General features: G+C 44.5%; 1 protein-coding gene across 2 annotated transcripts; it reads right to left on the reverse strand.

The window, feature by feature from the left end:
* Nucleotides 1-46,369: 46,369 nt before the first annotated feature.
* GAB3 (GRB2 associated binding protein 3) lies at nucleotides 46,370-180,253 on the reverse strand. 2 transcript variants are annotated; one of them, XM_044268523.1, is made up of 10 exons: nucleotides 180,035-180,253; nucleotides 108,225-108,528; nucleotides 89,838-90,051; nucleotides 72,003-72,445; nucleotides 64,341-64,396; nucleotides 62,264-62,516; nucleotides 61,305-61,386; nucleotides 59,502-59,604; nucleotides 54,024-54,137; nucleotides 46,370-49,661 (listed from the first exon to the last, which is right to left on the reverse strand). In XM_044268523.1, exons 1-10 carry the CDS (start codon nucleotides 180,107-180,109, stop codon nucleotides 49,545-49,547), a joined length of 1,761 nt encoding a protein of 586 aa, XP_044124458.1. In that variant the 5' UTR covers nucleotides 180,110-180,253; the 3' UTR covers nucleotides 46,370-49,544. The 2 variants fall into 2 exon arrangements, with proteins under 2 accessions (XP_044124458.1, XP_044124459.1); XM_044268524.1 differs by lacking the exon at nucleotides 180,035-180,253 and adding an exon at nucleotides 106,477-106,654 and having other exon boundaries at nucleotides 108,225-108,339.
* Nucleotides 180,254-288,358: the final 108,105 nt, after the last annotated feature.

Consider the following 288,358-nt stretch of genomic DNA (forward strand, 5'->3'; position numbering starts at 1 on the left):
TCGGATCTCCCTGGCCAAGACTAAGTTGTGTGGCTTACGGCAGGGAGCGCATTCTGTGGAGACCTATTGCTCTGAATTTAGGAAATGGGCTATGGATACGGAGTGGAATGATCCAGCTCTCTCCATAGTCAATTCTGTCAAGGGTTATCCGAGAGCCAGAAGGACACGTTGGCGTTTCACGAATATCCTGAGTCATTGGAGTTGGCCATGTCTCTTGCTGTACGTATTGATAGATGCCTGAGGGATCTAAGGTTCCTCACTGTCAGGACATACTATCATATAAGGTGGCAGCCTCCTCCACACTTTGGGTAGAGAGAGACACTTGAGTGACAAACCAATGCAGCTGGGGGGAGCTACCCCTGGACTTGGTGATAAGAACTTTAGGCTTTAGAAGAGACTCAGCTTTTTCCGTGAAAAAGGGGACATTTTGTTAACGTACAGTACAGACCAAAGGTTTGGACACACCTTCTCATTCAAAGAGTTTACTTTATTTTCATGACTATGAAAATTGTAGATTCACACTGAAGGCAGCATCAAAACTATGAATTGACACATGTGGAATTATATACATAACAAAAAAGTGTGAAACAACTGAAAATATGTCATATTCTAGGTTCTTCAAAGTAGCCACTTTTTTCTTTGATTACTGCTTTGCACACTCTTGGCATTCTCTTGATGAGGTTCAAGAGGTAGTCACCTGAAATGGTCTTCCAACAGTCTTGAAGGAGTTCCCAGAGATGCTTAGCACTTGTTGGCCCTTTTGCCTTCACTCTTGTTGCCTGTCCTTAGCAGTGGTTTCCTAGCAGATATTCTACCATGAAGGCCTGATTCACGCAGTCTCCTCTTAACAGTTGTTCTAGAGATGTGTCTGCTGCTAGAACTCCCTGTGGCATTGACCTGGTCTCTAATCTGAGCTGCTGTTAACCTGCGATTTCTGAGGCTGGTGACTCGGATGAACTTATCCTCCGTAGCAGAGGTGACTCTTGGTCTTCCTTTCCTGGGGCGGTCCGCATGTAAGCCAGTTTCTTTGTAGCGCTTGATGGTTTTTGTGACTGCACTTGGGGACACTTTCAAAGTTTTCCCAATTTTTCGGACTAACTGACCATCATTTCTTAAAGTAATGATGGCCACTTGTTTTTCTTTGCTTAGCTGCTTTTTTCTTGCCATAATACAAATTGTAACAGTCTATTCAGTAGGACTATCAGCTGTGTATTCACCTGACTTCTCCACAACGCAACTGTTGGTCCCAACCCCATTTATAAGGCAAGAAATCCCACTTATTAAACCTGACAGGGCACACCTGTGAAGTGAAAACCATTTCAGGTGACTACCTCTTGAAGCTCATCAAGATAATGTCAAGAGTGTGCAAAGCAGTAATCAAAGCAAAAGGTGGCTACTTTGAAGAACCTAGAATATGACATTTTCAGTTGTTTCACACTTTTTTGTTATGTATATAATTCCACATGTGTTCATTCATAGTTTTGATGCCTTCAGTGTGAATCTACAATTTTCATAGTCATGAAAATAAAGAAAACTCTTTGAATGAGAAGGTGTGTCCAAACTTTTGGTCTGTACTGTATGTCCTTATGTTCAGTGTCAAGGTGAAAAAGAATAAAAAATGTTTAATCCTCATCTCACTCTTAGTGGTGTGGGTGGGAATTCAAAAAATTTACTTTTGTCATTTGCCGGTAGTACCCGATTTCCCCCATGTCACGACAGCACCACAAGAGAGATGGACGTGAAGTGAAGGCGTTTCTTGCGCAATAACCTTATTAGTGCAGCTGACACAATTAAGTTTACTATAGTCAGCCGCAAGACTGAACTTTGCACATGGCACATTCTTTACTCTTAACTTTCTTAGATTTCCTGGAACCCTCATGTGTAAATGGGACCTCGGTAGAAGATTCTGAGCAAGCCCTCCTGGAGCCTGTATCCTCACTGGAAGCACTCATCTTCTTGGGCAAGCACCCCCTCCTGGAAGTTGAATCACCGACGCTGACTGTTCCGTTCACCTAGGGGAGGCAGAACTGCAGCCAAAGAAACTCCTTTTCAAATCTGCCGCTCTGTGCCAGGGACAAGAAACCTAGAGCACAAAAGGAAGCCCTTCCAAGTCATACATCAGTGGTTTCCTGTCCTGGAGTGATTCCATAGCCTGGTTGGCTGTGTGCGGTATCTGGCTGGGGGAACAGGGAAGTTAGAAATCCCTATGGGTTAGGGTAGCTAGGTCCCCTGTATGGTGTGAAGTCAGTTCTTTCACCCCCATCTCCAGGCTTTGACCTGCCACCTGCTCCCTGTGCCCGCTCCTCGCCACCTCCGCGGCCTGCTCATAGTGCGTGAGGGGCCGCGGCAGTTTTTAAGCTCACCGCAGCTGCTCATGGAATGAAGGAGGGGTCCGGTGCTCTGGCGTGGTTACGCTGGGATCTCCAATGGCCGTGGCCATGTTGGAGGCTTGGCCCAAGTCACATGGGGCTGGGAGGAGGAGGGATGATGCCGGCGCTTATTGATGACGTCAGTCGCCGGCTCTCCCAGTCTCAGAGCGGCAGATTTGAAAAGGAGTTCCTTTGGCTGCAGTTCTGCTTCACCTAGATGAACAGAACAGTCAGTGTTGGTGATTCAACTTCCAGGAGGGGGTGCTTGCCCAAGAAGATGAGTGCTTCCAGTGAGGATACAGGCTCCAGGAGGGCTCGCTCAAAATCTTCTACCAAGGTCCCATTTACGGATGAGGGTTCCAAGGAAATCTAAGAAAGTTAAGAGTAAATAATGTGCCATAAGCAAAGTCAGTCTTGCGGCTGACTATAGTAAACTTAGTTGTGTCAGCTGCACTAATAAGGTTATTGTGCAAGAAACGCCTTCACTACTGCTGCAGATGCAGGACAGGGTCAAGAACCAAATAGAAGCCTCCCTAAGAAGAGTTTCGCCAGCGCTTACGTCACCTGCACCTCAGCCGGCAGTTGCCCCTTCTGTCCTAGTTCTATCTGATGTTGAAGAAGAAGGTTTAATTATGGCTCATTCGGACTCAGGTATAGTATCTGGCTTGTCCGACCTTTACTTCGATGTATATATATTTGTGTGTATATATTGCTTCAGCTATTTCTCTTATGTTTATGCAGGAGAGGAGTCTGAGGGGTCTGAAAATGATATGTCAGGCAGACCATTGTTTCAATGTGAAGATATGGATCAGTTGGTCAAGGCAGTAAGATCAGCTATGGGTCTGGAAGAGGCTAGAGAACAGAAATCTATCCAGGACATCATAATTGAGGGCCTTGAATTAAAGAAAAGGAAAGTTTTCCCTATTCACCGGACTGTGTCCCAACTTATTAAACGAGAATGGGAAAACCTGGATAAGAAATCGTTTATTCCTAGGGCCATAAAAAGGAATACCTCTTTGATGACACCGAGAACAAATCCTAGGATCACCCGCCTAAAGTTGATGTAGCTATTGCCAAAATTTCTAGAAAGGGTTGTCTGCCCTTTGAAGATTTGGGGACTCTTAAGGAACCCATGGATAAAAAGGTGAAGGGGTTTCTTAAGAGAGCCTGGGAGTCCACAGAGGCAGCTCCTAAACCAAGCATAGCAGGTACCTCAGTGGCTAGGTCCATGATATTATGGATTGATCAGCTCTCATCAGACATCCAAAATGACGTACCTAAGGAGCAACTACTTGCCTCTCTTCCCGCAATTAGGCAGGCAGCCGCCTTTTTGGCAGATTCTTCTTCTGATACCCTAAGGCTGTCCGCTAGGGCTGCTGCCTTGACTAACTCGGCTAGGCGGGCTCTATGGGTAAAGAACTGGTCAGGGGATCTCAGCTCCAAAAATAAATTGTGTGCCATACCATGTGAGGGCGAGTTACTTTTTGGTTCGGTCCTCACAGATTTATTAGAAAAAGCAGGGCATAAGAAGAAAGGGTTCCCTCTTCCTCAGTCCTCTAGGCAATATCGGTCCTTTCATGCGAAGGGGAGGGGGCCAGGATAGAGGTAAAGGCCAGTCAGGCTTTAGATGGAGGGGTTTCCGTAAAGGTAGCGGCTTTATGTTTAACCAGCCTTCCCCCTCCTCCTCTAAAAAGCCCAGTCCCCAATGACATGTTCTTGCGGGTAGGTGGCAGGTTAAGAGACTTCTTGGCAGAGTGGCATCTAATTTCAAGAAGTGCGTGGATCCTTGAGACCATAAGGGATGGTCTCCGTCTCGAGTTCATTTGCCTGCCACCTACCCGTTACATAGTTACAAAATGTCCGCCGGGTCCCTCAGATCTGTCTTCTCTCGAGCTGAAAGTTTTATCCCTGATGGAAAAAAGGGTTCTGGTTCTGGTTCCGGTTCCAGCAGAGGAAATAGGTCAGGGTTTCAATTTGACTCTCTCCCTTATAAAAAAAAGTCATCATAAATCTGAAACCTCTGAATCAGTTTCTCACTTACCATAGGTTCAAGATGGAGACCCTGAAGTCAACAATAAATCTGTTAACAAGGGACTGTTATATGGCATCTCTAGACCTAAGGGACGCCTATCTCCATGTGCCCATCCACAAAGACTTTCAGAAGTACCTAAGGTTGGCAGTTCATGTAAACTCCCATCTGTTGCACCTACAGTTCTGTGCCCTGCCATTAGGAATCGCCGTCGCTCCAAGGATCTTCACAAAGATCATTCTAGAGATGGCGGCCCACGTCAGAGAGGGGGACGGCATCTTCATCCCGTACCTGGACGACTTCCTGCTGGTGGCAGAGTCCAAGGAAAAGGTACAGGATTTCCTAGTTTATACACAATCAATTGTGGAAAAACTGGGTTGGGTAATTAACTGGGAAAAATCTTCCCCCCTGCCTACAAGACAGAAGTTTTTTTGGGGAATCTTATTAGATTCTGAGGTTCAAAAGTCCTTTCTTCCCAGACAGAAAATTGAGAAAATGTTTGCTTTGGTGCAGGAAGTTTCCTCTGCTCCCTTTATAACTATCAGGAAGGGTATGTCTCTATTAGGTCTGTTTACCGACGCTTTTCCTGCAGTTCCATGGGGTCAGCTGCATTCTAGGAGTTTACAATTACAGCTGTTAGATTCCTGGGATGGTTCTCAGTCAGACCTGGATAGGAAGATTAAGTTGTCTAATGATGTTACAGTCATGTGAAAAAATTAGGACACCCTTTGAAAGCATGTGGTTTTTTGTAACATTTTTAATAAAAGGTTATTTCATCTCCGTTTCAACAATACAGAGAGATTAAAGTAATCCAACTAAACAAAGAAAACTGAAGAAAAGTCTTTTCAAGATCTTCTGTAAATGTCATTCTACAAAAATGCCTATTCTAACTGAGGAAAAAGATAGGACACCCTTGCCCCTAATAGCGAGTGTTACCTCCTTTGGCTGAAATAACTGCAGTGAGACGGTTCTTGTAGCCATCTACCAGTCTTCGACATCGGTCTGAGGAAATTTTACCCCACTCCTCAATGCAGAACTTTTTCAGCTGTGAGATGTTTGAGGGGTTTCTTGCACGTACAGCCCTTTTCAAGTCACCCCACAGCATCTCAATGGGATTCAAATCTGGACTTTGACTTGGCCATTCCAGGACTCTCCATTTCTTCTTTTTCAGCCAATCTTTGGTTGATTTACTAGTATGTTTTGGGTCATTGTCATGTTGCATGGTCCAGTTCCGCTTCAGCTTTAATTTTCTAACTGATGGTCTCACATGTTCTTCAAGCACCTTCTGATACACAGTAGAATTCATCGTGGATTCTATGATGGTGAGCTGACCAGGTCCTGCTGCAGCAAAGCAGCCCCAAACCATGACACTTCCACCTCCATGCTTCACAGTTGGTATGAGGTTCTTTTCTTGGAATGCTGTGTTTGGTTTACGCCAAACATGTCCTCTGCTGTTGTGTCCAAATAATTCAATTTTGGACTCATCTGTCCAAAGAACATTATTCCAGAAGTCCTGGTCTTTGTCAACTTTATCTCTGGCAAATGTCAGTCTGGCCTCGATGTTTCTCTTGGAAAGCAAAGGTTTCCTCCTTGCACACCTCCCATGCAAGTTAAACTTGTACAGTCTCTTTCTGATTGTAGAGGCATGTACTTCTACATCAACAGTAGCCAGAGCCTGCTGTAGTTCTCGAGATGACACTTTAGGGTTTTTGGAGACCTCTTTTAGCATCTTGCGGTCTGCTCTTGGGGTGAACTTGCTGGGGCGACCAGTCCTGGGCATGTTGGCAGTTGTTTTGAAAGCCCTCCACTTGTAGACTATCTTCTGGACAGTGGAATGGCTGATTTCAAAATCTTTTGAGATCTTTTTAAATCCCTTCCCAGACTCATAGGCTGCTACAATCTTTTTTCTGAAGTCCTCTGACAGCTCTTTTGCTCTCACCATGGTGCTCACTCTCACTTCAACAGTCAGGAGCACACCAAACTAAATGTCTGAGGTTTAAATAGGGCAAGCCTCATTCAACATGCAGAGTAACGATCTACTAATTATGTGCACCTGGTGTGATATACCTGTGTGAGATCTGAGCCAATTTAAGAGGGAATACATGTGAGGGTGTCCTATCTTTTTCCTCAGTTAGAATAGGCATTTTTGTAGAATGACATTTACAGAAGATCTTGAAAAGACTTTTCTTCAGTTTTCTTTGTTTAGTTGGATTACTTTAATCTCTCTGTATTGTTGAAACGGAGATGAAATAACCTTTTATTAAAAATGTTACAAAAAAACACATGCTTTCAAAGGGTGTCCTAATTTTTTCACATGACTGTATCTCTTCCTTAGTTTGGTGGTTACAGGAGGAAAATGTATCCAGAGGTCTTAATTGGAACCCTCGATGTTCGGCAGTAATAACCACGGATGTTATCCCCTTTGGGTGTGGGGGGGGGGGCGCACATGGGGAGATAAGCTGTCAGGGGTCTTGGGAACCGGAGTCTCAGACTAGATCCTCAAATTACAAGAAGACTTTTGCAGTTTTTAAAGCCCTTCAATCCTTAGCTATAAGCTGTAAGAATTTTGTCCGATAATACAACTACTGTGTCCCTGATCAACAGACAAGGAACTACCAGATGTGCAAGTCTAATGTCATTGTCTTTTCAGTTTCTCTCTCTGGCAGAATCTCACCTAAATTCAATATCAGCGGTTCACTTAAGAGGAGACCTGAACCTGAGAGCAGATTATCTCAGCTGACACCGGATTCGTCAAGGAGAGTGGAAGTTAAATCCAGAGGTGTTCCGGAAGATCTCAGCCTTATGGGGCAAGCCTCAGGTAGATCTCTTTGCCACGAGAGTGAACAGACAGGTCAGCAGATTCTACTCCCTATTTCCAGCGGACAGACCTCTAGCAGTGGACGCTTTAGCTCATAAATGGGATTGGGACGTAGCGTATGTTTTTCCCCCGCTGGCGCTGGTCCCCAGGGTCATCAAGAAGATAAAGAACGAAAGGGCCAAAGTCTTTCTGGTGGCTCCTTTTTGGCCTCGGAGGGCTTGGTTCTCCTGTCTAAAGGTCATGTCACTGGGGGATCCCTGGGTCCTTTCCGGAGCTTTCCAATCTGCTCTTACAGGGCCCAGTATGTCACCCAGAGGTGCTCAATCTCCACTTGACGGCTTGGCTTTTGAGAGGTTAACTTCAAAGGCTAAGGGATTGTCTGATAGCGTCATCTCCACTTTGCAAGCCAGCAGAAAAGAGGTTACGTAAGATTTATGTCAGTATCTGGATAAAATTTCTGTCCGCGATTAACCTGGTTTCCTTTGACCCGGAAAAACCCAGTTTGGCGGACATTTAGGATTTTCTGCAGAAAGGTCGTGAGAAGGGTTTGAGAGTGACCACTGTAAAAGTTTAGGTTTCTGCCTTAGGGGCGTTGTTTGGCCAGAAGATTGCGGATCATCCCTGGATCATCAGATTCCTTAAGTCAGTCAAGAGACTACAGTTATCCGTGCCGATATGATCACCATCTTGGGACCTTTCAGTGGTTCTTCAGTCCTTATGTGTAGGTCCTTTTGAGCCCTTATCTGATGTTTCTCTCAGACTGCTAGTTCAGAAGACTGCCCTCTTGGTCGCAATAACATCAGCTCATAGGGTAGGTTGAGTTAGAAGCCTTATCTGTTAGAGAGCCCTATACTCAGATCCTAGAAGATAGAATAATCTTTAAACCGGATCCAGCATTTCTGTCCAAAGTGGTCTCCGCTTTTCATATGTCCCAGGAGGTGGTGCTGCCCTCCTTCTGTGCTTATCCCTCTTCTGAGGGAGAAAGGCGTTTTCATATGTTGGATGTGCATAGATGTGTTCTGGAGTATATAGACAGGACTAAGGTCTTCAGGAAGTTTGATAGACTCTTTATTCGGGTGTCAGGGCCAAATAAAGGGGACAAAGTAAATGGAGACACAATCTCTAGATGGATCAGGCAGGGCATTTCTAAGGCTTATGTTTCTGCAGGTTTATCTCCTCCGGATAATCTGAAGGCCCATTCTACTCGTGCAGTGGCATCTTCCTGGGCGGAAAGGAGAGGTGCCTCCATTGACCAGATTTGTAGGGCGGCTATCTGGTCGTCTCCTCACAATTTTTTCTGTCACTATAGACTGGACGTGGGTTCCTTTTTCTCCTTGGCTTTTGGCCGTAAGGTGCTTCAGGCTGTGGTCCCACCCTAATTTCTTCTCTGGTATTCTCTCTTGTGGTGCTGTCGTAACATGATGGAAAGCCGGTAATTTCCTCATGGTCACGACAGCACCACGGGGCTTCCCACCCTTCTATCTTGATTATGCACAATTGGTGTTCACGAGGTGTGGCAAAAAAAAAGTGTTAGTTTTGTTCTTTTGTTGTTAAGTGGTATGCATTATTTCAGATGTTAACTAACTGGAAGGCTTCCTAGATCTCTGTAATTCACTGATGTATGGGACGGAAGTGCTTCCTTTTGTGCTCTAGGTTTCCTGTCCCTGGGGGAGGAGTCCATCTCTCTGGTGGTGCTGTCGTGACCATGAGAAAACAGAATTACCGGTGAGTAATTACCAGCTTTCTCCTGTCTGCTGAGGTGGTGCTAGATTCTAAAACTATGGAAATTGATGTGTTTATTGACAGTGGGGTATGGGTTAACCTAGTTGATTCCGCTCCTCTAACACAGAAATGTTTGTCACATAGGGTGCAGGACATCCGTTTAAAAGCGGGTGATTTTCATCAAGAATCCATTTCGTGTTTTGTGCTGGAGGGTCTGCCTGCTCCCTTGGTGCTAGGTTTACCATGGTTAAGCAAACATAATCCTACCATTGGCAAGCGAGACAGATTCTGGATTGGAGTGATTATTGCATAGACAACTGTCTTAGCACATCGCTTTTTGTTGTAACCACTAAAGTTATACCTTCTTTTATTTCAGATTTTTCTGATGTATTCTCTGAAAGTGGAGACCAGAAGTTACCTCCACATCGGGAGTATGATTGCCCCGTCAACCTTGTTCCCGGTTGTCAAGTCTCGGTTGTATAATCTTTCTGAACCTAAAAGAGCAGCCATACGAGAATATATCACTGAGAGTTTGCTAAAGGTCATATTAGACCATCCAAATCCCCAAATTCTTTGTTAAGAAAAAGGACGGAACTCTTAGGCCAAGTTTGGACTTCCATGAGCTTAATCGCATTACTGTCCGTGATCCTTATCCCATTCCGTTAATCCTGGATTTGTTCAATCAGATTGTCGGTGCCAAGGTGTTGTCTAAGTTAGATTTGAGGGCGGCATAAAATCTGTTAAGGATCAATTAGGGGGATGAATGGAAGACGGCCTTTAATACCCCTGAAGGTCATTTTGAGAATATGGTTATGCCCTTTGGGTTTTTTCAACATTTCATCAATGACATCTTTCATCATCTGGTGGGCAGGTTTGTTCCGGAAGTGCAATTCCTGGGTTACCTACTCTCATCTTCGGGTTTTCCGTATGGATCCTGAAAAGGTTCATACTGTGTTAGACTGGGATCGACCTGAAAATCTGAAAGCGCTTATGCGATTTTTGGGGTTCACCAACTACTGCCGTAAATTTATTTTAAACTACCCGACTGTTGTTAAACCTTTAACGGACATACTGTCAAGGCTGAGGATGGGGAAAACCCTCAGCCGTGTGATGCCAGAAGATGGATGGTCGATGCAAGGCCAGGACAGAAATCAGGGAGCAGGTCACCTCCTATCAATCCCTAATTCTGACCCTGTCTCCTAGCCGTATGAGCTGACCCTGATGGTAGGAGGGCTCATACTCCGGAACCTGATATTCCTGCGAGCCCTCAGGGTGGCCCTGGACTAGGAGCAGGGTAAGACTACCTGTTCCTCCTAGATACGGACGAACATGAGTCTCACTGGCCAAGCTATATAAAGAAAGGGGAAACATAAACAGACATATGGCAATGGCAGGTAAGTGAAACTAGTACCACACCTTCCTGCCACAGACACACAACCTGGAACCCATATACAAGTGCTGCTGTCCACAACAACACAAAGGACACAGCACACACCACACATCACACAGGAACCCAGGAAACCATAAGCTGCAATAAATAAAGAGACCAAAGCAACATCTTCACAACACCATACATGAACCTATGACCACAAGGGTGGCCCCCACTGGAAGATGGTATAACACAAGAGGATGACTCCAGCTAGCCATGGCTGAAGTACCCCTCAGACTAGTGATCTTAACTGAGGCTTTATAGCCCATGTAGCCACACACAGACACACCTAGCGCACACACACTCGGAAGGAAGTTAACCCTTCAAACAAGGCAAGGGAAAACGGCCACTTAAAAGGGAAGTACACACATAAACACACACTTCACCTGTTGCCACGGGCAACGGCATGCGTGGCAACCATGTCCTGGGGATCAGCCAGAAGGCCGAGACACTGCCACCACATACAAACAACACCAAACGTAGTCACGGGCAACCAAGTGAAGGAAAATGTCACTGCGCACACCATAGGCCTTGACACATGACTAGGAAAGGTTTGGATATCTCAGTCTGATCTGATGTGGCATTACAAGCTTTTTCAGCTGTGAAGGAATGTTTTGCTTCTGCTCCTATACTGGTGCAACCTGATGTGTCACAGCCATTTATTGTGGAAGTTGACACATCTGAGATAGGGGTAGGAGCAGTGTTGTCGCAGGGTCCTTCACCTTGTAAATGGCGCCCATGTGCTTTCTTCTTTAAGAAGCTCTCAACTGCTGAAAGAAATTATGACATAGGTAATGGAGAGTTGCTGGCCATTAAGTTGGCTTTTGAGGAATGGCGTCATTGGTTGGAAGGAGCGATTCATCCTATTATGGTAATTACCGATCACAAAAATCTGGCTTACCTGGAGTTGGCTAAACGTCTGAACCCAAGGCAGGCCAGATGGTCATTGTTTTTTACCAGATTTAATTTTGTTGTTACCTATCGCCCTGGGGTAAAGAACGTCAAGGCGGGTGCTTTGTCGCGTAGCTTTCCTGGGGGGAATGATTCAGAAGATCCTAGTCCGATATTGGCTGAAGGGGTGGTTATATCCGCCCTTTATCTTGACTTTGAGGCAGAGGTGCTGGAGGCCCAGGGAGATGCACTGGATTCCTGTCCTCCTGGGAAGTTGTTTGTTCCTTCTGAATGACGGCACAAGGTGTTCGAGGAACATCACTGTACAGTTCTTACAGGACATCCTGGGAGCAGATCCACGGTCAATCTAATTTCTTGTAGATTCTGGTGGCCGGGGTTGCGTAAATGTGTTGAGGGCTATGTGTCAGCTTGTGCTAAGGTGACACATACTTGGCCTTCAAGATCTCTACTTCCATTGTCCATCCCGTCCCGAGCTTGGACTCATTTATCCATGGACTTTATCACAGATTTGCCGAATTCATCAGGAAAAACGGTGAATTTGGTGGTTGTTGATCGCTTCAGCAAGATGTCGCACTTTATAACATTATCAGATCTACCTAATGCTAAAACTATCACACAAGTGTTTGTTGATAACATCGTGAAGCTACATGGTATTCCCTCTGATGTGGTGTCTGATAGGGGGACTCAGTTTGTTTCCAGATTCTGGAAGGTGTTCTGTGCTCGCCTGGAGGTACAATTGTCTTTCTCTTCTTCCTTTCATCCTCAGTCGAACGGACAGACTGAACGCACTAACCAGAATCTGGAGACTTATTTGAGATGTTTTGTCTCAGAGAATCAGGAGGAGTGGTCTTCATTTTTGTCTTTGGCCGAGTTTGCCATAAATAACCGTAGCAGGAGTCCACTGATAAGTTGCAGTTTTTGGGGGCATATGGGTTCCATCCGCAGTTTGGCACATTTTTTTCCGGTGCTGAGACTTCTGGTATACCTGAAGAGGAAATATTTTCTTCTTCTTTGTCATCTATTTGGCGAAAAATTCTAAAAATTTAAAAAAATGGGCAACTAGTATAAACGTATGGCTGACAAGAGATGTATTAGTGGTCCGGACCTGAGAGTGGGTAATTCTGTGTGGTTGTCCACAAGAAACATTAAGTTGAAGGTACCTTCTTGGAAGTTGGGTCCAAGGTTTATTGGTCCATATAAGATCTCTGCTATTATTAACCCGGTAGCCTTTCGTCTTGAACTTCCACAGGCTTTAAAAATTCATAATGTTTTCCACAAATCGTTGCTGAAGAGATATGTCGAACCTGCTGAACCGTATTCCTTGCCTCCTGCTCCTGTCATGGTGGACGGTAATCTTGAATTTCAGATCGCCAGGATAGTGGATTCACAAATTCTCCGTAGATTTCTTCAGTATCTCATTCACTTGAAGGGTTACGGTCCAGAGGAAAGAATGTGGGTTCCAGCAGCCGAAGTCAATGCTAGTCGTCTTGTGAAAGCCTTTTACAGGGCTCATCCGAAGAAAGTCGTACGTGGGTGTTCGGAGGTCACCCGTAAAAGGGGGGTACTGTCACGATCCCTCCCATGACAGAGGTTAGAAGATCTGAGAGACTGGCTGCACGTGAGGTTTTCTGACAGCCTCTCTGTTTTCACTTGTTGTAGTGTTGTTGGTAATGACCATATCTCTTGTCTCAGGTGTAACTTGTGGTCATTACTGCTCCTCTTTTTAGCCTGGACACTTCTTACCATGCGGTTGATGTTATCTGCCTGGAGTTGGAAGAGCTGGAGTGTGGTTCTCATCTGAGTTCCTGCTTATCCATTTTCTATTGAAGATAAGTGTACAGTCGTGGCCAAAAGTTTTGAGAATTACATAAATATTGGAAATTGGAAAAGTTGCTGCTTAAGTTTTTATAATAGCAATTTGCATATACTCCAGAATGTTATGAAGAGTGATCAGATGAATTGCATAGTCCTTCTTTGCCATGAAAATTAACTTAATCCCAAGAAAAACTTTCCACTGCATATCATTGCTGTCATTAAAGGACCTGCTGAGATTATTTCAGTAATCGTCTTGTTAACTCAGGTGAGAATGTTGACGAGCACAAGGCTGGAGATCATTATGTCAGGCTAATTGGGTTAAAATGGCAGACTTGACCTGTTAAAAGGAGAGTGATGCTTGAAATCATTGTTCTTCCACTGTTAACCATGGTGACCTGCAAAGAAACGCGTGCAGCCATCATTGCGTTGCATAAAAATGGCTTCACAGGCAAGGATATTGTGGCTACTAAGATTGCACCTCAATCCACAATTTATAGGATCATCAAGAACTTCAAGGAAAGAGGTTCAATTCTTGTTAAAAAGGCTTCAGGGCGTCCAAGAAAGTCCAGCAAGCGCCAAGATCGTCTCCTAAAGAGGATTCAGCTGCGGGATCGGAGTGCCACCAGTGCAGAGCTTGCTCAGAAATGGCAGCAGGCAGATGTGAGCGCATCTGCATGCACAGTGAGGCGAAGACTTTTGGAAGATGGCCTGGTCTCAAGAAGGGCAGCAAAGAAGCCACTTCTCTCCAAAAAAACATCAGGGACAGATTGATCTTCTGCAGAAAATATGGTGAATGGACTGCTGAGGACTGGGGCAAAGTCAAATTCTCTGATGAAGCCTCTTTCCAATTTTTTGGGGCATCAGGAAAAAGGCTTGTCCGGAGAAGAAAAGGTGAGCGCTACCATCAGTCCTGTGTCATGCCAACAGTAAAGCATCCTGAGACCATTCATGTGTGGGGTTGCTTCTCATCCAAGGGAGTGGGCTCACTCACAATTTTGCCCAAAAACACAGCCATGAATAAAGAATGGTACCAAAACACTCTCAAACAGCAACTTCTTCCAACAATTCAACAACAGTTTGGTGAAGAACAATGCATTTTCCAGCATGATCGAGCACCGTGCCATAAGGCAAAAGTGATAACTAAGTGGCTCGGGGACCAAAACGTTGACATTTTGGGTCCATGGCCTGGAAACTCCCCAGATCTAAATCCCATTGAGAACTTGTGGTCAATCCTCAAGAGGCGGGTGGACAGACAAAAACCCACTAATTAGGACAAACTCCAAGAAGTGATTATGAAAGAATGGGTTGCTATCAGTCAGGAATTGGCCCAGAAGTTGATTGAGAGCATGCCCAGTTGAATTACAAAGGTCCTGAAAAAGAAGGGCCAACACTGCAAATACTGACTCTTTGCATAAATGTCATGTCATAAATGTCATGTAATTGTCAATAAAAGCCTTTGAAAGCCTATGAATTGCGTGTAATTATATTTCACTACATCACAGAAACAACTGAAACAAAGATCTAAAAGCAGTTTAGCAGCAAACTTTGTAAAACTAATATTTGTGTCATTCTCAAAACTTTTGGCCACGACTGTACTTCTCTTTGTATTTTGTTCCCATTTGCTAGTTGTTTACTAGGCCTCATGAAGACGCTGGTTCGTTCATCTGGGAACCAGTAGTCTCCGACCCTGTCACTACTCCTAGAGATTTTGAGGGTTACTAGGGCCTAGGTTTCCGGTGTATGATTATTCCCACCTTCAGGTCTATTCATACTGACAGGAGTCAGGGCTAGGTTTAGGGTTTCCTAGGTTGTTACTGTTTCCCTTTCCCTAGCGGCCTTGAGGCCTAGTTCCTGGTCATTTACCTTCTGTTGTCATTCTGGTGTTCCTCCCCTCCCTCCACTTTTGTAACAATTGCTCCCTGACAACAGAAAATCATCAGGATTTGGAATCTAACTTCAGATATGACTGGAGAAAGAATATGTAACTGGCAAAGAATAAGTTGGCAAACAATTAAAGTAAAGTTATACAACAATTTATTTTGGACATGGAGGTTTCCTTTAAATGCTCACTGTATTCTCATATGCTTTAGCATAAATTAATAGTACAGTCAAATACTATATAAGAAACTTTGTAATGTAGAGACAGCTTTTTTTCTTACCCACCCCCTTTTTTGGAATAAAACCACTTTTTTTTAAAAGAAAAAAAAAGTTTTTTGCATTGCCGCTTCCAAAGACCCATAACTTTTGTATTTTTCTTTCTATGGAGGTGTGTGAGGGCTTGATTTGTGCAGGACAAGTTTTATTTTTCATTGGTATCATTTTGGAGTAAATGGCGCTTTTTAATCGCTTGTTATTAAGTTTTTCAGTGGCAACTAAGAACAAATTAGAAATTCTGTCTGTGTTGTTTCTGATGCTTGTCACACCTTTTTTCCCCAGGTGTGGCTATTATGGTCATTTAACTTTCTCTATTTATTGTTGTTTTTCCCACTATGCTATTTGGTTTATAGCTTCAGTTTGAGTTGTGGATAACTGTTGTGTGAATCTCGGCTGAGTTCCTGGTGCTGCCATAGCTACTTGAAGTTAAGTGTTTACTTTCCCTTTTGTATTTTGTTTGGGTTATTTTGTGTGTTGTATTTCCCTGTCATTTGTATTAAGGCCTGAGGGAGACTCATGTTTGTCCTTCCTTTTGGAGGAACAGTTTGTCTCAGTCCTGACATTAGTAACCAGGGTCCTATAGGGTGAGTAAGGACATTAGGTATTCCTGTGTATGAAATCGCCTACCTCTGAGTTCTGTTCATACTGGTAGTTAGTCAGGACTTTGATTAAGGTTTTACTAGGAGGTGTCCATCTCCTTTCCATAGTTTCCAGGCCTCATTCCCTCACCCTTTTCCCTCCCATGTTCGGTGTGGTGTTTCCCTCCCACATCAGAATGTGAGATTATAAACTTCCAAAACCGTCATTTTTTTACTTGTTTCAGTACAGCCATGGATCCTATTGCTGCACTGGCTGGAAAGCTGCAGGGGCTGTATTTGGAGGTAGCTGACCTCCGCACGACTGTCTTGCAGATTCGGAGACCACAGGCTGCTGGTCCTAGTGGTGGTTACCAGGCCTGTCTCGAACCTAAAGTTGCCCTCCTGGACAGATTCTCTGGGGGAAGTGATAATTTCATTTTGTTTAGGGAGGTGTGCAAATTGTATTTTAGGCTACGTCCACTCTCATCTGGGGATGAGATTCAGAGAGTTGGTATGGTTATTTTGTTGCTCAATCATGGGCTTTTTTTCTGCTGACCAGATCGCAGTCTCTCCGGTTGGTGGATGCATTTTTCAAAGCTCTGGGTCTCATCTATGATGACCCGGATCGGACCTCCCTGGCTGAGACCGAGCTACGTGGCCTTCGTCAGGGAGAGCTTTCTGCTGAGATATATTGCTCTGAGTTTAGGAGGTGGGCTACAGATACTGAGTGGAACAATCTGTCTCTCTCGTAGTCAGTTCTGTCAGGGATTATCAGAGAGGCTAAAGGATGCTTAGGGCCCTAACTATCTATCAATATGAATAGACCCTGAAGGTAGGAATATTTATATGCAGTATACCTAGACCTTTATATCCCTATAAGGCCCTGGAAAAGGTTAGGACTAGAGACAACCCATTCCTCCCCGGATGGACGAATGGAAGTCTCTGTCTCAGGCCCAGATACAGCCAACAGGGAATATAACAAAAACAAACAAACTCGACACTTAACTTGTGTAGAGATGGACTAGCAGGAACACCAGAGCCAAACTCACACCAGCTCAGCCAAACTTAAATGAAGCTCTCTACCGCATAACCAGAAAGGTGGGGTCAGACTATAAAGGGTAGAAGTGATGACCGCTGAGCAACAGCTGAGAAAAGGGAAGTGGTCATTAACCCTATCAACACCGAATCAAGAGAAATCAAGGAGGCTGTTAGATTCCTCCATGCTCAGCCAATCTCCTTGATTTCCTGACATCAGTCACCTGAGGGACCGTGACACCAATGCTACTGCGGTTTTCCAGCATTTTGTGAATTACATTTTTCATCACCTGGTGGGGAGGTTTGTTGTCCTGTAATTGGATGACATACTAATTTATTCTCCAGACGTGAAGACTGATCAGGATCACGTTAGACAGGTGTTACATATCCTAAGAGATAATAAATTGTACGCAAAATTAGAGAAGTAAATTTTTTTTTACACTCTCTCAAATATATCATAAACTCCGGGACTGTTTGGGGGAAATAACCACATTTAAAAGTGAGGGAGGCTGGGAAGCTAAATTGGGCGAGGGGAACAGCTTGGAATGGGATATCGTATATCAAAACATAAAAAAAGTATCGATCTCTCAGAAATACAGATTGATACAGTTTAAGATTGTTCACCGCCTATACTACTCCCCCTCCTTCCTCGCCAAGATATACAAGGAAAGGAAGGACCTGTGTTGGAAATGTTTGTCAGAAAATGCGGAGTTAAGTCACCTACTATGGGATTGTCCGGAAGTAGTGGGGGTATTGGACTAGCATTTATGAGGATATAAGATTAAATTGAAGCGAAGTTTTACGCAGGCAATATTGGGTCTCTTCCCCCGCTCTGAACTGACCCCTTACCAATTACGAGTTAGCATGGAAAGTTTTATGGTCGCAAAGGCCTTGATAATTAAATATTGGGGTACGAAGAATAGTCCTAGCTTTAATGAATGGAGGGCTCGGCTAGACACCATTGAGGCCTATAGAAGAATGGCAAGGAAATTGGAGTGATGGCTCCCTGCGGGGGCAGGCTCCCTTACTCGCTTCAGGCCCCCAGGATCCCTTATATTGGGAATTTCTGGATACAGAAGTTAAGGTAGATATTAAAATGCGGATGGACCCCGCAGCAGGGAAGCAAAAGGGATGGGGTGAGTTAAAAGGAACAAGTGTATTAACTTGTATAAAGTATATTTGTAAATTTTAACTGGTTGATATGAGAATTTGTATATTTGTTCCAGAAAATAATAAAGGATAAAAAAAAAAAAAAAAGAGAAGTAAATTTTTGCTGTACATGAGGTACAATTCTTGGGCTACCTGCTTTCATCTTCAGGTTTTCGAATGGATCCATGATGTATTTGACTGGGATTGACCCGAAAATCTAAAGGTTTTTGGGGTTCACCAACTATTACCGAAAATGTATTTAGAACTATTCGACAGTGGTGAAACCCTTAACTACCATAACTAAGAAATAGACGGATGTTTCAGTGTGGTCTGATTTGGCGTTGCGAGCCTTTTCTGCGGTTAAGGAGTGCTTCGCTTCTGCCCCTATATTCGTGCAGCCGGATGTATCACAACCTTTCATTGTGAAAGTTGATATGTCCGAGGTGGGGGTAGGAGCAGTCTTATCGCAGGGCCTGTCACCTGGTAAATGGTGCCTATGTGCATTTTTCTCTAAAAAAAACTCTCTGCGGCAGAGAGAATATACAATGTGGGTAACAGAAAGTTGCTGGCCATTAAGTTGGCTTTTGAGGAGTGGCGTAATTGGTTGGAAGGGGCGATTCATCCGATCACAGTGTTCACAGATCTAAAAAATCTGGCTTACCTGGAATCGGCTAAACGACTGAACCCGAGGCAGGCCAGATGGTCTTTGTTTTTCACCAGATTCAATTTCATTGTCACTTATCGTCCTGGGGTTAAGATCGTCAACACAGATGCCTTGTCATGTAGTTTTCCTGGAGGTGGTGATTTTGAAAATCTGAGTCCTATACTGTCGGATGGGGTGGTGATATACGCTCTATACCCTGACCTATAGGTGAAGGTGTTAGAGGCTCAGGGAGACCCACCAGAGTCTTGTCCCTCTAGGAAATTGTGTGTCCCATCAGAATTGCATCATAAGGTGTTTGAGGAACATCACTGTATCGCTCTACCCTGGGGGTAGATCCACTGCCGACATCATCTCCCGGTGGCCAGGGTTGGGTAAGTGTTTTGAGGACTATGTGTCGGCCTGTAGTATCTGTGCACGCGCTAAGGTGACACATACTCGACCTTCTGGATCTCTACTTCTGTTGACCATACTGTCCAGACCATGGACTCACTTATCTATGGATTTTATTACTGATCTGCCTAATTCATCTGCAAAGACAGTTATTTTGGTGATAGTTGATCGTTTTAGTAAAATGGTGCACTTTATAGCATTGCCTGGCCTACCTAATGCTAAAACACTTGCGCACATGTTTGTTGACAACATTCATGGCATTCCCTCTGATGTGGTCTCGGATCGTGGGACTCAGTTTTTGTCCAGATTCTGGAAGGCATTCTGTACTTGGCTGGGGGTACAACAGACGTCGCGCACTGATCAGAGTCTGGAGACTTACTTAAGATGTTTTGTCTCTGAGAACCAGGAGGAATGGTCCTCGTTTTTGTCTTTGGCAGAGTTTGCTATAAACAATCGCAGACAGGAGTCCACTGGTAAGTCGCCATTTTTTGGGGCATATGGGTTTCACCCAAAATTTGGCACATTCTCTGGTTCGGATACTTCCGGTATCCCTGAGGAGGAATGTTTTTCGTCATCATTGTCTTCTATATGGCGGAAAATTAAAAATAACTTGAGGAATATGGGCAACAAGTATAAACGTGTGGTTGACAGGAAACGTATGAATGGTCCGGACGTAAGTGTGGGTGATTTTGTGTGGCTGTCCACAAGAAATATTAAGTTAAAGGTTCCTTCTTGGAAGTTGGGTCCAAGGTTTATTGGCCCATATAAGATCACTGCCATTAACACCTTAAGGACCCGGCTCATTTTCACCTTTTCACCTTAAGGACCAGGCCATTTTTTGCAAATCTGACCAGTGTCACTTTAAGTGGTGATAACTTTAAAACGCTTTAACTTATCCAGGCCATTCTGAGATTGTTTTTTAGGCACATATTGTACTTCATGACACTGGTAAAATGAAGTAAAAAAAAATAAAAATTATATATAAGAAAATACCAAATTTACCAAAAACTTGTAAAAAATAGCAAATTTCCAAGTTTCTATTTCTCTACTTCTATAATACATAGTAATACCTCCAAACATATTTATTACTTTACATTCCCCATATGTCTACTTCATGTTTGGATCATTTTGGGAATGATATTTTATATTTTGGGGATGTTACAAGGCTTAGAAGTTTGGAAGCAAATCTTGAAATTGAACTTTTCAAAAACCCAATTTTTAGGGACCAGTTCAGGTCTGAAGTCACTTTGTGAGGCTTATATAATACAAACCACCCAAAAATTACACCATTCTAGAAACTACACCCCTCAAGGTATTCAAAACTGAATTTTACAAACTTTTTTTTAACCCTTTAGGTGTTCCACAATAAATAATGGAAAATACAGATACAATTTCAAAATTTCACTTTTTGGGCATATTTTCCATTTTAATAATTTTTTTTTTCAGTTACAAAGCAAGGGTTAACAGCCAAACAAAACTCATTATTTATGGCCCTGATTCTGTCGTAAACCACTGTACGGGCACACGGTAGGATACAGAAGGAAAAGAATGCCATACGGTTTTGGAAAGGCAGATTTTTCTAGACAGTTTTTTTTGGACACCATGTCCCATTTGAAGCCCCCCTGATGCACCCCTAGAGTATAAACTCCATAAAAGTGACTCTATCTAAGAAACTACACCCCTCAAGGTATTCAAAACTGATTTTACAAATGATGTTAAACCTTTAGGTGTTCCACGAGAGTTATTGGCAAATAGAGATGACATTTCAGAATTTAAATATTTGGGCAAATTTTCCATTTTACAATTTTTTTTCCAGTTAGAAAGCAAGGGTTAACAGCCAAAAAAACTCATTATTTATGGCCCTGATTCTGTAGCTTACAGAAACGCCCCATATGTGGTCGTAAACCACTGTACGGGCACACGGTAGGACACAGAAGGAAAGGAATGCCATACGGTTTTGGAAAGGCAGATTTTGCTAGACAGTTTTTTTTGGACACCATGTCCCATTTGAAGCCCCCCTGATGCACCCCTAGAGTAGAAACTCCATAAAAGTGACTCCATCTAAGAAACTACACCCCTCAAGGTATTCAAAACTGATTTTACAAACGTTGTTAACCCTTTAGGTGTTCCACAAGAGTTATTGGCAAATAGAGATGACATTTCACAATTTCAATTTTGGGGCAAATTTTCCATTTTACTATTTATTTTTTCCAGTTACAAAGCAAGGGTTAACAGCCAAACAAAACTCATTATTTATGGCCCTGATTCTGTAGTTTTCAGAAACACCCCATATGCGGTCGTAATCCACTGTACGGGCACATGGCAGGGCGCAGAAGGAAAGGAATGCCATACGGTTTTTGGAAGGCAGATTTTGCTAGACAGTTTTTTTTTGACACCATGTCCCATTTGAAGCCCCCCTGATGCACCCCTAGAGTAAAAACTCCCAAAAAGTGACCCCATTTTAGAAACTACGGGATAGGGTGGAAGTTTTGTTGGTACTAGTTTAGGGTACATATGATTTTTGGTTGCTCTATATTACACTTTTTGTGAGGCAAGGTAACAAGAAATAGCTTTTTTGGCACAGTTTTTTTTTGTTATTTACAACATTCATCTGACAGGTTAGATCATGTGGTATTTTTATAGGGCAGGTTGTCACGGACGCGGCGATACCTAATATGTATACAATTTTTTTATTTATGTAAGTTTTACACAATGATTTCATTTTTAAAACAAAAAAAATATGTTTTAGTGTCTCCATAGTCTGAGAGCCATAGTTTTTTCAGTTTTTGGGCGAATATCTAAAGTAGGGTCTCATTTTTTGTGGGATGAGATGACGGTTTTATTGGCACTATTTTGGGGTGCATATGACTTTTTGATCGCTTGCTATTACACTTTTTGTGACAAAAGATGACAAAAAATGTTTTTTTTTACACCGTTTTTTTAAAAGTTTTTTTTTTACGGTGTTCATCTGAGGGGTTAGGTCATGTGATATTTTTATAGAGCCGGTCGATACGGACGCGGCTATACCTTATATGTATACTTTTTTTTTATTTATGTAAGTTTTACACAATGATTTCATTTTTGAAACAAAAAAAAATGAGTGCCATAGTTTTTTCAGTTTTTGGGCGAATATCTAAAGTAGGGTCTCATTTTTTGTGGGATGAGATGACGGTTTTATTGGCGCTATTTTGGGGTGCATATGACTTTTTGATCCCTTGCTATTACACTTTTTGTGATGTAAGGTGACAAAAAATTGTTTATTTAGCACAGTTTTTATTTTTTATTTTTTACGGTGTTCATCTGAGGGGTTAGCTCATGTGATATTATTATAGAGCTGGTCGATACGGACGCGGCGATGCCTAATATGTATACATTTATTTTTAATGTAAATTTTACACAATAATATCATTTTTGAAACAAAAAAAAACCATGTTATAGTGTCCCCATAGTTTTTTTCTATTTTTTGGGCCATTGTCTCATGAAGGGGCTCATTTTTTGCAGGATGAGGTGACGGTTTGATTGGTACTATTTCGACGTACATGCGACTCTTTTGATCACTTTTATTACCTTTTTTGGGAAGTAAGGTGGGCAAAATTTCAATTTCCTGATAGTTTTTTTTTTTTTTTTTTTTTATAGCGTTCACCGTGCGGGGAAAGTAACATGACTGTTTTATAGATCAGGTCGTTACGGACGTGGCGATACCTAATATGTGTAGTGTATTTTTATTTATTTTTTTATTCAGTGATAAATGTGTTTTTATTATCTTTACTTTTTTTCACTTTTTTTTTTGACCCAGACCCACTTGGTTCTTGAAGATCCAGTGGGTCTGATGTCTGTATAATACAGTACAGTACAATATATGGGCTGTGGGAGGTGTTTTGATGATCAGGAGGCTGTCTTGGGCACTGCAGGGGGGCGTCACTGGGCACCGGAGATTGAAAAAAACGCCCCTTTGGGCACCTTGGACCCTAATTAGCATAACATAAAAATCGCTTTTATATCAAAACTACCAAACGAAAATAAGTAAAAAGAAAACTGCTGGAAATAAGGTACTTTAGTCAACATAGTGATGGTGCCAGCTTAAAATGCTAAAAGCAGGTGACAGAATCCCTTTAAGGCCTGAGCGATACTCCTGCTCGTCCTTCTTTTTGGAGGAACAGGTTGTCTCAGTCCTGACATTAGTGCCAGGTTCCTATAGGGTGAGTTAGGACATTATGTATGCCTGTGTATGAACTCCCCTACCTCTGGGGTCTGTTCATACTAGTAGTTAGTCAGGACTTTGATTAGGGTTTTACTAGGAGGTGTCCATCTCCTTTCCATAGTTTCCAGGCCTTATTCCCTCACCCCTTTCCCTCCTATGTTCGGTGTGGTGTTTCGGTGTGGTGTTTCCCTCCCACACATGAACGTGACAGGGACGGACACAAATAGAAGAGAGACAAACATGATTTAACAAATATAGCAGCTAACAGTAAATGTTATATCTTACCAAAAGTGCTTGACTCACATCTGTACTGCTCAGTACTTCTTTATAATGTCCTATGTGATGCTTTGGAGTGATTTTGAATGAGTGAGAGACCTGAAACATAATCTGCTGAGGAAAAAAAAACTGCTAAAAAATGCCAGTTACAAATTATATTATGTCATGTATAGTGCTATCACACATGTATACATATATGGCAGTTTATTTTATTCAAAAAAGTCATCTGAAATGAGAGCTACATTTTAACTACTTATGGGCTGACTGATGACTTAAAATGTCCTCGCTGAGATTGCTGCTGCCCACCGATTGAGCAGCTACAGGAGTGGCGTGCTGGTTGTCAGTGTCAGCTGGGCTCTTCATAGAAAAGGCAGAAATGATTTATTACCATCCCTGCCTTCTCAACAGCTTTATACACAGTGCTAAAAAACCACCTTGAATACAGTTCAGAAAGTTGCCATGACACTTTTTGCTCTCGTTCTGTTGATCATGTGATCGGAAGGTGACGGGTAACTGCAGGAGCTGCTTGGTTTTAGCAAACTCAGATCAGCTCTGCAATGAGACCTCAGAGGTTGTATTACCCCTGATATGTCAGCCCCAGATACAGGCGAAATCAGAAGTAAAAAAAAATAATGTAATGTAAAAATGCCCCCCAAATATCTTGTTTTACCTTATTGTGGGAGCTATGTGAAGGGTAGGTAATCAATATCTGATCGTCAGGAGTCCGACAACCGGCACCCCTACCGATGAGCTGTATCCAGAGCATAGGTCATCAATATATATTGTCTGCACAACCCCTTTAAATTCCGGCTCATTCTGGGCTTTGAAGTCAAGGAGGAGGTTCTACCACAGATTGACAGCCTTCCCTCTATGAATGTGTATACAGAGATAGCTGTCAATCACTGATAGGACCGCCTCCTGGACTTTAAAGCCCAGAACGAGCAGTAATTTAAATGAATAAAATCAAAGTTATACTGAATTTGTCTCCATAGAACTATGCATCAATCTAACCAGCTCCTCCTGTTCTACAACATGTTCAACATGACAGGTTCCCTTTAACACAGCCTTGTTTTACAGTCCTGATCAAAAGTTTAAGACCACTTGAAAAATGGCAAAAAAAAACATATTTTGCACGGCTGGATCTGAACAAGGTTCCAAGTAGAGCTTCAGCATGCAACAAGAAGAAATAGGAGTGAGACAAAACATTTTTGAGGACTCAATTTAATGAAAACAACGAATAAGCAGTTTTTCAGCTAATCAAAAGTTTAGGACCACACCTCCAAAAAAAACTAAACCCCCCCCCCCCCCCAAAACAGAAATCCAACTTCCAAACATGAACTCAGTAATGAGTAGCTCCGCCGTTATTGTTGATCACTTCAAAAATTCATTTCGGCATGCTTGATGCAAGCGTTTCCATGAGGTGAGTGGGAACATTTCTCCAAGTGAAGAAGACGGCCGCACGAAGGCCATCTACTGTCTTGCCATCCATCCCCAAAGGTTCTCAATTAGATTTAGATCAGGGGAACACGCAGGATTGGCCAAAAGAGTGATGTTATTCTCTTGGAAGAAGTCCCTTGTCCTGCGGGCAAGGACATTTTAAGTCATCAGTCAGCCCATAAGTAGTTAAAATGTAGCTCTCATTTCAGATTACTTTTTAGAATAAAATAAACTGCCATGTATGTATACATGTGTGATAGCAGCGTTGTCCTGTTGAAAAACCCAGTCGTTACCACACAGACAAGGGCCCTCAGTCATGAGGAATGCTCTCTGCAACATCTGGACATAGCCAGCGGCCGTTTGATGCCCCTGCACTTCCTGAAGCTCCATTGTTTCACTGAAGGAAAAAGCACCCCAGACCATTATGGCGCCCCTCCACTGTGGCGCGTAGAAAACATCTCACGTGGGATCTGCTTGTCATGCCAGTAACGTTGGAAACCATCAGGAGCATCAAGGTTACATTTTTTCTCATCAGAGAATAAAACTTTCTTCCACCTTTGAATGTCCCATGTTTGGTGCTCTCTTGCAAAGTCCAAACGAACAGTTCTGTGGCATTCAAGCAGACGAGGTCTTTGAAGACTTTTTTGTTTTTGAAGCCCTTCAGTCTCAGATGCCGTCTGATGGTTATGGGGCTGCAGTCAGCACCAGTAGGGGTCTTAATTTGGGGGTGAAAATCGTCCAGTGTCTTGACAGACAGCCAATTAGATCCTCCGGCTCAGTGCTGGTGAAATTGTTTGGGGTCTTCCACTTGACTTTTTTGTTCCATAACCCTCAGGATCATTTAAGAAATTCCAAATGACTGTCTTACTGCGTCCCAGCGATGGCGTGCTGTGAGAGACCCTGCTTATGCAGTTCAACAACCCGACCACGTTCAAAAAGGGAGAGTTTTTTTTGCCTTTGCCATCATCAATGAATCCACATCTTTGCACAGATTTGGCCTTTTAAAGGCATGTGGTCCTAAAATTGGATCAGCAGAAAAAAAGAGTTTCAGTTTAATCGTTATTTTCAATTAATTGAATGCTCAAAAAATGTTTTGTCTCACTCTCATTTCTTCTTGTTGCATGTTGAAGCTCTACTTGGAACCTTGTTAAGATCCAACAATGTAAAATATGATTTTTTGCCATTTTTTAAGTGGTCTTAAACTTTTGATCAGGACTGTATATTCCTATTAAAAAGGTACTTTTACAGGGAAACTCACCCACCACACCATCATGCTGTTATCCTATATACTAGCAACATTTTGTATCTTTATAATATATTTTTTTATAATAATTCCATTATAGGATCATGAGGTTCTTATGTCACATTATCATTGCAAAAACAACTTTAAAATCAGAGAGTGGTGGGAGTGATGAGCTGAGCGGGACCTGGATAAGTTAGAAATCCTGTTATTGCAGTTCTTGTGTTGGCGTTGATTGATGCGCTCTGCTGGTGTAACATTACAGAGAAACTATTAAACAGTTATGTTGTTAAAGGGGTTTTTCCAAAATAGAACATTAATAGTCTATACAGAGGACCCCCAAGAAAAGACTGGGAACCCCCTTCAAAACGTGGTATTTTTTGTACCTTCTCTGTTTATTTGATAATTGTTGTGAGCAACAATATAAAATGTATAATAATCCTAATAATCCTCCGTCAAAGAACATTTCCCCGTAATGCCGACATCCCCTTATGTGAAATGTGCTATAATAAGTTCATTGATGTTTTGGTGATGAATCCAGATGATTGCAATACTGCCTATATAGCAGGCCTGCCCACTAGTGTCCAGAAATACATCAACTAAATTGTCCAATTATGGAAATGACAAATGTTATTACTCACAATTTCTGAACAGTGTAGAGTATTGCCTCACCTCTATTAAGCAAAAAGATGCTTCCCATTGAATATATAGATCCTGCTGAAAAGAAGGTACAAGATAAATGCTACTAAGTAACTCATCCTAATGTGGTTACTGTGTTTTTTACAAAAAAAATGTAATATATATATATATATATATATATATATGTAAAAAAATGAAATGGTTAAAAGGCTACTGCACTTTTTTAAAACTTTTTATATGTCATAGCGACTCTGTGAGAGTCTGAGTTCTGAGACCCGCAGTGGAGTAAGAAGCTCTCAGCTGAGCTCTGTTTCTCCTCACTTCTGAACACAGAGATGAAGATGGCCTCATAGAATTTAATTTTGTGTTGAGCAGCGAGGAGAAACAGTGCTCAGATGAGCACTTCTAACGCCTCACTTCAGCAGTCACTGTGGGTCTCAGAAACGGGAGCCTCACTGACCAAAACTTTTTATACTGTACGTCGCTATGATCTCAAAAGTTTTGAAAAAGCTCAGTTACTATCTAAATAAATGACAGGTATTACTTAAAGGGATTGTGCGGGTTCAGAGCTGAACACGGACATACCCTTATGTTCACCCCGGCGGCCCCCCTGAGGCTAGCATCGGAGCATCTCATTCTCCGATGCGCTCCCTTGCTCTGTGCTAGATCGCCCACAGGCTCTTTTATTTATCATAACACACTGCCGGGTGGAAGCTTCCGCCCAGCAGTGTGTTAGGTGACATCACCGGCTCTGAGGGGCAGGCTTTAGCATTGCCCTAGCCGTTTTACTGGCAGCCCCATGGAGAGCCTCGGTACGTCACCAGAACTCATAAAAATGCCTGGGCAAAGGAGAGCATCGGAACATGAACTGCTCCGATGCTCATGTCAGGGGGGCTGCCTGGGTGAAAATTGAGGTATGTCCGGGTTCAGCTCTGAACCCAGACAACCCCTTTTAAAGAGCCTCTGTCAGCATGACCAACCAATTAAACTAGGCAAATCATGCTGATTAAAATGATACGTTTCTATTGTGATTTCTTAACAACCCTGTGCACACTCCCCCCCCCTCCCCCCTTGATTGACTGGCATGCTGAAGGCAGAGCTGTGTCCTAACATTTACATATCATATACACTACTTCCCTTACGTCCTACCAGCAGCACAGATGGGGTTAACCCCCCCCCCCTCCCCCCGTGGACTGATAGGACACTTAAGCATCCCCTATAAAGGAGAGAATCACCTCCAGTCGGTGATTCCCCCTCCCTCTAGGGGGATCTTTTTTATTAGTTTGTCAGCTGGCTGTGCGGTTTGTCAGCGGAGTGTTTTGACCGGCAACTTACCTGCTGCGCAGCGGCGCTTCGCTACGGTGTGTTTGGTGGTGTCCTCGGTCCTCTTCCATGCGCTGGGCGCTGCCATCTTCCGGAACTGACATTGGAGTTCTCTGACGTCACTTCCGGAGCTTCCTTGCGACGCGATTTTGCGTCCTCTTGTGATTTTTTTTATTATAATCAGCTATCTTTTCTCCTGCTGGAGGATTTCTAGTGTTCCTTTCTTTGGGGAGGAAACTTTTTATTTGTTAATATGGTGTTTCTCCTCTGGGGGCGGGGACTCAGTTCTGGGCCTATCCCCTCCCCTATTTAAGAAAGCATTGTGAACCAGGTTGGTCTCTGGCTGCACAGGCTTTTTAAGCTAGCTTCCAGAGTCCTATAAGTCGGTATTCATCCACTTATTGGTGCCTTTTTTCTTCTGGCCCTCATTGTCCGCTTCTGCCGGTCTGCCTTTTTTTTTACCTTTTCTCCTGAAACATTTATAGGTAGTTTACAAATGTTTTACTTGTCTCTTTTTCCCACAGTGATGTCTTCTCCACGGGTCTTCGGCTCAGTTAGAGAGACCTTCCGTGGTCTCCTTGGGTTCTTCCTCCTTGGATGAGGAGGAGCTTACTTCTTGCTTCTTTCCTCCAGATAAGACGCAAAAGTTACTTATGTCCATCAGGTCGGGGGACCATGATGTTGACCCGGGGGAGCCCTCTGATCCCGCTGGTCAGGCACTTCATGTCTTTAAAGCGGATGAGACCCTCCTCTCTGTCATGCGTACACAGTGGAAGAAACCCGAAAAAGGTCAGGTTCTAACCAAGAGATTTAGAACCATGTTTCCGATGGCTAAACCCTTGGTGGAATCGTGGGGTTCCATTCCCAAGGTGGACATGGCTATTGCCAAGTTGTCCAAGCACACTCTGGTTCCAGCAGATGATGGGTCTAGTTTGCAGGATCCCCTTGACAGGAGATCGGAGTGCACTCTTAGGAGAAGTTATACGGCAGCTTCCGCTTCTTCGGCCATTTCTGCTACAGAAGTCTCTACGTACCTCTGGTCTTGCCTAAACCAGATCCATACGGACATGGATCAGAAGGTGTCTGGGGACGACATTCTGGCGGCTTTTAAAGACTGTCAACCTGGCGATGGATTTCCTGTGTGATACAGCACAGCAGCAGCTGAAATTGGCGGCCAAATCCATGGCCCTGGTGTCAGCGGCCCATAGGCCTTTGTGGCTTAAGCCTTGGGTCGCTGACAATTCCTCTAAGTATAATTTATGTGGCCTTCCCTTTGAGCCCAACCGTTTGTTCGGCTCGGAGCTAGATAAGATCATGGGAGGCCTGTCGGATAAGAAGGGGAAGAGTCTTCCCCAGCAGTCCTTTCGGGGGCAGGGAAGACAGAACCGTGGTGGTAGGTCTGACCAGCAGTCAAGAGCCCGGAGGGACTGGGGAGCACAGCGAAGAGGTTTGAGGCGCTCTCGCAAAGGAGCCAAGGGTAAAATATCCACCTTCTGACTACGGGCCTCCTCGAGGCTCTTGAATGTCTTCCGTTACTCCTGCCATCCTGCCAGAAGATTTCCTCACTCCCCTGCCTCATCTTCCCATTGGGGGTCGTCTCTCCCACTTCAAGGGCATTTGGATCTGAGAGATTTGGGATCCCTGGGTCCTGAATGTCATCTCAGAGAAATATTTAATCAGTCTTTTTTCTCTTCCTCTGGACAGGTTCATCAGGACCAAACTTTTACAGGCCGCAAGGCAGTCGGTTCTGGAGACTTACATTCAGGATTACATCCACAAGGGGGCTCTGGAGGAGGTTCCGGTAGGGGAACGGGGCTTATGGATCTATTCACCAGTATTTCTGGTTCCCAGGGCATCAGGGCATCTTCGGATGATTATTGATACAAGATATTTCAATCGATATGTAAGGAAGGTGAGGTTCTGTATGGAGACCATTAGGTCAGTGGTTCACGTTCTCAATCCTGGAGATGTGATGGCAACCCTGGACCTCAAGGATGCGTATCTGCACATCCCGATTCATCCTGCTTCCAGGAGATACAGTATCTCAGAATTGCGGTCCAGATTTCGGGAGTCATAAGACACCTTCAGTTTGTTGCCCTTCCTTTTGGCATTTCTTCTGCCCCTCACACTTTCACCAAGGTGGTAGTTTCTGTGGTGGCGGCTTTAAGACTTCAAGGACTGACCATCATTCCTTATCTGGACGATTGGCTTTTAAAAGCCTCTTCCCTAGTGGTCCATCAACTGGCAGAAGTCGAACGTGAGCCCCTTGACTTCAGTAAGATATCTAGGCTTCATAATCGACTCTGTTGGGATGTCTCTCCGGTTGACTCGAGAAAGAAGATCCCGAATGCAGAACATGGCAGAGTTCCTATCCATGCCTCGGCGAGTCCCAGTTCAGACTCTCATGAAGATGTTGGGGCTCATGTCAGCGTCTGCAGAAGCAGTCCCTTGGGCTCTATGGCACCTCCAGCCTCTGCAATTGGAGGTCCTCTCCAAATGTAATGGCAGCCGGCCAGGCTAAACTCCCTGTGCTCCCTGTCTTGACGAACTCGGCATTCCCTCAAATGGTGGTTCCATCTTTTAGACGGGAAGTCTATGACCCAGCCAATCTGGGTCATATTGACAACAGATGCGTCCCAAGTAGGCTTGGGTGCTCACCTAGACGACTCTCCACGGATCCTGGACTCCTCAGGAGCGGCTCCTCTCATCCAATCTCCGTGAGATTTGAGCTATCTGGCTAGCCCTCCTTTACTTCGCCCCTCAGATCCAGGGCAAAGTGGTGAAAGTCCTGTCAGACAATATGACTGCTGTACTTTACATCAACAAGTAGGGAGGCACAAGATCACTTCCCCTCCTATCAGAGATCGGAGTGATTCTGGATTGGGCAGAGTCGAACCTTTTCCACTTATCTGCGATCCACATTCGAGGCTCCCTCAATATGATAGCGGATTGGCTGAGCCGTGGTCTTCAAACAGTGGAGTGGTCTTTACATCTGGAGATATTCAAGCAGATAATCCTCAAGTGGGGGGCCAGAGGTGGATCTTATGGCAACAAGGTTCAACGCCAAGGTGGAGAGGTTTTGCTCTCTTTACAGGGAGGACAACCCCCTGGCAATAGATGCTCTGTCAATATCCTTGAGGTTCTCTGAGCTTCAAGCTCTCTCAGCACACGAGCCCTATACAATTTTTTTGCAAGCCCGGGTCCTTCTAAGATTTATCCCGTACTTTAGGCCTAAGGTTCCTTCGTTCCAGAATATCAACCAGGTGATATCCCTCCCGGTTCTTTCTACACCTTCTACCTCCTCCGAGGAACCTGCTATACATCCTCTGGACGTCTCGACATGCCTCCGGATCTATATGGATAGATCAAAGGAGTTTAGGAGAGATGAAAATCTTCTAATCCTGCTTGCCGGTAAGTTTAAAGGCAGTAAGGCATCTAAACCATCCATCAGTCAATGGATTAAGGAGGCTATTAGGGAATCCTTTGTTTCCCAATCTCTAGACCCTCCGGGGTTTGTAAAGGCCCATTCTACCAGGGCTGTAGCAACTTCTTTTGCCGAGAGAAGTTTTCTTCTGCTCAACATGATTTTCAAGTATGCTTTATGGAGCTCTGAATCAACATTCATCTCCCATTATAGACTGGATGTCAGATTAGCTGAATACTTGGCCTTTAGGCAGACTTGGTTCTGTCAGGCATGATGGCCCTCCCTAGGGGTTCTTGCTATCTTCCCATCTGTGCTCCTGGTAGGACGTAAGGGAATCGTTAATTTCTAACGATCATTTATTTTCCCTTAGTCCTAACAGCAGCACACAAATATCCCACCCTAGTAAGGCGAGTTTTTTTCTTGCTATAACACAGTGCGCTGGAGGTGATTCCCTCCTTTATAGGGGATGCTTAAGTGTTTCATTAAGTTTATTACTTGGGCTCATTAAAATTCCGCCAGTCCTACCAGTCCAGGGGGTGGTTAACTCCATCTGTACTGCTGTTAGAACTAAGGGAAAACAAATTATTATTAGAAATTAACGATTACTATAGCCTTCTATGCTTAGAAAACTAATGCATATTACTGGTTCATTCACAGGCACAATATATGATTATAAATAAGCCAGTAATATAGCTTTCTAAAGACAGAAAACCAGTCTTACTATGATAAGGCTGTAACCTGGAAGTAAGTAGTCATTCTTGTATTTAGATGTCCCAGGTTCAAATCCCAGGAGAGACTTCTAGATTTTTCTTCTCCCTCATTTAACCCATATTACTGGTGCCTTTGTAATCACATATTGTGCTTGTGAATAAACTGGCAATATATATTTGTTTCACCCCAGTAGTCCATGCCCAGCAATGTCTTGCTGTCCCGGGCAGGTGCAGATGTCACTTTGCGCTCCCTATGTGAATTGGGACTAGTTTTCAGTGACCTTTCTTTCAGCACTGCAAGAGTTAATGCTTTCCTCCTGACCCCGTCCAGGTGCTAGTTAAGTTGCTGATTAGTCTCCTCTGAGCTTTGAGGTTGTCTAGTCTCTAGTAACCAGCTAAGGTGTGATCTCTCGTGAGACCAGGCTTGGGCTGGCCCACAAGGGAACAGGTGAATTTCCTGGTGGGCCCCTGATAAAGGTGGGCCCCTAGTCCCCCAGCACAACATTTGTCAGCCTATATCCATACAAAAAATAGTAGATTATTTAACAAACTACCCCGTTTATTATCATAGATGCATCCGGTGGCTGAGATTGTTATAGGAATGGAGGCAGGCCAGCCAGTGTCCTTTTTCCCCAGCCTTCTTGAATATTTTGCAGGAATCCGTTATAATCCATCCTCTTATTCCTGCCTTCTGCTATGTGAGTAAGTAGTATTTGTATGTATTGTAGCTGGCCCTAGGTCTGACGACCTGTGTACCGTACCTTGCCTTTCTATCGATTTGGCTCCTTGCTGCCTGCCCCCAACTTGGAAATGTTATCTGTATACCAATATTCAAGCTGTCTAATCAGCAACTTGATATGATACACCTGTGAGGTGGGATGGATTATCTCGGCAAAGGAGAAGTGCTCACTAACACAGATTTAGACAGATTTGTAAACAATATTTGAGAATAATAAGTATTTTGTGTATGTAGAAAATGTTTCAGATCTTTGAGTTCAGCTAAAACAAAATGGGAGCAAAACCAAAAGTGTTGCGTTTATATTTTTGTTCAGTGTATAAGTATCACTCTCCTTCAATTGTGCCAGAAGCAGTCTCTCTCTGCCTACCCTTCCCACAGTGGCGTAACTAGAAGTGAAATACAACCCTTACTTCTACAGCTAGTCAAGATCGCTCTTTCAGACCAGGCCCAGCAGCTGCTCTGTCCTTTTCCTATACATATATTGTATGTTATGTCACTGTATATACTGTCACTATATATAATCTCATTGTAGAATCTGTTGAGGGGCCATTGCCAATAAAATCTTTCAGTCCTCTTTGCAGGTCCTGTAGCAGCCACTTCCCCTGCATCCACTATAGCTATGCCCCTGCCTCCCCCTAGTCGTGGACATCCTAAAGGGGTGTGAATGAACTGTTTTATCAAAAACTGTTAGCCCCAACTTCCCTTGTAATGTACACATTCCAATCAGCCACCCACACATGTTAATTTAATAAATGGTGTGACACAGTGAGGGGTTGTGTCTGGCAAGGCAGGTATTTTCCTTCCAGGATGTGCAGCTGGGCTGGTTTCCAGCCAGATGAGGTAAAAAACCGGACCGGAGTTTAAGTGCCGGTCAGGGTTTTGGCAGCAACTGGCTATCCTTAAATAGGCAGCTGTGCTCAGCAGAGATGTCTCTGTTTTTGGGATCTGAGGCTTTGTGGCATGCCTGAGGGCTGAGAGCCGCACGCTGGGGAAACAGGCCCCCTAAAGCCTGCTGTGGACTACTGGAGGCAGAACTGCCAGCAAGGTGACTTGTGTTATATGAACTTTTCATTGTGTGTGAGATTACACCAAGACTGCAAAGTTACGTGCTGTTTTGTGCAATTGCCTAAAGTGTGAATAAACACTAATGTTTTGAGTTAAGAACTTGTATGTTGCCTCTGTACTGCGCCCACTTACCCTATCTACCAGAGCAAAACCCCACAATGGGTATATATTATCTTGGACTGTTAAATGAAGCCCCGGAACCCAAAACATTAGTTTGTATACAGCACAGTACAATAGAATATCAGCAGTAGAAAAAATATGGTTAGGCATTCAATCATCTATAGCTACATTGTTGGATATGTATTGAAATACAGGATAAAATAAGTGGTATATATATATATATATCTTATGTCCTCTGTATAATTCTATCTCCTATATGTTGTATAGATTCAGGGAGTACATCAATAACACCTGGTGTTAGAGACTCAACACTCATCTGAGGGTTTGCCCAATATTAATAGCAATGTCAGCAGATTCTATCAAAGTCAGTTGGATCTGCCAACAAAAATGTAATGTCTATGGCCAGAATTAGGCTTTATATGTTTAACATTGTTTTAACTCCTCAGTTGGTTTAGGATTTCAGCTGCACATATAATCTGTACCACCACCACTTAACTGGACATGCTTACTGGATTTACTAGGGCTAAAAGAAAGTTGTTGTTTTTCTGGGATCAGGATAGGCCATAAGTATCTGATTGGCTGGGGTCTGACAGCCCTCACCCTCCTCTAATTAGATGGTTCAGAGTAGCGTCAGCACCAGAACTACACAGCACTGTCCATTGTGTAGTGGACAGTGCTGGTTAACGCAGCTCTTCTCTCCACTACACAATGGACAATGATGTGTAAGTCTGGTGTTGACTTAAGGTGCAGGAGCTACTCTGAAACTGATCAGCAGGGGTCCAGAGTGTCAGATCCCTGTAGATTAGATATTGATGGCCTGTCCTGAGGCTTGGCCACAGTATTTACTCCCCGGAAAACCCTTTTAAGACAGCTTTAGACAGCTGTTTGGCTACATTCTTGTCTAGATTATAGTTATTGCTCCTGACACCCCTATACATATGACTGCCTGGTTCGCCCATGTGTGCAAGTTTTCTGAATGGGGAAAGGGGAGAAAGGCACTGCCAGAGACCTCTGGTGGCTCATATCTTCCTTTAGAATATAACGATCGGGAATGTTGAAATGCAAGAGCATAATTCTTTTTTCCACTGAAATCTGCCATCTGAGAAAAGTCGGGACACTCCTATATACATTAGATGCTAAGTCGGTTCTGCTAAAATTGAGGATTTTGGCTGACATTAAATTAACGTGTATGGCCACTTTAGGAGTTGGACTGGCCCCCCAGATTATAAGACAGTCCTCGGGTGGTCCCAGGCCATGACCCATTTTTCTACAAATTCCCACCAAATTTGTTATGGCCATCCACCACTTAGGGATACTCCTGTGTGCTTTCCAAGGTGGTCCTGTGGTCTTCACCCTTTCAGCCCTGTATGGGGTTCTGGACTTCACTGCAGGGCCACCAAGTTGCCACCTCTAGGAAGGGTCTCCTTTCAGAGGTTTTTGAGCCAAGCGGGTCAAAAGACATTAGTGCATCACAATGAAAGGACTGGAAGAAGTGTGGTAAGAGGTCAGGGTCGACTGAGTTAGTGCAATATGGTAGACAGGCAATAGGTCAGGGTAGGTAGCACAAGGTCATTATGGGGATCAGGCTGAGGTCAGGACAGGTGTACAGGGTCAATATGGTTAACAGGCAGAGGTCAGACATAGGAGGTCAGAACACAAGAGAAGCCCAAGTTTTCAGGACTTGACAAGCTAGGAACCATTTGCTCAGACACCTTCCCATATGGGAAGGCGTCATATATACCCCGGGGAACACTGCCATAGCCTGGGCACAGATTGGTACACATTATGGGGGCATGTGCCAGCCAGAGCTGCAGGAGGGAGACAGGGAAGTCAAACACAAGTAGCGTGGAGCAGTGGGAAGGGTGAGTACTCTGGCGGCTGTACTCATTAGGAGAGAGGAGATGCCAGCCTACATAACCTAGGGGCTGTTAGCATTTCTAGTTCTCTCGTACTGTCAGGGTTAATTCAGACAGAGGCACACACATGTTCAATAAAACAATGTTATCAATCTTTTATTAAAAAAATTACAATGTACATGCAAATATATACAAAGATAGCAATTTAAACAAAATGGAAGTTTATATTATGCTCTTTCTTACAAATATCTTTAAGAGATGAAAATTAATGCTATTCCAGTGATTGATATAGATCGAGTTATGTACAGAGTGTAATGCTTAAATTAGTATTTGGAATACATACTTGTATACTTGTAGTTTTACCTTCAGAAATGACATACAATAACATTTAAGACATACTGTGTAAAAAGCCTTTGCTTGCCCTTTTTAACATTGCTTTTGCTTCACGTTATACCCTGAGATAGTCTGCAGAGAATTTATTAGCTGCAAAGATGCTTCAAATCCACTGGAGACAAGCAAACATAATCTGACTATATCTATTGAGAATATGGCAGGAACCCTACTGTGATACTCCATGCACCTTAATGCAAGCCCCTGAAAGGTTTCTTGGCTAATCCCTCACAGATATTCACTTAAACTCTACTTCTTTTTGTATTATTAATTGTAGAAGTACAGAATTATTGGGTTATTTGAAGCATTATGAAACTAGAGCATGTTGGCTTAAAGCAAATATGCCATATATTGTAGACAAAAGTAACGTTTTCCCATTAAATTACAACAATGTTTGACCAAGAAACCTTGGGATACCACAAAATGCGATGATCATCCATTGCCCTGCTTGAGCTCTTTCACTTCTGTGTATTTCACTCCTCAGGCAAATAAAAGCACATGTCCTATAGCAGTGTAAGGCCTCGAGTATAGTGCCGCAGGCACTCTGTGTGCAACCATATGGCACCATATTACAAAGAATACCCCAGTAAGGCTGAGTTCAAATCACCATTTAGCTTTCCATTGTTCTGATCCGTCAGAAGAAGAGAAAGGAAAAAAACGGAGTCCTGTAAAAAAAACTGATCCTGTTGCATCAGTTGTCATCCGTTTGAGCCATTTCTATCTGAGATCCGTTTATTTACATGGAAAAGGCTACTTTCACACTTGCGCTTTTCCTTTCCGTCATTGAGATCCGTCAGACGATCTCAATAGCGGAGGAAAACACTTCAGTTTTGTGCCCATTCATTGTCAATGGGGACAAAACTGAACTGAAGGGAACGGAGTGCACCAGAATGCATTACGTTCCGTTACATTGCGTTCCCATGACGCACACAAAAGAGCTGCAAGCATTGTTTTTGAGTGCGTCCTGGGATGCGGAGCAAGACGGATCCATCCATTGAATGTACCACAGACCCGTTTTCTCTGACATGAAAGAAAACTGATCCGTCACCTATTGACTTAATACAACCGGATCCGTTCAGAACGGATGCAGACGGTTTCATTATGATGACGGAAGCGTTTTTGCTGATCCATGATGTATCAAGCAAAAACGCAGATGTGAAAGCAGCCTTAAAAAGTCCTGCATGCTGTACATTTTTTCCGTCTACAAAAACAAATCTCAGACGGAAATGGCTGAAACGGATGACAACTGATGCAACAGGATCCGTTTTTTTTCTCTTCTTCTGACGGATTAGAATAACGGAAAGCTAAACGGTGATGTGAACTCAGCCTTACGCTTCCTTCTTACACAAATTTAGCCTGGAATTTTTTACCACTATAAATGCTCCAGAAAACCACTTGCGGTTTTTTTGTGTTGATTTTGTGTTAACTCATTTGAATAACTTTTTTTTCAGGCATTACTTTCTCTATATAGAAGGGTATGGAAACATGCCGGAAAAAAAACACTAAATGTGTCCTTCATTTCATATTTCCCATAGATTTTTATTTTATTTTTTTCAGGAAAACCCCCACAAAAAACGCAAGTGCAAAGGCCACAAAATTTCTGAAACACACTACTAAAAACTATGTGTTAATCCATCCTTATGGGCATCTGATGGAACATGCCGTGATTTCTTTCTTCTGATTTAATCGCTCCTATATGAAAGGGGATGTAAACCTATGGGCACCGTACAGCTCCATACAACTGTCCTGGAGTTTACTATGCTTTTATGCCTAACCCCTATTTCTGTCCCTTTAGTTTGGAGTATGGTTATGTTTGGCTTCTGTTCTCATCATAGGACCATACAGCAATGTTTTATAGATCATCTCACAGTTTAAGTAACACATCATGGTAATTATCGGTTTCAAATACAGCATGTCTAAACATTTTCACGTAACATTAAAATTCTGCTTTTATAAAAAAATACAATAAAGTAACAGTCCTGACTGCTTAGCTGCCCAGAGGCTTGTAACATGCGTGTCAATCAGCAGTGGACAATATGCATTTTGGGAGACTCCTAAAACGACCTATTGCTATCTAGTCACCGACACGTTTATTGTGACTGTAAGGCCCATGAGTGTATGGGTGTCATAGCTGTTAGCTCCTCCATATTGTTGGCAGTGTGAGTAACGTTGCAGCATAGATTGTGTGAATTTACTACATGCACATCTTTATGTACCGGGAAAGGGGAATAAGGCCTCCTGCACACGACCGTAGGTGTCCTGTTGCCGTATTGCGGATCGCATTTGCAGATCCGCAATACACGGGCACCGTTCCACTTCAATGGGTCCGCAAATCCGGAGATGCGGAACGGAAGCACGGAACCCTACGGAAGCACTACGGAGTGGTTCCGTGGGGTTTCATCCCGTACTTCTGTTCCGCAAAAAGATAGAACATGTCCTATCTTTTTGCATAACGGCCGGATCGCGGACCCATTAAAGTGAATGGGTCCCTGATCCGCTGTGGCTGCCCCACGGTCGGTGTTCATGCATTGCGGGTGTGCAGGAGGCCTAAGTCATATTTTTCAGGTAATGAAACCATAGGTATGCTGTAATCCAACATGTCTGATCCTTCTTTCCTCTGAAATCTGTTGGTGGGGAAAATCGGGAATTGGCTGGACAAAAAACGCTGCATGCAATGGTTTTTGTCCAGCCGATTCCCTGCATTCTATACCAAAACAGCCTGCCGGAGTGAGCAGCCGCAGGTGTGCAACTAGCCTTATTCCGGTGAATTCATCACTTAGGCAGACCCCTAAACCATCATTTCTGGGAAGCAAATTGTACTCTGTAAATAGTAATCTGCTGCCCACAAGTGATGAATCTCTTTCAGGATAAGCGATATCCAACAGCCCGTCCTCCTATGCCTAAATGCATGGAAATCAATGTATACATTGACAACTATCAAATGTATCTAGGCAGCTTGACACTATAGTACAGATTGTGGTCTGAGATTTTTCCCCCTTCCTTGAATTTTCATTTCATTTACTTTATTTTGTGCACATTTTATGGTCTGAAAAAAATAAATAATATTCTACTGAAAAGTTTGAGGTTCTCGTCACTATATTAAGGAGATGGTTATTCTTAGTAGTAAAAGCTGTTGCCAGCTCTGAAAGGATTGTATGAAGGCCCCTGGCTGTGTGCTGCCCACTACTGGTTGAACTACCTCATTACTGGTGGTATGCTATCAGAACACAATACTTCTATACTATATACAAAATCCAAAAGTAAAATACTAATTCATGTTTACAACTATATACTTGCATAATTACAACAGAATGTAATACTTTTTGTCATAAAAAGCGGCGCTGTGTGATGTGAACAGCCTAGAAGTTTACTAGACGTTGACCTTGTGCCATTACAGTCCTGCGCTAGTGAAAGACGCACAACTTCATCGGGATCTTATATTGCGTGGATTGTGCATATATCTCAGGACAGCTTCACACAGACATAATAAGGGCACGTTTATGATCTATATGATGGTGTCCGTTCTGGTCTTACTGTAGATGCGCAGTCAGCCCAGGACGTACAGCCATAATACAGGCATATAAATGCATCGCAATTGCGCTCATGTTAAACCCACTTAAATTAGACTTGTCTGCTGGCCTAGCAAATCTGTTCTAGTAACAACTGATAAATTCTGGAACATCTTTTCATAGGACTTTGAGTTATACTGTATCTCTTTAGGACCTCATACACATGACCGTGTCCGTTTTGGAGTCCTCAAACAAGAGATCCACAAAATACGGGCATCTTCCGTGTGCAATCCACATTCGTCTCACTTTAATTACTAGAAATGTCTATTCTTGTCCACAGTATGGACAAGAATAGGATCCAATCTTTAATTTGCGGAATGGAGACATGGGTGCAATAAATAGAAATAAATGGGTCCATGTGCAGTCCACAAAAAATACAGATGAGACACGGATACAAAAAATGGTCGTGTGCATGAGGCCTTACAGTATTGCTAAAGGAAATGTATGAATAAATAGATGCCTGGCTGTTAACCATTCTCCTTGTCGATAGGGTGGGTCACCGCATGATTTGACATGGCCAGTATCAGACTGTATAGGGACACACCTATACATGGAAAAGGGAAGTGTAAGGAACCAGGAAGGGAACAATGCAGAGTTCTAGGAAAAATGTTCTTCAGAATTTTTTTTTTTTCATGAGGGATACTAGTATATACTAAAAAAGTTAGACTATGTAGTATATCTTTGAGGGTGCATAAAGAAAAGAAAATCATATTGTCTAAAATAGAAATAGGCAAGCTGTGTACAATTATATACTGTAGGTAACATCTACAATGGTGAAGAGCACAAGTGTAAAATAGCAAAGGCAGCTCCGATATACAATGCTGCCTGCCCTCTGCGATAAATATAGCCCTTATTGTCAGTCAGCAGAAGGCAGAGCGTACATGCATTCATCATGAACACCAGTGCTGTGACAGATATCCGTACTGAATTTTGATATGGGTTAGGGTATTATATCACATGCTATGTATTAATAGCACTTTTGATTGTTATTAATAGCCCCTGATTGTCACCAGATATTTGGTCAACAGCAGAACAGGCTAAGAATGGCGCTTAGATTTTTCCATTAGTCTTAGAAATCCACTACTCTAAGTTTAGGCACAAATGTATTACCATGGAGAAAAGTATTGGTCCTGGTACCTGCATGCAGTAATGTTCAGTGAGAAGCCAACAGTCAGACATAAGCCTGCCTATACTGAAGAGGCAATGGTAGAAAGATCTCAAAGCTGTGAGAAGACAAATGGAATATAATATGATGGGCTGATAACCTCATCTATTGGGTCAATCAAATTGGTCCTAACAGGAATCTCTCAGATTTGGTCATACATGTTCCTTTATGGATATTATCGTATGTCAGGAATCTGTCTGGACAAACATTTTTGCAAGGGTCAACATCAGGTTCTTGTAGGGGTAGCAAGTGTTGTCAGCGTTTTAAAATTCCATTAATCTGGAACACCATGGTCCAAAGGTCCTACTAGTCCAGCATTGTCTTGAACATAATCCCAAACTTAATTTTTTTCTGAAGTCTCCAGATGTTTTTGAATCCAAATATAGAAATAAAGGATCTAAAGCAGTGTAGAGTCAGACCATGCCCCCAGAAGCCATATGTCCTTGCATTTTCAGTAGTTGGTTAAAGGCATCTGGTGGTATACAACATCTTGCTATTTTCACATCACAGTAGTCCCTTAGATTTTACACTAAGAAATGTTTCTAGCCATTGCCATGGACAATTCTCATTACAAAATCACGGATAACAGTAATATTGCTTGTATATTGCAGCAAAGTGGCCAAATTATCATACATGGCTACATGTTAACAACCCCCGAGCCAGTTATACCATCAGTTTCCTAAGAGATTAAAGAAAACAAATGTTTCAAAATCCTACCGGTTCTTATAGTGTGTTGAAATGTCCTGCACAAGAAATACTGTATGACCTTGCAATATTTTTGGACAAACATATCTACAAGACTTTACTGGCTTAATACATTGCAATTAAGCTACCCACACACTTAAGGTGGACAAAATGGACAACTTTGGTCACTGGTCTTTTAGCCAAGGGCCCAATATACTTGGTTGAAACTACATATGTAAGGCTTGATCAGCAAATTTGGTTGATCATTTGCCTCTTTTTTCAAGTTTTTAAGTGTTTGATCTGCCAGGTAGAGTGGTTGTCCAGTGGGACAACAATATTTGATAAGGGGTCAAAGTGGGTTAAAAAAAAATAATTAAAGAATCAATTCCCCGACCACTCCATTTCAACAGTTACTGGGTCCCTGCTGGTCTCTACTTTTGTTCCAATCTCAATACACTGGAAATGGCCACTCATTAGCTAAGGTGGGTCAACGTTATAGCCAGTGACCGGCTGAGAGGGCATTTCCTGTGTGTCAAGATGTGACCAGGAAGTAGAGACCAGTAGGGACAGCAGCAGAACAGGAGTGGCATCTGAGTATTGATTATTTTTAACCCACTCTTAGCCCTTTCCAAAAAATGTTACCTTAGTGGACATCCCCTTTATGTCTGGCATGTTGCTGCCAGGATGGTTCATACAAACAATCCAACTGATGAGTCATTGACTTTTGGCTGATCAACTTCTTATGTCTATGCCAGTGTTAAAGAAAATGAAATATCCTGTTTGACACTCACATCATCCTCTAACAGACAGTTTAGTCTGCTTGTTAAAAGGTGCCCAATGACAACTCCTCTGAACAGATTTCTGAGGCCAAACCCTTTTTAGATATCTTTGCTCCTGCACCTCGTGGACACCAGTATAGACATGATTGTCTGCAAAGCTTCATTACCAAACATTGAAGCATGAGTTATGTTTTACAGGTCACCTCATTGCCAACAAAGGTAAGATGTTTTGAAAAAGAGGGTAAAATCAGTTAATGTAGGTAAATTGCAATACCAGACATCGTCCAATAGACCCACCAGTGGGCCCAGGCTCTTATACAACAGTGGGCCCTAAAGATGCGGGTGACTAGGATCTAATTTTTGAATCAAAATCTATTAGACTTTATTTATGATATGGGGTTGGGCCACAAGAATAATTTCCACTGGTGGGCCCAAGGAGCCACAGTCCGACACTGAGACCAGACACAGCTGAATTACAAGACGAGCGCTGTTTCTGGGGTGAAAAAGCAGACCCTATTCTTTCATCCTGGACAACCCCTTTAAGAAAAAAGACTTCTGCTCTTTCACAGCTTTTTAATGTCCATGTATGATGGAAAAGAATACCAATTAATGGAAAATCAATGATTTATGTATTCTATAAAAGTGACATGTTTCACTAACAGTGCGTAGGAGGCCACGGCGCATTCCAGAATGCAGAGTTCTGTGCAAATTCCAGCAATAAATTCTAAAACGTTCAGATACATTTTCAACATTCCACACCATAATGAAGCTGACGGTGACCAACTGGATATTGTCGGCAGTCTCCAGTACAAGAATCTTGCTAAAACAGTTCCATCAGTGGTCAGGAGACAGCAGGACGACCACGGTGGACTCTGAACACTGCGTGCTGGAATGTAACCCAGTGCTATTATTATAGTGCAAGATATGAATCGCTGGACATCTGTCTATGAAATCAAGCAGAGAAAGAGCGAGCCTGGTGACAACGGGCAAGCCAAGAAGAAACAAGTTTAACGTTACATAATGTCATGTACTGTCAAAAGACAATATAAGTGAAGCAGCACAAAAGGTTTAGTGGTATTAAAGTGGTTGTTGGAGAATCGAAAAAAAATGGCTGATTTTTTTCCCCCGAGAAACTGTGCCACCCTTGTTCATAGGCTGCATCATGTATTGCATCCCAGTTTAATTCACTTTGAGCTGCACTACCTGCCACATCCCATGGCCAAGAGTGGCACTGTTTCTAAAAAAAAAAAAAAAAAAAAACACAGCAGCCAATGCTTTCCTTATCTCTAATCTCACATAACTCCTTTAACACTGAAATTTAAGATATTAAGGTCACAGCACTGACATTCCCAAGCCTCAGGCGTTGAATATTCATAAATGTTATCAGAATTTTACCAGAGTACGGCTAGAAAGCCTCTGTGTCCCACATTTAAAGGTCCTATGGTACATCTGCGCTATGAATTCTCAAGACAATATCCAAAGCCCTTAAGTTTAGAACTTATTTCGACCACAGTGATCTCATAACTGAGTTTACTTTACTATTTAACAAAATGTACAGACATAAATGCCTGGGGGGGTGTCATTAGCATTTCTGACTGTCATTGTCTTCTGCACTACAAATAGCTATTAGCCAAACCTAAACTGGAGATTCTTCTAATAGGAGTGACGCGCAGAACACCCTAAACAAGTTCTGCAGAAAAGTATAGCCGGCTCGCCTATATTGTGCAATGGGCAAGTCTCATAATCTCTGAAAGAAAAGAAAGATGACAGAATCTACAAACTGTCACCTTAAAATAGGTCTCTAAAACCCTGACGGCTCAGATGTCCAGCCCTTCAAATCAGTAACAGGTCTGCAGGATACACATAGGCTCAGGGTACTTTAGCTTTAAAAAAAGACCCTAAAGAAAACTTGGACATGAGATAAATGGACCAAGCATGACTATGTGGGATGTAGAATTTAACATGAATTTCTACATATATTTTTTTAGGGGTCCGAGGATGCCACTAGAGGGAGAAAGAGGACAGATCTGTACTAATTCCATTAAAATTATTGTAAAGGTATGTTGTCAGTAGTTTCACTACTAGCAGCACAAAATCCCGCCAAGTCTCCACACACAGGACGGCTCCCCCCCGAATACTCCCCAGCTAGCACTGCTCGAGTGACGGGTCTCTCCCTGTACACATACCCACTAGACAGGGAGATGCCAGGGTGCAGCCATCCATCAGACACGTCTTCCTTCACCCAGCTAGTATTTTAGAGTTAAAAGCTGTTTGCAATGAGGGAGCCCGTTGGTATCTGAAAGGAGGATTTACACCCATAATGTAAAACTGGTTAAATATTAGTAAATCAAAGGTTAAAACAGTAGCAAAGTGTAGCAATTATGTTTTGTATTGGTTGTGTTTTTTATTTTTTCCTCAAAAGATATTGGCATTCTTGTACTTTTCTATTTTGTCACGGCAGTCGTTTTTTTAAAAAGTGACAACAGGAAGTGGAACAGTGTTGGTTGTCCGCTTTGACCCAATGTAGGTGACAGCAAATGATCATTTTCTTAGTGTTATCAAGCAATAACACAGTAACAATTCGCTGAGAAGCTAATTCAAAGGTGACAACCAATATGGCGGCACTTACTGTTGTTTTTTTTTTTTTTTTGCAAAAATAACTTCCACAACAAAACAGAAAAATACCACATAATTACCAAACTCTAGCCATATCTAAAAAATATATCCAGTGGTAAGTTCCCTTTAATGGACTGAGGCAATTGGCTGGTCGTCCACAGAGATGTAGCTGCATTTACATGTGGCAATCATCTCCGCTGTATGGGGACGGGGAATCACTGCAGCAATCACTTGTCCCCATTGTTTTTGGGCAGCAGATCCATATTTATACAGGACTATCTGCTTCCCAGAAATGATGGTTTTAGGTGCTACCTGAAAGACATGGTCACTCCATGAACAAGCGTCTTCCTGTTCTTCAGGTGATCTCTGGCACCTTTACATGAGCCAGTTATCTGGAATGAGTGTTTTGTACAAATGCTCATCCCCAATAATTAACCCAAGGATCTGTCCATGTAAAAAGACCATCAGCTGCCTGAACAAAGACTGGCATACATACCCTGGACCACTTTTCTGATGTATTTTAGACACTTTTTGCTTCCCACTCAACAAGGGGCATTGCCAAAATTGCACCAACATTTTGGTGCAAACTTTTGCCACTAAGCAAGCCAAGCCAACCAACAGGTGGTGTAAGGAGAGACCAAAGTCTAAAGATGCACCAGATTTATCATACAGCAACATCTGCTTTGATAAATCTGGCACATCTTTAGAAGTTTACATGGTCTAAATATTAGGATTAGTAAATCGGCCCCAGTGAGCGAGGGGTTAAGGCTTCATATTAGGGAAGCTATCACAGAATTATTGATTTGTTTCAATTTTACAGTCAACTATGTAATACATTTAAGTAAGATACATGAAAAGTTTCTAAGAGTAGCTCTTTCTAGGCGTTGTAGAATTGTCTGAAGGCTACATTCACACGACCATATGTATTTTCTGGTTCGCACAATGCAGATCCACAAAAAATACGGATCACGTCCGCGTGACATCTGTGCTGCATCCATTTTTTTTTCCGGATCCATTGTAGCAATGCCTATACTTGTCCGCAAAACAGACAAGAATAGGACATGCTCTATATTTTTGGCGGGGCTACGGAATAGACATACGGATGCGGACAGCGCATATTTTGTGGACCCTTAGAAATGAATGGGTCCTCATCGAATCTGCAAAACAAATTTTTTGAAAAATGGAACGGTCACGTAAACAAAATATGTTCGTATGAATGTAGCCTAATCCATGTGCCTCAACTTCTTTGTAGAAATGCCTATTCTTGTTCCCAGGACGGACAAGAATAGGACATGTTCTATAATTGGTGGAACGGCCGCATGGATGCCGACAGCACACAGATGACGTCCAAGCGCTGTCCGCATTTTTCTTTAGAATTGAACGGATCCGCGTGCGATCAGCAAAAAATGCAGATGGGATGCAGACCGAAAATACGGTCGTGTGCATGAGGTTTAATTGTGTGCCACTCTTTTTGACTTCTGTTCCCCTCTTTCCTATATAAAGAATGGGGTGGAAAGCACATAAAATGTACCCCAGAGCACAGCTATACTGACACTTGTGTTTGACAGTTACCAGCTGTTGGTCTAACCTATCTTTCCTTACCTAGTTTTACAGAAAGGGTCTGAAATGATTCTTTAAGAAACTTTTCTGTTCAAAAATTGGTATCATGTCAGTAGCTTACCCATTTGGTATGGTATGAGTAGAGGCGGCCACTCCATATCTCAGATTAGGATACTGGTAAATACTCTTCTAATACTGTATTACGTGGACTAGAAGGGGCATTATACTTGTAGATATAGAACGTCAGATCTGGACATACTTTCATGAACTTATACGGGGATGACACCTGCATGAGTACAGCAGGTGTCGCGTCTGCCAGATGGTAATGCCAACACCAGACTGTTACTATAGAATAATACAGGCAATATGGCTATAGTAAGGACACAATGTAGCATTCAGTGATGTGTTCCTTTTAAAGCAGATTACAGACAGACAGGGCATTATCCATAGGGATACTTAGTGCCACATATTCTAAAGCACAGGGTGAGTGTCACTCAGGCTCTGTTCACACTTCTTCTGATGCTTAGATGGGTAGGATACTAAACTCTGGTGCACTATGACGTCCCATAGAAATAATGGAACCAGCGAGAGACCTATTATCAGAAAGAAGAATTCCTCAAGGTCCATTAAAGGACAGATCTATCATAGTTTCATGATAATGACACTAGACTGAACAGAGTCTAAAGGTGTCCATAGACTAGCAATGACTATTAGACAAATGCTTGTTTGGTCGACTCCCCCATACACATATACGCTCGGCTCAGCCGAGTATGCCTTGGGCTACAAAATAATTGGGTGTTGAAATTCAGCACGCCTGATCCTTCTCTTCCCCAACATTATCTGCCAGGGGGAGGTGGGAGCCCCCCATACACGCCAGTGGCACTGAAAACTGAGGGTTCAGCTGACAATAGTTTGATGAGTATAGGGGCCTTATGAAGGACAGGATTATCTTTTGTGACTATGATTGTCTCAGCTACAGGACTGAAACAGTTAATGCCATTTAGATATATTCCTAGGAAAACTATATAAAACCCACTGGAATTGTAACTGTGATGTATACGGCCGATTTGTAGTTGATAAAGTAGAAAAGTATTGGAAAACCTATATAAATACGTTGCACTCATTGAAGTCCCTCCCTAGTATTTCTAACCCATTGGCCTGTAGATGGCGTAAGCTTAGACCGGCTGTCCACACCTGCACCAGATGTATACCAGAGGCTTGGGCTGAATGATAAATGTGGTGCAGGGATAGACTTTTTTTTATGACTTTATACCAACTATTGGTTGGCTTACATTGAGACTGATATTCACGTGAGAATTGTGGGGCAAGTTTGTCACAAAGTGGCACATCTTAGGCTCCACCCTTTTCCGGGATGCTCCACTCCCTTTCTGCTAAGCTCCACCCACTTGTCAAACATATTGGGGGAAATGTAGAAGTCCTGATTGTGCACCTTTCCAAGCAAATTTTTGGCACAGACATGTTAGCAAATCTGGGCCATTGAATTGAAAAAAAAGGGTCACAGGGGCTTCGTATGTATGCCGTTTGACTACAATACTATGGGTGAGATTTATCAAAACTGGCTTAGTTTCCCATAGCAACCAACCCGATTCCAACGAAGCTCTGAAAAATGAAAAGTGGAATCTGGTTGTTATAGGCAACTAAGGCTATTTTCCTTTACACCAGTTTTGATAAATCACCTATATATTTCTATGTGCTTACACCATAACTGACCTAAATATATCTATAAATCTGCCCGATTGTCCCTCCTGCATTGTTTCTCCTGATGAAGAAGCTACAGATACATATAGTGGAAACTCTGGGTTTTCAAAGAAGTTTAAGGTCAATAGCCCTTTTTTTTGTATGCTTAGAAAGTAGGCAACTTCTGTTTTAACACATTGGAGAATACCGTGCTTATTTGACAGTCCACTGGAATGAATACATTATTATTAATAATGTTAATAATAGTAATAATTTATACAAGGTGCCAAGGCCTCGCCTATACATGCATATGTATACTCATGACCAGCGTTCTTCACTTTACCAGACACTGCTAAGGCTTATCACAGTTGTCACCTTCAGAAATACAACCCGCACATGGTGGGTTTCAGTGCTATGGCTAAAGACAGTGGTGCCATTTTCAGCCCCTAAATTAGACACAAGAACATAAAAATAGATTACAATAATAAAAAATCGAGTGCAGTGCATAAACTACAGTGCCGCTAATAGAAACATAGAAAAATGTCGGAATCCATTGCACCTATTCTAAAACCAAGAGGTCTCATGTGCACTATAAAAACCGAGAGAAGGAGACAACTCCCTGTGATGGGAGCTTCATCCTTTCACTCAGGAGGAAGAGCATCATTTCATGATATGGTGGATTTCATATGGCTTTGCAAAATGGAGTGGTGACGCGTATACTTCTGATACATTTCATCCTTCGTACTGTGAGGTGCTCAGTATAAATGCTGCTACCTGTAGTACACCATCATGTATACGATCAAGCCCTGGATGTGAGTGGGAACCTCTCTCCACATTGGTTCTTCAGGGAAATAAATATAGTTTGTCCCTTGACTTTCCTGTTTTCCCTTGCAGCTTGAAGCACAAGTGATAAAAAAAAAGTCCATTTAGCTGCTATATAAAATGGATTAATTTAGTGCAAAAAATAAAAAACGACCATGAACGTGGCTTTACACTTTAGACTGTCTCTCATCAGACCACTCCTGCTTAGTGTTCTGCAGAGCTTGAGTCTTCTTCTCGTCCACTTGTACGTAGTCCACTCTCTGCTCTTCCGACAGGAAAGGTTTCTGTGGTCAACAAGAAAAATGGTTACAGCAGATACTAATCTTACAGCTCGAGCAAGCTACAGATGGAGCAGAGCTGAACTTGTCCCACTGAGAAATCATATGTTATCTGCAGGTAAACCTACTGCATTATTATCCGTCAGTTATGGCAGTTCACAAATTCATGGCTATATCTGTGCTGCAATCCCTTCCTTCCCGGAATTGATGTGGTCCTGAATATCACAGTCAATGGCTGCATACTCTCCCTGGTCAATCAAGTGCATTGCCTTAGGGTAGGGCTGAAATGATTACTCAATTGAATTGAGTAATGCGACACCAAAACAATTCTCGATGCTAACTTTTTGCATCGAAGATTCGTTTGTGTCACGTGACCACGGGGCAGGAGTGAAGCGCTTGCTATTAGTCCCGCTCTGTGGCCTCCGGACACTCCACAGCACATCCTTGGTCCCACGCTGCACTGACCTCCTGACGTACGCACGCCGTGACCTGACGCGCTGTGTGATGTCAGATGCAAAGCAGCGCGGAACTATGGAGTGCCGGCGGCACCCCTGCTGGAAAGGTAAGTTGGTGCGACTAAGGCCGGGCGCCCGGAGTGCACAGTGTCATAGCAACCAATGACGCTGTGCACTCCGGGTGTCAGGAGGAGCGGGGGGGGGGGGGGGGAAATGATTTCACAAGGGGGGAGAGCTGCTGGCACAAGGAGGGAAGAGCTGCTGGCACAAGGAGGAAAGAGCTGCTGGCACAAGGAGGGAAGATAGCTGCTGGCACAAGGACGGGAGATAGCTGCTGGCACAAGGAGGGAGATAGCTGCTGGCACAAGGAGGGGAGATAGCTGCTGGCACAAGGAGGGGGGAGCTGCTGGCACAAGGGGGGGGAGAGCTGCTGGCACAAGGGGGGGGAGAGATGCTGGCACAGGGGGGGAGAGATGCTGGCACAGGGGGGGAGAGATGCTGGCACAGGGGGTGGAGATCTGCTGGCACAAGGGTTGGAGATCTGCTGGCACAAGGGTTGGAGATCTGCTGGCACAAGGGTTGGAGATCTGCTGGCACAAGGGGTGGCACCCCTGCTGGAAAGGTGAGTTGGTGCGACTAAGGCCGGGCGCCCGGAGTGGAGGAGCGGGGGGGGGGGATGATTTCACAAGGGGGGAGAGCTGCTGACACAAGGGGTAGAGCTGCTGGCACAAGGGGGGGAGAGAGCTGCTGGCACAAGGGGGGGAGATCTGCTGGCACAAGGGGTGGAGATCTGCTGGCACAAGGGGTGGAGATCTGCTGGCACAAGGGGTGGAGATCTGCTGGCACAAGGGGTGGAGATCTGCTGGCACAAGGGGGGAAGAGAGAGTTTATGGCTCTAGGGTGGGGGAGAGCTGATGGCTCTGGTGTGGGGGGAGAGCTGATGGCACTGGGGTGGGGGAGAGCTGAAGGCACTGGGGTGGGGGAGAGCTGAAGGCACTGGGGGGAACGGAGCTGATGACACTGGGGGGAACTGAAGCACTTGGGCTGATCACACAAGGAAGAACGAAGGGTGTTGGGAACTGATTCTTTTTGTAAAGGAAAACAGTCTATTAATTCATTTTTTCTTATTAGAATACTCGATTAAGCGTAAAAAACAATCGATAGAATACTCGATTACTAAAATAATAGTTTACTGCAGCCCTACCTTGGGGTAACCTTTTATTCTACTCTGTCCTTCAACCCACACATGCAAGCCATTTCCACCTCCAACTGAAAAATATCTCTCAAATCCACATGTTCCTCAACCAGGAGTCTTCAAAAATACTTGTACATGCCCTCATCATCTCCCACCTAGACTACTGTAATATCCTCCTATGTAGCCTCTCATCTAGCAGTTCCGCACCCCTCCAATATAACTTCAACTCTGCCGGCCGACTAATCCATCTCTTCTCTCTGTCATTCCCTTCACTAGGTCCCCATTGCCCAGAGAATAAAGTACAAAACACTAACTATGACATAACAGGCCATCCACAACCTGTCCCCTCCATACATCTGTGACCTGTTCTCCTGGCACTTTCCCACAGGCAATCATCAATCCTCACCTCCTTTTCTCCGAATTTTCTGCCCACAATCACCTCAAAGATTTCTCCCATGCATCCCCCATACTCTGGAACTCTCTACTACAACATATCAGAAGCTCACCTACCGTGGAAACCTTCAAAAGAAACCTGAAAACCCATCTCTTCAGACATGCCTACAACCTACAGTATTGCTGCTGTCTCTATACCACTGTATGACCAGCTTTACCCTCGCCTACTGTATGCTTCCTCCATATCTTGTAGATTGTTAGCCCTGGCGGGCAGGGATCCTCTATCCTTCTGTACCTGCTTGTTACTCATCTTGTTCAAGCTTATTGCAATTTTTTTATATTATGTATGTGCACTCCTTTTCATATGTACAGCGCCATGAAATAAATGGCGCTTTAATAATAAATAATATTAATAATAAAGTGATATCCTAGCAATCAGCCATCATTTTATGCAGGCAGAGAATTTTTTTTCACCAGATTAGGCAAAAAACTTTTGAGAGCAAATTTTGGGGGTTTACTCTGTCTATAATAAGAATCTCCTTTAGACACAAGTCTACTGCACCTACTGAAGAACTGTAGCTTGGTTGGATCATCATAGCACTAGCAGACAGGATCTAACCATGCAGGCACATTACCGCATCATGTCCAGGTTTTGTTGTGAGATACATGATACTGGTTCCTAATGATCAGCCTGGGAGGTTATGTGAGCTCTGCGCTGCGATTGGCCAGCGCTACAGAAGAACAAGGGCAGACTCCGCCTACCATAACTTAGTGACTGAAATCTCCACCTACTATAACTTTGTGACCGGAGATACCGGAGGGCATAGCGGGAGAACGGAGCTGCGCCCGGGGATAATAGTAAGGGCAGTGAAATCCCCGGGCGCCGCTCTATATGTCTGTATAGTTCACAGTGTCATAATCGGTGAAAGGTCCTCTTTAAGGGGACCCAAAGGCATTTTTCACACATGAGATTCTAGCATATGGTAGGTAGGGGCCTTGTTGTAGATTTTGCTTTGGGGCCTAGGAGTCTTAAAGGGAACGTGTAACCTAGCATTATTTCTGCCAGTTAAAAGCAGATAGCAACACACACACACACACATTTGTTCTAATCTCATTTTATTTTCTGATTGTAGATTTTGTTTTTGTTTTTTTCCTGCACATGATTATGGGGGCTGCCATCTTGCCTAAGCTGTTGTTAACAGCATTTAGAGATATGCGTTACAGCAGCCACATGGGCCATAGACACAATCACAATGGACAGGAAGGGACCTCACTGACTTCTATGGGAGACTTTTCTAGACATGCTGTGTCAGGAGGGAGTAGATAAGCTGTGATATCACCTACTGTGAATGTTGGGTAATGTGTTATCTATCTATGTAATTATCTCTTTAGCTATATGAGGTGTAGTATATCTAGGTGTAGGATATCTGTCAGTTGAATCCTGCCTGTAATGATGAGATGACTGCTTTCTAAGGGCTCTTTCACATCTGCGTTCTTTTCTTCCGGCATAGAGTTCCGTCGTCGGGGCTCTATGCCGGAAGAATCCTGATCAGTTTTATCCTAATGCATTCTGAATGGAGTGAAATCCGTTCAGGATGCATCAGGATGTCTTCAGTTCCAGAACGGAACGTTTTTTGGCTGGAGAAAATACCGCAGCATGCTGCGCTTTCTGCTCCGGCCAAAAATCCTGAAGACTTGCTGCAAGGCCGGATCCGGAATTAATGCCCATTAAAAAGGCATTGATCCGGATCCGGCCTTAAGCTAAACGTCGTTTCAGCGCATTGTCGGATCCGACGTTTAGCTTTTTCGGGGAGCAGTATACTTACCGTCCGTGCGGCTCCCAGGGCGCTCCAGAGGGACGTCAGGGCGTCCCAGGCGAATGGATGACGTGATCGCATGGCACGTCATCCATGCGCTCTGATGTGGGGCGCTCTGACGTCATTCTGGAGCGCCCCGGGAGCCGCACGGACTGTAAGCATGCCGCTCCCCCGCTCCTACTATGGCAACCAGGACTTTAATAGCGTCCTGGCTGCCATAGTAACACTGAAAGCATTTTGAAGACGGATCCGTCTTCAAATGCTTTCAGTACACTTGCGTTTTTCCGGATCCGGCATGTAATTCCGGGATGTGGAGTACACGCCGGATCCGGACAACGCAAGTGTGAAAGAGGCCTAATAGTGGAGCAGTAGGTCATTCTCTGATGACACATCCCCTTTAAAGGGGTTTTCCGGGAAATGTAAGTGCAGGAATGAATAATTATGGCATATCAGAGGCAATAAATCCATGCTAAACTTACAACAGGTCCAGATTCTATAGATCCCTTACCTTTTGTACAGGAGATGGTGATGCAGAATTAAAGTCTAATGCCAGATAATCAAGGCTGAACTTCCTAGGCCATGGGAAACTGCCACTGCCGGGGGATACCCCTTGTCTCTGCTCCTATAGAAGAAAATGGAAACAGGATTTAAAGAGCTGTCCTGTTTAGAAAACCCATTTTTAAATACCCGAGCACCTGTCATCGTGATAGGCAGAACAATCCGCAGGCAGCATGCTGTAGAGCAGATATAATTGAAGGAATATTGTTCATGTGAAAAGATTCAGGATAACTTATCTTTTATTCTTGGAAATGTCTACTTTTTGAGCTTAGTAGCCAAGTGGGCAGTCTTATCAGTGATTGACAGATACTCTGTATACACGTTTATGCCTCATTCACGCGTCAGTGTTCGATCAGTGTTTTCCATCAGTGATTTTGAGCCAAAACCAGGTGCGTCTCTAAACACAGAACAGGTGCAGATCTTTCCGTTTGGCTCACAATCACTGACGGAATTTACTGATCAAACACTGACGTGAGAATTCTGCTTGACAGCCGGTTCAGACCTGAGCGTACTCACCTGAGCGCTGTGTATGTGCGATTCTCCGGCGTCTCACATACGCGGCTCCGGTAGTATGCGAACGCCCATTGTCGCGCGTTCCCGGAAGTCTATGTACGGGAACGCGCGACAAGACGCCCCAAAGAAGCTCCTGTACTTCTTGGGGCGTCGGGCGTTTTACAGCGCGATCGTACGCGCTGTAAAACGCTCAGGTATGAACCCAGCCTTAGGCCTCATGCACACGACCGTTGCGTGCACCCGTGGCCGTTGTGCCGTTTTCCGTTTTTTTTTCTGCGGCTCCATTGACTTTCAATGGGGCCGTAGAAAACTCGGCTTGTGCACCGTTTTTACACCGCGCCCGTGACCCGTGTTTCGAGGCCGTGAAAAAAATATAACCTGTCCTATTTTTTTCACGGCCAACGGTTCACGGGCCCATTCAAGTCAATGGGTCCGTGAAAATCACGGATGCACACAAGATTGTCATCCGTGTCCGTGATCCGTGTCCGTTTTTTCCTATCATTTCAATGGCAAACTTGACTTAGATTTTTTTTTCATCTTTCATGTCCGTGGATCCTCCAAAAATCACGGCAGACCCACGGAAGAAAAAACGGGCACGGATCACGGTACAACGGAACCACGTTTTGCGGGACGTTAAAAAATACGTTCGTGTGCATGAGGCCTTATACAGGGAAGGATGTCAATCACTGACAAGACTGGCTTGGCTTCTAAGCTCAGGAAGCTATCCTGATTTTACCCTTAGCTCCTTCTCTCTATAACAAGCTATACAAATTTCCATGAATCCAATTAACCTAGACATATTTAATAGTGATAGGAAACTAGAGTTCACATATGTATCACAGAAACGGCTTATTATTTTTAATAAAGAACTATTGAAAAAATGTTGTTGTTTTTTAGCCCAAAATTAGCTAAATGCACCCATAAAAATGCCCCTGAAGGTGTACATAGCCTTTGAAGAGAACCTGGCAGTAAAATGTAGGGCACTACACCACCAGCATGTCATTATACTGCTGAGGTTTAGCATTCTAAGCGTGCTGCCATCAAAACTGTTCCTTATAGCATTGTGTCTGAAAATGTATAATAAGCAGGCACGTATGTAAAATCCTAGAGAAGAGTCCAGCGGCATCCAGCATATGAGCAGTACCAGTACACCTTACTTCACGGCACATGAGCCGGATACCGCTGGACCTTTTACACTGGGTTCAGACCTGAGCATTCTGAAAGGAGCGCTCTGTGTGCGCGATTGTACCGGCGTTTGCAATCGCGCATACAGAGACAAGCAAACGCCCATTGTCGCGCGTTCCCGAAAGTCTATGTACGGGAACGCGCGACGAGACGCCCCAAAGAAGCTCATGTACTTCTTGGGGCGTCGGGCGTTTTACAGCGCGATCGTACGCGCTGTAAAACGCCCAGGTGAGAACCATGCCGATAGGGAAGCATTGGTTTCTCCTTGTTGAGCGTTTTACAGCGCGTAGGAACGCGCTGTTAAATGCTCAGCTGTGAACCCAGCCTGAGGGTAATTTACATACATTTGCTTCTTTTTAGACACAATGCTAAAATCTGAGAGGAGCATGTTCAGAACGCTAAAAAGCCCAGCAGTATGAGTGCCCGGGACTGGTGGTAAGGATGGATAAAGACACGTTCCCTGCACATTGCTACTGAAGAGGTTTGCGCTATATAAGTTACTTGTAAGAGTGCTGGGCACTGGCATAGGGTCTCCAGAGATGTGATGTTACTTTTATTATACCGCACTTTTCATGACAGTATATTGATAGCTCCATTTACTTTGTAATAAAAGCTTTGCTTAACTGTGATCTGTAAGAATTAGCGCTAACACAAGATTCATCTACATGAAGCAGGGAAAATGGATATCAGTGTACTAATGCTTTTTCTGACATAACATACTATTTTGAGAGCTAAGCTGTAATTATGGCAGACAGATGGATGGTGAATACTTAAAGCAGCAGGATTTTTAATTATGCTATTACAGGAAAAAAATTAAATCTTTTATTTCTATGGTATGCATATTCAATAAAAATCTAATGTACATGCAGATGGCCATGAACCATGTGATATATGAGAAGTTTAGTGAAAGCGTCACATTTGGTAAAGTGCTGTCATAAGGCCGTACTAGCCACATGCCAAACGCTGCGCTTACTGCTATTAAAATGTATTGCATTTCTCATTTCAGGGAGCGCAAATCTGCAAATATACAGCAAGTCCCTAATCTAGACATGACATGGGGTGACAAGTAGGAAACTTTCACAGCAGTAAAGCCACAGGCAAATTTAATCACCCTGTGTGTATGATAAAAATGTTTGTGTTATTCCTCTGCTATGATATTATTATGTGTATTATCTCTGTATTGTTGTATATTTGTGTGCAATCCTCACATCATTGTGCTCATAATCCCTGTCATCTATGAATATGTGTATTATTGGTGTTCTTGGACTACGACACTGCTGTGCACATTATTCCAGTTCTAGGACATCATCATCAAGTACTGTGACATCACTGTGCCCATTATTCCAGTTCTGTGACATCACTGTGCCATTATTTCACTACTTTGACATCACTGTGCACATTAATCTACTAATGTGACATCACTGTGCACATTAATCTACTACTGTGACATCACTGTGCACACCATTTCACTACTGTGACATCACTGCACATTATTTCACTACTGTGACATCACTGCACACTATTTCACTACAGTGACATCACTGCACACTATTTCACTACTGTGACATCACTGCACATTATTTCACTACTGTGACATCACTGCACACTATTTCACTACTGTGACATCACTGCACACTATTTCACTACTGTGACATCACTGCACACTATTTCACTACTGTGACATCACTGCACATTATTTCACTACTGTGACATCACTGCACATTATTTCACTACTGTGACATCACTGCACACTATTTTACTACTGTGACATCACTGCACACTATTTACTACTGTGACATCACTGCACACTATTTCACTACTAGTGACATCACTGCACATTATTTCACTACCGTGACATCACAGCACACTATTTTACTACTGTGACATCACTGCACACTATTTCACTACAGTGACATCACTGCACACTATTTCACTACTGTGACATCACTGCACACTATTTTACTACTGTGACATCACTGCACACTATTTTACTACTGTGACATCACTGCACACTATTTTACTACTGTGACATCACTGCACACTATTTCACTACTGTGACATCACTTGCACAGCACACTATTTCACTACTGTGACATCACTGCACACTATATTTCACTACTGTGACATCACTGCACACTATTTTACTACTGTGACATCACTGCACACTATTTCACTACTGTGACATCACTGCACATTATTTCACTACTGTGACATCACTGCACACTATTTTACTACTGTGACATCACTGCACACTATTTTACTACTGTGACATCACTGCACACTATTTCACTACTGTGACATCACTGCACACTATTCACTACTGTGAATCACTACTGCACACTATTTCACTACTGTGACATCACTGCACACTATTTTACTACTGTGACATCACTGCACACTATTTTACTACTGTGACATCACTGCACATATTTCTACTACTGTGACATCATGCACACTATTTCACTACTGTGACATCACTGCACACTATTTTACTACTGTGACATCACTGCACACTATTTTACTACTGTGACATCATGCCACACTATTTTACTACTGTGAACTATCACTGCAACACTATTTTACTAACTGTGACATCACTGCACACTATTTTACTACTGTGACATCACTGCACACTATTTTACTACTGTGACATCACTGCACACTATTTCACTACTGTGATCTACTGTGACATCACAGCACACTATTTTACTACTGTGACATCACTGCACACTATTTCACTACTGTGACATCACTGCACACTATTTCACTACTGTGACATCACTGCACACTATTTACTACTGTGACATCACTGCACACTATTTTACTACTGTGACATCACTGCACACTATTTTACTACTGTGACATCACTGCACACTATTTCACTACTGTGACATCACTGCACACTATTTCACTACTGTGACATCACTGCACACTATTTCACTACTGTGACATCACTGCACACTATTTCACTACTGTGACATCACTGCACATTATTTACTACTGTGACATCACTGCACACTAATTTCACTACTGTGACATCACTGCACACTATTTTACTACTGTGACATCACTGCACACTATTTCACTACTGTGACATCACTGCACACTATTTTACTACTGTGACATCACTGCACACTATTTTACTACTGTGACATCACTGCACACTATTTTACTACTGTGACATCACTGCACACTATTTTACTACTGTGACATCACTGCACACTATTTTACTACTGTGACATCACTCCACATTATTTCACTATTGTGACATCACAATTCATATGTTGTAACTTTGTTGTATTTATTATACCTCTACTGTGCATTTTGTCATTATGGCGTGACAATATTTTAAGCATTATCTTTGTACTGTGACACCATGATGTACATTATCCCTGGACTGGCATATCACTTAAAATAATCATACGCTTTGCATGATTTGAACTTGGTGGACATGTGGGACCTTAGTATAAGGTTTGCATTGGGGCTCTTTGGTGACTTATTATACCCTGTCTGCTTAGATGGCTTGGATCTGATGTTGCAGCTCAGTCCCATTCACTGAATGAGCCTGAGTTGCAATACCAGGCACAGACCACTGACAAGAGTGGCACTATTTCTAATATATATATATATGGTTATTATATCCTGTATACAATGTCATTTCTGGAGTATCCACAGTAAAACAGTTATGGAAGACTGAGGCACATCACAAGAGCCAGTGCAAGACATTTACCATAGGAAGATAGCTCTCATCCTCTTCTCCTGAGACAGAACTGGCAAAGATATTTGCTGAGCCAATACAGTCACTTTCTGGGGAGATAAAGCTGGTCCGATTGCTAGGAAGAAAAACATGGAAGAGGTTAGACAAGCATGTTACAGATGCTCTGAACCGCGGCCAACTCCTGACATTGCACATATGTCCCATAAACATGGCTTTCTTTTGTTACTTTGGTAAGAATAACAGTATGAAAGGGAGGAGATCTCTGGCAAGTGGGGGTCAGTCTTCATCCAGATAGGCACATACATGGTAAACACTGCCCCAGCCATATGAAGAGTGTCCACCCCGTAGACTGTAGAGTACAGCAGACATGATATGTCTGTCCAGAATGTGCCGAGCAGCTGCGTCCTCATGTAATATTTATTTGCTTCTCATCCAAAGGCTGGGTCTGATTCATACCTTAGCCTATTTCTCTTTGTCATATTTGCTTTACGAGACACCGGGGGCTGTTGTACTGAGCCGATGGTTTTCCTGCCAATGTTTAGGTTTGCAGCTGTGCTGAAAACTGACGCACAGGATTGTATGATATGATGTCTACAGAGCACTAAAACCTGACAAATATTAGTGTTGCTCAGTAGAATGGGGGTAACAGGAGCCCCTTCTACCGGGATGTCACTAGGGTGGGTGCAGCCTTTATAGTACATGGTATGTTATTTTAATACTGCAAGGGTAACAGGAATTGTGCTACCACAAGATAAACTGCAGCCTCAATGACTAACAGGAAGCTTATTACATATATAAGATTAAGAAAATGTGAAGTCTGGCTCCTACATACGATTGTAATAATCCTGACAGGTGGGAATCTACTGTGCATCTCATCCTTTTTTGCCTTAAAGGGGTTATCCCATGAGTAATGTAAAAAATGAAAATCAGACATCATATAGTATATGACAATCTCAGCTAGATCCAGAGATCTCCCCGTTCATTGCTCCGCTAGATTTATATCAAGCTGACAGCTCAAGGGGAGTGTCCTTTCTGCTACAGGTAAGGGGGCGTGTCTCAGCTCTGCCTATCACAGCTCAGGGGGCAGCTGAAGAATGAAACTGAGCATGTGCGGCCATCTCAGTGAGCAGGACAAAGAAATAAGAAAAGAAACAAACAGCAGATGGCGCCATACTGACACATTTTTTTAAATAACTCAGTGGCTATACTAAATTTATAATTACATGCAAGTATTAAAAATCATACAATGTGTTTTTCTAAATTCTGTCTCTCACAGTTGAAGTGTACCTACGACAAAAATTACAGAGCTCTCTATTCTTTGGAGGCGGGAAAACTTCAAAATCACTACTGTATCAAATACTTATTTTCCCCACTGTAGATATGTATTACAAAAGAAAAGAGCAGGAAATAAGGACAATACAAGCAGATAAGGTGCTCACCTGTAGTGTGCTGACGCTCACTTGACTGCGGTTAGGGAGCTAGCCGGGCATAGAATCCAGGAGAACAATAAAAATATAGTGGCGCTACTCGCCTCTGTGGGTCAGATGAATGGAGAGCGTTATGTAGGTTAAAGATTATTTATTGGCAAGAATAACGTGTTTCTGGGCTGGACAGGCACCTTCTTCAGATTCAGACCAACGCTGGTCTGACTCTGACGAATGGGACTGTCTGGCTGAAAAATGCATTATTTTTGCCAATAAAGAATTTTTAGCCTACATAACGCTCCCCGTTCCACCGAGACAAGTATATTTTTATTGTTCTTCTAGATAGATAGATAGACAGATACATTAACAATAAACACTTGGGATTACTTACTAAGGCACTGTCCACGTTCTGGTCACTGTAGTATGTTCTCGAATTGTAGAAAGATTACGCAGGTCCAGGGGTGGTGGACGCACTATAAACACATATTTTTTAGTTAATTTATTATCATGTAAATGACTAATAACTGCTACATTAAAACATGTCATACCTTTTCTTCTACCTGATGGACTAAAAACTGTTACATCCTTGGAATTAAGGATAAGCTTTGGGTTGATAAGCTGCCCCATGTATCTTGTTTTCACTCAAATAGGCGGCCCTCCAGCTGTTTTAAAACTACAACTCCCACAATGCCCTGCTGTAGGCTGATACCTGTAGGCTGTTCGGGCATGCTGGGAGTTGTAGTTTTGCAACAGCTGGGGGGCCGCAGTTTTAGGATGCCTGGTATAGACCCATATAAGTTTGTTTTGTTTTTTTTCTATTTTGTAGACATCAAAAGAATCAGGGTGTTTCAGAGTATGTTGAGGTCTATGGAATTAAAGTATCCTGTCTATGATAAACAATCATTCCTGCTTGACTGTCTGTTCAAAATGTTCCTATAGATCAGTGATGGCAAACCTTTTACAGACCGAGTGCCCAAACTGCAACCCAAAACCCACTTATTTATCGCAAAGTGCCAACACGGCAATGTAACCTGAATACTACAGTCCAGTATAGTCTATCTTCCATGTACTTTATCATTTAGCTATAATATCCTGCCTGCATTCAGTGCGCTGCCTGTGCTGTTCATGGTGCGCCCTGTGCTGATGAATGGCAGGAAAACTCTAAGGCATATTGGTACACCATAGATTTTTCCAGGGTGCAAGTGCCCACAGAGAGGGCTCTGAGTGCCGCCTCTGGCACCTGTGCCATAGGTTCGCCATCACTGCTATAGATCATTGCCTCTGAAATGACTGAAAGAAAAAAGTTTCATAAAACAACGACCAAAACTATAATGAAACATTCTGACTTACTCTTTCGACGAGGTTTGAGGTCTCGATTTACAGGAGGAGGTTCCAGATCTGCTGGGAGTTCTGGCAAAGGACTGGTAACCTTTGAGTTGACTGATGTTGGGAAGGTGAAAGCTGCAGTTACTGGACTCATTGGTATATATCCATCTGTGCTACTACCTGACTCAGAAACTGGTGGGGAGGCATTTGGGTTCATGGGGACATAGCTATCTTCTGAACAGTCTGATGTCAAGGAGTAAAGTTGTGTGAACCTAGGCTAAAAGACACAAGGGGGAAAAAAGGAAGGAAATATTACATTTGTGATAGTATCAATAAGAATGAAGGATGAAGAGAAGAAAGGAAAGTATTAGACCAGCGTTGGTCATGATGCAGATGATACAATTATATATAATACTTAACACAGCCCAACAAAAATGTAGTGTATTAGTGTTGCCAAATTTGCTCTAGTTTTGAGGTAATAGATACATCTCATATAATGACTATTCACCAGTGCGACCTGTAACTGCTGATATATTCTACAGGATGTTGTCACTCTTATTACTCAGAGTAATAGACTTAAAAGACAACAAAAAAACTATGAAAAAAAACCTAAAAGCAGGAATCTTTGATGGTCCTCAAATTTATAAACTCATCAAGGATTTGCATTTCAGTAGAGTTGTGATTGGTGTTAAAGCTTCTGCCTGGTGCAGTTATGTCACATTTGTCAAGAACTTCTTGGGCAACCACAAAACAGAGAAGTATAAAAAGCTGCTGCAAAATAAGTTTTCAAACTTTTAAAACTTGGGTATAATGGCAATAAGGCACACTTTCTCTATAGCCATCTCCATAGATGTCCAAATAATCTTGATAATATCCATCAGGATATAAAGGTGATTGAGGAAACCTAATGAGGGGCAGATGGGATGGACACCTAATGGCAGACTACACCTGGGGCCTTGAATGTGATAGTCTTGATGACCCAGATCAGTGAAAAATCACACAAATTGCATTTTTCTATGTTTTAAATTATGATTTTCTGAATCAGCATACTTTGTTGTTCTTCAATTTTCATATGACCTGTGAATGGGCTGCACCTGACTAATATATATTTTTTGCATGTTTTATGTTTTATTTAATATTCAATAGAGCATCTAATATTATACTAAATAAAAAAATGCCATAGTCAGAATCAGTAACAATCGTCATAAAGGCCCTCCAAAAATATATAGATGCCCAGAATGCCATGCTTCTATTTCTAGTGCTCAAAACATTTTAGCAACACCCTTTTAATCTTCTTAATTATGTCCAGGTCTCATTTTCCACATGGAACTGTTATAATGCTTTATATACTTTGGCTATTTTTACATTTTGAAGCAAAAGCTAATACATTTCAGATAAAAAGATCAGGCAGATCTAAGCCCATTTCTGCAAGTGTAATATATGTATATGTAATGTAAATATAATATCACTTTTAGGGGTGTGGATCCTACAGGATCAGCATATGTTGGAAGTTGTAGGTGTGTAACAGCCCAAGTTAGAGACCACCGTTTATAATATGCGCAGAATGACCATATTTCTCGCACATGTAATTCCCCAGTTGTCCACACGGAGCCTCCATTTAGTTTAGAGTAGGAACCAGTTTCTCAAATGTTGGAATTAAGATTCTCTTTCTACATATTGTCCTCATCATTCTTCCTAATATTTTTACACTCTTGCAGTATATGAGTGCTATGTCATAATGTCCAGTGTATGAAGTCTTATGTAATGATGAGGATACACAGAAGGTTACCTAAGCAGTGATTTAACGCGTGCTGAGCAATGCACCATGGAAGGCATTCCATCTGCACAGTTTATACTTCTTCTGATCAGTGTGTGTGATTTTCTACAGTTGTTTAAAGCGAGTTATGAAATAAGAATATCATTACATGGAGATGCCGTGTGAAGTCTAATCTGAGCATAAAACCGTATATAGAAACACACAGATAAAGCTGTTACACTTATAATACCCATATTGTCGGGTGGTAATAATTCAATTAGTCACAATATGAACATTCAAATATTGAAAGTTACTTGTAATTACTTATAATTGTATGCTACCAACCAGATTTAAACTGAGTCTCTTATCTCTACTTCTTAATGAGATGTCTTCCAAGTCACCTGAAAGACAGAAGTTTAGTTTATTACATTTTATCTTCATAAAAGCTACTGCTTTCCAATAACTTTCCCGCCAAGTTTGCTGGAACCAGCAGCCCATCATGTACGTAGTTGTCTTACTCTCCCCTGACGGCAGAGATAAGGAGTCGGCTGTAGGATTTCAAAATGTCCAATCCTTCATTTTTTGAGGGATATAAGTGTTACAGCAGTGGGTATTTAAAGGGAACCTGTCATGTGGATATTTGATTATAATCTAACTAATTATATACAATCATTAACTACTAAAAATACCTTAGATGTATTCACTTACTGGTGTGACAGTTGGTTACCTCATAATATACACACAAAGATGCCGCATGCCGCATGCTAATGAGCTGATTTGAGTCCAGCGTGATGTCATTGAGTCCAGCGTATATTTAATTCAGAGCTATAGCCACTCCCCTGCCCACCTGCTGCTGATTCCTATGGAAAAAAAACTGTCATTCAGCAGCAGGTGGGCGGGGAGAGTCAGGAGCTCATGAATATTCAGGACTCATCATTATCAGCTGAAGATTTTCAATACAAGATGTTGGCAGATTGACTGGGTAAATTAAAGAAAGTGACCCAGCATTTTGATAAGAGAATCAGTCACTTATTTATGTTGTCCTTAGTTAGGACACCATAAAACTGGTGACAGGTTCCCTTTAACCACTGTGTCAACCAACAGATGTGACTTTCGGCTACTCCTAAGGTCAGGGCCGGTGCAAGGATTTTTGCCAACACAAGCGAAGCTACATTTTGGCGCCCCCCCCCACGCTTCTCCTCTCTGTGGTCCTGGTATCTTTTCTCTGCTTTAGGCCGAATGCACACGGCCGTGAGCGGTCCGTGGAACCGCGACCTGGATTCCTGCTGAGAGCAGGAGCGCACGGCGTCATTGGTTGCTATGACGCCGTGCGCTCCCTGCTGCCGCCACAGTACTGTAATACACTGGTATGATCTATACCAGTGTATTACTGTAGTGCGGCGGCAGCAGGGAGCGCACGGCGTCATAGCAACCCATGACACCGTGCGCTCCTGCTCTCAGCAGGAATCCAGGCCGCGGTTCCACGGACCGCTCACGGCCGTGAACAATGGCCGTGTGCATTCGGACTTTGACAACGGCTGGTTTAAGGACCATATTTTTTGCCCTCTAAGACACACCTAGGTTTTAGAGGAGGATAATTAGAAAAAAATTTTTTCCATTACACCTCAGGTCAGATCAGTAATCAGACCCCCAATGTTAATCAGACCTCAGCTCACAGCCCCAATCAGACCCCCAATGTTAATCAGACCTCAGATCAGAACCCCATGTCAGACATCATCCCCCAGCCATCAGCCCCCAATGTCAGCCATCAGACCCCATGTCACATTTCTCCCCCTCCATGTCACATTTTCCGCCCTCCCCCAGGGTGCGCCCTCAGGCGGCCGCTTGGTCTGCCTTATGGTAGCACCGGCCCTGCCTAAGGTCATTATCCTGGCAGTCCACTGATTTTCACCCTTTACAGAGGAAACAGAGGAACCACTAGGCCACTTTACAGGGATCTGCAGAGGAACCACCAGGCCACTACTTTATCTCCTGGATTTGTCTCTCTATGATTGATCGCTGACCTACGTTGGTCAGAGACACCAGTGCAGAGCGCCGAGGGATCAGGCAAGAACCATAGTCAGGGACAGGCTGAGGTCAGGTCAGGTAGAGTTGAAGCAGCAAAAACTCAATACAGATGTCAGGCAAGGTCAGGTCAGGAAGCAGAGGGTCAAAGTCCAGGAAATGGGTAGAAGTTAGATGGTCAGATGAAAAATGCAGCACACCTTTGTAGAAATAGCAAGCCAGGAAGCTGTTGCTCAGGGATCTTTCCACAGGGGAAGTTGCCTAAAGTACCCCAAGGTGGACAGCCATTGGTTGCTGACAATTAGGACATGCGTGTGCTGGCCCTTTAATAGTCAGAGTGCATGTGCTTTATGAGCAGAAAAAGAGGTGCCATGCCAGCAAGGAGGCCGCAAAGTACATGGAGGGACAGCGCAGGCTCGGCAGCCAAAAAAAGTAACAGCGGGAAGCAGGTCTGCACTGCCAAGTAGCGGGGGACTAGGACAGGTGAGCAGAATAGTGGTGTCTGTCAGCAGCTTTTACCCATCCTCCCATCACAGACACATACACGCTGGATCAAGTGTGCATGCGTATGGGGTGAAGGGTGAGGAGCTCAGCTGCCAGCTATCTAAAGTGCTTGGCCAGTTGTAGACATGTTTTGGGATAATATTTTGGTTTAAATACAGATGAAACGATTAGAGTATTTATTAAACTTCATGAACATCACCGGTTATTTGTACTTTAATAGGTTTGTCTAATGGTCACATGGGTGTTTTCTGACTTTTCTCTCTAAATCAAGTACATGTAGAATTGTGAATCCCTACTGTCCATAGGTGGCAGATTAGTGGCAGACACATATGCAGCAGCAATGTGTTCCACACCTCCGAACAGCATGTGCATGGATTTTTACAAACTCTGTTGAAATGTATAGAACATTCAGAACCTGTGAACTTTCCATAATATTCTCCATGTCAAACTTCTGTTTCTGATCTAATGTTCCCAAGCAGGGTTCCCCAGTACCCAGTGTTCCTTGGAGCATGGCCAAGGATTCCACAGGACACAACAAAATCTATAATTTTTAGCAATAAGGGCAAACTGATTCTTCCATCCTCTCAAATGTTCGGTGTACGAATGGGTAAAGTGCTATCCAACAGACCATAAAGCTGAACGAGACTTAGATACAATACTCTACCTCCTCAACACCAAACTTCTTTGATGTAGGGATTAGAGTAGTTGTTCCCTGGGAGCAAGAAGACTACCCCACAGTAATAACGTTTGGATCCGCTATTCTAAATAACTTGGGCATCGGGATCACATGGGGAAGCCTGAAATCAGGGCCCTGGACAACATGTTTTTAAACTGAGCATAAAGGTCAGTTTCACATAAGCATAATACAGAAGCAATCAGAGCCCAATCACAGGTCTGATGACCCAAACCAACATGGGGGCGCTCTTAGTACTGATTTACACTTATCGATAAAGTCCTGGGTGCCTAGGGTCCTTCTGAGGTTCAGCATATGTGGTCCCTAGCAAGCATGTAGCTAAGTTTCGGGGGTCCGTCCCCTTTATTAAGCATGTACTGGTCCACAGCATGTGAGGAGTCCCTTTCAGCAATGTTTAAATATAGCTTTAAAGGGGTTATCCAATGTCATAAACGGCCCTTCCCCGATGTGCTGGGCCCCTCACACGAAATATACTTACTCCGCTCCCCTTTCCCTGCACCGCTCCTGGACCCCACACCGCCGCTGTTGCTTCTCCCTGTTCATGGATGAAAACATCTGGTGTCGGGAGGGCAGCAGCCAATGGCAGGTGGGGAAAGGGACGAGCCTCCCTAGCGTCACCAGCGATGCTAGGGAGGCTTGTCTCCGTCTCCGTCCCCGCCTGCCATTGGCGGCTCCCCCCCGACACCGGATGTTTTCATCCATGTACAGGGAGAAGTAGCAGCGGCGGTGCAGGGACCAGGAGTGCCGCGGGGAGCGGGATAAGTATATTTTGTGTGAGGAACCTGGCACATGGGGAAGGGCCGTTTATGATATTGGATAACACCTTTAAGACTCCTTTATGCACATACTGAGGGGCGACTGGGAACTTAAAGTGGACCTGGAAAAATCAAAAAAAGGCCCCATGTTGTAGGAAGGTCCTAATAGACAGAAGACAAGACCAACACAATAGGTGGGGCAAGAATTACAATATTGCGGCACACAAAACCACCCCAGTAGAGCCAAATACCACATTGCAGCACAATACACTGTCCCAACAGAACCGAATACCACAGTGCATCACAAAATAATGCCCCAGCAACAGCATGATCTGCAGGCAGCATGTTATAGAGCAGGAGGAGCTGAGTAGATTTCTGTGTAGTCGTGTGGGAAAAAACGGTATAACTTGTAATTTATTGATCTAACACTCTGCTCACTAGGCTTAGGAGTCCAGTGGGTGGTCCTGCTCAGTAATTGACAGCTATCCAGCTGTGTGCACATTTATACAGGTAAAAATACCCCCCCCCCCCCCCCCCAATAAAACAGGAAAAAACAATCACATACACTTACAAACACAAAACACAGACAATAATCTGCAAAAAAAAGTTCCAGTCCCCAGATCAGTATTGTCCTTTTGCGCTGCAGTTTTTCTTGTGAGGTGGGTACCCTTCACAAATAACCAATGTACAGTCAGGTCCAGAAATATTGGGACATTGACACAATTCTAACTTTTTGGCTCTATACACCACCACAATGGATTTGAAATAAAATTAACAAGATGTGCTGCAGACTGTCAGCTTTAATTTGAGGGTATTTACATCCAAATCAGGTGAAAGGTGTAGTAATTACAACAGTTTGCATATGTGCCTCCTACTTGTTAAGGAACAAAAAGTAATGGGACAGAATAATAATCATTAATCAAACTTTCACTTTTTAATACTTGGTTGCAAATCCTTTGCAGTCAATTACAGTCTGAAGTCTGGAACGCCTAGACATCACCAGACGCTGGGTTTCATCCCTGGTGATGCTCTGCCAGGCCTCTACGGCAACTGTCTTCAGTTCCTGCTTGTTCTTGCGGCATTTTCCCTTCAGTTTTGTCATCAGCAAGTGAAATACATGCTCAATCGGATTCAGGTCAGGTGATTGACTAGTCCTTTGCATAACATTCCACTTCTCTCCCTTACAAAACTCTTTGGCTGCTTTTGCAGTATGCTTTGGGTCATTGTCCATCTGCACTGTGAAGCACCGTCCAATGAGTTCTGAAGCATTTGGCTGAATATGAGCAGATAATATTGCCCGAAACACTTCAGAATTCATCCTGCTGCTTTTGTCAGCAGTCACATCATCAATAAATACAAGAGAACCAGTTCCATTGGCCTCCATACATGCCCACTCCATGACACTACCACCACCATGCTTCACTGATGAGGTGGTATGCTTAGGATCATGAGCAGTTCCTTTCCTTCTCCATACTCTTCTCTTCCCATCACTCTGGTACAAGTTGATCTTGTTCTCATCTGTCCATAGGATGTTGTTCCAGAACTGTGAAGGCTTTTTCAGATATCGTTTGGCAAACTCTAATCTGGCCTTCCTGTTTTTGAGGCTCACCAATGGTTTACATCTTGTGGTTAACCCTCTGTATTCACTCTGGTGAAGTCTTCTCTTGATTGTTGACTTTGACACAAATAGACCTACCTCCTGGAGAGTGTTCTTGATCTGGCCAACTGTTGTGAAGGGTGTTTTCTTCACCAGGAAAAGAATTCTTTGGTCATCCACCACAATTGTTTTCCATAGTCTTCCGGGTCTTTTAGTGTTGCTGAGCTCACCGGTGCGTTTCTTCTTTTGAAGAATGTTCCAAACAGTTGTTTTGGCCATGCCTAATGTTTTTGCCATCTCTCTGATGGGTTTATTTTGTTTTTTCAGCCTAATGATGGCTTGCTTCAGTGTCGGACTGGGATGCCTAGGGCCCACCAGTAAAATTTATTTTGGGGGCCCACCGTGCAAATACATTCAAATATAGTAAATAATCGAACAAGTTTTTTATATGAACATAGGCTGGTTGAGGTGCTGTACATTGAATATATGTGTGTAGTACAGTAAATCTACTGTGTTATGTGCCACTTGTGCAGGGGGTGAGAGACTAGGGGCCCACATTGCTCAGGGGCCCACCGGGGGATTCCCCTGTACCCCTGTGGGCCAGTCCAAGCCTGGCTTGCTTCACTGATAGTGACAGCTCTTTGGATCTCATCTTGAGAGTTGACAGCCACAGATTCCAAAAGCAAATAGCACACTTGAAATGAACTCTAGACCTTTTATCTGCTCATTGTAATTGGGATAATGAGGGAATAACACACACCTGGCCATGAAAAAGCTGAGAAGCCAATTGTCCCATTACTTTTGGTTCCTTAACAAGTGGGAGGCACATATGCAAACTGTTGCAATTCCTACACCGTTCACCTGATTTGGATGTAAATACCCTCAAATTAAAGCTGACGTTCGTTTCATTTCAAATCCATTGTGGTGGTGTATAGAGCCCAAAATGTTAGAATTATGTTGATGTCCCAATATTATGGACCTGACTGTATATAATATAGAAAATCGCGCTGCTTCAACTTGAGTGTAGTTCACACTGAGGGAGATAAAAGGTATCTATCGATGTGATTCCCCAGTTTTGGTTCCCACTAAGGTCGATGCTCAAATCTCCTAAAAGTCAAAGAAGAGATGGCCCAACATAATGAAATACCGCCAACTGAGTTTAAATAACGTGATTTATTGTACTCACAAGATCCATAAAACAGAGGGCGTTTCATGAGAGGATGTGCACATTTTATATGCGTGTTGTTTTATGGATCTTGTAAGTACCATAAATCACATTATTTAAACTCAGTTGGCGGTATTTCACTATATTTGTCCGTCTCTTCTTTGACTTTTAGGAGAATTGAGCATCGACCTTAGTGGGAACCAAAACTGAGGAATCACATCGATAGATACCTTTTATCTCCCTCAGTGTGAACTACACTCAAGTTGAAGCAGCGCGGTTTTCTATATTATATACATTCATCAGAATCAGCTTTATTCGCCAAACACGACACAGTCGATCGTGCTCGGAATTGGGCTAGGCACAGGTACAGGCATAGTACTAGGGGTGGGAGGGGGTGGTAGGGTTATGCAATGGGCACATCAGGGGCGAGGGATTATGGGCGGGAGATGGGGCGTGGTGAGTTCAGCAGTCTGACGGCCGTTAGGAAGAAAGTGTTCAGCCTCCTCGATGTCCTTGCAGGGATGGCCTGATACCTGCGGCCAGACTTTAGACGTCTGAAGAGATGATGGCCTGGATGGGAGTGGTCATTGGATATTTTCATAGCCCTGGAGCGCAGTCTGTTGTTCATACAGGGAATGATTGAGTGAGACCGCCCACTGGACTCCTGAGCCCTAAATCTGCAGAGTTTTATATATTTCAACCACAAGTTATACAGAGTTACACAAAACCGTACGGTCTACTCAGCTCCTCCTGCTCTACATATCAGACGGCATTGTTCAACATTCCCTTTAAAGCTGAGCTAATATTAAGATACATGCTTCTAGAGAAGAATACCTTGGTACCATGTTATGTGCTGGAGATCTTCGCTAAATCAGTGAGCATAAATTTGTTTGCCTGTATATGAAAATAAAAAAAGTGTTTCTCCACAACCATGTTCTATTCCAACAACTCTCATATGCTTGAATATAGCGTCACCTGCCCATTTACTCTCCTCCGCCAGCAAGGTCAGGGGACCCCCACCTATCAGCCTGCAAATTTTCCCTATGCTGAATACATAGTAGAGGACAAATTCCTTTATACATGTCAAACTCAATTGTTCTGGATCGTTGAATGGCCCTAGAAAAGTATTAAAAGTGGAATAACCAGCTCTTCCTGTATACATGTATTTTTAGATTCACGAAGAAACATAAGTGTAGTGGCGTCCCATCAATGACCATTTAAATAAACCACTCGATTATCCATTTTACACAAAAAATACTATGTTTACCTTTCCAGTTCCTAACATTGTCCAGACTGGATAGTGAAATTCTTCTGGGCACCATTCCAGATAAACAATGTCCATTCTGGATAATTCCACTGGAAATCACCTCAGGCCTCGCTTCAGGAAAATGATTTGGTTTAGGCGGTCTTGGTGGTGGGGTGATGGGTAATATTTCATTGTCACTGACTCCACTGTGGTTTTTCTCAACTGGAAATGTCTGGGCTGAAGAGGGTCCCAACAGTGGGGAGGAGGAGGAAAAGTCACTGGATGAACTATTGGATTCTAGATCTTTGACAACAACAAAGTTGGCGGGCGGCATGTGATTGTGGTGGAAATTAACATTGTAGAGAGTCTGGCTAACAGAGTGCTGGGAGGGTAGACAGTCAAGAAACACATCATCAAAAGATGTCTGCTCCAGGGACTTATCAGAGTTGGATGAGGCGTCACATCTGAAATAAAACACAATACATGCTATTAAAATGTGGAAAATGCTACTTGAAAAGAAATAAGATATATAGTATATGAAAGCAGGTATATGCCTAGGACAGCATTGAGCTAGGAGATGGACCTCCTGGCTCCTCAATATAAGGCAAGGAGTATAGAACTAAACTGTGACACACAGGTAGAGTAGTAGGGGAGAAGAAATGGGAAAAATATGGAATGTGGCAAAGTCATGCAAATGTATGAGCCTTTCAAAGTCTGTGGAAAGCTTGGTGGCAAAACTGTAAGTATCATAAAATTTACTGTTCATGGTTGTCACGTTTATAATTAAGGTGGCCAGACAGTCTGGTTTCCTGGCTCCTTGTCCTCCGTCTGGTGCAAGATCTGTACAGATGTTTGGCTGTCCACCTTTTCTGTGGCTCCATGCTCAGACAGCAGCATTGACTGACTGAAACTTTCTCTCACCCCCGGTCAGTCACTAGAGACGGCCGACATGTCACTTGTGACTGACTGAAGATGAGAGGAGCACTCTGGGCCCACGCACAACTCACCTTATGGTCCCCACCTCTTTTTTTTTTTCTCTTGCCAGGCACTGTTACTGGGAGAGGGGACATGACGTAGGGGAGTTGCGAGCAAGGCTTAGCAGAGTTGAAGGCATTGCCTAGGATGTCCTCCTTTTGGCGTTAAGCAAGTGGCCATCCTATTTATAATGCAGCATCTATCAGACAAAGATAGGTACAGCAGCGTAACATAGATAGCTGAGGTATCTCCAGTGCTGGTCCACAGTGGGGGGGGAGGGTGTGTTGGGATGTTGTCAGGACAATATGTATATTTTAACAATAATTACATTTGAACATTTTATTTTAACTCCTCAAATTTTTGGGGATATGTCATAAAAACATACCAAATGTTTTGATCTGTGGAAATGGCCTTAAGCAACCTGTCCTAGAAATGTGAGAAGGACTGGTTGCTTCCACTTGCAGAGCTGCCTAGGGGGGGCGAGTGGTCAAAGCCTCACTACACGCTACACTATTACACTTGCATACAGTATGTATGGTGAATTTTCCTGTTGGGCTGTTCAGCCATAATGGCATATCGTAGGCAGGATCACATCATTACTATCTATTGTAGAGCAGTGTAGTAAGGCCCCGACCCCTCAACCCCCCCAGGCAACTCTGCAAGTAAAGGCATCTAGGACAGGTTGCTTGCGGCCATTTTAAATTAATCATTCTCTGAGAACCCCTTTAAAGAGAAAGCTTGCTTAATAATACAGTGTACAAACATAAATTGAGCTATTTTGTGACTATTATTTGAGTAAATCAGGTGAATTTGGTTACATATTGGCCTTTAGATAGTACTCCAACATCCTTAAAGGGGTTATCCAACACTAAAAGAGTGGCTCAGACCTGCCCGACCCAGGGTGGGGGTGATGCCCACCAGATCTCCACCACTGGATCCATTCTCTCCATACAGACTACAAGAGATAATTCACTTATTCCTCTTAATTTTTTAAAAAACTTTTTTAATAAGGGGTTATTCCAGAAGGGGATGCAGTATTTTAGCTGTTAACGGCCGCAGAACACAAAAACACAGTAATGTAATACTTCTCATGGAATTTGGTAACATTTGGCACTGACACAGCAGAAATGTTTTACACAAGAGGAAAAAACGGCCTATTGTGCCAATGTCCTGTTAAAGATCGAGTCTTCCCATACTTGTCAGCACACAAGATGGCAAAGCTCTTGTTTATAAGATGGAACGCGCTCCTCATCTGTTTAAGATGCATTTGGCTATTTTTAAACTAAAGTCAGAGTTTTCCGTCCTACATCTGATTCTCACAGATGATACCAAGTGGGAGGGACTGCCTGATCCTTCTAAGTGTCACTAAGTAAGAACACTCAGTTCTCTTCTGCTTGGATTAAATATTGCATGAAACGTCGCCACCAAGCAAAATGCTATCTCATGGCCTTGTTTTACCTCATTTTAGTTAAAGGGGTTATGCCATGATTGATGTAAAAATGAAACTCAAACATCACCAAGTTCAAAACAATACCTTTCTAACAAAGGTAGTACCAGCCCTGTACCTCACATGGATCCAGAGATCTCCACATTCACTGCTCCAATTTCACTGCTAGATTATCTTCAGCCTGACAGCTCAGGGGGCATGTCCTTTCTGCTGCAGCTCTCTCCCTGTATCTGTCACAGCTTCTAACAGAAGATATGGCTGGTGACAGTTGATTTAAACTGAGCGCATGTGACCACCTTGGTGAGGTGGACGGGGGAAATAAGGAAAAGAACAAACAGCAGGTGGTGCTATACAGATACATTTTATTAAATAGTTCACTGGCTATACTACATTTTTAATTACATGCAATTACAAAAGTATTCGGATCCAGGTGCTGGTTTGAAAAATGTAGAATATGTTTTGTGACACAACCCCTTTAAATGGCAACTACCTTTACTAAATCAATCATATATCTTGGGAAAACTTAAAATGTAGTGGAATTTTCTATGATATGTCAATGACCTTATCTTGTGTCAATTCAGTTGAGATTGAAAGTGTTCTATGTACCATAGAGGCAGCTACTAGGTGTCTGTGAGAACGGGATCTGCCACACTCAGCCATTATTGACCTTCACAATAGGTGAACCCACCTCAGAGAGGGTGGAAAAGACCTAAGAGTTATGATACATTTATTGTTAATGATGAATTGAGGCATGGTCATAGTCCAGCGAACATTAGCGCCAGGCAAGCCTGTGCAGATGCCAGCGCCAACTGGGCTTGGGGCCCATGGTGATCTGGGTAAACCTTCTCTACGCTTTTCAAGTTATGATTATGGTAGGTAGGTGGCCCACTAAAACTGTTCCATGCAATGGCCTACGTACATCTGGAGCCAGCCCTGGGTGATTAACACACTTAGGTATCTCTTCTTCTGGGATAGATGTGAGTGGTTGAGGGGGCTGAAGGCCAAAGGAGACTACAAGGTCTAGTAGAAGACGGTGTAAGCAATTTCAGCAAACATCTCCCTTCAAGATGAAAATAACTATTGGGTTATAATGGACGAGTGTACTAAAATGTGTAAATGTCACTCCCTCTAACCAAACATCTTTCATATTAGAAAAAAACCGATTGAGTGTCCTAGAAAGATTCTGGACAGTATTATGCTAGCTGCTGTAGAGGTAATGTAGAGGTCAAGAAGACGGAGTGTAGAATAAAGTTGGAGAGGCAGTAGAAATCTCTGTAAAGAAGCGAGAGCAGCAGTCACATATAATAGATGACACTTTAGTGAGATGTAAACTAATTCAATATGGCTGCACTTCCTGTACTCACTTTTGCAAAAAACGTATATATATGGCCTTCTTGTGCTTAAAGGTCCCTTTACGGCAGGGATGCTCAACCTGTTGCAAAACTACAACTCCAAGAATGCCCTAATAGCTATAGGCTGTCCAGACATACTAGGAGTTGTAGTTTTGCAACAGTTGGAGGGCCGCAAGTTGGGCATCCCTACTTTACAGGGACCGATTATCATACAAGTTATCGGGGGGTGAGCATTTGTATAAACGCTCATTCCTGATAATCTACCTGTGCAAAAGGTGTTGGCAATCTTCAGATGAATGCGCAAACGCTCGTTCATCGGGTGATTGTGTGGTTCTGCATGTACCTTGTCCTCCTTGCTGTGCAGGACATTGTGCTGTCTAAACAGCGATCTGCTGCTCTGGAACAATGATTTCCGATGGGGACAAGCGATCGCTGTGTTGATCGCTTGTCCCTATACAGCGGTGGTGATTGCTGCATGTAAATGCAGCTCTCATCTCCGCTGATGATCTGACAGTTATCAGGAACATCTGATTCATTCCCAATTCTCTGCCAGATCATCTGTACGTGTAGAAGGACCTTTAGTTGGAAATGCTAATTGTGGATCTGCAAAACACGGATACCGGCCCCATGCATTCTGCATTTTGCGGAACACACAGGGCTGGCTCTATATAGAAAATGCCTATTCTTGTCCGTGATTGCGGACAAGAATAGGACATGCTCTATATTTTTTGCTAGGCCGCAGAATGGAACTACGGATGTAGTGTGCTGTCTCCCTCTTTTCTGGCCCCATTGAAATGAATAGGTCCGTACCCGTTCTGCAAAATTGTGGAACGTATGCAGACACATTCATACGGTCGTGTGAGTGAGCCCTAAAGGGGTTTGTTTCACTTCAGCGAAAGGCATTTATCAATTATACATTTTTCCATCACATTACACACTGGATTACAGGGGTCATAACCCCTGGATACGAGCAGTGTATAATGTGATGGAAAACTGAATCAAGCCAGCAAAGGAAGCAATATGGACAATCACAATACATTAGTAAGTGGCTTATGTTAAATTTCTCTACATGATAAATACCATTTGCTGAAGTGAGACAACCCCTTTAACCCAGGCTATTAATATCAGGTTGCTGGGCGTCTGGCTCTCAGCACCCCCAGCATGCCGTACATATAGACTAGCTATGCAGGATATTTCAGTGCTGTCCTGCTCAAGTGAATGACACAACGCAGCATTACCTAGCATTACCTTTACAATATGTACGGCATGCTGAGTTGTCTGCTTTTTGCAGTCCCATTTTGTAAGAATGGCTATGCTGCTGGGACCCCCACTCCTAATCGGCTGTAATCTGTGAGGAACCCCGACAGCAAGTCTTCAATTCCCCTACAGCTCCACTGCAATAAAGCATTGAAATAACGCAGCCGTGAACAGAGGTTCTGGGTCCTGCTAAAGAGGCTCCTTAAAGCCGCTGCCTGCTCAGGTTAATTGCTGGAGAGTGGAGACCACTAATTATCAAATCCGCTACGTTAATGGTAGGCCACACATAGGGGAGGACTGGGTACTTAAAGGGTCCCTGGACAAAAAAAAAAAGTGACCCCATATTGTAGGTGGGTCCAAACTGAGAGAAGGTGGGGCAACAGAAGTAGGTGGTACTAGCAATACTGTAGTGCAGAAAAAAAATACTGCTCCAACAGAACCAAGTACCACAGTGCAGCACGCAATACTGCGACAACAGAATTCAAATACCACAGCGTAACACAAAATACTATCCCAGCAGAACCAGATACCACAGCGCAGCACATAATACTTCCCCAGCAGAACCAAGTACCCCCGTGCAGCTCAAAATACTGCCCCAGCAGAACCAGATACCACAGTGCAGAACAAAATACTGCCCCAGCAGAACCAGATACCACAGTGTAGCTCAAAATACTGACCCAGCAGAACCAGATACCACAGTGCAGCTCAAAATACTGCCCCAGCAGAACCAGATACCACAGTGCAGCACAAAATACTGCCCCAGCAGAACCAGATACTGCCCCAGAAAAACCACATACCACAGTGCAGCACAAACTACTGCCCCAGCAGAACCAGATACCACAGTGCAGCACAAAATACTGCCCCAGCAGAACCAGATACCACAGTGCAGCACAAAATACTGCCCCAGCAGAACCAGATACCACAGTGCAGAACAAAATACTATCCCAGCAGAACCAGATACCACAGCGCAGCACAAAATACTGCCCCAGCAGAACCAGATACCACAGTGCAGAACAAAATACTATCCCAGCAGAACCAGATACCACAGCGCAGCACATAATACTTCCCCAGCAAAACCAAGTACCCCCGTGCAGCACAAAATACAGTCTCAGCAGAACCAGATACCACAGTGAAGCACAAAATACTGCACCAGCAGAACCAGATACCACAGTGCAGCACAAAATACTGCCCCAGCAGAACCAGATACCACAGCGCAGCACATATTACTTCCCCAGCAGAACCAAGTACCCCCGTGCAGCACAAAATACTGCCCCAGCAGAACCAGATATCACAGTGCAGCACAAACCAGATACCACAGTGCAGCACAAAATACTGCACCAGCAGAACCAGATACCACCGTGCAGCACAAAATACTGCCCCAGCAGAACCAGATACCACAGCGCAGCACATAATACTTCCCCAGCAGAACCAAGTACCCCCGTGCAGCACAAAATACTGTCTCAGCAGAACCAGATACCACAGTGCAGCACAAAATACTGCACCAGCAGAACCAGATACCACAGTGCAGCACAAAATACTGCCCCAGCAGAACCAGATACCACAGCGCAGCACATATTTCTTCACCAGCAGAACCAAGTACCCCCGTGCAGCACAAAATACTGCCTCAGCAGAACCAGATACCACAGTGCAGCACAAAATACTGCCCCAGCAGAATTGATCAAAATTAGTATTAAAAATCAATAGCAGCGGCAGACCTGTACAGACAAGGAACCCACTAGATCTATACTTGTTCTTATCATAAATAGACTGAATGTGGACGGACATTGTCCCACTTCTGATGCGACTCACAATTCGCTAATAACCTGAATAAAGTGCATAGTGCAAACACCAAAGGGGATACATACCATGCAAGAGGAGGGAGACCTCTCTAAATGCCTATGTACGGGGTGAATGCAGTCCCAAAAAAGACAGTCAATTGAAAACATATAGCTAAGGGTACTTTCAAACTAGCGTTTTTCTTTTCTGGCATAGAGTTCAGTCCTAGGGGCTCAATACCGGAAAAGAACTGATCAGTTTAATCCCCATGTATTCTGACTGGAGAGTAATCCGTTCAGGATGGATCAGGATGTCTTCAGTTCAGTCTTTTTGACTGATCAGGACAGAGAGAAAACCGCAGCATGCTACGGTTTTATCTCTGGCCCAAAAAACTGAACACTTGCCTGAATGCCGGATCCGGCATTTTTGTATTAGTGCCGGATGCGGCATTCAAAATACCGGAATGCCGGATCCGTCCTTCCTGCGCAGACCGAAAAAAATGTGTGGCTCTGGAGCGATGTGTAAACATGGCACCCGCTCACACATACAGCGGGCGCCATGGCCGGAAGGTCTCTGCTGTTTCATACAGCAGAGACCTGCGGCTATTTACCGTGACATGCAATAATGCCAATCGCGGTAATGAAAGGCTTTAGATGCCGCGATCAAGCGAGATCACGGCATCTAAATGCTCAGAAACCTGGAAGCTCACGCTTCCGGGCTTCCTACTGATTCCCCGTGTGGCCAATGTGGGCATTGGTAGTTGCCCTTAACACTGACGAGGCTTTAAGTGTTCATGCTGCAATTCTTATTTTGGCCACCAGATGGCAGGCCAGGATAAGAAAAGAGCAACTATTAAAAATTTTAAAATCCACTTTAGAACAAAATTAAAAATTAAAAAACATTATTTATATGCTCAAATATGAGCTTCAAAATCATCACAAAAAAATATAAAATCTATAAAAAAATAAAAATATAAAAGTTTAAATCACCCCCCTTTCTGTATAATTAACCACTTAAGGACCACAGGTTTATACCCCCCTAGTGACCAGGCCCTTTTTTACAAATCGGCACTTCACAACTTTAACGGTTTATTGCTCAGTCATGCAACTTACCACCCAAATGAATTTTACCTCCTTTTCTTCTCACTAATAGAGCTTTCATTTGGTGGCATTTCATTGCTGCTGACATTTTTACTTTTTTTGTTATTAATCGAAATTTACTGAAATTTTTGCAAAAAAAAGACATTTTTCACTTTCAGTTGTAATTTTTTTTTTTTTTTAAATACATTTCTATATAAATTTTTCTCTTAATTTATTGTTAAAAAAAATGTTTGGGTAAAAAAAAAAATGGGTTGGGTAAAAGTTATAGCGTTTACAAACTATGGTACAAAAATGTGAATTTCCGCTTTTTGAAGCAGCTCTGACTTTCTGAGCACCTGTCATGTTTCCTGAGGTTCTACAATGCCCAGACAGTAGAAAACCCCCACAAATGACCCCATTTTGGAAAGTAGACACCCTAAGGTATTCGCTGATGGGCATAGTGAGTTCATATAACTTTTAATTTTTTGTCACAAGTTAGCAGAAAATGATGATTTTTTTCATAATTATTTTTTTCCTTACAAAGTCTCATATTCCACTAACTTGTGACAAAAAATAAAAACTTCCATGAACTCACTATGCCCATCACGAAATACCTTGGGGTGTCTTCTTTCCAAAATGGGGTCATTTGTGGGGTAGTTATACTGCCCTGGCATTTTAGGGGCCCTAATGCGTGAGAAGTAGTTTGAAATCAAAATGTGTAAAAAATGCCCTGTGAAATCCTAAAGGTGCTCTTTGGAATGTGGGCCCCTTTGCCCACCTAGGCTGCAAATAAGTGTCGCATATATGGTATCGCCGTACTCAGGAGAAGTTGGGCAATGTGTTTTGGGGTGTCTTTTTACACATGCCCATGCTAGGTGAGATAAATATCTCTGTCAAATGACAACTTTGTATAAAAAAAAATGGGAAAAGTTGTCTTTTAGAGAGATATTTCTCTCACCCAGCATGGGTATATGTAAAAAGACACCCCAAAACACATTGCCCAACTTCTCCTGAGTATGGCGATACCACATGTGTGACACTTTTTTGCAGCCTAGGTGCGCAAAGGGGCCCAAATACCAATGAGTATCTTTTAGGGGGGCATTTGGATTCCAGACTTCTTCTCATGCTTTAGGGCCCTTAAAATGGCAGGGCAGTATAAATACCCCACATGCGACCCCATTTTTGCGGATCCACGGATTGGATCCGCAAAACACATACGGACGTCTGAATGGAGCCTTACAGGGGGTGATCAATGACAGAGGGGTGATCAGGGAGTCTATATGGGGTGGTCACCCCCCTGTCATTGATCACTCCACTGTAAGGCTCCATTCAGAAGTCTGTATGTGTTTTGCGGATCCGATCCATGGATCCGTGGATCCGCAAAACACATACGGACCTCTGAATGGAGCCAGCCTTACAGGGGGGTGATCAGGGAGTCTATATGGGGTGATCACCCCCCTGTAAGGCTCCATTCAGACGTCCGTATGTGTTTTGCGGATCCAATCCATGGATTTGTGGATCCGCAAAACACATACGGACCTCTGAATGGAGCCAACGTTACAGGGGGGTGATCAATGACAGGGGGGTGATCAGGGAGTCTATATGGGCTATATGTCATTGATCACCCCCCTGTAAGGCTCCATTCAGACGTCCATATGTGTTTTGCGGATCTGCGGATCCATGGATCGGATCCGCAAAACACATACGGACGTCTGAATGGAGCCTTACAGGGGGGTGATCAATGACAGGGGGGTGATCAGGGAGTCTAATATGGGGTGATCAGGGGTTAATAAGGGGTTAATAAGTGACAGGGGGGGGGGGTGTAGTGTAGTGGTGTTTGGTGCTACTTATTACAGAGCTGCCTGTGTCCTCTGGTGGTTGATCCAAGCAAAAGGGACCACCAGAGGACCAGGTAGCAGGTATATTAGACGCTGTTATCAAAACAGCGTCTAATATACCTGTTAGGGGTTAAAAAAATCGCATCTACAGCCTGCCAGCGAACGATCGCCGCTAGCAGGCTGTAGATCAGCTCGTTTACCTCCGGTTCCTGTGAACGTGCGCTCCTGTGTGCGCGCGTTCACAGGAAATCTCGCATCTCGCGAGATGACGCCGATCGGCGTTAGTGTGACCTGGCAGAGCCGCAGCATTGACGCCGAACGGCGTTAGCGAGACGGGAGATGGTTAAAAAACAAATACCTAAATAACAATAAATATAAACATCATGGGTATCATCGCGACCAAAAATGCCTATACTATTAAAATATATTTAAAAAGTCCAATATATTGAATGGCGCAACGGAAAAAAGGATCAAAATGGCCAATTTCCAATTTTTCCATCGTTTCTTTTGCTATAAACAAAACGCAGTGGAAACAAAACCCATAAAACGGTGGTGGAGAAATTTAGTTTTTTTTCCAATTCTACCCCATTTGGAATTTTTTTACCGCTTCCCACTAATTAATGGTGGCATTAGAAAGTACAACCTGTCCCTCAAAAAAATAAGCCCTCATACAGCTATGTGACCGGAAAAAAGTTATGGCTCAAGGAGAATAGGGAAGAAAAAAAAAAATGAAAAAAAAAAAAAAAACTTCGGTAGCCTAAGGCCCCTTTCACGGGCGAGTATTCCACGCGGGTGCAATGTGCGAGTTGAACGCATTGCACCCGCACTGAATCCTGACCCATCTATTTATACGGGGCTGTGCACACGAGCTGTGATTTTCACGCATCACTTGTGCGTTGCGTGAAAATCGCAGCATGTTCTATATTCTGCGTTTTTCAGGCAACGCAGGCCCCATAGAAGTGAATGGGGCCATGTGAAAATCGCAAGCATCCGCAAGCAAGTGCGGATGCGGTGCAATTTTCACGCATGGTTGCTAGGTGATGATTGGGCTGGGGACCCGATCTGTATTATTTTCCCTTATAACATGGTTATAAGGGAAAATAATAGCATTCTGAATACAGAATGCAAAATAAAATAGTGATGGAGGGGTTAAAAAAATAAATAAAATAACCCAATGGTTTGGGTACCAAACATGCCGATTTTTCTCACACGCGTGCAAAACACATTACAATGTTTTGCACTCGCGTGGAAAAATTGCGCATTTTCCCGCAACACACCCGCATCTTATCCGGGCAAAAAACAGGACACTCGTGTGAAAGAGGCCTAAGGGTTAAATGTATCTGAACGAACGTCACATGCAATGAGTGCTAATACTGACAATCTAGAAAATATACTACGTAAGTAAAAAGAGGTTAAACAAGAAGTCTACAGACCTGTGCATGGCTACACAATAAAAATCTGCTTTTGGAAACGGTATTTATTGTATTATATTGTATTATAATTCATTTCTAATACATGTGACCGCTCATGTAATTTATGAGAAATTCCATCATCTGCTACCGCCAGAAATGGGCATCTTTACTGTACCCTGCATATGCTCCTACATCTGTTTGTGGTGTAATAAAAGAGATCACAATGTAAAGTCCAATTAAATTTAATCTACTCTGAATGGTTTATGACTCTTTCCCATAGCTGGGTCAGTGCCCACATTTTCTCAGGCTTCAAAAGGAAACGGCGAGTTAACTCTGTGTGTAGAACGTGCTCGATATGGCGATCATAAACGGAAGGGAAAATCAAGGAACGAAGGGCTCGTGCACACGACACGTGTGCTGGCCAGGCCCGTGCTGCGGACCACTAATTGCGGTCCGCAATGCATGGGCACTGGCCGTGGGGCAGCCGCATGCAGATCGCGGACCTAGTCACTTGAATGGGGGTCCCTGATCCGCACCTGACGCATCTGCATGCACTACTTTTTTGCGGTGCCGAGGCACGGCCAGAAGCACAACAGAAGCACTACGTAGTGCTTCCGTGGGTTTTCGATCCGTTCTTCCGCATCGCATCTCCGGGTTTGTGGACCCATTCAAGTGAATGGGTCCACATCCGTGATGCGGGGTTCACATGGCCGGTGCCCCGTGTATTGCGGACCCGCCGTATGCATGAGCCCTAAGGCCTCATGCACACGACTGGTGTTTCATTCCGTGTCCATTGTTCAGTTTTTCGTGATTTTCTGCGGACCCATTGACTTTCAATGGGTCAGTTGAAAACTCGGCTAATGAACCGTTTGTCATCCGCGTCCGTGATCCGTGGTTTCAGTCCCTCAAAAAAATATAACCTGTCCTATTCTTTTCACGGAAAACGGTTCGCGGACCCATTCACAGAGGCACACAAGATTGTCGTCCGCGTCCGTTTTTTCCTATCATTTGCATGGCAAACTTGACTTAGACTTTTTTTTTTACTTTCCTTAATTTCTGGTGATCCTCCAAAAATAAAGAAAGGCAATCGGAAACAAAACAGGAAACGGATCATGGAACAACTGAACCCCATTTTGCAGAACGGAACACAACAACGGTCGTGTGCATGAGCCCTAAGGCTGAGCTCTCACTTAGGTTATTTGGTCAGTTATTTCCATCAGTGATTGTGAGCCAAAACCAGTAGCGAAACCTCCACAGAGATAAGGAATAATATAAAGCGCTGCACCTGTTCTGGGCTTCTGACCCGCACCTGGTTTTGGCTCACAATCACTGATGGAAATAACTGACCAAATAACTGAAGTGAGAACTCGGCCTTAGATCTCTTATAGTGAACTGATTTTGAAACCGCAAGAGGAGAACGATCAAACTAAAGCCCAGTTCCTAAATATGCACTGCACTGAATTTGAGAACGGCATGGCTTCATATTCACACTGATGCAGTACTTCACCGATTACCGGAACCCAATATGCGCTCCAGGAGAGATATACTATACATTCTGTGTTTGGCTTTATATTCTAACAGCTTATATGCATTTTGCTACAGGAGCCGGTCAGTGCTTCATTCATGTTTTCTGCATGGTGGACTGATGGCAAATTGGACTCTCAGGAACTTAAAGGGATTGTCCAGTTTCCTATACTGATGGCCTATCCTTAGGATCAGTGCCATTACAGCTACCCATCTCATTCACTGGGAATGGGAAGGAGAAGTTGTAGTTCCACTCTGTCCCATACGCGTGAATGGGGATGGAGATGCTGTAATTACACTGCTCCGCGATATCGAGCAGGTAAACAGTCAAGAGATTGCAGTGTTCAGCGATTGGCGGAGTACAGGGAGTCAGACCCCGCCAATCTCGTATTAATGATCTATCCTGAGGATAGGTCATTAATATAGGAAAGTGGACAACCCCTTTAATGACTTGTAGCATCACTGTGTTCGCAACGCACCCCATTAATTGAGGGAATCCATAGCCCTTGTTTGCAACTACTGAGAACTGATTTGCCATTTGTGCATTTACTGTATTGCTGTAATATGTGGTTACATTGCAGCTAGTGGGGACCTATCAGAGTGTGGCAGGGCGGACTGGGAACTGGCAGTGTAAAGGAGGTGAGGCCACACAAGTAGGCAGAGATAAGTAGGCAGGGTCAGGGATGCCATAGGGCAGTACACGATACCCCCTCAACAGAACCAGATACCACAGTGCAGCACAAAATACTGCCCCAACAGAACCAAATACCACAGTGCAGTACAAAATACTGCCCCAGCAGAACCAGATACCACAGTGCAGCACAAAATACTGCCCCAGCAGAACCAAATACCACAGTGCAGCACAAAATACTGCCCCAGCAGAACCAAATACCACAGTGCAGCACAAAATACTGCCCCAGCAGAACCAAATACCACAGTGCAGCACAAAATACTGCCCCAGCAGAACCAGATACCACAGTGCAGCATGAAATACTGCCCCAGCAGAACCAGATACCACAGTGCAGCACAAAATACTGCCCCAGCAGAACCAGATACCACAGTGCAGCACAAAATACTGCCCCAGCAGAACCAGATACCACAGTGCAGCACAAAATGCTGCCCCAACAGAACCAGATACCACAGTGCAGCACAAAATACCGCCCCAGCAGAACCAGATGCCACAGTGCAGCACAAAATACTGCCCCAGCAGAACCAGATACCACAGTGCAGTACAAAATATGGCCTCAGCAGAACCAGATACCACAGTGCAGCACAAAATACCGCCCCAGCAGAACCAGATACCACAGTGCAGCACAAAATACTGCCCCAGCAGAAACAAATACCACAGTGCAGAACAAAATACTGCCCCAGCAGAACCAGATACCACAGTGCAACACAAAATACTGCCCCAGCAGAATCAGATACCACAGTGCAACACAAAATACTGCCCCAGCAGAACCAGATACCACAGTGCAGAACAAAATACTGCCCCAGCAGATCCAGATACCACAGTGCAACACAAAATACTGCCCCAGCAGAACCAGATACCACAGTGCAACACAAAATACTGCCCCAGCAGAACCAGATACCATAGTGCAGAACAAAATACTGCCCCAGCAGAACCAAATACAAAGGTGCAAAACAAAATACTGCCCCAGCAGAACCAGATACCACAATGCAGAACAAAATACTGCCCCAGCAGAACCAGATACCACAGTGCAGAACACAATACTGCCCTAGCAGAACCAAGTATCACAGTGCAGAACAAAATACTGCCCCAGCAGAACCAAATACAACAGTGCAGCACAAAATACTGCCCCAGCAGAACCAGATACCACAGTACAGCACAAAATACTGCCCCAGCAGAACCAGATACCACAGTGCAGTACAAAATACTGCCCCAGCAGCACAAAATATCTCCCCTTTGTGATGGGGCAGGAATCCACAGCTGTATATATAAAAGTACCTGATGTTCCCAGCATAAATTAATGCAAGGAGCATCAGATTGTTGCGTACTTGTTACGTAACTTGAGGAGGGCTCGGACAGGCCCTGGACATCGGCCCACCGGGAACTCTCCATGCAGGGTCTATGGCCAGTCTGCCCCTGCAGTGTGGTGTATAATCAGAATGATGAATGCACCTCTGTCTTCCAGTTTTCTACAAATATATGGGGTCATTTTTCAAACTGGTGTAAAGTAGAACTAGCTTAGTTGCCCATAGCAACCAATCAGATTCCACCTTTCATTTTCCAAAGGAGCTGTAAAAAATGAAAGGTGGAATCGGATTGGTTGTTATGGGCAACTAAACAAGTTGTACTTTACACCAGTTTGATAAATTACCCCTATAGTAGATTATATTCCATTTGAAATAGTACACAAATGTATATTTTCTTTCAATGATACATAGCGGGCCTTGAGTGCGTGACAATCTTTGTCCACCATTATCTTTTGTATTTTTAGCTCTTAAAGGGAAGCACTACAAAAAAAATTGGTAAACAGATATACCAAACTAAACTACAAATGAAAACTAAATAAAAATTAAATTCTGTGGAAAAACTTTACCGTATACACTGGGAATACTCCCAAAATATATGCTGAATGTATCCATAGCCTATAAGGTTTGAAACTTGGCAAAACAGTGTTCTTTTGCTATACGCTTGGCAAACTGTGCTTTTCAATACAGGGGATCCAAAGAAAGAGTATGGCCCCTTACACATGGCGAGTATTCCGCGCGGGGGCAATGCGTGAGTTGCACGTATTGCACCCGCACTGAATACTGACCCAGTCATTTCTATGGGGCTGTGCACACGAGCAGTGATTTTCACGCATCACTTGTGTGTTGCGTGAAAATCGCTGTATGCTCTATATGGTGCGTTTTTCACGAACGCAGGCCCCATAGAAGTGAATAGGGCCGCGTGAAAATCGCAAGCATCCGCAAGCAAGTGCGGATGTGGTGCGATTTTCATGCATGGTTGGTAGGTGACAATCGGGCTGGGGACCCGATCTGTATTATTTTCCCTTATAACATGGTTATTAGGGAAAATAATATCATTCTGAATACAGAATGCAAAGTAAATTAGGCTAGGTCTACACGACGACATTTGTCGCGCGACATTTTGTTGCACCAATGTCGCGCGACAATTTTTATAATGGCAGTCTATGGTGTCGCACTGCAACATGCGACATGCTGCGACTGCGACGCGACAGTCGCAGAAAATCCATTCAAGATGGATTTTTCTGCGACTGTCGCGTCGCAGTCGCAACATGTCGCATGTTGCAGTGCGACACCATAGACTGCCATTATAAAAATTGTCGCGCGACATTAGTGCAACAAAATGTCGCGCGACAACTGTTGCGCCCTATCTGTCGCGCAACTTTTTGTCGCGCGACAAATGTCGTTGTGTAGACCTAGCCTTAGGGATGGAGGGGTTAAAAAAATAATAATAATTAATTCACCGAGTCCACTTGATCGCGTAGTTGCGGATCTCTGTCTTCTTCTGTAATGTTGAGCTGCCAGCTAAGGACCTGTGGTGACGTCAGATCACATGATCCAATCACATGGTCCCTCACCATGGTGATGAACCATGTGATTGGACCATGTGATGAGCACAGTGACATCATCAAAGGTCCTATTCCTGTGCACAGCAAAGAAGAAGACAGAAGAGATGCCGGGCTGCGCAATCAAGTGGATTAAGGTGAGTTCAATTTTTTTTTTAACCCCTCCAGCTCTATTGTACTATGCATTCTGTATTAAGCATGCTATTATTTCCCCTTATAACTATGTTATAAGGGAAAATAATACAATCTACAGAACACCTAACCCAAACCCGAACTTCTGTGAAGAAGTTCGGGTTTAAGCACCAAACATGCAGATTTTTCTCACGCGCGTGCAAAACGCATTCCAATGTTTTGCACTTGCGCAGAAAATTCGCGCATTTTCCCGCAACGGACCCGCCTCTTATCCGGGCAAAAAACATGATGCCTGTGTGAAAGAGGCCTATGGGTACAGCCTGCAGAAACCTGACCATGTGGTCGCACCCTTTATATGCAGGATATGTTTTTTCACAATGTGAATCAATAGGTGACATGCAACTTTATGGCATGCAGTTACATATTTTGAGACTTGGTGTTCAGCTTCTACATCGAAAATTTAAAGGGCATCTGTCAGCAGATTTATAGCTATGACACTGGCTGATCTGTTACATGTGCACTTGGGAGCTGAAGACATCTGTGTTGGCCCCATGTTCATATGTGTCCGCATTGCTGATAAACATGAAGTTTTAATATATGTAAATGAGTCTCTAGGAGCAATAGGGGTGTTGCCATTACTCCTAGAGGCTCCACTTTCTCTGCAATTCCTGTGCCCTTTTCCCTTTGATTGACAGGGTCAAGCATGATCACATTTTCACTGCCTGCACTGTCAATTAAAGTGCAGTGGGCGTGGTAGTTGCAGAGAGAGCTGAGCCTCTAGGTGTAACGCCAACGACCGTGTTGCACCTAGAGGCTTATTTGCATATATTAAAACATTTTTCTCAGCAGTACGGACACATATGGACATGGGACCAACACAGACGTCTTCAGCTGCCAAGTGCAAATGCAACAGGTCAGCCAGTGTCATAGGTACAAATCTGCTGACAGATGCCCTTTAAAGGGAACCTTCTGCTTCTGTTTATTTGCTATGGCCAATGACTCGACTGAAGTTTCAGTTGACCTTCAGTCTATCTATTTATCTATCTATCTATCTATCCATCTATTTATCTATCGCGTAGAACTACAAGTAGCAGCACACTGCTTAATGCACAAAGACACAGGTGAACGTTGAATACATGAAAGTGTCAACTGCATTACTGCTATACTTACTATATGAAAAGTAGAAGTTCTATCTCTCTATCTATCTATCTATCTATCTATCTATCTATCGGAGGGATCAGCAATCTCTGGCACTCCAGCTGTTCTGAAACTACAACTCCTTTCACTTCTATGGGAGTTACAAGAACAGCATGCTGGGAGTTGTAGTTTCACAGAAGCTGGAGCGCTAAAGGTTACTGATCCCTGATCTAATGTATTATTCCTTTTTTATCTGTTTTTGGGGGAATATACATAACATGTGTGGCTGTGGTTTTTGAGGCAGATATGATGCTGGAAAGAGGTCCATTTATCATTTGAACTGATAATGTCCATAGTCTGGCGGACGTACCTGGCGGTATTCAATTTCCCACTCTCACAGTTGGATAAAAAGAGATAGTCTGGGATGAATATTGACTCTGATTCACTTCTGTTCTCTTCTGTAGAGGTATCAGCCGCAGAGCTGTCCACAGAGAAGGACGGGTCTGTGATTCTTGACGTGTGAGTGGAGACTGCTGGGGAAGCTTGGACGGAGGAGTTGGTATGAGGAAGGCTTTCCACAGAATCTGTTTAAAAGAGTAATCCCAGTGTTAGCATATTTACATGTCTGGAGACTGTACACATGCCATTTATTAAGTATGGAGGCAGGACACGGCAAAGTCCAAATTGTACCAGGTGTTTATATTTCCTAAGAAGACTGTTTCCCTGGCCGATAGAGCGCAGGGAGAGGGGCCAACAAATGAGCTCAAAAATTTATCTCAGAACAAGCCTGTTTACTTAATGACCGATGGGATGATAATCTGCAGCAGTTTTCACAGCGATCTCTCCAGATTCCATTCGATTCCCATGGAAGAATGAAGCAGAGGCTTAGCTTTGTCTACAGTAGCAGCCTGAGACATAGCACGGGGCAGTCAATATGTAGCAATCCTAAAAGCAGCTTCAACCTCTAGCTTCTACACAGAACATATTAAAGAGGAGAGGTGGACCCGCCGAAGACCCTACAGGCAAATTTCCTGGTGGGCCAATGCCTGGGGGGCCGCCTGAGCCCTCCTTCCAGCTGAGGGCCGGGTACATAATGATCTGATGCTCTCAGTATTCATTAATTTAGGAGCACCAGATACTTCTACACCTAAGCGGTGGCACAGTATTATTTTTTTCTGCACTGTAGTATTCGGTTCTTCTAGCTAGGGTGGTATTTTGTGCTGTACTACGGTATTACGGCCCTGCCTATTAGTGTTGGTCCTGCCTACTTGTGTTGTCCCGCCATCTGTCAATTTGGACCTGCCTACAACATGGGGGCAATTATATTTTTTTTCAGGGCGGCTTCGTCTTAAATAAATAGTCACATTGAAAATGCAGTGCAATCTGCTGGCAGCATATTATAGAGCAGGAGGAGCTGAGCAGATAGAGATTTGTGGGATAAGATTCGTTAACTTGTAATTTATTCATTCTATTCCAATGGGTGAGTCATCCAATGATGGACAGCCTTCCCTGAAGGAGTGTGTCTAGAGAGATAGCTGCCAATCATTGATAGAACCGCCCACTGGACTCCTAACCCCAAAAGGAACAACAATTTACATGAAGAAATTACAAGTGCTACAGAATTTTTGGACAAACACCATCACTCATGTCCATGGGCTCAGTCTGGTGTTGAGCACAGTTCAATTGAATATGGATGTATTGCGATACCAGTGTATAGTGGTGAAATGCAATACTATTTGCCATGGACAAGTGGGACGCTATTTGTGGAAAAGCAGTATGCTGTACTATAGGGCCCTTTTTACATGGGCAAACAATCCGGGTAAAGATCATAAAAAGGTGCCATGATGAACTGGCAAACACTTGTTCATCAGGTGATCACATCTTTCCTGTGCATTTACAGACAGAATATTACCCTGGATCTGCTGCCAGCGACCAATGATTGTCTACAAAGATGAGCAATCACAGTAGTGATCGCTCATCCCCATACAGATCTCCCCTCTGCTTAATGATAGGCAAATATCAGGAATTAAGATTTCATTCCCAATAATTGCCTGTATAATTGGCCCAGGTATAAGAGCCTATAAAGTAAGTGGTTTTGTTTTTAAACTCATAGTTGATCTTTCAAGACGTCCTGTTTTCTGATGGCCTGTTTTATTATCAGGTTTGTTTAAATCAAGATATACTGTAGAGCAAGGGTGCAAAACCTGCAGCCCAGGGGCCACATATGGTCCCCGATAGCATTCTGTGTGGCCCCTACCATCTGGTAACAGACATGTATGTCTATGTCTTGTGGCTGCTCACGTGTATTTTTCTTGTATTCTATCATTAGATGGGAGTCCTGAAAGTGTAACTAGACACTTGCTAGACACTGGTATATAATGTGTGTTCAATATGCCATACGTACAATATTTTACTTGGTAACACCCCTTTAAGATTTATTTTCAGTCCTTGTGGTTGGTTCAGTCTGACAATGTGGCCCCCAACCAGGAAACGTTCTGCACCCCTGCGGTAGAGCTTATATATCACTATCTTGCTGTAGGATTGGATGGTGTGCTTACAATCCCCCGGTGGACAAGTCTTGTCTCTCACCAATAGCTCTTCATACTGAGAATATTGTAAACTTATAGATTATTTCTATGTGAAGCACTTAGCAAGGTCTTTTAAAAGCCTTTCGAATGGCGAAGAGTCCTTTTACACAGGCAGATTTCTGGCAGGTGACAAATACCAATCAACAATATAGCAAGTCAATCATCACTCAGTTAAAGGGATATTCTCACGCTAGGATATGCCACCTGTGGGACCCACTCCTGTCTCCAGAACGGGCCCCATGAAGTGAAGGAGAGGGCAAGCTCGGCCTCTATTCTATAATAGCCGAGGCTATTACCGGCAGTCCTATAGCGGTGAATGGAGAGGTGGCCTTACATGCGCAGTGTACTCTCCATTTACTGCTATGGGCCTGCCTAAAAAGGCCAAGCGTACTTGCTCAGCTATTTTTGGAACTACCATAGCAGTAAATAGAGAGCACACTACACTGTATGCTCTCCTGGGCCCCCGTTATGGAGATAGCGGTGGTCCTGGAGGTGGGCCCTTCAACTATCTGACATTAAAGGCATATCCTAGCGATATACCATTACTGTCTAAGGTGGGCTAACCACTTTAATGACTTTCACATAAACTATACTTAACTGAATGAATGGCTACATGAATGATCAGTACGTCCATGTGACCACTGGTTTTATTTCTAAGCTATAAAAGATCCAATCTGCTGACAAGTGTGTGGGGAAGGGGGTTGGGGCTTTTACAAGAACCAATAATGGGCAACAAGCATTCTTTTCAACCAATAAGCGACCTATATGAAAGGCCCTTAAAGGGCATCTGCCGGCAGATTTGTACCTATAAAACTGGCTGACCTGTTGTATGTGCTCTTGGCAGCTGAAGACGTCTGTGTTGGTCCCATTGCTGTGTTGTGCCCTCATTGCTGAGAAAAACAATGTTTTAATATATGCAAATGAGCCTCTAGGAGCAACGGGGGTGTTGCCATTACACCTAGAGGCTCTGCTGTCTCTGCACTTTGATTGACAGGGCCATGCAGGTGTGATGATGTTTTCACTCCTTGGTCCTGTCAATCAAAGTGCAGCGGGTGGCATAGCTGCAGAACAAGCTGAGCCTCTAGGTGTAACGGCAACGCCCCCGTTGCTCCTAGAGGCTCATTTGCATATATAAAAACTTCATTTTTCTGAGTAATGCGGGCACATATGAACATGGGACCAACACAGATGCCTTCAGCTGCCAAGCGCACATGTAACAGGTCAGCCAGTGTCATAGGTACAAATCTGCTGACAGAGGCCCTTTAACATTAGGCTTATTCTCATGTCCGTCCCACCATTCTCAAAGCAAAATGGCTCCACTGATATCTGTCAGGGACACCCCTTCCACTGCTTGACAGGTAAAAACTGCATGACATTCTCTACTGTACTTACACAACCTACCAATTATACCAGTAAGTAGGATATTAAGCCATTGTTACAAGAAGAAAGAAACGTCTGAAATCCCCAATGCTACTAAACCCCCTTCAACTGCTACTTTTGGAGTGTTATGTGTATGAGACCAATAGTTCGCAATTCTTTCCTTTGAACTACATGGTCTACAAGAAAAGGTTTACAAGGAGGAAGAACATGAAGACATTTTGGCTTCTAGTGAGACTAGGATTCCTATGGTTCTACACAGCAATAAATCAGAACCAGTACTTTTTTTCTTCATTTAGACTGTAATACACCGGGGGCCTCTAGAGAATTCTGCTCTGAACAAGACAACAGCGGGTCTCTTTCAATGTAGATCAAGTCAATATAGTTAGATAAACTCTGCTTCTTTTCCAGTGAAAAATTAAATAATTGCTCCTTTCAAAATGTAATCTCTCGAGGGGCTACTGCTAAAATACCTGGCGCGAAAAGCTGCTGGTACCTGCACATTTCTGCTCTGGTGACAGTAAAGCTCGTAATTTACTAAGCTATATATCAATCTGCTCAGCTCCTCTTGCTCTATAACATGCTGCCTGCAGATTGCTCTGCGTTTTGTGGTGACAGATCCTCTTTAACTCAACTGAGATGAGACTGACAAAGTGTAAATTGCTAGTGGCACTTAGTTAATGATCACACAACCAAGGTGGTGCACCCTTTATTGTGGGTTCTGCAGCGGGGTTCTGGGACAGGGTCACGTTAATACTGGGTGGCATCTCCCCTTGCTGCGATACTGGCTGCCACTCTGGCATGGTAACCATCATATAGATGTTGGATGTCCTCCTGTGGTATGTCATTCCAAACTTTACAACTTTAACCTATAGTTCAGCCAAGGTGGTTGTTGGCTACCTTGCATAGGAGATCTGTCATCCCATCCATTCCCAGACATTAGCGACTGGGGAGAGCTTTAGTGATCCAACTGGTCACGGGAGCTGCTGGATACCCTGAAAAGCATGTTGAGTAGTGCGGCCAGTGGCCGTTATTTTGTTGAAAGTCTCCTAATGGAGTCAAAAAAGGCAGTAGGACTGGTTCAATAACGTCCTGTACATATCGAAGGCTGGTCAATGTTTCCTCTACGAATATCACATGGGAATGGCCATGGTAGCCCTAAACCATAACACCTGGTGTTGGTCTCATCAATACACAGTATGGCAGTAGGCGCTCTCTAGGTCTCCTACATACTCAATGTAGTGTTCAGTGCTAATACAGGTTCTACCTTGGTACTAATGATGGCCACGTCAGTTCGCAGGAGGTCTGGAGAGCTACACAACATGCTCTTCGTAGTATAACTACAGCTCTTCGTGGCTGAACTACAGATCCAAGGTGAAATAGCTTGGAATGACATACCACAGGAGGATATCCAGCATCTGTATGACTGTTATCATGCCAGAGTGGCAGCAAGGGGAGATAATGTATTACTAATGGTTGTGTGATCATTGACCATTCACCACTAGCAGTTTATACTTTGTCAATCTAAGCTCAATTGGATTAAGTTTTCCAGGTTTTCCTTTTTTTATATTCCACTTGTGCATATTTTGAGCTGTTTGGCTAATAGGAGTGATCCTACTGCCTCACTTGGCCCCTCACTTTGGTGACTGAAGGGCTGCTGTGTGGTATACAGTTGTGTGTTATACACAGTAGCCTATTAACAGTGGCATGACTCAAAATGACTAGGCCCCACAGCAAATTCTGAATGGGGCCCCCTCCTTCCCCTAGCAAATCCTTTGCAACCCCCACTCTGGTGACTAGTTAAGATTACTTTCTCAGACGACGCCCGGAAGCTTCTCTGTCCGTTTCCTATATATATATATATATATATACACACATACACACAGCAGCACAGTCAGACCATATGCACTGGGTGCAACTCCTCACAGAGGTCGGCTTCTCCTCCACGATATATACTTTACAAATAACGAGGCAGCACTTCCAGCTTTCGGTGACAGGGTGAAGACCCCAAAACTTTAATCCCAACAACGTTTCGGCCTACTCAATGAGGCCTTTATCAAGCTACACAACAGTGCTTACAACTGGGTATATATACCCACAAATCAATGCATACTCAGTGCAATTAGTGACTACACATGTTATCAATCGGGTCACATGACCTCCAACTACATCATCACATGACACTCTGTGTCTAGTACATATTCGTATTACATCCATATTAAAAAATACAAAAGTTATAAAACACATTATCAGTGGTCTTACATCAGTATTATGAAATATACATTCCAGTTCATATATAGATTATAGTCTGATATACAAAATTAGTGTCCCTTGAGTGCGAAGTCCAAAGTATAAGCGAGGTGCAGGCGTGCTCAGTGCATCAAGGGTTAAAATTCCTTATTCATGATGCAGCTGCATCATATCAAAAGTTAAAAACAGTGGAGCTGACCGCCCATGGACCCGCCGAGTCAGCCAGCGCTGGCGTCTCTCCCCATGCAACGCGCATGCGTCGGGCCAGACGTCTCTCACCTACCTCCCGACGCCGCTACGCAAATACGCACACTCCATGGAACGCACCGTCACCCAATGGAGCGCATCGCAAGCGCAGGCGCGGAGGGAGGAGGGCAAGACCATGTGACACGACCGCAGTCGCGCCGCATCGGGGGGTGTGTTAGTGACCATGGTAACAAGGGATAAATATCCCAATGCGGCTGATAGCGGGGGCATCCGGACAGGCACACAGTGCATAAAATACATAATTGTTCTCTTCAGTGTGTAGGGGAGGCCGAGAGGCGGCGCCAGTCGACACCCCAGCCATCCCTCACACTGCGAGATAAAACAGTGCAGCTACAATGGGACAAAGCCCTCCCATCTGCATGCACCGGACCGTGGTGTGCCATTCATATGCCGACTAGCATCCAGGTTTGTGGCAAGTCCCTTGGCATTCATAGCCACCATCGTGTAACTCGACAATAAAGTACCATGCAGATAACATCAATCATCAATGCACTGAGCACGCCTGCACCTCACTTATACTTTGGACTTCGCACTCAAGGGACACGAATTTTGTATATCAGACTGTAATGTATATATGAACTGGAATGTATATTTCATAATACTGATGTAAGACCACTGATAATGTGTTTTATAACTTTTGTATTTTTTAATATGGATGTAATACGAATATGTACTAGACACAGAGTGTCATGTGATGATGTAGTTGGAGGTCATGTGACCCGATTGATAACATGTGTATTCACTAATTGCACTGAGTATGTATTGATTTGTGGGTATATATACCCAGTTGTAAGCACTGTTGTGTAGCTTGATAAAGGCCTCATTGAGTAGGCCGAAATGTTGCTGGGATTAAAGTTTTGGGGTCTTCACCCCGTCACCGAAAGCTGGAAGTGCTGCCTCGTTATTTGTAAAGTATATATATATATATATATATATATATATATATATATATATACACACACACACACACACACACACACACACACTCACATGTCATTGTATAATACTGTTGAGGGGGTCCTGACAATAAAATCTTTTAGTCCTCCTCCTGGGTGGGCCCCTTCTAAGGTTCAGGCCCCCAAAGCAACCGCTTCCCCTATAGCTACACCCCTGCCTATCACTCACCGCAGAGTGGAGTGGGCACATTCACCGTATAAATACAGCAGACTCTTAACCAATGATTGTACTGTATTCTTCAATGGCTTCTATTAGTCAAAAGACACAACCTATTTTTGTGCCTTGTTTGGCTAACACAAGAATGGACCTTGCGCTGGGCAGCATATTCAGCTGATAGATCTTATATTATATTTGGTTTGGCTCCTCAAGTCATTTGCCTTATCTATGTGATATACAGGGTCACAGGCCAAATTAATCACGCGCTGTGTACCTTCACTATAAAATATATACAGGTCTGTGTACGATAAACATGGAGCGTGAAGAACTGCAGTACGAATACACAATGTGAGCACAACAATCCGTTTCTTGCAGTGTTTTTACACCAGATGGACCACATGGCAGGAACAGTTGTGTCCTGTCAGGAAGTGTCTCGCTACAGATGTCCTCACAATATTCTCCCAGCAGTTACTTACAAAGAGCCGGCTTGCTACACTCCCTGCAGACTGGATGCTAAACTCTCCTCTTCTCACCACAATATGTCATGTCTTCAGTTACTGCACACAGAAACGTGTCGAAAGATATTCTTAAGAATCCTCAACGTAACTCCGAGGTCTCATTTATCAACCCCATACATAAGGGCTGAATGCAAAGACTCATCCCTTTAATTTCAGATACGTTGATGTAAGGTTTGCACTCTGAGACAAATGAGCCATCATAATCAATTATACAGAAATTCTGCAGAATGTATCCTGTGGGAATGGCCTCGCTAGTAACAGTGTCATATAATGCATGTCAAACGTACAGTAGCAGACCCACGAAAATAACCCCCTGTCCATATACTCTATTTAGGACATGTCCCTGCTTAAGGACCCCCTCTATGAGCCAGAATAGCTGCTCTGATGGTATCCCCAGCCTTCATTGCATTGCATGGTCAGCCATAGAGCTGATTGGGTGGCATATACTGCAACAGTTTCCTGGCAATAGCTCTTATTTTATGGGACACGCACTTTAATTTTTTTCTAATTCTTATGTATTGTAGCTCGAAGTGGACCTTGGAAATTTGCCAGCTTTTGCCCTACTTGGGGTATGACCACATAGCGCAGTCATGTGGCATTCAGGACGTGGCTGTGCTGCGATCAAGAACTGCACCGGGCCCTAATTGAACTAATGATACCGCACAGTTTAGTTGGTCTGCATTGTTAATGGCTGCGCTGTATTACAGGGACCACACAGCTATTAACAATACAGACTAGATAGACAGTGCGGTATCATTAGTTAAATTATTGCCCTGTGCTGCCGGTTTGGCCACACAGTCATTGATCTCACCACGGTTGTGTCCCAAATGGCACACCATGCCGTCTGGTCGTACCCCAACTATCTGGCAATGAATACCGGCAGCTGTATTGTGTACGTAGAAGAATGGGTTTTCTATAAAGCTTTATCAGGGCAGAGTTAGTCTACAGAATCCATTGGAAAATGGTTAATTTCTTTAAAAAAAAGGGGCTTGTTTTAATGCATTAGGTCCTGAATGTTATGGGGGGGGGGGGGGGGGTAGGGGGCCTAACTCACATCTCTCTTTCTGGCAGGCTCAGCCTGTCCATATATTTGAATGGCTTCCATTTAAAAATACATTTCCTTCTCCTCCTCTTTAAGAAGAGCGATATGAACTCGTTTAAGTCTTGTCAGTGAAAAGCTGATCGTTTTCCCTCAGTTAAGTTTCAGTTTTTGCATTTTTCTGGGCGATTGTCATGAGTTTTTTTTTTTTTTTATACGTTTTTTCAAGTGCGTGAAAAAAAAAACTAAAAATATCACTCAGCATTTCTCAGCAAACATCAGTGAAAAAAGGACAGTCCTTCAGTGTGGTTCAGTTTTTTTTCACTGACCCACTGACTTGGCCTCATGCACACGACTCGGGTGCGGACCCGTTCAATTCAATGGGGCCGCAAAAGATGGGGACAGCACTCCGTGTGCTGTCCGCATCCGTTGCTCTGTTCCGTGGCCCCGCAAAAAAATATAACATGTCCTATTTTTGCCAGTTTTACAGACAAGAATAGGCATTTCTACAATGGGCTGTCTGTTCCGCAAATTGTGGAAGGCAGACTGGCGGCTTCCGTGTTTTGTGTATCCGCAATTTGCGGACCGCAAAAAACGGAAGGGTCATGTGCATGAGGCCTTGAATGGACCAGTCTTATGTGAAAAACAAATGAAGAGGAGTCAGTTAGAATCATAGTCAGGGACAGGCTGAGGTTCACGGCGGAATACGAGCAATACTGTAAATGGTCCCAGTTCAGAGAACAGTAAACGGCCAGACAACAGGTCAGTACACCTTAGCAGGGAACCTCTTGCTCAGGCTCCTTACCCTGTGACCTTAAGTACCCCAGGACTATCAGGCATTGGCTGCAGAAGATTAGGGCACGGGTGCTCTAGCCTTTTAAGAGCTAGAGGGAGTGCGTGTGCGCACCTTACAGTTGTAGGAGGAGTGGTCAGGCCGGCAATGAGGCCGTAGCCTACAAGGATCCATTCCTTATTTTCATTTCCAAAGCTGCATGAGGAAAACTGTCCATGTGGCTATTAGAGATAAGCAAAGTTTAAAAAAAATCAATTCAGCAACTTTGCCAAAGTTATCCAAGAAATTCAATCATTTACGAATTAATTTGTCATAAATCGCTTCAAATGAGGTATACCCTGGCCACTCTGCCTTAGGATATGGCCACACAGAGCGGCCGTGCTGCGGGTGGGTTGCGGCCATGAAGAACTGTGTGGCCAATTAGCCTGCAGCTGCCTTTCATGTAATAATGAACACCACACTGTATAGCCCTTCTTCATTGTTAATGGCCACGCTGCACCTTTAAACAGGAACTGTTCCTGGTATGGGGTTTGGCTGGTTAGGTGGGGGGACAATATGTGAATTACTGCTGTTCTTGCTGTCAATCTACTGCAGGTTAATTGACAGGAAACACAGAATATTAATCAGCACTGGCATACCCACTTCTCCAACCCATCGCTCTTCTGCCATCTGCTTTTCCTCCTTTTCCCCCATCATCTAATATCAATGAGAATATGTTATCTGGAACATCCAGCTCCTCCTCTCTCTGCATCTTGCTGACTTTTCTAGGACATGGAGACCGAGAAGGATGATTTGGAAGAAGTAAAGCCAGCAAAAGGCGAGGATGGTCATCATTAAGACCTGCCCCCCCCATCTGCCGCCCAGGGGAGCAGATTGGATGGTATTGGTTGGCACACTGGCAGTGTAATAATAAAAGCTTCCATATTATTGAAATGTAATTACATATCTTATTTACGGCTGCTATAGGAATAAGTAAATGTAGGAATAAATAAATGTAGGAATAAATAAAACTGATGCAGCGTAAGTCTCCCTGCACTCTCCCTGCACTCTCCCTGTAGTCTCCCTGCAGTCTACCTGCAATCTCCCTCTCCAATATTCTTCTATTAATCAATCATTTTCAGTAACACTGTCCCTAGCACATGAGCGCTTGCCACGTCTCTCCCTATGCTCAGCTCACAGGACAATGGTGAGGACTGCGCAGGCTGAGGGTTTTATAGGGCTGTGACATAACAGGGGATGGCTATCTGCGGACTGGCTGGCTGCACAGCATTATGGGTGATCTGACGTTCCCGGGCTTCTTACTTTCACTTTGTAACACATGCAGCCGCCATTTTAGGAAAAATTGATTTGTTACCATGAAGCGCAAGAAAATTCGGATTAGTTGCAAATCTAAGTTTTCCTAACCTTCTGACAGAATTCCTCTTCACTCATCACTAGCAGCCATAACCTAATGACCATTCTGGTTAAATGGCTCTTAACACACAAATCTGTGTGTGCTCCACAAAACTGTAGTAGGAAGCACGAACGTATCTTATTAATCACAAAGCTGCAGCAGAGATGATGTGAGGACATTCAAGACAAACCACACAGCACATTTCTGCTTCTGCTATTGTTTCACTAGTCGTTATGCACATAAAATATTTCCTTTTAGCCCAAACTTCCCAGTCTACATCCCCTTCCATTATTTACAGTCTAATTACCCACATCTTATAGTGAGTGCTCACTACCCTTTATCTAACCTTCAGTCTCATCAGATCTCCCTTGGGTGCAAAACAGCCCCAGCACTCTCTTCTCCGAGTCTGGTAATAGTATCAGTGGGCATTAATGTTATATTGCAGCAGCTGGCTGAATAAATTATGTATAAGTATTTTCTAACTAGAGAATGAAGGGAAAAGGTTTCTTTTTTCCCAGCAAGACCTAATCGTCTAGTGCAGCCTCACATGCAGAATAGAAATGGCATGGACAATACAAGTGGAATGCAAATACTAACGCACAGAGCTGACACATGATTTGCACATTAGACATGCACATTTAACCTATTGCAATATATTACAAAAAACACTAAGCATGAGCACTTAATGCAACTGTCTAGTCATGTACTTTTAAAAAAATAAGTCAGTACCTATATGAAATACTTATTTGCTATTTATTTTTCTCAGTGTTTGCTGCTTGGCTGATCTTTAGCTCAATTCCATTAGGGCAGAGCTGTGATTTGTGACTACAGCCTAAGGCTGAGTTCACACGAGCGTGACAGATTTGGTCCGGATGCGTTCAGGGTGCGTTCAGTTAAACTCGCACCATTTTGCAAGCAAGTTCAGTCAGTTTTGGCTGCGATTGCGTTTAGTTGTTCAGTTTTTTCCGCGCGGGTGCAATGCGTTTTGATTCTTTTTTCATGCGCGTGATAAAAAACTGAAGGTTTACAAACAACATCTCCTAGCAACCATCAGTGAAAAACGCATTGCATCCGCACTTGCTTGCAGATGCAATGCGTTATTAACGCAGCCCCATTCACTTCTATGGAGCCAGGGCTGCGTGAAAAACGCAGAATATAGAACATGCTGCGATTTTAAAGCATTGCAGAAGTGATGCATGAAAAAAAATGCTCATGTGCACAGCCCCATTGAAATGAATGGGTCAGGATTCAGTGCAGGTGCAATGCGTTCACCTACTGCATTGCACCCGCGCGGAAATCACGCTCGTGTGAACTCAGCCTAAGGCTACTTTCACACTAGCGTTCGGGCGGATCCGTTCTGAACGGATCCGCTCATAATAATGCAGACGGAGGCTCCGTTCAGAACGGATCCGTCTGCATTATTTTAGCATAGAACAGCTAAGTGTGAAAATAGCCTGGGACGGATCCGTCCAGACTTTCAATGTAAAGTCAATGGGGGACGGATCCGCTTGAAGATTGAGCCACATTGTGGCATCTTCAAACGGATCCGTCCCCATTGACTTACATTGTAAGTCTGGACGAATCCGCACGCCTCCGCACGGCCAGGCGGACACCCGAACGCTGCAAGCAGCGTTCAGCTGTCCGCCTGTCCGTGCGGAGGCGAGCGAGCGGAGGCTGAACGCCGCCAGACTGATGCAGTCTGAGCGGATCCGCTCCATTCAGACTGCATCAGGGCTGGACGGCTGCGTTCGGGTCCGCTCGTGAGCCCCTTCAAACGGAGCTCACGAGCGGACACCCGAACGCTAGTGTGAAAGCAGCCTTAGCTACACCATCTGTAGGAGTCTGAAGTAGTCTAAGACACACCTCCTGACTCACTGTTGGTTTTGGCTGCTGCTCTGCTTCTACAGATTGGCTGCTGTGTATAAACACCTACCTACCTACAGCAAGCTCACCAGCAAGTCAGTACTTGGAGAGCAAGGGTATCAGGATTACAAAGTACTGGTCACACAAAGACTGACCAAGGCGCCTTAAAGAGGTTGGCCTTTTATTAACTAATTGTCTTTCCTCAGGATAAGCCATCACTAGTTGATTGGAGGGGGTCCAACACCACGCACCCCCTCCGATCAGCTTTTTTGCAATAGCTCCGGTGCCTGAAGCAGACAGCTCCATCTACTTTGCCAGGTGTGGACTGGGAATTTTAAAAGTTAACAAGACACAAGTAGGCAAGGTCAACAATACCATATCACAAAATAACGTCCCATCAGAACCATATACCACAGTGCAGCATAATCTATTGCCCCAAAAGCAGTCCCTCTGTGGTGGCCATCAATAGATGCCATATTCTGTCCTTATCCAGTCTCTGATTATGATATGGAGCAGGGGGCATAGGAGGTGAGATGTGGGTCACGGTTGAATTCAGGAGGGCATGTGCGATCGCTGTCCAGGTACACGAGTACCTGATTCTTAAGGCTTTAATTATCCGTGAGAGCTCATTATGTACCCGGCCAGCAGCAGAGAGAAGGGCTTGGGTGGCCTCCTGGGCCCACTGGTAAATTTCCCTGTAAGGGCTATGTCCAATCTGCCCCTGTACTTTGCAATGGACGGATCTGGTCCCTGCAGCACTGCTCCCATTGACTTTGGACCCCTTCTGAGGATAGACCATTACTCGATAAAAAGTGGACAACCCCTTTAGGACCCCTCTACACGGGCCATCTAACCGGGCAATTATTGGGAGCGAATGAATTATTCCCTAAAATTACCTGATTGTGAATGAGGTGAAAGCGACCAACTCTGCTGTATGCATTCACTACTGCGATCCCTTGTTTCCATATAGATTTGTTGTTTCTGGGCAGCTGGCCCCTTTTTACACCGCACAATCTGCTGTCCAGAAACAATGATTTTGGTTCTCACATCAATGACTGGTGGCACCTTTACATAGCACAATTATTGGGAATGAGTGTTCCTAGGAATGCTCCTTAATAATAATTGACCCCTCCTCGGTTAGTGTAAAGAAGCCTTTAGTCAGGGGGAACCTGGAGAGTTACTTTAATGTTGTATAGGTTCAATGATGATGAAAACACAACTTAATCCTTGCAATAGCAATATATAGTCAGTGGCTCACCTCTTCCTGGGTGTGTCCTAAATGTCTTTATTCATCCACATTAGCTGCTCATATGTACCAACAAAGTGCTCACAAACACAATATTTAGTGATCAGTACAGAAGTCTAAATCTGCCAGAGCATATGTGGAAAGTTGCATGTTTGTAAGTATTCTTCCATATTATCCATATTCAGGTCAGGGTCCCAAAGAAGACTATAGGGTAATTCATGCGATTAATGGTGGGCGTTTTTAATGCCCTTTTAGACAAGGGTGCAGCTGTCTAAAGGCTTTTAAAAACAGGTACACTATGTAAAAGAAAGGGCCTCTCATGGGTTAAAATAAAAAATATAATACTCACCTCATCCACTTGAACACGGTTGAACACTTACTCTGCACTGGAGGAAGCAGGACCTGCTCTCACATGATCTCACTGGGAACTTCAGGTCCTGCAGCCTGCAAGCTTGTGTTCCAGTGTTGGCAAGTGGATGAGGTAAGTTTTTTTGTTTTTTGTTGGAACCAGTAAAATGGGAGGCATTAAGGGGACATAACTTGTACTGGGAGGCACTAATGGGGACACTGGATGTCAATAGGGTACTATAGGGGCCATATGATCCATATGGGGAATATGGGGAGCATTATGTATACTGAGGGTACTGCAGGGGTTGGGATGTTAAAAAACAGCCTATGAAATTCATTTGTTGCAAAACAGATGTTAAAAACGGATAGCCAGCCAGAAAATGGATGCACAATGGCCATAAAAAACGTACAATTTATCCGTTTTTAAAAATGTTTTTTTCACTGTGTGACTGTACCCTTTGGATTTTTATGAGGGACTATCTAATTCTTCCTACAGCTAAAACACTTTTCAACATCTCACAAAGAATTGTAAAATCTATTGAAACCACCACATTATGTACAAAGGGTCCTCCAGGGCTGAGAATTTTTGTGGTTAAACTGGTCTGTCTTTACAATCTTCTCTAGTGAAAGCACAGGAGCACCCGACTCTACAAAAAGTGGATTATTAACAAGCATTCCAATGAGGTCACATGTGAAACAAGTTTTACCACTAGAAATACATCTGGTACAGTAAGAACTGGTGCGAATGGTCTCATTAGGATAAGAAGGTTGTAAACTGTAGTAATTTGTTATTCTAGTACATTGTGCGGAATGATGACCAATCAATGATGATGAGCTGTGGACATGAGAGCTGGATGTATCTGGCAGAGAAAGCATGCTCTTCCAGGATTAGGACTAATTACCAATAATGAGACAAGACATTGAAGTACTTCTCCAGTACAACTCCGAGGACTATCTTCTTGTGTTTTTCAATGCAAAGAGATGCACTTGTGCTGACTTTTTGACTATGACTCATAAGCAGTTGGTGGAAAATGGCTGACAAAATGTACCGTACTTGATAAGATAGGCTGGTTCTCATGAAGAGCTCAGTGTGCTCCTCAGACATCATGCACACAGCATAGTCTGCACCGAGTGCTGCCGTTAAAGGGAGTCTTTTTAACAGTTCCCATAGCGCTGTAGCCGCAACACAGATGATTAAAACGGTACCTTTATATGCTTTTGTGGACTTGTAAAACTGCCAAAAATGAACTTTGATGCATATGTAGATGAGGGCTCGCAAGTGCCCAGGGGCGGCGGCCACCGTGTTGGTGCCCAGGCAGCTCTGCCTCTTCGGCTCTTATCCCCGCCCAGCCTCTTCCTCTGCCCGCCCATCTGTTTTCTCTCCCCCTCAGCGAGATCCCGCGCCTGCGCGCTGACTTCCTTGGCTGGGGCATGCGCACTGCGATGCCCATTGCTGGTACGGCATCGCGGTAGCTTATGCTGCAGAAAGAAGGCGGTCCATCGGTGCAGGAGAAGAGGAGGAAAGCCGAGCAAGCAGCTGTCATTGCAGACACAGAGAGCCAAGAGAGGTAAATTTATCTGTATAATCCGTTAGCCGGCGCATGCGCATAAGCTACTGCGATGCCGTGCCAGCAATGGGCATCGCAGTGTGCATGCCCCAGACAAGGAAGTCAGCGCGCAGGCGCGGGATCTCTCTGAGGGGGAGAGAAAACAGATGGACGGGCAGAGGAAGAGGCTGGGCGGGGATAAGACCTGAAGAGGCAGAGCTTCCTGGGCATCAACGCGGTGGACGCCGCCCCTGGGCACTTGCGAGCCCTCATGTACATATGCATCAAAGTTCGTTTTTGGCAGTTTTACAAGTCCACAAAAGAACTGTTAAAAAGGGGTAAATGTGCTGACAGACTCCCTTTAAGATCATGTTCACAAGGAATTTGTGTTGGTGTGGATTCTTGCAGATCTTCACCATTGATTTCAATTTGGAATCCTTATGTAAATTCATATTGAGCTGTTTTCCACTTGCATTTAAAAAAAAAAGCACCTCAGAAAAAAAGTGAGATATCCATTCTTGATGTGGATTCCACATCCAGCATTCCCATTGAAAATGGGCAGGGTGAAAAATGCACCAAAACCACGTCAGTTAAAATAAAACACATCCAAAAAACGCACAGAATCCTAAAGCGGATTCTGCACAGTAAAAACTCAGTGTCAACTTACCCAAATGTCGGGGTGCACAACCCATGGCTTGCATGCGGCCCACAGGGCCACAGTTTGCGGCCCCTGTCCTCCTGGACAGAAACACAGCTGATCATCTGCCTTTGCGGTCAGCTGTATTCCCCAGCGCCATATGTCGCCGAATTAAAGCTCCTGCAATCTAGCAGAATCAGGTTGGATCCTAGCGGAGAAGACAAAATTGATTTATTACTGCTTCTGCCTTCTCCAAAATGAGAGCAATGCAGTAAATAGAAGAAGCAATTGAGCCTCCTCCTCGATTGGACCTGGCAATCATGTGATCTCTGGGTGTATCGGCGGCATAGCGAGCTGCAGGGTCCCAGCAGACTTTCTGCCTGTGTACAATGTCCCCACAGGTTGCCCCAGTTACAGTGGAAAGCATGCAAAATACAAAAAAAAAAATGGCAGAGGTCTTTTAATTGCATCTTGGGGGGGAAATTATATGCCAAAAATAAATGTAAAATGAGTAAAAAAATAAAAACTCCCACACCAACCTAAATAGCCGCTATTATCACCTCGTATTATGTGCCACAAAATAAATGTCATAAATATTTTTTGAAAAAATATAATAGAGAAATAAAAATAGAACAATGTGACAATGCAGCCCGCACAGCAAAAAGTGTTGTGCACCCCTGATCTAATGCATGGTGCAATTTTTTTACCTCCAAACCTCTGTACGAAATAAGAGGTATTTGGGAGGGGGGGGGGGTACAGTATGGCTAAATGGACTTCTATGGGTGCCATAGTTTGGTTCCATACTACACAGAGCATATACAGCCAAGTGCATAAGTGCTAAACCTCATCACACGCTAGGATAAACTATCGCAAAATATAACTCCACCAATTGACACCCAGCCACACCCATGAAGAGATCTATACTTACCTGCTCCCTTCCACTCCTTTTCAGTTCTGTGGTCCCCAGGCTGTCTTGACTGGAGTTCCCTGCCTGTCAACTTCCACTCAGATGGGTCACATGCCCTCTGCAACTAATGACTTGTGTCAGCGGCGACATGTTCCCAGGCGGAACATCACTGTTGGGTCAACCCTTTTGAACTGCCTGTTCCTGACTTATCTTGTATTCTGAGTAGTCCTGATCCCATGCTATGCCTTTAGACTCCATATCTAATCATAAGTACATTCTTAAAATGGGTTTACATAGGGCGATGCAGCGTCTGATTGTCGTGAAGGAAACATTCCTTCCCGACAGCTGGCTGCTCATTCAGTTTATATACAAGGATCTCCTTCACTGTATGAGCATCCCTCGTTCTCATACAGAATCATGGCTTCTGAGCAGTAGATCACTGTTTAGACCACACAATCTGCTGCCCAGAAACCATGACCGGTGGTGTCTGCACAAGCGATAGGATCACCCGATGAACGAGCTGCTTATTCAGATAGGCAGACTGTCGGGAATGACTGTTTGCAGGAGAGGTTGTTCCCGATAATTGGTGCGTCTAAATGCACCTATACAATTTCATACGATGGCACAATACCAGATGCACAGACGAGCCTCTGTGCCTATGTAAACACTGAAAGATGCATGGCATACACAAAAGTCTACCAATCAACATTGATGGTCTAACCTGCATCCAGGCTGTAAACACTTAAGTCCTGACTCCCATGACTTTCTGTGAAAAACTGTTTAAATTCAATTAAAATTATTTATTTATGACAATATGTAACTTGAAAGCATCATGCTTTGAAGGACTTCAAGGTCATCGTCTCAGCCTCACCTGTGCCATCTTCCAGCTGTCCGAAGTTACAAATCTTGCTGATATTATGCATCCAGCTCTGCATTTCCTCCTCTGTCCTAGCCACAAGGTAGAATGTACGGAAAGCAGTTTTCACGATGAACACAAAGCTGTTCTGGAACTCCTTCTTTATGAGGTTAACTCCAATGTATTTCTGCACCTCACATTCATTCAGGTCTATTATCCTGATGGGCTTTTTGGAGTGGTTGTTCTTGTAATATTCTAACACATCGGGGTTTCCACTCATTCTCCCTCGTCGTAGTACAAACCACCGTTTTCGCCACACCTGAAGAGAGCAAGAAAGTTAGCCTTTAACTAAATTGTAGCTCAGTCAAAATAATTGAGTCATTCACACGTGTTTGTCTTAGAATTTCTTAAAGGGTTTTCTGGGAGTTTACTATTGATGACCTGTCGTTAGGATAGGTCATCAATATCAGATCAGTGGGAGTCCGACTCGCTAGTTTCAGAAGTTGCTGTAGTCAGAGCCAGAGTTCAATTGGGTGGTGGGAATTAGACCCCCAATAGATGACTTAATCATGATTGGCAAATGGGCCCTGAGGACTGGAGTTGAGAAACACTGGCTTAGGCCTTATGCACACGACCGTATGTATTTTGTGGTCCGCGGAATGAAAATACGTTTGTGTGCATGAGGCCTTAGACGTATATTAAAGGGTTACCTAGAATCCACTCTCCATACAGACATATATATTGGTACTATCACAGAAGAAAGACAGTAGCTTTAGGAAGCATCTAGGTCTAAGATCTTGGACTAATATTTTTACACTGGCTGATCTAAACCAGAAACCGAAGCAAGTTTACACAAACACAATTACTGGACAATTGGAAACATATTTACAAGAGAAGCTTGTTTAGAGGCTGGTAACCAGAGCAAAGTATAAAAATAAATGACATTGAAACGCATCATGACAGTAAAAGACCAAAATAGAAATCTATCCGTAAACCAAGACTAAATAAGAGGAACAAAAAAATGAATTCCCAGAAATATTATGTGAAAAAAAAGGAAGTGGAAATTAATAAGTAACCAGGTAAATTAACAAAGACCACAAGCACTTCGGCTGAAACGTAACACCTGATAAAATGGCAAACATGAAAACAGACCCTCTCGGCGAGAACAGACATGCCGCCAATTACACAATCTGTATAGCATCATGCAGCTTGTGCTCTGAAGACATGGACATTCAAGAACCACCTATGTTCACACCGTACATCTTAGGATTTTTACAATGAGGTTATTTAGGACAAGCAGGCCCAGTGTTTTTTCTTGTATCATGTCAATAATGTACAAGTTATTGAAACATTCACTGCTATGGGAGTTGCGGAAACAGCAGGGCACAGGCTGCTTGGCTATTTCCTGCAGTCATTCCCATCTCGGCCATGAAAGGTCAAGATGGAACAACCCCTTTAAGTTGACAGAACCATGAAAGATCAATATAGAGAAGTTTATAATCATCATGTCATACCCAGTTCTGTAAACTAAACAAGGAGGCATCCATTACTTCTTGAGGAAAGAAGGTTTTAGGCACCAAGAGTGGCAAACCCGTCTAATTACACTTAGATACATCTCTTTGTCACACTACTAGCTTGCTAATACATGCTACATTATACTGAAGGCAAGTCCAATTTTTGAAGGGAACCTGTCGCCATGAAAATGTGAAAATATCCTTAAGACTATGCATATTGAGATAGCTGTCAATCCCTGATAGGACCTCCTCCTTGACTTCAAAGCCCAGAATGAGCAGGAAATTAAATGAATGAAATACAGATTACACTGAATCTTTTCCTACAAAACTATATATCAGTCTGCTCAGCTCCTCCTGCTCTATAACATACTGCCTGCAGCTCAGACACAATATTCAATGTGACAGGTTCCCTTCAAGCTCCCACCTTATCCACTTGGATCCTCTTCAGGATGTGAGTGAATAGTCACATAAGACCATTAATCAGTAATTGAAGTAATAGTTTCCCTGCAATATTCGGGTGGTGCACGTTCTGGCATATAGTCAAGACAATACTCTCATTTGCCCGTAATAACTGATGGCCTAAATCAGATCTTCTATTAGGGCTGACAAGGTCATGTCAGTTACTTGTATGGCAAGAGCCATTATATTTCTTCGAGAAATCTTGAGTGATCCAGTCAACTTTGATAGGTTCCACTGACATCTAGGGAGAAAGGGAATGGAGGTTCCCTGGGAGCAAGGATCTAACTGACTGGATTTCAAGGAGTCTAATTTATTTCCAAAAACTACAACCCTATTTAGTTTTCTGATTCACGTAACACGGACAAGTCGGAGGTTTTACATTCTGTTCATATAGATAGTGTGTGTAAAAAAAATCTTATATTTACACTGCCCATATCATGAATACTGTACTATTTTAAAAGTTGTTACAGTATGTGGGTTATCATGTCATACATGAAGTTATTTACATGCGTTACTCATAACTCAGCATCATATAAGTTGTATTAGTAATTATAAAGATATGAAAAATATTCAGTGTCAACACAGTTAACAGTGCTGTACCGAGAGTTTGCTCTCCTCTGAGTGACAGCTGTAGCATTCAACCAGGAGACTACGACAGCTGCCACTCAGAGCAGAGGGGAGGGGATGTGGAGTAGTGTTGATCACGAATATTCAAATTTCTAATTTTTATCGCGAATATAGGTACTTTGAAAATTTGCGAATATTTAGAATATAGTGATATATAGTTGTAATTTCGAATATTATTATTTTTTTAAATCAGTACACATGATCCCTCCCTTCTTCTAGCTTGTGGGCCAATGGGAAGGTTGCAGTATATTTGACTTTAGGAGTAGTGTTGTTTGCGATTTTTCAACTTACAACTATTAGACAAAGATTATAGCACTATATTAGCTAAATTGCTCTATATTTTTTTTTTTTATAATCGCTATATTGCTATAACTTGCTATAACGTTTTTTCGAATATTCATAATATTCGAAAACAAGAATATATAGCAATATAGCGAATATTCAGAAAAAAACTAATATACAGCAATTTGGCTAATATAGTGCTATAATCTTCTTTGTCTAACAGTTGTAATTTTTTTCTCATCTGAAGTTCAGATTGGAAAAAAAATTACAACTATAAAAAAAAAGTTTATAGCACTATATTAGCTAAATTGCTCTATATTCTTTTTTTTGAATATTCGCTATATTGCTATAGATTCTTGTTTTAGAATATTACGAATATTCGAAAAATCAAAGTTATAGCAATATAGCGAATATTTGGAAAAAAAACATGAATTTAGAGCAATTTAGCTAATATAGTGCTATAATCTTTGTCTAATAGTTGTAAGTTGAAAAATTCGCAATAAAAAAACATAAAAAAATTTGCATATTTACACAGTCATTACGTTGCCGATTTTTCAAGTAAAAATATCGTAGAATAAAACGAATATTCGCGAAATATCGCAAATTCGAATATGACCCCTGCCGCTCATCACTAATGTGGAGCAGCTCAATGCAGAGAGCACTTCCTAGTGATTTTCTGAATCCTATGCACTTGAGAGAGCAGAATTTGGCAGAATAAAACTTCATGTTCTCACTACTCTTGATGAAAAAAGGTCCACAAAAGATATGTTTGCCCTGCTTTACCCAGACCCTACCTAGTGCTGTCAACAGTTTAGCATGGTCAAAACTGGCAAGGCCAAAACATGGTAATTCTAATTCTCCTATTCTAGACAGTTTAGCTGTCCATGGATATTAGTTATATGTTTCTAAAGGTGGACTTACACGGCCCAATGTTCAGGCTGATTATCGGGAATGTATGCTTGTTCCCGATTATCTGCCTGTGTAAACACTTCCTTCCTGACAATCGACTTCTCCTCACCCCGTTTTAAAGGGTCCTTAAGGCTACATTGAACATGTAAAGTTGGTCGTACACACAAGATGACTGTTAGTCGAACGCTCATTCACCAACAGCTATCTATCCAATACCCCTATACATATGCTAGCTCACTGAGCATGCACATGTTATGAATGGGAAAGGGTGGCTTATCCCCCAACAGCAAAAGGTTTGGAAATGTTGAAATCCAACATGTTGAACCTTCTCCCAGTCATTGGGATGATAGTTGTGAGGCACCCATACATATTGCATGATGGGCTGGTCCACCCAAATTTTCAAGTTTGGCAAACATTAATCTAATGTGTATGGTTAGCTTGTTATATGGCCATGTTCAGTCTGCCTCTCTAAGATAAGTATATGCCTCAAAAAAGGATTATGGACATAGTTTCCTTCAATGAATAACCCTTAAATGAGCTTTTGGATGGTGGGAGGAATCAAAAGTACCAAAAGAAAATTAACACAACATTGAGAGGAAATATAAACTCCATATACGCGTAGTAACTAGTGCCATTTGAGGCAAGGACTTGAATTTTGCACTGTAACAATGCTAACCACTGAAATACCATGTACCCACATTATTTTCATTAATTCAGTTTATACATGGATACATGGGTATCTATGAGGAAACTGTTTTGCAGAAAAAAATTTGACTTTTTTTATTCTATGCTATGTGACGTTCAGGAGAAACGTTCGGCTTTGTTCACATCAGAGCATTATTCCTTACGTTCAGATACAGTATGGCATGGCCCAATTTTTTTTTTTACCAAAAAAGAAGCAAGAAATGGAGATATTGTATGTAGCAGTCATGAGCCACTGGCAGCAAAGCCGGATAAGACCCCTGTATCGGCATGGTACTATTCCTTGAGAAAACTAGGGCACACAAGAACATTCTAAGCCATCTGTCCTTTTAAGCATGAAAATGTTGAGACAAATTACACAGTATAGCGAATAAGACATTTCTGGCAATAGATAATATCAGGGGCCCTGGAAGGCTGAGCTCAGCTGCATAGTCCCACACTACAAGAAATATCACTTCCTTAGCAACTGGCTTTCCAATGATTGTGACAGATAATGCAATGCTGCAGTATAACCAGCTAAAAATGGGAAAAGACAAAACACCATCATATATTCAATTATTTTGTCTGCAAAAGTCTCTGTGTCACCAGATCTATCCCCTGAACTCAGGTTCCATTATTAGTGAGCAAATGCTCAAAATGGCAAGTAAGGTGAGGATGCTACACTGTGCAATACATTTTAGCAATGGTCCACTCATTGGACCTCATGTATCTTAACTGATTATGAAAAATGGCCATAGAAGTTCACCAGAATTCATACACAAAACATCATTGCTGACGATCCCTCAGCATTTGTTCGTGGGGGGAAAAAAAGGTGTAGTTAAATATCCTCAAAAACATCTATAATAATAAACAAAATACAGTGACCACCTTTTGAGAAGACCATCCCCTCATCCAGATCACATTTCAAATGATAGATTTTCATTTCAACCATATATTATGGACCTGGTACTCGTAGAGGACAGCTCTCCTAGAAGACCACTTTTCAATACAATTTTAGGTGTTTATCAAGTAGGATTCACTGTATACAAGTGTTTGGAACAATTCTACATGTCTGATTCCTTGGCTGTACTGTACATGATATGATGTGTGATTTCCAGGTTCAGATAAGGTCAAGCCAAGCCATATTTTTTCTGATAGGTCCATGTAGTGACTACACTTGTATATTTGGTTGAATGTCGGAACAGATGTTTTTGAGGAAATTTAAATTCACCCTTTGACAAAATTAAATAAGCTTTCAGAACTAATAGCATTCATGGAAAGGGTCCAACATACATGTATAAGCTTTGAAGCTTTTATACAAGTAAAAAAAGCTGTATTGTTGCCCCCAGCTTAAGGGTCTTGTTGAAAATGCAGCTGATTGTAGAGGAAGTGGTCAGAAGACATGCAGGTGGCTCTCGGGATAGGATTAAGCATCCTTTTCTTTTGACCTCTCAGGAAGAAGTGTTTCAATCTGAAGAGTGTTTAAAAGGGAAGTTCTACAGGAATGTTATAGGACAGAGGCTCTTATGTGTGCTGGTGGAACAGATTCAGTTTTCTGAAAAACAACCACTATCATAATTGTCTGATAGATGCAGGTTCCATCTTTGGGACCCACTGCTATCTCAAGAATGGGGTTCCAGAGGGTGCCAGAAATGTAAGGCTTTCTCCATTCATTTCTATAGGCGCTTAGTCAACTGTTTTCAGAAGTCCCATAGCAGTGAATGAGGAAAGGGCCCCGTTCTTGAGACAGGAGTGGGTCCCAGAGGTGGGACTTGCACCTATAAGACAATTATGATAGCGGTTGTTTTGCATAAATAATATTTCACAGCTCCGTGATGGCTGAGAACTGTGATTGGCCTCAGTGGTCACGGGACCAAGCAGTCTCCTGCTCTTGCAGTGGCAGGACTGCGGAGAGATGAGTAGAATTTTTTATGTTATGGGGCACTGGTTAGGACCCCAGGGGTTCTTGGCTCCAATCAGAATGCAGATTTAAAATGAATGTAGTCAAACACCCATGTAAAATGACTGCACAGCCTGTTAGTTTGTACCCTGATGTGAAAGAACTCTTCTAGGAGGCCTATTGATCGAGTTTACTTTGAAAAAAAAAACAACAACTTTCCATTAAAACCCATTTTTGTATTAAAACTTTGTACAGTGGCTCTACCAACTATGACCGATGGTATAGGTGCTCAGTCCTCGACACACCCACGGTCGATTAAAGGATTAAACATAAAATACTTTGAGGTCGAGGGCACTCGATTATCTGGTGTTGCACAAAATCAACCAAATATACCAATATGGTTTATTACCAAAATATAAAGATAAAATAGAAAAATAGCAAAAAATATCAGAAAATAGATGCACACAAATTAAAAAATTCATAAATTCAAAAATAACACAAAAAAAATGCATTAGGGTATCATAAACATAAGTGGTCAGGAACAGCACGATCACAATGGGTCATGGGGCAACTGATTAGTACATAAATGACCCCCAGGTCCCTAACAATACCCAATGATAGCTATATAGCTTGTTTGCAAGTATTCATTACTGACCATCTATTGTGAGAATTAAATCATGCAGTAGATGAATTGGTCATCTGACCGTAATATGCCAAAAATAAAAATAAGGTTACAACATCTGGTATGGTGGTCATTTGATAAACTAGCTGACTCTAATGCTAAAACTCCTTACCAGAAGATCAGTAAGTAATTACTGGCTCATGTCCATGCTTATATGCATGTGCAAAATTTACATGGATGAATTATAGCTATGATTCATACACTTCCGCAATGACAAACTATGAAACTGTTGGTTTATCACACACAAAAATTTATAATATTCATCACATTGTAAATATTTGATGATTACTATAGAAGTTTACTGCATGTACAAACAAATGCATGAAAATAGTGGTCTAGGGTCGATAAATGGTTATCCATCTTTAGGGTCTTAATAATTTTGGGGGAAATGTATTTTTCCCTCCATGGCAATTTTCTGGTGTAATAAGGTTTGCAACTTTTTAAAACGCCATTGCACCTAAATCTAGGCGGAAGTGGCATTTCTACGCCATCCTTGCCATCTTCCTGAAAAGGGGACGTTGTGAGGGCAGAGAGGGGGAGAGACCACTGGGCCCGATAAAATGATCTTCTTTTACACTTGTTTTCTGCTGTAATAGAAGACTGAATTCCATGGCAGCTTCGAGCTGCCGTAGATTTCAGAATAGGCCCATGGATTGCTGGAAGATGCGTCTAATTTATGGCGAGGCGTGTATTTTAGTGTTTTGGGAATAATTGGCCCTGTTTGTCATTGTATTGTGTAAATGACTTTAATGGGGTTTTAGGGATTTTAAAGGGGTTATCTGGGAATTACTGCTGATGAACTACTTTCTGGGTAGGTCACCAGTTTTCAGATCGGCGGAAACTTGACTCCCAGGACCCCTGTGGATCAGCCGTTAGAGGAGGCTGGGAGCTTCATGAGGCTGGGTGCTCCATAATCTATCCTCTGGATAGGTAATCAATAGTAGATCAGTTGTTAAAAGAAGCTTGGTGCTTCTGCACCGCATATCAGTTACATGGCCTAGTTGCAGCTCAGTCACCTTCAAGTGAATGGGTCTCAGCTGCAATACCTAGCACAGCTGCTATACAATGTACGACGCTGCGCTTGGAAAACTGTAGGGAGCCCGCAGTGCTCACCAGAGCTCCCTGCAGTGGGCAGTGGCTCCCTGAAACAGCTGATGGGCAGGAAGTATCGGAGTGGCGCAGGATAGGCCAGTGGTGGCGAAACTATGTCACGGGTACCAAAGGTGGCACTCAGAGCCCTCTCTGTGGGAATCCGCACCCTGGAAAAAGTCTAAGGCGTACCAATTGGCCTGAGACTTTTTCTGTCATTCATCAGCGCAGGGCGTTGCATTGCAGCTCATTGAATGTAGGCAGGCTATTATAGCTAAATGGTAAAGTACATGGAAGAGATACTACCGGTATACTGGACTGTAGTATTCAGATTAAATTGCTGAGTTGGCACTTTGCAATAAATATATGGGTTTTAGGTTACAGTTTGGGCACTCAGTCTGTAAAAGGTTTGCCATCACTGGGATGGGCTATCAATATCTGGTTGGCATGGTCAGACAGCTGTTTCAAGGTAGCTCCGGCACAGCCTGTTGTCAGATCTATTCAGCCCTTTCCATGTTCACTACACAATGGATGGAGTGTGCTGACTTCTGGCACCGGAGCTACTCTAAAATAGCTATTTGTGGTTGTGTGGGGTGTAGAATTCTTGTTAATCAGTTATTGATGACCTATACTGAGAATAGGCCATTGCTATTAAAATCTTTGAAAACCTCTTTAAGAACTGCAAATTATATTAAAATAAATTCCTCCCAAAACTTTATTTTTTATGATCTTGCCCCTTTAGGTAGCTTTTTCCTTTTTCCTATTCAATAAGACCTATCTAAACTACTCCCCTGTGCTATCTGAAGAGCCAAGACAGCACTTCATAATTCCATGGAACTAGGTTTGTTTCACTTTGGAAATACCACAAAACCCAAAAGGTCACTAACAGTCAAACTGCATATCTAACCGTCAGGCCTCACATGATGGCACAAAGTGGAAAAAAAAGAGAAAGAGCAAAAACAGGAAATTGGGCAAAATGAAGCTGCAAAGATGATACCCACAACTGGACGGCCTATGGTGAGGAAATAGATCTGTATAACCTACTACGTTTCAAAGAATAGAAACATGTTTGTGGCCACATGCTAAGAACGCCTTCGCCACTTTGTTGCTTTCACACTTTTGTTGTTTTGGTTACAGAAAAATAAAATACAAAAACCTCTCCAAGAATAATTTCGACAAATTCAGTGAGTATCCTGTTGACAGATGTCAATTTCTCATCAGAGGTCCTAAAGGACTGATCCTCAACCATTATCGGTATTCATGAAAGAAAATACTTACAGCCACTAATTATTGCCACCCTCTCCCCCCACCAGCAGCCATCACTTTATACTTTAAAACTAGCCCTCCACCTGTATAGTAATCATCCAACATAGAGCTACATCACATGTACAGCATTTATTTACTGACTGGAGACTACTGCCTAACTGCATAGGGCAGTATCCCACAGAGAATCATATCATCAGATATACTTGTGTATCAGTTATGGTTGTGGAAAATAAAGGTAGACTTTGAGAACTCACTCATAACAGTAACCAAAAGGGTTTGTCCACTTTGGTTCCTCACAAGCTTGTCAAAACTGCATACAATGTGAAGAATTACTCGACAATCAATTAAACCATTAAACTCCAAAGACGATTGTTCACCAGTGAGAAAGTAACTTTCTGCTCTAACTAATCAATCAAGAGATCACCCTACATTGATTCATAAGCCTCTAATAAAGTGGCATAGCTGGGGGGAACATGTGCCCCAGGTGCCAGATGCCAGAGGAGTGGCAACTAGCCCCTTTGCATGGGCCAGAGAATATATAGGATGAGGGCAGAATGGGCTCCCCGAAGTGAAGGGAAAGCAGCCTTGCAAAGAAGAGCAAGAGAATGTAAGGGACAGCAAGAGTTGACTCAACTATTTCTGGCAGTCCCATAGCAGTGAATAGAGAAATGATCATGCTTGTGTGGCTTGCTCTCCATTCAAAGCTATGGGATTTTCGAAAATAGAATCCTTGCTTGGCTATTTTCGGAAGTGCTATAACAGTGAATGGGGAACAAGTCGTGCTTGTGTAGTGTGATCTCCTTTGCTTTAGAAGTCCTGTTCTGGAGATAGGAGCAGAGGTGGGACCTGCACCTATCTGACATTGAGGACACATCCTAGCACTATGCCATCAATGTTCCAGTTGGGAATACTCTTAACATCTGCCCCAGAGGCATATGGAGAGGGCTTGTTCAGAGTTGAAAATTCCCTTAAATAGGTTTTCAGGGACTTGGATATTAATGACATATCCTATCCTAAAATTGGTGGAGGTCCAACATCTAGCACCGCCTATGATCAGCAGTTTCGAACAGCTGCCAGTGCTGGAAACTATAAATTGGATGGAGCCAGAAGGCTTTGTCCACTGTGTAGTTTCCTTCAATGACGTAGTACAGCTCAGCTCCTATTTACTTGAACGGGAGCTGAGCTCCAGTACCTGGCGTCTCCATCACACAGTGGACAGAGCCTTCTGCCTCCAGTTCTGTCCACTGTATAGTTTCTGGTGCCAGTGGCTGCCTGAAACAGCTGATCGGTAGGTGTACCAGGTGTCGGACCCCTAACGAACTGATATTGATGACTTATCCAGAGGATAGACCATCAATATCTAAGTCCCAGAAAACTACTTTAAGGCACCAAAATGATATATAAATAAAACTGGTATAGCCATAATACAACAGCACATAGCCCATTATTGTGTATCATGTGAGAAATATTTTGATGTTCATTGGCCAATCCAAGCATATCCTAAGTCAGATGGTATTACATCAGGAGAAACTGTCCCAAAAAATAAATTATGATAAAATCCTGTATGTAATTTCTTAAAATATTATCTTTTAACAACATAGGGCACGTGTCTGTATGTTACATATTTGTGTCTTAATTTGTGATATTTCTCCTCCTTTTAAGAGCAGGAGAACGGAAAGGACGGATTTGGCACATAACGGAAGCTAAGGACCTCATAGATTATAATGGGTTCAGTTAGGTTTCCGCTCAAAAGAAGATTTTTGGAGCGGAGACAAAATTCCTGCATGCACTACTTTTGTCTCCACTCCAAAATCTTCTTCTGAGGGGAAACCTAACGGACCCCATTATAGTCTATTGGGTCCTTAGGTCCGTTCGGCTCAGTTATGTGCCGAATCCGTCCTTTCCGTTCTCCTGCTCCTAAACGGAGCAGGAGAACGGAAAGGCTGAACGGTGATGTGATTGAAGCCCCAGCCACCTCTGGCATCTCATGAATTCACTATAAACTTCATACTCCTTTATTTACTAAGGCAACCGAAAAATCAACATACATTCCTATATGTAGAGACAAATGCTAGTCATGTAATGGACTTTACAGTAGTTACGGAGTGCTTGTATAACAGAAGAGAAAAACTGAATTCTTAAAAGGGAGTCTTTCCCTAGCGACCTCCCTATCCAACTGTTTTCATACACGCATAGCTGTTGTTCACCTGATTAAAACGCAGTTTTTCTTTTGTTGATCCTAGCCTCCATCCCCAAGTTATGATACTTTTTCTTAATATGCAAATTAGAGCTTTGGTGCAATGAGGGTGTCACTATTGCACTTATTGCACCCAAGCTCCCCTGCTTTCCACGGCCAGTCCCTCCCTGGCTGCTTTAACAGGGCTAGACAATGGTAAAGCAGCGAGGGAGGGGCTGGCCAAAGAAGGGAGTGGAGCTTGGGTGCAACAAGGGCAATGGTGACGCCCTCTTTGCACCAATGGCCTAATTTGCACATTAAGAAAAAGTATCATAACTCAAGAATGGAGCCTCAGATCAACAAAAGAAAAACAGCATTGTAATCAGGTGAACCACAGCTATTTCGTCTATGCAGACAGTTTCATAGGGATGTAGCTGGTGACAGAATCCCTTTAACGCAGACGTGCTATGTAATGTAGCATCCACCATGTGGTATAGTATCAGTATTAACGGTACATAGGAAAGTGCATCGGAAATTCATATTAACTGTGTGAAATATGCCCTAATATCAGACATGATTACTGTAAAACCAGTTATAGATTAGACATTTGTTTGCATAAATGGCATTCCACTTACATATTTCCCTCCTGTACGCCCACAAACAAGACGCCGGTTAAGGGGTGGAAGAAAATATTAAAAGAATGCTCATTCGCCGACTGGTGAAGTGTGTCTTCTTTAGACCTGATGTGAAATTCCACTCGCTTCTGACAGTTCCCACACCAGGGTGTTATGAAATACTTTAATTCCTATGTTATAACGTAACAGTGCAGTACATAAACTACTGTGAGAAATGGCCAACAGGCTTCCTTACTGGTGGCCAAATGACTTGGATGATCATACGATTTGTAAATTGTAAAAAATAGAATAGAAAAAAACAATCTCTGGCAAGGGAAGACATGGGGGAGATTTATCAAAACTGATGTAAAGAAAACTAAAGGCTGTATTACACAGTCCAATGTGGCAGACGATTGTCAGGAAGGAAGCGTTCCCTCCCGTCAATCACCTGCTCGCTAGTGGAGGAGACCACTGCTATTACATGCAGAGATCCCCTCCATGCCATCGCTCATCCCTATGCTGTACAGTGGTCTGCCGGCAGATTGTTATTAGACACCACGATCTGCCGTCTGCAAAAGATTTAGATTGCCAGATGAGTGGGCGTTTGCTTGTTCATCGGGCAATTGGCGGCAGTATTACACTGCCAGATGTTCTCTAATAAGCGTTAATGCGAAGGCTCGTTAGCGATCCTTTGCCGAAAAATGGGCAGTTGTAATACAGGCTTTAGTCAGTTTCCCTTTACACTAGTCTTGATGAATCTCCACCAATGCCTTATACCCCCTAAAGATGTCTCAGAAACAGTGCCAGTCACAGACGCCGCCATAAAATAAGCCCAGCTGCACGCTCACCTACTTCTCACTGGATTTGCTCCTCTTGAAATCTGAACAGGCAGCTTTAGTGTTTTAGTATCTGAAGTGCTGTATGTCAGATAAGAGCCGGGATTCCAGGCTCAGCATTTGATTCTATATGCCAATGTGTGGTGCCTTGTGCAGAGCCCTAGAGGCAACACTTCCTATGGAATCCAACTGAAAAATGTCTCCTTAGGAAATGAGAAATTGACATACACATATACAGTAAGCCTCCAATGGCTATCATGGGTGCCGCATTTACTAGCCCTAGCACTGTGGCCCCTTCTAGCACCCTCTGATCAAATATCGATAACCTAACATGAGGTTAGGCCACCAGTATTGAAGATACAGTAGTATAAAGTCCGTATTATTAACTAAAATAGGTATAAATATCTACATCTGATCCTCCTGTTAAAAATGTGGCTGGTAGATGATGTACGCTTGATACCCCAAAGAAACCACCCAGCCATGTTGTATTTGAAAAAGGCCTAAATCAGTGTTGGCCATAGTAACCAATCAGAGTCTAGCTTCTACCACAGGTTAGAAAATCAAACAAGGGATCTGATTGGTTGCTATGGGCAGCATTGAAACATTTTTAAAAATGAGATCTACATGTAAAACGGTTAGGCCCCCTTCACACACAAATTAGGTGTGGACTTTTTACCGCATTTTTTTTTTTTATAACACGTGTGTATTTTTATTGCCTTTTTTGGGTTAAATTGCATTTTTTCATTGTTTTTCTTCTCTAAGACAATAAAAAGTGCCATAGACTCAACAAAACCAAGTATAGAAAAGTGTGTCCTGCATTCATATTTCCACCAACTGCAGTTGGTGTTCTTACCTCAAAAGACACACCAAAACACATAGGTGCAAAAAATGTGTAAAATAATGCAAATTTTGGTTAAAAAAAAATGCCACAAAAAAACTATGTGTGACTCCGCCCTTACAGAGAAAAAGTGGCACCAAAGCCAACATGCACCAATCAGAATTTATTTTTACATTTCTTAAGCCCGATTGAAACATGAAACGTGGATTCTGACTTTTTGCTGTCGAAAACACGTTGACACCATGTTGATGCATAATCCCCTTGTCTCCTTAGAATTGTATAATCAGCGTTTATATACTGGTGACTGCACTATTACTTCCCTCTTAGGATAGGTTCACATTTGCGTTAAACGGATCTGGACGCTAGAGTTCACCGGATCCAGTCTAGCCAGATACAGATGTTCATAATTAACGGGTTCCGGCTGGGTTTTTGTCTGGCCGAAAGCCAGCATTTTGACGGACAGTGGCCAGATCCCCGCCGGATCCCATTATAGTCAACGGGGTCTGGTGGGGAACAACAGCAACTGGCTAGGCTGGATCCGGTGGACTTCCGGTGGCCTGTTCTCTGCCGGATCTGTTTGATACAAGTGGGAACCTACCCTAACAGGGGGTTCAGACCTGAGCGTTCTGAAACGAGCGCTCTGTATGCGCGATTGTACAGGCGTTTACAATTGCGCATACAGAGACAGGTGTTCACACATTGTCGCGCGTTCCCGAATATCTATGTGCGGGAACGCGCGACAAACGCCCAAAAAAAAGCTCAAGAACTTGTTTGAGCGTCGGGCGTTTTACAGCGCGATCGTACGCGCTGTAAAACGCCCAGGTGAGAACCATTCCCATAGGGAATCATTGGTTTCTCCGTGTTGAGCGTTTTACAGCGCGTAGGAACGCGCTGTAAAACGCTCAGGTCTGAACTTAGGTTAATACAGTGAACGTTGCCTCTCACCACCAGACAATTTCTCCATGTGTCAAACAATCTACTTTGGTATTTGATCAATAACTACACAATAGTCAGGTCATTTCCTGACAACAAGACAAAACTGGAAAAATTTCACCTTATGGCTTCTCAGGAAATGAGCAACAATAAATAGGCCTAGACATGAACTGGGAATACTATTTATCTGAAGTCGCAGAAAGAGAGCCTAGATATTAAATCTTAATTTTTTAAGCAATGTGTCTGGGTCTTTCGGGTGAAATGAAATATTTCTGAGTCTAAGGAATTCTTTAAATATCCTCTTTAGCTGAGGGATTACACGGCCTGGATTCGGCAGCAACATTAGGAATAGACTTCAACCCTACAGCTGTTCTCAGACCTCAGTCGTAATGCTTGGGAGCTGGACTATCCTGGACCCTATTTTTTACAGCACTGATGTATAAGGATATGTTCACATGATTGATTTTGAAATTCAGCATACAAATTTCAGTATGTTTTTTTTCCATTGTATTTTTAATGCATTTTCTGTGTTTTTTTTTTGTTTTGTTTTTTAAATCAAACGGGGTTGCTTTAATACAAATCTGCATTTTCAGCTTGTGGTTTTTGGCACGGATCTGCCCCAAAAATCCCACAGAAAAAGCGCAAAAAAACACATGGACGCGTACGGCGCAATTTTTTTATGCTTTCTATTCATTTCAATGGGAGATTCAGTGCGGAATCCACCCCAAGATAGCAGCATGCCCTATTATTTTACATGTGGAAAAAAAGCATGGTCTGCTTCCCATTGAAATGAATGGGAGGCTATTTTGAGACTTTTTTTTAGCTGATTTTGAGGTGGAAACACCACAAAACCATCACCAAAAACTCTACAAAACCATTGCATTTTGACATATGTGCAGCTGACCTTGTAAGAAATGTTCAGGCTTCCTGTCCTTGCACTTGTGTTTTAGCTGCATTTTATCTCGCTCTGGGTGGAGGGCAGGGTGTATTATGGAAGCCCTAAAAATGCTGAATACTATTAGAAGGCAGATGATTACAGTGAGTCATGTATGCAGGCATTCTTCCTGTTATGAGTCAGCCAGCAGGCTGTCCAGTTTTTGACTCCTCTTCCTTAGGAGCTCAATAGAAATCATTACGCCCAGTGCTAGAAGGAGGTTAAAAGATCACACTGTCCACTCCCTGACTGACGTCTTAGCCTTGTATCCATCTGAAGGTGTAGTCTTAGATAATTCAAATATTTTGTCCTAATTGCTTCCCCTCCTTATCTTCCCACTTTAATGTAAGTCACACATGTGTCCATGTTTCTTTTCAGTTTATTAGCCTTTGTTTCTGTGGAGCATATTTGTCATGTGAGGGTAGATGGTGCACTTTTTACAGCCTTAATATAATCCCTAATGTTGGCAATACACAAGACTTAAGTTAGCTGAAATGGCCAATTTCAACCATTTCGAACAACCATGGATTGGTCGTTTGCAATGGCTGACGGCAGACCCTTGTGTAATAGTGTTGAGCGAACTTGTGTTTTAAGTTCGGCGTCTAAAGTTCGGGTTCGGGTTATCGAAGTATCCCGTTATGGATTCCGCTACAACGGACCATAACGGAATTTAGAATCCATAACGGGATACTTTGATAACCTGAACTCGAACTTTAGACGCCGAACTTAAAACACAAGTTCGCTCAACACTATTGTGTACCAATAATGTAATCGGCCATGCTGGAAAAGTTACCACAGGAGAAAGACTGCAATAGAATGATGTGTATGAGATACAAATGGTGGGGTCACCAACCCTATCCACATGCAAAAGGACTCCATAAGTGAATCACAAAAGGTAAATCACAAAGTACTCACTCCACCAGGGAGGGGGATTGCAAGAGACAAGCCTACTCCACCCCCGCTGAGGCCGCCTGTAGATCTCAAATAGACGATATATCCAAGTGCACAAGAGGCCTTCATTCATATAAGAGGTATTTATTGAAGTAGCTCGATTCAGGCAAAGAGACAAAAATCCTCTTAGTAGAACATAGAAGAAAAAAATATATAATCACTGGTGGGAACTGGGAACCTTCGTACAAACGATCCCACGGATGACTGAGCCACCACAATGCGGTTGTTCTCGGTCTCAAGTGTGTGGCCAGCTTAAGTCATACAAACATATGGGGGTAAGAGACTTAATCTTCCACACCAGAAATTAGGTGCTAAAAAGTCGAAAAATTTTGCCTAATGTCATTGTTGCTGAAAAAAATTTCAACTTTTTGTGATTTTACGATGCTCGCCCCAGTTTTGAATAGTGAGCATGGTTAGGTACATTAAAGTGGCGTACACCAGATTTATCTACTGTGGCTTTCTAAAAAGTTACAAAAAAGTTGCAGTCTTACTCCAGCACAGAGGTGGTGTAAGAATCTGGGGGAACACCTCCAGACAAAAGTACCAATCTTTAATCTGGCACATATTTCACCAATACAGACTGAAGTAAAACGGACATAAAAGATCCCACCTGTGATAAAGTTACCCTGTAGTATTATAAATGGCCATGCATTTGTAGGTAAACCCTGTTCCTCTGCAGCTGTGAACCCCTAAACCAGCGCACAGAAAACTGTCCAACTTCTGAAAACACAATAATGTTTTTGCTTCTGTAGCAAAGATAACTGAGCTAATAAAGGAGACCTTGAAATGTGTCAGTAGATCCAATATCAGAGTCAAGTAAGGCATCCGTTTCATGCTCAGTGTTATAATGCTGTGGAGGTAGTTTATAGGAAAGACTACAAGGACTCTTAGGGTACCTGCACACGGTGAAGGTTTGTGTTCGGAATAAGTAAGTTGCACCAAAACCGCACATAAATCTATAATGTAAGGCTACTTTCACGTCATGGATCAGCAAAAATGTTTCCGTCATGATAATACAACCGTCTGCATCCGTTATGAACGGACCTGGTTGTATTATTATCTTTAACATAGCCATGACGGATCCATCTCTAAAACCATTGTAAGTCAATGGGGGACAGATCCGTTTTATTTTGTGTCAGAGAAAACGGATCCGTCCCCATTGACTTACATTGTGAGTCATGATGGATCCGTCTTGCTCCGCATCCCAGGACGCACTCAAAAACTCTGCTTGCAGCGCTTTTGTGTGCGTCATGGGAACGCAATGAAACAGAACGGAATGCATTCTGGTGCACTCCGTTCCCTTCAGTTCAGTTTTGTCCCCATTGACAATGAATGGGGACAAAACTGAAGCATTTTTCTCCGCTATTTTGGCATGTTTTTTTGTGCAGTTTTTGATGTGGATTTTCTGTTCATGTTAATAGCTCCATTTAAATCTAAGGGGAAAAACACTCTACAAAAAGGTGCGGATTTACACAAACACTAAACCTACTGTACATTTTTAAATCCACACTGCAGGTCAATTTCCTCACGGATGAAAAAAGAAAAGCAAGTTTCAGACCCTGTTCTTAATAAAACCATGTGCTCGTGGTGGTTCCGCGGAAGAGGCGCCGGCTTCTTCATAACTTCGGCGGATCCTTCACCAGTTCTGAATGTAAGACAGCTGAAACAGGCGTACAAAATGGTAAATGCGGCCTGCCCATTCCCTGCCCATACCACGCCCACTTATTTAGACCTGGTGTGAGTGGGGAAAAGTCGCAGACAGCTAGTTGCGCTGCAATTTGCGCTTGAAATATGCGTAATATAGGTATATTTCAGCGCAATAAATGACCCACAATGAGATTTCCATTACCACACTCTTTGGCCCATGCTTTGGCACGCCACATATTTAGAGGGTGTCTTCAGAATAACAAGATACACGGGGTGTATTCCTCTTTTTGTACATGAAATGAATGGCCCCTATTATTTACAATTTAATAATAGGCAAACGGCAAATCTGGCAAACATTTCAAATTGAAGCAAAAACAAGGACAAGGGTACGGCCAGGTCTTTACATGCAGTTTTGTAGTAGATCATAATCAGAGAGAGCGTCTAAAGGTTTTTTAATCCAATCCTGGTTTTGGCTTCCAAACTTCATCATGAAACCTGACCATGTGGCCGTACCCTAAAGTCCCAAACTATTCCCTAAACAAAAATAACCTTATGCATTTCCCCTCACTGTTCCATGACATGACTGATATGTTGCTCACCAAGTTCCAGCCTGATCCTGAGTTTTATCTTTGAGGGTTATTTCAACGTGGAAACCCACAACTGGTAACACCCAATTGTTAATGTATTAAGAAATTAGGAGGAACTGGACACTTCTCATTTCATGAAGAACATGAGCATTTACTAAATCAACAGATGTCAGGAGAACTGATGGGCCCTTGGTAAATAGACTTTTTACCTCTCCCTGGGGGATCAGTGATGCTTTAGGTAACAGATATAGGAGAAGAAAACATGGATGGAGTACACACTGCTCATCAATGTATCATCTTACTGCCAGAGACATATGGAGTGCTAGACTAAGGATGATTGTGCCAGTTTCTCTGCGGCGAAAGTGGTTTTATAGAACGTAAATGATCTAACATGACAGTTTAGTCTGGAACGTATACCTGTGATGATAAATAAGAAGTCTTCTTTCTCCTATTCCCAATTACTAGATATGCAAGGTTGCTATTAGAAACAACGAGGGGAGGAGGGGTGAAAAAGGCAATGAAGCAGCTGACGTGTAGGTGTGAAAATCTGGTACAGTCAGTCTTTTGTGCTGCGAGAAGCAATGTCTCAGAGCTGAAAGAATGTAGTGTGGGGATTCGCTCTGATAGTTGGGATAAGCAGGTGCAGTACAGAGGCAAAGTACAAGTTCGTAATTCAAATGTCCGTGTTTATTCACGTATAAGGTCAGACAAAAAACACTCTTTGTATGGTTGGTGTTTGTTCACACCGAGTAGAAAGTTTGTGCATAACAAAAAACATCACCTTGTCAGCGGTTCTGCCTCCAGCAGTCCAAATGCAGGCTTTAGGTGGCCTGCTCTCCCAACACACAGGTCTCAGCTATTCAGCCCAGCACAGGGCTCAGTTCCCACACCAGCGATTGCCAGAGCTCCTCTGTCAGAGAGAGGTAATCACTCCCAGCTGACACTGCCGGCTGGGTTTTTTTATAGACCAGTCAAGACCCGGCCTGGAACGTGGGGAGTAGTCACCCACCCAGCACTTTGACTACTCCCAGTAAGAGCCGTCCTGGATCAGCTGTACGGCCATACTAAAATAGCAATGTGTCAATCAGCATTAGCTGCCTCTAACACCTGTAAACACAGGCTTTTACTTTACCGAGGCCAGGAACCTCATTGACACATACCTTCCATCAACGATGGACCCTTGCACCTTCCTACAGTAGTTAGAAGGAGACTACACAAATTCAGGTTTACAGAAAAAAAGAAACAGGTTAGGGCTGTTACAATGTATGCGGCACACGAGGAAGTCTCTTCTCTGCCATAACGTACGTTCTATGAGGGGTCACGCGTGACGGACAATCCAGCGGAACAATCCTGCACAAAGAACCGCAACAAAACCGCACGTATTACATGCTGTGGAATACTCTGCAGATTTCACCCTCTACATTAAGAAGGGTTAAATCTGCAAGAATATCCGCTGTATGAATTGACATGCTGTGGATTTCAAATCTGCAATACTGCAGCTTTTCTGCTGCATTTTTCTGGTACTGTACAACTCTGCAGATTTTCCGCACAAAAATCCGCAACAGCAAATCCACAGCTAATCAATCACATGGGACCCCGGCCTTAGGTACATGCACAGGGTGCGCATTTGTGTGCAGAAAATCTGCCAAAAATCTCCACCAAAATTGCACATAAATCCGCACCATTTTATCGCGGTTTGGTGTTTTTTGTGGTTTTGTTTATTAAACATTAACACATTTCTCCTGAATGCCGTCACCTACAGTAAAAAAAAAAAAAAAAAGTATAGTTTTAATCAGCCTCATCAACCCTACCAGGCTATATGTCTGGTTGTTTAGGATTGATCCTGGTGACAGAGCCTCTTTCAAGTGGTTTTCCAAGACTTATAATCATGACCTATCCTTTCAGACCCCCCACTGATCAGATACTGATGACTAATAGGCCATCAGCAGTGGTGTTAACAAGAACTGACTGGGCCCCACAGCAAAATTTTGAACAGACTCTTACCCGACCCCTAATGCAGACCTCAGACCGGACAAAAAATAAAACTCCCCACTTCTCCTCCTACAGACGCCTCCACTCTTCGTGCAGCACTGTGTCTAGGCACACTCTACACTGTGACCTGACTTTGCACAGCATCCTATGCACACTATGTCCCATCCTGAAGCTGTGCGCTGCCAGGACAGTGCAGTGCAGGTGCTCGGAGAGGAAGACCAGGGAACAATGAATAATACCAGTGCTAGGACTACAAGCACCATACTCACCGCTCCCTGGGCTCTGAAAATAAATCAATTTGTCCTCCTCCTGGGCCCCCTTCCTGAGTTTGCGATCCGTAGCAGCAGTTTTCCTTGCTATGTAGCTATGCCCCTGGCCATCGGTATAAAAATCTGAGAAAACCCCTTTAACCTTTTTTTCTATTTCAGCTAAGGACTTTTAAATGTTGCTGTCACGTTGATATCACTGTGTAATAGGTTGCAGGACCTGTTGCTGTAGAAGACCTGTGCTCACATAACTATTTCTGTGCAGGCCCTGAGGTCTGTGAGAGTGCGCTGTCCTATGTATGGACATTGTATGGGGTCCAGTGAGGTTTAGGTTACGTTAGGAGGTCAAGTGACACTAAGATATATGGGATGGTGGAATTTATCATGAGGGTAATATTTGTAATTGCTCGAGTCTGCATTGGTATACTTTGTGCCAAATCTATCAAATGCTGCACGTTGCTTGATCCTTAAACCAAACACTTTGGTCTAGAAATGCTATTCCAGTTTTCTGTACCCCTGTCCCTACTGGAGAGGCTTTAGGATGTTCTTTGTGACCTATTAAAAAATTCCCAGTCATAAATCTGGAGTGAAACTCGTTGACGTAGCTAATCATGCCCATTTTTCCACTTAAATTTCAAAACTGAGGTGAGGGGTCTAAAAATGCAAAATAAAATTGCGAAAAATGTTGCGCAAGTGACCTCAAAAAGTCACAAGTCACAAGACTTTTTGAAGGCACAGTTCTGGAGTGGAGGGTGTGATGAATTCCTCCAATGGTGTTGAAAAGTAGCAGCAAGGAATGTGCTGAGTTTTGGGATTGTGGGACTTTTTTTTAAAGGATTCTATGTGATCTCTTGTGTGTGTTAAGGTTTGTTTCAGGGTGCTGGTTGGTGGGCTGGTAGACATTGGTTCTCAGGACTGCTTGCAGCAGGGTTGGATTCTGCTAGGAGCCCATACATATTAAGCACAACCGTGTATGTACTGTACATTGATATATATGTATATGGCTCTATTCTCCCCTCTTTTCCTTCAATTAAAAGAGGAAAAGACCCACATTTTGCCTGGGGCTTCTATAGACCTTTATCTACATTAGTGACAACCCCTGTGGGACACATAAAGATGTTATTATCACCCAGTTCTCCAAGAAACAGGAGATGGAATGGCCCACTTTCAATAAACAATCTGATCAGCAAATATACTGTTAGGCCTCTTTCACACTTGCGTTGTCCGGATCCACTTGCCGGAATTACACGCCGGATCCGGAAAAACGCAAGTGAACTGAAAGCATTTGAAGACAGATCCGTCTTCAAAATGCTTTCAGTGTTACTATGGCAGCCAGGACGCTATTAAAGTCCTGGTTGCCATAGTAGGAGCGGGGAGCGGGGGAGCGGTATACTTACCATCCGTGCGGCTCCCGGGGCGCTCCAGAATGACGTCCGAGTGCCCCATGCGCATGGATGACGTGCCATGCGATCACGTCATCCATGCGCATGGGGCGCCCTGACGTCACTCTGGAGAGCCCCGGGAGCCGCACGGACGGTAAGTATGCTGCTCCCCGCTACACTTTACCATGGCTGCCAGGACTTTAGCGTCCCGGCAGCCATGGTAACCATTCAGAAAAAGCTAAACGTCGGAGCCGAAACGACGTTTAGCTTAAGGCCGGATCCGGATCAATGCCTTTCAATGGGCATTAATTCCGGATCCGGCCTTGCGGCAAGTGTTCAGGATTTTTGGCCGGAGCAAAAAGCGCAGCATGCTGCGGTATTTTCTCCGGCCAAAAAACGTTCCGGTCCGGAACTGAAGACATCCTGATGCATCCTGAACGGATTTCTCTCCATTCAGAATGCATTAGGATAAAACTGATCAGGATTCTTCCGGCATAGAGCCCCGACGACGGAACGCTATGCCGGAAGAAAAGAACGCAGGTGTGAAAGAGCCCTTAAATAAACAGATCTATTCAGAGAAGTGAATAGGTTCATATCTCCAGTTTACTCCTGTAGTCCCCGTGTCACAGGTCACCAGGCCAGTGATGGTTTTTAGTAACTAGTTTTCCATGTATTGGCCACTGTCCACTGAGCTGATGTTAGCATAATCATATTTCTAACCTATCAGCATTTCTTTTGGATTAGGACCCCACCCATGATATTCTCTAGTTCATAGACGCCCAGTAATTCCCATGGTGCATTTTAAAAACTAGAAAATGAGTTCATTGCAAGAAACTTTAGCAGTGAACTTGTTTTCTGACTACTTAAAGTCATCATGCGTCTCATCAGTCCCGATCATATGATTATATGGTATATGTATATTCCGGGGTGAAAATTTCCCTAGTAATTTCCCAGCTGGGGATAATGATACTACAGAGTCCGACACCAAACTAATGGGGACTGGACTTATTTTAAAGCATCACTAAGGTTGGGTTCACATTGCGTTTTATGCGTCCATTTCACGTAAATGTTACAAAAAGGATACAAAAACGCAGCAAACCTCATTTTTGTATTCTAGAAAGTCCAATAAAAAATTAAGTATAGTTATTATTATTTTTTTTACAATGGAACTCGATGGTGAATGGATGCCACTGTATGGCATCTGTCGGAGGCATCCTTTTAATGTATTTTTTGTTTGTATACGTTAAACGGATGGGAAAAACACAATGTGAACCCACCCTTAGCTATATGTCAACTGATGACAAGCGAATTATCAGGAACGAGCGTTCGTATAAATACTTGTACGTGATAATTGGCCCAAAAATCAGACAGACAGTCTTTTAGGACCTATAGACAACAGAAATATAAATTAGTTACCAACAGATTTTTTTCTGTTTTGCCCTAGGCAATCTTCTATGGCAGGGAACTCAGACAATTATACAATTAGGTCACTGCTGCGGCAAAACAACGCGGTTGTGACACATTGGTAGATATTGATGAAGTGTAAATTATGCTATGCTGATGCATCCTTTGAGGTTTGCCATGTGACTACTCAAGGGCAGGCATCTGTCACCCTTTATATTACAATGTAAAGGCAATGGTTAAAAGTTGGAGTTTCCGCATACAAGTATACGATCATATAAAGATCTTTAGACTAGTACGTCATAACTCTACTAAACTAATTTATGGCCACATTTTTGCGAGCTGATGCTTCAAACTTTTTAAATGTTCTGTTATAATGGTATTATATATTGCTACAACAAACATTGACCGTGCAGTATGGTGTATTTCATTTCCAAGCATCACCTTCAATAAAAGTCACATTACGAGTTGCCATGTACCTTGCTAACATAAAAGTAAGGCTATTTTCACACTAGCGTTTTGGTTTTCCATTTCTGAGATCCGTCATGGTCCCTCAGAGGCAGTCCAAAATGGATTAGTTTTGCCCTAATGCATTCTGAATGGAAAAGGATCCGCTCAGAATGCATCAGTTTGCCTCCGATCCGCCTCCATTCTTGCTGTCCGCCTGACGAAGCGGAGCCAAACGGATCCATCCTAGAGCACCTTGTAAGTCAATGGGGACGGATACGTTTTCTCTGACACAATAGAAAACGGATCCGGACCCTATTGACTTTCAATGGTGTTAAAGATGGGTCCATCATGGCTATAGAAGACATAATACAACTGGATCTGTTCATGACGGATGCATGCGGTTGTATTATTGTAATGGAAGCGTTTTTGCAGATCCATGACGGATCCGCAAAAACGCTGGTGTGATAGTAGGCTAATCAGTCATAACAACAAGCCTCAACATTGTGCTTGTAGCCCTAGCCCCAGAATAGGTCACATTATGGCTTACATTTTGTAGAATGCCTCAAAATGACCCAGTTCATTATATCCAGGTGTTAAAATCACGTTCACCAGCATAAAAAATCCCCATGCCAGGATTAGACTTAAAGGAATTCACCAGAAAATTCACTGTTAAACCAGGCACAATGCCTTGTAGGACTAGTTCAGCTGACTGTAATGGTATCTTTCACCATTGCTTTATTCTGGAGAAAAAGTACTTTTAATTCAAATGCAAATGAGCAGTTAAGTGCACTGAGGGCGGGCCCAAGCCACTCTATGCACCCATGTCCCTCAGCCCCTGCCTCTCCTTTATTGACAAAGCCAGGTCCTGCATGGTCATCTTACCTGGCCCTGTGAAACAGGAAGGAGAAGAGAGGAGGAGGAAGCAGGAGGAGCATGGATGCACACAGTGGCTTGGACCTGCCCTCAGTGCACTTAAAGGGAACCTGTCATCAACTTTGTGCTGCCCATACTAACGGCAGTATAAAGTAGAGACAGGTGAGTTGATTTCAGCGGTCTGTCAATTAAAAGTTAAAAGTAAGTGGTTGCTGAGAACCAACATCTCAATCCTTGCAGACTGGGCCTGGAAAAGAGTCCCGGCCACCTGAGAAGAGTCCTGGTTATCCATGAATTCCTGTTCTCCCGCCCACCTGCTGATGACTGACAGGCTTCTACCTAGTTTTCTCCATTTCTCTGTAGGAGAGGACTGCCAATCATCAGCAGATGGGTGAGAGAGCAGGAGATTATGGATAACCAGGACTCTTCTCAGGTAGATGTGACTCTTTTCCAGGCCTGGGCTGCAATGATTATGATGCTGGTTCTCGGCAACCACTTATGTTTAGTTCATGAGTGACACACCGCTGAAATCAGCATTTCTGCCACTATTTTATGCTGCCCTCAGTGTGGTCAGGATAAAGTTGATGACAGGTTCCCTTTAACTGCTCATTTGCATGTGGATTAAAAGCATTTTTTCACCAGAATGAAGCAAACGCATTGCTAAGTGACAGGTATCTCATTACATTCCGCTGAACTGGCCCTACAAGCCATTGTGCCTGGTTTCACAGTGAATTTCTTGGTGACAGATTCCTGATTGATTTAGGATGTCATATGGGAAGATTTATGGGATTATTTTCATTTCAGCTCCACTATGTCCTACGGATAACAGACTCTGAATTTTCGAGAACATAGATGGTATTATTCTAACCTAGAACTTGACTACTTTGTAACCCAATTTCCATTATCAAATATCAGGCCACTGTTCCCAGGATTATCGTCCATTGTTTTATTTCATTTTTGTATATGAAGAGAAACATCGTAATATCTGCAGCCAGAGAAATGCAGATTTTGATGTCACTATGAAAGCAGGATGTAAAAATTCTAATGAAAAAACATGGAGTGAACGTTGGCGGGGTTAAACAAACATTTACATATTTTCCAAGACAAATAATATATGCAAACGAAAGCACATTCTCCAGGTGGATCACATCAGGCATTATGGGAAGGAGTAACCTTTAATATCTATTTTGCATGTGCTGTATAGAAGAAAAACCGACGTGTTCTCACCAATGAATATGGAGACGACCATGCTGATTGCACCATACATCATGTCCTTAGCTGTCTTACTGAATGTGTTTGACCTAAAATACCTTGTCATATGGTTTGGCACAGACTAGAGGAACACCCTGGATAATGTTAGAAAGAACTGCTCAGCAAATGCTGAACAATATTCAATAAAAATAAAAAGACAACCCATTTTGGATAAATAAATAAAAAGTTTGAGATCAGATAAAAACGTGGACAGAAATAACATACTTTACACCACATACATTAAAGTGACCCTCTGATTCAAGAAAAAAAAAAACAATAAGATGGAAAACTAAAAGAACACTTACATGGTGACCAGCACCCTCCTTTTCATCTTTTTAGCTGCAGATCCACCAATTCCTGGGCTCCTCTTCTGCCATCCAAGATGGCTGCACCACTTCTCAGACTGCCCGATGCAGACTGTGCATTTGGTAGTCCAAGAGACTTCCTAATTGTCCAGCCCTGCTCTTGGATTGGCTAGTAATGTTCACGTGAGCACTGATGGCCAATCCAAGGGCGGCAGGAAGTGTCTTAGGCTACCAAATGCACAGTATGCATCAGCCAGTCTAAGAAGCGATGGGGCCATCTTGGATAGCAGAAGTGCAGCCCAGGAATTGGCAGATCTGAGGCTAAAAAGATGAAAAGAAGGGCACCAGAAGTGTTCTGTGCCAAAATTTTGGTGCTTTTTTTGGAGTAAACTAAGCCAAAAATAAGTGGTGTAAAGTTAGACTTAATAGTCTACACGTATGCCAGATTATCATCCAGCAACAGCCACGTCTGTCTAAATTTACAATGTCTTACGTTTAGACAATATTCGTAAATCTGCCCCAATGTGTACTGTTGAGATCAGCCAACAATCTTATGTGTATAGGGACCTCTCCACTTTCCCACCTGGTGGCATATGTTTTCAACATGACTGATCTTTTGTACCCACAGGATATAAGCTACTGCTGTTTGTGTCTGGCAGCATCTTAAGGTGGGCATACACATTAGGCTTACGTCAGCCAAACCCACCACTTTTAGCGAGACTGGATGACAAGCTAATGAGTATGAAATGGCCTGCAACCTTTCATTCTTTATATGTCAGGGGACAAAAAAGTTCAGCATTAAATTTCAACATGCCCAACTCTTTGTTCTCAATCAAGATAAGCCACCTCTAGAGGTGTCTGGCCGTGGCTTACTGTCCTCTTCCCACTGAAAACATAAACTTACTTAGCAGAATTGAGTGTGCATGTGTACGGGGAGTTTTTATGGGGAGCGTGCTCGCTTGGTTCATGTCAGAAATCCAATAGCATTGAAAGGAGGGGTGGCTGTGCATGCACAGCTTGCTTCCATTCACTTCGGGCTCCAATCCTCAGATAGGAAGCTGTCCCAGAGGTGGGACTTGCACCTATCGGACCACTTTAACAAAAAATATAAACCAGGGAGGACATTATGATATATTGGCATAGCAAGGATGAAGGTATGAAGTGTACAAATTTAAGACTAAATTTAATGATTATCTAAGAGAAGAAGGAAGGAATTGCTGGAATAGTACCTCCGTAAGTATTTTTTCTCATATTGGAAGTCTGGAAAAAAAGTGTTTAGAGGTATCTGAGAATTAGTTCGCTTGATGTTTTCCTGCTCAACATAATGGCTTCTTGAATAGCATAGTGCTGAATGCAGGGTGGACACTATGGTGACCCTCGGGCTGACAACATTAAAAATGGTAGTTGTTAAAGGGACAAAACTGAAGTAATATGCGTGGTGGTTCTGACTGTTCTCCAGAATCTGATCAGGACAGCCAACAATGGAAAAGGTCAACATTAGGGTGTTGCCATTTTGGACATGATTGGTTGTTCTGCAGTTATGGACTACTCACTGGGGATATATAGACTTTGAGGAAAGTTAATTTATTCTTTCATGTTCTCATGTCTGTTCTTATACTATACTTAAACCCGTGCTCAGTTATCTGAGAGACATAATTGCGTATAGTCTGTAATATACATGCTGGAACACATCAGTCCCTGATCTGCTTAAACACACATACATGTTCAAGTACAGCACCTATGGGTGGGCTGGGTACATTAACTATGAGGGTAATTTACTTTAAATACAGTCTTAAACTACAGTATGTTGTGCTATTCCTCATGTTATTCTTTCCCGAAAAATGTATAAGTTGACAACATGTTACCTTTCCCCTTGAGGACCAACATCACCTTTTTGCTGCTCAGGGCCATTTGGATATTTGTAACATCGTTCATGGGCCATACAAAATTCTCATCGTAAAAATGGTCAAATATATAATTGACGTAGGGGTAAGTAACACAAATTGCGCTTCAATTTAAAAAAAACGAGAGCGCTGTATACAGTATATTATATATAGTGTAGGTGTCATTTTGACCAAATATAGCAGTCTAATTTTTGAGTAGAGAATATTATATATTTAGTTAATAATTTCTTTTTTTGGCATTAATGGCAGCCAAGCTCATCCCAGAAGGGTCCAGAGAGGGGTCCACCCAGCTTCCACTTGCCCTGCCTCTGCAACTGTCACTTAATCAGCCTTATTAGCCCCCCCACCTCCATCAGCTTTAGATCAACCTCCCATCAGACCTGCCAGCCCTCATCAGTCTCAGTTCAGCCCCCAGCCTGTACTATCTTCAGATCAGACGTTGAAAAAAAAACAACATACCTCTTCAGCTCTGGACGGCCTCCCTGTTCTTCCCACCACACTGCACTGTGACCTGATGTCACACAGTGTCAGGTCATAGTGTGCACCTACATGCACTTCGTCCTGAAGCTGTCCGTGTCAGGACACAGAGCAGGGCTCGGGAGAAGACCAGGAAAAGTGTGTGCCTCCTGTGCCTCCTGCATGATAATGACCGCTTCCATAATGGTAGTCATTAGCATTCTGACTATATGCTCTGGCAGGGGCCACATGAAATGATCCCGCAGGCGGTATGTGGCCCACAGGCTGGAGGTTCCCCAAACCTGCCTTAGTGCTACCCTGTTGATACCAAATGATTTGCACCTTTATCCTCTATTAAAGGGACTCTGTCACCCAGTTTTACCCTATAGAGATGCGGACATGCACGGATAGATCGCCGCTAGCATGTCCGCAATATACCTGTCCCATAGCTCTGTGTGGTTTTATTTCTGTTAAAAAATGATTTTATAAATATGTAAATTAGCCAAGTAAGGTGCCCAAGGCGTGGTTACTTACGGTTGAGGAGCCCAGCCACGCCCCCTGTGAAGGAGCCCAGCACCGTAATCTTGCGATGTGCGAGCTAGCGCATGTGCAGTTCGTTCACTTAGGGTGATGCCAGCAAAGGGAACAAACACTTTGCTGGCACTGTGCATGCGCTAGCTCGCGCATCGCGAGATTACAGCACTGTAACTTTGTGAGCAAGGAGAAGATTCCTGGATGCAGGCGGTGCTGGGCTCCTTCACAGGGGGCGTGGCTGGGCTCCGTAACCGTAAGTAACCACGCCTTGGGCACCTTACTTGGCTAATTTACATATCTATAAAATCATTTTTTAACAGAAATAAAACCACACAGCCCTATAGGACTGGTATATTGCGGACATGCTAGCGGAGATCTATCCGTGCATGTCCGCAGCTCTATAGGGTAAAACTAGGGGACAGATTCCCTTTAATCACACCATACTGGTACAATTTCTCATGACATTACAAGGTGTTTTTTGTGGTTGTTTTACAAAAGAGAGATATTGGAAAGGCTGCCCATGCCATCTGATGTGGGGACGTCACAGTTCAGATTAACTCCTTAATAACAAAGCCATAATGGATCTGTCTAATTGTAAAAGAGTCAATGAAATGTGTACGTCTTTTTATGCTTTAAGGGACATTTCCATCAGAAAGGGGTATTTTTTGTAAAACTCAATATTCATAGGAAACAATTTAAGAATTATTGACATTTTCTTTTTTATTTCAGCAGCATTGGCCATTTAAAATGAAATACAAAATACTGTCCTTCTCTAGCAGTCAGCACAGAGATAAAACTCCTATATAGATAGGGATCTACTGTCAGTTTACTGTTTTATGTATACATTGCCACTGTGCATACTAATGCTGCTTCCTTTTTATACAGTGATAGTCAAGGAGGGTTGCTACGTAAAACACTACATTATGGGTTTTGTGGTTTAGCACCCAGCTAGGGAACTGCATATACTGCCCTATTAGTTGACGTGCTAAAATTGCACTGTCATTTTGCTATGTTCACACTAAGGAATCATGCACACGACCGTATGTATTTTGCATTCCGCAAAAAAACTGATCTGCAAAAAATACGGATGATGTCCGAATGCCTTCCGTATTTTACAGAACAGAACGGCTTGCCCCTAAAAGAATAGTCCTATCTTTGTCCGTAATGCGGACAATAATAGGACATGTTCTATTTTTTTGCAGAACAGAAATACGGACATACGGAAACGGAATACACACGGAGTAGCTTACGTTTTTTTTGCGGACCCATTGAAATGAATGGTTCCATATGTGGTCCGCAAAAAAAAAACAGAACGGACACGAAAAGAAAATACGTTTGTGTGCATGAGGCCTAAGGCTGGGTTTCCACTGGGTAGCCGCAACTCGCCCACCCATGGAGGCTAATGACAAAACAAATTTGTAGGTTAAAGGGGCTGTACCCTCTTAACATTTATGGGATATTGCTTGGATATGACACAAATGTCTGATTGGGCTCACTCGGCTATTTTTTCTTTCAAAGTCGCATGGCAATGATTGAAGAAGACAGCATGCTCTCCTTCACTTTGAGTCCCACGTTCTAGAGATAGGAGTGGGTCCCAGAGGGGAGATGCGCACCTATGTGACATCTGAGGAACATCCTAGCAATATGCCATGAATGTTGAGAATAGGCCAATGCCAGTAGCCATCTGCCATCCTATGCACTGTGCACTTTATGGACTTAAATGGACTTGATGAAGATCGCTAATTGCCGTGGAGTTCCTTCTATGTTCATTATTTCATGTTTTTTTATTTTTCTTCCACTGAGCACCAGTGATTCCTTTCACCCTCTAAACCAATGTGTCCTGTGAGGCGGCGCTGAGAGCTATATTTATTTTGTCTTGAGTTAGATGGGAATACCCCAACGGTTACCATTGGGTGGACAGGCTTACGACTGCTGCATTTCATCTGTGGAACACCAATATAATTGGGGCAGTATGTAAATGCTGTAGTATATTAACTACAGGACACACTGCTTCCCAAGAAAAGGATTATATCTGCAAGCAAAGCTCACACCCGGTTGGCAGACTTACCCAGCCAAGACATGTCTGCAATCAATGTTATGCTCAAAAAAACAAAATGGTTGGGACTTATTCTGGGACCAAACTATATTATTTCAAGGAGAATTTTCATACTTAAGGGGGTTATCCAACGCCTAAAATGCCCCCCACCAATGCTCAGGCACCTTATATAAGTTATACTTATCCCGATCCCCAGGCACCCGTGTTGCTACTGATGCCCGCACTACTGCCGCTGCATCTCCCTGAGCCTTCCAGCATAGCGGGTGACTCTAGGGAGGCTTGCTATTGGCTTCCCCCTCATTGCCAGATGTTTTGATCCACACAACGGGGAGATGCAGCGGCAGTCGTGCAGGCATCAGGAGTGACGAGGGTGCCGGGGTAAGTATAACCTATATGAGGTGCATGGCATTATAGGGGTTGGATAACCCCCTTAAGTATGAAAATTCTCCTTGAAATAATACAGTTTATATAGGTTTTGTGACCCTTCCTTAGTGGGCAGACCAAATGCACAGTTTAGAATTACTATACCACCAGCGTGATGTACAATAAGGAACCTTGAGGAATATAAAAAAATATGTATAATTACATTAATAGAAACTGTTACGTAGAGTTGTAGTATTCAGTGTTTTCAATTAAATACAATATCTTAATATCTTAAAAGCATAAAATTGGTGACCTCAAACCGCTGGCACAAAGAAGGTCTCTTGATCATGTTTTCTTAGAAAGAAGAAAAAAAAACACTTACTAAGAATACAAACTCCCGCCCCTTATACTTCACTGATGATCACCAAAAACTGATAACTTCTGTAAGACCTCTTTCTCGGTAATTGTGAGAAGGAATCTAACCAGAGAACTGCAAACAAGATAAACCCAGCAATAATCTTTTACATTCTCATAACATCTTCAAAACTTGCCCAATTATGCACTTTTTAAATAGATTTAAAATTTACTATCATGGGCACCCCAACTTAATTTGCTGAATGAAGAGTCTGCACTGCAATGTTTTTGTTCCTGATAAAATAAACAAGCTTCACACAACACACACTATAAAATATATCAACAGGTAGATATAAAGCAGTTTAAAAGGAAAACATCCAAAGAGGGTACAATACACTGTCATCTACAGTGAGGACCAGAAGTATTTGAACACCCTGCAATTTTGCAAGTTCTACCACTTAAAAATCATGGAGGGGTCTAAAATTCACATTGTAGGTGAACTCCCACTATGAGAGACAGAATAAAATAAATAAATAAATAAGGAAATCACATTGTATGATTTTTAAAGAATGTATTTGTCTTGCACTGCTGAACATAAGTATTTGAACACCTGAGAAACAGCAAGAATTCTGGCTCTCAAACACCTGTTACTGTGCCTTTAAAAAGTCCACCTCTACTCCACTCATTAATCTAATTTAGTAGCACCTGTCTGAGCTCTTTAAAGACACCTGTCCACCCCACAGTCAGTCAGACGCCAACTACTACCATGGGTAAGACCAAAGAGTTGTCAAAAGACAACAGAGACAAAATTGTGGACCTCCACAAGGCTGGAAAGGGCTACGGGGCAATTGCCAAGCAGCTTGGTGAAAATAGATCAACTGTTGGAGCAATTGTTAGAAAATGGAAGATGACTGGCAGTCTGACTTGGACTGGGGCTCCATATAAGATCTCACCTTGTGGGGTATCAATAATGATAAGAAAGGTGAGGAATCAGCACAGAATTACAAGGGAGGAGCTGGTCAATGACATGAAGAGAGCTGGGACCACAGTCACTGTCGGTAGAACAGTACGCCGTCATGGTTTCAAATCATGCATTGCACGGAAGGTTCCCCTGCTGAAGTCATCACATGTCCAGGGCCATCTGAAGTTTGCCAATGACCATCTGGATGATCCAGAGGAGGCATGGGAGAAAGTCATGTGGTCAGATGAGACCAAAGTAAAACTTTTTGATCTAAACTTCACTCGTCGTGTTTGGAGAAAAAAGAAGGATGAGTTGCATCCCAACATTATGCTTTGGGGGGTGCTTTTCTGCGAAGGGGACAGGACGACTGCACTGTATTAAGGAGAGGATGAATAGGGCCATTTATTGTGAGATTTTAAGCAATAACCTCCTTTCCATTGAAGATGGGTCATGGCTGGGTCTTCCAACATGACAACGACCCGAAGCACACAGCCAGGATAACCAAGGAGTGGCTCCGTAAGAAGCATATCAAGGTTCTAGAGTGGCCTAGCCAGTCTCCAGACCTAAATCCAATAGAACATCTTTGGAGGGAGCTGAAACTCTGTGTTGCTCAGCGACAGCCCCGAAATCTGACAGATCTAGAGGAGATCTGTGTGGAGGAGTGGGCCAAAATCCCTGTTGCAGCGTGTGCAAACCTGGCCAAGAACTACAGGAAACGTTTGACCTCTGTAATTGCAAACAAAGGCTTTTGTACCAAATATTTTTATTTATTTTTAAACACAATTTTTTTATTGTTTCCTATATTAATAGAATTAACAAAGTTAACATAGGCACAGTTGACATACGTTGTCACAAATAGTTCACAAATTTCAAAGATAGCTGCGCCTATACGTGTACCAAATATTAACACTGATTTTCTCAGGTGTTCAAATACTTATGTTCAGCAGTGCAAGACAAATACATTATTTAAAAATCATACAATGTGATTTCCTGATTTCTTATTTTTTTTATTCTGTCTCTCAGAGTGGGAATGCACCTACAATGTGAATTTCAGACCCCTCCATGATTTCTAAGTGGGAGAACTTGCAAAATCAGGGGTGTTCAAATACTTCTGTTCCTCACTGTATATTGGTCTCTTTGTTAAGGCCTCATGCACACGACCGTTGTTTTATTCCGTTCCGCAAAATGGTGTTCCGTTGTTCCGTGATCCGTTTCCGTGTGTCTTGCTTTATTTTTGGAGGATCACCAGACATGAAGGAAAGTAAAAAAAAAGTCTAAGTCAAGTTTTCCATGCAAATGATAGGAAAAAAACGGACGCGGACGCACGGACGCGGATGACAATCTTGTGTGCCTCCGCGTTTTTTCACTGACCCATTGACTTGAATGGGTCCGCGAACCGTTTTCCGTGAAAAAAATAGGACAGGTTATATTTTTTGGACGGACTGGAACCACGGATCACGGACGCGGATGACAAACGGTGCATTAGCCGAGTTTCAATGGGTCCGCAGAAAATCACGAAAAACTGAACAACGGACATGGAATGAAACAACGGTCGTGTGCATGAGGCCTTAAAAGTAGCTTAAGAACCTCACTTATTAACTAAAAGGCAACAACCAAATCTTAAAGGGGTTGACTATTCGGTTACAGTAGTGGGTGTGGAACCACTGTGTCAACCAACAGATTTCACTTTGGGCTACTCTTAAGGACTTTATTCTGTCAATTCCCTGGTATTTAACCTTAAACCCCTGTACAGGGATCCAGACTTTGCAGCAAGGGAACCACCAGGCTGTTTCCTCCTGAAGTAGTCTTTGTATGATTGACAGCTGATCCATGGGTAAGAGACACTGGTGCAAAGCACCGCCAAACGACTGCAGTAGGAACCACAGGGGTGATCATAATCCCACGTAGATACCTTCATATAATTTTGGGATCCTGCTATGGGTTGTGGCCAATATTGCAGCTCAGTCCCATATACTAGCCTTGGACAGGAATGGTGCTATTTCTGAAATTAATTAGCCATGTTTTTCAAAACTTGAACAATCCTCTGAACTCCTCTGACCCTTGGTTCAGTTCAGAAAGAACTCTGTACAAGGTGCACTATCAGAAATGAGATCTCTCACTTCTACACAAGGTCAGTGCATCCCCCTCAGTTTATAGCAAACAAAAGCGGCAGAAGTCTATTTAGAGATTAACGTCACGTGTTTAATAACCAGAATGAACCTCTGCATGAGCACAAGGATCCAGATTTAACTGGACGATTACTGATCCTCTCCAGTGTGTGCTGATGGTTTCTACAACCTACATACTCTACACAACAGAGGAAAAGTGTTAATTAAATCTTTAACACTTGCACATAAAGACACAAATTAAACCCAGTCACAGCAACCAAAGATAATCTGTGCCAAGATCATGTGATCACTATAAAGAGATGGCGTGCTATGTCAACATTCACTCTTATTTGTGCTAGAATTTATAGAAGTCCCTTTACATAGAAATACAGAACTTCCACAAAGTGTCCATATGCGGGGTATTTTGGATCTCTTAGTAGAGACTCTTCTTGGAAAGATGCGTCTCTCTTCCTTTTACATGTGACATGTCTATGGGTCCCCAGGTTCCTCTGGCCAGTAATATCATGAAAGACATGGAGTCGATGTCCTCTATGATAATACTCACTGGTAGGAGCACAACACCTAGCGTGTGGTCATCAGGACCATGAGTAACATTAAAGGGAATGTGTCTTCAGAAAATGACTAATTGTTTGAATCAATTTTTCAGGTTAAACATTTTTTAGAATTCTTTGTGTTTTTATTTTCCATGTCCCCATCTGTAGTTAAAAATCCTAAAATCATGCAGTTTTTACACTATCCACAATACCTATAATATGTCAAGACTTCGTGTTCTTCGACAGCACACGCCACATGGGCCATAGACATAATAGACTTAAGGGGACCTCATTGACTTCTGTGGGAGATTTTCTGTGGGAGATTTTTCTAGTTCAGAGGTTAGGAAGGAGTAGATAAGCTGTGATATTACTTATTGTGAATGATGGATCCTGTGTTATCTATACAAAGGTAATATATGTCATTGTAGTTCTGCCTGTGATGATAATGCAGTGGCTAATGTCACCTGTACAAAACAGTTAGTCTCAATGTACTATTAGGATTATGGTGTCATTTATTAAGACCAGCGTTTTAGACGTCGATCTTAATACCCCTGGGCTGGAGCTTGATGCACCCAAGTTATGTAGAAGAGCCGGCCTCGACATAACTTTGGCATATCCACTGCCAGCACCTAACAGCCTTAAATCCTATGCCAGCTCCCTTGCTGGCGTAGATTTAGATAATTTTCTATGCCAAACAGGGGCGTTGCTAGGTTAAAACATTTGGGGCCTGGGCGCCTGATGTTTTGTCCCAGGCCCCGAATGTCCTGCCTGCCTGCTAGATACAACTGTATTGCTGTCCTCAGGACGGCAATACAATTGAATTTAATGCATTGGAAGAGCTGAAGGACCTGTGATGACATCACAGGTCATGTGACCAGTAAAACAGGCAGTGGTTGAGAAGGACCTGTGATGATGTCACTGTAGGGGGGCAGTATTACTAATATGGGGAATTCTAGAAGGGAATTACTATTGGTGGGACTATGAGGAGCACTATTACTATGGGGGCACTTATATTTCTTTACGATAGTATTTGGGGGTATTGGAGAGCACAGCGAGCAGCAGGACAAGACTGTGGGGACTCGAGATTGGGAGATGATGGTAGAAATGTGAGGAAGCTAAGATGTCTGTGTGTCACACTCTGCAGAGACGAGGCGGCTGAAAGAAGAAGTTGTACGGACCAAATGGAATAGATGATGACAGAGAAGATCTACATCGGAGGAGACATCACCTGGGAGGCACTGTATGTGAGAGGTATGTGCTGCTGTATAGCAAGTACAGCAAAATGCGGTGTGCGGGGGGAAGGGGGGCGACTTAGAGAACTGGGCCATATTTATTGGGGCTTGGGCCCCGGATCTTTTTAGCAACGCCGGTGATGCCAAAAACTGGCATAGAAAATTATAAATGAGACAGGCCTGTACTCTGGAGTCATCGCCAGCAGTATTATTTATGTGCTACAGTATTTGACATTACTTGCTTGGGGTGACAGTTTTCCTTTAACATAGCTAACGATGCCCCTTTTCCCACCCATTTCTCAAAAAAGTTTAATGAAACATGCCTGTATGTTCCAGCAGCCCAAATGTAGAGCATTCCTTTAATTCGGTAGTGCCTCCAGCTGCTTCAAAACTACAACACCCAAGATACGTACCTGTCATAACAGCTGAAGAGTCAAAGGTTGGGCTCCACTGCTTTAAAGGGGTTGTCTAGGAAATAATATTGATGACCTACCTTCGGGAGTGGGGGCAAGCACGGCTGTGCGGCGCTATGGTTAGTAAGCTCCTGGGAGCCCGACGCCCTCACTAGTGTTTCAGTGAGTACAGCGGCTCCCTGAAACAGCTGATCATCTGGGGTGCCGGGACTCAGAGCCTATCCCTAAGCCTATCCTGAGGATAGGTCATCATTACCCCCCAAGTCACTAGTGTTTAGAAAATACTTAAATTAAGTGAAAAAAAAGATAGAATAACATTAGTGTCTCTCCGACCACTGTATCGGTATCGGTAAAATGAAATATTGCTAAAATTGGTAAAGATGTATAGCATCATGAGATTTAGGGATATTACACAAATGAAATGTCACACTTTGTGTGAATTTCCAATGCAATTCTGAAACTGCCTATTAGTTAAACCAAGATTAATAGATACAGCACAGTTCACTGAATCAGAGACCACATAGTGCTGGGATAGTCCCGAAATGAAACTTTTTTTTAAAATTTATTAAAAAAAAATATATTTTTTTAAGAATTTAGCTAATATACAGTAAAAATTGCAAGGCTTGTAAAACTGTTTTTATCAGTTCTCAGATAGATGATACTAATAAACAGTTTTACTTCATAAGTCGCGTTTTCGTATTAAAGTGGGTTTTCGATGACACCGTCCTCCAATTCTTGTCAAAGCTTTTTTAAGTACACAATTTGTGGAGTTCATCAAGCAGTTGTGAAGGACCTGATACAGAGGTGTGGAATCTGGAGAAGAATGCTTCAGAGTAAAGGGTTCTATTAGATGGACAGACATTTGTTAAAAATTAACAAACAAGAAGAAACAATTTAGTCAATCGTTTATGCTAAAAAGATGTTCTGTTACCAACTGTACAGAAATTCCTGGACCATCCGTAAAAATAAGGAAATTTTTTCCAGGCTGGTGGTACTTGAGCAGGTCACTTTGATTGTAATTCTCAGAATGTTAGAGCTCACTGTAAGTGAGCTGTTGCGCCGCAATCTTTGCCTGAAATACGCCTAATATAGGCGTAATTCAGCCTAATAAATGACCCCATATAATTAATAAATGTCTATAGGTCAGATACTGTAATCAAAATCAACAGCTCCCGATCCTGTCTTGGTTGCATGGGAAAGGGGGAACCCTACCACAAAATCCAAACCAAATAATTCCCAGCAAGTGAGTAATACTATATGTGCCGAAATGCATCCCATTTGAAGACCATTTTTTGAAAAATAAAGACACAAGATTGAAGCAAGCAAGGCTGCTGGGAATTTTTTGGTTTGGACTATAGGTTAGATACTAACACGACTTCTCCCCGCTCATTCCAGGTCTAAAAAAGTGGGTGTGGCGTGGAAGGAAATGGACCGTCAGGCCTGTCTCATTTATCATTTTCTACGGCGGAACCACCGCTGGTGCAGGGCCTTATTAAGACTGGTGTCTAAAACGCCAGTCTTAATAAATGTGCCCCATAATCTTTATAGTTCATTATAGTTTTCCAATTTCTCTTAAAAAATGTTGGCTGTCTGCATCTTTTTGGATAAATTGTCTCCCAAAATTAAAAAAAATTTAGGTTGGCAACCCTGTCCGTTACTCGAACAATGTTTTCTGGCTATTGCGATCTTTGCTTGTTCACTCCTAGAGCATTTACATTGCTAATAGCTGTCCCCTAACAGAGCCTCTGACACAGATATGAACTCAGCCTTGGCCAAAATAGTTTTTTTTATACTTTTTTTCTCAAAAACAGCAATTTGTAAGAATTTTGGTTGATTAGAAAAACATAACGACTGAATCTAAAGACAAGTATTTCTATACAGCACGGACTCTCATTGCTGCTGCTGCTATTCTTCTTTATCCACCCATTTACAGTTTCAATGTTATCTAATGTATTTATTTTCTCCGTATTCCAAATTTCAAAAAAGTTCTCCTCCAAATTCGTTGTACTGGTAGGACATGTTCTCAGAATGACTCAGCAGAAACACAGTGTAAAACTTACTAGCAATTACTTATCTCACATAATGTGACAGGTTCTCGACAAATGAAAATAAACTGTTTTTTGCAAGTCATGTTAAGGACGGCCACCCCAGCCAACGCTGGCAAAGGTTGCGATCATTTGATTCTAGGTAAGGGGAAATGTAAAATGAGTGATGTAGATATTAAGTAAAACTCAGCGCACATATAAACATACACACACCCTATTTGTCAGCTTGCCCTCCAAATAATCTTTCAAGCATGCCGTAATGGTTGAGAGCACAACACTGTGAGCAGGTGCAATCATTATACATTTTTAATGAGAAAAACAGACTGCTTTTCTCGATTTGAAATGCTTACTTGCAGTTTATTTGTGTAGCATCTCCCCAGGGTAAGGCCTAGAATACACGTATCATCTTCAACCTAGGGTATGCTACAAATGTACTCCAAACGATGCAGTTCCTGGGTGAACCCCACGTAGAGGGGTCTTCAGTGTAAATTTTGTCTTCTAAAAATGACCTTTCTATGGCCGTTCAGTCCAAGTAGTGATCTGCCGCTTGGCCGTCGTATGATGATCATGCAATATTCAACAGTTTCGGTCCTGCGCTGTTGTACATAGAGAAGTAGAGCACTACTGAACTGTGAGTACAAAAAAACTTGGCTGCTCCTGAAGCTGGGACCTTCTGCAGCTTAAATCCCCCCATAAAAATGATTGCCGCATTCTGGATAAGCTATTTAAAGGCAGCAATTCTTTAAACATATATTAACAACCTATCTGTGAATATTCTGTGTCATCGGGTGGATGGTTTTCTGGATATAATTTTTTGAAGTCACTACAAGTATTCTACTTCCTGGCCTGCCTCTTTAACTTCCTCTTGGTTTGGTCTTTTAACAAGGCAAACAATCTCACTTAACTTTTTCAGTGAGGCCATTAATGCGACCAGAGAGCCCCCTGTGGTGATTTAAGTAAAGCATCACACATTACACTAATCAATGCAATGCTCTTCAACAGAACTGCCATACTGTTGTCACGGCAGTGTCACTGTCTCGGTGTTGTTCGCCGTGACACGATAGCCGTGCATGCTGGTTGTCTGCCGCAACGTGTTGTTTGTTCAGCATGTGTGTGAACTGCTCCTGATTCCTCTGTTCCTTCCCTGTCTGATGCGTGAGGGGTTAACTACCTGGCTGGGTGTGGCCACCAGGGGTTTATATTGCCTGTGGCTTTCAGGATGGAGTCAGTTGTACTCCAGCCTTTGTTGGTGCTGGAGCTTTGCTCCTTTTCTGGGTGTTACTTCTGCTCAGTCCTTGAGGGCCACGTAGTGGGACATACTGTCACGGTGGGGAGTGGGGGGAAACTCCCCACCGAACACCAATAGGAAACGGGTATAACAACTAGGCCAGGACACCAGTAAAAAGTGAGCAGGTCAGCTCCTAGAGCTTTCCTAATCCTCGCCCTGACTCCTAACTATATAAGCGGACCCAGATCGTAGGACGGCTCACACCCAGAAACCTCGGACCCTGAGACGCCCTGATAATCCCTGGAATAGGAGCATGGGTGAGACGACCTGTTCTTCCAAGACACGGAAGAACAGGAGTCTCAACCGGCTTATATGCAAGGAAGAGATAGGCAGTGAACAGCCACTGGATCGGCAGGTAAGAGCCCAGAAACACGCACTTACCTGCCGCTGCAAACAACGACGACTGGACTCTATGCAACAGTACTGGAACCCGTTCACCCAACAGGACACAGCACAAAACAACAAACATGGATTCCAGCAAACCAGAAACTGCCTGGACCCCCATGCGGAAAGGATGCATGGCGGCCCCAGGCAGACCTGCTCACTGACATGTGGTTCCCCCTCCAGGGAATCCTGAGGCCCTCTTCCGAAGGCACAGATAGACAGGGGAATGTCTAGCAAACATGCTGGACAACAAACACCACCAGACATGTAACAGCAACCAGACATATAACACCAACCCAAACATAACCGACACTAAACATATAAATGGAATAGGTAGGGAGGGTGACATCGAGATGACATTGGGGAGACATTGATGTCCCACTAGGTGGCCCTCAAGGACTGGGCAGATGTAACACCCAGGAAAGGAGCAAAGCTCCAGCACCAACAAAGACTGGAGTGCAACTGACTCCATCCTAAAAGCCACAGGCAATATAAACCCCTAGTGGCCACACCCAGCCAGGTAGTTAACCCCTCACGCACCAGACAGGGAAGGAACAGAGGAATCATGAGCAGTTCACACAAATGCTGAACAAACAACATGTTGCCCCAGGCAACCAGCATGCACGGCTATCATGTCACGGCGAACACAGAGTACGAGACACTGCCCTTACAACTGTTGTCCCAATTCTACACCTACTATTATAACAAGGATTACCCTTCACATAACATCTTCCCCTCACAGCAGCAGTAGACTAACAATGGATTACCTCTCTATATAGGAGTTTTATGTCTTTGTGTTGACTGCTACAGGAGGATAATGTTTTGTAGTTAATAGTCAATACTGCTGAAATGGAAAGAAAAACTGCAAAAAAAATTAAAAAATTGTTTTCTATTAATATTGAGTTGAAAAAAAAACTGTCTGTTGGAAGTATCTCTTTAATGATAGTAATATTATGACAGACTTTTTTGGGTAAATTATTAGAAAGGGCTAAGTCTAATTTAAAAAAAAAAAGTAAAAGGAGAGATACGTACAGTACTTACCATTCTGATACTAACCAGGTTCCTGATGGTCCTGCTTCTTGGTATGGTCTTGTCATGCAGGAAATGCCCAGAGGTTCCTGCTCAGTCAGTCACAGTCTATAACAGTGACCCACCTTAACCAGTAACAGGCTCAGCATCTCCAGGCATGGTCCGCATGTCGAGACTGGACCAAGAAGCAGAGCAGTGGGGAGCCAGTCAGCATAGGAACGGGAGCAGAAGGGAATTTGTAAGGGTGAGTATTCCTTTAATTTCTTTTAGGTGACTCTGGCACATGACTGCTGCACATGACTGCTAATTTAGAACTAGGCTGAACTGGGTGGACGTATGTCTTTTTTCAGAATATAATGATGTTACTATGTATTACAACATGCACAGCATAAAAACAAGAATTAATTGGAACAAAGGTTGTGTTGTCTGATCCTTGACAATTTATTACCATAGCCATTTTCTAGTCTAATACGACTACATATCAGAATTTCAGAGGAGCAGCAGCAGGATACCATGTTCAGCTGTTTAAAGAGGTTATGCAGCAGGTACCTTTTGATGACCTATCCTCAGCTGTTTAAAGAGGTTGTGCAGCAGGTACCTATTGATGACCTATCCTCAGCTGTTTAAAGAGGTTGTGCAGCAGGTACCTATTGATGACCTATCCTCAGCTGTTTAAAGAGGTTGTGCAGCAGGTACTTATTGATGACCTATCCTCAGCTGTTTAAAGAGGACCGCTGCTTTCTCTTCAAGACTGCAGAGGAGGTGCAGTGTAATTAAAACGACTCTTCCCACTCACTGAATCCCCTCTGGACTCTGCTTTCTGTTCCAGTCTCGATATGTGGAGATGCCAGCTCAGCCAGTAACCGACTTAGGCGGGTCACTGCTGGAGCCAGTGATTGGCAAGCATAGCGCTGTCTATTTGATAGCAGTCATGCTTGGTATTGCAGTTCAGCCCCATTCACTTCTATTGGACTGAGCTGCTCCACATGGCCCAAAATGAGTCCCAAGCGCTCATGGAGCATCACGGCCTCATCATACAGCTGGAAAAGTCCCTTAAAGGGGTTTTCTGAGATTTTGATATTCATGGCCTATCCTCAGGGTAGGTGATCAATATCTAATCCAGTGGGGACACCCCTGCCAATCAGCTGTTTGAAGAAGCCATGCCGCTCTGGTGAGCACTGTGCCTACCTTACAGCTTACCAAACACAGCGACATTGTATAGTAGTGTTAGTAGTGCTTGGTATTAACTTGGGACTGAGTTGCGCCTAAGCCATGTGGCCGATGAATGTCACGTCGCTGGCCAAAAAAGAGGTTGCACCACTCAATGGAGCATCACGCCCTATTCAAGCAGCTGATCGGTGGGTGTGCCAGGAGTCGACTATATTGAAGATATGTCATCAATAGGTACCACCCTTTAAGTACTGTAGCTGTGGAAATGGGCCATTTGGTAAGGCAATGGAGGCATACACTAACTAATTGTCTGCATATACTTTGTAGCTAACATACAATTATGAATTTTGATTATTACTTATCAATTGATCTTTTAGCATATATGAAGTCCTCATAATATCAGCAGCAACAGCAAGTTTACAATACTTTTGCATAATGACCTGAAATACTATTTAAAAGGGCAATTAACAGCAGCTAAAGAGAAAGAAAAGCGAGAGCATTCATTGCATATGGCAGTCTTGTCAGTACAAATTACAGTTTCCAGTGACAATGACGATTTTTTTAACTGCAGCTGTGGCACTAGAGCCCAGAGAGATTAAAACCTGGTAATTTTAAGACACGCTCTAGCGCCAAGAAACTGCACGCTTTCAGTTTTTTTTTTCTTCACATAAAATTTTATTTTGTTGTCTACACAAGCAGTATAGGAGAACCAAGAAGACAAGCCACCAATAACTAGTTCAACCTATATTTGCCTACTCGCATATCTGACAAAGTCCAGAGATTTGTATCTCGCCATTTGTGCACTGGAAAGATCACTGCTCAAATGGTTTTCTAGTGGATCTCGTGAACAGGAAAAGGAAACAGGATGCCAGGAGTAGCTCCTAAAAATGTGAAGGAGCTTGCACTTTCTGACATCTGTAGTGTAATTTAATACAAAACTGGCACCAATAAAGAATTCCAGAATGTATACTGAAAGTGTAATGACAGATGTTTCTATTTATTGCTAGATCTTTATCTTTTGTTTGTGTGATTTGTACTAAATAGAAAATCCAGGAAATAAACTACCTTAACATTTCCTTGTTAATGACTCCACCAAAAAATCTAAAAAGTTTTTCTTAGATTGGAAGATGCAGCTGTAAGATGTTGAGTTTCATAAAAGGACATCGGTTGAGTCATCTTAAAATTACAGAAACAAGCCGTTATGGCCGAGCCATATTTTTGGGGGGTTAAAGGGTATGGTCTTGGGAAATATTTGCTTGAAAAAACTTTCTTGATGTCTCTTGATGGGCTGTGCCTCTAGACTCCTAAATTATGAATCTTGAACTCAGCATCTCTTAGGCCTCTTTCACACAGTAAGTTTTCCGCACGGGTGTGATGCATGAAGTAAACGCATTGCACCCGCACTGAATCCTCACCCATTCATTTCAATGGGTCTGTGTACATGAGCTTTTTGTTCACGCATCAGTTCTGCAATGCGTGAAAATCGCAGCATGTTCTATACTCTACGTTTTTCGCGCAGCCCTGGCCCCATAGAAGTGAATGGGGCTTCAGTGAAAAACGCATTGCATCTGCAAGCAAGTGTGGATGCAATAAGTTTTTCACTGATGGTTGCTAAGAGATGTTGTTTGTAAACCTTCAGTTTTTTTATCACGCGTGTGAAAAACACATCAAAACGCATTGCACCCGCGCAGAAAAAAATAAACAATCAATCACAGACAAAACTGACTGAACTTGCTTGCAAAATGGTGCAAGTTTCACGGAACGCATCCTGAACGCATCCGGACCCAATCTCACGCTCGTGTGAAAGAGGCCTTAGTCAAGAAGGCTTGTAGGCACCACGGTACTAACTTTATTAAAAATGTTGGACCAAAGGAGGATGTCCACCTGCACCAAGAATCTAACTGAAGAAACCTGAAAGGCAGAGCCTGAAGACAGAGCAAAACATATTTAGCTAGCTATTTATCAAGACTGTCTCTGCTCTGTCTTGCCATGGGCTTCAGATCTGATGCCTCCAGTAGGTTGATTCACACTTCAGTTATTTGGTCAGTTATTTCCATCAGTGATTGTGAGCCAAAACCAGGAGTGGAGCCTACAAGGAGATAAGGTATGAGGGAACGATCTGCACGTGTTCTGTGTTTTTGACCTGCACCCGATTTTGGTTTACAACAACTGATGGAAATAACTGAACAAATAACTGAAGTGTGAACTCAGCCTGAGGTTCCTCAGATAAGGTAGGGTAGAAAAAGAGGTGGCTGTCTGTCAGTCAACCTAATGTTTGTGGCAGACCACGTATAAATCTTATGGCAAGCCAGTATCTGTTCTGCTTTTACCGAATTACCGTTAATTTCAGACTATGAAGGGTTCAACCAAAACTAATACACTGATTTAGGCCTGAGGGGGGTCATGCTCTGCCTCCTCAGACCCTGCATTAAGCCTCATTCACACATCAGTGGTCAGTCAGTGATTTCCAGCAGTGATTTTCAGGCAAAACCAGGTGCGGCTCTAAACACAGAACAGGTGCAGACCTTTCCCTTATACCTTATGTCTATGGAGGCTCCAATCCTAGTTTTGGCTCACAATCACTGATGGAAAACACTGACCAAACACCGATGTGTGCCTTACTGTACCTGCTCCCTGCCGCTCCAGTCCTCTGTGCTGTCTCTGGTGTCTCCATATTCTGGCCCCGCAGTGTTTACATTTGGAGTAACATGGGCATGGTGACATGCTCCACTGCAGCCAATGACTGGCTTCAGCAGTGACGTGGCCATGCCCAGGCAGCGCCGGATGTCAACACTGCGAGAACCAGAACATGGGCACAGCGGAGGAAGCACGGAAGACCAGAGCAGGCAAGTATGAATCCTTACAGTGTGAAAGAATTTTGCATTTTACACCTTGCCCATTAGGCCCCACCCCAATGGTGAGCTAGGTGCAGTGGAATTTACGGAAAGGTCTACGTGCAGGAGATTAGTAAATGTGGGTGAATATATACGTGTCTTTAATGGAACTATACTGTATACTTTGCAAAGTTATATATGAAACAAAATTCTTAGTGAGAGGTTCGTACAATTCAGTTCTCATGTATTACTAAATTGGCTAGGACATCAAAGTCTATCTAATTAACACTGAATTTATGGAGACTTGCTGAAAAGAACAAAGCAAACCCTTGATGTTATCACATGAGAAACATTCATCTCACACTAAAATCCATAGTACTAAGTTCTCAACTGAATTCAACTAGCAAATGTGGGCTTACTGTATGTGACAAGTCCAGTGCCCTCTCTCACTGGTGGGCATCTCAGGGGGTATACTGAGCATATATGTACATAATAAACATGTGACCAACATAAAAGTGGCTAACTCTTGGCATGACCACATCTATGCTAATCTTAATTCAAAATATCTACATTTTAAACCCAAAGTCTTGACCTAGTCTGCACCATATTTAGACCACAATATATTGGCCATCAACTAAACCTACGTATCGGGATTCAGTTCTAGGTCCTGAGAACAATTATCTAGATATATTTTCAGAAGATATCTCAACACCCCAACCCCCCTCCCTCCCCACCTATCAGCCAGAATGGAAAGCCAATAAACAATAGTGGCTCTTGTTCTGGCAGACCCAAACCTTCCATGTATTAGAGTACTTTCACACTTGTGTTTTTCTTTTCCGGCATAGAGTTCCATCCTAGGGGCTCTATACCGGAAAATAACTCATCAGGCATATCCCCATGCATTCTGAATGGAGAGCAATCCGTTCAGGATGCATCAGGATGTCTTCAGTTCAGTCTTTTTGACTGTTCAGGATGGAGATAATACCACAGCATGCTACGTTTTATCTCCGGCCAAAAAAACTGAAGACTCGCCTGAATGCCGGATTCGGCATTTTTTTTTTCATAGGAAAGTATTAGTCCCGGATCCGGCATTCAAAATAACGGAATGCCGGATCCGTCCTTCTGGCCTGCGCATGCGCAGACCGAAAAAAAAGCTGGAAAAAATGAATGCCGGATCCGTTTTTCCAGATGACACTGGAATGACGGATCCGACAGGATCCTGATCAGTCTTACAAATGCCATCAGTTGGCATACGTTTTGCTGGATCCGGCAGGCAGTTCCGGCGACGGAACTGCTTGCCGGATCACTCTGCCGCAAGTGTGAAAGTAACTTTAGACAGATGGTATATATGTAATAGTGGCTGCTGCCGAAGCAATGTATGGCCAAGGGAAACTGAAGGTTCCAGAAGCAGGACCTATAATGACCAGACTGAGGCAGTTATATTGATGAGAAAATCCCTTTAAGCATCTTTAAAGGGGTCCGAGCTACAGATTATGATGACCTATCTTCAGCATCAATATCAGATCAGTGGGGGAGTGGGTCCAATACTGGGCAGCCACAGCACCAGAAACTATATTGTATATGGAACACAGCGCCGTACATGTGGTGGCCAGTATCCCTTGTTTAAATAGGGTTGATCCTGCTGACTAATTTCCAGGAACACAGAAAAAATTACAAATTTCTTTACTTTAAATGAAAATAGTATATTATAAATGTAATACGATTATGTTGGTAGAAACATTTGCAGCAGATAGCACTAGCGTGGCATACATAAACAAAGCGTAAACAAAGAAAGAAGTACACGCTCGAAGCAGTTCTGCATGCAAAGTATTCTATGCAAATGATTCAAACAGAGCGACGTCTTTTCTGTTTAGCACTGCAGGGCTGCAACCGATACCATTGTGTCTGTTAATTATATTAATAACCAGGCTTAAAGGGACAGTAATCATTATTCCGTTTATAGCACCAGTTAAGAGCAACATCCCCTGGCAAATAAAAATGATATACTGACAATAATACAAACATAAGAGCCCGTGTGATCGCCTGTGCCATGAATGTTTTGCTATAGGATTTTCCTATTTAATGAATTAAAAAATGTGATGTGATTATAAACTATTACCACTGATATGATTCATATGGGATTGAGCCCTCACAGTAATATCAGCTCCTTTGTAGGGAACTAAGAATTGGACATATTGAAATCTTGTATGTCTGATGCTTATTTTCCCTCACATAGATGTTTACTACGCTAAGGATTCATACTTACTTGCTCCCTGCCACCCTGTCTTCTGCGCTTCCTCCGCTGTGCCCATGTTCTGGTTTCCGCAGTGTTGACATCCGGCGCTGCATGGGCATGGTCGCATGCTCCGCTGCAGCCAATTCCTGACTGTTCAGGATGGAGATAATACCGCAGCATGCTACGTTTTATCTCCGGCCCAAAAAACTGAAGACTTGCCTGAATGCCGGATTCAGCATTTTTTTTTTCCATAGGAATGCATTAGTCCCGCATTCAAAATAACGGAAAGCCGGATCCGTCCTTCTGGCCTGCGCATGCGCAGACCGAAAAAAAAGGTGGAAAAAATAAATGCCGGATCCGTTTTTCCGGATGACACTGGAATGACGGATTCGACATTTCAATGTATTTTTCTGACTGATCAGGCATTTTTCAGACTGATCAGGATCCTGATCAGTCTTACAAATGCCATCAGTTGGCATACGTTTTGCTGGATCCGGCAGGCAGTTCTGGCGACGGAACTGCTTGCCGGATCACTCTGCCGCAAGTGTGAAAGTAACCTTAGACAGATGGTATATATGTAACAGCGGTGTCGTGCTGCTTGTGACCACGTCACCGCTGAAGCCAGTCATTGGCTGCAGTGGAGCATGTCACCATGCCCATGCTGCTCCAAATGTAAACACTGCGGGGCCAGAACATGGAGACACCAGAGGCAGCACAGAGGAAAACTCCACCGAGTATCCCACAGCAGATGCCGCGGCCTTTTCTGCAGTGTTTTTTTTTATTCAAGTTGCTGCGGTCCTGCTCTTGGTTTAACGCCATTGAATGGAGCTAAACTTCCAGTAGGCTCCCATTTCCTGTGGTGTCCACCATGAATGGTGGCAAGCACTCCCATTGAAAACAACGCACTGAAATCTGTCGCAAAAAGACGCCATGTGAACGCACTGACAAAAAACTGCTGCAGTTATACCACGCTGCAGTTTCCTGGCATGTAGTGAACAGTGACACTAAATTTCATTTTGCTACAATGGTTTTACCTGTCCTGGATTAGGTGGATGGTCACCAGCCTCATGATCCACCGGCACATGGTGAGGTCATTGTGGACGGTCAGATGCATTCCATTAGAAATGACTGACATCCCAAAATGCTGATGAATCCTAGACTCACTGCTCAACAATTCAATAATCCTCTGCAACAACAAGACGATCCCCAAGCCCAAACTGTCACATTCAAATATGGAGCCTTCTTTATGATCAAAAATCACTTTAAGGAATGCTACAGAGATGGAAAATCCTGAACTCCTGTTTTCAAAAGCAACACACAGTAGGGAATGTGGAACAGAAGATTAAGCTGGACTTAACTGGGCTGACATTCCAAACCCCACTCCACCCAAATTATATCATCAAAGGGAAATGATTGTGCTCAGAATACTGATACCGGACTTGCCAAGAAAAGCAACGTTTTTCAAGCATTGTATTTTTTTTCGTATGCCTTCTGGTGTGAAATAATAGTTAAGCTACCAGCTTTAGTTCTAACACATGTGCATTACATTCCAGCTATTTAACAGTCTCAGGTTCAACCACATCTGTAGTCCTGATGGCAGCGTTCCTGACCCCGCTACAAACCACCTGTCTATTCTGACTGCACAGGAACATCACACCTATCTACTGGTGCTTCATCACAATGTGAAGACCATGGGCAGTGGTGGGATCCCACATTGCTCCCCAACATGCCACTGATGTAGCTAAGTGATCCCAGTTTTATATAAAGTGATTTCCATACTATAAGACCTAATCAGTTCTTATAAGAACAAGAACCCTGCATCTTTATCTGGCAACCACAAGTAGGACAACCAGGATGAAGAGAGGGTTGACATTTCTAATGTGACATCCCGAGTGAGATGCTATCACCACCAAAGGTGTTACTGTCTACCCATGTCTTTTACGTGTTTTTTCCCCTCACACATGCTTAGATGTCTAGTACAAATCTGAGTCCTCTGCTCACCCTTCATAAACACCATGCCACTTCATTTAGGCTAATTTCAGACAGGCATGTCCACTGCAGGGGACATGTGGGAGCGTGATCTCGCTTTTGGGTCACTACTCCTTTGACAGGACTGCACAGCATTGTAATGATTTATAATGCTGTGTGTTCCTGCCCGACCTCTGATCTATTGCATTGTACTGACGGCTTTATGTTTAAGTAAAATTCAGTAGATGCAAGCTCAGGCAGGGACACACCGCATTATAAATCATTATAACGCCATGTGCTTCTGTCAAAGGAGTAGTGATCCAAACACGAAATCACGCTCCCACAAGAAGCATGTCTCCCGCAGTGGACATGCTTGTTTAAAATTAGCCTAATACTGTTTGTGAATTCTTAAAGGGGTTATCCAAGACTAAATCTTTTTACCAACCTCTTCAGAGTGGCTGGACCTGCGGTGGGGTTCATACTTATCTGGTCCCCGCCGCTGGATTCCGGCTGCATCCCTACACAGGTGCCTTGGCAGGTCCCGGATCTCTGGGAATCAGAATCATGTTGATGGGCATCATGTGTCTGCTGCAGCCAATCACAGGCGGCAGCAGCAGCGACCTGTCACCTGTGCGCCACGTCACCCAGTCACTCTGAAAATGTCTGTTAAAAAGGTTTACAAGGCCTCTTTTACATGAGTTTTTCGCCCAGATGCGATCTGTTTTACAAATGGACAGCATCCGTACTAACCCTGACCCATACATTTCAATGGGTCTGTGCACACGAGAACTGCTTTTCACTGAACATCTTTATTGTCCATTTCTGATGCAGCCCTGACCCCATACAAATGAATGGGGCTGCGTGAAAAACTGAAGGAATCTGGAAGCAAGCATTTTTCACTGATGGTTGCTAGGAGATGTTGAGAGCATCTGTATGAAAAAAAAAAAAATGCAAAAACATAACAGGTTTGTAGAAAACACTGCAGCAAACTGAAGGAAACCTTCAGGGAAAAATGTTCTTTTTTTTACTGACGGAATTTGGACGAGTTATGCATCGCTCGTGTGAAAGAGGCCTAAATGTCGGCTGCATCTGACGATTTTGGACCATGTTGGATATCCATTAGGATATGTCATAACTTTACAATCAGTGGAGGTCCAACTTTATGGCCACCACAGATCCAGAGAATTAAGGAGCCATAGCACTGGTTCAGCCATATGTCTAGTTCTAATGCTACTAAGCACACATTTTCAGCATTGAACATTAGATTCTTCATACACATTTTAATCAAACTATATGAGCCCACATCACAGCAGCCCATTCCAAACTTTCCCTGCACAGCGGCATTCCCGGCCCACCGGCTGTACCGATCCTATTCAGTACAGCCGGTCCCTGCACAGGGATTGTAGTGATAAACCAGCGCTGCAGCCCCGTGATTCTCAGCATCTCAAGGACTCCACCAGTTATAATGTGATGACATATCCTTGTGATACGTCATCTCTTTATAAGATGGGAAGAACCCTTGAATCCAACTCAGTGGCGTAGCCAGAGTGGAAGCAGTGGAAGTGAATGCAATGGGTCCCGCCTGGGTGGAGGACTGAAGGATTTTATTGTCAGGGCCCCCTCAACAGTATTATATAATGATATTACAAACCGGATTCCCAAAAAGTTGGGACACTATACAAATAGTGAATAAAAACTGAATGCAATGATGTGGAGATTGCAAATGTCAATATTTTATTTGTAATAGAACGTAGATGACAGATCAAACGTTTAATCCGAGTAAATGTATCATTTTAAAGGAAAAATACATTGATTCAAATTTTCACGGTGTCAACAAATCCCCAAAAAGTTGGGACAAGTAGCAATAAGAGGCTGGAAAAAGTAAATTTGAGCATAACGAAGAGCTGGAAGACCAATTAACACTAATTAGGTCAATTGGCAACATGATTGGGTATAAAAAGAGCTTCTCAGAGTGGCAGTGTCTCTCAGAAGCCAAGATGGGTAGAGGATCACCAATTCCCACAATGTTGCGCAGAAAGATAGTGGAGCAATATCAGAAAGGTGTTACCCAGCGAAAAATTGCAAAGACTTTGCATCTATCATCATCAACTGTGCATAACATCATCCGAAGATTCAGAGAATCTGGAACAATCTCTGTGCGTAAGGGTCAAGGCCGTAAAACCATACTGGATGCCCGTGATCTCCGGGCCCTTAAACGACACTGCACCACAAACAGGAATGCTACTGTAAAGGAAATCACAGAATGAGCTCAGGAATACTTCCAGAAACCATTGTCAGTGAACACAATCCACCGTGCCATCCTCCGTTGCCAGCTGAAACTCTACAGTGCAAAGAAGAAGCCATTTCTAAGAAAGATCCACAAGCTCTGGCGTTTTCACTGGGCCAGGGATCATTTAAAATGGAGTGTGGCAAAATGGAAGACTGTTCTGTGGTCAGACGATTCACGATTCAAAGTTCTTTTTGGAAATCTGGGACGCCATGTCATCCGGACCAAAGAGGACAAGGACAACCCAAGTTGTTATCAACGCTCAGTTCAGAAGCCTGCATCTCTGATGGTATGGGGTTGCATGAGTGCGTGTGGCATGGGCAGCTTGCATGTCTGGAAAGGCACCATCAATGCAGAAAAATATATTCAGGTTCTAGAACAACATATGCTCCCATCCAGACGTCATCTCTTTCAGGGAAGACCCTGCATTTTTCAACAAGATAATGCCAGACCACATTCTGCATCAATCACAACATCATGGCTGCGTAGGAGAAGGATCCGGGTACTGAAATGGCCAGTTGGCAGTCCAGATCTTTCACCTATAGAGAACATTTGGCGCATCATAAAGAGGAAGGTGCAACAAAGAAGGCCCAAGACGATTGAACAGTTAGAGGCCTGTATTAGACAAGAATGGGAGAGCATTCCTATTTCTAAACTTGAGAAACTGCTCTCCTCGGTCCCCAGACGTCTGTTGAGTGTTGTAAGAAGAAGGGGAGATGCAACACAGTGGTGAAAATGGCCTTGTCCCAACTTTTTGGGGATTTGTTGACACCATGAAATTCTGCTTCAACATATTTTTCCCTTAAAATGGTACATTTTCTCAGTTTAAACTTTTGTTCCGTGATTTATGTTCTATTCTGAATAAAATATTAGAAGTTGGCACCTCCACATCATTGCATTAAGTTTTTATTCACGATTTGTATAGTGTCCCAGCTTTTTGGGAATCCGGTTTGTATATACAGTGACATGACATACAGTATATATGTGTAGGAAATGGACAGAATGGCTGCCTGGCCTGACCTGAAAGAGCTATCTTGACTAGCTACAGGAGTGAGGGTTTCACGGGAGGAGGAGGTTGGTGGGGGGCCCCATTCAGAAATTTGCTGTGGGGCCAAGGCAGTTCTAAATACGCCACAGATGCAACAGTCAGGAACGCTTACAGAAATGATTAGGTCTGAAAGGTCCAAGAGATAACTTTATTCTAGGAGGATCTGGGATAGGTAGGGCATTAAAGGGAGTGTATGAATTCTCTGATTATACCAGTAATAAGTACATACACCTAAAAGCATTAAAGGGGTTATCCCAAATAAGGATGTTGTAACATTTTAATTATGTTGGTCATGAAACTGACTGATGGGAGCACCCAGTGATCCCATTAATGTCTTTAGGCAACAAGCAGTCATATAAAAAGTACATTTTTATTAAATTGTTTTACTGTCTGTAAATCATATCAGAATCTGACCCGGCAAGTTCAAATGTGTGAGGACAAATTCCTTATGACAGTATGGTTCATGTCCCCAATGTTCTCAGATGGCAATGGTCTTATATAAATGGGCATGGCTGGAAGACTGTTCCAGTAAGTATGGCAGCTTCACTGTTTATGTGATATCACAGCATGATAGTAAGACGACAGCAGATGGATCACGAGGACTAAAATGTAGATATCAACTTACAGGAGATCAATACGAAGCTACCCATTTACACAACAGGCTCCAGTCTTCTCCCATTCTGATGTGTCACTCCCAAATATCCCAAAAATAGAATCTCTTCAGATCCATTTTACACGAACGCAGTTCCTTAATACAGTATATTCTATAAGATTAGTCCAAGGTGGAGCTTTACTTTAAGTGTTCGGCCACAGATAGCGAGTTTGCTGACGATTTTTCTAATTTAGAAATCAGCAGTGGATGTAGTTGAAATCTGCAGTGGCAAAAGCCGCACCAAACTGAATTTGGCTGTTGTGGATTTTGGCTGGAAATTCCACAGCGGACCCTCTATGTGTGGCCGTGCCCAAAAGGGGTTGGATGGACCGCTCATTTTCAATTTTGAAATTACTGTTAAAGATTAAAGGTTACAGATATTCCATCGGTGGGGGTCCTACAGGACTTCAGGAGAACAATGTATGAGGCTACTGTTCTAGAGGTCGATTGGAGTCCCAGCGGTAGGATCTCACTTATCTAACAGCTATCCACTATCCTGTGGATAAGGAACACCTTACAATTACTGGAATACCCCTTTATTTAAAACGTGTATTAATCCATGTGTAGCAGGCCTCAGTGATTAAAGCTGTGGACAGTAGACAACATATTACAATCTGGATACCACAAGCAATGTACAGTCTAACTTCCCTACTACACTGATTTCCAAGAAAGCTACTGTGTTCTTGGTATGTGGGAAGAACTCAGAACAAGAACAAAAGGACAATACAGATGGTCCGAAGATGAACTGAACCTACGGCCTGAATGTAGCAAGTCAGTAAAACTCATTAAGTAGTGACCTGTCACCCATGTGGCACTTGACCCAGTAACGTACTGCATGGATGACAGGTCACTGCTGAGGCCAGTGATTGGCTGCAATGGTCACTTGATGTCCATCAATAGGATGTTCATTCCTACAGACCCAGAACCTGCCAAGGTGGCCACGGAGCGATGCAGACAGAATCCACTGGTTTTGACCAGGTAGGTATGAACCACACCACCCGTCTGGCAACTCTGAGGAGGTCTGTTCAAAATTTTAGTCTTGGATAACCCCTTTAAGTGCACTTGATTTCACACAAGCGAGTTTTACGAATGGACAGCATCCGAACTGAATCCTGACAATCTGGATACTGCCAGCAACATACTCTACAGTCCTGTACAAGTCACTGCCTGCCTCAGAGGAGCTTACAGTCTAATTTTCCTACTACACTGATTTCCAAGGAAGCCCATTAATATGCTACTATGTTCTTGGTATGTGGGAAGAGCTCAGAACGAGAACACTCAGACATTACTGATGACCTGAAGAGGATCTGAACCTATGGCCTGAACATAGCAAGTCAGTAACACTCACCAAAAGGCAGGACAGTTGCTGCTGTGATGCAGGGGGTTCAATTCCAGCCAGATGAAGGGTCCTTTTTCCACCAGCTGTGGATTGGACCAATTATTGGGAATGAAAGCTCATACATACGTTTCTTTGGATAATTGGCCGGCCTACAGTTGCCACTGACAGAAGAACAAAACTCTAGTTTTGACTGCATCTTTCATGCGGCAACTAAGGGTACTTTCACACTAGCGGTTTTCTTTTCCGGCATAAAGTTACGTCCTAGGGGCTCTATACCGGAAAAGAACTGATCAGGCATATCCCCATGCATTCTGAATGGAGAGCAATCCGTTCAGGATGCATCAGGATGTCTTCAGTTCAGTCTTTTTGACTGTTCAGGACGGAGATAATACTGCAGCATGCTACGGTTTTATCTCCGGACCCAAAAACTGAACACTTGCCTGAATGCCGGATCCGGCATTTTTCCCCATAGAAATGTATTAGTGCCGGATCTGGCATTTAAAATACCGGAATGCTGGATCTGTCCTTCTGGTCTGCGCATTCGCAGATCTTTAAAAATGTAAAAAAAAAAAATTTTAACGGATCCGTTTGTCCGTATGACAAACGGACAGACAGATCTGTTCTTGCAATGCATTTGTGAGACGGACCCGCATCTGGATCCGTCTACAAATGCTGTCCGGTTGCATGCAGATTGCCTGATCCGGCAGGCAGTTCCGGCGACAGAACTGCCTGCCGGATCACTCTGCCGCAAGTGTGAAAGTACCCTAAAACTGTCATTTGTCGGGGGCACATCTCGTTTACACAGGGCAATGTCCTGCCGACAAATGATGACTTAGGTGCCGCATGGAACAGGCAAAGTGAAAGGGGAATAATAGTGAAATACAAACACCACAAGAATAGAGGAGGAAGGAAAAGTAACAATTATGGAAAAGTAAAAATAAAAAAAAAGTAACAGTCGCAAAAAAATGCAGTGAGAAGTAGTCACAAGAGTAGAGGTCCACCTTAACTAGGTCCTCCATTGTAAATACTTGATATCTTCTGTACTGATGTGATATTTCTGAGGTCTGATGTTATATTACTTAATACAGCGCACATTTCGGTCAGCTTTCACATAATCTCAGAGACGCCCTCCGTCTCTTACAGGTAAGGGGTATCCTGCTGTAGGCAGTGGTCACCATATCAGGTACACACAGAGGAGGTGGCCACTTGCCCATTAGTCGAAGGGTGAGGCTACCCCTCATCAGCATTATCCAGAGCTCCTATAAACCCTCGGGGTGGGACATCTCTTTAATCTCACACAATACGCTCTGCCTCATGCTTTCTACATTATAATTATTAGATGGGACGATAAAAGACAGTGACAAACCCTCTGTCACTCTCGCAAAAAGTTTGTGTATGGGCTGCCAAGCAACACAATGTAATGTGAAATTCTGGGCAGAACAGAGAACAAAATAATTATAAAACAGTATACGCTAATTACTCCAGCTTCTGATGCCAGATAATTATTTCTTTCTTTTAAAGGCGACCTCCACAGTCTCATAAAGTAATCTATCCTCCTTTTATGTAAAATGGACTTGCAACAACAACAAAAAAAAAGAAGAAGTTTTTTCAACTTTGTATAATCCCATAGTAAACTACACCTTCCCCAATATAACGTGCTGCTTCTGGCCAGCTCTTTTCATCCCTTTATACTTCTCCTCTCTCACCAGTAACAGTGTACAAATGAAAACTAAGCAGATTCAGCAGGCAACCTTCTACCAGGAACCATTGACATCGTTCATCCTGGGCTTCTAGGTTCATGAAGTTGCGATGAAACTTGGCTGTACATATTAGATGGTGGAGTTTGCTAATGTAATGTGTAAGAGAGCATTTGCTATAAAGGGAAAACAAAGGTTTGTTATGATGGCTCTTAAGGCCCCCTTAGACCTTAGTTCGGCTGAGAATGGCGGGTTTGGCCAACAGTCTAATGGGTGCTGGGACCTCCTGACTCTCCCCCAACAGATGATGTAGGGGAGAGAAGGAAAAGTCAAAGTGAAGATTTTCACCCATGAGATAAGCTGGTGCCTGAAGTATCTTCCCATTAAAGGGGTTTTCCGAGATTTTTTCACTGATGACGTATCCTCTGGGTAGGTCATCATTATCTCATTGGTGGGGGTCCGACACCTGGGACCCCCACCGATCAGCTGCTTGAGAATGCATCGGCTCTCACATTAGTGCCACTGCCTTCTCTCAGCTCAACAAGCACAGCGCTGTACATTGTATAGCGGCTCTGCTTGATATCGCAGCTCAGCCCCATAGAAGTGAATGCCTTGGCCATGTGACTGATGAACATGGCATCACTGACCTAGGGAAAGTTGGAGAAGGCCGTGGCACTACTGTGAGCAACATCACCTTCTCAAACAGGTGATCGGTGAGGGTCCGAGGCATCAAACCCCCACTGATCAGATACTGATGACATATCCGGAGGATAAACATATATGTGTGCATGTTATGGGGGAGTTGGGGGAGATAACACAGTATAGAGAGAACAATTGGAGTGTGCAGGGAGGGGCGAAGTAACTATAGAAAACTGCAGCTATACATGCAGATAAGGGACTCCAAATGACGCCCCCTAGAGGTTGCCATTAGTGGTTATCACAGGTGAAAGGAATATTAAAAGAGTTGTCTCATGTAAGACATTGGTGAAATATCGTTAGGATATGCCACCGATGTCAGCCACTTCTGAGACCTGCACCTATATCCAGAATGGGGCCCAGGTGGGGTACCACACAAATGCGACAACCCTCTATTCACTTTAATGGGATTTCTGAAGATAGTTGAATACTGGCTCAGCGATTTCCGGAACTCCCATAGAGGTGATTTGAGAGGTGGCCATGCATGTATGGTGAGCTTTCCGTTCACTCCTATGGGAGTTCTGGAAATAGCCGAGTAAGCTCACCTATTTTTGCAACTCCGATAGAGGTGAATTGAGAAGTGGCCATGCATGGTGTGTTTTCCATTCATGCATGCTCACCTATTTTTGGAACTCTCCTAGAAGTAAATGGAGAGCACGCCATGCTTGCACAGTGCACACTCCTTCGCTTTAGGGGCCCTGTTCTAGAGATGGGTGCAGGTCCCACCTCTGGCATTATTTGACATCCTAGCGATATGCCACCAATGTCTTGGACGACACAACACCCTTTAAAAAAATCTCAGACAAAAGGACAATTTATAAACTCCTATTTTGAAGCCTACTGATTTTAGGGGAATGCTCTATAGCAGTGGTAGGCAACCTCTGTCACTCCAGCTGTTGTGAAACAACAACTCCCAGCATGCATACTTGCTCTGCTCTTCTCTGAACTCTCATAGAAATGAATAGAGCATGCTGGGAATTGTAGTTTCACAACAGCAGGAGTGCCGAAGGTTGCTGACCCTTGCAGTCTATAGACTTTATTCACATCTCCACTATTGATTCCCAATGTTCTGCTCCATCATAGGAGACCAACAACACCCAACGGACCGCACTGACCTATAATGGGCTCTATTGGGTTTCCATTATTTTACCGGACGAAGTACAGCTCTTTTGTGTGCCTTTTTTTAATGGAATCTGTACTGGAGCCTGTGCGCACTGCCTACAGATGATGCAACTGCACTCACACACAATACATATTTTAGAAATCACTTTCAGATGGTTCAAATTAAATAATTTTTTGTTTTCATTTTTCTTCCAAGAAGTTATTACCTAATAGACGCATACTGATGTGTGCAGTCAACATCATTAATGGAGGTGATGCTGGTTTCATCATTACTTTTCTATTTTATATGTGATGCCTCTACCCAAACACTCCATCTACGTAACGGTACATACATATCATGTCTACTACTGCTGTGAAATCACAGTAAAAAACTATGGGAGGGGGGGGGGGGGGTCATTTATCAAGCTGGTGTAAAGTAGACCTGTCTTAGTTTCCCATAGCAACCAATCAGATTCCTCCTTTCATTTTCCAAAGGAGCTGTTGGAAATAAAAGGTGAAATCTGATTGGTTGCTATGGGCAACTAAGCCAGTTCTACTTTACACTAGTTTGCTATATCTCCCCCTATGTTTTCGTAAATTAATTTTATAATGATATCAATACATTTCATCCCCAAAAAAGGAAACAGTAAAAGCTCCTTCCCCTGAAGCTGTAAAACTTATTTTCAATACTTTCTTAGGCCGAGATGACATAGCATTTGAGGCTCGCATCTGATTTCACTGCCGGCATTATTTCCCAAAAAATACCTTGAATGTGAGGCAGTATATGTTTCTGTATATACCCACAGAACAGAACGTGTATTTGTTGCTAGGCTAGCTGGGTGGCAGCCTCCTGTAGCTGCTATTAGTATCCACCCTTGAAACCATTTTACAGTTTATAGAGAGATTATAATCTATGAGATAAATTATTCATTTCATGAACCCAACAAATGTCACTGCTTACAGTTAATTGAAGGACAATTCAGTCACAAAGTTTAGAAGTATTAATTTACTGAAGGTGCCGTAAAGCCGTGTTCACATATGCAGTCTGTTCCATAGCCAGATACCACTGCACAGTGGAGGAACTAGATGGCTGTCTCAGACCAGGCCAGGCAGACGCTCCAACCATTTCCTAAAGTGTCACTGTATATAAAGTAAATGAGGGGGTCCTGACAATAAAATCTTTCAGTCCTCATCCTAGGTGGGCCCCTTCTGAGTACGGGCCCCAAAGCAGCCTCTTCCCCTGCTTCCACTATAGCTACGCCCCTGCCACTGTGCACCGCTGGATCCAGCTGCTTTCTGACATGTATGCCGGCTTTGGGCCAGACAAAAAAATGCTGTATGTGGTATTTTTTGTCGGGCCAAAAGCCGGCATATATATACGCTATGGGGGTCATTTATCAAACTGGTATAAAGTAGAACTGGCCATAGCAACCAATCAGATTCCACCTTTCATTTTGGACTGCTCCTTTGGAAAATGAAAGGACGAATGTGATTAAAGAGGTATTCACATCTCAGACATTGATGGCATATCGACATCGTCATCATCAATGTCAGATAGGTGGGGGGCTCATGTTGGGTGGCCTCTGGCTTCACCCTAGAAAGCCGGACCTCACCGGCCATGCTCCCAAACCGATAAACCACGCCCGCCTCTGTAAAGCCACGCCCCCCATCGCCGGCCAGGAAAAAAAATGGGGGGAGGAGAGGGAAGAAGTTGCTGAATGGAAGGTGAGCTGGGGGCAGCCGGGGGGGGTTCTCTCCCCCTCAGTCAGCCACAGGGAGCCATGTCTGCGGCTCTAGTCAGTCAGTTGCTGCAGCTCACGCTCAGACAGCGCAACGCTGCTGTCTGAGCGTGAGCTACTGAAAGGGTGGACATCCCTGTGTCCGTCCAAGCCCTGCGCCGGACGGAGGACAGGGAGCCAGAAAACCGGATGTCTGGCCACCCTAGGGTCATACCTCTGGGACTGCTCCTATCTCTAGAATAAGCCCCCCAAAGTGAAGGGAGAGCAGCTGTACATGAATGGCCACCCTCTGTTCACCACTATGGGAGTTTTGAAAATAGCCGAGTGCTGGCTTGGCTATTTCTTTCAGTCCCATAGCAGAGAATAGAGTAGGGGCTGTGCATGCGCAGTGAGCTTGACACTTCATGTTTTCGGAAGTCCTGTAGCAGTGAATGGAGAGCACAACACGCATGCGCAGTGTGCTCTCCATCACTTTGAGGACCCCGTTCTGGAGCTGGGGGCGGATCGAACACCGGTCTGATATTGATGGCATATCCTAATGATATGCCATCAGTGTCTGAGGTGGGAATACCCCTTTAGGTTTCATTTACAATTCTGCTGGATGTCATTGGAAACAGATAAAAACTTTGGGTGTCACTTACAAACAGATATATGCCACTTTTTGGTTTGGCAAAGGTTATTTGGGCCGCAATCTGAAACTTTTTCCCCTTTCCCCCCGCTCATGCCAGGTTTAAAAAAAGGGGTCGTGATGTGTTTTAGGCATAGAAAATGGTCTAAATCTACAGCAGCAGGGGAGCTTGCGTAGATTTAGACAAGTGTAAAGTCCACCTAAGTTATGTGGAACCGCTGGCACAAGAGGGAAAAAGACTAAGACTAAGTCTAAATTGCGGATAACCTAGAATAGCGTATTACCACCAGATGATATATGTTTTGCTGGTAATTCTATCACTAACAATAGACAATGTATGGGGTACGCAAACAGCTCAGCTCCTTCCACGCTCCTGCATATTTTCTCTGCAAACTTCAAAAGTCCAGTCCTTCAGCGCTTGTGACCGCGCAGTGAAGCGGCTTGTTTTGGTAACCGGCCCTTTTAGATGTTAAAAGTGAGAGCTGAAGGACAGGGCGAGTAGCTTACCAGCCTCAATTATCAATGTTCTTACCTCCAGCCTGACAGTTGTTTGCTGCCACCAGTGCTCTCTGCAATAACAATTGGAGGAGCAGCACTGACTGACAGGACTCTAATTTCGGGGGCTTGTAAGCTCAACGCTCTCTTTAACCCTTTATTGTCAGCTTGTAGATGTCCTAACTTAAAGTTTCACTGCCTCATAACAGGTAGTGGAGATTGAGGCACTCAGATCATTCAGCTTTGCATTTCAGAAAAGATTTTTTATTGATACATTGGTTTCATAATCCAGTTGCCCAATTTTCACATTAAACTTAAATAAAAGGAAAATGACTGAACGTTTCGGTCTCTATGGACCTTCTTCAGCGGTCAAATTTTATCTGCAAATAATGGGTACATAGGACATATCGTCATTGTCAACCAGTATGAGAACTCATAAAAGAAGGGAAAGGGGGGAAAAAAAAAAAAAAAAAAAAAAAAAAAAGGAAGCATCTAGCTATATGTACACGAAAAGGTAAGGTGATAAGTATCAGGTGGTACTAAATACACATGATTGAAGGTGATTGTAGACAATAATATACATGATTAAGGGTGGTTGTAGACAATAATATATATGATTGAAGGTAGTTGTAGACTATAATATCCGGTGGACTGTAGGAATATGCACAATATACAATACATAAGTAAATGACCCTTCAGTAGTTCCTAATGTAAAAATATGCCGGCATCACATAAAGAGGGGGGATAATCCAGATGTAGTTAAAGAATCAGAGGGTCTGGGATCGTGTTTGTATGCGTTCTTGACTTTGTGCCTCTTGTGTCCTGGTCTGCCTCTCCTCCGCAGATGGCCTAAAAAACGAGGTCGGCGTCTGGAGCTCCCGGATCTGTCGCTGTCAGATGTTGAGGACCCGGAGTGGTAAGGATATCGATTTCCCCAGTAATTCTGTTGTTGGTTCCCTTTCCAGCGATAAACTGTATCCAATCTATAATCCTCAGTGTCTCATACAAATTTCTGTCGCTTGTTCTGTTCTGTATTCTTCTTGAACTCGTGCAGTTGTTTCTCGATTCTTTCCTTGGCTTTTGCTTTGTCAATTCTTCTTCAGGTGCTGTAGAGGTTAGTTGGACTTCTGTGGATTCAATCTTCTTGGATAGTTCCCCAATTGAGGTCTGTAATTGTTCAATCGTTAGTAGAATCAGGTCAAAGGAACACTTGTTTAAGATGCTTTCAAATCGCTCACAAAATTCTTTTTTGTTGGCAAACAATGTAGGCCTTAGGCGTGATCTCAGGCCTCTTGGGATTCGGTTGTTCTTGTAGTATTCAGTGAGTGTACTGCAATGTAGTTCCCATCCAATCAGCCGTCTACGGTCTCGCTCATATTCACAAATTTTCATCTCATTATTCGCGATATGTAAAAATTGACTGGGTAAATGTACCCCTGATATATCTTCTGCAGTGTTAGTATCATATGAAAAAATATTTGTCATGCTTAGAAGTAGGTGCTGGTTTCTCACAGTAGTCGTAGAGTTGTGGAGAAATGGAGAAGCGCACTCTAACGGTTTTCTGGTGCCCACAGGCGCTGGATTAGCCACGTTACATGTAGTGGAGATTGAGGCACTCAGATCATTCAGCTTTGCATTTCAGAAAAGATTTTTCATTGATACATTGTTTTCATAATCCAGTTGCCCAATTTTCACATCAAACTTAAATAAAGGAAAATGACTGAACGTTTCGGTCTCTATGGACCTTCCTAAGCAGTCAAATTTTATCTGCAAATAACGGGTACATAGGACATATCGCAATTGTCGACCAGTATGAGAACTCAAAAGAAGGAAAAAGGGGGAAAGAAAGACAAAGATTTTTTTATTTTATTAAAATGAAGCATCTAGCGATATAGTACATGAAAAGGTAAGGTGATAAGTATCAGGTGGTACAAAATACACATGATTGAGGGTAATTGTAGACAATAATATATATGATTGAAGGTAGTTGTAGACTATAATATCCGGTGGACTGTAGGAATATGCACAATATACAATACATAAGTAAATGACCCTTCAGTAGTTCATAATGTAAAAAACATGCCGGCATCACATAAAGAGGGGGGATAATCCAGATGTAGTTAAAGAATCAACAGGTCTGGGATCGTGTCTGTATGCGTTCTTCTTGACTTTCTGCCGCCCCTCCTGGTCCTCCGTGTCCTGGTCTGCCTCTCCTCCGTAGATGGCTGTAGTAATGATATCAATTTCCTCAGTAAATCTGTTGTTGGCTACCTTCAATCATATATATGTTATTGTCTACAACCACCCTTAATCATGTATATTATTGTCTACAATCACTTTCAATAATGTTTATTTTGTACCACCTGATACTTATCACCTTACCTTTTCGTGTACTATATAGCTAGATGCTTCATTTTTATTTTTTTGTCTGTCTCTCTTTTTTTTCTCTTTTCCTTCTTTTACGAGTTCTCATACTGGTTGACAATGACGATATGGCCTATGTACCCATTATTTGCAGATAAAATTTGACCGATGAGGAAGGTCCATAGAGACCGAAATGTTCGGTCATTTTCCTTTATTTAAGTTTGATGTGAAAATTGGGCAACTGGATTATGAATGAATGCTCTGAGTGCCTCAATCTCCACTACCTGTAACGTGGCTAATCCAGCGCCTGCGGGCACCAGAAAACCCTTAGAGTGCGCTTCTCCATTTCTCCACAACAATGCCTCATAACAAGGGCGCTTTAAAAATGACTATATTAATTTCAATCTAAAAAGACAGATCTAAGACAGGAACAGCATCTGCCTCATTCAAACCAATATTCATCAAATGTAATGATGAATAATTAACATGATCTGTCATCTCTTTCCATGGAAAACCTTAACAGAAACGCAGGCTTGTTCCATAAAAAGAATGTCTTGTTTCTCCAAAATGTCACTTATAAAGGAGAAGATGTATCTGTGTAGAAGGAACTGAAAGTCGCTCGCTATCATGGTACTTTCCAAATGATGAGGACAATCAGGAACAATACTAAACTACCGCTGTGTGGTCATCCTTTTGTTTCTCTAGCTGGCGTCACGTGATGCTTGGCACGGCACCTCCCAGTGATGAGTGATATCATACTTCTTGTAATGGTAATGGACCTGGTTTGCAAGCACTGCTGGACACCAGACACACAGCATGCGCTGGGAAGTGTTAGAATTACTACGCTGCTGGAAGATGAGAAGCTTCCATGGCACATGTTAAAGGGGTTATCCCATGACTGATGTAAAAAATTAAAATTAGGCTACTTTCACATCTGCGTTGTTTTTTCCGGTATTGAGATCCAGCAGAGAATCTCAATGCCGGAGAAAAACGCTTCTGTTTTGTCCCCATTCATTGTCAATGGTGGCAAAAGTGAACTGAATGAATCAGAATGCGTTCTGTTTGGTTGCGTTCCCATACCGGACAGAAAACCGCTGTGAATCTGGCTTGACACACAATGTAAGTCAATGGTGCCAGATCGGTTTTCTTGGACACAATGGTGCCATAACAGATGCAGCCGGTTGTATTATCAAAAACGGAAGCGTTAATGCTGATCTCTACTGGATCAGGCAGAAACTCATATGTGAAAGTAGTCTTAGACATCAAGACATCATACAGAACATGCAAATCTAACAAAGCTAGAACCAGCCCTGTACCTCACATGGATCCAGAGATCTCCTGATTCATTGCTCTCCTAGATTTATATCAAGCTGACAGCTCAAGGGGAGTGTCTTCTCTGCTGCAGCTCAGGGGGCGTGTCTAAGCTCTCCCTATCACAGCTCAGGAGGCAGTTCATAAATGAAACTGAGCATGTGCGGCCTTCTCAGTGAGCAGGTCAAAGAAATAAGAAAAACAATATACAGCAGGTGGCGCCATACTGATACATTTTATTAAATAACTCAGTGGCTAGGCTCAGTTTTTAATTACATGCAATTACAAAAGTATTCAGATCGAAGTGCTGGTTTGAATTTTCATGGGACAACCTCTTTAAGATGTCAGCAGTTTGATCTGACCAGTGATGTAAACTCTTGAGGGTTACATTGCCTGTGCGCCGGAACAACTTCCAAAACATAGTGCGATCTGTTTATATGTAGTACTACGTAAAACCATAGATTGGCCACAGCTTATTGTGATATCTCCAATGGCAAACTCGGTTCATCTGCCTATGACAAACCCTGCTGTCGCCTGCGAGATCTGTCCACAAAATTCAGCTTTAAGAGAATGTTGTCTCTTCCAAATTGCAAACTCATCTTACAAACAAAATTTGGCCAAATCTGATAGTTTCAGAGGGATTGGCTGATGATCTGATGTGTATGAGAGCAGCCCAACAGAGAGAAGACCAGGACTGAGCACGTTAGACTTCACCATGCTCAACCTTTTCCTCCCCCAGAAGATAATCCTCCTCCAGAGGTGTCTGCCAGTGGCTTATTCCTCCTCTCCACTGAAATAAACATATGTCTCATGCACTGATGCACGTGTCTATGTTTATAGGAGAGTTAGATAGTGTTCAGCCAGCAGTTATCTAATATGTATGGCTGGCCTCAGTGTTAGTTAATAATTAGCAGATTTACTATTCAAAATACTGCCATGATAAATGTGGCGCATCTTCAGACTACCTGGTCTATGGTTACACTGCCTTAAAGGCAGACAGATAGATCGCAAGCTCTTGCAAGCAGGGCCCCCACTCCTAGTGTTTCAGTAGTATATTTTGTTTTGTATATGAACCCTGTGAATTGTAAAGCGCTGTGGATTATGGTGACGCTATATTTTATTATTAAGAGGGGTTATCCCATGATTGATATTAAAATGAAAATCAGACATCATATAGTACATGGCAATCTCTTTTTAAGAAAGCTAGGACCAGTCCTATTCATCACATGAATCCAGAGTGTTCCCCATTCATTGCTCCAATTGCTCTGCTAGATTTATTTAAAGCTGGCAGCTCAGGGAGTGTGTCCTCTCTCAGGGAGCACATCCTGTCTGCTGCAGCTCAGAGAGTGTGTCCTCTCTCATGGAGCACATCCTGTCTGCTGCAGCTCAGGGAGTGTGTCCTCTCTCAGGGAGCACATCCTGTCTGCTGCAGCTCAGGGAGTGTGTCCTCTCTCAGGGAGCACATCCTGTCTACTGCAGCTCAGGGAGTGTGTCCTCTCTCAGGGAGCACATCCTGTCTGCTGCAGCTCAGGGAGTGTGTCCTCTCTCAGGGAGCACATCCTGTCTGCTGCAGCTCAGGGAGCCCATCCTGTCTGCTGCAGCTCAGGGAGTGTGTCCTCTCTCATGGAGCACATCCTGTCTGCTGCAGCTCAGGGAGTGTGTCCTCTCTCAGGGAGCACATCCTGTCTGCTGCAGCTCAGGGAGTGTGTCCTCTCTCAGGGAGCCCATCCTGTCTGCTGCAGCTCAGGGAGTGTGCCCTCTCTCAGGGAGCACATCCTGTCTGCTGCAGCTCAGGGAGTGTGCCCTCTCTCAGGGAGCACATCCTGTCTGCTGCAGCTCAGGGAGTGTGTCCTCTCTCAGGGAGCACATCCTGTCGGCTGCAGCTCAGGGAGTGTGTCCTCTCTCAGGGAGCACATCCTGTCGGCTGCAGCTCAGGGAGTGTGTCCTCTCTCATGGAGCACATCCTGTCTGCTGCAGCTCAGGGAGTGTGTCCTCTCTCAGGGAGCACATCCTGTCTGCTGCAGCTCAAGGTGTGTGTCCTCTCTCAGGGAGCACATCCTGTCTGCTGCAGCTCAGGGAGTGTGTCCTCTCTCAGGGAGCACATCCTGTCTGCTGCAGCTCAGGGAGTGTGTCCTCTCTCAGGGAGCACATCCTGTCGGCTGCAGCTCAGGGAGTGTGTCCTCTCTCAGGGAGCACATCCTGTCTGCTGCAGCTCGAGGTGTGTGTCCTTTCTCAGGGGGCATGTCCTGTCTGCTGCAGCTCAGGGAGTGTGTCCTCTCTCAGGGAGCCCATCCTGTCTGCTGCAGCTCAGGGAGTGTGCCCTCTCTCAGGGAGCACATCCTGTCGGCTGCAGCTCAGGGAGTGTGTCCTCTCTCAGGGAGCACATCCTGTCGGCTGCAGCTCAGGGAGTGTGTCCTCTCTCAGGGAGCACATCCTGTCGGCTGCAGCTCAGGGAGTGTGTCCTCTCTCATGGAGCACATCCTGTCTGCTGCAGCTCAGGGAGTGTGTCCTCTCTCAGGGAGCACATCCTGTCTGCTGCAGCTCAAGGTGTGTGTCCTCTCTCAGGGAGCACATCCTGTCTGCTGCAGCTCAGGGAGTGTGTCCTCTCTCAGGGAGCACATCCTGTCTGCTGCAGCTCAGGGAGTGTGTCCTCTCTCAGGGAGCACATCCTGTCGGCTGCAGCTCAGGGAGTGTGTCCTCTCTCAGGGAGCACATCCTGTCTGCTGCAGCTCGAGGTGTGTGTCCTTTCTCAGGGGGCATGTCCTGTCTGCTGCAGCTCAGGGAGTGTGTCCTCTCTCAGGGAGCCCATCCTGTCTGCTGCAGCTCAGGGAGTGTGCCCTCTCTCAGGGAGCACATCCTGTCGGCTGCAGCTCAGGGAGTGTGTCCTCTCTCAGGGAGCACATCCTGTCGGCTGCAGCTCAGGGAGTGTGTCCTCTCTCAGGGAGCACATCCTGTCGGCTGCAGCTCAGGGAGTGTGTCCTCTCTCATGGAGCACATCCTGTCTGCTGCAGCTCAGGGAGTGTGTCCTCTCTCAGGGAGCACATCCTGTCTGCTGCAGCTCAAGGTGTGTGTCCTCTCTCAGGGAGCACATCCTGTCTGCTGCAGCTCAGGGAGTGTGTCCTCTCTCAGGGAGCACATCCTGTCTGCTGCAGCTCAGGGAGTGTGTCCTCTCTCAGGGAGCACATCCTGTCGGCTGCAGCTCAGGGAGTGTGTCCTCTCTCAGGGAGCACATCCTGTCTGCTGCAGCTCGAGGTGTGTGTCCTTTCTCAGGGGGCATGTCCTACTCTGTAGCAGCTGTCACTCTTTACCTGTCATAGCTAACAGAAGATCCAGCTGGAGGCAGTTAAAGGATGGAACTGAGCATGTGTGTCCACCTCAACAATGTGGACACATAAATACGGAAAACAACGCAGAGCAGGTGCTAAACAGATACAGTTTAGTAAATAAGTCACTGGCTATACTGAATTTTTTATTACATGGAATTACAAAATTATTCAGTTCCAGGTTTGAAAAAAAAATGTATTTTTTTCCTGGGTCAACCACTTTAATATTAGATAACATTAGTAAATCTGCCTCAATGTTTTAGGCTACTTTCACATTAGCGTTTTTTGCGGATCTGTTATGGATCTGCAAAAACGCTTCCATTACAATAATACAACCGCATGCATCCATCATGAACGGATCCGGTTGTATTATGTCTTATGGGGAAGTCAATGGGGGGACGGACTTGCATTGTGTGCCAAGACGGATCCGTTTGGCGGACAGCAAAACGCTTTGGTGTCCGCCTCCAGAGCGGAATGGAGACTGATCGGAGGCAAACTGATGCATTCTGAACGGATCCTTTGTCATACAGAATGCATTAGTGCAAAACTGATCCGTTTTGGACCGCTTGTGGGAGCCCATGACGGATCTCACAAACGGAAAGCCAAAACGCCAGTGTGAAAGTAGCCTAATGTTTACTGGCAGTCATAACTCATTATGATGTAACAGTGGGAGTCAAATGGTCAGATGCAGGAGAGCTGACATATTTCATCCTTTTACATCACGGCACTGCTGCATCTGACAAATTTGGTGAACATCAAATGCAGCACTTCTAAATCAGAGGCAATGTGCACCCTATGTCCACACCAGCTTTTGATATATATAGTTGAAAAAAAACAAAACATATAGAATATGTTGCAAAAGGACACACAAAAGCTCAAACACTGCATCTGACAAAACACAAATCTGCTACATTCAAGTACATTCTCTACATTCAAGTACATTCAGTACAAATGACTAAATCCAGCAATAAAATGTTGCTCAGTGTCACATCCTTTGTATTCCACCTCCATAGACAGCAAGTGAATGGCTCGTGTTTATTTGTTGTAAAGAGAACTTTCCAAAATGTTTCCATTCACATCAAGTCACATGAAGAGATACTACACCAAAAATACAACAAATAAACTGAAAGGGCTTATGGGAAAAGAAAAAATCCCGGATAAAGGGTCACATCTTTACTACGATCAACAACTACAAAGTCAATGTTCATCTATAAACTGGATCCCTGACAACGGGACTCGGATGACTTTCATACAGACATATATCACAGGAATAGAACATGTTTACAGACACTGCGCGTCGATGGGACAAACAAATGACTCCGAGTCACCGGACAATTGTCCTGTCACACAAGATGTCACACACACAAATTTGTTCCTTAATTCTGGTGACAAAGTTACCAACCTCAGCAAAACAAACAAGTCATTATTTAGCAAAAAAAGAAAAAAAAAAATTGCTGAGAAAAGATTAAGAACACAATGTGGCTGCGCTGGCTGTCTTTTATCTCCATCCACCCCACATAGTTCCCACAGAACACACAAAGACCACAGTGTAACATAAACCGCTCCTATATTATAAAGGAAATGTGTAATAGTAACACGAGAAATGACAAATCGCTGATCATGGTCCATCACGGCGAATTATTGGTCGGGGTGATAATAAATAGCGGCAACCCCCCTGCCCCATAACGATCAGACCGCCATAGGGTTGTCGCTAGTGAACGCCGCTATCCATCGTTCTCATCTCATTGGCGGAATAGAAAGTCCCTGGGTTATTTGTGCCTGGAATGTCTGCTGGCAGGCCAGCATTGAGAGAGTTTCCTATGCTTTGTGAGACACACACCCTGTTATTTTCCCAGACAGAAAGACAGGCTGATCCGGTGAGAAAAATGAGGGTATCTGAACAAAGTGCACGTTCCCTCACATCCTCTACTCTAGTGTATGTGCCAGCCAGGACTGCATATACTACTGCTCTGCCATGCCCATACACACTAGTGATGACAACATACGCCAAGACACCGTAAGTTGCGTGCTCAACACCTTGAACGGACGTACAGAGGCAGCGGAGCAGAATTTGTCGCTTAATCCTTGCGGCAGACAATGTTTGCACATGGCGATCATTTCATAAATTGAGATAGTGCCATCATTTACTTCAGTCCAAACCACAGATGGCACACGGTGAGGTCATGAGTAGTTATGCCAAATGTCAAACTCAGCTCTACTACGCCTGCCAAATGCATCCTGGCGTGGTGTCATCTGCATAGAAGAATCAGGATGGTGAAGAGAGCACAGCGTGAATAGATGGAAGGACATCTCTCCCTAGCAGTGCCCGATGAGCACTACTATATACAGAGACATATTCTGTTGCATGCATGCGTATATTGTTATTAATATTATTAGAGAGCAGGACTCACATATCTCTTGAGCTTCTTCTCTGGGGGTGACTTGATGAGCCAGCCAGTGCACACCACATCCCCTGCTGCACTCATGTTGCCCCCCTTCCAGCACACTGAGGATCCAGTGTGTGGCTGCCTGTTCCTGTGAATTTCAAACTGAGGGCTATCAGCTTCCTTCAGCTGTGCTCCTGTGCTGCTCTATCACAAGAAGGAAGTGGAGGAGACATCACTAGAACAGGCAGCTCCCTCCTTCCCTCCCTCCCTCCTCCCCACACGTCACTCTGGACTCGCTGCCTCATAAATACAAACCAAACACGTGCACCATTAACACTTGCTTGTTTACAACCCAAGAATGAGGCCTATTGTCAGTGGAAAGTGCCAGTCCTGTGGGAGGCAGGGGTGGAATACCAATGAGGCCCATCACAGAGGACTTCCCAAGACTCTGCTCCCATAGAATGGATCAATTCTGTCTCTCAGACAAATTGGAGCTTTGTTTAAAACCCGTCGCTTTCGCCGTTGGCCTGTCCGCCATATTCCTCGAGAAGTCACATCACGCTAGGAAGCTGGCTCTCCTGGATGAAGAGACTGTGACGGGCCCAGTCTTTCCATGGGTTTCATCATAAAGAAGTAGCACGTCATTCATTGGCATAATTTGGTTATAAATATGGCACATGAAACATTGATGATCAGCTCGCCTCAGTATGTTTGTCCTCAAACTGGAAACCTGAGTGCAAGGAGACAATCCCGGACCAGGTTTCTAGAGAACTTGCAGAAACATTCATCGTTCTCCAGCACTTCCATAAAATATATCTTCTTTATTCAGTCACGATTAGAAACATCTTGTAGAAAAGCAAAAAGTAGCCAACACGTTTCGGACTCCTTAGTCAGCACCAACCGAGAGGTCCAAATCAGAATTTGGCAATTGCCTTTATCACTATATTGATAGATGCAAAGTATGCCTGCCCGAAAGTGACACCGCGAGGCTACATGCACATGAAGGTTGTTTGTTTCCGTGTCCGTTCCGTTTTTTTTTTTTTTTGCGGCTAGAATGCGGACCCATTTATTTCAATGGATCTGCAAAAATTGCAGACAGCACACCGAGTGCTGTCCATATCAGTATGTCCGTTCCCTAGCCCTACAAATAAAATAGAACATGTCCTATTCTTGTCCGTTTTAGGCATTGTTACAATGGATCCGCAAAAAAAAACTGATGGCATACGCAACCGCAAAACACATATGGTTGTGTGCATGTAGCCTGAATGTTCAGAAATGGCTACCTGACCTCTAAACTGACAAGTCCGTTCAGATCTGCGTTGTGAACTCCGGGCACTCTGGTTCGGTCACTGTATCTGGCGTATAGGCCATGCAGCATTTTTTGTCTGGCTGAAAGCTGGCATATATGCTGGAAAGCATCCGGATTCCCACTGGATCCTATTACAGTGAATGGGGATCTGGCGGGGGAAAGGTGAGCTCCTCCACTGGAAGACACTGCCGGAGTTCACAGTGCATATGTGAACATGGCCTAGGTGGACTTAGTCCAGGGTGGACTAGGTTGCTGGGCTGTTGGCCAATGCTGAAGAGAACCCATCTGCAGTGTATAGATAATATGGCCTAGCAGTGAAGCCCACTCTAAAGTAGTCAGTGAAATACTGAAATCAAATATTCATAGGAAAAAAGAAGAAATACATTGAGACACCTGTTGCTTCATTCAATGCAACTGGGAGAGAAGGATCGGGCAAAGTGAATATTTTTGCCTGATCATTTAGAACAGGGATGCCCAACCTGCGGCCCTTTAGCTGTTGTAAAACTATAACTCCCACCATGCCCTGCTGTAGGCTGTCTGGGCATGCTGGGGGCTGTAGTTTTGCAATAGCTGCCACAGGTTGCATATGCCTGAGTTAGAAGATAAGTCACCATCAGAAGTGTCTGGCAGTATCCTCCTCCTTTCTCCCCATTGATAACCCGTACATGCTCAGTCGAAGTGAACGTGTATGGGGAGTCTGGATGAAGTTCGGAGGATTATATGCGGCCGAACAATCAGCCGACAGCTGTTGAATGTTTATGGCCTGCAGTGACCACCTCTATCCGACAGACAGCTGAAGCCACTATTCCAGAGGCAAGTATATAGCCGCAGGAGAGGTAAATAAGCCAGGGCTATCATGCCATTCGCTAAGTCCAGGTAGTCCTACTTCCTGCAGGAAGGGTGGGGACCAGTTAGTTTCAGTCTAGTCAGTGATGGACGTGCCCACGGCAGCCAGAGCACCTTAAGCTCTGCTGGCTATGGAGGCCAAAGCTTGAAGCCTCAGGAGCCAAGAGGAAAGTTCCCTGGCATAACCTAGAGTCAGACTACAGAGAGAAGTGCAGCATACAGAAGAAGCTGAGTTATACAGCCAGCCTGTCAGTACAGCAGAGTCAGAGAGAAACAAATATAGCAGAGTGGAGTTTGCCTGCCAGTTTTAATGCTAAAGCCTGCTGGAACCAAGACAAAGCCTGTAAACTGTTTTGGAGAACGTTTATTCAAAGTGAAGCTGCCATTGAACTTCATCTCAAGGTCTGGACTCCAGTTATTCTTTTATCCCTCAATTATTCCCCCTATTTATTGCTTCTGAGCCAAAGCCTGAGGTCCAGCGGTATCCAGGTAGGAGCACCGTGACACACAAAAAGAGACATTTGGGCCGCACCATTACACCACTTGGCATTTCCTACACCTGGGACGCATTATATAGAGGGCCCTCAGGGGAAGGGCCCGTTGCAAGATCAGCCGGAGTTCGACTCTCGGCAGCACAGGTAATCAGCTGTTTGAAGAAGCTGCCTGTTCTAGTGATGTCTCCTCCACTTCCTTGTTGTTATAGAGCAGCACAGGAGCACAGCTTTTGCAGCTTTTCTGCCAGTTAAAACCAGATAGTGACACATATCCTTTTTTATCATCTGTTTTTATATTCTGATTGTAGATTTTTTTAATTCTATTTCCTGAACATGATTATGGAGGCAGCCATCTGCCTGAGCTGCTAACAGCATTTACAGATATGTTTTACAGCAGCCACCATGGGCCATAGACATGCAACACACAGGCCACAGGGGTACAACTTGTGAGGCGACGGTGGGCCGAGGAATAATAACAGTTAGTTCTTTCTCACAGTAAGCCCAAGACAGAGCTGAGAGGAGAGGGGTTCTCTCCTTCCCCCTTGCTCCTCACTCCATCTCCTTCCACTTTCTCCCCCAACCAACAACAAACTAACTAGGCCTGAACTGTGGTATATATACTGTGGTGCTATCCCCATCTAGTGGTGGAATGTGTGAATTTCACCTATCAGCCTGTTAACAAGGATTTTACATAAGAGTGCCCCATGTAAATGTTGTTTTTAACCTTTGTATTTCAATAAATTGCATACTTTTTTGATGTGCGGCCACTGTATGGTATTTCTTTGTCTAGTTTTATTCAAGAGTGCAATGATACAACATATAATATAACAACTTTGCAGTACCCAAGTACACAAGAGGGACACTGCAGACACAATAGTCTGGAGGAGTCCTCATTGACTTCTATGGCAGTGTTTTTTCAGGTATTGTTACGACTGTAGGTAGAAAGAGACGTGGAAAGTGAGCCCTAAGGCTAGAACCCAGCCCAATTTACCTACCTACTTCAGTAAAAGCCCTAGATAGCTAGACCGCAACTGACTCGCATAGGGCAAGGGCTTTTTCAGCAGATCTAGTGACGTACCGGGCCTCTGCTAGGTGGAAGCCTCTGCCTAGCAGTGTAAGTTTGTAAACAAAAAAAGCCCTTGTCCTGTGCAATACAGCGATGCTCATCTCAGAGGGGCTGCCAGGGTGAAGAAGGGGATGTGTCCGGCTCTGAACCTGGACAACCCATTTAAGTTAAAATCAGTCCTAAATGATATAGCATAACTGTCATGTATTATATACTGCAAAATAAAGAAACTTGAAAAGCTAAATAACAGGTGGTCTATAATATTAGTTATTAAAAAATACAATATGTGTTAGAAATGCTGACATTTGAAGTTGTGCCTTGAAACCTCTTGGTTATTTTCTGGAGTTCACTGGATCCGGCAGATACTACCATTCTGCCCTGGACCCCATAAATTATAATGTGATCAGTCCAGTTTCCGCCAGGAGTGCTGGGTTTTGGCCAAACAAAAAACACTGCGTGTGTTTACACTAGACAATTGCCATAAATACATTGAAAAATCTCCTGCTTCACTTCTATTACAAAGCAGGCTGCCTGTAGCCACCACTAGGGGGAGCTCAGTGCATAGGAATGTATACAATTACTATCTAAATTGTAATAATCTCTTTAAATTTAGCTCCCCCCAGTGGCCGCTGCATGAAAATACTGTGTTTTCATGCAACGTTTTTTGCAACGTCTGAAACCCGGCACTTATGCTGGAAAGTGGCTAGATTTCCACCAGATCCCATCATAGTCTATGCAGTCCGGTGGTAAACAGCAGTCTCCGGTAATACTGGATCTGGTGAACTATCACACATGTGAACGTAACCTAAGTTGAACACATTGTAATTTAAAACCATAACTTTATGAAAAACTAGTCCCCTAAAATGTCAACTCCAGAGAAGAAAAATATGAAGATAAAATTAAAATGAGGAAAATATTATAGACAAAGCATGTCCTTCCATAAAAAGTCAGAAGTGGCTGCTCTGCAAATCACTTTCCAGACAGGAGCATCTTCAGAGTACTATATAGTACCGCACAGTGTACCAGAAAAATAAAATGAAGCCACCCTGGTGTTCAAAGGAGCAGCTCTTCCTGGCATGGGAAAGTGTCAGTACCAAACACATAGTACCGCACTGTACTGTATAGAGACGCAGTCAGACAGTAATCGGTGCATGGAGTGAAATGGCGATACTGATTGGCTGGATCTACCAGCTTATAGCAAGTGCTGCAGGTCTAGAGTGCCTCCGGCATTGTATGCTTAATGTGGTTTCAAGTTACAATTATCTAGGAAAGATCATTGTACATTGAAAATAGAATATCCTGAGCTCACTGTAAAGGCGGGTTTACACTGCACGATGCAGCAGCCGATTGTCAGGAAGGAAGCGTTCCTTCCCAACAGTCGGCTGCTCGTTAAGTGAAGGAGACTGCGCATTTACATGCAGCGATCTCCATCACAGTGTGAGAACGAGGGAACGCTATTGCGATCCCTCGTCCCCATACAGAATCATTGTTTCTGGACAGCAGATTGCTGTTTAGACCGTATGATCTGCTGCCCAGAAATGATAATTGGTGTGTCTGCACGAATGACAAGATCCCCCAATGAACAAGCATTTTGCTCACTCCCGGTGATCAGCGGCACATTCACACGGACAGATTGTCAGGAACAAGCGTTCGCAGGATCCGTCGTTCCTGATAATCTGCCCGATACTTGAATTGTGTAAATCCACCTTTAAGGGGTTTTCCCAAGACTAATGTAAAAAATGAAAATCAGACATCAGATAGTACATGACAATCTCTTTCTAACAAAGCTAGAACCAGCCCTGTACCTCACATGGATCCAGAGATCTCCCCATTCATTGCTCTGCTAGATTTATATCAGGCTGAAAGCTCAAGGGGAGTGTCTTTTCTGCTGCAGCTCAGGGGGCGTGTCTCAGCTCTGCCTATCACAGCTCAGGAGGCAGTTAAAGGATTAAACTGAGCATGTGCAGCCATGTCAGTGAGCAGGTCAAATAAATAAGAAAAAAAAAAAAGAAGGTGGCGCTTGACAGTGGTATTGGTTATCAGCCGTCCGACCCCTATACCTACACACTTTTTCCCCCCCAAACCCCGTGTCCTACCTCCACCCATATCCCTCTTCTCACCAGCGCACCCAAAATGACACACGGACACCGAGCTTGGAATAAATCGGCCACAGCAGCCGTCTTTTATTAACATAAACATAACATATAATAAATAACAATTCTCTCCCCCCCCCGAGGGGAGGTCCTTAAAGCCCCCAAACAACCGCAAATACCCCAGTGGGTGAGCCATCTTGCTTCCAGCCGTTGCCCTCCAGCTCAGAAGCACCACTGAATGGCCCCTTTTAAATCCGTCACCACTGGGAGTCCAGCCCCAACCATGGAGCCCTCCCAGCATCCTCCTCTGTGAATCAGACCAACTTCAAGGACCTCCCCCCGCCACAGCCACCGTGACACCTAAACTACCCCACCGGCCACATGACCCCGTTCAACCTCCCCCCAATCCCTTGAATAAATAAAGGGAGGGTGGGCGGGAGCTCTTATCAGGTTCACCCAAAATGGCCCCCGGTCTCCCCTCAGCTTCCCTATTTAACCCCTTAACCCCACCCCCACACTTAAACCATCCAATCATCCCCTATCACCCATTACTCCACCCATCACCTCTAAAACTCCACCTAACCCACTAACTGGGGTCTCCCTAAACCAAACCCCCGTCATGATGCCCTCCCCTAAGGCTGCGCCCCTCTGTCCGGCCATAACTTGACGGTGGTATTGGTTATCAGCCGTCCGACCCCTATACCTACACACTTTTCCCCCCCCCAAACCCCGTGTCCTACCTCCACCCATATCCCTCTTCTCACAAGCGCACCCAAAATGACACACGGACACCGAGCTTGGAATAAATCGGCCACAGCAGCCGTCTTTTATTAACATAAACATAACATATAATAAATAACAATTCTCTCCCCCCCCCCGAGGGGAGGTCCTTAAAGCCCCCAAACAACCGCAAATACCCCAGTGGGTGAGCCATCTTGCTTCCAGCCGTTGCCCTCCAGCTCAGAAGCACCACTGAATGACCCCTTTTAAATCCGTCACCACTGGGAGTCCAGCCCCAACCATGGAGCCCTCCCAGCATCCTCCTCTGTTAATCAGACCAACTTCAAGGACCTCCCCCCGCCACCAACGCGCAGACTTGACCACCTTAAGTCTGCCCGTTCCTCCACAAACGTAAGGCTATTTCAATCCCCTCCTGGATCGCAAGGCTCCACATATCCAATCCCACTGCATTCAAATGCACACCATCTGCCCGCCAGAACCCCCCAACTCCCTTCTCAAGCTCCAAATGCCGCACCGCCACCGCTCCATTCCTTGCCATGAACCGACCCATAGCCCTATTCACCTTAACACGTGCCCTGTTCACACCCACCACCGACCGTGCCTCCCTCCACACCATCCTCGGAACTATGTCCGACCAAACCGTCACCATCCGCGGGAACAAGGCCCATATCCGCAGCAAGTCAAACTTGATACCCTGCAACAGCTCGCGGAACGGCCGCGCCACCAGGTCATTCCCTCCCACATGCAATACCAGAACCTCGGGTGCCCTATCCTGTCTCACAAACCTGTGAATCTCCGGCAACACCCCGGCCCAAACCATACCTCTCCGCCCTAGCCATCTCACCACCGCCACGGACCTCGAGAACCCCAGCTGCTGACCATCCGGCCGAACCGCTGCCCGGACAGCCCCCCAGAAGACATAGGAATGTCCGAGGATCCACACTAGGGCCGGCACTGCATCTGCAACGAAAAACAAAGCCCAAGAACAAACAATAATACATTGCCTTCAACACCATCGTCCCATCCTACCTGCCCCCCCCCTCCATCCCCTACAAACTGTGCAATCTAATGTATGACCGAAAACGCCTAGATTCCCATCGCCCAATCCGCTTTATAATCTCGTCACCCAGCCCCCACCTTGCCGCTTCCGTTGCCGCCCCTATCCGAAAAGAATGACTCGAGTACCCCTCAGGCCCCAAACCTAACCGAACCAAACATTTCGGAAAAAAACGCCGCAAACTGAAAACGCGACAAAAAGGAATCATCCTCATGCACTAATAACGGCAACATCCCACTCCTCCTGCCGTTCCAATAATCCCGCAAACTCCCCACCGGGCACATGGCGCAATCCGGGACCCCAAACAACACTACTCTCCTCCCTCGCCCTTCCGCATCCGTCTTGGACCGGCGAATAACGAACTCCAACCTGTCCCGGAAGAGCTCCACATCCGCCCTCTGCAACCCCCCAGTCTACGCCCCGACGGACTCACCAACTCCCCTACCCGTAACGCCCCGAAAAACGCCAACGAAAAGGCTAACCGAAACAACCGAACCTCCGAGGCAGAGCGACACACTCCCCCCAGCTGCACCCCCAGCCTCAACAATAACCCGAAGGACGCGGGTTTCCTACTATCTCCCCCCGTACACGCCCTTCGCCACCCTTTCAACGCCCGCGTCACCAAAAACGACAGTCACATCTGGCCTCTGCCTACACTTAAACCCGAACGCCAACCCAGCCATGCAGCTATTCATCCTCGCCACAGACCAGCCTTCATCCCTACAATGACCCACGAACAACAACATTGGAACCTCTAACTCCCCGTCCCCAACCCCCAACTTACTGCACCAATCCTCCCAGTACCGCCACGCTGTCTGATACAACTCCCACGTCCTAGGTGCCAGCGATGCCTGAATGAGACTTGCTACCGTTCTTCCAGTACCTCCCAAAGCCAACTCGGGCATTCCCTCCCAAACTCCGCCGCGTCTGGAGCCAACTGCCGGAAACGGATCCACTGTGAACGAGAAAGAGAGTCAGCTATGCCATTATCCACTCCCGGTACATGAACCGCCACCACCCACGCGTTGATCAACAGACACTCCAACACCAACCGTTGCAACAACCGCACCACCAACTCTGACGAAGCTGACAACCCGTTTATCGCCTGCACCACCCCCAGGTTATCACAGTGAAACCTAACCTTTCTATCCTGGAACACCTCCCCCCACAACACCACCGCCGCCACAATAGGAAACAGTTCCAACAGAGCCACGTTCTTCACCCAACCTCGTTCCACCCAACTGACCGGCCACCGACCCGCACACCACTGTCCTGGCAATAGACCCCAAAACCCTCACTGCATGCTGCATCCGAAAACAACTCAAAATCAAAGGAATTCACCACATCCCCATAAACAACGAGCGACCGTTATAACGTTCCAAGAAGGAACTCCACACCCTCAAGTCCGCTCTCAACTCCTTCCCTAAGCGCACATAATGATGCGGTGATACCACCCCACCCGTTGCCATCGCCAACCTCCTACAGAACACCCTCCCCATAGGCATGATCCGGCATGCAAAATTGAGTTTCCCAAGTAGCGACTGCAGCTCCCGCAACTGTAGTTTCTTTAAACGAGACGCCCTCGCCACCACCCCCTTTAAATCCTCCAACTTATCCGAGGGCAACCTACATTCCATCCTCTCCGTGTCAATCACTATCCCTAAAAAACTCAACTCCGTAACCGGCCCCACCGTCTTATCTGCGGCCAACGGGACCCCGAAAACCCCAAACAACGACTCCAACGTATGCAACAACAAGGCGCACACCCTAGAACCCGGCGGACCAATACAGAGGAAATCGTCCAAGTAATGAATAATGGACTCACACCCCGACGAATCCGCCACCGCCCATTCTAAAAATGAGCTAAACGCCTCAAAGTACGCGCAGGACAGGGAACAGCCCATAGGCAAACACCTATCCACAAAAAACTCCCCCCCCCAACAACACCCCAACAAGTGCAAACAATCTGGGTGCACTGGCAGCAACCGAAACGCAGCCTCGATATCAGTCTTAGCTAATAACGCCCCCTTCCCAAACTTCTTAACCCACTGCACTGCCGCATCAAATGAGGTATAAACCACCGAACATAAGGCGGGGTCTATACCATCATTGACCGACGAGCCCTTCGGGAAAGACAGATGATGAATAAGCCGAAACTTATTCGCCTCCTTCTTCGGAACCACCCCCAAAGGTGATACCCGTAAGTTCGGCAATGGTGAAGCCGAAAACGGGCCCGCCATCCTGCCTAGACTGACCTCCTTGGCCAGTTTCTCAGCCACCACCTCCGGATGCTCCAACGCCGACCTCAAATTTTTCCTAACTAACACCGCCTCACACTGAACAAACGGGATCCGAAAACCAACCGAAAAACCGTCCCGCAACAGAGCCGCCGCCTCCCTATCCGGATACCTGTCTAGAAACGGGCCCATCCTTTCCAGACGCACCGGAGTCTCCCCCTTTGCTATTAAAATCCCCCCCCCCCCTCTGTCTATTACCCCTAAAGCACCGCGCTGCACCATGTGAACCTCCGCATACCGAGCACTCGTGTTTAAATTTACACTTTGCTCCAAATTTACATGTTCCGTCATTAAATGCGAAACACAACCCCTTCGCCGAAGCTGACGCAACATTGGGCTGCCCGCTACCACCTGCCTCCCCCCGAAAGGACTGGCCCTGTCTCACCGGCGCCATAACCTTCAACCACAAAGCAATGTCCTTGTGATCCCACTTAATTTCGGGCCGCACCGCCTTCCGCTGCCGGAACTGCTCATCGTACCGCAGCCACGCTATCCCCCCATACACCCTGTACGCCTCCCCCACCGCATCCAAATAACAGAACAGCGCCGAACAGCACTCCGGCGCCTTCTCCCCAATGACACTTGCTAATATCGCGAATGCCTGCAGCCAGTTTGTAAACGTCCGCGGTATCAGGTGGTACCTCCGCTTCTCTTCCTCCTCCTTCTTACCCTCATCCCGCCTCACCCTATCAAGGTTAAATTTGTCTAACGGAAGCAAAGAAAAAATCTCCACATACTCCCCCCTCCAAATTTTTTCCCTCACCTCCTGCTTCAAATGTGCCCCCAATGGGCCCTCAAAGCAGACATAAACCTCCCCCCTTTCCCTATCGTCCATCCGAACCGTCTCCTCCTCCACCGTGCCACCCGCCTGCGTCTGTACAGACGCCATCGCAGACCCCACACTCGCACCGGCCCCCCCAGCCGCACTCGCACCCCCAGAGGGCCCTGACACCCCCCACGCCGGCAACGGAGACGCTCCCCCCATCCCCCATCCCGCCAGAAAACCTGCTAACCCCCCCAACAATTGCCCTAAACCCCTGCTAACATCCACTGGGGACCCCCCAACACCCCCAGCCCCCCCAGCAAACTGCGCTAACGTTCCCCAAGAGGCCTCACCTGGCTGCCTGGGTGCTGTGTCCCCACCAGCCGCCGATCCGGATCCCAGCTGCACACTCCTCTGCGTCGCCGCCTCATCTTCCAGTCCCCTAGCCAGGCCCAGGCTAGAGACGTCCAGCTCTCCATCTTCCCGGGCTGCGAGTGAGTGGGCGGGGCTTCTTCCTTCATGCGCTTCGATCCCTGAAGACCGGGGCCTGCTGCCGGACCCCGATGCGACTGCAGCAGCCCCGTTCCTCCCGCCGTCCTGTCCACGCTGGGGGGTCTCAGCCACCGATCCCGGGCTGGATACCCCCGCTCCTGGTCCATCTCCCACGCCGTCCGTCACTGTAGAACGAGGTGACCGGGCCCGGCCACCTCGCAGGCTCCGCCTACTCGCCGGATTCCTCCCACGCCGGGGAGTGCTGGAGGAAGCGGTCCCCGCCGACCCCCGACGTGGAGGGTCCCTGGAGGGGCTCCGTTTGCGGCGCCGAGCCTTGGAAGGGGGCTGGGCAGACTGAAAAGCCTGCGGGCTGTAGCGCGCCGGCGGCCTGCCCCGCCGCGGCTGGTTCACAACTGGCTGAGGCCCGGCCGTAGCCTCAGCCGCCCCCTGGAGCATCTGCTGCACTTGCCTCTGGACCCAATCAGCGCCGCAGACCTCCGCTGCTGCCCTCAACCGCGCGATGGTGTCGTCCAGCTGCTCCATCACACTCGCCAGCTCAGCAGGTACCGGGCACTAGCTCTTATCAGGTTCACCCAAAATGGCCCCCGGTCTCCCCTCAGCTTCCCTATTTAACCCCTTAACCCCACCCCCACACTTAAACCATCCAATCATCCCCTATCACCCATTACTCCACCCATCACCTCTAAAACTCCACCTAACCCACTAACTGGGGTCTCCCTAAACCAAATCCCCGTCATGATGCCCTCCCCTAAGGCTGCGCCCCTCAGTCCGGCCATAACTATACAGATAAACTATATTAAATAACTCTGTGCCTATGCAAAATTTTTAATTACATGCAATTACTAACTGCTGTTAAAAAGGGTACACTAGTAAAAAATTGCCTTTTAGGGCTATTTCACACGAGCTAGTCCATTGCGGGAATCAGACTCAATTTGTGAGCATGATCCTCCGTTTTGCAGGAGCGCACGGGCATTTAACTAGTGATTTATAATGCCATGTGCCTCTGCTTCATCTTACTTATACAGAATTATACTGACATAAAGCTGTCAGTATGATTCTGTAGAAGTAAGACAAAGTAGATAGCATTATAAATCAGTATATTGACTGTGCGCTCCTGAAAATTCAGAGGATCACGCTCACAAATGGAGTCTGATTCCCGCAATGGACTCACTCATGTGAAACAGCCCTTAGGGGTTAAAATGAAAAAATAAATAAAAAAAAGTCCTCACCTCATCAAGTTGCACGCGCAGGGACAGTTGCAGAAGGACCTGCGCTCCCAGTGTTGTGACGTCACCATGCACACCCAGCGATCATGCTGGAAGTGCATGGTGATGTCATCACCCAAGGAGTGCAGGCCCTTCTGCATCAAGTGAAGAACGACTGTCCCTGCGCATGCAAGTGGATGCGGTGAGGAATTTTTTTCTTTTTTCAGCATACTATGTAGGAAATACTATGGACCACTATAGGGGGACATTACCACTGCTGGGGGCCACAATGGGGGACATTTTTACTGCTGGGGGCCACTAGTACTGCTGGGGGCTACTATCAGGGACTATTTGATATTGCAGGGGTTGGGATTTCAATTAAAAAAGCCAATGCAAATCATTCATTTTTAATGGCTGTTTTTAACGGCCGTTAAAAAAAATGGATGCAAAATGTCAGAAATGGCCAGAATAACAGAAAATGGATGCAAAAATGGTTGAAAAATGGTCATAAAAAACAGAGTGTGTCTGTTTTACAAGGCCAATTTTTTCAATGACGTGCTAATCTGCAAGTAATTATGAGAAATAGATGGGTACTCAATTTTCCTGCAAAACTACGATTTATGTTCACATATATACTGTATTTCAAAGTGTTGTCCGGGATTAGACAAAATGTTTTTTTTTTTCTCTCAGAATCACTTGCACATGTGCACATGGGCTGGGTTCAGTAACTTTATTTACTTGAATTGGAATGAGCTACAATACCATATCCAGTCAGCAAATCCCCCTTTTTTAAATCTCGTATAACCTCTTTAAAGAAAAACATTCACTTTGTAAACTTTTTAAATATTAATAGAAAATACTTTATCAACTCTTTGGCTTTTTTTTTCTTTTTTCAGCCGTACTATGCTATTGAACATTAAACACAATACTGTACTTCTTTATATTTCAGCACAGATAATAAGACCTCCTATATAAATAGGTAATCCATGGTCAGTTTACTTCTGCTGTGAAGGGATGTAGTATATGAAAGAGGTAATCCTCATGATAATAGTAGGTTTAGAATTGGGCTGACAGATTGATAGTTCCCTTCATAGATGTAGATAAAGATCACTGCATTAATTAAAGTGATGCTCTAATTGAATCACTACAGGGGGGCTCTCTCTGGTCACAGTGATGGTCTGGCTGAGAGAGATAAGTGAGGCAGTTTGCTGGGCTAAAAGTCTTAACAAAGGAGGAAGTTAAAGAGCCAGGACAGGAGGTAGAAACACATGAAGAGACACCTGTTGTTGTTTGTTTTTAATGAAAGATTACACAGAATAGTCACATATACAGTTGCAAGAAAAAGTATGTGAACCCTTAGGAATTTATATGAATTTCTGCACAAATTGCTCAGTCACTAGATAATCACAGTCTGCTTAAAATAATAACACACAAAGAATTAAATGTTACCATGTTTTTATTGAACACGCCATGTAAACATTTACAGTGCAGGTGGAAAAAGTAGGTGAACCCTTGGATTTAATAACTGGTTGAATCTCCTTTGGCAGCAATAACTTCAACCAAATGTTTCCTGTAGTTGCAGATCAGACGTGCACAATGGTCAGGAGTAATTCTTGACCATTCCTCTTTAAAGAACTGTTTCAGTTCAGCAATATTCTTGGGATGTCTGGCGTGAATCGCTTTCTTGAGGTCATACCACAGCATCTCAATCGGGTTGAGGTCAGGACTCTGACTGGGCCACTCCAGAAGTCGTATTTTCTTTTGTTTAAGCCATTCTGTTGTTGATTTACTTCTATGCTTTGGGTCGTTGTCCTGTTGCAGCAGTCATCTTCTGTTGAGCTTCATCTGGTGGACAGATGGCCTTAAGCTCTCCTGCAAAATGTCTTGATAAACTTGGGAATTCATTTTTCCTTCGATGATAGCAATCCATCCAGGCCCCGACGCAGCAAAGCAGCCCCAAACCATGATGCCCCCACCACCATACTTCACAGTAGTTGGGATGAGGTTTTTATGTTGGTGTACTGTGCCTCTTTTTCTCCACACATAGTGTTGTGTGTTTCTTCCAAACAACTCAACTTTGGTTTCATCTGTCCACAGAATATTTTGCCAGTACTGCTGTGGAACATCCAGGTGCTCTTGTGTAAACTGTAAACGTGCAGCAATGTCTTTTTTGGACAGCAGTGGCTTCCTCTGTGGTATCCTCCCATAAAATCCATTCTTGTTTAGTGTTTTACGTATCGTAGATTCGCTAACAGGGGTGTTAGCATATGCCAGAGACTTTTGTAAGTCTTTAGCTGACACTCTAGGATTTTTCTTCACCTCATTGAACAGTCTGCGCTGTGCTCTTGCAGTCATCTTTACAGGACTGCCACTCCTAGGGAGAGTAGCAGCAGTGCTGAACTTTCTCCATTTATAGGTAATTTGTCTTACCATGGACTGATGAACAGCAAGGCTTTTGGAGATATTTTTATAACCCTTTCCAGCTTTATGCAAGTCAACAATTCTTAATCGTAGGTCTTCTGAGAGCTCTTTTGTGCGAGGCATCATTCACAACAGGCAATGCATCTTGTGAAAAGCAAACCCAGAACTGGTGTGTGTTTTTTATAGGGCAGGGCAGCTGTAACCAACACCTCCAATCTCATCTCATTGATTGGACTCCAGTTGGCTGTCACTTTACTCCAATTAGCTCTTGGAGATGTCATTAGACTAGGGGTTCACATACTTTTTCCACCTGCACTGTGAATGTTTACATGGTGTGTTCAATAAAAACATGGTAACATTTAATTCTTTGTGTGTTATTAGTTTAAGCAGACTGCGATTGTCTATTGTTGTGACTTAGATAAAGATCAGATCACATTTTATGACCAATTTGTGCAGAAATCCATATCATTCCAAAGGGTTCACATACTTTTTCTTGCAACTGTAGGTTGTTAATGCATCCCTTTAATATAAAAGATCAGATAAAAGGCCATTTTTGAAAAAAAAAAACATACCTATATTTCCTAGTTATGACCTATTAAATTAAGACATCTAAGTCTTTTAAGATAGGTTGTCTGCAAACATGTACTTTGTTACTGTCATGGGTAAAAGGGATGATTATTGGCTTTGGGGCCAAGGGTGGCAGTATTTCTGAAACTGCGCAATTTGTGAACTGTTCACGTGCAAGAGGGTGGACTGACACACTACAGTGGAGCAGTTCCCTGCCAAAAGAACCAGGGGGCCACCAAATGTATGTCTAAAACAACAGTTCAGTGAACTCTACTGTGTATAGGGCTCTGAAGAAGATGGATGGTCACTACACCTCTGCTAACTAAATAGCATTGGCTTAAAAGGCTTCAATTTTTGTGGCAGTATTAGAATTGGACCTCCGCTGAATGGAAAAGGGTTGCCTTCTCTGATGATTCTTGTTTTCTGCTTCATCAAATGGATGGAGATTGGTGTGTCAGGCAAGAAACAGAGAACAAACACCCTTCAACCATTGCTGGAAGAACACAAGCTAGTGATGGCAGTGTTATGGTCTGGAGAATGTTTTGTGGCATGCTCTGGGCCCAATTATCCGTGTGGAACGTACTCTCAACCAGTTTGCGTATGAATCCATCCTTGCATATCATGTACACACAAACATGCTGATTGTCTTCCATGGGGTGGATGGGATCTTCCAGCAAAGCAACGTGACATGTCAGGCAGCTAGAAATTCCAACATTGGTCGAAAGAACATGACCAAGCCTTCCAAGTAATACCCTGGCCTCCTAATTTCCCAGACTTGAACCCAATAGAGCACCTGTGGAACCACTTTGATCAGTATGATCACTCTGTGGATCCTCCCCCACGCACCCTCCAGCAGCTGTAGGATGCACTGCAGTCAGCATGGCTCCAGATACCTGTGACAACCTACCTAGTCACTCACAGCCCGCCACAGCAGGTACTCTGAATGTTAGCTGCTGGTTAGAATAATGTGACTCGATTTTGTGTATATATTGGGAGATGTTTTCACATAAATATATATACATTGTGTGTACTGTGGTCATGAAAGAGTTAATAGTGCCAACAGTGATAATTACTGATGCTAATTAGACTCTGCTTATATACCTTGTATCATGGTATTTGTAGAAACGCCCATAAGCTTTTGAAAAGAAGCCTCTGAAACACATCCTAGTCACATGGACTGCCATGGAGGATTAGACTGTATGTGTAATGTTGAGACTAGAGATGAGCGAAGTTTTGAAAAATTCAATTTGGCAGCTTCACCGAAGTTTGATAAGAAATTCGATTAGTTACTAATGAATTTGTCACAAATCGTTATATATCAGGTACATTCAGGCCATTCTGGCTAAAAACAGCGTTTTCAAATCCAGCATAAAAACGGATTTCAGATGAAATTGAAGCAAACGGATGTGAATACAATGACATCTGTCCTCCATTGAAGTGCAGGTTAAATAGAACGGAAATGTTTGTTTCCGTTTTAAGGAACAGGCAGGCAGATCCGTCGGACAGAAGTCTGAAAACCAGAGAAACGATGGTGTGAACCCACCCTAAGGCATATTCTTCCCACTTGGTGGACCAATATCAGTGTGAAGGCTTGGAAGTTACAGCTGCATAATGCAGTGTTTTTAACCAACTTGTGGGCCCAATCCCAGTGTGCTGGCCAAGCGTCTAAAAGGTAGTACGGTATATAGTAGTATAGAAAAAGAGGAGTGTAGCAGCTCTCACCTGCCCTTCCTTTAGTTGTGAGCACGGACAGCCCGTGTCAGGTGCGGGCGACAATGAAGAAAAGAAGTTGAGAAAATCCAGCTCCACTTAAAAAGGAATAGGCGTTTATTCAGCTTGCGGTTAAAAACTCATCCGAGGATACAAAATAACAGTCTTGTCTAAGCTTTTCGGGCTACTAGAAACAATTCCAGCCCTTCTTCATGACATGACATGAGGTATATAGTAGTGGCCCCATGATAGAGTGGGGGGGGGGGGGGGTGGCAGCAGGGGTAGTAGCAGAGACAATAGTGGCCCCATGACAGAGTGGGAAGGGGGGCAGCAGCAGTGGCATACAGCACAAGGTGGCAGATCACAGTAGTAGCAGAACCCAAAAACAGCAGTGTGTTAGCAAGGCACAGGGGCATGCATATCCTTTTAAAATTTAACATGTACATATCAGTAGGCCAAAAAGCACCTCCCTGCCTCCATTTCCACTGCATACTGCCACGGTCTGTCAAGGTCATCTGTGTTGTCTTCACAATCGTCCTCCTTAGGCAGATAAACCCCCTAGATGTATATAAAATTCCTGGGTGTTTATGTCCTCCTCGTGCTCATCCTCTGCCAGTTCATCCTTCTCAGGGCTCAGGTGGCCTTGAGGTGCCATGTCTTCATTCCCCTCATCAATCAAATTTCTCAGCTTCTTCTCTAGGACGTGAAGGAATGGAATTAAATAATTCATCCTGTTTTGGCCAACTGACAAATAAAGTGGTCTCCTCAAACAGCCTGAGCAAACGGCACGTGTCACGCATGAGCTGCCACTCCCTCCCTGATGGAGTGCAGACCAACTGTTCTTCCCGTTATCAGTAACCATGGTTCCTATCTCCAGTTGGCGAGGAGACAGTCAGTATTCAATTTCTTCATTGATGACATGGAGCAGTTCCTCCCTGGTGCGGCTCCTTTCGCCCAGGTGCAGAACCGCCTTACAACGCCTAGCTTTGCATAGGTGATATGATGGAGGACCATTGTGAACTCGGTCTAGAGGGGAGGGTGAGGACAAGGTGGAGGATGAGGAGGTAGAGGAGGACATTGTCGCAGAAATCCCACCATGACAACAGAGAGGGGGCATTGCCATCACCTGGCAAAGTTGCTGGTGTGCCTAGGCCGGAACCACATTTACCCAGTGGGCTGTGAATGACATATATTGTCCATGACTATAGTTACAACTGCATACGTCAGTTCTGGCGTGAACTCTACTAGACACGGAGAGGTCCAAGGGGTGGCCCACCTCCTGCTCAACGTATGTGTGCAGGGCTGGTACAGCTTTTTGGGAAAAGTAATCTCGGCTTGGGAATTTTCAACTTGAGCACAAGCCACTGTTGTCAGTGTCGGACTGGGTTTCCTAGGGCCCACCAGTAAAATTTATTTTGGGGGCCCACTGTACGGATACATTCAAATATTACCTGCTCACACAGCAGCACGATGCTACCAGATGATTGAATATGGGGTCCCTGCAGCAACGTTGACAAGGTAGGTCCTGGAAAAAAGAGGATACTGGCTAGCGTGACTATAAAAAACGAGTCTATAATAAACGGTAGTTAATAATCTATCAAATTTTTTATATGAACATATGTAACATCCCAGAGTTATGTTACTAAACTCTTTTTCCCCGCTACTATTTGTTGGTAACATATGCCTTGTCATCTAATATGATTTTATTTAATATTCCTCACAAATGTGCATTGAAAGCCTTGTTTGAATATACTTTGCTGTAATTTCCATGTACACCAGCAATGTGTTCAGCAGGACCTTAGTTCAGTTTAGCATATCTAGACTGGAATAGTACATTCCAGTTTAGCTCCCCCCTCTTTGACCAGAGTGGGTTCGCCCATGTCCTGCCTCATGGGGAGGAAAGGAAGTTAGTGTTATAGTGTGCCAGCCACCCCGGCTAGGGGAAGGCTGTGCTGGTAGGAGCTCCCAGTTATAGGGATCCCAGACCAAGATCTCGTCTCGGCTGAGACCAAAGATCTTCATCCCCAGTCTGAGCCTTCAGCCTCGGCTGGTTGACAAGCAAGCAGCCACCTCCAGAACTCCAGGAAGAACCATTCCCTGTGAGATAACTAAGTACTATCCAGAGACCAGGAGAAGCCAAATTCCTCCTCAGCTAGTCAGTCCCCAAACACAGCAGAAGATAGACAGAGCAGAAGACAGATTCCTGCCATAGTCTCCAGGCGCAGGATAGGAGCAGAAGAGATATTGATCCCTGCCATACATTGCCAATACCTGCTGGGACCCAAGACTTTTGATGTAACTCATATGGATTAAAGCTGCAACCAGTAAAGACAAGTTGAATTATATTCCAAGTCTGGATCTCATTCATTACTACCGAATTCCTCAATTACTCCTACTAGCAACACACTCATTTATTGCAAGTGATCCAGGATCCAGCCGTACCCAGGTAGGAGACACCGTTGACACTATTGCCACTATCACACAGAGACATTACACCACTCTGGCATTCCTAACCTGGTACGTGAGATCGCAACTTAAAGGGCCCTTAGACTGTACCCTGCGCACGCTGCAATTGGTGTCATGAACAAAAAAAAATAGACTTCTATATCCATATCCGGACCCACTGCATAATTCTGGTGTCCGCCTAACCGTACCACGGTCCGGCTCATTGCACATAGGCTGTTTGAGGTGCTGTACATTGAATATATGTATCTAGTGCAGTAAGTCTACTGTGTTATGTGCCACTTGTGTAGGGGGTGGGAGACTAGAGCCCACCTTACTCAGGGGCCCACCAGGGGGATTCACCTGTACCCCTGTGGGCTAGTCCAAGCCTGACTATGATCAGTGACTGTAGCTTAGCTGCATTGTGTATAGGAGGTCTCGTCTCCATATAAACTTGGTCTGCTGTTCTGTATCTCCCTCATGCTTTACACTGCCTGTTCAATGTTCCTGCTTTGTGTAAGCAGAAGGTCAGTATGTGGAGAGATGATTAGGTTACAGTAAGGACAGAAGATTATGACCTACAGGGACCCAAACCCTCAGAGAGAATAGGACTATCAGGTAACTGCTGCATGTGCATGGAGGGGTAATAATAAGGGGGAAGAGCCTGGGGAGGTGCTGTCATCAGCCATTGATAAGTAAACTCTTGACTCTTCCTCCTGAACTGTGCAGGACTCTGCAGGAGGATTGGTTTTGGGGAAGTTGCTTGGGGTGTTTCCAAATTTTGCATCTAGTTTTGCCCTTGGGTACAGTAAGGCCCCATAGACTACTTTGGGGGCTGTATTATGGCTGCATACCACTCTGGTGTTAATGGGTGGCCGAAATTAATTGGACTCTACAATTTGGACAACCCCTTTGTGATCACAAGAGTGGGCACAACACAAAAATACACGTCATATACTGCAGACCTTCTTATGAGAAAGATGAGGCCTTATCCAAGCAATCAGCGGTGGAAAGGACTCTTCCTTACTTTTCAGAAAAGAGTTTCTGCAGCATCTGCATATCAAATTCTGTAATTTTAATTAAAGGATTAGAGTTTTTCATATAATATAATGATCTGACCCCTAAGTTTTGGAACTATACAGATTAAAAAATATAATTAGCAACCAAATCAAACAAAAAATGTGAAGCAGAAAATGTACTGTAAAGGTATAAATGAATGTATTTTCGAAAACGGAAAATCTGCATCCATTAAACAAATACTAGCCAAGGCCAATAAAATAATGGATTGCATCAAAAGGGGCATAAATGCCCGTGATGAGAACATAGTCCTACCACTTTACAAATCGCTAGTCAGACCACACATGGAGTACTGTGTACAGTTCTTGGGCTCCAGTGAACAAGGCAGACATAGCAGAGCTGGAGAGGGTCCAGAGGAGGACAGGTAATTGTCAGCGTAAACAGGCAGCACATGTACATAACATAAAGAAACTCCTGCTCGTCTGAGCACTAACTAGACAGACACTTACCTGACTGTCCCAAATAAAACAGAGTAACAGCAACCTGTACCTTCTGCTCACACAGAGCAACTACCCTGTTTGGCTCTCTCCCACATAATGCAGCCTGGGTCTTTTAAGTAGGCCTCAGCCCAGCTGCATTAATCAAGTGGCTGCAGAGTAAATTGTTCCAGGGCTAGGAACAGAGCCCCTCACCATATATAGGTGAGAAACCTAGGTGGAATATATACACCATTTAATACTTTACCTGCTGCCACCTTACATACCCTCCCCCTCTGCTCAGACCTGTGGGGAAGAGCACCATGTGCCCCTTGACAGTGGACCTGTGACAACGCGTCCGCATTGCCTTGCTCCAAGCCTGCGTTATGCTAAAAAAAAAAAAGTCTTGCAATGTCAAAAACCACTCTCGTCACTCTCGCATTCTTCCCTTAATTTTGTGCCATCCATTTTAATGGCGAATGATCAGTGATCAGCCTAAATTGTCTCCCCAGCAGATAGTACCTAAGGGACTCAGTGGCCCACTTAAGGGCTAAGCATTCTCTTTCTATTATTGCATAATTCTTTTCTGCAGAGGATAACTTTCTGCTAAGGCCTCATGCACATGACCGTTTTTTTTTTACGGTCCGCAAAAACAGGGTCAGTAGGTCCCTGATCCGTGACCGTTTTTTCGTCTGTGGGTCTTCCTTGATTTTTGGAGGATCCACGGACATGAAAAAAAAGTTTTCTCCAATCCGGGACTGCCACCAATGTTAATAATGCCATAGAGGGAGGGAGGGGGGGGTGGGCCGGGGGAGGCCGCACACTGCCACCAATGTTAATAATGTAATAGAGGGAGGGAGGGGGGCCGGGGGAGGCCGCACACTGCCACCAATGTTAATAATGCAATAGAGGGAGGGAGGGGGGCCGGGGGATGCCGCACACTGCCACCAATGTTAATAATGCAATAGAGGGAGGGAGGGGGGCTGGGGGAGGCCGCACACTGGCCACCAATGATATTCAAACTGGGGAGGGGGGGGGTCTGCCCCCTGCTGCCTGGCAGCCCCTGATCTCTTACAGGGGGCTATGATACGCACAATTAACCCCTTCAGGTGCAGCACCTGAGGGGTTAATTGTACGGATCACAGCCCCCTGTAAGAGATCGGGTGCTGCCAGGCAGCAGGGGGCAGTCATGTACACAGTTCGTTGTATTTTCTAACTAGAAGCGTCCCCATCACTATGGGAACGCCTCTGTGTTAGAATAGACTGTCGGATCTGAGTTTTCACAAAGTGAAAACTCAGCTCTGAAAAAGCTTTTATGCAGACGGATCTTCGGATCCGTCTGTATGAAAGTAACCTACGGCCACGGACATGGATGCCAATCTTGTGTGCATCCGTGTTCTTTCACGGACCCATTGACTTGAATGGGTCCGTGAACCGTTGTCCTTCAAAAAAATAGGACAGGTCATATTTTTTTGACGGACAGGATACACGGATCGCGGTCTCGGCTGCAAAACGGTGCATTTTCCGATTTTTCCACGGACCCATTGAGAGTCAATGGGTCCGCGAAAAAAAACGGAAAATGGCACAACGGCCACGGATGCACACAGAGGTCGTGTGCATGAGGCCTAAGGAACATGATGGGATGTTCCTCACCATTAAACACCTGAGAAAGGATGGCTCCTAACTTGAGTTGAGCAGACACCTGGATGTTCGGGTTAAACGGGTTCGGCCGAACTTCACAAAAAAGTTCGAGTTCGGGATCCGAACTTGACCCCGAACCCCAAGTCAAAGGGGACCCGAACTTTTGAGCACTAAAATTGCTGTACAAATGTCATGGAAAGGGCTAGAGGGCTGAAAATGTCAGCAAAATGTGGGTAAGAGCATGGCAAGTGCTCTACAAACAAATGTGGATAGGGAAATGACTTAAAATAACATAAAATACGTAAAAAAAAATATTTAAATCTTGATCTAGGAGGACGAGGTCCATATGGAGTAGGAGGTTAAGGAGGCTGTGGATGTGGCGGTGTAGGTGGAAGCGGCGGCGGAGAAGAAGGTAGCCTACGCTGCTTTTTGGTTTAAATTATTATAATTTTTTTATTTTTTATTAGGGTACAACCCCAAAACATTGGGAAATATAACCTGTGATAACCCCCTCCAGCCTTGCTAAGCAAACGTTCAGACAATACACTGGCTGCAGGGCAGGACAGCACCTCCAAGGCGTAAAGGGAAAGCTCAGGCCATGTGCCCAATTTGGAGACCCAGAAGTTGAAGGGGGAAGACCCATCAGTCAGTACATGTAGGCGTGTGCACACATACTGCTCCACCATGTCGCACGTCCCTGTGATGTCCACAATCCAATTGGATATCTGCTCTATCAACTCTCGATGTTCTTTTCTGCGCCTACCATGTTGATTACGGTTAGCGGCGAATCAGGATTCCACGCCGGAGAGGGAGCACGAGAAAGGGATACCACATCCAAGAGAGGTTAATTGTTTGAAATTAAATATGATCAAGCGGAAAAGTGGGATCCAGGCCTGGTTCATTTTAACGAACTTGAGCTTGTCCACATTGGCTGTGGACAGGCGGCTCCGCTTGTCTGTGATAACGCCCCCTACCGTGCTAAGCACACGTTCAGACAATACACTGGCTGCAGGGCATGCCAGCACCTCCAAGGTGTAAAGGGGAAGCTCAGGCCATGTGCCCAATTTAGAGACCCAGAAGTTGAATGGGGCATACCCGTAAATCAGTACGTGTAGGCGTCTGCACACATACTGCTCCACCATGTTGCTGAAATGCTCCCTCCTGCTAAGACGTTCCATATCAGCTGGTGGTGCTGGTTGTTGTGGCGTGCTGACAAAGCTTTTCCACATTTCAGCCATGCTAACCCTGCCTTCTGAGGTGCTGGTGGTGCCCCAGCTGCGTTGGCGACCTCTTCCTCCTCCTCTGCCTTTTGCTTCCACAGTGCCCACGCTGTCAGGTGGGAATGCCACCAGCAGCACGTGTAACAATGTGCGCTTGTACTTGCACATCTTACGATCACTCTCCAGTGAAGGAATTAAGGATGGTACCAGGGCCGATCCTACACGGGGTGCAGTGGGTGCCCCGCACCCCAGCGCTGTCACCCGAAAGGCGCCGAGCGCAGGGCCGGACTGGCCTGCCGGGATAGCGGGAAATTTCCCGGTGGGCCGGCAAGCCTGAGTGCCGCAAGGCCGCGGCTCTGGTGACAAGTGGGGGCGGCCGCGGCCGGCGGCAGGGCAGAGCAGGAGATGAGCGCCTCCATTGCGGAAGCGCTCATCTCCATAGTCATCTGTATTGCCGTCCTCAGGACGGCAATACAGATGCCTGTGCTGCGGCAGAGGAGGGAGAGGTGTGTCCCCTCCTGTTCCTCTGATAGGCTGCCGGCTTAGTGCTGGCAGCCTATCAGAGCTCAGGCCGGTGCAGGCGGCGCGATGACGTCATCGCGACGCGTCGCCTGAGCCGTATAGCGAGGGACACAGACGGAAGAGGCGGCCTGCATCGCATCGCATTGCTGGAGGTAAGTATAAGTGTATTATTTTTTTTATTTTTTTATATAGGTACAATACTGGGCTGGCACATGATAAGGGGGGCTACTGGGCTGGCACATAAGGGGGGCTACTGGGCTGGCACATAAGGGGGGACTACTGGGCTGGGCTGGCACATGATAAGGGGGGCTACTGGGCTGGCACATGATAAGGGGGGACTACTGGGCTGGTACATGATAAGGGGGGACTACTGGGCTGGCACATGATAAGGGGGGCTACTGGCACATGATATGGGGGGCTACTGGCACATGATATGGGGGCACTCTGGCTACTGGCACATGATATGGGGGCACTCTGGCTACTGGCACATGATATGGGGGCACTCTGGCTACTGGCACATGATAATGGGGGGGATCTGGCTACTGGCACATGATATGGGGGGGGCTCTGGCTACTGGCACATGATAAGGGGGGGGGCTCTGGCTACTGGCACATGATATGGGCGGCTACTGGCACATGATAAGGGGGGCTACTGGCACATGATAAGGGGGCTACTGGCACATGATAAGGGGGGCTACTGGCACATGATAAGGAGGGCTACTGGCACATAGGGGGGCTACTGGCACATAAGGGGGGCTACTGGCACATGATATGGGGGGGCTCTGGCTACTGGCATATGATATGGGGGGCTCTGGCTACTGGCACATGATGGTGGGGGGGCTCTTATTTCTGGCACATGATTGGGGGCACTCTGGCTACTGGCACATGATATGGGGGGCTCTGGCTACTGACACATGATATGGGGGGGCTCTGGCTACTGACATGATATGGGGGGGCTCTGGCTACTGGCACATGATGGTGGGGGGGCTCTTATTACTGGCACATGATTGGGGGCATCTATGGGGGCACATCTTACTGCAGATTATTGGGGGGCACTATAGGGGCATCTACTGAGGCTAAAAAAGAAGATATTTTATATGGGGGCTATGTATAGGGGCATTTTATACTGGGACACATTATGGTGGGTACTATGGGGAAGGGGGGGCACTATGGGGGTCATCTACGGGGGCACTGAGAAGGGGTATTTTATATTGGCACATTATGGGAACATTAGCTCAACTGGGGGCATTACAAATGTTTTGCATATTATAAGGAGAATTATTACTACTGGGGGGGCATTATGGTGGGCTTTATTACTCCCCCATGGTATGACCCCCTAGTAGCAGCACCAGCCTCTCCCTGCTCTGCTATCCCTCTGCCCCTTCTCCAAATCCTTATTATGAAATCTTTCTCATTAGGTTAAAGCACAACATCAGCTCCGCCGAGCCCCCGGCCAAAGTGTTGAAGTGGCGTCCGAGATCCCCAAGGGCCAAGTCAAGTAACTGTAAGTTTTTATGGGGGTTCTACAAAAGAGCTATCGTGGGGCAAAGTTCATATTCGTGTTTACACACGTGTTTTAAAATGAATGCTTGAATAAACAAGTAAATAATGACGCAATGCTGTGGGGCTGGTGTGCAACTTTTTCCAGGGCTGGTTTTTATCCCCAGTCCGGCCCTGGCCGAGCGAGCCGCCGGGACTTTTTTTTTTTTGACTTTTTTTTTTTGACTTTTTTTTTTTTGACTTTTTTTTTTTTTTAAGCCGAGCCGCCGATTCGTGGGGCTGAAGTTGGGGGCTGAAGTTGTTGCCATAGAAACATTGAAACAAGGGGAGGAGTTAGTAAGATAACCACGCCCATGTGGGGGTGCCAGAAATATTTCTGCACCCAGGCGCCTGTGACCCTAGGATCGGCCCTGGATGGTACGTTGACCTTGTAATGGGGATCCAGCAGTGTGGCCACCTAGGTGGTGGTGTTGCTGGCAGATCCTCTGTTTGCGCAGTGGCAGGTGGCATTGTCACTCCAGAGGTGGATGAAGAGGCCGAGACTGCAGCAAAAGAGGAAGTAGGAGGAGCCAGGTTTTTGAGGGGTCTACTCCACTGCAGCTCGTGCTTTGCACTTAAATGCCTGGTCATGCAGGTTGTGCTCAGGTTGAGAACGTTTATGCCTCGCTTCAGGCTCTGATTGCACAGCGTGCAAACCACTCGTGTCTTGTCGTCAGCACATTGTCTGAAGAACTGCCATGCCAGGGAACTCCTTGGAGCTGGCTTTGGTGTGCTCGGTCCCTTGCTGCGGTGGGCAGTAGCAGGCGTACTGTCTAGGGGACCACCGGTCTTCTGCTTCCTCTTCTGCTGTGCTGGTGGCTCTGTGCGACCACCTCCTCTTCCCCCGAACTACACAGGTCACTCGCATGACCTTGATTCCATGTGGGGTCGAGGACCTCATAGTCCTCCACATCATCTTCCACCCAGTCGTCACCCCTGCTCTCCTTGTCGGTCTGCACACTTTCGAAAGCCACAGCAGTTGGCACCTGTGTTTCGTCATCATCCGAGATGTGCTGCGATGGTCCTCCCATGTACTCCTCTTGAAACATAAGTGGTTGGACATCGGTGCACTCAATTTCTTCCGCTTCTGGGGCAGGGCTAGGTGGATGGCCCTGGGAAACCCTGCCAGCAGAGTCATCAAAAAGCAGAAGAGACTGCTGCATGACTTGGGGCTCAGACTGCTTGGCTGATAGGCAAGGGGGTGAGGTGAAAGACTGATGGACATCGGCTGCAGGTGCCAACTCTGATCTTTCAGCAGGAGACTGGGTGGGAGACAATGTAAAGGAACTGGAGGCACTGTCAGCAACCCAATCTACTATCGCCTGTACTTGTTCTGGCCTCACCATTCATAGAGCCGCATTAGGCCCAACCAAATACCACTGAAGGTTCTGTCGCCTACTCGCACCTGAGGAAGGTGTTTTACTTGTGTGTGTAGCTGGCACAGATCGAACACGTCCTCACCCTGCAACAGGAGCTCCACCAGCAGCACCACGACCGGGGCCACGTCCCTTATTTGACGCTCTCCTCATATTTCAGAAATTTTGGATCTTGCCCAAAATGGGTGTTTTTTAACTAACAGAATAAAACAACAGTATCTAACACGTGTATTTCACACTGACAGATGCAGCAAAGGCTGCAATATTAAGTACTTTGCCCAAAATGGGTGTTTTTTTATAACAGAATAGAACACCACTATCTAACGCGTGTATCTCACACTGACAGATGCAGCAAAGGCTGCAAATTAAGTTTTTTACCCAAAATGGGTGTTTTTTTAATTACAGAATATGACAGCAGTATCTAACGCTTGTATTTCACACTGAATGATGCAACAAGGGCTGTAAAATTTTGTATTTTGTAAATTTTTGGGGATTTGCGGTTAAACCAGCTTCCGAAATTGAGTCCAGAACCACTTGGAGTTTTGTCAGATGGGACTCCCAGTCTGAACTGAAAACAACAACGTCATCTAAATATGCAGCTGCATACCCTTGGTGAGGCTGTAAAATAAGGTCTGTCAGCCTCTGGGAAGTGGCTGGGCACCATGTAAGCCAAACGGGAGGACAACTGTAATGCCCCTTTCACACGGGCGAGTATTCCGCGCGGATGCGATGCGTGAGTTGAATGCACTGCACCCACAAAACAAAATCGAGGTAGATCGCTGAGTTAACAAGCACTTCAGATAAAGATTCTGTCCTATTCTCTCTCTCACAGAAGCAGCATCCTCTCCCTACACTACTAAGAGCAGAGTTATGTGCAGCGCTACGTGACTCCTGCTTATATAGAGGCTCGGTCACATGCTACACTGGCCAATCACACCCATGCAATTAGTAGGTATGGCTGTAATGCCTTCTAAGGGCACACAAGTAAAACGCTTGTTGATTGGCTGCTCTGCAGCCTTTCAAAAAGCGCCATTAACTTGCCGAACACCGAACCCGAACTTTTGCTGAAAAGTTCGGGTTTGGGGTCCAAAAATCCTAAAGTTGGGTACGAACCCGAACTTTACAGTTCGGTTCGCTCAACCCTACTCCTAACCCAACATCTTAGGTATCTGCTTGAACCAAAAATAATTTTCTGAAGTTGGGAGCGATCAACACTGGCCTTTTACATAAGACCTCTTTCAAACTTTGAAACGCTTGCTCTGCCGTCTCACTCCATTTTACCATGGTGAATTTGGACCCCTTGGTAAGATCAGTGAGAGGAGCTGCTAATGTGGCAAAATTTGGTACAAACCTTCTATAATATCCAGCTATTCCTAAGAAGTCTTTGGCCTGCTTTTTGTATACAGGTCGAGGCCAGTTTTTAATAGCCTCAATTTTGTCAATTTGAGGCTTGATGACTCCTCGCCCAATGTTGTAGCCTAGGTAACCAGCTTCTTCTAGGCCTATGGTAAATTTTTTTGGGATTTGTGGTTAAACCAGCTTCCGAAATTGAGTCCAGAACCACTTGGAGTTTTGTCAGATGGGACTCCCAGTCTGAACTGAAAACAACAACGTCATCTAAATATGCAGCTGCATACCCTTGGTGAGGCTGTAAAATAAGGTCCGTCAGCTTCTGGGAAGTGGCTGGGCACCATGTAAGCCAAACGGGAGGAAAACTGTAAGGCCCCTTTCACACGGGCGAGTATTCTGCGCGGATGCGATGTGTGAGTTGAATGCATTGCACCCGCACTGAATCCCGACCTATTCATTTCTATGGGGCTGTTCACATGATCGGTGATTTTCACGCATCACTTGAATGGGGTTGCATGAAAATCGCAAGCATCCGCAAGCAAGTGTGGATGCGGTGCGATTTTCACGCACGATTGCTAGGAGACGATCGGGATGGAGACCCGATCATTTTTATCTTCTCTTATAACATGGTTATAAGGGAAAATAATAGCATTCTGAATACAGAATGCATAGTAAAATAGCGCTGAAGGGTTAAAAAAAATAATAATCATTTTTAACTCGCCTTAATCCACTTGATCGCGCAGCCGGCATCTCCTTTTGTCTTCATCTTAGCTGTGTGCAGTAACAGGACCTGTGGTGACGTCACTCCGGTCATCACATGGTCCATCACATGATCCATCACCATGGTAAAAGATCATGTGATGACCGGAGTGATGTCACCACAGGTCCTGTTACTGCACACAGCTAAGATAAAGACAGAAGGAGATGCCGGCTGCGCGATCAAGTGGATTAAGGTGAGTTAAATTATATTTTTTTTTTTAACCCCTCCAGCACTATTTTACTATGCATTCTGTATTCAGAATGCTATTATTTCCCCTTATAACCATGTTATAAGGGAAAATAATACAATCTACAGAACACCGATCCCAAGCCCGAACTTCTGTGAAGAAGTTCAGGTTTGGGTACCAAACATGCGCGATTTTTCTCACGCAAGTGCAAAACGCATTACAACTCATTTTCCGGCAAACGCCCGTGTGAAAGAGGCCTAATGCTGCAGAACCCCAAGCAACCAGGCAAAGATCTGAACAAACATGGATTTATTGAAAGCACAGCAGTAAAGCCCAAGCCAGAAATCATACAGAAATAACGTAGTCCAAATAATAACCTCTGTGGGAAAACGTCAGAGAAAAGCCAGACCAGGCTAAAGTTCATACAGAAGAGTCCGTGAAACCAAATACCTAAGGATGAGACGGTGAAGTATCCAAGGTCAGATCCGAGGCCACACATGGTGCAACTGTAGAGCAGAGACGAGGTTTCCAGAGGCATTCACTAGAATAGATGGAGACACACAGAGTTCATGCATGGAACAAACTTGTGATACCAAGTGAATCTGAACCAGCATACTCCCAGGTTGTAGAGACAACAGTGAGCACTGATCAGCCAGGGAGATCACCTTTTAAACACCTGCTGGCCAATCACAGAGTGCTGCTTGTCAGAACCTCATAGGTCATGCGATGATCCTACTGATTAGCACCTGTGCAGCAAATCCCTAATCAACTTTGAATTTGTGCACAGATGTTTTACCTGCCAGTGGCCAACGTAGCGCATAAAGATGCACGCACACTCGGCCGTGCATTCCTTTGCAAATCACCCCTCGGGCGTGTACGCGGACGCCCAACAGACTCGGCACGGGATTGTGCCAGCATGGACGCTGATACGGACCCCGCAGGAGAAACCGGAGGCAGGACCGGCCGTGACGTATTGCCATCAGCCCGGCAATTCTGCCTCAGAGATCCCCGCGGCCCTCCCCTCCGGCGCCCATGCAGACGCCCCACCGCATCTGCCCGCAAGGGAACCAAAACTGCAGACTCCCTTACAACAACATACTGGAAATGGACATCGGGTGTGGAAAACGCAGTTTTTTCCTTGGCCTTTTCAGTAAGGGGAACTTGCCAATAACCTTTAGTGAGATCAAGAGTTGTTATAAACCTGGCAGGCCCTAACATTTCAATTAATTCGTCGACCCTTGGCATAGGATAGGCATCAAAGATATTTAATTTAACTTCCGGAAGTCATTACAAAATCTTAGACTATCATCAGGTTTGGAAATAAGTTCTATCGGGCTTGATCAGCCACTTTGTGATTTTTCTATCACCCCTAGACACAACATTTTTTTACTTCCTCTGAGATGACCTGTCTCTGAGCCTCTGGTAACTGATATGGCTTCTGTCTTGCCTTTTGTCCAGGCTCAGTCACAATGTCATGCTTTATGACAAGGGTTCGGCCTGGTAATTCTGAAAATGTCTTTCTATTTCTTTGTACAAACTCCCTAGCCTCTTGAGTTTGAACCGCTGACAGGGTTTCTGCGATACGAACCTCTGGTATATCATTACTAGCACCCTCATTTGGCTGATTTATATCTATTAGAACCTCCCGATCCTTCCAGGGTTTAATTAGATTTATGTGATATATTTGAAGGGGTTTTCTTTCCCCCGTTTGATAAACCCTGTAACTCACTTCATCTACCTTTTCACCGGTCTCATAGTGACCTTGCCACTTGGCCAGAAACGTACTTTCTACCGTGGGTATTAGTACATAGTTACAGTATTAGTAACAGGTGGTCACCTGGTTGAAATGTCCTGACCTTGGCCGACCTATTGTAAACTCAGGCATAACTGCCACAATTCTGTCCCACATTTGAGAGATATATTCAATAACACTTTGGTGGGGGGTATGCTCTTGTTCCCAGGTCTCTTTGGCTATGTCCAAAAGTCCTTGAGGATGTCTAACATATAGGAGCTCAAACTGAGAGAACCCTGTTGACGCCTGTGGCACATCCTGTATGCAAAACATGAGATAGGGCAACATGCAATCCAAGTTCTTTCCATCTTTATCAACCAACTTTTTAAGCATACCTTTAAGTGTTCTATTGAACCTTTCCACCAGACCATCAGTCTTGGGATGCTATACTGAGGTACGTAAATGCGTAATTTCTAACAGCTGACATAGCTCCTTAGTAACGTTGGACATAAAAGGTGTTCCCTGGTCTGTTAGAATTTCTGTTGGGATACCTGTACGGGTGAACATTTGGAAAAGTTCTTTTGCTATGACCTTAGATGATGTGTTCCTGAGAGGTATGGCTTTGGGATAATGGGTGGCATAGTCTAGGACAACCAAGATATGCTGGTGACCTCTGGCAGAAGTGGGCCAACTAAATCCATAGCAATGCGCTCAAAAGGAATCTCAATTATAGGCAGCGGTATTAGGGGATTACAAAAATGTGGCCTATGGGTGTGGATTTGACACTCAGGGTATGAATGGCAGAAATCCTCTACAGCCTTATAAATACCAGGCCAGAAAAAGTTCAGTTCAATGCGCCCTTTTGTTTTTTCCGCTCCTAAATGCCCTCCCAGAATATGGGAATGAGCTAGTTCCGACACCATACGGACATGAGACTTGGGTACAACCAGTTGCTCTACAACCTCTGTTTGTGTTTTCTTTACCTTGTAAAGTAAATCATTATTTACAGCAAAGTGCGGGTACACCAAACCCCTGCCTTCTTCCTGGGGAACCCCATTAATTACTTCCACATTTTTCCAGGCACTCGCTAGACTGGGATCCCTGATCTGTTCAGTACCAAAGTGGCCCCGGGAGACTTGTAAGTTTGAAAACTCTATCTCCGGAGGAGTTTCTTCTGAGTCCCCTGCCAGAACCTCTATTGGGAATTTATCAGGCTCCCCAAGCCCAAGAGTTACTGCATTATCAGGTGCCACAGAAACATCACGTATATTATTAGTTGTCTCCCACCTTAGATTGCTTATTTTCCCAAAAATCTCAAAACAAAGGAAAATCATAACCAATAATAGCACAGTGTAACAGGTTTTAAACAACATGTGCCACTGACCCACAGGCAGTTTCCACGGTTAGCACCGCAGTAGGATAGTCTTTTGTGTCACCATGGACACATACCACCCCTAACAGGTGGGACTGGAGTCTCTCAGAGTTGACAAGACTGGCGTGTACTCTGGGCTCCCAGAGTCCAGTAATTCCATTAAAGGGTGTCCCTCGATTTTGACCTGACACACTTGCCTGTCGGTTCTACTGTCCGCGTGAGCTGTACAGGAAGTTTTAACGAAATAAGGCATACATCTTCCCATGTCACATTCCATAGGCTCACGTGCTAGTGGGCAGTTAGCTGCAACATGTCCCAACCCTTCACACCGCCAACAGACTATCGGGCTCTTGGTACAGTATCCCTTTTTGGACTTGGGGGGCCTTACACCTTGGCCCTCTGCCTGTGTACACCCTCTTCCTTAGGATACAGTCTCACCCCTTTAGGAATATCTTACCCAAAGATGGACCTCTCTTGCTCCTTGGAGCCATCCCGGTAGGATGTAGACCCTGGAGGTATTCCACTGTAGCCGTGTATTGCTCCACCACGGACACAAGCTTATCCACACTTTTTGGGTCAGTATATGCATCTAAGATTGCATATACCTTGATCGCCGTATCTCGATTGCCGACCAGATAAACTCTGACAAGGCTGACTTTTGAGCAGGACTTCCCTGCTGTGAGTCCTTTACATATCTCTGTACACTGAGAAGTGACTACTGGGGTGTCTATGTTAGTTTCCATCTGCTTTCCGTCATGCTCCTCTGCTTGGGATGATACCTGAGAGGGTGCTCCTATAAAGCCATGTTGTGTTCTGTGCTACCGCATTCTGTGCATGTCACACTGACCTTACAGTTGCATTGTTGTAGTGCAGCACCTGAAGCAGATGTTGTTTTCTTTCAGGAATTCTTTGTGGTCCTCTAAAGACTTCTGTAATGACCGGCGTCACACACAGGGAGGAAAACAGGGAAAGCCCTGCCCAAGGGAGAGGGAAAGGTGGTGACCCCTAACTCACCTTGCGGCTGGCACCTGACTGCCCTGACGTCCCTAGACGGGTTCCTCACCCGTGCGGCGATCACGTGTCTAAACCCTGGCTTTCCCTGAAATGAGCCCTAGATAGTGAACGGGCCGGTGGGATCGCTAGTCCGCACCACTGCACTAAGAGGGAAACACCAGGGAGAGGACAGACAAATACAAACAAACACAAACACCCAGGTGGGCGACCACAGCAGTCCACAAAGGTCCAACAGGGATCCGGAGGGTAGCGTTCTGAAAACAACCATCCGAGAACGCAGCAACACGGCTCCAGTGGGTCAGAATAGATGTCCAGTCCAGCAGGAAGCTCTATCTCTGGCAACCAGAGAAGTGTGAGAGAGGAATATAAGGAGGTTTGGGAGTGCTGGACAAGGAACAGCTGAGGAGAAGGAGCTACGGATCCCTGAGTGAGCCAAAAGGGTTTGCAAAGCAAACCCAGAAAGCTACCATAAGGAAAACAGCCCTATCTTAAATAGAGCGTGCAGCCAACCGCTGCGACTTCCTGACCCCAGGTATAACGGAGTCAGGCGTGGTTCTCGATACCCTCGTGACAGTACCCCCCTCTCTACGAGGGGCCTCCGGACACTCAGGACCAGGTCTCTCAGGATGAGAGGCATGAAAAACCCGAACTAACCTGTCGGCGTTTACCTCAGACGCAGGAACCCACATTCTTTCCTCGGGACCGTAACCTCTCCAATGCACCAGATATTGAAGAGAGCGGCGGACCCGACGAGAATTAACAATTTTGGATATCTGAAATTCTAGCTTACCATCCACGACAACAGGAGGGGGTGGCAGCGGTGATGGTTCTAGAGGTGGAACATATTTTTTGAGTAACGACTTATGAAAAACATTATGAATTTTAAAAGTCTGAGGTAACTCCAGGCGAAAAGCCACGGGGTTGATGATGGCTACAATTTTGTAAGGGCCAATAAACCTAGGACCCAGTTTCCAAGAGGGAACCTTCAATTTAATATTCCTAGTAGACAACCACACATAGTCATTCACTCCTAGGTCCGGACCTGGCGACCGTCTCTTATCAGCCATGCATTTCTATTTACCTCCCATATTTTTCAAGTTAGCTTGCACCTTCTGCCATACCGATGAAAGAGATGACGAAAAACGTTCCTCTTCGGGAACCCCAGAAGACCCCCCCTCTTTGAAAGTACAGAATTGGGGATGAAAACCATATGCACCAAGAAATGGTGACGATTATTTATGGCAAACTCAGCTAACGGTAAATATGATGACCACAACTCTTGGTTTTCAGACACAAAACATCTTAGATATGTCTCAAGGTTTTGGTTGGTACGCTCAGTCTGTCCATTCGACTGAGGATGGAAAGCTGAGGAAAAGGACAAGTGTACCCCCAAACGGGAACAAAAAGCTTTCCAAAATTTAGAAATAAACTGGGTACCCCGATCCGAAACAACATCGGAGGGGACCCCGTGAAGCTTCACGATTTCACTGACGAATACCTGAGCAAGAGTCTTAGCATTAGGTAGTGCGGGTAACGCAATGAAGTGTACCATTTTGCTAAACCTGTCCACTACTACCAAAATAACTGTTTTACCCGCAGACAAAGGTAAGTCAGTGATAAAATCCATTGACAGATGTGTCCACGGTCTATTGGGAATGACGAGTGGTAATAGAGACCCTGCAGGACGTGTATGTGAAACTTTTGCGCGCGCACAGGTAGAACAAGAAGACACAAAATCTAATACATCCTGACGCAACCTTGGCCACCAAAAACGACGAGACAATAGCTCCAAGGTTGCTTTACTACCCGGGTGCCCAGCAAGTGCCGAATTATGATGTTCCTTTAATAATTCGAAACGTAGGTTCAACGGTACAAACAATTTCTCTGAGGGGCAAGAGACCGGGGCGTCCCCCTGCGCCTCTAGCACCTTCCCCTCCAAAACAGAGTGTACCGCAGAGACAACCACTCCTCTTTGTAGAATGGGCACCGGATCACTCACAGTACACACAGGGAGGAAAACAGGGAAAGCCCTGCCCAAGGGAGAGGGAAAGGTGGTGACCCCTAACTCACCTTGCGGCTGGCACCTGACTGCCCTGACGTCCCTAGACGGGTTCCTCACCCGTGCGGCGATCACGTGCCTAAACCCTGGCTTTCCCTGAAATGAGCCCTAGATAGTGAACGGGCCGGTGGGATCGCTAGTCCGCACCACTGCACTAAGAGGGAAACACCAGGGAGAGGACAGACAGATACAAACAAACACAAACACCCAGGTGGGCGACCACAGCAGTCCACAAAGGTCCAACAGGGATCCGGAGGGTAGCGTTCTGAAAACAACCATCCGAGAACGCAGCAACACGGCTCCAGTGGGTCAGAATAGATGTCCAGGCAGGAAGCTCTATCTCTGGCAACCAGAGAAGTGTGAGAGAGGAATATAAGGAGGTTTGGGAGTGCTGGACAAGGAACAGCTGAGGAGAAGGAGCTACGGATCCCTGAGTGAGCCAAAAGGGTTTGCAAAGCAAACCCAGAAAGCTACCATAAGGAAAACAGCCCTATCTTAAATAGAGCGTGCAGCCAACCGCTGCGACTTCCTGACCCCGGGTATAACGGAGTCAGGCGTGGTTCTCGATACCCTCGTGACAACTTCTCCCTGAAGGCTCTGTATTTTTGTAGAGAATGTGGTTTCTTGTGCAGGGGGCATTGTTTGGTAAGATCTTTGGGTTTGTTCTCTTCTTGAGAAGACTTAAACGGCCTGTAAGGAGAACCTGTGGAGGCAACGTTAGTTTTGTGGACTGCCACTGGTGTTTTATGAGGTTTGACACCAGGGGTAGTGGGACATGACAATGTAAAGTGAAAACTGGGATCATTTCTAATCCTCGCCTGTTGAGTAACAAAGTCTACAAACACCAGAAAGCGGGAATGGTACATTATGAACCTTTTAATAATGGGAACCATGAGTGATCCACTACTCTGGTAGATTATAAGGGAGTTTTTGGACAATCGGATTTACACCTCTGGCAGTGTCCAGTAAGACTAGCCCCAGGAGATCCCCTTCCACCTGAGCAACCTGTACCTCTATCAACAAGTCAAAGCGTTCCCTGAGCTTCTGGTAACCCCTACCCACTATTCTGAGAAAATTAGCAATTCTCTTATATAAAGCATTTTCTGTAGCTTCTATTGACCCATAACACTCATCAAGTCTTTTCCACACCATCTTTAGGCCTTTGCCCGGATAGTTTATGTTAATGTCTCTGATTCTTTTGGCATGTTCAGCAGACTCACTTCCGAGCCACTTTACCAAGAGATCTAACTCCTCACTGCAGGAAAGATCTAAGTCCCTTATGGCGTTCAGGAAGGAGGCTCGCCGTGCCCTGTAGTTCTCAGGGCAATTGGTGAACTTTATAAGTCCTTTGGTAACCAGCTCCCGTTTAGCAAAGAACTTAGTGAAGTCCATGGCAGCCTGGTTAGCCCCAATAGTACCCGGTATGTTGTTGTTATGCTACATGTGTGGCGTATCACTATACCTTTTAGGGGTTTCAGGGAAGTCTGTATAATACAGTTCTGACGCAAAGGTTGTTCCTTTAAGTCGAAGCGAAGGTTGTAGCTTCTGTTCTGTAGGGTGGTAGTTGTGGTCAGCATCACTTTGTTGCATACTGTCCTGCTCGAGGTGCTGCGGTTCAAGGTAGGATCTTTGGCATTCTGTATAAGTGGTCTGATATTCTGTCTCATAGTCATCTTCTGTCTTGGGATGCTGATGGACGTATTCTGAGACACGGTGTGTTGGATCTTGTTGATCTCGGTTTGGCCCAAGTACTTGGCTGTGTTTCTCGGATTCGGGGAACTCCAAGGCTTCTAGGAACTCTGCTTTGGCCACTGTGGCTGCTGCTTCTTTCTCTGCAGCAAGTTTTTCCAGTGACACTTGAAGGCATGCTATCTCGTCTTCCAGTGACGATTGCAGGCGTGCTCTCTCTTCTTCTAGTGACGCTTGCAGGCGTGCTCTCTCTTCTTCTAGTGACTCTCTCTCTTTTTTCTTTGACGCTTGCAGGCATGCTCTTTTTCCCTTAAGGCTCTCTCTTTCTTTAGTTGCATCTCTTGTGCAGCAAAGGAAGACCTTACTTTTGCAGCCTCAACTTATGCACGGGCGAGAGCAGCCTTTTCTTTTATTGAGGACTTGGTAGAACAGTTTGCTCGTGACCTGGTCCTGTACGATGATGCTTGGCTAGCGGACATTGTGTGCCTTTTGCTGGCTGCTTAATGTCTATGTGCGGACTCAGTCTATGTATAAACAGACTTCACTGTGGTCTGGATCGTGTTGCACTTGCTGGGGGCTGCACTCTCACTTCTTGTGACTGTATGGCAACTGCTGCAATCTTGTACACAGGACCACATGTGTGATGGTGGCTCCGTATAGTTATATCCACTATCGCTGGTGAATAGCATCTGTTTTACCATTCTGTCATCATACACGTTCACACATTGTGCAGTCTGACATTCAGCATAAACCATTCCTGTCTTCCAAATATGAGGACTGTTCTTTGTAGTCAAACTTGTTTATTGGTAAAACAGGATTGTTTGGTAAAACTACAAGAATACAAATAGCATGTATAAGTATAAAGTGTAGATAGCATGTACTATAACATTTCCATTAACACTGAAGTACATGGTAAAATGGCTGCCTGTACATAACATTACATGTCTAGCTAACATTAGTAACAACTCCCTGAGTAACAATTACAACTAGCTAAACAGCTCTGCATAACATATGTCCCTGAAACAAAGGTAGATCTTTCACCAGATATGATTTTACAAGGATGGTGGAGTTGAGAAGGAGATATGCAAAAGGACAGCTCTGCTGATTTGTCCTGAAGACTTCTCTTTCCCAGGATGTTTTAAACTCCCACAATGCAGTGCACTACCCACAATGCAGTAGTCTTTGTAACTCTATAGCTAACAGAATGGATTAGCTACGATGAATTTTGGTGCACCGCACAATTTTGTACACATGAATAAGTTAGACCTGCCTCTAATATGGACACACAGTAACTCTACAGCGAACAGAACGGATTAGGTATCAATATTGGTGCAATGCAGTGCACCCTTATGTACACGGCGATAAATTAGTCTGTAATACTGATGCACAGTAACTATACAGCTAACAGAACAGATTAGTTATGATTAATTTTGGTGCACTACACAGTTATGTACATGGCGATAAGTTAGAACTGCCTGTAATACTGATGCACAGGAACTCTACAGCTAATAAAACAGATTAGCCATGAATCGTGGTGCACTGCACATGTATGTACACACTGATAACTCAGACCTGCCTGTAATACAAATATGTGTCCGCACCCGTTCCGCAATTATCTGGAATGGGTGTAGACCCATTCATTATCTATGGGGCAGGAATGAATGCAGACAGCATCTGCATTTCCAGAGTGGGGCCCCGAACTTCCGGTCCGCGGCTCCGTAAAAAAAATAGAACATGTCCTTTTTTTGTCCGCAATTGATGACAAGAATAGGCAGCTCTAAGGCTGTGCCGGTGGGGTGTTTTACGGATTCGCAATACACTACGGACGTGTGAATGGACCCTTACAGTATGTACACCGCGATAAATTAGACCTGCCTGGAAAACAGATGCACAATAACTCTACAGCCAACAGAACGGATTAGATATGAATATTGGTGCACTGCACAGTTATGTACAGGGTGATAAATTGTCTCCCTACAGCCTCACTGCACTCTCCCTCTCCAATATTGTCCTACAGTCTCTGTTAATTAAGAGTTCGCAGGAACACTGTCCCTAGTGCATGAGCGCTTGTCATGTCTCTCCCTATGCTCAGCTCAAGATCTCAAGTTCCCAGGCTTGTCTCCTCTACACTTACTTTCACTTTCTAACACGTGCAGCCGCAATTTCAAGAAAACTGATAAGTTACCACGAAGTACGAGGAAATTCGGAATAGTTTAGAATTTAAGTTTTCCTAAACTTTGAACTGAATTCCTTTTTGGATGATTTGCTTCGCTGAACACTAGTTGAGAAGTTGTATCCTCTTGATTAATTTTATTTTGAGACAGAATGAAAAGAGAGGATGATATAAACTTTTTGGGCTAGTATAATAGTTAATGTGTAGTACTGATCAACTAACAAATAAATGTGATCGCTGGAAACATCACTGATAAGGGTGCATTTACAGTAGTATACCATTTTTTCCCACATGGTTTTTCATAGGTTACAAATGTAGAAAAAACTCTGGGGGTCATTTATTAACTGATATACGCCAGTTTTTCACCATACATCTGTCACAGATTGCGGTACGCCAAGCCCGTCTCATTTATAATTTTTCTATGCATGTTTTAGGTGTAGAAAATTTTCTAAATCTAAGCCAGCAAGGAAGCTGTCTTACATTTAGACCAAAGAAATTTAACTTGAATCAAAGATGCTTTTTTATTGCTGAGTACATAGAAATGTCACAGGTAACCACCCATAAAACTTAACTTTTAATATCTATCTAAAATAGCTACAAACCCTCCAACACAAACCACATAACAATAAAATAAGAAAACAAGATGGAAGATATCATTAGGTTAAAACTTAGCTAGGAATGGCAGAGATTGGGCCTAATATATAGCTATGGGCTCTCTCCCTATAGCTGACCCTCTCGCTATTTGTGCCCTGCCTATAAACAGAATGCCCCATGTTAGGTTGAGGATGCACCATTCCTTGGGCTCTCTGAGCTCCTCTAGGTCTTCGCTGATCGTTCTGACTTTTGCAATGTGGGAACTCTTCACTTGAATTGCACAGCTGGGAGTCCATGGATGATGATCTTCCTCCTGATCGTTGGCTGCAGAATTATTAACTTTGTCTAAAGGGATATAAACCTATTTAGAAGTCAGATCAAACAAGGGAAGTACAAATACAATAATAATATCTCCAACATAGAAAGACAGGCACTCAATTTCCTCAAAAAATCCAAACAGCTGGTCTTTAACCCCTTAAGGACACATGACGTACCGGTACGGCATGTTTCCCGAGTCCTTAAGGACACATGACGTACCGGTACGTCATGGCTTTAAATAGCGATGCCGGCGCCGCGGGGGTTAATCGGAACGGGATGCCGGCTGAAATCATTCAGCCGGCATCCTGTAACAATGCAGGGGGGGGTCATTTGACCCCCCCGCATCGACGATCGCAGAAAACCGCAGGTCAATTCAGACCTGCGGTTTTCTGCGTTTCCGGTCCATTCGGGTGTCCTGTGACCCGATGAACCGGAAAAAGACTGCGATCGGTGGCGTAATTTTACACCACCAATCGCAGTCCGAGGATTTGCAGAGGCGGAGCTGGCCCTGGTGCTGAACGCCGCTGTCCAGGGTGCTGATTGGTGCAGGGGAGAGAGGCGCGAGATTCAAACTTTATGCGCTCCTCTCTCCCCTCCTCTTCCTGTTCTGCACGAGCACCCGGCAGCATCGTCCAGCACCAGCTCCTGTGTCCCCCTAATCGCCATCCATCACCCTCCTGCACCCATCGCCACCCAGGTAGGTTAGGGTCAGTGAGGGAGAGGCACCTTTAGGCAGGGATAGAAGGGAAAAGTTAGAAAAAAAAAAAAAAAAAAAAAAATCACATTTATTCCAAACTTTTTTTTTTCAGCTACCAGACCCCAGACCCCCCTGCCACTTGCCCCCCCGCATCCCCCCCACCACCAGCCCCCCCCTCACCACCAGCCCCCCCCCCCCCCCCCCACCAGACCCCCCCACCACCACTTTTTTTTTTCTGCGTGCGCTGACTGGCCGGCACTTTTTAGCGTCCGTCCACTGTTAGCGCATCGCCCGCCCCACCGCCCCACCACCCCACCGACCGCTGATCAGCGTTGAACCGCTGATCAGCAAGTTTGAACTTTTTTTTTTTTTTTTCTAACACTTGCCCATTTTTTTTGCCTGGACTTTTAGTACGTGAACACCCGTGCCCCCACACACACGCACATAGAATAAAGGTTTACACGCACGCACATACACACGCACACACACACACCCATGGCCCGCCGGGTGTTCTCGGCCGAGGAGGCATATGCCCAGATTGCCTCCGACTCTGAGAGCCCCAGTGAGGATGAGGATGACCCCACGTTCCTTTTGTCATCCGCATCCTCCTCATCATCATCGGATGACGATGAGCCACCAAGGCAGCGGAGACGCCGCCAGGCGGAGCCAGGGGCCACACATGCTAGGGATCCTGTGGCCCACCCTAGTACGAGCCGCCCTGGGGTTCGTACTGGTTTCCCGGCCCACCAAATAAGTTCACCGGAGCCCCCTGCCGATGAACTTAGCTGGTGTCCCCCAGTGGACTTTGAGCCTGAGATTCCGGATTTCGCTGGCAATCCTGGAATCCAGATTCCCACAGTGGGGTTTACTGAAATAGACTTTTTTAGTTTTTTTTTCAGTAACCCACTGGTGAATCTGATGGTGGAGCAGACGAATCTGTACGCCCAACAGTTCGTCGCTCAAAACCCGGGCTCATTTTTGGCTAGACCCGGTGGCTGGACGCCGGTCAGTGCAGCCGAGATGAGGACATTTTGGGGCCTCGTGCTGCATATGGGTCTAGTGCAAAAACCCAGTGTCAGGCTGTACTGGAGTGGGGACGTCCTATACCAGACCCCACTGTACAGTACAGCCATGACACGCTCCCGGTTTGAGGCCATCCGGAAATGTCTGCATTATTCCGATAATGCAGCATGTCCCCCCCGAAGTGATCCTGCCTATGACCGGCTGTACAAGATACGGCCGGTCATCGATCACTTTGGGGCCACATTTCAGCAGGCCTACGTACCTGGAAGGGAGGTCGCGGTTGATGAGTCTCTCGTTGCGTTCAAGGGGAGACTCAGTTTCCGCCAATACATTCCCACAAAGCGGGCGAGGTATGGCGTGAAGCTATACAAAATTTGTGAGAGTACCTCAGGGTACACTTACAAATTTAGTGTGTACGAGGGGCGAGATTCCCGGATTCAACCACCAGAATGTCCCCCCACTCTGGGTGTTACCGGGAAACTCGTGTGGGACCTTATGTACCCACTGCTGGATAAGGGTTACCACTTGTACGTGGACAACTTTTATACCAGCATTCCCTTGTTCAGGTCCCTTGCCGCCAGATCCACGTTCGCTTGTGGGACCGTGCGGAAAAATCAACGCGGCCTCCCTGCCCACCCCCTCCAGGTACCTATCCCCAGGGGTGAGACCCGTGCACTTACCAGTGGAAACCTGTTGCTGGTCAGGTATAAGGACAAGAGGGATGTCCTTATGCTGTCCACAATCCACGGTAACAGCACCACCCCAGTCTCTGTGCGAGGTACCACGGCAACGGTCCTCAAGCCCGATTGTATCGTCGCCTACAATCGGTATATGGGAGGAGTTGATCTCTCTGATCAAGTCCTCAAGCCATATAATGCCATGCGCAAAACCCGGGCATGGTACAAAAAAGTTGCGGTCTACATGGTGCAGGTTGCCATGTACAACTCTTTTGTACTATCCCGAAGCGCTGGCAGCACAGGGACATTCCTCCAATTCTATGAGGCAGTCCTCAAAGACCTGATCTTTTCGGACCGGGAAAGAGCAGGCCGGAGTACCTCGGGAACTGGAGGCGCCCGGATCGTCCCTGGCCAACACTTTCCAGGTGTGGTCCCCCATACTGGAAAGAAGGGACGAACCCAAAAAAGATGCAGAGTGTGTCACAAGAGGGGGATACGGAAGGACACCACTACTCAGTGTGACACTTGCCCCGATCATCCGGGCCTCTGCATTATCGATTGCTTCAGGGAGTATCACACTTCCATGGAGTACTAAATTTTTATAATCTCCAACAGTCCCCTAGAGAACATAAAACACTATGGCTCTCAGACTTTGGAGACACAGAAACAATTTTTTTTCCCCAAAAAAATATTAGTTTTAGTGCAGGCATCCTCAAACTGCGGCCCTCCAGATGTTGTAAAACTATAACTCCCAGCATGCCCAGACAACCTACAGCCATCAGCAGGGCATGGTGGGAATTGTAGTTTTACAACATCTGGAGGGCCGCAGTTTTAGGATGCCTGCTTAGTGTCTCCAAAGTCTGAGAGCCATACATATTGGGCATCGTCGCGTGCGTAAAAGTCGTCGCTATAAAAATAACATTTGACCAAACCCCTCGGATGAACGGTGTTAAAAATATAAAATAAAACGGTGCCAAAACACCCATTTTTGGGCGAAATTTCCATTTGAATCCTTTTTTTCCAGTAATAAAGCAAGGGTTAACAGCCAAAAAAAACTCAATATTTATGGCCCTGATTCTGTAGTTTGCAGAAACACCCCATATGTGGTCGTAAATGGCTATATAGCCGCACGGCAGGGCATAGAACGAAGGGAACTCCATATGGTTTCTGGAAGGCAGATTTTGATGGACAGTTTTTTTTTTTGACACCATGTCCCATTAGAAGCCCCCCCTGATGTAGCCTAGACTAGAAACTCCAAAAAAGTGACCCCATCTAAGAAACTACACCCCTCAAGGTATTCAAAAGTTACTTTATAAACTTTGTTAACCCTTTAGGTGTTCCACAAAACTAAATAGCAAATGTAGAAAAAATTTAGAATTTAATTTTTTTGTTACCTTGCCTCAAAAAAGTGTAATATAGAGCAACCAAAAATCATATTTACCCCTAAAATAGTACCAAATCAACAACCACCTTATCCCGTAGTTTCCTAGATGGGGTCACTTTTATGGAGTTTCTACTCTAGGGGTGCATCAGGGGGCTTGAAAGGGTACATGGTGTAAATAAACCAGTCCAGCAAAATCTGCCTTCCAAAAACCGTATGGCGTTCCCCTTCTTCTATGTCCTGCCGTTTAGCCAAATAGTAGTTTACGACCACATTTGGGGTGTTTCTGCAAACTACAGAATCAGGGCAACCCATTTTGAGTTTTGTTTGGCTGTTAACCCATTTTTTTCAGTAATAAAGTAAGGGTTAAAATGGAAAATTTTCCAAAAAATAGAAATTTCTAAATTGTTTCTCCATCTGCCATTAACTCTTGTGGAACACCTAAAGGGTTAACAAAGTTTGTAAACCCAGTTTTGAATACCTTGAGGGGTGTACTTTCTTAGATGGAGTCACTTTTTTGAAATTTCTATTCTAGGGGTGCAACAGGGGGCTTCAAATGGGACATGGTATAAACAAAACCAGTCCTGCAAAATCTGCCTTCCAAAACCCATATGGCGTTCCCCTCTTTCTACGTGCTCCCGTTTGGCCAAACAGTAGTTTACGACCACATATGGGGTGTTTTTGCAAACTACAGAATCAGGGCAACCCATATTGAGTTTTGTTTGGCTGTTAACCCTTACTTTATTGCTGGAAAAAATGGGTTAAAATGGAAAATTTTCCAAAAAATAGAAATTTCTAAATTGTTTCTCCATCTGCCATTAACTCTTGTGGAACACCTAAAGGGTTAACAAAGTTTGTAAACCCAGTTTTGAATACCTTGAGGGGTGTACTTTCTTAGATGGAGTCACTTTTTTGAAATTTTTATTCTAGGGGTACAACAGGGGGCTTCAAATTGGACATGGTATAAACAAAACCAGTCCTGCAAAATCTGCCTTCCAAAACCCATATGGTGTTCCCCTCCTTCTATGTCCTCCCGTTCGGCCAAACAGTAGTTTACGACCACATATGGGGTGTTTTTGCAAACTACAGAATCAGGGCAACCCATTTTGAGTTTTGTTTGGCAGTTAACCCTTGTTTTACTCCTGGAAAAAATTGATTATATTGGAAAATTTTCCAAAAAATAGAAATTTCTAAATTGTTTCTCCATCTGCCAATAACTCTTGTGGAACACCTAAAGGGTTAACAAAGTTTGTAAACCCAGTTTTGAATACCTTGAGGGGTGTACTTTCTTAGATGGAGTCACTTTTTTGAAATTTCTATTCTAGGGGTGCAACAGGGGGCTTCAAATGGGACATGGTATAAACAAAACTAGTCCTGCCAAATCTGCCTTCCAAAACCCATATGGTGTTCCCCTCCTTCTATGTCCTCCCGTTCGGCCAAACAGTAGTTTACGACCACATATGGGGTGTTTTTGCAAACTACAGAATCAGGGCAACCCATTTTGAGTTTTGTTTGGCAGTTAACCCTTGTTTTACTCCTGGAAAAAATTGATTATATTGGAAAATTTTCCCAAAAATTGAAATTTCTAAATTGTTTCTCCATCTGCCAATAACTCTTGTGGAACACCTAAAGGGTTAACAAAGTTTGTAAACCCAGTTTTGAATACCTTGAGGGGTGTACTTTCTTAGATGGAGTCACTTTTTTTAAATTTCTATTCTAGGGGTGCAACAGGGGGCTTCAAATGGGACATGGTATAAACAAAACCAGTCCTGCCAAATCTGCCTTCCAAAACCCATATGGTGTTCCCCTCCTTCTATGTCCTCCCGTTCGGCCAAACAGTAGTTTACGACCACATATGGGGTGTTTCTGCAAACTACAGAATCAGGGCAAACCATTTTGAGTTTTGTTTGGCAGTTAACCCTTGTTCTTTTCCAGGAAAAAATTGATTATATTGGAAAATTTTCCAAAAAATCTAAATTCTAAAAATGTATGTCCATTTGCCATGAAGTGTTGTGGAAGACCTAAAGGGTTAACAAAGTTTGTAAAAACAGTTTTGAATACCTTGAGGGGTGTAGTTTCTAGAATGGGGTCATTTTTGGGTGGTTTCTATTATGTAAGCCTCACAAAGTGACTTCAAACCTGAACTGGTCCATAAAAAGTGGGATTTTGAAGATTTCCGAAAATTTCAAAATTTGCTTCTAAACTTCTAAGCCTTGTAACATCCCCAAAAAATAAAATATCATTCCCAAAATGCTACAAACATGAAGTAGACATATGGGGAATGTAAAGTCATCACAATTTTTGGGGGTATTACTATGTATTACAGAAGTAGAGAAACTGAAACTTTGAAATTTGCAAATTTTTCAAAATTTTTGGTAAATATGGTATTTTTTTATGCAAAAAAATTAACTTTTTTGACCCAATTTTAGCAGTGTCATGAAGTACAATATGCGACGAAAAAACAATCTCAGAACGGCCTGGGTAAGTCAAAGCGTTTTAAAGTTATCAGCACTTAAAGTGACAGTGGTCAGATTTGCAAAAAATGGCCTGGTCCTTAAGGTGAAATAGGGCTGTGTCCTTAAGGGGTTAAGCCTGTAGATAAGGGTGGAGCTGGTTATTATGGATAAGACACAATATGTCTCTGAAACACAATGCCAACTTAATGACACTACAGTTTATCAGAAACTCACGAGCAATCCATCTTCTACCATCTCCACTCACATCAACAATATCCTCCGATACTATCTTTCTACAAACGTCATTGACCATTCTACAGTTAATTTTCTTACACTCTATACTCTACCTAAAATACGCAAAGATTTGCACAATCCACACGGACGCCCCATAGTAGCTTCCACATATTGCATTCTATCTCCTGTATCCATATTTCTTGTAAAGATTATTACGCCCCTGGTTAAAGAAACTAAGTCCTTCCTACTTGATACAACATCCTTTCTTCAAATAATTAGACAAACTGAACCTCTACCATCTGACTGATCAATACCTAGTTACATAAAGAAGCAATTGCCTTGTGTCTCGACCTTCTCGAGACGGTACTTCGCAATAACTTTTTTTGTTCCAAGATGCATTCTACCTACAGAAACAAGGGCCCGCAATGGGGTCCAATGTGGCCCCGCCCTACGCGAACTGCTATATGGCAGACTTTGAAGAGACCTATATAGACACTAACCATCTTTGTAGGGCCCATATTGTAATTTGGAAAATATATATTGACGATATCTTTTGAATCTGGAGAGGACCACAAGAAAGTCTTTTAACCTTTCATAATTTTCTCAACTCCTTCTTTCCTGAACTACAATTCACTATTCATTATGATGAATCCTCCATCAACTTCCTAGATACAGTAGTCTTAAAAAAAAAAAACTCCATTTACTCCACTTTAACAGCTTTCATCCTCCAACCACAAAAAAATCTCTCCTTCCAATCTCTCAACTTAAAAGGATACAGATCATAGTTGAAGATCCTTCAACCAGACGGCAACGGATTGAGGAAATCAAACAACGGTTCAAAGAACGGTTCAGGAAGTATTACTTTACGGAGAAAGTAGTGGATGCATGGAATAGCCTTCCTGCAGAAGTGGTAGCTGCAAATACAGTGAAGGAGTTTAAGCATGCATGGGATAGGCATAAGGCCATCCTTCGTATAAGATTGGTGCCAGGGGCTATCCATAGTATTCAGTATATTGGGCAGACTAGATGGGCAAAATAGTTCTTATCTGCCAACACATTCTATGTGGTTATCCATCACAATACCTTAACAATCCCGGTGCAAAACAAACAAAAACATACTAACGGTCCAAACGTATTCCCTTTGTTCACACCTTTCATCCCAGCGCGGTGAAAGTTCTGAATATTATTCAAAGCCATTGGCTATTATTAAAAAAAGCTCATCCGAAAATAGAGTAGTTTAGTAATCCCATATTACCCTGTAACCGCAGGCCAAAGAACCTGTGAGATGCTCTGGTAAGAGCAGATGAAGGTCCTGGTACTCATTTACCTAAACATTTGATCCTTCAGACTCAGAGGAGAGGCACATTTCCACGCCTCCACTGCTTTCAATGTTCTAACATACAAAAAAGTTCTGTTATATATCACCCACACACGGAGAAATCGATTGACATCCGAGTTATTTTTTTAAAGAAAACCACAGAAATAAGATAATAATGCACTTATTAAAGTAGATGCAAGCACTATATATGGACAAAGTCCTCACTCTGATAAGATAATGTCTGAGACACTTAGTCAATATATTTTGATCAAAACACATCTAAGCCAGCCTACCGAACGCCAAGGTGGTCTCAGGTCAGGCGGGTCCTACGCTAAACCTACCTAAGCCATTGGGCTTCTATGTTCAGGAGCGCAGACGCCGCACATATGGTGTGCTGCTCCTAGTAACCTCCATGTGCATCAAGCAACCAATGGGAGGAGGAGCAAGCACAGCCATATGTGCCACCTAATTAAGGCGCTCTATTGGATAGGGGAGGGGGGCAAAAGTGCAGAGGAATGCTACTCCCAAGATAATAGGTGCGCATTCACACTTGAAGGTGCCACTCCCTCAAGCAAACACTACATAGACAAAAAAAATAAAAAATCACAGAAAAAACTAAGATCAAAACTTAATTAGGTGGTACATATTGCTGTGCTTGCTCCTCCTCCCATTGGTTGCTTGATGCACATGGAGGTTACTAGGAGCAGCACACCATATATAGTGCTTGCATCTATTTTAATAAGTGCATTATTATCTTATTTCTGTGGTTTTCTTCAATAATATGGCCAGGGACATCCGCACATTTGAATCATATCGTGCAGGATGTTTTTATCTTAGTTTTTTCTGTGATTTTATTTTTTTTGTCTACCGAGTTTTTTTTTACCTGCGATTCCGATTATGTTGTGTACCTCATTAAATGTCTGTGTGGCCTAGTGTATGTTGGAGAAACCTCCCAAAGTGTGAAAGAGAGAATCTACCAATATAAATCCACCATTAATCGGCAAAATTTACTCTTGCCGATTCCCTCTCATTTTCACGAAGCGAGACATTCTATAGCCCAACTCAAATTCCAGGTCATAGAACAAATTCCACCTCCAAGAAGGGGTGGCAACAGATCAAAAACACTCAAACTTAGGGAGGCCTACTGTATACACACATTACAGAGCCTTACCCCCAAAGGTATGAATAGGGAGTATGAGATACAAAATCTTCTTTAATTTCTTCTCTTTTGTACATATTTTGGTACATATATTGGCTTTGTTGCATAATTTTAGTAATATATGATTATAACTGACACTTATCTCTTCTGATTCTAGGCCCTTTGTTGGGACGACATGCTGCATAAGGGTATTCTTTTATGTTATACTTTTTTTGGGCAGTTACATTTACTGTCCTCCTCAACTTTTTTTTACTATTGTTTCTTATTTTGTCCCCCACATATCCCCTTTTGCCTCCATCCACTTAATTTATTTCCCCTTATTTTTTCTGCTATCATCTTCCCTTGTCTCCTTAGTACTCCTCCAATGTCTACATGTTCTATCTATTACAGTGCCTCTTTCACTCTTGATGTTGTCACTTTTATGTTTACCCGACTTATTTTCACTGTTTTGCACTACCTTCTTTCCTCACATCCTGTTCACTAGGTCCGTATACCTGTGACAGCTTGCGCTCCAATTCAGGTCCCGTGCGTTCCACCGCTGGGCCGGCATCCTGCGATTGGAACGCACAGCGTCCACAATGCGTTCCAGGCCAGTGCCATTCCTGGAAGCCTCCAATTTCTATTTTTCCATATAATCCTCCACTGGGCGGGCGACCATTCACACCTTCTCTCTACTGGTGCGATCTGGCACCCTTACCTACAGTGTGCTACTATTCTTCTCCTCAGATACCTAACTGCGGCACAGGTAAGTCCACCACAGGGTGAGCATATTGAACAGTTGGTGGTGCCCCAGACTTATCGCAAATTCGTGTTAGAGTTAGCCCACCATGTTCTCGGGGGTCATCTGGGAATGCAGAAAACACAGGACTGGAACGGTCCCAGTGTGTTTAGAGAGGTGGACAAATTTTGCAAGTCTTTCCCGATCTGCCAAACAACTAGCCCCCAGCACCTTTTCCGCAGTCCCTTAGTTCCTCACCCGATCATCGAGGTACCATTTGAGCAAATCGCTATGAACCTCATAGGTCCAGTACCATAGTCCGCTAGAGGACACCAACACATCTTGGTCGTCCTAAATTATGCCACTCAGTATCCGGAGACGGTTCCACTATGACATACATCGGCCAAACTTATAGCTAAAGAGTTAATGGAGATGTTTTACTGAGTGGGGCTACCTAAAGAGGTTCTGACTGACCAGGGGGCCCTTTTATGTCCAAGGTCATGAGGGAACTCTGTAAGTTGCTGCACATCAAACACCTACAGATGTCCGTTTATCATCCGCAAACTGATGGCCTGGTAGAAAGGTTTAACCAAATATTAAAAAACATGTTAAAGGGAACCTGTCACCTGGATTTGGGGTATAGAGCTGAGGACATGGGCTGCTAGATCGCCCCTAGCACATCCGCAATACCCAGTCCCCATAGCTCTGTGTGCTTTTATTGTGTAAAAAAAACCGATTTAATACATATGCAAATTAACCTGAGATGAGTCCTGTCCCTGACTCATCTCATGTACAGGACTCATATCAGGTTCATTTGCATATCAATCAAAACTGTTTTTTTAACACAATAAAAGCACACAGAGCTATGGGGACTGGGTATTGCGGATGTGCTAGTGGCCATCTAGCAGCCCATGTCCCCAGCTCTATGCGCAAAATCCCGGTGACAGGTTCCCTTTAAAAAGAGTGGTGTCTAAGGATGGGACCTCCTTCTGCCCTATCTTTTGTTCGCAGTGCGAGAGGTACCCCAGACCTCTACTGGGTTCTCGCCCTTCGAACTGCTATATGGCAGACATCCTTGTGGTCTGTTGGACATAGCCAAAGAGGAGCGGGAGCAACAACCCACCCCATATAAAAGTATTATTGACTACGTCACCCAGATGCAGGAAAGTATGGAAACAGTGTTGCCTTTTGTAAGAGAGCATATGGAGGCAGCTCAGCGAGCTAAAAGTCGGGTCTATAATCGTCCGGCTCGGGTCCAGATATTTAACCTGCGAGATTGAGTTTTGGTCCTGTTATCGACCGTGTACAGTAAGTTCCTGGCTAGGTGGCAGGGACCCTATGAAGTAATCGAAAAATTTGGAGAGGTAAACTACAAGGGAACACCAACCAGGGCGGCAAAGGCCGGAGCAGGTGTACCATGTGAATTTACTCAAACCTTGGAAAGATAGGGAGACCTGTACTGATGACAGCCCGCGGCCGAGTTTTCTAGGGGAAGAGGTTCCGGCCCCTCAGTCTGAAGCGGTTGCAATAGTGAAGATTGCTGACAGCCTCTTCTCTAAACAGACTCAGGAGGCCAGGGAGTTTGTCAGCAGGAACCATGGATGTGTTCTCAGACCTCCCCGGACGCACTTCCACAATTCAGCATGACATTTTTACTGAGCCTCAGGCAAAAGCCCAGTTAAAACCATACCAGGTACACGAGGCTCGGCGACAAGCCATTTTGGAGGAAGTGCAGCTAATGCTGCAACTAGACGTTATTGAGGAGTCTAAAAGTGAGTTGGCCAGTCCTATAGTTTTAATACCCAAACCGGATGGGACGTTACGGTTCTGTAATGATTTTCGTAAACTAAACGAGATTTCCAAATTTGATGCGTATCCCATGTCCCGGGTGGATGAGCTTATGGAGAGGTTAGGACTAGGGTTCAGCGAACCCGAACTTTAAAGTTCGGGTTCGTACCGAACTTTCTGTTTCTTGTACCCCGGACCTGAACATTTCAGTAAAAGTTCGGGTTTGGTGCTTTCTTGGTGCTTTTTGAAAAACTGCAGAGCAGCCAATCAACAAGCGGTTAACTGTCTGACCTTAGAAGCCATCACAGCCATGCCTAGTAATGGCATGGCTGTGATTGGCCAGTGTAGCATGTGACCCAGCCTCTATATAAGCTGGAGTCACGTAGCGCTGCACGTCACTCTGCTGTTCTTAGTGTAGGAAGAGGATGCTGCTGGTGATTTCAGGGAGAGAATAGGAGAGAATCTTTGCTCAAACTCTGAATCTAACTCAGCGATCTACATACATTGTGCTTTGTGGGTGCAGGGCACAACTTTTTTATGCTGCCCTGAGCCCAGTGACCGAAAAAAAATATCTTTAATAAGTCAGTTAGGTGGGCGGCGGCTTCGGCCATTTTATGCAAGATACACTGCATCTGAGCTTTTGGGACACTGAAAATCCCAATTATTTTGGCAATTTACAACATCTGGTGCATTTGCAGGCTTAGTCAGTGTGCAATTTAAGCTAGAACTACAGCCATCATTTTCTGGGGTTTTAAAAACACACTTTTTGTGCCACAAAACACTATTTTCTAGATCTGAAAGTGTTAAATTCAAGTTTAATATATACAGCTTTCATATTCTGTTACCAAAAAAACACTTTTTTGGCGATATACAACATCTGGATTAGTCAGTGTGCAATTTAAGCTAGAAATACAGCCATCGTTTTCTTGGGTTTTAAAAACACACTTTTTTTTTTCCAAAAACCACTATTTTCAGGCCTTGCAGCATCAGCACGTGTGAAATTACAGGGTTATATACTGCTGTCAAATTCAGTTAATAAACAAACACCCGTTTGGGCAAAAAAATCTTAGTTGGCAGCCTTTGCTGCAAATGTCATTGTGAGATACCGCCTTTACATACTGTCTTTCTATTCAGTTATTTGAAATAAAGCCATTTTGGGCACAATTCTTTGATAGTGTCCTAGTGTGGATCAGGCCGTGTGAGATACACCCTGTATATACAGGGCTTATATTCTTTCATTAATAAAACACCCTTTTTGGGCAAAATACACAATATTTCAGGCCTTGCAGCATCTTGACGTTTGAAATTCCTGGGTTATATACAGCTGCCATATTCAGTTATCAAACAAACACTCTTTTGGGCAAAAAAAGTTTATACATTTGGGTTAGATTCAGATATTTGAAATTCCGCCATTTGGTGCACAAATCTTTAATTGAGGCCTACTGTGGGTCAGGCCGTGTGAGATAGACCCTTTAAATACAGGGGTTTGATTCAGGCATTTGAAATGCAGCCATTTTGGGCAAACAAATCTTTAACTGAGGCCTACTGTGTGTCAGGCCGTGTGAGATACACCCTTTAAATACAGGAGTTTCATTCAGGCATTTTAAATACAGCCATTTTGGGCAAATAAATCTTTAATTGAGGCCTACTGTGGGTTAGGCCGTGTGAGATACACCCTTTAAATACAGGGTTTTGATTCAGATATTTGAAATACCACCATTTGGTGCACAAATCTTTAATTGAGTCCTACTGTGGGTCAGGCCGTGTGAGATACACCCTGTATATACAGGGCTTATATTCTTTCATTAATAAAACACCCTTTTTGGGGCAAAATACACAATATTTCAGGCCTTGCAGAATCTTGACATTTGAAATTCCTGGGTTATATACTGCTGCCATATTCAGTTATTAAACAAACACCCGTTTGGGCAAAAAAAGTTTATTTGGCAGCCTTTGCTGCATATGTTATTGTGAGATACACCCTTTATACATTTGGGTTATATTCAGATATTTGAAATTCCGCCATTTGGTGCACAAATCTTTAAATGAGGCCTACTGTGTGTCAGGCCGTGTGAGATACACCCTTTAAATACAGGGGTTTGATTCAGGCATTTGAAATACAGCCATTTTGGGAAAAAAAATCTTTAATTGAGGCATACTGTGGGTCAGGACGTGTGAGATACACACTTTAAATACAGGGGTTTGATTCAGGTATTTGAAATACAGCCATTTTGGGCAAACAAATCTTTAACTGAGGCCTAGTCTGGTTCAGGCCATGTGAGATACACCCTTTACATACTGTCGTTCTATTCTACTATTAATTAAACACCCTTTTAGGGCAAGATCCTAAATTCGAGAAATATGAGGAGAGCGTCAAATAAGGGACGTGGCCTAGGTCGTGGTGCTGCTGGTAGAGCTCCTGTTGCAGGGAGAGGACGTGGTCGATTTGTGCCAGCTACACGCACAAGTGAAAACCCTTCCTCAGGTGCGAGTAGGCGACAGAACGTGCAGTGGTATTTGGTCAGGCCTAATGCGGCTCTACGAATGGTGAGGCCTGAACAAGTACAGGCGATAATAGATTGGGTTGCTGACAGTGGATCCAGTTCCTTCACATTGTCTCCCACCCAGTCTCCTGCTGAAAGACTACAGTTGGCACCTGCAGCCAATGTCCATCAGTCTTTCACCTCACCCCCTTGCAAATCAGCCAAGCAGTCTGAGCCACAAGTCATGCAGCAGTCTCTTCTGCTTTTTGATGACTCTGTTAGCAGGGTTTCCCAGGGCCATCCACCTAGCCCTGCCCCAGAAGTGGAAGAGATTGAGTGAACCGATGCCCAACCACTTATTTTTCAAGTTGAGTACATGGGAGGACCATCGCAGCACGTCTCAGATGATGATGAAACACAGGTGCCAACTGCTGGGGCTTTCGAAAGTGTGCAGACCGACAAGGAAGGCAGGGGTGAAGACTGGGTGGAAGATGATGTGGAGGACTATGAGGTCCTCGACCCCACATTGAATCAAGGTCATGGGAGTGACCTATGTAGTTCGGAGGAAGAGGCTGTGTTTGCACATAGCCACCAGCACAGCAGAAGAGGGAGCAGGGTGCAGAAGCGGAGCAGCCGTCCTCTAGACAGTACGCCTGCCACTGCCCACCGCACCAAGGGACCGAGCACACCAAAGCCAGCTCCAAGGAGTTCCCTGGCATGGCAGTTCTTCAGACACTGTGCTGACGACAAGACACTAGTGGTTTGCACGCTGTGCAATCAGAGCCTGAAGCGAGGAATAAACGTTCTCAACCTGAGCACAAACTGCATGACCAGGCATTTAAGGGCAAAGCACGAGCTGCAGTGGAGTAGACACCTCAAAAACTAAGAAAGGTCTCTGGCTCCTCCTGCTTCCTCTTCTGCTGCAGTCTCGGCCAAGTAGGGGACAAAATCAGGTGTGCACTGCGCAACGCCATCTGTGGCAAGGTGCACCTGACTATGGATACGTGGACCAGTAAGCGCGGTCAGGGCCGTTTGGCGCATGTCCTTCAACCACTGAGGATTGCAGGGCACTTCAGTTTGCCTCCTGTTGCTTCCTCCTCCTACTCTGCTTCCTCATCCTCTACCAGCTCCTCATTCGGTCAGCATAACACCTTCACCACCAATTTCAGCACAGCCAGGGGTAAACCACAGCAGGCAGTTTTAAAACTTATCTGTTTGGGGGGCAAACCCCACACCGTGCAGGAGCTGTGGACGGGCCTTGAACAACAGACCGATGAGTGGTTTGTGCCAGTCAGCCTCAAGCCCGGCCTAGTTATGTGCGATAATGGGTGAAATCTCGTAGCAGCTCTGGGACTAGCCGGTTTGACGCACATCCCTTGCCTGGTACATGTGCTGAATTTAGTGGTGCAGAGATTCCTTAAAAATGACCCTGATATGTCAGAGCTGCTGCATAAAGTGCGGGCCGTCTGTCGCGCTTTCGGCGTTCTCACCCTGCTGCTGCTCGGCTGTCAGCGCTGCAGTGTAACTTTAGCCTTCCTGCTCACCGCCTCATATGCAACGTGCCCACAAGGTGGAACTCCACCTTGCACATGCTGGCCAGACTGTGCGAGCAGCAGCAGGCGATAGTGGAGTTTCAGCTGCAGCACGCACAGGTGAGTTGCTCGGCGGAACAGCACTACTTCACCACCAATGACTGGGCCTCCATGCGAGACCTGTGTTCCTTGTTGCGCTGTTTCGAGTACTCCACCAACATGGCCAGTGCCGATAACGCTGTTCTCAGCGTTACTATCCCACTTCCATAGCTCCTTGAAAAAATAATGATGGAAGAGGATGTGGCACAGGAGGAGGATGAGGAAGAGGGATCATTTCGTAGGGCTTCCGGCCAGTCATTCCCAAGTGGCTCCGAGGGTGGGTTCCTGCACCCACAAACGCCAGGTACACAATTGTCCAGCCAGGGCACAGTTCTGGAGGATGACTAGGTGAAGGAGGAGAAGGAGGAGGAACCATGTTCACAGCAGGGTGGCACCCAGACCAGCTCATGGCCATCACTGGTGTGTGGCTGGGGGGATACAGAGGACACAGACGATACACCTCCCACAGAGGACAGCTTTTCGTTGCCTCTGGGCAGCCTGGCACACATGAGCGATTACATGCTGCAGTGTCTCCATGACGACCGTCGAGTTGCCCACACTCTAGTTTGTGCTGATTACTGGGTGGCCACGCTGCTGGATCCCCGTTACATGGACAATGTACCATCCTTAATTCCCTCACTGGAGCGTGATGGTAAGATGTGAGAGTACAAGCGCTCGCTGGTAGACGCTCTGCTGGTGGCATTCCCACCTGACAGCGGGGGCACAGTGGAAGCACAAGGCGAAGGCAGAGGACGAGGAAGATGTCGCCAACCCAGCTGGGGCACCGCCAGCACCTCAGAAGGCAGGGTTAGCATGGCCAAAATGTGGAAAAGCTTTGTCAGCACGCCACAACAACCAGCACAGCCAGCAGATATGGAACGTCTTAGCAGGAGGCAGCATTTCAGCAACATGGTGGAGCAGTATGTGTGCACACGCCTACACGTACTGAATGACGGGTCTGCCCCCTTCAACTTCTGGGTCTCCAAATTGGGCACATGGCCTGAGCTTGCCCTTTACGCCTTGGAGGTGTTGGCCTGCCCTGCAGCCAGTGTATTATCTGAACGTGTGTTTAGCATGGCAGGGGGCGTCATCACAGACAAGCGGAGCCGCTTGTCCACAGCCAATGTGGACAAGCTCACGTTCATTAAAATGAACCAGGCATGGATCCCTCAGGACTTGTCCGTACCTTGTGCAGAATAGACATATATACCTGCACTAACCAGCCATTGTTATACTGCAGCGCAATTGCTCATTCTTGTATTTTGGATATTTCACACTCTTTTAGAGTGTACCCTAATTTTAAAAAATAAAATTAAAACCAAAAACCTGTGTTGGCTACCTCGTCCTCCTCCACCACCGCTTCCACCTACACAGCTACGTCCACCGCCTCCTCAAACTCATACTCCATATGGAACTCCGCCTCATGGATCAAATTTTTTTTTTATTTGTACGTATTTTATTTTATATAATTTCACTACTTTGTCAGTTAAATTTTCTGGTGAAATTCACTAATTTTTTGGTGTATAGTACCACTGCTATACCTAGTAGACCGGAAAAATAGCTTTTCCCACATTTCCGCTTGACTCTTTTGGCCCACATTTGGGCTTCTGTAATTTGTCCCACATTTGCGCCTCAATAGCTTTTCCCACATTTCTGCTCAATCCCAATTTTTTTTTATAAATTAATCTCCCTTAGGCTACTTTCACACCTGCGTTCGATCGGATCCGTTCTGAACGGATCCGCTCATATTAATGCAGACGGTGGCTCCGTTCAGAACGGATCCGTCTGCATTAAACTTAGAAAAATTTCTAAGTGTGAAAGTAGCCTGAGCGGATCCGTTCAGACTTTCAATGTAAAGTCAATGGGGGATGGATCCGCTTGAAGATTGAGACATATGGTGTCATCTTCAAGCGGATCCGTCCCCATTGACTTACATTGTAAGTCGGAACGGATCCGCTCGCCTCCGCACAGCCAGGTGGACACCCAAACGCTGCTTGCAGCGTTCAGGTGTCCGCTCACTGAGCGGAGCGGAGGCTGAGCGCTGGCAGACGGATGCATTCTCAGTGGATCCGCCTCCACTGAGAATGCATTAGGGCCAGACGGCTGCGTTCAGGGCCGCTCGTGAGCCCCTTCAAACGGAGCTCACGAGCGGACACCTGAACGCAGGTGTGAAAGGAGCCTTAAATTTGGTCTCTTTTTCTCACGCTCTCTCTCCGCCCTGAAACCCTGATTCCCCGCCACCTGTGATCACCATGGTAGGCGCATAAAAGAACATTGAAAGTTGATCAGCCGATATCAAATTGGAATGTGAACATCACAGGGACGTGCGACATGGTGGGGCAGTAAGTATGCACACCCTACACGAACTGACTGACAGGGGTCAGCCCCTACAACTTATGGGTCTCCAAATTGGGCACATTGCCTGAGCTTGCCCTTTACTCCTTGGAGGTGCTGGCCTGCCCTGCAGCCAGTGTATTGTCTGAATGTGTGTTTAGCATGACTGGAGGGTTATATTTCCCAATGTTTTGGGGTGTACCCTAATTTAAAAAATAAAATTTAAAACAAAAAACCAGTGTAGGCTACCTCCACCGCCTCTTCCACCTACACCGCCTACTCAACCTCCTACTCCATATCCTCCTAGATCAAGATTATTATTTTTTATTTTTACATATTTTATGTTATTTAAAGTCATTTCCCTATCCACATTTGTTTGCAGAGCACTTGCCATGCTCTTAACCACATTTTGATCACATTTGCAGCACTCTAGCCCTTTTCATGACATTTTTACAGCTATTTTAGTGCTCAAAAGTTCGGGTCCCCCTTCAATGGGGTTCTGGTTCGGGGTCAAGTTCGGATCAAATTCAGGTCCCGAACTCGAACGTCATGTGACCATTTGTCATGACATAAAGGGAGCCAGTCACCACCATGGCCAGTAATTGGCTGTGGCAGTGTCAAACCGTTTACAGTGAGGGAGTGCGGCGGAGCATCATAGGCCAGGAGGAGAAAGAGAAGAAAGAGTGAAGGGCCTGTGCCAGGAGCCATAGGTATGTAATCTTCCCTTTACAAGTCCTGTAAAGTGTGGGGGAGGAAGGGTTGCCAAAATCCCCCCATTCTTGCACAACCAACTTTAAGTTTTCCTTCTCTCTGGCAGGCATAATTATGTGGTCTAATGCCATATTCTCCAGTAAAAAGGAATAATCAATGGGATCCATAAGGATTGCATATTAGAATGGTCTTGGATCCATCAATCTGAACATATGTTTAAGGTGACCATACACATTCAATAGTTATTGGTCGAGAACACTCTCTCCCAACTACCTCCCATACACATACACATTTGGTTCAGCTGAACATGTATGTGTATTCAATTGGAGGGAGGAGAAAGCTGCTGCCAGACACCTTTGGCAGCACTTTATCTCCTGGAAAACCCAAAGGATTGGGCAAAAATATTCACTTGGCCTCTTCTGACATGTTGGGGGAGCGTTCGGAGCACCCTGTATACCTTAGACTAATGTGCATTGAGGCATTTAGCCTGCTTACGGTGTCTTTCGAGTCCATTTACCGTATATGTGGCTACTGGTGCATCCGTTAAACAGACCCATAAAATGGGTACTATCATACGTTATCTTACTGGGCACTTTTGCATGGAATAGTCATATGGCTAAAAATTGGAAACTCCTACCACAGGCCAAGAAAAACACTCCTTTTGGTTTCTGTTGTGGGTCCTTTTAATGGATGTGCTGGAGGCTTTCCTGGTGCTTACAGTATATGGACACAAAAGACACAGCGCGAATAGAGTCTAAAACATACTTTAATTTGAATGGCAGTTATTGCACAATCGTGTATCTTGTTTCCTGCTTGTTTTTATGGATTTTTGGAAATAAAAGTGTCAGATTTTATTGTCAGCAAGTGTCATGAACTACGTAGCAGAACATTACTGTCCTATTACGCAAACCTCTGATTGTGGCTATGTGTTTCCACACACTGGTGAACAGCAGTGGCGATCTTACTTCAACCTTCCGTGTTATATTTTACGTCTACTTTTTATAGCATACATTATTTTTTGTAGTATACCTTAAATATTAGTATAAAAATTATCAGATCCATTCCACTACAAGGTGTAATATATTAATATATTGGTTCTGTACGAATACAAACACACATTCTCTAAGCCAGGCATGAAATCTGAGGGCATCATCATTTTTTTAAGTTGATCACTGCAGTACTGTGAGGTAAGAAAACAAGGAAATAACAAAAGTAAAGTCTAAGGTCAGTGCAGTATATTTAGACTTTCTGCTACAAAAATAAAAAATGCTGTAAAAATGTGAAGCGCATTCAAAATTTCACTGACCACAATGACATGTCAGCGCTGTACAAAGGTAATGTAAAGCTCATTTGATCGCACCCTGGCTGAAATCTACATGTAAATCATTTGTTAATGAATCAGAATGTTAGGGAGAAACAAAATATGTTGCGTGTCTTGCAGGGGAAGTTTTGGAGAGAATGGACACGCTGGTCTAAGCTGAATTATGGTTGAAACAAAGTTGCTGACCTTTGATTTAACAGTTCAGTTTAGATGACAGTTCTGGAGAAGACAATAGTATGAGCCATCAGAGATCCTGTCTTATGGAATTGATAGTGAAGGCCAGCTTGCTATGTATTGTAATATATGCAAGCCAAATAGTATGATAGGTTTTAATAAAAAAAAAAAAAAAAAATGCTTTTTAGCCCATAATACATGCAATTCAATAAAAAATAAATAAATAAGAAGGTTCGAAGGGTGTCCATAGCCTTTGAGCAGGGCATAACTTAAAAAGTCACTGTACTTTCACACAATTTAATTTAATTTAATAGAGAATGGTGTAAATAGCAGATTTCTAAATCATTTTATAAAAAAAAACTGCCTGCATCCAACTGAAAAACAAAAAACAAAACACCTGTAAAGTGATGGCCAAGATCTGCCCCTAGTAACAATGGTGACAGCTCACAGGAAATGGTGTCGTGTCAGAGCTAGCTGAGATCCGGATCCCTATATAAGAACTGCTGCTACACAGCTTTTCAAGATTATTGGAGCCTCCTGTGTGTATGTAAGTGTGATTTCCCCTCCTTATCTGTTCTGTGAGCTCCTAAGCTGAAAACAAAAATAGTAGGAAGGGATGTCATAGCAGTACAGTGCTGGCAGAGTCCATAGAAGGTAGACGCCCCTGCTTCTGAGTGAAATGCATCTAGCTCTGCAGCTGAAACAGAGAAACTTATGGCTAAAAGAGACATTAGGTAAGCCCCAAAAAGAGCTATTAATTCACAGTTAAGATTGTTCAAAGAAGCACAGCAATTATGCAAACTTTTTTTTTTTAACTCAAGTACTCTTTAAGCTAGCGATAGACATAAAATGATTGTTGGCTGAATCTGCCAGTTTTAGCAGGAATGGTCGACCATCAAAAATGCATGGAGTCATCCCCAATCTTCTCCAATGGCAGATGTCTAGGGATGTCGGGAGAAAGAAACATTAGCCTGTAAATAATCTAAATTATTTAAAGAGCTACATTCTCTGATATTGATAAAGATCTAAAATGGTTTATAAAATATAAATATTTTTATTTTTTTGTATTTATAGTATTTTTAGTATACATGCACCATGTTAATACACCCTCCATCTATGCATTGACCACAGTTCTGTACAGCCACCATGTGACCACAAGACATAGTCCCTTGATCCATATATATTGAATAAACGTTAATTATAAAGTTAATTTATTTGCATAACATGCCTATTGAAATCCAATACTAAAAAATCTTTAATGCCAAAACAGCTCCTTTAATGTACAACTTTTTGGATGTTATGGCTTTCTTCTGATTGCTAGTGATATGGGAAAAATTAAGAGATAAATAATACATTTAAGGCCTCATGCACACGACCGTTGTGTGCATCCGTGGCCGTTGTTCCGTTTTCCGTGATTTTCTGCGTTGAAAACTCGGAAAATGCACCGTTGTTCATCAGCGGCCGTGATCCGTGTTTCCTGTCCGTCAAAAAAATAAGAACTGTCCTATTTTTTGGACGGACAACAGTTCACGGACCTATTCAAGTCAATGGGTCCGTGAAAGAACGCGAATGCACACAAGATTGGCATTCGCGTCCGTGATCTGTGGCCGTAGGTTACTTTCATATAGACGGATCCGAAGATCCGTCTGCATAAAAGCTTTTTCAGAGCTGAGTTTTCACTTCGTGAAAACAGATCCGACAGTATATTCTAGCACAGAGGCGTTCCCATAGTGATGGGGACGCTTCTAGTTAGAATATACTACAAACTGTGTACATGACTGCCCACTGCTGCCTGGCAGCACCCGATCTCTTACAAGAGATCAGGGGCTGCCAGGCAGCAGGGGGCAGACCCACCTCCCGCCCCAGTTTTAATTTCATTGGTGGCCAGTGCGGCCCCCCCCCCCGTCCCCCCCCTCCCTCCCTTTATTGTATTAAATTCATTGGTGGCCAGTGCGGCCCCCCCTCCCTCCCTATATTGTATTAATTTCATTGGTGGCCAGTGCGGCCCCCCCTTCCTCCCTATATTGTATTTATTTCATTGGCGGCCAGTGTGCGGCCCCCTGCCCCCCTCCCTCTATTGTATTAGTTTCATTGGTGGCCAGTGCGGCCCCCCTCTCCCCCCCCCCGATCATTGGTGGCAGCGGAGAGTTCCTATCGGAGTCCCAGTTTAATCGCTGGGGCTCTGATCGGTAACCATGGCAACCAGGACGCTACTGCAGTCCTGGTTGCCATGGTTACTTAGCAATATTAGAAGCATCATACTTACCTGCTGCGCTGTCTGTGACCGGCCGGGCGCTCCTCCAACTGGTAAGTGACAGATCATTAAGCAATGCACCGCACAGACCTGTCACTTACCAGTAGGAGGAGCTCCCGGCCGGTCACAGACAGAGCAGCAGGTAAGTATGATGCTCCTAATATTGCTAAGTAACCATGGCAACCAGGATGTCATGGAAGGTGTACAGAAAACTAGAAGACACAAAATGAAGATCCGACTGACTGGATCCAAAACTAAGGAACCAAAGGGAGAGCCCTGCAACAGACCTGGCTCTCTCCCTAACTGCTCAGCCTATGCAAAAATCTCAATGGTAGATGATCGCATATCCTCGTTCCTCGACTGTATAACCCCTGAACACCCTATAATAGTGAGGGGACACGACCACCGGCTCCCTACACTTGATACGGAGGGAGTCAGGGTCACCTGGGATCCAGCAAACAGGAAAACACAAATGAATGAACAAAACTTATCTGTAGAAGACTCAGTAGTAGCATCCAGCATGCACACACTCCAGGAAGTTGTATAAACCGCAAAGTGATGCAGTATGGGAAGGGATTTAAAGGGATGCAATCAGTGCAACTACATGACAGCTGAGAGAGGCTAACGAGATGAGAAAACGAAAGCAAAACAAAAGGAACCTCAAGGAGGAGCTTCTGAAGAACATCTGTCAGAGCTTCTCAAATGTCTGGTGGTGACAGTACCCCTCCTTCTACGAGTGGACTCCGGACACTCAGAGCCCACCTTCTCAGGATGGAACCTTTGGAAAACTCTGATGAGACGAGTGGCCTTAATGTCCGTCACTGGGACCCACATCCTCTCCTCAGGACCATAACCCTCCCAATGAACGAGGTACTGGAGAGAACCGTGGACAACACGAGAATCCACAATCCTAGAGACCTGAAATTCCTGAAATTCAACCACAATCGGAGGAGGAGGCAAAGACGAGGGTACAATGGGTTGGACATAAGGTTTTAATAAGGACTTATGAAAAACATTATGGATCTTCCAAGTCTGAGGAAGATCAAGACGGTAGGCAACAGGATTGATGACAGACAAGATTTTGTAAGGCCCAATAAACTTAGGACCCAACTTCCAGGAGGGAACCTTCAATTTGATATTCTTAGTAGACAACCACACCAGATCACCAACATTCAGGTCCGGACCAGGCACACGTCTCTTATCCGCCACACGCTTATATTTCTCACTCATGCTCTTTAGATTATCCTGAATCTTTTGCCAAATAGATGACAAAGACGAGGAGAATCTGTCCTCATCAGGTAAACCAGAAGACCCCTCTCCAGAGAATGTCCCAAACTGCGGATGAAACCCATATGCACCAAAAAATGGTGACTTATCAGAGGACTCCTGACGATGGTTATTTAAAGCAAACTCAGCAAGGGACAAAAAAGAACACCAATCCTCCTGATTCTCCGCCACAAAACAGCGCAGATATGTCTCCAGATTCTGATTGACGCGCTCTGTCTGGCCATTCGACTGCGGGTGGAAAGCAGAAGAGAATGATAACCGAACCCCCAAGCGAGAACAGAAAGCCTTCCAGAATCTGGAAACAAACTGCATGCCCCTATCAGAGACTATGTCTGAAGGAATACCATGCAATTTGACAATGTGATCAATAAATGCCTGCGCCACCGTCTTAGCATTGGGCAAGCCAGGAAAAGGAATGAAATGCACCATTTTGCTAAAACGGTCCACCACTACCAGAATCACAGTCTTCCCCGAGGAACGAGGCAGGTCCGTAATGAAGTCCATGGACAGATGGGTCCAAGGACGGGAAGGAATGGGTAACGGAAGGAGAGGACCTGATGGCCGTGAATGAGGGACTTTGGCACGAGCGCAGGTCTCGCAGGCTGCCACAAAACCCTCAACCGACTTACGAAGCGCCGGCCACCAGAATCTCCGAGCGATGAGATCCACTGTGGCTCTTGCCCCCGGGTGCCCAGCAAGGACAGTATCGTGGTGCTCCTTAAAAATCTTGTGTCTTAAAGTGAGAGGCACAAACAACCTCCCAGGAGACAAAGATCAGGAGCCTCTGACTGGGCTACCTGAACCTCTGCCTCCAATTCAGGATAAAGAGCAGAGACCACCACACCTTCAGCCAAAATGGGACCCGGGTCTTCAAAATTCCCACCTCCCGGAAAACAACGTGAGAGGGCATCCGCCTTCACATTCTTAACCCCAGGGCGGAACGTGACAACAAAATTAAACCTTGAAAAGAACAAAGACCATCTGGCCTGTCTCGGGTTCAGACGCTTGGCTGACTCCAAGTAGGCCAGATTCTTATGGTCAGTAAACACGGTAATAGGGTGTCTGGCTCCCTCTAGCCAATGGCGCCATTCCTCAAAAGCTAACTTCATGGCCAACAACTCCCTATCTCCCACATCGTAATTTCTCTCTGCGGAGGAGAGTTTCTTCGAGAAAAAGGCACACGGTCGCCATTTGGCAGGAGAGAGACCCTGAGACAAGACCGCACCCACACCCACCTCAGAAGCGTCCACCTCAACTATGAAGGACAGAGAAATATCAGGTTGTACCAAGATGGGAGCGGAAGCAAAACTCTCCTTGATATTAGAAAAGGCCTTACGCGCCTCTACCGACCAGGAGGAAAAATCAACCCCTTTTCTAGTCATATCAGTGAGTGGTTTAACAACAGAGGAATAATTCAAAATAAACTTCCTGTAATAATTGGCAAAACCCAAAAAATGCATCAGCGCCTTCTGATTCTCAGGAAGCTCCCACTCAAGCACAGCGCGGACCTTCTCGGGGTCCATGCGAAAACCAGAAGCGGAGAGAAGAAACCCCAGAAATTGAATTTCTGGAACCGCAAACACACATTTTTCCAGTTTAGCGTAAAATTTATTCTCCCGCAGGATGAGCAAGACCTGACGTAAGTGTTCCTTATGAGTTTTGAAATCAGGAGAAAAAATCTAAATGTCATCTAGATACACTAATACAAATTTCCCCATTAAATGATAAAAAATGCTGTTCACAAAATGCTGAAAGACGGCTGGAGCATTCATCAAACCAAAAGGCATAACCAAATTCTCAAAATGGCCCTCAGGGGTATTGAAGGCCGTCTTCCATTCGTCTCCTTTTCTGACCCTGACCAGGTTGTATGCCCCTCTTAGATCCAACTTGGAAAAAACTTTAGCCCTAACAATCTGGTTAAACAGGTCCGGGATCAGAGGAAGCGGATAAGGGTCACGAATTGTGATACTGTTCAGCTCCCTGAAATCCAGACATGGTCTTCGAGCGGCAACAGGTGACTTCGAGGGTCGTATGTGTACCTTTCTCAGACTCTCAGAGATATAAGCGCACATAGCGACCCTTTCAGGTTGGGAGAGATTGTATAAACGAGATTTAGGCAGCTTGGCGCCTGGGGTGAGATTATTAGGGCAATCATACTCCCTGTGAGGGGGCAAGTCCTGAACACCACTCTCAGAAAACACATCCGAAAATTCAGAGAGAAAAGATGGTACAGTCTTAGTAGAAACCTCAGAAACAGATGTCGTGAGGCAATTCTCTCTGCAAAAGTCACTCCAACCATTTATTTGCCTCGCTTGCCAATCATTGGTGGGGTTATGTTTAGTGAGCCAGGGTAGCCCCAACACTAGAGGAGTAGGCAACCCGCTTAGGACGAAACATGACACATCCTCAACATGAGTATCACTCACAATCAAACGGATATTGTGAACTATGCCCTTTAACGATTTCTGATAAAGTGGAACGGAATCAATAGCAAAAACAGGTATATCCTTTCCCAAATACCTGGAAACCATGAGTTATAGCAAATTGATTATCAATGAGATTGACAGCTGCTCCACTATCTACAAAAATCTCACAAAAAATGTTTTTGCTCTCTAGCGCCACCCTGGCAGGTAGGACAAAACGGGAACTACAAGCAAACGGAAAACCTTCAATTTCTGCATCAACCTTGCCAATTGTAACAGATGGAACGTTTTTAGAGGATTTTTTTCTTTTTGTTTCTTTATTACTCTAAAAAAACTGCCTGAATCTCCTAGAGGGACAAACATTTGCCAAATGATTTATACCTCCACAACAGAAACAAACCTTCCTATGAGAGCTGAATATTCTATTGTCAGAGGCAAGCAAACCCAGCTGCATGGGCTCCTGCTCAGAAGGGATTGAGAGCGACTGAGACCCCTGTGCACTGAATGAGACCGCCGCACTGTCCTTGGACTGAGTATGACGGGAATGAGTGATCTCTCCTCTCTCTCTAAGACGCCTGTCAATACGAACGGCCCGAGACATGGCAGAGTCCAAGGAGGTAGGTCTCTCATGAAAGGCAAATGCATCTTTCAATCCCTCTGAAAGACCATGGCAAAATTGACTTCGGAGTGCAGCATCATTCCAACCAGTATCAGCTGCCCATCTCCGAAATTCTGAACAGTATATCTCTGCGGACTGTTTACCCTGGCATAAAAGACGTAGTCTAGATATATCTGACCCAGGGCTAAAAAAAATTCATCCACTGAACAGAGGGGCCGTGCCCCCACCGGCGGCGAAAAGGCCCAGGACTGAGCGTTATCCCTGAGCAGCGAGATGATGATCCCCACCCTCTGCTCCTCATCACCAGAGGAATGGGGAAGTAGGCGAAAATGGAGTTTGCAAGCCTCTCTAAAACAAACAAAATTCTCACTACCCCTGGAGAACGTATCCAGGAGCGAGATCTTAGGCTCAGAACAAACTCCATGAACGCAAGCTGAACCGGTCACCTGAAACTGAGAAACAGTTTTACGGAGATCTGCTACCTCCAATGAAAGACCCTGCATGTGTTCAGTCAAAAGTGAAACTGGATCCATGCTTGAGACGGTTTTGGCGGTTTATAATGTCACGAAAGGTGTACAGAAAACTAGAAGACACAAAATGAAGATCCGACTGACTGGATCCAAAACTAAGGAACCAAAGGGAGAGCCCTGCAACAGACCTGGCTCTCTCCCTAACTGCTCAGCCTATGCAAAAATCTCAATGGTAGAGGATCGCATATCCTCGTTCCTCGACTGTATAACACCTGAACACCCTATAATAGTGAGGGGACACTACCACCGGCTCCCTACACTTGATACGGAGGGAGTCAGGGTCTCCTGGGAGCCAGCAAACAGGAAAACACAAATGAATGAACAAAACTTATCTGTAGAAGACTCAGTAGTAGCATCCAGCATGCACACACTCCAGAAAGTTGTATAAACCGCAAAGTGATGCAGTATGGGAAGGGATTTAAAGGGATGCAATCAGTGCAACTACATGACAGCTGAGAGAGGCTAACGAGATGAGAAAACGAAAGCAAAACAAAAGGAACCTCAAGGAGGAGGTTCTGAAGAACGTCTGTCAGAGCTTCTCAGATGTCTGGTGGTGACACAGGACTGCAGTAGAGTTCTGGTTGCTGGTTGCCATGGTTACTGATCGGAGCCCCAGCGATTAAACTGGGACTCCGATTGGAACTCTCCGCTGCCACCAATGACCGGGGGGGGGGGGGGGAGCCGCACACTGGCCACCAATGAAACTAATACAATAGAGGGAGGGAGTGGGGGCCGGGGGGTCACACACTGGCCACCAATGAAATGAATACAATAGAGGGAGGGAGGGGGGCCTCACACTGGCCACCAATGAAATTAATACAGTAGAGGGAGGGAGGGCGGGGGAGGGGCCGCACTGGCCACCAATTAAATTAAAACTAGAGAGGGAGGGGGGTCTGCCCCCTGCTGCCTGGCAGCCCCTGATTTCTTACAGGGGACTATGATGCGAACAATTAACCCCCCTCAGATGCCGCACCTGAGGGGTTAATTGTGCTGATCACAGCCCCCTGTAAGAGATCGGGTGCTGCCAGGCAGCAGGGGGCAGTCATGTACACAGTTCTTAGTATATTCTAACTTGAAGCGACCCCATCACCATGGGAACGCCTCTGTGTTAGAATATACTGTCGGATCTGAGTTTCACGATCTAACTCATATCCGACAGTATATTCTAACATAGAGGCATTCCCATGGTGATGGGGACGCTTCAAGTTAAAATATACCATCGGATTGGAGAAAACTCAGATCCAATGGTATAATAGGGACTCCTGACTTTACATTGAAAGTCAATGGGGGACGGGTCCGTTTGCAATTGCACCATATTGTGTCAACGTCAAACGGATCCGTCCCCATTGACTTGCATTGTAAGTCAGGACGGATCCGTTTGGGTCCGCACGGACAGGCGGACACCAAAACGATTTTTTCTTCATGTCCGTGGATGCTCCAAAAATCAAGGAAGACCAACAGAAGAAAAAACAGACACGGATCACGGCCCTACGGACCCCCTTTTTGCGGACCTTAAACGGTCGTGTGCATGAGGCCTAAATATTGGTTATTATTAGTGTTGTGCGAGCATGCTCGGCCTTATACCAGTTCGACTCGAGCATCGTTGTGCTCAGCACATGGCGGTACTTGGCCGAGTACCGCATGTGCTCGAGCGCAATGCTCGGGTCTCCATCCCGCACATTTCGCGGCTGCTAAGCAGCCAATAAACATGCAAGTAAGTACTGCCCTCACTGTATTGCCAGTAGCCATGTTGGGTACTGGCATTATAGTGATTGGCTGGCCAGAACGAGTCATCAGGCGCTATATAGCACCTGATGACGCGTGTTCGGCTCATTCGAAATCCGGGAGAGGTGAGGATAGGAAGGGACAGAGAGTGTAGGGAGTGTAATTGAATATTATAAGTGTACAAAAACTTTTTCAGAGGCCCAAAAGTCCTTGTAAGGACTATTGTGTGTGACAGCAGCAATATATTTTTGTAGAGCAACCTGTACTAAATTGCTCAGTGTTAGGGAAAGCTGTGCATAGGAAGGGACAGACAGTGTAGGGAGTGTAATAGGAAGATTTTTATACAAAAAACTTTTCAGAGACCTACAAGTCCTTTTAAGGATTATTGTGTGTGACAGCAGCAATATATATTTTTAGCGCATCCTGCCTTAAATACCATGTAATAGGACGCTGCGGACAGTTAAATTATTTGCACCACATCTCCTGTTTAGGCCTCTTTCACACTACCGTTTTTTTTTTCCGTTTAGCGGTCCGTTTTTTGCGTTCCGTATACGGTCCGTATACGGAACCATTCATTTCAATGGGTCCGCAAAAAAACGGAATGTGTTCCGTATGCATTCCGTTTCCGTATTTCCGTTTTTCCGTTCCGTTGAAAGATAGAACATGTCCTATATTTGGTCGCAAATCACGGTCCGTGGCTCCATTCAAGTCAATGGGTCCGCAAAAAAACGGAATGCATACGGAAGGCATCCGTATGTCATCCGTTTTTTGCGGATCCGTCACTAAACAAATGCTAGGCCCAGCCCACTGTGGCCATGTGTTTCTTGTTGCCAAACTTTGGCTGAGCATAAGTGCAGGTGCTGAAACCGGTTTGAACCGGTCTGGCTTGGCTGCAAAGCAACTGCAAACATGGATGTTGGAAAGCTGCTGGCCCTGATCCAAGAGCGACCCCAGCTCTGGGACACACGATCAGATCTCTACCATGATAAAGTGTTGAAGGAGCGTGGCTGGGATGAGGTCACCCAGGAGATGTTGGCCCGAGAGTGGGAGAAGGGCAATTCTGCCAAACGCAGAAAGTTAGGTAAGGTAATAGTATGTATTAAGTTTCAAAAAATCAGTTTTTACACACCGTCCTTGAAAGCGTTATTAGTAATCTTTTGGGTGACCGGATATATTTGAATGCATTGTAAAATGCACATGTAAATGACTGATGCAAGAACTGTTTTTTCCATCTATAAAAGCAACCTTTTTTTCTGTATGGAATGAAAAGGCTTTATTGCTGGTCACTTAGTGATTGCTGACAGCAGCCTTGACCACTGTGGTATGTCCTGCTGTAGGGATAGTATAATTTCCATCATGGCCTGCTGTAAGCCGGTAGCTATATTATGTCTGGACATGCTTTGAGTTGTAGATTCATAATAAACAGCAGTATATCAGCATATATTTAGTCCCTGTATGTAAACCTAAAACACTTTTTAAACATTTTAAAATCCCTGTCACGTGTCCGTGGTGACACCAACCCTGCGATACATCAGTAGTGCACATGCTTGGTTAGTATTGTGCAAACGTGCGACGCGATCATTTGGCTGCTAACAGTATAGCTTGGATACATCCGCTATTGTACCTGTACTGTGCAAGCATGGTCACTGCAGATGGGTTGGATGGTTTTATTGTAACCATTGAGACAATAACAGTATGACGCTAGATCAAAAAGTGTGGGTAACAAGATTATGGCGTCATTTTTGTTCAACCACAGATATTATCAAATCTTTTTTTTATGAATGTCCCATACTTTAATATATGATACCTAACGACTTTTTGCCTAAAGGCCTTTATATTCAAATGCATTGCTAATATATGTTTTAGTATTTTGGATTTGCGATGTGCCGTTATCATTGCATATCTATATAATAATCCTATTGAAAGGTTGTTATGTCATATTTCTACAGTCCAACGTGTGAAGACCCGCTGGCAGTCCTGCCGAGACCAGTATCGGCGGGAACGGGTGCAGGGCCTTGGGCATAGTGGCGAGGGTGGGCGCCGAAAGAAGCCCTATCTATACACCCGGCAACTGCACTTTTTGAGGCCAGTGCTGGATGTGAGGACGTGAGTATATTTATATTTTGTCATGTTTGTAATTTCTACTGTACACGAACAATTAAACCTAGCTTCTGGCTTCGATTTTAGTTATAAATTTAGACCGTACGAGAGAGTAATGTATTTTAAAGGGGTTTTCCCAGCTTAGACAATGGGGGCATATCGCAAGGATATGCCCCCATTGTCTGATATGTGTGGGTCCCCCCCGCTGGGACCCGCACCTATATCAATAAGGATCGGGGAGCACTGGAAATGCAGGAGCCCAGATTTCCTGGCCACCGTCTACCACCAAGCGCTAATCCCCTCCTCTCCCATATAGAAGTTGAATGGGAGTGTGCCGCCCATGTGCGCCTCATGCTCCCATTCTTTTCTATGGGGCAGACGGCAATAGCTGAGCCAGCGCACACACATAGAAATGAATGGAGGGTGGCTGCGCATGTGCAGTGTGATGTCGTTCAATTTCAGGGCTCTGTTCTCTGGATAGGTCTAGGTCCCAGCATTGGGACCACACACCTATAAGACAATGCCCCCATTGTTTGAGATGGGAAAAGACCTGTTTATTAAAAGGCTATGCAGAAACTTTACCTGGTTTGCACATGCCTGGTACACTTTGGTATGTGTAAAGTACTATACTGCCCTTGTCCACACCATGCTACACTAATATTACCATCTGGCATTGCGAAAATACTGACATGACCTGCACAAATAGAAGACATTCTTTAAACAGCTGAGAAGTGCGCTAAGGAGCATCCATAAAGTGTCAGTCCATTTGGCAGGTGGTCACAATTGCTCAGAGGAAGGCACTGTCTACAATATTGTTGACAAGGACAGTACATCACTGGCAATACCAAAACCGAGTTTCACGTATGCAAATTAGCATCTGGCTATTGGAAACCGTGTACCAATACATGTTCTAATTATATAATGTCTTTATCCTCCACTAAACATTCATGGGCCATATAACAGTAGTGCATACACATTATATTATATATAGTAGGAATAGTCTATATTAAAGGTCAAGGGGCCAGCTAGCCATGAGTGGTGGTGCTAAGACTGCTGACTAGCGGATGCTCCCTGTGGCTGAGAGTGCTGGGAATATGTTTTATAATTATTAGACACTTCATATATGCACATGGTTTGTTTCAAATTATCTCTCTTTCCACAGCACTGTTGACAGCCTGGAGCCACAGAGGGAAACTGGCAACACCAGCAGTGAGTCCGACCAGGCTGCGTATGGCCAGGACTCCCCTCGTCCTGGGGAGCAGGAGGTGGAACCTGGCCAGCAGCTTCCAGAAGAAGAGAGGGAGGAGTCGTCAGCTCGGGAAGGACCATCTCAACCCCTCGAATCAAGTCCACAGCCCCGAAGGAGACAGACCCGCAGGAGAAGGGTGGCCCCTCCGAACCCCGATTCTGCCGCAAATACTCAGGCACAGGTACAGACTCAGGTGCTTGAGTATTTGCGGCAGAGACATTTAGAAGGGAGTGAGGAGAGGATGCTAAGCGGGCTTGCGCATCTTTTTAAAGAGCTGCCCGCTTATCAGCAAACCCTCTTTGTGGATATCATGACATCGGTCTTCACCATCTTCAAGACACCGTTAGATCCACATGAGGTTGTGTGTTGTGTGGATAACCTGAAAAACCGTGCTTTCAACTTATTCCCACAACCACAACCAGGGCACAGCATGGTCCCTCAACATGCTATGCCCAGCTCAGGTTCCCAGCCCCTTTTTTCCCAGGAGCAGGCATTTAGGCCACAACCAAGTTTACCTGGCCCAGTGACCTACCCACCCCAAAGTAATGTGGCTGCCCCTCATCACCAGGGGCAAGGTCCTTTTACCCGTGATCTGTTCAACATATAATTTGTGTGTGTTATAATTTCGATTATTTTTTGTTTCAAAAAGCTGAATGTAAAGCCATATTTTTGTTGGTTATGTTTTAATTACCAAAAAAATTTGCTAAAAAAATTTGATGTGTCGACTTTTATTCAATCATTCACTATAATCTCGAAGGTTAGACTTTTAAGGTATTTGATCACATGCATACAGTGAAAATATTGTACAAAGTCTTTATTTGAATATACACATACATACAACAAGGACAGGGCATATATTCTTTGACATCTAGGCTCAACCTGATAGGCTCCAACTTTATTACTATACAAACTATTCATCCAGGCATTTAATAATTTTATAAACTGTAGGATGTGCAGCCATGCTGGCCAATGAAGTTTGCAAACAGCCGGAGGGCCGCAGGGCCATCATTTCAGATGCAATCCAAACATACATATGGGTCATGGATTGATAGGCAATTGTAGTAAAAAAAGGTGCGGACATCAACTGAAATGGTAGGACCTTGGACAGCGGTGGGAAATCCTCTGCCTGCGTAAAGAAAGAAAAGATGTGTTACGATTTTAATGAAGATCATTGCATGTCTGATAACTCTACTAACCTATTACAACATTACATATTTTAGAGGTATTAGAGGGTTATTGTAGTACACCCAAAAAAATATTTGGATCACTAACATGTTATCATTGAACTTGATTGACAACATAGAGAATTTTGTTTAATGGGCCTACATTTTAACCCCAGCCCACAAGCCCACGTCAAGGGTCCTCTTTGTCTTGTGAGTCCCTACACTATCTACATAGAACCCCCCCCCCAAATAACTCAAAAAATCACTAGAAAACTAAAAATACTACGATGACCAGAGTCCAGACACTTCATAGTCTGCCATGAACTACGTCCATCTGCCACGGCAATGCTCCCTCAGAACTTGAAAAATATTGCTCATAGAGAGCCCGAACTGCAAGGCCTGCTGTTCCAGGTCGTCCATGTAGGGTCTGGTCCAACACTCCAGATGATGAAGAAGTACCAGGCGCAAATTCTTCAACTTCTGATGGAGCATCATGAATCCTGACGAAGTTATGCAGGATCACACATGCTTTAATAACCTGGGTGGCATTGTCCGGCGACATCTGTATGGATGACAGTAATACTCTCCATTTGTGTGAGAGTATTCCAAATGCACATTCAACATACCGACGTGCTCGACTCAGCCGATAGTTAAATATACGTCTGCTGTCATCCAGGTTGCGTCTGGCAAAAGGTCGCATGACATGTGGTGACAAAGCAAACCCTTCATCAGCCACAATAACAAATGGAGCCGGTGGTCCCGCAGAACCTGGCAGCAATCTGGGCTCTGGTAGGGCAAGCTGGTTGGCTCGAAGTCTCTCACACATTCTAGAAGTACTGAAAATGCGCGCATCTGCAGTGCTCCCATAGGCCCCAATATCCACAATGATAAACTTGTATGTACTGTCAGCCAAGGCCATTAGCACAACAGAAAAATACTGTTTATAATTGTAGTACCGGGACCCTGAGTGAGGCGGCTTCTTAACACGTATGTGTTTGCCATCCAGTGCCCCAATACAGTTAGGAAAATGAGCATTGACATGAAAACCCTCAGCAATTCGGATCCAATCCTCAGCCTTGGGCTCTGGCATCACCGCTTCCCGAAGTCGCTGCCAAATCAAATCACTGGTTTGACTAACGATCCCAGAAATTGTTGAGACTCCCAGCAGGAACTCATAATGCAGAGATGTAAATGAATTCCCAGTTGCCAAAAATCTGAAAGACACAATCCAAAAAAGCGTCATGCAACACACATAATATACTGTAACTACCCACATTTGACATTTATTATCGTTAGATGCACATGATCACATTGCATCTACACTATCACATCAATTTAAAATTAATTATAAATATACATACCTCAACGTGACAATGAGCCGTTCCTCAGGAGAAATGCAGCGCCTCAGATGTGTGTCCTGGTAGGTGAGGCCAGGGCGCAGAGACGCTAGCAACAAGTCAAAGCTGCTCACAGACATACGACAATACCCATAAAATTTCTCGGGATGCTGTCGCAGGTCCATGTACAGCGTGTGAAAATGACCCTTCCTGCGCCGCTGAGAGACAATTGGGTGAACCCAATGCCTCCTCCTCGGTTCCACGTTCACCATAGTAGGCTGATGTCCGTGTTCCTGAGAAATCAGCCAGCACAAGAGAACCATTTCCTCTTCAGCCATGATGCTACAGAAAATTGTAGCCAGAAACCAATGTCTGCCAAACACAGGATTCCAAGTACGCTCTCAATGCTGCACAAAGCTGAAGCTAATGGAGTCACAACGATCACATGACCAATTTAAATAGGGGGAGTGAAAAAGGGGATGTGTTCTAAATGATGATGTCACTTTTTTTGGCTTCCGTTTTTGATCCGTGAAAAACGGATCGTATACGGGAACCATACGGAAACCATACTGAAAGGTTTTTGCGGACATACGGAACGGAAACGGAGACACAACGGAACCAAAAAACGGAACAACGGATCCGTGAAAAACGGACCGAAAAACACTGAATGCAACATACTGTAGTGTGAAAGAGGCCTTAGAGTGTGCGCATCCCTAAAATATCAGTGACATCCAATGCAGTTTTTCTGTAGACACTGCGAACTGTACACTTGGATATTCCGAGGAGCTCTTTTCAGCGCCATTACTTGATTTGGCCCTCTTGTCAAGCACGCTTGAAAAGGGACATGAGATCTTGTGCCCTGATTCCCAACCTCTTGAGCATCCACAGTCACAAGAACATGACAGTGGTGAACGGCATGTAGAGTTTAATGAGGTGGATGATGATGAGACACAGTTGCCAATGAGTCAACTGCAATTACTGTCTCCAGAGGTTAATGAAGAGGATGAGACACAGTTGGCAATCATTGAGGTTGTGGTTAGGTCAACAAATCAGGAGGATGATCAGAGTGAGGAAGTGGAGGTGGTGGACGATGAGATCACTGACCCAACCTGGGAAGGTGGCAAGCCGAGCAAGGAGAGCAGTACAGAGGGGGAGGGATCCGCAGCACCGCAACAGGCTGGAAGAGGCAGTGGAGTGGCAAAAGGGAGAAGGTGGGCCACACCAAACTGGCCCGCAACTGTTCGATGGAGCACCCCCTTGCAGAAATCTCCCTTGCCAAGGGGTAGATATTCTGCAGTCTGGCGCATTTTTGAAGAAAGTACGAACAACAAAAGAATAGTAGTTTGCAACCTGTGCCATTCGAAAATGAGTCAGGGCGTGAACACTAGCAACTTCGCCCCCACCAACATGATCCGCCACATGGCATCCAAGCATCGTAATAAGTGGGAGAAACACCTGGGTCCACAATCTGTGTCTGCGGGTCACACCACTGCTTCCTCTTCCCCTATGTTACGTCCTGGCTAATCCTCTGTCGAAGGCGCAGAACTCCCCCCCTGCACCTGGACCATCGCAAGCACCATGAGCGACCACATCCGTGTACCAGCACAGTGTCCAAATGTCCTTACCCCAGGCCTTTGAACGCAAGTGAAAATACCCAGCCACCCACCCATAGGCCATAGCACTAAATAAGCAGCTTTCCAAATTACTGACTAGTGGACACTGAGGCCTTCCGCAGCCTGATGTCGGCGGACGTCCCGCGTTACGCAGTCCACAGCCGCCACAATTTTTCAAGGTGTGCCGTGCCCGTCTTACACCAACATGTGTCCCATAACCTCACAGGTGCCCTAACCAACACAGTTACTGGGAAGGTCCACTTAACCACGGACACATGGACAAGTGCATTCTGGGTGAATGTTGTGGAGGCTGGGAGCGAGGAGTCGTACCCTGGGATGGCACAGGTGCTACCAACGCAAAGGATTGAGGGCCCTACGTCGATCAGGGTTTCTGCCAGCACCTACGTTAGTGGCTCCAACCCCCACTTCTACTCCTCTGCCTTTACTTCCACCTCCTAATTATCCACGTGCAGCACCAGTCAGTCATCAGTCGGTAGCTGGAAGCAGTGTAGCACTGCAGTGGGGAAGCAGAAACAGGCCGTGCTGAAGCTCATATGCTTAGGGGACAACAGTACACAGCCGCAGAACTGTGGCAGGGGATAAGAGACCAGACTGAACTGTGGCTCTCACCACTCAACCTAGAACCAGGCATGGTTGTGTCTGATAATGGCCGTAACTTGGTGGCGGCTTTGGAGCTCGGCAAGCTTAGACACATACCATGCCTTGCCCACGTCTTCAACCTTGTGGTTCAGCGGTTTCTCAAAACCTACCCCAATTTGCCTGAGCTACTGGTGAAGGTGCGCAGCGTGTGTGCACATTTTCGCAAGTCACCAACAGCTTCAGCCGGTCTGTCAACACTGCAGCAGCGCTTGAAATTGCCAGCTCACCGGCTGTTGTGCGACGTGAGCACGCACTGGAACCCCACGCTTCACATGTTGGCCAGGCTTTGTGAGCAGCAGAGGGCAGTAGTGGAACATCAGCTGCAACATGCTTTTCCAGTCAGCTTCTGCTATTCACAAGTGAGGAGTGGGCATAGATGTCTGACCTCTGTGAGGTTTTAAAAAACTTTGAGGAATCAACACAGATGGTGAGCGTCGATAACGCTATTACCAGCGTAACCATCCCATTTCTGTGCCTACTCAAACGCTCGCTGCTCACAATTAATGACGAAGCTTTGCATGTGGAAGACATTACACTGGGTGATAGCCAGACCACCCTCAGTTCGTCTTCTCAGCGCAAATTGGATGATGAAGAAGAGGAGGAGGAGGAGGAGCAGGAGACGGTTGCCTGCGCTACAGAGGGTAGTACCCATGGAAGTTTAATTCCATCTGTTCTGCGTGGGTGGGCAGAAGAGGAGGAAGAGGATGAGGAGATTGAGAGTCATCCTCCTGATGACGACAGCAAAGTCTTGCCTGTTGGTACTCTAGCACACATGGCTGATTTCATGTTAGGCTGCCTTTCCTACGACCCGCACGTTATACGCATTTTAGACAACATGGATTACTGGATGTTCACCCTTCTCGACCCCCGCTACAAAGAGAACTTCTCATCTCTCATTCCTCTGGTGGACGAGCAAAAACGTTGGCGGTAGAGTCCTTAGTTCCTTGGTCAACCGAAGAGGGGAGACAAGGGGAACACACAGCAGTTCCAACAGAGGCAGGGCAACACTATCTGAAGCCTGTGACAGTTTTATGACACCCTGCCAGCACCCTTACCCTAATGCGCGGCCTACTGTCACAAGGAGAGAAAATTTTTGGAAGATGGTGAAGGAGTACATAGCAGACCGTGTCAGCATCCTCAATAATCCCTCAGTGCCTTACAACTACTGGGTGTCCAAGCTGGACACATGGCACGAACTGGTGCTCTACGCTTTGGAGGTGCTGGCCTGTCCTGCCGCCAGCATTTTGTCTGAGCGGGTATTTAGTGCTGCTGGTGGAATTATAACAGATAAGCATATCTGCCTGTCAACTGAAAATGCTGACAGGCTGACTCTTATAAAAATGATCAAGGCCTGGATTGACCATGACTTCTGAACTCCACCAGAGGAAAGCAGCTGAACATAAAGGCACTTTAAATGTGTTGTTTATAATGTACTGAATACACTGTATTCCCATGCACCCCTTCCACCACAAACAAGGGTATATGGTTGAATCTTCCTTTTCTCATCCTTCTCCTACTCTTTCATCATATCAACATGCTTATTCGTCACATATACAGGGAGTGCAGAATTATTAGGCAAATTAGTATTTTGACCACATCATCCTCTTTATGCATGTTGTCTTACTCCAAGCTGTATAGGCTCGAAAGCCTACTACCAATTAAGCATATTAGGTGATGTGCATCTCTGTAATGAGAAGGGGTGTGGTCTAATGACATCAACACCCTATATCAGGTGTGCATAATTATTAGGCAACTTTCTTTCCTTTGGCAAAATGGGTCAAAAGAAGGACTTGACAGGCTCAGAAAAGTCAAAAATAGTGAGATATCTTGCAGAGGGATGCAGCACTCTTAAAATTGCAAAGCTTCTGAAGCGTGATCATCAAACAATCAAGCGTTTCATTCAAAATAGTCAACAGGGTCGCAAGAAGCATGTGGAAAAACCAAGGCGCAAAATAACTGCCCATGAACTGAGAAAAGTCAAGCGTGCAGCTGCCAAGATGCCACTTGCCACCAGTTTGGCCATATTTCAGAGCTGCAACATCACTGGAGTGCCCAAAAGCACAAGGTGTGCAATACTCAGAGACATGGCCAAGGTAAGAAAGGCTGAAAGACGACCACCACTGAACAAGACACACAAGCTGAAATGTCAAGACTGGGCCAAGAAATATCTCAAGACTGATTTTTCTAAGGTTTTATGGACTGATGAAATGAGAGTGAGTCTTGATGGGCCAGATGGATGGGCCCGTGGCTGGATTAGTAAAGGGCAGAGAGCTCCAGTCCGACTCAGACGCCAGTAAGGTGGAGGTGGAGTACTGGTTTGGGCTGGTATCATCAAAGATGAGCTTGTGGGGCCTTTTCGGGTTGAGGATGGAGTCAAGCTCAACTCCCAGTCCTACTGCCAGTTTCTGGAAGACACCTTCTTCAAGCAGTTGTACAGGAAGAAGTCTGCATCCTTCAAGAAAAACATGATTTTCATGCAGGACAATGCTCCATCACACGCGTCCAAGTACTCCACAGCGTGGCTGGCAAGAAAGGGTATAAAAGAAGAAAATCTAATGACATGGCCTCCTTGTTCACCTGATCTGAACCCCATTGAGAACATGTGGTCCATCATCAAATGTGAGATTTACAAGGAGGGAAAACAGTACACCTCTCTGAACAGTGTCTGGGAGGCTTGTGGTTGCTGCTGCACGCAATGTTGATGGTGAACAGATCAAAACACTGACAGAATCCAAGGATGGCAGGCTTTTGAGTGTCCTTGCAAAGAAAGGTGGCTATATTGGTCATTGATTTGTTTTTGTTTTGTTTTTGAATGTCAGAAATGTATATTTGTGAATGTTGAGATGTTATATTGGTTTCACTGGTAAAAATAAATAATTGAAATGGATATATATTTGTTTTTTGTTAAGTTGCCTAATAATTATGCACAGTAATAGTCACCTGCACACAGAGATATCCCCCTAAAATAGCTAAAACTAAAAACAAACTAAAAACTACTTCCAAAAATATTCAGCTTTGATATTAATGAGTTTTTTGGGTTCATTGAGAACATGGTTGTTGTTCAATAATAAAATGAATCCTCAAAAATACAACTTGCCTAATAATTCTGCACTCCCTGTAATGCCCTCGCATATATGCCCTTCAAATATAATGTTTTACAGGGTAAGCTCAGCTGCAGGCGCTCGCATACAATTTTTTACAGGGTCAGCTCACCAGCAGGCCCGCACCTAAAATCTTTTACAGGGTCAGCTCACCTGCAGGCCCGCACCTAATTATACCTAATAGGTAATTTGCGCGCATGCTGCCATGCTTGGATGTGGTAGACGTAACCGTTTCTCAGGCTCCCTCTCCGGAATTGAACACTGATTCACCGTTACCCGTGGTCACCATGGTTTGCGCGGACAATAACATCGAAAGTTGATAGGCCAGACATCCTAATGGATCGTCGCCGTCACAGGGATGTGCTATTGGCCCCAGGTTAACTAGAGTCACCAAAGCGGCAGCAGGCTCTCACCTATAATGTTTTAGATGGTCAGATCAGAAGACCCTTGATCCAAATGTTTTTGAGGGTCACCAGCAGGCCATCAATCATAATTTTTCAAGGGTGTGCATGATCCCCTCCTTTATGTGTAATAAAGTGTGTATTGGAGTGCCGGTTCCTTGTATTTTTTGGCAGCCCTTTCACTTAGTGCATAGGATTTATGAGTGTAGGAGTCCCACTACATGATCAATTGTACCACAATGTGAATGAGGCCCTCCTTTACGTGATATACAGGTTGTATCGGAGTGCCTCTTCCTTGTAATTTTTGCCAGCAGTTGCACTTTATATACAAGAAATATACAGGAAAGAATGTTTCCTATCAATTTTTTGGGGTTTTGTGCGTATCATTGTCAGTCTGTAAAAGTGGCGTGCTATTCGGACAACATCGTTCCCAGCAGCGACCTGCAAATCCAAGATGCATCCAGACATCATCCCCATGCTGTTACAGATCCATTTTGGTGGTGTTTCCATACATTTCTGACATTTTCCTATGAATTAGGCACCCTCCCATCTTCAGAGCATAGGGTGCCTGGTTTAATGCTCAGGTTCTCCAATTGACTTCCATTATACTCGGGTACTCGAACATCCCGATGTGTTTGGCCCGAGCCCCCGAGCACTACAGTGCTCGATCAACACTAGTTATTATCTATTCACTCTGGAAAATCAACATATTATTTTCTTAATCATATATACAGTGCTGCCCATAATTATTTATACTCCTAGAAAATTTTGACTTAAAGTTACTTTTATTCAACCAGCAAATAATTTTTTGACGGGAAATGACATAGGTGTCTCCCAAAAGATAATAAGACGATGTACAAGAGGCATTATTGTGGAAAAAAAACATTCTCAGCTTTTATTTACATTTGAGCAAAAAGTGTCCAGTTGGCGTAAAAAAGGAGAAGCCTTCAACCCAAAGAACACCATCCCCACTGTCAAACATGGTGGTGGGAACCTAATGCTTTGGGGGTGTTTTTCAGCCAATGGACCAGGGAACCTAATCACAGTAAACGGCACCATGAAAAAAGAGCAATACATGAGGATTCTCAATGACAACATCAGGCAGTCTGCAGAGAAACTTGGCCTTGGGCACCAGTGGACATTTCAGCATGACAATGTCACAACCAGACAGCTGAGAAGCTCTGACAGAGGCCTTTCAGAACCTCCTCCTTGAGTTCTCTTTGTTGTGCTGTTCAGTTCCTCATCTCGTTAGCCTCTCTCAGCTGTCATGGAGTTGGACTGATTGCATCCCTTTAAATTCCGCCCCATAATGCATTACTGGGCGGCTTATACTACTTCCTGGAGTGTGTGTGCATGCTGATCTTGTTTTCCAGTCTGCTACTAAGTTAAGTGCTGAACGTTTATCTGTTATTTTCTGTTTCCTGGATCCCAGGTGACCCTGACTCCCTCTGTGTCTGGTGTAGGGAGCCGGTGGTCGTGTCCCCTCACTATTGTAGGGTGTTCAGGGGTTATATAGTCGAGGTACGTGGATATGCAACCTTCCACCTCTGGGATCTTTGCATAGGCTGAGCAGCCAGGGAAAGTCTCAGGTCTTGTGCAGGGGTCTCCCTTTTGCTTCCTTAGCTTTGGATCCACTCAGTCATATATGCATGTTGCTTTGTCTTGTTTCCTGTACACCGTCCGTGACAGACAATGACCCAAAACACACAGCAAAAGTGGTGAAGAAATGGTTAGCAGACAACAACATTAACGTTTTGGAGTGGCCCAGCCAGAGTCCAGACTTGAATCCAATTGAGAATCTGTGGAGGGAGCTAAAGATCAGGTTTTTGCTATCGTACCCTTTTTCCATAAATTTGTTATTTAGCTCCCTAGTTTCCTCCTCAAAGTGGGTGATCGCTGAGCTCAGAGATCACCCACTTTGAGGAGGAAACTAGGGAGCTAAATAACAAATTTATGGAAAAAGGGTACGATAGCAAAAACCTAAAAATAACTGTGGAACAGATCAGAGAAACTGACCGAAACACACTCCTGCAGGATGCCAGAGAGAAAAAAGAGAAAAAACAAATGAGTGAGGGGACCGATCTAACCGATACCCGTATTAAAATCCCTATCATCTCAACATATAGTGAAGGATCCTTTATCCTGAAAAAGATTGTTAAAAAACACTGGGAATTGTTACGCCAGGACAAATTGATAGGGGAAAAAATCCCGGAACACCCAACATTCATCTTTAAGAAGGCTTCAAACCTTGCTAATATGATAGCCCCCTCATGTAAATCATCTAGCCTCCCCCCAAAAAACAGTCAAATAAGACAGAGAGGTTTTTTCCCTTGTAAATTATGTAAAAATTGCAAGAGGACAAAATCTGGTTTAACTAAATACCCTATTACAGAGATAGGTAGCACTCATCATACTTACCAAATTAATCAATATATTTCCTGTAGTACGAGGGGGGTAATATACTTCATTAAATGTCCTTGTCAGAAACTCTACGTAGGGAGAACTAAACGGGAATTAAAAATCAGATTGGGTGAACATCTAAACAATATATATAAAAAGTATGACGGACACCCCTTGTCCCACCACTACACTGAATTCCATGGGGGCTCTTTTTCTGGCTCTATATTTGGGGGTATTGAAAAGGTTAAACCTAACATAAGAGGTGGTGACTTTATAAAACATATGTCACGCTCTGAGAGTAAGTGGATTTTCCAATTAAATAGTTTGGTCCCAGTGGGTTTAAACCAAGAAATGGAACTCTTTGCCTTTTAATAACATATATCACTAACAGTCTAAATACCAGACTCCCCATAGATAGGGAAATGGAACCCTTGAATTATTGGAATACACCTTATAGCTCCTTGAAATATAGATCCAGATTTGCAGTGCTAGACTGTTAAGCAGTTACCATGGGAACCGGAACCCTATTCACTCCACAGGACTGATGGCAACAACTATCCCTGACGAAGAAGTCCGCTGACTTCGAAACGCGTAGGATTGGTTTTTTGGCCCTTGGAAGCACCCGTACTTTAGCTGTGACGTCACACGCTACGCTTTCCGGATTCCCTCACCACCACGCTCCTTCGTGCACGCGCCAGCTGCCGGCCGGAGCGGCGCGCGCGATTTTTGAAGTTGAGCAGGAACACTTGCTATCCATGTTGTACTGTTAAACACTGTGAAGATCGAAGCATTCTGTAACAACTCCAACCCACACCCGATCATAAGAGGTACTGATTACTGATACTCGATTTTACCCATTGTGTTTCTTTATTCCTGCGCTGATACCATAACCTTTTTTTGCAATATTTAAAATCTCACATTGACAGAAGTATTCAGAGCCCTTACTCAGTACTTGGTTGAAGCTAGAGTTGAGCGAACACCTGGATGTTCGGGTTCGAGAAGTTCGGCCGAACATCCCGGAAATGTTCGGGTTCGGGATCCGAACCCGATCCGAACTTCGTCCCGAACCCGAACCCCATTGAAGTCAATGGGGACCCGAACTTTTCGGCACTAAAAAGGCTGTAAAACAGCCCAGGAAAGAGCTAGAGGGCTGCAAAAGGCAGCAACATGTAGGTAAATCCCCTGCAAACAAATGTGGATAGGGAAATGAATTAAAATAAAAATTAAATAAATAAAAATTAACCAAAATCAATTGGAGAGAGGTTCCATAGCAGAGAATCTGGCTTCCCGTCACCCACCACTGGAACAGTCCATTCTCAGATATTTAGGCCCCGGCACCCAGGCAGAGGAGAGAGGTCCCGTAACAGAGAATCTGTCTTCATGTCAGCAGAGAATTAGTCTGCATGTCATAGCAGAGAATGAGGCTTCACGTCAGCCACCACTGCAACAGTCCATTGGCATATATTTAGGCCCAGCACCCAGGCAGAGGAGGGAGGTCCCGTAACAGAGAATCTGTCTTCATGTCAGCAGAGAATTAGTCTGCATGTCATAGCAGAGAATGAGGCTTCACGTCAGCCACCACTGCAACAGTCCATTGGCATATATTTAGGCCCAGCACACACACAGGCAGAGGAGAGAGGTCCCGTAACAGAGAATCTGGCTTCATGTCAGCAGAGAATCAGTCTGCATGTCATAGCAGAGAATGAGGCTTCACGTCAGCCACCACTGCAACAGTCCATTGGCATATATTTAGGCCCAGCACACACACAGGCAGAGGAGAGAGGTCCCGTAACAGAGGATCTGGCTTCATGTCAGCAGAGAATCAGTCTGCATGTCATAGCAGAGAATCAGGCTTCACGTCAGCCACCACTGCAACAGTCCATTGTCATAAATTTAGGCCCAGCACCCAGGCAGAGGAGAGAGGTCCCGTAACAGACAATCTGGCTTCATGTCAGCAGAGAATTAGTCTGCATGTCATAGCAGAGAATGAGGCTTCACGTCAGCCACCACTGCAACAGTCCATTGGCATATATTTAGGCCTAGCACACAGGCAGAGGAGAGAGGTCCCGTAACAGACAATCTGGCTTCATGTCAGCAGAGAATCAGTCTGCATGTCATAGCAGAGAATGAGGCTTCACGTCAGCCACCACTGCAACAGTCCATTGGCATATATTTAGGCCTAGCACACAGGCAGAGCAGAGAGGTCCCGTAACAGACAATCTGGCTTCATGACAGCAGAGAATCAGTCTGCATGTCATAGCAGAGAATGAGGCTTCACGTCACCCACCACTGCAACAGTCCATTGGCATATATTTAGACCTAGCACACAGGCAGAGCAGAGAGGTCCCGTAACAGACGATCTGGCTTCATGTCAGCAGAGAATCAGTCTGCATGTCATAGCAGAGAATCAGCCTTCACGTCAGCCACCACTGCAACAGTCCATTGGCATAAATTTAGGCCCAGCACCCAGGCAGAGGAGGGAGGTCCCGTAACAGAGAATCTGTCTTCATGTCAGCAGAGAATTAGTCTGCATGTCATAGCAGAGAATGAGGCTTCACGTCAGCCACCACTGCAACAGTCCATTGGCATATATTTAGGCCCAGCACACACACAGGCAGAGGAGAGAGGTCCCGTAACAGAGGATCTGGCTTCATGTCAGCAGAGAATCAGTCTGCATGTCATAGCAGAGAATCAGGCTTCACGTCAGCCACCACTGCAACAGTCCATTGTCATAAATTTAGGCCCAGCACCCAGGCAGAGGAGAGAGGTCCCGTAACAGAGAATCTGGCTTCATGTCAGCAGAGAATCAGTCTTCATATCATAGCAGAGAATCAGGCTTCACGTCACCCACCACTGTAAGAGTCAATTTTCATAAATTTAGGCCCAGAACCCAGGCAGAGGAGAAAGGTCCCGTAACAGACAATCTGGCTTCATGTCAGCAGAGAATCAGTCTTCATATCATAGCAGAGAATCAGGCTTCACGTCACCCACCACTGTAAGAGTCAATTTTCATAAATTTAGGCCCAGAACCCAGGCAGAGGAGAAAGGTCCCGTAACAGACAATCTGGCTTCATGTCAGCAGAGAATCAGTCTTCATATCATAGCAGAGAATCAGGCTTCACGTCACCCACCACTGCAACAGTCCATTGGCATATATTTAGGCCTAGCACACAGGCAGAGCAGAGAGGTCCCGTAACAGACAATCTGGCTTCATGACAGCAGAGAATCAGTCTGCATGTCATAGCAGAGAATCAGGCTTCACGTCAGCCACCACTGCAACAGTCCATTGGCATATATTTAGGCCTAGCACACAGGCAGAGGAGAGAGGTCCCGTAACAGACAATCTGGCTTCATGTCAGCAGAGAATCAGTCTGCATGTCATAGCAGAGAATGAGGCTTCACGTCAGCCACCACTGCAACAGTCCATTGTCATAAATTTAGGCCCAGCACCCAGGCAGAGGAGAGAGGTCCCGTAACAGACAATCTGGCTTCATGTCAGCAGAGAATTAGTCTGCATGTCATAGCAGAGAATCAGGCTTCATGTCAGCCACCACTGCAACAGTCCATTGGCATATATTTAGGCCTAGCACACAGGCAGAGGAGAGGTTCATTCAACTTTGGGTAGCATCGCAATATAATGGTAAAATGAAAATAAAAATAGGATTGAATGAGGAAGTGCCCTGGAGTCCAATAATATATGGTTATGGGGAGGTAGTTAATGTCTAATCTGGACAAGGGACGGACAGGCCCTGTGGGATCCATGCCTGGTTCATTTTTATGAACGTCAGCTTGTCCACATTGGCTGTAGACAGGCGGCTGCGTTTGTCTGTAATGACGCCCCCTGCCGTGCTGAATACACGTTCAGACAAAACGCTGGCTGCCGGGCAGGCCAGCACCTCCAAGGCATAAAAGGCTAGCTCTGGCCACGTGGACAATTTAGAGACCCAGAAGTTGAATGGGGCCGAACCATCAGTCAGTACGTGGAGGGGTGTGCACACGTACTGTTCCACCATGTTAGTGAAATGTTGCCTCCTGCTAACACGTTGCGTATCAGGTGGTGGTGCAGTTAGCTGTGGCGTGTTGACAAAAGTTTTCCACATCTCTGCCATGCTAACCCTGCCCTCAGAGGAGCTGGCCGTGACACAGCTGCCTTGGCGACCTCTTGCTCCTCCTCTGCCTTGGCCTTGGGCTTCCACTTGTTCCCCTGTGACATTTGGGAATGCTCTCAGTAGCGCGTCTACCAACGTGCGCTTGTACTCGCGCATCTTCCTATCACGCTCCAGTGCAGGAAGTAAGGTGGGCACATTGTCTTTGTAGCGTGGATCCAGCAGGGTGGCAACCCAGTAGTCCGCACAGGTTAAAATGTGGGCAACTCTGCTGTCGTTGCGCAGGCACTGCAGCATGTAGTCGCTCATGTGTGCCAGGCTGCCCAGGGATAAGGACAAGCTGTCCTCTGTGGGAGGCGTATCGTCATCGTCCTGCCTTTCCCCCCAGCCACGCACCAGTGATGGACCCGAGCTGCGTTGGGTGCCACCCCGCTGTGACCATGCTTCATCCTCATCCTCCTCCACCTCCTCCTCATCCTCGTCCTCCTCGTCCTCCAGTAGTGGGCCCTGGCTGGCCACATTTGTACCTGGCCTCTGCTGTTGCCAAAAACCTCCCTCTGAGTCACTTCGAAGAGACTGGCCTGAAAGTGCTAAAAATGACCCCTCTTCCTCCTCCTCCTCCTCCTCCTCCTGGGCCACCTCCTCTTCCATCATCGCCCTAAGTGTTTTCTCAAGGAGACATAGAAGTGGTATTGTAACGCTGATAACGGTGTCATCGCCACTGGCCATGTTGGTGGAGTACTCGAAACAGCGCAACAGGGCACACAGGTCTCGCATGGAGGCCCAGTCATTGGTGGTGAAGTGGTGCTGTTCTGTAGTGCGACTGACCCGTGCGTGCTGCAGCTGAAACTCCACTATGGCCTGCTGCTGCTCGCACAGTCTGTCCAGCATGTGCAAGGTGGAGTTCCACCTGGTGGGCACGTCGCATATGAGGCGGTGAGCGGGAAGGCCAAAGTTACGCTGTAGCGCAGACAGGCGAGCAGCAGCAGGATGTGAACGCCGGAAGCGCGAACAGACGGCCCGCACTTTATGCAGCAGCTCTGACATGTCGGGGTAGTTGTGAATGAACTTCTGCACCACCAAATTCAGCACATGCGCCAAGCAAGGGATGTGCGTCAAATTGGCTAGTCCCAGAGCTGCAACGAGATTTCGCCCATTATCACACACCACCAGGCCGGGCTTGAGGCTCACCGGCAGCAACCACTCGTCGGTCTGTTGTTCTATACCCCGCCACAACTCCTGTGCGGTGTGGGGCCTGTCCCCCAAACATATGAGTTTCAGAATGGCCTGCTGACGTTTACCCCGGGCTGTGCTGAAGTTGGTGGTGAAGGTGTGTGGCTGACTGGATGAGCAGGTGGAAGAAGAGGAGGAGGAAGCCGAGAAGGAGGAGGTGGCAACAGGAGGCAAAGAATGTTGCCCTGCGATCCTTGGCGGCGGAAGGACGTGCGCCAAACAGCTCTCCGCCTGGGGCCCAGCTGCCACTACATTTACCCAGTGTGCAGTTAGGGAGATATAGCGTCCCTGGCCGTGCTTACTGGTCCACGTATCTGTGGTTAGGTGGACCTTGCCACAGATGGCGTTGCGCAGTGCACACTTGATTTTATCGGATACTTGGTTGTGCAGGGAAGGCACGGCTCTCTTGGAGAAGTAGTGCCGGCTGGGAACAACATACTGTGGGACAGCAAGCGACATGAGCTGTTTGAAGCTGTCTGTGTCCACCAGCCTAAATGACAGCATTTCATAGGCCAGTAGTTTAGAAATGCTGGCATTCAGGGCCAGGGATCGAGGGTGGCTAGGTGGGAATTTACGCTTTCTATCAAATGTTTGTGAGATGGAGAGCTGAACGCTGGCGTGTGACATGGTTGAGACGCTTGGTGACGGAGGTGGTGGTGGTGGTGTTGGTGGTACATCCCCTGTTTGCTGGGCGGCAGGTGCCAACGTTCCTCCAGAGGCGGAGGAAGAGGCCGAGGCGGCAGCAGCAGAATAGGCCGAGGCGGCAGCAGCAGAAGAGGTAGCAGGGGGAGCCTGAGTGACTTCCTTGGTTTTAAGGTGTTTACTCCACTGCAGTTCATGCTTTGCATGCAGGTGCCTGGTCATGCAGGTTGTGCTCAGGTTCAGAACGTTAATGCCTCGCTTCAGGCTCTGATGGCACAGCGTGCAAACCACTTGGGTCTTGTCGTCAGCACATTGTTTGAAGAAGTGCCATGCCAGGGAACTCCTTGAAGCTGCCTTTGGGGTGCTCGGTCCCAGATGGCGGCGGTCAGTAGCAGGCGGAGTCTCTTGGCGGCGGGTGTTCTGCTTTTGCCCACTGCTCCCTCTTTTGCTACGCTGTTGGCTCGGTCTCACCACTGCCTCTTCCTCCGAACTGTGAAAGTCAGTGGCACGACCTTCATTCCATGTGGGGTCTAGGACCTCATCGTCCCCTGCATCGTCTTCCACCCAGTCTTGATCCCTGACCTCCTGTTCAGTCTGCACACTGCAGAAAGACGCAGCAGTTGGCACCTGTGTTTCGTCATCATCAGAGACATGCTGAGGTGGTATTCCCATGTCCTCATCATCAGGAAACATAAGTGGTTGTGCGTCAGTGCATTCTATGTCTTTCACCGCTGGGGAAGGGCTAGGTGGATGCCCTTGGGAAACCCTGCCAGCGGAGTCTTCAAACAGCATAAGAGACTGCTGCATAACTTGAGGCTGAGACAGTTTCCCTGGTATGCATGGGGGTGATGTGACAGACTGATGGGGTTGGTTTTCAGGCGCCATCTGTGCGCTTTCTGCAGAAGACTGGGTGGGAGATAATGTGAACGTGCTGGATCCACTGTCGGCCACCCAATTGACTAATGCCTGTACCTGCTCAGGCCTTACCATCCTTAGAACGGCATTGGGCCCCACCATATATCGCTGTAAATTCTGGCGGCTACTGGGACCTGAGGTAGTTGGTACACTAGGACGTGTGGATGTGGCAGAACGGCCACGTCCTCTCCCAGCACCAGAGGGTCCACTAACACCACCACGACCATGTCCACGTCCGCGTCCCTTACTAGATGTTTTTCTCATTGTTATGGTTCACCACAACAACAAATATATTATTTGGCCCAATGTATTGTATTCAAATTCAGCGGGATATAAATTTGAGGCCTAGTATTTAGGCGCTGGGTGACCGGTATGGATTTAGTGACAGAATTAGACTTGGAAATGCACAGAAGCGTGTGTGTGAAGTTATTCTGAATGACCCTATGTGCACCTTCAATATGATCTACCCTTTTAGGGATAGATTTCAAATAGCTCTGATATAGCAGAAACGACTAAATTATGAAATTGCTAAATTGGGAATTGTACTTCAACCCAGAACAAAAAATGTGCTTTGACGGACACTAAATATCTTTCCAAGCAACAACAGTACAGCGGTAACGAGAGATTTAGCAGGATATAAATTTGAGGCCTAGTATTTAGGCGCTGGGTGACAGGTATGGGTTTAGTGACAGAATTAGACTTGGAAATACACAGTAGCGGGTGTGTGTGAAGTTATTCTGAATGACCCAATGTGCACCTTGAATATTATATACCCTTTTAGGGATAGATTTCAAATAGCTCTGATATAGCAGAAACCACTAAATTATGAAATTGCTAAATTGGGAATTGTACTTCAACCCAGAACAAAAAATGTGCTTTGACGGACACTAAATAACTTTCCCAGCTACAACAGGACAGCGGTAACGAGAGATTTAGCGGGATATAAATTTGAGGCCTAGTATTTAGGCGCTGGGTGACAGGTATGGGTTTAGTGACAGAATTAGACTTGGAAATACACAGTAGCGGGTGTGTGTGAAGTTATTCTGAATGACCCTATGTGCACCTTCAATATGATCTACCCTTTTAGGGATAGATTTCAAATAGCTCTGATATAGCAGAAACCACTAAATTATGAAATTGCTAAATTGGGAATTGTATTTCAACCCAGAACAAAAAATGTGCTTTGACGGACACTAAATAACTTTCCCAGCTACAACAGGACAGCGGTAACGAGAGATTTAGCAGGATATAAATTTGAGGCCTAGTATTTAGGCGCTGGGTGACAGGTATGGGTTTAGTGACAGAATTAGACTTGAAAATACACAGTAGCGGGTGTGTGTGAAGTTATTCTGAATGACCCAATGTGCACCTTGAATATTATATACCCTTTTAGGGATAGATTTCAAATAGCTCTGATATAGCAGAAACCACTAAATTATGAAATTGCTAAATTGGGAATTGTACTTCAACCCAGAACAAAAAATTTGCTTTGACGGACACTAAATAACTTTCCCAGCTACAACAGGACAGCGGTAACGAGAGATTTAGCAGGATATAAATTTGAGGCCTAGTATTTAGGCGCTGGGTGACAGGTATGGGTTTAGTGACAGAATTAGACTTGAAAATACACAGTAGCGGGTGTGTGTGAAGTTATTCTGAATGACCCAATGTGCACCTTGAATATTATATACCCTTTTAGGGATAGATTTCAAATAGCTCTGATATAGCAGAAACCACTAAATTATGAAATTGCTAAATTGGGAATTGTACTTCAACCCAGAACAAAAAATGTGCTTTGACGGACACTAAATAACTTTCCCAGCTACAACAGGACAGCGGTAACGAGAGATTTAGCGGGATATAAATTTGAGGCCTAGTATTTAGGCGCTGGGTGACCGGTATGGATTTAGTGACAGAATTAGACTGGGATATGGCCAAAAAATAACCACACTATTGCTGGTTAAATGCACTTGGTGACGGGCGCAGCTTGCCCCTGATGTAGTATATGGCCAAAAAATGAACAGACTATTGCTGGTTAAATGCACTTGGTGTCACAGCTTGACCAACCACACTACTGAGGGTTAAATGCACTTGGTGACGGGCGCAGCTTGCCCCTGATGTAGTATATGGCCAAAAAATGAACAGACTATTGCTGGTTAAATGCACTTGGTGACGGGCGCAGCTTGCCCCTGATTTAGTATATGGCCAAAAAATGAACAGACTATTGCTGGTTAAATGCACTTGGTGTGATAGCTTGACCAACCACACTACTGAGGGTTAAATGCACTTGGTGACGGGCGCAGCTTGCCCCTGATGTAGTATATGGCCAAAAAATGAACAGACTATTGCTGGTTAAATGCACTTGGTGACGGGCGCAGCTTGCCCCTGATTTAGTATATGGCCAAAAAATGAACAGACTATTGCTGGTTAAATGCACTTGGTGTGATAGCTTGACCAACCACACTACTGAGGGTTAAATGCACTTGGTGTGATAGCTTGACCAACCACACTACTGAGGGTTAAATGCACTTGGTGACGGGCGCAGCTTGCCCCTGATGTAGTATATGGCCAAAAAATGAACAGACTATTGCTGGTTAAATGCACTTGGTGACGGGCGCAGCTTGCCCCTGATTTAGTATATGGCCAAAAAATGAACAGACTATTGCTGGTTAAATGCACTTGGTGTGATAGCTTGACCAACCACACTACTGAGGGTTAAATGCACTTGGTGACGGGCGCAGCTTGCCCCTGATGTAGTATATGGCCAAAAAATAAACAGACTATTGCTGGTTAAATGCACTTGGTGTGACAGCTTCACCCTGATGTAGGCTTTAGCCAAAAAACAAACGCACCATTGAGGGTTAAATGCACTTGGTGACAGGCGCAGCTTGCCCCTGATGTAGTATATGGCCAAAAAATAAACAGACTATTGCTGGTTAAATGCACTTGGTGTGACAGCTTCACCCTGATGTAGGCTTTAGCCAAAAAACAACCACACCATTGAGGGTTAAATGCACTTGGTCGCAGCTTGTGCTGGCGCACCACAAGACACAAAATGGCCGCCGATCACCCCAGAAAAATGTGACTGACAAACGGTCTGGGCAGCCTAAAAACAGTGAGCAATTGAGGATCAGCAGCTCAATGATCCACAGCTGCAGATCGATCAGTTAATCAAGTCCTTTGGAGGAGTTAATCTGCCTAATCTCGCCCTACTGTCGCAGCCGCAACCTCTCCCTACGCTAATCAGAGCAGAGTGACGGGCGGCGCTATGTGACTCCAGCTTAAATAGAGGCTGGGTCACATGGTGCTCTGGCCAATCACAGCCATGCCAATAGTAGGCATGGCTGTGATGGCCTCTTGGGGCAAGTAGTATGACGCTTGTTGATTGGCTGCTTTGCAGCCTTTCAAAAAGCGCCAAGAAAGCGTCACAAAAGCGCGAAGAAAGCGACGAACACCGAACCCGAACTCGGACTTTTACGAAAATGTCCGGGTTCGGGTCCGTGTCACGGACACCCCAAAATTCGGTACGAACCCGAACTATACAGTTCGAGTTCGCTCATCCCTAGTTGAAGCACTTTCGGCAGCAATTACAACCTTCAGTCTTTCTGGGTATGATGCCACAAGTTTTACACACTTGGATTTGGGGATTTTCTGCCATTCTTCTCTGCAGATCCTCTCAAGCTCTGTCAGTTTGTATGGAGACCATCGGAGGTCAGCCATTTTCAGGTCTCTCAAGGGACAGGGGAAGTGCCCAAAGATTAAGTAAAGGGGGTCAAGGCTGGAACAAAACAAGCAATTTGTCCAAAATATGGCAAATATGGTATTATAATGAGGATCCAAATGTGGATATTAGCTATGAGGACCACACAGATAGCATTGGCATCTGGATCTTGCAAAAACTGAAGGGTTAGGCTAGCATCTCTATAATGTAAAATGGAAAACCTTATAAGAAATACCAACAGTTAACATTAAAGTAAACGTTTGAAATTCTCCTGGTTTTGATTAACATTTTATATTAAAGATGTCACGAGATTCCTTAAATACCAGTTAATTGTTTGTGGAACGTATTATACTGTGTTGTCTTTCCAGCTTAGTCTTGCAGTTTTATAGGAATGAACCTCACACAGAGCAGTGTGATGAGACATAAACAATACATGAGAAATAAACGACAGTAAACTAAAAAAAATGACCAATTAATAACAGACATAATTCAAGGGAATTAACTGTACGCAACAAATCAAAGCAACATGCCTTGGCTGAACTGATGCTTTCTCCATTTTTTGTAACTGAGGGCTCATCTGCCACCATAAGCCACAGAGAATAGATCTGGTGTGCAGCTGAACATGCAAGAATAAAATTGCCCTAACAACACATTTTGGAGGCCACCAAGTGAATTTATCTTTAAAAGTGCCACGTTTCTTGAAGCAAATCCAAAATGTTCTATAAACGTGGCATTTATAAAGATAAATTCACTTGGTGGCCTCCAAAATGTGTTGTTAGGGAAATTTTCGTTTAGGCTGCAAAGTTTCTGTGGTAGTTCAAAGTAACACTAGCTTTCTTCTTCTAGCTTTCTGCTTCTGTGTAATATATCTTTAGCTTGCACGGAGGGGGGGGGGGGGGCTTCTGAGTAATAAAGGGTAATACAAAATAATGTAAGAAGTTAAACTTATACTCACCTCATACACTGATGGCATATTGCCAAGATATACCATCAATGTCAGATAGGTGGGGTCATACCTCTGGAGCCCACTCTTATCTCCAGAACAGGCCCCTGAAGTGAAGGAGGGCACACTACTCATGCTCTGCTTGCTCTCCATTCACTTCTGTGGGATTTAAAAAAATAGCCAAGTGAGCACATTTGGCTATTTTCAGAAGTCCCATAGCTGTACATGGAGAACACACTTCGGGGAGGCCTGTTCTGGAGACAGGAGCAAGTCCAAGAGGTGGGACCCACACCTATCTGACAATGGATGGCATATTCTAGCGATATACGACATATATAGAACTTATCAGGTCCTAAATTAGGCAATTCAAAACAGCAGGTAAATATTTACAGCTAGCACACAATCTTACACCAGTGGAACGGAGCGTAATTCTAGGTGTGCTAGATGGGAAAGCCTTATTTGAGCGCGGTTGGCTGTGGTCACATGCAGCGTATGTCAGAAGTAATGCGTGCCACAGTGGAACGCATAATTAATTGCCTCTATTCTAGATGGGAGGGGAGTAAATCCGTTTTAGTACTAAGTAAATACTACTGACATAAGAAACTAGTGAAAAATAAGATGTATAAAAGTACTATTAAACTGACAGAAAGCGATAAGAATAAGGAGATAAGAATAAAAGGAGGGGGGGGGGATGAATGAAAGAGGAGAAACCTGAAATAACAGGAAGAAATATGGGAAAGGATACTTCAAAGATTGGCAATCAAGGTGGGGGTCTGGTTCCTAATGTATCTGGAAAAGAGAAAACACAATATTAGTTTTGCAATCTCTTAAATTACTTCAAGCTATAAGACAAATCAATGCACGTAATTAGATGAAGGCTGCTAGTTCATATTCTCTGTTAAGGCCCCTCGGTTCCAGGCTTTGTAGCCTGTGTATCCAATAGGCCTCCCATTTTTTCATCATACGTTGTCGATCCCCCCAAGTCTAAGCGCACATACGTGTTCTATGATCTGGAATTTGAGTTGAGATAGACTGTGTTTCATTTTGTGATAATGGTATGGAACTGGAAGTAAGAGATTCTGACAGCGGATGGTGGATTTGTGCTGACAGACCCTATCCTGAATGCTTAAGGTTGTCTCGCCAACAAATACTAGGCCACAGGGGCATTAAAAAAAAAAAATCACATAATTAGACTGACAAGTGTGATAACCTTTGATTTGTACCTTTTCCCCTGTTTGTGGATGGTGGATTTTATCGCCTTTCAACACGTTCAAACACTGGGCACAGTGTGGGCAAGGAAATGTACCCTGTCTGGTCTTTCCTATTAAACATTGATGTAGGGTCCCACGGCTGGGGCCCACATCTGCTCTAACCAACTGGCCCTTCAGATTTTTGGATCGTCGAGTGCAGGGTAGAAATCATGTTTGGAATTCTTCGATATTAGGATAGGAACGGGAGAGAATACTCCAATGTTTATTGGGAATGTTGGTTATTTTATGTGAGTAGGGGTGATATGTATATACGAAGAGTCTTTTTGTATTGTTTGTATTATTTCGCAGTGTTTGAAAAAGGTCATTGTTTGGACCGAAACATCACTTGAATGTGAAGTTGCCTTACGAATAAAACCTCTATTCTGCATACATTAGGAGTGCTGTTGTCTTAATCTACTACTACGTGCTGTATACAGTCAGGACACAGTGCAGAATGGGGAGGGTGAGTACAGCCTGCACATCGCTTCCCTCACCGCTCCCCGCACCCCATGCATACTAATGACCACTTCCATAATGGGAACGGTCAGTAGCATTCTGACTATAGGATGCACTGCCATTCCCCCTTCCTCCCCCCACTTTTGGGGGGAAAAAGTGCTTCCTTTAGTCTGAAAAATATGGTACTTGTGTTCTAATTGAAATAATACTGGAGCATCTTTTCTTACAACGCCACACGTGCCATGACCAAAAAAGAGAGACATTTAATAGGCCATTCCAAGACATTTAAAGGTGTCCCCTTAAGCCAATCCAGTGTAGCAGCATGTTTAGAGTGATTGTCTTGTTGGAAGGTAAACCTCCATTCCAGTCTCAAATTTCTGTGTATGATGGTGAATAGTGCTTCTTTGTTTACTCTGTGAGCCATATATAAAAACTGTAATCCTGACCCAACCCTAGGTCTAATATCACAAACTATGAAAATCCTATGATGCTGTTAGTTTATTATGTGTGACTTAGTCTAGTGTCACACATTGTCATCTGTATCATATTCATTTTACAAAGGGAATGTCTCAGTTGTTCCCTCTCCCTCCCTTGAAGACAGTCAAATGGTATTAGAAATACGTAATAAATGTAATGCGGATAACGTATGGAGGATCCATAAATACAGATGTACTATACTGTTGTATTAAACTGGCCTTAGCCATAATTTCTTCATACATACAGTAAAAGACGTCATGCACATAATGCAGACTTGCTCTTGTTTTTTTAAAGCCCAAATCACAAGTGCAAAATAGAATAAGAGTATAAGTGTTTCGATTAGATCACTTCAACAACATGGAGATTTGGTCAGTATTTTTAATCTGTGATTCAGGATAAAACTGGAGGCGGATCCAAAACTCTGAAAATGCGCTCAGGCAGGATCGCAGGCAGAGTCACGCAGCAATGCGTCATCTCACGAGACGCGAGATGACGCGCTTAGCCGGCACGCGCATGCGCATCGCGGGCCGGCAATAGTTCGTGGCTGGCAAGCTGATGATTTTTTTAAAAACTAGTCAGAAGCCATCTAACACATTATATTTGTAAATATAATGTGTTAAATGGCTTCCCTGCTCCTCTGCTGGTACTTTTGGTCGGTTGGTTCCAGCAGAGGAGCAGGCATCACAGTGAGTAGCACCAAACACCACACACTTAGCCCCAGATCACCCCCCTGCACCCCAATTAACCCCTTGATCACCCCTGTTAATTACTAGTGAAAGGAAAAAAGTGATCAGTGTAAAATGTCAAATTTTTTTTTCACTGGTATTGACTGTTAGGTTTTAGGATAGTTTAGGCCCCTTGGCTAGGTAGTTTAGCGATCGTTTAGTGCCCATCCCACCGCACCGCAGTCACTGATTCGCTGATTAGCGTACCGCTAATCAGCATTTGTACTTTTATAGTATCTGTAAGTGATCAAAACTGATCACAGTCAGATCTATAATAGTATTAGTGTCACCTTAGCTCACCCTCCACCCAAAATGCAGTGTTTGCCCGATCAGGCCTGATTAGTCGCCCACACGTGCGTTCACCCAAGCCCGCCCCGCCGCAGTGACAAAAAATATATATTTTTTGATCACTGCACAATCACTTTACAAGCTCTGCGGCGATAAAAAAAATCAGTTTTGATATTTTTTATCAACCGCAGCGGCCTCCGGTACTTCGCTAGCCTCCCATTTGTAAGACAGGCTTGCTTCTTTTCTTGGGTAGTCTCAGGGAATACCCCTAAATTTAGTAGTCCAAATATCAAACAGGGGGTATTCTTCTGAAGAGGCCTACAGGCTTCTGACCCAGTCGGATGAGAAATGGGAACCCTCATCTGATTAATCTAGCGGGTCAGAATATGAACCTGTAGAAAGCAGTGGCAGTCTGACTCAAAGTTCGGACGAGGAGGTTGAGGTCCCTGATACTACCAGGCGTACCCGGCCCTGTGTCGCTAGACCACAGGTTGCGCAGGATCCGCTTCAAGGGCAGCAGAGTGGGGCTGGCGCTGTCGGATTACGTGGTGAGGCATACACCAGCAGCGCAGCCCTCCCTGGACCAAGTACCAGCACTGCCGTACAACATGGTGAAGTGGCGAGCACCAGAAGGGCAGTTGAAGCTGGTACGGTGGCACGTGCAGTAGTTACCCCATCGCAGCCACCGCACAGACAGGCCCGTAGACCCCCTAGAATTCCTGAGGTGCTGGCAAATCCTGATTGGCAGTCCCCAACTTCAGCCGCACCATTAGTTCCCCCTTTCACCGCCCAGTCTGGAGTTCGGGTTGAGACAGCTCAGATCGGTTCGGCCCTGGGATTTTTTTAGCTGTTCTTGACTGCGGACCTCTTGGACATAGTCGTGGCAGAAACAAACCGCTGTGCCACACAATTTATATCCGCCAACCCAGGAAGCTATTATGCCCAGCCTTTCCGGTGGAAACCAGTCCAAGTTTCCGAAATAAAAACTTCTGGGCCTTCTCCTCAACATGGGTCTAACCAAAAAGCATGAATTGCGGTCATATTGGTCCACGAACCCAATTCATCACATGCCCATGTTCTCTGGGCACGATTTGAGGCCATCCTGCGTTTCCTGCACTTTAGCGACAACACCACCTCCTGTCCCAGAGGCCACCCAGCTTTTGACCGGCTCCACAAAATTCGGCCCCTCATAGACCACTTCAACCAGAAATTTGCAGATTTGTATACCCCAGAGCAAAACATCTGCGTAGACGAGTCCCTAATACATTTTACCGGGCGCCTTGGCCTCAAACAATACATCCCAAGCAAGCACGCCCGGTATGGGGTCAAATTGTATAAGCTCTGTGAAAGGGCCACAGGCTATACCCACAAATTTCGGATCTTTGAGGGAAAAGATCAGACCCTGGAGCCGGTCGGTTGCCCTGACTACCTGGGGAGCAGTGGGAAGACAGTCTGGGACTTGGTGTCACCCTTATTTGGCAAGGGGTACCATCTTTATGTGGACAATTTCTACACAAGTGTGGCCCTCTTCAGGCATTTGTTCCTAGAACAGATTGGCTGCTGTAGCACCGCGCAAACTAGTCACGCGGGCTTCCCCCAATGGCTCGTTACCACCCGTCTTGCAAGGGGGGAGAGGGCTGCCTTGTGTAACCAAGAACTGCTTGCGGTGAAATGGAGAGACAAGCGTGACGTTTACATGCTCTCCTCCATTCACGCAGACACGACAATCCAAATTGAGCGAGCAACCAGTGTGATTGAAAAGCCCCTCTCAGTCCACGACTATAACCTTCACATGGGAGGGGTGGACTTCAATGACCAGATGTTGGCTCCGTATTTAGTTTCCCGACGCACCAGACGCTGGTATAAGAAGGTGTCTGTATATTTAATTCAATTGGCTCTGTATAATAGTTTTGTTCTCTACAGTAAGGCTTGGAGAACAGGATCCTTCCTCAAATTTCAGGAAGAGATCATCGAGAACCTCCTGTATCCAGGAGGTTCCGTGGCCCCATCCACCAGTGTAGTTAGCCGTCTACACGAGCGACATTTCCCCAATGTCGTTGCTGGTACCTCAACCCAACCATCACCCCGAAAAAGACGTCTTGTCTGTAGCAGGAGTGGAATAAGGCGTGATACCCGCTATTTCTGTCCTGACTCCCTGACCACCCTGCCCTATGCTTAGGAGAGTGTTTCCGGAAGTACCACACACAGGTACACTTAGCATAGGGATCACATCTCACCAGGACAGGCACACAGGGCTATTAGGGCCCATTCACACACAGCTGCTGCAAACCTCTCCTTTCACCTGGGACATCTTTGGGCGATTTGCGTTTTGCACATTGTCCCATGGGGAAGGAGAGGTTTGTCCTATAAAGGTAAAAAAACTAAACAAAAAAAAACCACCAGTATGCAAAAAAGTAAACGTTCAGTTCCAAAAGTTAAATAAAGTTTATATGTTCTGTTCAAAGGTTATTATAAAGTTAATAAAATTTATTGCGTTGCGGCCTGGTTTTTTCTTTTTTGTTTTGTTTTTTTTACCTTCCAGGTGGACCAACCGATCGACTAGCTGCAGCACTGATGTGCATTCTGACAGAAGCATTGCGCTGCTGACAGATTACACAAAAGTCGGTGTATGCGGCGCTGCAAGACAAGATTTCTCCTCTGCAGTAAAAGATACGTTTGCCGAGGCATATAAGCTGAGGAGGCGGTGGTGTTCATATGCTTTGGCAAACACTTTGTATATAAAAAAAAATAAAAAAATCCCGGCAATAATTTATTCATCCACATCGATTGATGTGAATGGAGAAATCGGGTTTGCCAGGGCATACGAGCTAAGTGGGTATGGATGTTGGGCGGAGCTCCTATGTCCTGGCAGACGCCTTTCCCCTACTTTTTTTTCCTAGAATTTTTTATTTTTTGTCACAAGTTAGCGTAAAATGATGTTTTTTTTAATTTAATTTTTATTACAAAGTCTCATATTCCACTAACTTGTGACAAAAAATAAAAAATTCTAGGAACTCGCCATGCCCCTCACGGAATACCTTGGGGTGTTTTCTTTCCAAAATGGGGTCACTTGTGGGGTAGTTATACTGCCCTGGCATTTTAGGGGCCCAAATGCATGCAAAGTAGTTTGCAATCAAAATCTGTAAAAAATGGCCTGTGAAATCCGAAAGGTGCTCTTTGGAACGTGGGCCCCTTTGCCCACCTAGGCGGCAAAAAAGTGTCACACATGTAGTATCGCCGTACTCAGGAGAAGTTGGGGAATGTGTTTTGGGGTGTCATTTTACATATACCTATGCTGGGTGAGATAAATATCTTGGTCAAGTGCCAACTTTGTATAAAAAAATGGGAAAAGTTGTCTTTTGCCGATATATTTCTCTCACCCAGCATGGGTATATGTAAAATGACACCCCAAAACACATTGCCCTACTTCTTATGAGTACGGGGATACCAGATGTGTGACACTTTTTTGCAGCCTAGGTGGGCAAAGGGGCCCACATTCCAAAGAGCACCTTTTGGATTTCACAGGCCATTTTTTTTACACATTTTGATTTCAAACTACTTTGCACGCATTTGGGCCCCTAAAATGCCAGGGCAGTATAACTACCCCACAAGTGACCCCATTTTGGAAAGAAGACACCCCAAGGTATTTCATGATGGGCGTAGGGAGCTCATGGAAGTTTTTATTTTTTGTCACAAGTTAGTGGAATATGAGACTTTGTAAGGAAAAAATAAAAATAAAAAAATCATCATTTTCCGCTAACTTGTGACAAAAAATACAAAGTTCTATGAACTCACTATGCCCATCAGCGAATACCTTAGGGTGTCTACTTTCCGAAATGGGGTCATTTGTGGGGTTTTTCTACTGTCTGGGCATTGTAGAACCTCAGGAAACATGACAGGTGCTCAGAAAGTCAGAGCTGCTTCAAAAAGCGGAAATTCACTTTTTTGTACCATAGTTTGTAAATGCTATAACTTTTACCCAAACCATTTTTTTTTACCCAAACATTTTTTTTATCAAAGACATGTAGAACAATAAATTTAGCAAAAAATTTATATATGAATGTCGTTTTTTTTAAACATTTTACAACTGAAAGTGAAAAATTTCATTTTTTTGCAAAAATTTCGTTAAATTTCGATTAATAACAAAAAAAGTAAAAATGTCAGCAGCAATGAAATACCACCAAATGAAAGCTCTATTAGTGAGAAGAAAAGGAGGTAAAATTCATTTGGGTGGTATGTTGCATGACCGAGCAATAAACGGTGAAAGTAGTGTAGTGCAGAAGTGTAAAAAGTGGCCTGGTCATTAAGGGTGTTTCAGCTAGGGGGGACGAAGTGGTTAATTGACCGCATTCCTCAATGGCTATCATGGTGCACAGCAAGACAACAATGGAAGCTGGAATGGAGGTCTATGCTTTTCAGCGATGAGTCCTGCTTTTGTCTCAGATGTAATGTTAATTGGAGATTTGTCTGGAGACTACGTGGGCAACGCCATGAAGAGGCCTTTGCAAGGTTATGTCACACTGGTCCTACTCTTGGGATTATAGTGTGAGGTTGCAAAATGTATGTTAGCTGTACCCCTTTAGTCTAGTTACATTGATTTGGTTGTAGAACCAGTGGTACGGGCATTTCTCCAAAGGGTCCCAAGAGCTATTTTTTAACAGGACATTGCCAGGTCGTAAGTTGCTCGTGCTTCTGTGAGCAGTCTGCATGGCCTAAACCTGCACTATGGCCGATAGGGTCTCCAGACTTGATTCCCATTAAGAAAACCTGGAACATCATTAGTTGGCAAATGCAAAAGGTGCTGCCAGCAGCAAATCTTGATGATTTGTGTGCATGGTAGAACATTCCTTAGACCGCCATTAAAATCCTCATTGATAGCATACCAAGGTGTCTATGCGTGTGTGTTTTTATGCGTGGTGCATACTTGATACTGTATAAATTAAGATACTTTGAATATTTTGCTTCTATTTTTTTTAACATGTCTATTGATCCTGTGATGTCCATCATTCCATGACTTTTCATTCTTGGAGTTGCAATTTCAATGTTAGGGAGTGTATGTACATACACCAAGGTACTTACACGCAGACCATAGATACACAGACACAAATGCACATACAGCAGATAGCTACTCCAGTAGGCACTTGCCAAACACAGGCTCAAATGATTACAGGGGTGGACTGTAAATGGAGTCTAACGTCTCCCGTTTGTTTGGATCTGTTGGAGACTGCTCTTAACCCACTTACACTCACACAGGGAGCAATGCTGCCTGCAGTTCTCCAGAGTTAAAGTAGTTAATCAACAACTTGCAGAGAGCAGGAGAGGAACTGATTTAAAGTATAACAGTGTCAGTCTGGGTGTTCCCTTCATGTAGGGACACACCCCTATTGGTTGCTTTTTTTCGGGCCTTTACACAGCCCAATGCAAACTGCAAGGGGGACAAATGATTGTTAGATTGTTCATCTCCCATACAGTTTGCATATGCCTATAAATAGCCTTAGTCATCTTGGATTCTGCCATTTTCCAGTGTACTTAGTGCAGGGAGAGACGTCAGAAGGCGCTAGGGACAGTGCTAGAAAAAACTTCATTGTGCTAAAAAAAACATTTACAAATGCAGGGACAGATTATTCAAGGTGTAGGGAAAGGATAGGGAGGAATCATTCCACAGCATTTATATTGAACAGGGTTCAGTAAGGGAAGTTACAGCCTGGGTAATAGGAACAATCCGATTACACCTTGCTGCACTGACTGGGGATCCAAATTGCCATTATACAGCTCTGTAATTCCCGCAAACCGTTCTTATTGGGGTGAAAGTACTGTTTGATACAGGCATTAACAGGGTTTATTACAAGGAAATATTTCTATGTCTTATTTGCCCTTGTGGGTGCAGGTATATGTTCTAAAGCATTTTTTGTCTTGTATTAGTGGAAAAAAGGGCTTATTAGCCGTTGTGTGGTGAAGTGCTAAAATTACAGCCTTTTTTGTCATGTATTAGTGGCAAAAGTAAAATATATTTGCCGTTCAGCGGTGCAGTTATATGTTCTAAAGCCTTTTGGTTGAGTGTATTAATGGAAAAAGAAAAAATATATTTGTCGTTTAGCAGTGCAGGTATATGTTCTAAAGCTTTTTATGGCGTGTATTAGTGGGAAAAAAGGGATTATTGTGTGGTGAAGTGTTAAAATTACAGCCCTTTTTGTCGTGTATTAGTGGCAAAAGTAAAATATATTTGCCATTCAGCGGTGAAGTTATATGTTCCTAAAGCCTTTTGTGGCGTGTATTAGTGAAAAAAGAAAAATATATATTTGCCATTCAGCAGTGCAGTTATATGTTCTAAAGCCTTTTGTGGCGTGTATTAGTGGCAAAAGTTAAATATATTTGCCATTCAGCGGTGCAGTTATATGTTCCTAAAGCCTTTTGTGGCGTGTATTAGTGTAAAAAGAAAAATATATATTTGCCGTTCAGCAGTGCAGGTATATGTTGTAAGGGGCTACACTCTCAGGTAGGGCGGCGATGACAGATTCTCTTGCAGACCACAGGGTTAAAGTCCAAATGTTGCTTTATTTATCACACTCCGGCAATACAGGCACCCCAGTTATAATTCACTGGGTAAGCTGAAGGTCCAGCACTACAAAACATAAACCAAAATAAACACCTGCCCGTCTGGGCTCTGGCTAATACAGTGAAGTCCCTAACTCACCTATTGAACACATTGAACGCTTCTCTAGCCAGCAGGGCAGCCAGCTTTCCAGACTTTCTCCAGGCTTCACTCTCTTAGACTGACAGCCTGGACTGTACTTTATTTCCCATTGACGATCCCAGCTGGCTTCAGCTGGGGATCCCTCAGGCTAGGGGAAAACCTGTCCCGGAATGGGGTGGACTGGGAAGGTCCCTCTACCAATCCTACCTTCTCCCAGTCCAAAAAAATCCAGCCCATAAACTTATCAGAATTGTCTCAGCAACCTACACATTGCTGAGACCATTTTAACCTTCTGGATTTTATTTACCTCACCCAGTTGAGGAAGCTGGGTGGGATATACACCCCTTCCAGGACTCTACCAAACACTTTCCTGTTCACCTTACCACATACCCCCCCCCCCCTCTTCTCCAGACCGGAGGTCTGGATATTTTTAGCCAACAAGCAGTGCATCCTGGACAAAGTATCTGCGTTCCCCTGTAAATTCTCCAGCCTATGTTCAACCTAGAAATAAAAATTTTGCAGGGAGAGAAACCACCTGGTCACTCTTGCGTTTTTCTACCTGTTTTGTTTCATCCAAGTTAAAGGAGCGTGATCTGTTACCAACTGAAATTTCCAACCCAGTAGGTAATATTTAAGTGACTCCAGAGCCCATTTAATGGCCAGGCACTCTCGTTCTACTATGGCATAATTTGTCTCTGCCGGGGTCAGCTTCCTACTTAGGTACATCACTGGGTGCTCCTCCACATTTATCACTTATGACAGGACCGCTCCCAAGCCTGTCTTAGATGTATCAGTCTGGACCAGAAACTCTTTTCTGAAATCCGGGGAAATGAGCACTGGCTTTTGACAGAGAGCGGACTTTAGGCTTTTAAAGGCCTTTTCTGCCTCTGGGGTCCACTTCACCATTACTGACTTAGGGCCTTTTGTTAAGTCAGTCAAAGGTGCTGCCACCGAGGCAAAATTAGGTAGGTTATGCCAAGGAAGGCCCTGACTTCTTTCTTCGTTAAGGGCCTAGGCCAGTCTTGTATCACCTCTACTTTATTGATTTGGGGTTTAACTAGCCCTTTACCAATAATGTAGCTCAGATAGCCTCCAGCAATGACCACTTCATCCAGGAAGTAATATAAACCGCAAAGTGAGGCAGTATGGGAGGGAATATAAAGGAAAAGGATTAGTTTGAATAAGTGGCACCTGGCAGAAGGAAAGGAGATGAGAAAGTGAAACCAAAACAAAGAACATCATACAAGAGGTAGAGAAGAACGTCTGCCAGACCTTCTTACAGGACTGGCGGTGACAGTACCGCTTCCGGGTATCGTGTGGCATAGTCCAACACAACCAAGATATACTTGTGTCCCCTAGCTGACTTAACAATGGGACCCACCAAGTCCATGGCAATTCTTTCAAAAGGTACCTCAATGATGGGAAGAGGCACCAAGGGACTCTGGAAATGTGAGGTCGAGGCACTTATCTGGCAGGTTGGGCAGGACTCACAGTATATTTCCACTTCCTTGTATACTCCAGGCCAGAAAAATCTTTGAAGCACCCTCTCCTGTGTTTTGCTAACACCCAAATGACCCCCAAGTACGTGGTTATGTGCGAGATCTAGTACCATACGTCTATAAGGTTTTGGCACCAGGAGCTGCAGCACAATTTCATTGTTGCATTTATTAACTCGATGCAGCAGGTTTCCATTCATGGCAAAATGTGGAAATTTCTGGTCAGATTCTGGTACCTGTGGTACACCATCTATCACAATTGCTCTGTACCAAAGTTACTCTGAGACACCCCTATATCCAACACATTTTCCCAAGTTGGGGAAGCTTCATCTTCGCCAGCTAACACCTGCAATGGAAAATTGTCCTTATCAGGTACGTCACATAACCCCACATTTTCAGACATTTCAGTTAACAAGACATCCTTATTTTGCACCTTATCGGCACCATTGTCTTCAATGGTCTCTTCCATTATACCATTGGATTTAATGGGCCACTCATAGCAATGATTATTTAAAGGAGAAGGCACAGATTCTGCAGGAGTGTTTCTCCTCTCCCACAACTTCCAAAACAAGGGGAAGTCCCGGCCCAATATCATATCGTGCATAAGTCTTTTGATGACCCCAACTTCATAGGATACAGTCCCAGCTGGAGTCTCCACCTTAACGCAAGCCACCGGGTAGGATTTTGCATCCCCATGGATGCACAACACATTAACTCTTTTGTCTGGCACATAATTCCCAGCCACAAAGTTGGCATGTACTAAGGTGACCAAACTACCGGAGTCCAACAGAGCCCTGATGGAGCAGTCATTTATCACCAGGGTACACATCTGCGGCTCAGTCTCTAGTCCTGGGGAGGCTGCACACAATGATACTCAATACAGTGACTATCTCCGGCTCCCGGCACACTCCATGGGCTCTGAGATCAAAGGGCAATAGGCAGCAACGTGTCCCCACTCATGGCACCTCCAGCACTGGGGCGCCACGGGTCTCCTAGGTGAGAAGACCTCTCTGGGTCCGAACTGCCTGGGAGACTCAGCCTTATGCCCACGCCCAACCTCTAGAGCCTTATTCCCTCTTGCACCCTTCCACACACCCCCAACAGCCGGAACTCTTACCCACAGAGGACACAGGTCGGGCACTCCGGGGAGTGTTGGTGCGGTAGGGACATCACGGAGGTAGTCCTCAGTCGACAGGAACCTTTCCACCAGGTTTATTCACTGATCCGCAGTTTTGGGGTCTCCATGTCCGACCCACCGTTGCAGCTCCGCTGGGAGGGCTCTAAAGTAGTGATCCACCATAACTTTCTCCACAATCTGGTCTGGTGTAGAAATCAGGTTCCAGCCACTTCCGTACAAGATGGAGGAGGTCAAACATCTGAGATCGGGCAGGCTTGTCTATGGTGTAGCTCCACGTGTGGACCCTCCGGGCACGAACCGCTGGTGTAATGCCCAAATGAGCCAGGATCTCCATTTTTAATTTGACAAAGTCCCGGACATCCTGCTCCCTGAGGTCACAGTAGGCCTTTTGTGGTTCGCCGGACAAAAAGGGTGCAAGGACCTCTGCCCACTCTGCTACTGGCAGCCTTTCTCTTTCTGCCACCTGCCACCCTCTCAAATACGGTCAGGTAGGCCTCGATATCATCAAGTGTCAGTTTTTGAAAAGCCCGCTGCACAGCCCTCCTCACATTTAAAGTCTCTGGGGGGCTTACCTCCACACACGGGGTTGGAGCTACAACAGTCTCTATCAATACAGCAATCTGCTCCACCAGTAAACGATTGGTTTCCTGCTGCTGGGCCTGGGCCTCCTCGTGTCTCTTTTTATCCTCAGCATGTCTTTTTATTTCCTCTAGATTGGCCTGTAAAAACATCTTC

Source organism: Bufo gargarizans, chromosome 9 (genome assembly GCF_014858855.1).
Source record: "Bufo gargarizans isolate SCDJY-AF-19 chromosome 9, ASM1485885v1, whole genome shotgun sequence".
Taxonomy (NCBI): Eukaryota; Metazoa; Chordata; class Amphibia; order Anura; family Bufonidae; genus Bufo; species Bufo gargarizans.

Excerpts from the sequence above, each read along its gene's own strand:
- GAB3 (XM_044268523.1), bottom strand. The coding sequence starts at position 180,109 with ATGAGTGCAGCAGGGGATGTGGTGTGCACTGGCTGGCTCATCAAGTCA. Across the intron at positions 108,529-180,034 it reads AGAAGAAGCTCAAGAGATAT|GTGTGGCGAAAACGGTGGTT; the intron begins GTGAGTCCTGCT and ends TGCTCTCTTCAG. Across the intron at positions 90,052-108,224 it reads ACAGCTGGAAGATGGCACAG|ATTCTGTGGAAAGCCTTCCT; the intron begins GTGAGGCTGAGA and ends TCTTTTAAACAG.